At 38.7% G+C, this 248,208-nt stretch overlaps 1 protein-coding gene across 3 annotated transcripts; it reads left to right on the top strand.

The window, feature by feature from the left end:
• The first annotated feature begins 33,859 nt into the window (after window positions 1–33,859).
• On the top strand, window positions 33,860–209,760 carry PLD5 (phospholipase D family member 5). 3 transcript variants are annotated; one of them, XM_058020635.1, is made up of 10 exons: window positions 33,860–34,313; window positions 101,926–102,062; window positions 139,528–139,696; window positions 147,689–147,803; window positions 169,491–169,618; window positions 188,396–188,593; window positions 191,783–191,922; window positions 193,676–193,841; window positions 197,307–197,421; window positions 198,668–209,760. In XM_058020635.1, exons 1-10 carry the CDS (start codon window positions 34,128–34,130, stop codon window positions 198,901–198,903), a joined length of 1,590 nt encoding a protein of 529 aa, XP_057876618.1. In that variant the 5' UTR covers window positions 33,860–34,127; the 3' UTR covers window positions 198,904–209,760. The 3 variants fall into 3 exon arrangements, with proteins under 3 accessions (XP_057876618.1, XP_057876619.1, XP_057876620.1); XM_058020636.1 differs by lacking the exon at window positions 33,860–34,313 and adding an exon at window positions 68,035–68,179; XM_058020637.1 differs by lacking the exon at window positions 33,860–34,313 and having other exon boundaries at window positions 101,983–102,069.
• The last annotated feature ends 38,448 nt before the right edge of the window (window positions 209,761–248,208 follow it).

Here is a 248,208-nt window from a genome sequence, read left to right as displayed (position 1 = left end):
TTCTTCCTCTCTTTTTTTTTTCCTCTCAAAGTTTTACTTTGTCTGTGGAATTCAAGCTATAGGTGATGTGTGAGCTCAGGCACAGCTGCACATTGATGCTGATGGTGTCCCAGTGCAAGGGCCTACTCTCAGTATGATCTCTTCAGGGAGTGCCTGAAACCCAAGCTGAGGCCGCTGAAAGAACAAGGGTAGACATGAGTCTTTCATTTCAAGCATCAAACTTTCAAGTTGCAGATGAGCTCAAATCAGAGTCCTCTGATTCACCTTGGAGATCTCCACCACTTGGATAGCTCTGCTGCTCCCCAGAACTAACTTCTAATCACTCCAACTGACCCTGCAGCATTTGCTAACATCCTTGAAACTAGTCCAAAGCCTTATCTGACTCTTCAAGCAAATTAAAAGAAAATAAAGTTTCTACTAAAAGGAACTTCCAAGAAGGTGAGGGCATCAGGATGGATGGATGACTCAGTGTAAACACACCACCCTCAGAAATAATGCTGAAATCCCAAGCTCATTGTAATCTTAGAGAAACACTGTTCAGCACAGGAAATTAACAGTACAACAGAAGAGGTTTGGATTAGTCATTAACTGGCTAGACAGATATAAGACTTGATGACAATCTCTTCAGTCAGAATCACAAAACATATGGTCGCTGCATTCTCTTTATTTCAACATGTCAATCACAATTGTGAAAGATCCCCATCTTCCAACCTTCTTCAAAATTAGTATTGGGAATAAGCCTAGATACTGTGCTTTGTTTGGTCATACAGGAGATCATCACCCCAATTCTATTACTATTAGTTCATTTTGAGAACTATTATTAAAATGTGCAAGGAAGGTGAACTAAGCTATGTATAAGGACAGGACAGACATACGGATGTATCTCCAGGTAATAACAGGATTCACCCTGCCCACCCTATGACTGATACAATGCACATGTTGTATGTTTTGCTCCTCATATGCATTAATCACACTAAACTGGATGACAGATCTCTTGCTATCTCACAATATACTCCTGGGTCAAGAGGCTGCATTCTTCATCACATCCTTTTATTAAAAAAATAATTCAGCTTTGTATCCAAAAATGCATAAAAATTGAAGGAAATGAATTCTTGTGGCAAGCAATAGATAGCATTTGGCTTGTTGCTGGTTGCATACAACTGCAGGTATTAGGAAGAAGTGCAATCCAGCAAGAGTGAGCGTGTAGGGAGAAGCAGTTGATGCAGGCGATGCAATGACCAGTGCTGGGGTGCATTGGAGGGCATCTTTCAGTTCAATTTCCCACAAGAAGTCTCTTGTACATAATACAGCTGCTCTGTGATGTGAATCAACCCATGATACATAGAGCATGAAGAGGGGAGTTATTTCAAAAGCACACTCTTGAGCCAAACTCAGATGCGAATGTAAACTGGCCCAGTGTGTGCTGAGTGACTTCACAATGCCAATGAATTGGAACAAGTACACAAGAACAAATGTGAAAATGGGATATAGGTAATTGAAGGAAGAAGAGAGCAAAGAGTTGTAATTGATACAAGGAAGCACAAAAATTCTTAAAGAGCAGCTGTCTGAACTTTGCCAATGGCCACAGTTATTCCTGTTCTTACACTGCTGTTATTTTCTTTTCTTCTGCATCTTGTGAATATATATTGTAAGCAGAGAGGAGGTTCTTGGAGTCTATAACATGCATTGAGCCACTGTCTAGAATAAAAGAATCCATGCAGTGCTGGGATAAAAACTGTGTCTGGTAAGATGCCAAAGAGGAAATGATCTATATTCTCTTTTCAAACACTTTTGCACAACTGTGAATGCCTTGACTCTGATGCAGTTTCTCCTGGCTTTCATTGTTTTAAGAAACAGAATATCCAAAAGTGTCTTCTTGTTAATGTCAACCAAATACCTACTTTCTGTCTGTGTTTTTTTAGTTATGAGACATTCTAAAGCAACATCTTATTTTGTTTATAGTATAAACAAACACTGCATGGAAGTTGACTTTAATTTTTAAAATACTTTGAATATGCTTCTGGCTTTTAAAATCAACTTTCCAAATTTAATAACGCACAAATTTTGTGTACAAATAAGTCCTTCGGCCTACATAGAATCTGAGAATGTAATTAATGAAAGAAGGTGCCATATAGGCGAGGAGTAATTATTGGAAGTCAGCTAAAATATTATTTACCATTTATGACTGAAATCACAATAATTTCATTTAATTTTTCTATTGCTTAAGAATTTATTTAGCTCCTTTTACCATTTAATTTTGCACATGTCAAAATACTGAACACTTAGAGTTCTACACATAGATGACAACACCAGCTAAATTCAAATTGCTTTTTTTGGTATATTCTCTTTCAGAGATGATAATCTTTCTTCTATATTTACATTACGTACAGAGGGCACCCCAATCAATCGTTGTGAAAATATATGGACTTCTATACAAATTTTATGGCCAGAAGAAACAATTGCACTGTTTTTATGACCAGAAGAAACAGTTGCACCACTATCCTTCGGTAAACTATTTATTACAAAGGGTATTACTTACTCATTGCCTTTTTGAATACCAAGGCACAATTTTGTGTGCTGCTGAGTAATACCTAGTGGGAACATTAACAGACAACTTTTCAGAGCTGCTGTGAAACCTCTTTTATGTAACTGTAACATAATTTTGCAATTTTAATTTATTTTTGCTTTGAAGAGTAAGTATCCATGTGACTGTACTTCATCTGAAATCTTCAATGCCTGCTTTTATGCAGAATAACACATAGCAGAGGAAAAACTGTTCTTTCCAAGTACATATTTTATTTGGTCATTCTTATTTCTCATCTTCATTTATCTGAGCTTAGAGTTTTTACCAAATATATTCTTTACTTCTTGATAGTGAAAAAGCACAATAACTAGTATAAATAATATTAAAATGAAATTTAATTCAATTCTATTGATAATTCAGTTTTTTATAATACATGTCATTTCAATAGCATTGGTGATTTTCAGATTTCTTCTGAAAAATCAAAAGAATTATTTTCTTGCTTTGACAGGTCAAAATTTCTTTGTATGAGATCAGTATTATACCAGAAGAATTCTGACAGGACTGTGTTGAATTTGCAGGAGACTGTAACAGTGAGCTGTAAGTTTTATTAATCTTCATTATCTTCTAAGAGTTTTCTAACATCAAAAGGCCCATTCTAGATGATTGAAATGAAAAGTTAGCTAATGTTTGTTAGAGGTAGGTAATCTTTTTTCAAGCTTTACTCAATCTTCTTTTCTGAGCAAAACTACAATGCTATCTTTGCAATGCTCAGATTGACTTCTCTAAGCCCTGCTGATGGTTATCAGTACATTCAGGGTACTAGTAGCAGTACTACTGAATGGGCAAGTTATTTAATACCCAAGAGACTTCTCACAGAGAGGTCAAAATTATCTTACTCAAGGTACTTTTTCCACGTATTAGATATAGTAACCAGTAAAATGAACTGATGATTGAATCTTCCACATGTTTCTGGTAGCCTGATTACCTCCAAGTTAAACCTAGCATTTTGTCGATGTTGGCTTTTGAGCTGTGAGTTCATTTATTTCCCTTTATCTCCCTTAGTAGTCAGGTCTGAGAATTAAATTCATATTAGACATTCTCCATTCATAGGTGGTATCCTTCTAGTTAAGTCAGAATTCTTACTTTTTTTTTTGTTTATGTCACGTATATCTAACTAAATACTCCAGATCCCCAGCCATAGCTTTCCCAGTTTTCCAGCAGACAGTTTGGAATCCAATCAAAGCAGCATTTTGTTTTATAGAGCAAAGCATAATGAGCGCCCTTTAAGTCCAAAAGGTGAGTTGGATGCAGAGTAGCCACATGGTGCTCTGTGTCTGACTGAAGGCGTGGTATTGAAGCATGATTAGGCTGATGGAACTCATTAACTGTAGTAGCAGAAATGTAATAAAAAATAATTTGCCCCAACAATAACATGTCGTCATTTGAATGATAAAAAGCTAAAATGCTCAGTGATTTTTTTTGTCCTTTATGTTAACTATTTTGACAGATTAGGATGACTAAGGATAGCAAATAAACCAATGCTTGCTGTTTCGAAAACTTGGGATCGACTGTTATTCTTAAATAAAACAACTTTCCAAATCTTCTCCTGAGTAATAAAAATATCATTTTCAACAGATAACATAGATCCATGTATTCTGACAGGCTGAGACTTGCTTGTATTTGCCTAGAATCACACTGGTAATATTGATGTATTGACTTACCTATAAAACTAAATGAAATTCTATTCTAACATTGTTTACACTAGTGACTGTCTTTTTTCATCATCAAATATGTACTATCTGTATGAATTAAAGATCATATATAGCAAAAATTCACCTATTTTTGACTAGATACTCAGATTTCTTCTAGTTCCATCCCTCTGTTATTGCAAAGCAGGAGTCTCTTCTGCTTTTAGAGATAAAAGCTGCATGTATAGCATCATCTGACACTCGCTTTAGTTCTACTCCAAGGTTTTTCATCAGTTATGTTTTTTTGCACCATCTAAGATAAAAATTCTGCTCTCTTTGCAGTTAATTGGTTATATAAAATTTCTAGGATTTCATTAATGTGGATGAATTGTTAAAGCAAATTTAGGTGTGCTGGGTTTTTTACTTATTTCACAAATATTTATAACCATATATTACAAATACAGGGATTTACATTATGTATGTTCATATTTGTGCAGTATTTAATTTTTTAAAACCCAAACCTATCTAGATTGCACATTTTATCACATATCTGGTGACTGTTCCCAACAGTGCTATCTCTTTTCACAGAAGATCATAAATTTGTGCAGTCATTGTGTTCCTCATCATTCTGTGGTGAAATAAATCCCTCTCTTGCATTGCCCATCTTCTCTAAAAGTATGGAAAGATCCACTGGGGAGCCAGAGAACCGCTTAAAGTATGACTCACACATAAAGATGGGTCAGTCTATTGTCTGACTTTGGAGGAGAGTTAGAAAAGTGAAAGAGGTGGGAATTCCACTTACTTTCATTTGCAGACTTCTGCTTTTTAAAAAATAAGGAATACTGATGTGAAACAGACCATCACTGTTTCAAGTTATGCCAAGAATTTTCAAATGAAAATAATTTTAGGATTTACTTTTATAGTAAAAATAAAAGCAAAAACCTTGAAGCACAAAAGTAATGTACTTGGTCTTATGATTAATTAAATATTATTGGTTTGTACATGCTCACATATTAGTATTTATATGTCTATATACATAACTGTGGAAAAACAGCTTAGTAACTATAGAAATAATATAATTAAGTCTTAATTTCTTAAAATAAGTCAATATAGTTGTACTAGGGCTTGTCGAGCAAGGGAAAATCAAAGACTGCTCAAATTAATTTTCTTACCTGGTCAAGTTTGACTCCTGCAGGGTTAGCTGTGGGCTTCTTTCTATATGATGATATTATGCTTTGACAGGCATCTTTAAAGACTGGACAGCACAAGTTAAATCCTTGGTGCAAAGTATCTAAATTTGATGTTGTTTTTTCTGAAAGTATGCCAAATAAATAATTACCCTTTATTTTTGCTGAGTGCAAAGAGTGCAATTCTAGGAAACTGGAAGTCTCAATCATATCTTTGTGTCTTCAATTTGTATTATTAGGAATTAATCATTGATTTGCAATGAAATACCACAGCTGTGATCTTGGAATTTTTCCACACTTTTCTTTAGCTTTTTCTTGCTCCTTCCCTTTATCTCCCATACACAGAATTATATTCTGCTCTGAAGATGATGTAGAAATTCCTTAAGTGTTTCTTTTCCTACCCATATTTTCTAAGTTCTTTGGAGAACTCATGGGGTAAATATTCTGAACTCTCTCTCAGCCTTCTGATTCAGCATCACTTTGCATGCCTTCACAATTGCTTGTCCTCTCTCTTCTGTATTTCAATGGCTCCACATTCAGCATATTCATTTCTACATAATACATATTAATTTCTACATAATATATATCAATGTGAACCCTAAACCATGAATTCTGAAGGAGCTCCAACCGTTAATTATTTTGACTATTGAAAAGAAGTAATGTTGTGCTTAATGTTATCCAGCTTTACCTTCGAGTCTTTGTATATTCTTATTCTTTCATCTGCTAGGGTAATTATGTCGTCTTCAAAAATACTTCTCAGAAATATAGTTATGAATTGTATAATCATGTCATATTTTGATTGAAAATGTCAAATGCTTACAATCCCTCAGTGTCTGTGGTGCCTACTGACTTTTGTATCCAAGTTTGCAAAGCCCTTCAAAACCTACTACTGGGTAGCAATTTATTTACCATATCTTTATGTCTTACTTTACATAGTTTATGTCTTACTTTTTTTGTGAGACCAGGAAATGAAGATGCCTCTTTTCCTTTTGTCCTCTAAAGCTTAAACTAAAACACAAACTAGCTCTAGTTCTGTCTGAGATATTCATTGGAGCACTGAATAACCAAATAAAACACATTCTGTATGAACACTGGTAAATATAAAGGAGATTGAGAGATTAGATTATCACATAGTCCATGTCTTCACAGAGATTTATTTAGGAGATTTTTATTTCCATAAAGAATGCAAATAAAAGATAAAAAATATAATTTCAGTTACATGTGCAAGTTTTTCACATTTTACACGGTCTGAAACAACAACTTTTTCATTTTTCTCCTTACATACACAGAGAAGCATCTTGTTTGAGTAAAATGATTATGGGTGGTACAAAATTAACATTAAAGTAACCAAGTATCATATATACATGAACTCTGGAGAGCATCATATCTCACTCAGTGTTATGACATTTTAATGAATTACTTAAGGTAATTGATGCAATTAAAACATTTCAGCTGGATCTTTTCTGTTCGGGTAATCTTCAGTTTAAAAGTACCTAATGCAATTGGGTCATTTTTGATGAAGGGCAAGTGTTGGATTCTGCCAGCACTTTGAGGTTAATCAGATGACCAAACTTTCCTCAAAAGAGGAACACAAGTCTTGATAATTTTTTAAAACAGTAAGATTCTAGGCATATTTTTCTACAGATCACAGAATCATAAAAACACAGAATGGCTTGTTATGGAAGTGATCATAAAGATCATCTAATTCCAAACCCCCCACCATGGGCAGGGACACCTCTCACTAGTGCAGGCTGCTCAGATGCTGCAAAAGAATCACAATTTAGATAATACCATATTCTATATTTTAGACGTTGGGTGCAGATAAAGTGCCTCTTCTCAGGCTTCTGTGAAATATCCTCAACCCTTTATATTATCAGGTCCTTTGCTGGAATTAATTAGTCTCAAAATCCTGTCTAATTTTTTTCTCTTTTGAGGATGTAAATACAGCCTGATTTACATATAATACAGCAACATGTAAAGATGTTGATATGAATGATAGAAATTAGTTTTATCCAAACTCCAATGCTCTGTGATTTTAAACTTTGTTTTAATTGTACATCTCATTTTTTTGTTAATAATATCGAACAAAACTGTAATTGAAATCTTCAAATTCCTATTGGTGCCAGAAAAGATGCTGTAGTCCTGTGAATTACATTGCCATGTTATATTTAAAAAACAAAGTATTAATATTCTGTTAAGTTTATTATTTTCTTCACCATTCTGACAGTTATTTTTCATTGAGCAATTATGGTTTAATTATTTTCTAACAATTCAATCAATCAGTGCTTTGTAAGGGTTTGAATTTAGTGAGGAGGAGGTACAGCTGTTAATACATTCATGGCCAGTTTCAGGGAGATCATTACTTTACAAGGATAGCCTCTAATCATTTCTAAGCACTAAGTTCTCCTGGGCGTGCATGGACTGCAACCACATGTTTAAATCCCTTGATGCACTTCTCAAGGAACTTGCAAGCAGCATTGCAATAGATTTTTCAACAAATATTCTCAACTCTCAAATACTATAATATTACAGAATCTTTGGGAATTTTTACTCTAAAATTTTAGTTCTTCAATATATATCAGCAAGCCTTTCATGAAGAATAAGACTTTCAAACACTAATCCAGAACTGTAAGTGCTGAATACCTTCTAACAGGTTTGCTACCAAAATCCCCTTTGTTTCTACCAGAACAATGGGACAAATTCAGACAGAGTATAATCTAAACTTCACAAATTCAGAATCCAGACATTTTACAGTAAGGCTGAATGCTGGTCAAAGTGGTATTTTCTCTACCTCTTCTAAGATGTTAGTTTCGAAAATGTAAAGGGAAAGTTGTGCTGAAGCTGTGCAAGCCCTACAGGAGTTTAAACAGGATGAAACGGCAGATTAGCAAGGTTCACAATATAACCCACATCCTGGCTTCAGAAGTAAGCAGAACAGACTTCATTATGACACCTGAAGTTATGAAATTTGTAAAAAATATATGAACATTTTTTCAGCATTCAAAATCAAAATAAAAACCTTAAAAACTAGAAAGAGCTAGCTTTCTTTTCAGACATATTTTGTTTAAAATTTAGGTTTATTTTATCCATATTTAGAGTTTTTTACCTATCATCAAGATTTTTGTTTTAGCAAATTGTGCCAATATTTTGTTATTAAATACATTGATAAACTAAAGACTGTATAAAATACAAGTTCCATGCTTACAGTCAGCAAAAATCAAAGTCATTGCCTTTGCCATCTCTCTGTGCTCATTGATATTGCAAAGCTCAAAGAAAAGTAGGTGACAAAAAACCCAACAAACTCTCAAAGTACCGGCCTCCACACTACAGTATGTACTTGCCATTATGAATGTTTTATACACAAGATGTTCAGCATTTTATACACAAGATGTTCAGCAGCGTGGATGCTTCATTAGCCCTGGGTTGTGCAATCCCCAAGTATAAACTTGGCATCATTTTCATAGGTGCTTACAGCTCATTATCAAGTCTGTGTAATCTTACATTTGCTGTACTGCTCTGTAAATCAGGCCAGCATCTTTCAGTAGGGGTAGCAATTAAAAAGGATGTGATGTTCAACTTGTGTGATAAATAAAACTGAATGTAAGTACAACTCATTTATCACACACAGTAGGGTATATTCATGTTGTTGAATGGTTCTAACAACTGTTGACAAACCTAGCAAAAGAAAATTATATTCTGTAGAAAACTTAAGAAAAAATATATTCAGGGATGTCCACAAATATGCATACATATCCTCTAGCCCCAGTGCAGACTCCACCGGTTAATCCACCATCCCAGCATTTCATCTTCTCTCTCTTTAACCATTTTCCTCCAAATTTCTACTCCATAGTCTGTAGTCACTGATAATTCCCTGTATTTCTATTGTGCATCTCTGCTTTCCTTCCCCAAAATAAGACCGGCACCTCAAGTCCTGCAGCTACTTAAGGCACATGGTATCTCTACAGTACTTGGTGTGTACATCACCATTACCCTCTTTCTATGTCTTGAAGTAAGGCATTTTCTGAGCTGCTTATATTCCTGCAGAAGCAACACTACTAGCTCTTTAAAAGATGTGGCCCAAAGCAACAGCTGCAATTCACAAACAGTTTTAGAATTTCCCTCCCTTACAATGACTCCAGTTTCATATCGTTCTGGCAGACTATTTCTTATTCAGTGAAAGAAGCAAACAGTTTGACTTACCCACCTCCATGAGGTATGGGTTATGACTGAGTGGGAGCTTGGTATGCAAAGTGCCTTCAGTTTTGCAGCCCTTCCTGCTCCTCAGGAAGTGCTTTGCTGCCACGGCTCCGCAGGGTTTTCATTGCCAGTGCCACTAGAAGGGACAACCCCAAAAGGTGCCATGGTGTCCAAGCAGATTGCGCTCCCCCTGCTTGGAGAGCTCTGGTATGGTGGCAGTGAAGTAGCAGTAGTAGAAGCCACACTTTCATTTTCCACTTTCACAGACACAGTGAAAGCTTCTAAGTGTGCTGTCAACTGCTTCAGGAAACATTTCCTTCAGACAGATGAAGAGTTTGTTCGCAATTGCCATTATCTTAATTGTGTGTCATTTTCTTATATAAAATCCTAATCCGGAAAAGCTCACATTATTTTAGAAACACTGACAATTTAAGAGACATATATATATTTTTTGAGTACAGTCTTGTTTTTGAAGAGAGAGTTCTCTTAATGAGAAAATATTCTCATGATTTGTAGAGCATTATAAATAGTAGAAAAAAGAAAAAAAAAATCAGTGAAGAGTTTGATAATAATTACTGCCAAACAGGTGCCACCATAAGTTGCATTGGTAAACAGTGACCTCTTATTTGTAAAAACTCTTTGAAAATGTTAGAAGTATATTATTATAAGTGTATAAGAAAAATAGGTAGCTTACATTTATTCAAACTTTGATTTCATTTTGTTCAGTTTGCTGATGTCCCAGCTATGCACTGGAAGGAAATTCAAGCCAAAATTTAGAGATTCTGAGCTGAGACAGAATTCGACAAGGAAAGGATGACACATTCTCTCCTAATGTCCAGATCAGACACCTCTCTGCTTCTGGTCCTATTTTGTTCAACACCACAAGTGTCTGAGGGTCATCCAATTTCACAAATTACTGTGAAAAACTCTCTGGCAGCCATCTCAGGCAATGTCTCCAAGGATCTCCCTTGTTTCCAGGCAAAGCAATGCATAATCACAATAGTTACACACTTTTATGAACTAGAATTTTCCTGTTGCATCCAAAAATTTGTCCAGTACCCCAGAGCCAACTGTTTAGAGGGAACAAGTGCTCCTGCTGAGGGCTGGGATCATAGGAGCCTCACAAGAGGAGGTGGCTCTGCCCACACGACATTGCCAATTAAAGACTTACAACATGAATTTGGATGTCTCTCTGAAGTGGATATGGAGTGGGAGCTACAGGCCTGGAAAGAGAAGGTGGGGAGAGTTTGGGGGTCAAAAGTATCTGCTAAACTCTTTTTGCTGTCTGAAAACTAAACATTAATTGGGAGGTAACACAATAGTACACTTTTCAATACTTGAAAAGAAAGTTTATTACTGGATGGCCTGGAGCTATGAATTAAGCTGCTACCTAAATTTAATAATCTAAATTAGAAGGTTAGTGTGGAATTCATTGCACCAACTTCTGGCATTTACAACATAAGCTGAAGGCATATGCACTTAAGAAAGTAATTTGAGGCTTCTTTTTAAGGTCAACGGGAGAAGCAGAAAGTGATTCATTAGACCTATTACAGACGTGCAGTTTAAAGAAGATTTACTCCCTATTTTTCCCAATGACCTTGAAAGGAAGCTTTGAGTGACCAGCACAGCTCTTCAAGTCTGCATTTGCTTAGACAAATCTCATTTTTAGGCTCCTTGCATAGACAATTTTCAGTAAAAGAAACAAAGGAGAAGCCACATTTAGGTACTTTGAACTGTCATCTTGCTTACTACTGAACACAAAAGAAAACCAAAGACAACTAGATTTAACATTGCAGTAACATATTTACAAATTACACATCAATAATTCCTCTGCCCTCATTTTCACTGTTTATTTTTGCCATTGGTGACAATCTGAGAAGTCAGAATGTATTGCATATTAATTAAGTTGGTTGAAGATGTATATGAGGTTTACATTACTTACAACTAGAAAGGACAGGATTCAAAAAGAATTAAAGAAAATAGACAAATTTGTAGTGTGACAAGCAGAATACAAGAAATGAACTCTGGAGAGTTTAAACATTAACATTATAAAATATGGATTTTATTAGAGGTATTAATAGCTTTGAAAACAGCAGAACGTACAGAATGGCACAAACTCCCTGTGTAACCAGTGCCATCTTCCTGTCTTTGAGGTCAGCTGAGGTTGAGCACAGCTGCTTTAGTAAGAAAACACAGACTTGTGGTTTTTTGTGAGGATGCAAAGATTTAGGTAGAAAGGTACTCATTAGAATGTAATCTTGATATTTAAGGATAGGGGAACTTTGGAAAGAAAATTCTTAAATGAGAGAAGTGGTAAATGCCCAGCTTCTCTTGATGTGAAAAGGAATTTTATAAGCAGTGGAAAAATGAAATTTAAGCCTATGGTGAATACAGTAGAAAATTCCTGTAAGCTGCTCTGCTTATATACATGAATATGTGCCCACTGCAAAGACACCAATTTCTGTGAATTTAGAGGTGCTCTGAGAAGGTCAAAGTCATCCTCCTGAACTTGAACCTGTCAAACGAGATAAAAGCTCTTCAATCCATAATGAGATTGAAACTTTGATGTATGCCTGTCCTCTGGGAACAGCTCACAGGAATCATGATTTTACAGTGCTGTAGAATAATCTTTGTTACTGTCAGACAAAGGGAGGATAAAACAGGGTTATGCCCATATTTAGTGTATTCCCTTGATGCTTCGAATTGCCTTTGTGTACTACAGGCTGTGGAGTCACATAGACCACACAAGTTGCATAAATTAGAATATAAGGAAGGACAGGGTTTTCTCCCTACAGTAAGGCCTCTGAACTGAACCAGGCTAAATCTAGGTCAGTGCCTGAAAAGAATCTGTCAGCACACCACATACTTCTAATAGTTATCAGCAAAAAGTGTAAAAGCTTGGCCTGCAAAACCACAGCCCAGCTTCCAGCTGTGACCACAGTGAAAGCACTTGGAGGTGGAAGCTTTTTTTTTTTTAATAGACCCATTTTGACCACATCCTCCAGATGGAGAAGGTAATGTATGTGCTGCTTTTTCCTGAAGCATGATCCCAAAGTGTTTTTTAAGGATCCTTACACCTCAGCAGGTGGTTTTTGTGACTTGCATTGTCTAAACAATTCACCTGTCCCTCAGCATTTTCAAGTGAGAAGATAGCTTGAACAGATGTAATTTGATAAAGTAATTTCCAATTACCTCTGCTGTTTTCTACATATATTCTAAACCAGGTGATTCAACAAGCTTATCAGACACTTTCTTTTATAACCACTAGGTCATGTTTGCTGCAATTCTTATTTGTATAGAGATTTTTAGCCTAAATATACCAATTTTACAACATTAATTACAATTGTGCAATATAATTATATATTGTTTTGTTTTGTTTTCTTTTTAGGGTCAAGTATAAAACAAAAATCTTTAGAGCAGAAGTTGATTTCATATTTTATTCATAAATGTCCTGTTACATGAGTTAGATTTTTCTGCTATATATATTATTAATAGAATTCAAAGTCAGAGAAATATTTAAATGTCCGTTCGAACTCTTAGATAATATTAATATTGAATTGCTGAGAGTCATTGCTACATCTGACTTGAAAAATCCTCATCTGATTGAATCTTTTAGAAGGACATCAATCTGAACTGAAGGTGATGAAGAGTTCATCATCTTCCATGATATACACCCTCACCATCTCACTACTAAATGACATCATTTCTGCAGTTTGAAGTCTGCTAACTTCTTTCAGTTGTTGATTCAAATTCTGATTATCTGTAAAATCCCTTAATCCTTTTCTTGACATCAGGGTCTTGACACTTTTTAGGTAAAAGAACAGTTGAGGGAAGCAAAAGGCCACTGAAATCTATTTGTATCTAACAGCTGATTTGATCCTAAGCATTCCTCCTTTGACTCCTGGTCTCAGTCTAAAATGAAGCCTCTTCCTTCCCCTCATCTGGAAGTAGCAACAATGGTGTTTTTAAGTCACTATTTTGGCAAGCCCAACTTTCTATTTCCTCCAGGTATTTATTTATTCAGTTCTTTGATGCCATGGAGAATGATTTATCTTATTACCATTTAATTGTTCTTCTCATGGGACTAGACAAAATATAGATTGAAATTCATTCTCTACCATGAAAATATTGTTTAATAGAATAAGACTAACAAAAATAGTGACAAATTCTCAAGTGGGCGTACAACTGTTGAAAATCAGATCCTAAAGTGCACAGTACAAATGAGTAATTTTTTTTACATCTAAACTCCATTCAAAAAGAGTATCAAAGAATATTCCATTTATGTTCACATACTCAATGTGTGGGAGATGAAATTTTATTTCAGTATTATGAAGTATTTTAAGCCAGTCTGTTAAAAAGAACACCAACCACACAAAATCAATACAAAACCCAAAAGAATAGCAATTATGTTCTACTATTCAAAAGGGTGCCAGTTACACCACATGCACATTTCATCATTTGCTACAGGCCATATGATAGCAACTTTATGTTTACTGTAATAACACAGAAGGCTGATAGTTTGCTGATGAGTGTTTGTACAACTCCTAAATTCTTTGGGAAAAAACCCATTAGTATAGAAAGAAACTGCCTTACCTAAATTCCACTATTGTTGTATATTTATATTTTTTCTCTTCTTTCTCATTAAGATTTTATGTACCATTTACAAACACATACATACAATTTTGCACATTCTTATTTTTTTAATTAAAATATAAATACAAAGAAACAATTATCAATGAAAATAGTACACCAATATGTGATTTTCAGAACTGCCTTCCAGTGTGTAACAAAAGCAAGTTCATACATATGTTACCTTTTGTAATTTCCTTTTAGTTTTCTCTTCATAACTTTGGTAAAAGTAAAATGCAACAGAGCTGCTACAGGATGGAAATAAAAGAAATTGTAGACAACACCCTGAAAAACAAGAGAGCCTCAGACTTCAAGAGGGGAAGCGGTCTCACAATACAGTGTCAGATATTACTCTGATTCTGTACCTGAACATAACCAAAAAACAATAAGCCAATATGCACAATATATTTTGAGCATGTCTAATGTAGTAATAAGAGAATCTTAATACTCAGCTTTCTACTTGCTGTCTCTGTTTTCCAAAACTGCCTTCAAATTTCTGTCTGCTTCTACACCCTCTGCAGCACCCTTTTACACTTTGATTTTCCTTGTCCTCTCTAAGAGCAATGAGAAGAAGAAAAGAAGCTCTTTCAATTACTTTTATTGGGCAAGAGTTGCAGAAATATACTTCTTTTCTTCTTTTTGGCCTTCTGGCCATGCTCAAATTTGCAGCTGCAATATTGAATAGATCTCTTTTGAGGATTAGATACTACAGCTGAGGTGACTTCTCAGATTAAACTGCCTCCTCCTGACGATTTTGGTCTTTGAAATAAATTGGAATATTTGGGTTTGCTCCAGTTGACATTCCATTTGTGTTATCAAATTCCAGATTAACACATACTCAGAAGTTATTGCTAGGAAGGGACTTGCTACTGATAAGAAATGAAACACACTGACTGTAAATGCAATTAAGGCCAATAGAACATTAAGGAGCAAAAGATTTTTAAGTCCAGTTCTGTACAGTACTGCTGGTGGTCATCTCAGAAGGGTATACAAAGCAAATTCAGATTGTCAGCCATATAAAAGAGACAGAAATACATTGATAAAATATATCTTTTCTCAGAGTCAACCAGATTTTGTTGAGTCAGGTTACTTCTACTTATTCTATGTATGCTTAGAAGATACTGGGTAAACAATAAAAATCTATTACTTATGGAGCATTTTTAATCATGATAGAGAATATTTAATCTTTTTTAGGCAAGGAAAAATTTATTAAGAATGCTCTTTAAGAGATTTATTTATGATAGCAGCATAGTATTTACAGCCTAAATAATGGTGCATATATTTTTGCATTCATTTCAAAGTACTACCATTATACTATGAATAAAAACTGATGTAATATGTTTTGACCTTTATTTCTGAGAGGAATTTTATTATTAACTTTAAACAGCATCAGTCTGTCGGAACTCACGTTGGTTGCTGTGATTAATATAAATTCTTTCAAGCTATTTCTCCTGACCCTAGGATCAAAGAGTACCAATAAGAAATATTTTTACTTATTTTTGTTGTTTTACATATTTCCTGAGTGAATTTTTAAAGAAGTATAATGTTTTTATTTATTTTATTGATAATAGTGGCAGTCTCTAAGTCTGTATTACAACATATGTGGTAAAAATTTGTTTGGCTACACAAGAACAAAGAACTACCCAGGAAGCTTGCACAGCTTTTTGACAGTGCCCAAATGCCTCTCTCAGCTATGAAGCCTGTTGGTTTCCCTGACTTTCTTTGACAAAATAGATTGCAGGAAGACAGAGAATAATCTCGAATGGTTTCTACACTTATGCACCGATGGTATCTTCAGTCCAGAATAAGCAATTAATAGACTTGACAATTACTAAGCTCCTTATTTCCCTTGTGTAGAGGGAAGATGTAGAGATTGTCTTGCATGAATGCAAAATCCAGCCCATTGCAGAATTTAACAAATTATCAGTGTCCATAGAAACAGCAAGAAACTTATCATTTAATCTCCAATCAGATTCTATTATCTAGCTTTTTGCCCTGTATGGAATTTCTAGATTAATGTGGCTGCTGGCATTAGTATAAACAGAAGCTTGGAATTTTTTCTGAATGTACCCCATTATGACAATCCAGTATGATAAAGAATTTGTATCTCTGTGAACTTTGGAAATGTTACTAAGTTACTAAACAGAGATGAAAAAGCAGCAAGGGGAGATGAACTGAAGGACCAGAACACTGGTGCTCATTAGTTTCTATTGTTTAAATGTAGGTTTCAGGTACTGAAAGAGAGCCTTCTGTCCTAACTGATGTGATGAGTAAGTGCCAAAGTTGTGGCTACCACTTATCACCAAGGAGAAAACCCAGCACTAGCAGATAAAAATCATATACTCTACCTTCCCTGGATAAAATTCTGAAATGCTTTTGAAAATGTATTTCACACTATTGCTGAAATGTAGGTGTCAGTCTGTTGCTGATACTTCTGTATGCTTTTCCTGACAAAAGGCACTGTTTTTCGCATGGTAGTAGCCTGTGTCTTCCATTGTGTGGTCTGGTTTTGCAGCCAGCAGCTAGAAAAGTTGGGCTGTTCTTAGTAAAGAATGCAATTTAGGGCATTCATTTAGTACTTGTACAACTACAGTTCTTACAGCCTCATTTCTAGTTTGTGATAATGCCCTAAGGCTTGACTAGTGATGAAAACACCATAAGGCTTTGGGAAAATGAATGTAGCATTACAATATGTACTGAGATGTTTTATAAACAAGGATGAGCCTCCAAACAGGAGCACTGCTGTAATTGACCATACAGGACAGAAGTAGTGAGGAAACTGGCATGTTGCCTTGATGTTCTGGGGGTGCTTTGTTTATTTGTTTTGCATTCGTTTTTGTTGCTCAAAATAATAATCAGAACAGCATTGTCAGAAAAAGAATCAGTGCCCTGCAATTTTTATTCAATTGTAAACAAATTTGCTCTTCTGTAGCAAAAATATGGAAGCATTTGCATACAAAAGCATCACAAAAAAAGAAGAGAAAAAGTTTTTTCTCTGACAAAAACTCTCTTCACCTCATTGTTGTTGGTTTCATTTTCAGAAAATCTGGTTTTGCATCTTTTGAAACATGCTTTTTCATCTTGGTCAAGAGAAACAAGGGGTTAATTTTACTGTGAAAGATATTTATGTTTTGATTACATCGAGCAGGCTAAGTACATTAAGAAATCAGGCTATCACAAAATTCATAGTTAATCGGCTCAGTTCAGCATTTTGTGTAAAGTCTGTCCAAGTAAAAATGTGATATAACTGTAGAGTTTCCTTTTTACCCTGTGAATCTAAGAATGAGCTTCAGTGTTTGTGGTGTTTCTGAGTGTCATATAAACTCACAGACAATAAAACTGAGAATCAGTTTTTCTGAAGCATCTATGATGGTTGCTTTTCAGCTTGTTATGTAGATACTCTGCTCTCAGGTATGCAAAGCCAGTCAGGGAGAAATTACTGAAAATACCATAAAATTATCCATGACCTTTCTAATGTAGCTCTTCTATGGACTTAGTGAAACCAACACGCTTTTTGAGCAAGTTTTTATAAAGTTTCATAATAATCATTCATGGGAAAGGATAAAATATCTAGTATCTAGCTCCAGAGGTACATGGAAAATACTCTGTACATAAGTTCTAATATGCAAGAATTTATAAAGTAACAGTTCACTAAAGAGGAGCATTAATAATATGTGCAAGTAATTATATCTTGTCATAAGAATTCCATTTTCTTCTCCTTTTTTGTTGTTAATTTCTCATAAGTCTCACGAGCCAGCAATGAAATCATGTTTATTACAAACTGGTGGCAACATGCAAGCCAGTAAATAAACTGTTAAAGAACCTCAGTGCTGTCAGCATCCTAAATTAACTAATATACCTCTTTAATGAATATTTTGCTACCTTTTTTTCATCCGTCAGTAAAAATGCATAAAACCCTATTGAGATGTGGTATACTATGCATGAAAGAAATATCAAGAGCACATTAATTGGCCTTTTAATTCAACCATGTTTATGAGGCTAGTATTACTCAATGTTGCACTTGAATATAGCTTATTAATATTGTTTCAGCTAGTTGGATATTGAGCTTTTCCCAGTCCCTTACAGAACTGGAAAACCTAGAACCACCTTTGCAATTTACTTTCAGACAATCACTTCAGTTATGGGTTGGGTTGTTTGGGTTTTTTTTTTTGACTGGGGAACTAAAACTGTTGTCCATGCAATATTAACCACCATTACAAAATGCATGCTGTGATGGTGATGGAGGGGGGAACATAAGGGACATAAACTTTTCAGTGACACGTGACCAGAAACATATGGGACAATGATGATGTGGAGGCTGTGGACATGTCAGCAATCCCTGGTTCAATCACTTCTTCAGCACAACTTGTGTTAAGTGGGAGAAATATTTTAAATTTTTTTTTGTGGACTTAAAAATATCATTGTGAGTTAGAATTATTATTTGCCCATCATAAGAGATGATGGAACAATTGCAGTTTTGATAGTTCCCTGAAAACAACTGCAGTTCTGATAGTTCCCAATATTCTTTGGAAAATGTCAGGAAGGAAAAAAAAGGGGACATTTAACTTTGGATATTCCCTGTTGATTAATCATGGGAGAGACAGATTTTTAAATTTTTTTGTACCTGTCTTTGGAATTGTATGGATTAAATCAGGATGCTGCCCAGTGATTCAAAGAAAACATAGGCATATTCTTTCAGAAAATTACAAAATGTGGTTAGCAGAATGCAAAATAGTTCATAAAATGTTCAACTACCTTCAGTTTAACAACAAATATTTATTTTGATTTTTATTGCATATGATACTTTATGATGAAAAAATATTTGACATTCAAAAATCACATCTTCAGAGACTTTGAAGATAATACAGAAAGGCAGTAAATACCTGTTTGTACTGATCTCCATAAAAATAGGATCATGCTTCATTCTGTACAGGAATTCTTTCCCTCGTGAACTGGGAGAGAATACTATTAATCAAATATGAAAAAAAAGTCTGATGTTTGATGCAAAGTAGGATTGCACAATTTTCTCCCTTTTTTTTCCACCCAGCATAATTTATAGTCCTGTGCTGTCTCAGTGAAAGAAGGTTAAGAAAATTTGGAGTTGAAATCTCAACTGCTCTGAGTTGCAGAAAATGTAATTTTCATTTTTATGTCATGAAACAAGAGTAGACCCAGAAAAATAGATTGCTTAGAACTTAGTGATTCCAACTGACATGCAATTGCCTGACTGCATTTTAAAACTACCTAGGCATTTCTTGAAATATAGTGTAGTGTTTTCATTAGTCATTGATCACCAATACTAGTTATAAAGCACCTGTTTAAAGTAATTTTTGTGGAATGTATTAAGCATAAAAATAATAAGATTTCCAACAGAAAGTCTCTGAAGAAAACTGCAAGGACACATATCCACCGTCTTTATTTCATTTTGCTTACAAGTTTAATTTTAAATGTGTTTATAGAGATTTCATTTACTTTAGTACAGCAATGATCACTTAGAACATTACAAGCTCTGACTATTTAAGAAGTGGACAGAAGCTCAACTTCTGCAGAAAAACCTTTCCCTTTTCTCATTGTAAACTGAATGACAATGAATAACGAGAGGAAGGGGAAAATGTTGCCTTACTTTGCAAGATTGTCAACAATCTACTGTTTCTGTAGAAAATTCTCACTTTGAGCTTTTGCCTTCTTTCGTCCTGTGAAGCTATGTCCTACTTCCTCTTGTGAGTCTTCAGGTCATCCAAAGGCACCAAAAATGAGACGGGAACTTAGGTATATGCAGTAAGGCCACTGCGGTAAAAATTAATGGGATTCACAGAGAGGAAAAGTGCCACAGGCAGCAATGGGAATAAAAGGCCATTTGCTTTCCTTTTGCAGGAAGAAAAGCCCTGCAGCCTAAAAATAGTGCTGCTGCTGCTTTTCTTTATATCCTTCTTTTTTCTTTTTTTTCTTTGTCCTTCTCCTCTGTGGGAGGCCAAGTGGACACAAGGTAGAGCGTTGCTCCAAAGTACAGGAGTCAAGCCAGGAGTTCAAGGAGAATTCATAGTCCATAGCGGTGAGCCCATCCATATTACTGTTTCTCACTGGGAGTAGGTAGAAAGGTAGACAGAACTACAGTGTATAAGCCTATTTTTAGACAAGCATACAGTGCAGTGACTGCTCCTATCCTCTAGGCTATTGATTAATCCACTCTGTTCTTTGTACATGTCTAGAAATACAGAAGAGTCCAATAAATACTTGCTTTCTTCCCTTTCCTTCTTTCCTCTCTTTCCCCTTCCTTTCCCTTCCCTTCCCTTCCCTTCCCTTCCCTTCCCTTCCCTTCCCTTCCCTTCCCTTCCCTTCCCTTCCCTTCCCTTCCCTTCCCTTCCCTTCCCTTCCCTTCCCTTCCCTTCCCTTCCCTTCCCTTCCCTTCCCTTCCCTTCCCTTCCCTTCCCTTCCCTTCCCTTCCCTTCCCTTCCCTTCCCTTCCCTTCCCTTCCCTTCCTTTCCCTTCCCTGCCCTATTGCACAGAATAAAGTGTATGATATGGAAACATGGAAAATAATCACAGAATCACAGAAATTCTAGGTTGGAAGAGACCTTTAAGATCATCGAGTCCAACCCATGTTCTAACACCTCAACTAGATCATGGCACCAAGTGCCACATCCAGTCTTTTTTTAAACTCTTCGAGGGATGGTGACTCTAATAATGAAGTTATTGCTGTCCCAGACAGCAGTTTGTATCAATATCCTAACTTCCAAGCTTTCCTGTCTGATTTCTTTTCTATTTTCATGCTTTTTCTGTTTGTTTTTCAGTGGGTTGTTTTTCCTCTCTGATACTAAATGTCCAATAATGCCAAGCAGAAGACTGGCAAATGTTTCAGCTTTTAAAGCAGGCTCTGTAACAAGCTATTAGCTGTTCTTACCCCATGATACAAAACTACAGAATCTATAGTTATGTACTGTAGCCACAAATATTGTATCTGATTTCCAAGCCCTAATGATAAGGCAAATCTGTGAATTACAAAAGTAACAGTATTGTTCTTTGCTCCTAAAACCAACAGTCTGGGAAACCACAAATCACCTCAGGAGCTGCTATCAATGGCCCGATTAGTACAAAAGCAAGCAACTGAAGTAAGGTATCCAGAAAAAAAACCCCTTGTATAACATTATTGACAAATTCAATAATTTAAAGAGGATGAAACATGATATATCCCCAAATGCCAAAATTGTTTGCAATATTGATCTTTTGTATCTGCCTTCTGTTTCTCTAAAACCGTGAGGTGCAACTGGGTCACATTTTCAGGGTTTCTTCTACAAACCTAGGTTAATCCCCTCCCCCAAATATGCTACATGCGAAATTCTCACTTCTTTGCAGAAAATATTTTGCATTGGATTCTTTGTGTGGTTGTTCTTTTTTAACTGAATATTTTAAATGGCATTAGATGGTCTCCAAATTACCATGGGTCAACCAGCTATTTGATGATAACCTCCTTTTGCTGAGTAATAAAGACATGATAAGGCTGTGGGATATGTTTGTATGAGATACAGTGGCCCCTGTAGTGTGCTCTGGGGATTAAGGACAAGCCTTTCCTTTTTTAAATTTAATTTCTACATTTGAATTTCAACAGTACATAGTGAATGATAGTTCTAAATAAGAAGGCTGGGTAGAGCAGCTGTTCACAAGGTAAGGAGACTGCATTCTGCAGTTCAGGTTGAAAAGTTATGCATTAAGTCTTGGCTTTTCTGCATAATCTGGCCTGAAGGTAATGGAGGATGCTCCACATCTTCCTCACTTGTTAACTGGTACCGGGGTTATTTTACCCTGAATGTAAGCGTCCCCTCTGCTAAGCCCTACCTACACCAGTATTTCTTCTTTTGTTTGTGAAAGTATCTGTAGGCACATCCCACTGCTCTCTCAGATGAGCTAGATCAGATGTCTTTCGCAGCCAGTTATTTCAGTTCTTTAAAAGATTTGTTTGGGAAGAACACTGGAGGACTATCAGCTCACAATGACTGTCTCTTTGCTTATAAGCAGTATGTCAGGTGGTTAGTGTTTAGGCTTCAAAGAGTAATTTTTACCTTTTTTATTATGCTTTTCTTGTCTCCATTTTGAACTGCTTAACAGCTTGTATTACAAGAAGAAATTATATAGGTTTACTACTTTATTAGATTTGGAAGACATATTTATTACTATTAATAACCTAATTTTAAAAAAATATTCTGTAAAGAATTGTTCAAAATGGATTGCCTTAACATTCATAAATATTCGTTTCCTTCTGTACATTACTAGTAGAGAAAATTAAATATAGAACTTTTACAGAATTTAGATCTTCCTTTAGAAATGATAATGCTAAAGTATATTAGAAGAGTGTTGAAGGATATTTCAAAATCAAGTTTAAGTAGTGATATTCTCATCTTGAATCGTGAATTACTCAAGTGGACTGAAAAAGTTTAATTACAGTTTGAATAAAGAAACTCTGCTTAAGGAGACCATTACATTGCAGACACTAATGCTAAACTGTTAGCTAAATGCTAAACTGTTTTCCCCAGCCTCTCTGTTCAATCCTCAGCTCATTTTTCTTGGAATCCAGCTAGGAGGTTCTATAATGTTGCTCAATTCTCTTCAAGCTAGGCCATGCTCTTTGTTTGCCATGTTCAGACTGGGCCCCCCTTGTCATTAACAGACTTGATAATGACTTGAGGCTCACTTCAGTCAAGACACATCCTCAAGGCAGGCAGCAAAGGAGGAAGTGCTGATCTCCTCTCTCTGGTGACCAGCATTAGGACACAAAGAGATAGAATGAAGCTGCATCAGGGTAAATTCTGACTGGGCATTAGGAAAATGTCCTGTGAGAGGGTGAATCACCAGGCTTCCCAGGGAAGCGGTGACAGCACGAAGCCTGCCAGAGTTCAAGGTACAGCTGGATGACATTTAGCCATACTGTTTACTTTTAGGTAGTCCTGCAAGGAGCAGGGATTTGGACTTGATGAGCCTCATGGTCCCTTCCAACTCAAGATATTCTAACATTCTATATAATACTGAGATTAGTTTATTGATTTTGACATGGTGCTAGCCAGTGAGTACCACATTTGCCTAAAGTTAGAGTTACAGGGAAAGCTCTTGAAGTTGCCATGGAACCAACAGAAGGAACTTATGTTTTATCAATACTTTGATGGATGTAGCATTTATGGGATAGCCTCAAAACGGTATGTACTGAATTACAGAAAGACAAACCTGAGTCTTCTCTAAAAGCAAATTCTTGTCTCTTCTGGTGAAAACCTCATGACTGCCTTCACTTCTAGAAAGACAGTCCTAATTAACTCCCACTTTGTAATTCCCATTATCAGAAATAATATTCAATTTCTAAACATTCTTTCCTTTTTGAATGGACTCTTCTGTCTTTTATGCCTTGATGTTAAGACACAGATTCAAGAAGAGAGAATCTTTTCTAGTTCTCATTCCCAACCCCCCAGAAGAAATAGACAGAAGAAGCCTGTGAAAAAACTCTGTTTGGTATGTGACATTTATGTATTTTTAACCTATATAGTTCCTTAGAATTTCATGTGAGCTCTAAGAAGTACATAATGAGCAAACTGTGTGAATTAGAAGTGCAAAATGGTCAGTTGTGGATGGATTTTTACAAGAAAGGAGGAAGCACATTCCTGGTACAAAATCAACCCCTTGTAAATTCTACTTCTCTACCAAAGCATGGAGCATATTAAAGCTCTTAAAAGAAGATCCTGAAAGTGGCCTTACTTTGATTTCTTATAACGTTTCAAGAATTTGAATCTGTAAATTCTAGAACACCTGATAAATTTGGTTGATGGGTTTAAGCATTTATGTAACTGCTTCAGGTTTTTCAGCTTCTAACTTTCATTACATAAGAGTATTTAAATACTTTATAGAAGGGAAGTCAAGTACTGCAAATTAACTGGAAAACAAACAGCAATAACACAGTATACCTACTAAATACTAAGATATCTTGCACTGCATCAATCTTTTCTACCTTTTCCTCAGGACTGTCACAATTGCAAATGTTTTCTGCATGAAAAAAAATCTTAGTGACGCATCTAGGGATTATCTGAATCCTTCTTGTGCAGTATAAAAAGGGATCATATGCAACACAACAATTTTCAGGAAAGGGTAATACATAGTTCAACATTCAATAGATTGAACATTTGCAGTAATTTCCAGGCTTTATAGATTATCAAAATTCGACTTTGAAAAAGTTCTAATTATTTTCAATTTTCAGTCCCCTAAAAAAATCTGGATTTTTTCTTTCTAGAGTAGAGTGAACAAACTGTGATGACTGCAGTCCCTCCTTTGCCAGTTTTCCAACTTCACAGGGGTTTTAATATTTCATTTCAAGAAGATTTGGTTTAAGCCATTGAGAGTGTTTATGAGGAAAATGAACTCTTACCTTAGAATACATTTCCTGTGGATTTTATTAGAATGAAACACATCTTGTACCAGAAGTCAGCAAAGTTCAGCAGGAGCACATCTCATATATCTTACATTGTGGCTGTGATAGGTTGGAGCTATGGCAATTCTGCCTGGCTCTGCATGCAAGGGCCTAACCATATGATACAATGGAGGAAGCACTGCTTGCAGAGATAATATTCATGCTCCCTCACTGAGCTTTTGTCTTCCAGTATAACCTCACTCCAAGCGAGGGTACAGCCAAGTGAGGATGAGCTAAGACTCTTTCTTTGAAGCTGTGGCTCTAAAGGCAAACATAGCATGTCTATTTATGCTAATCTGATCCCAGAGTTCATATAAGGGAAGACTATCCTATATCCCAAGGATGTCAGACAGCTTTGATCCTTTCTGAATCACAGTCATTGATGATTCAGCAAAGTGTTGGTCACTTTGGTCACATTAATACAGCTGCACAATCACTGCATATTCAGATGGGTAAAATTACCTATGAACCAACAGATTTTCTGGCCAGCTCCAGCATGTCCCCTTTTGAATATGTAAAATGTAGCAGAAATATATATATGAGGAAGAAAAATAGTTTTAGGGCAGAGAAAAAGACTACATCATTCATCCTTCCTCATTTTTCTGAAAGGTGACACACTATACACATATTTGTTTCAATCTTCAAACCAACTACTGCTTATTGACGTGAATAGTTTTTAGAGACAGAGTATTGTCAACTTTGACTCATGTACCCCATATAATCAAGAAACAAAACTAAGCCAGATGAGAACTACACCAATGAAAAACCTAACTTTGACTGTTAGTATTTGCATTTGTTGCCTCCTTTGAACTAGTTTATCTTGGTAGGAAACTCTTCTAGCCCTCTAAGCTGTAAATCTTTTTGTGCTAGGAATCTGCTTCATTTTTGTTGTCAAGGTAGATGCACTTTCCTGAAAAATTTTATTTTTGCCTTGTATTGTTACAATCCACAAACTAGTACATATTGCTTTCTTTTTATCACCATCTTATTACATGTGGGTTTTTTCCTGTTAGCATTTGGCACTGATAGTAATTAATTTCCACCTCCTTCAAACAACAGTTGACATATTCTGCATTTTTGTTTTTTTGTACCTTAATTCTCCTTCACTCTGTTACTTTGTGAAATAGCATCAGGGCTGTAAAGTAATCAGGAGTTTGTAATGCAGTTGTCAACATCACATAATGAATTTACCAAGTCCTGTTGAGGCTGTACCTCTTTGACAGCACATCTGTGATATTTTCAGCACCCTTGCTGATACTTATGTTACTAAAGCCCTAGCAGAGAAACATAGTGAAATCCTTTACTGCATAACCACTGGGCTGAAATTTCGTCTGTAGTGTGTAATCACTAGCACAAAACCATGGTGCTTTATCTGGCTAAAGAGTGGAATGAATTCCACAGATCTTATCTCAATCTTTAGGTCTTTTACAGGCTACTTAATAACTTTTGGCATGCCTTCTTTGTATCTCAAATTTTATCTGCTAAAATGGAATAACTGCTTCCTTTCTTTCTCTGATCTCTGACTTGTTTATTCAGATAGAAAGCTCAAAAGGCAGAGACTATCACTTATATCTATGCAAAACCTTGTACAAAGAATCACAAGATCTCTGTCACAGCAAATGTGAATGAGACAGTGTCTGTAAGTTTTTAAATTATACCTGAGCCGTAATGTATGCTCGGCACCGATTAACAATAACCTTTAGAAAACTTGTCCTGAAATGTTCATCGTGTAGGTAATCTTCTGGGTCAGTCAAGCTTTATACAAAATACACTTATTTGCAAGGACACGATTGTCTGTAACTCAAACCACTCTAAATCCAGGCTGTCACGGTCTATTCTTCTTCTCTCTTGCATCAGCCGTGTGAGAACATTGTCCTCCAACTCTGCTCTTCTCTGTGTAGCTGGTCTGATTTAAACACACTGACCCCAAATGTTGTTAGATCAGTTGGACCATGATACAAAGATAAGTTTGTAGTTAAAGAATATGTGTCATATTGCCTCATGGGTCTTATTTTATCTTATTTTAGGGGGTGTCACACCAATAAATATCTTTCTGGTCACACAAGGAAATCTCATATCTGATGTAACACAACATAATTCTTATGGGGAAGAAATGTCTTTTGTGACATAACTTTCTGCTTTCTCTCAGTGAAAAATATTTCAGCAAATAATGACCCTTTCACCTGTATTTCACTAGAACCCACCATCCAAATGCTTATAAACACTTCAGTGAAAAATGTTTTAAATCAACTGTATCTACAGTAGACAGGATGGCACAAATATAGATGAATCATTTTTTCCTCAAAGTTTTACTGCACTTAGAAAACATGTTGTGTTAAAGCTTCTAATAGTTTGCAGTTTGACATTATTTAGAAAGTCCTGAGCTAATTTCCAAAAGGCAGTTGTAATTTAGGTAATTTTCCTAAGTTCAGAGTAATATCTTCAAAAATTAGGCAGCATATATTGAAAATTAATTTTCTGTGTTTAAAAAGTTTTGGATTATTTGAAAGTATACTCTTTTGTATGGTAGAAAAATATTTTTAAGTAAAAAATGTCTTATACGTAAGATTGCTTTGGATAATTTCTTTTTTAATACTTTTTGTGCTGAAAATTTTACTAAGTACAAAAATACACTACAGAGGTACTCTGCTATTAAAAAAAAGAAAAAAGTTTTTGTGCTATTTTGTTCTTTTCGAAAGACACTTCTTTCTTTGCACCATATTAATCTTTGTGAGAATATATTTAGGGGAGGTTTCAGAGTGCTGATTTAGAGACTGTTCTTTCCTTACATTGCCCTACCAATCCATCCTCAAAACAATATTCACTAATGTTTCCTTCTCTTTGTCTTACTTCCCCCATCCCCAAATTGAATTCACTTTCTCTGCATTCTTTTTGTTTGTTTGTTTCTGTAGTAGCATACAGGCATTGGAACATACTGCTCAGGGAAGTGGCAAAATCACCATACCTGGAAGTATTCAATAGGTATGTGGATGTGGCACTCGGGGATATAGTTAATTGGTGAACAAAGTGTCAAAGGTTTGATTGAATTATCTTAGAGATCTTTCCGAACCTTAATGATTCTATGATTCATGAAATGTTGTTCAATTTTTTCTCTTGTTCCTCTCTACATCTCAAATTCTGCAGATGTAGAGAATTTTTCCCTTGTTATCAACCAACATTTATGTATGTGTTGAAAATAGAAATGAAAAAGCATTCCTCTACCCCTGAACAACTGTTAAAAACATGTCCCTTACAGTGTTTTTTGTCTGCTGACTGCCACTTCTCTGGAACAATTTTAACAACTCACTGCAGAGCAAGACCCCTCGAGAGCTCTGATCTTGTCAGAAGTCTGCTTATTGAACTTAGCTGCACCAACCAGATAAATTCAGCATGAAAAACTCAAGCTGAGGTAGATGTGAACCTCCCCAGGAAACAGACAAAAAACGAGCCAGGACCCTTCACACAAATGTAAAGGGTCCCATTCTCACAGGAAGTGGACACCTATTACTTGTTGCAGATTTATTTTAAAGAAATGTAGGCCAAGTTTTGCCCCTTGGTTACAGGTTCATTATACAACTATTTTTGTTTCATGACTCAGGTGGGGATATAGAGGTGGAATAGAGGACAGAATTTGGCCCAATTAGTATGTGCCACTAATTAATATTATTTTAAGGTTCAAGATGAAATCTTGTCTGGCCAAGATTATTGAGGCTCAGAACTGAAAATGTTCTTTGGCTGTGTATGGATGGGTGTGGGGGAAGGGATGAAGGAGAGTGGAAATAGCAAAAGCAGAATTTGGTTTGAGATGGAAGATATCATATAATATCTCACAATCCCTAGAGAAAGTGAGAGCGTCCCAGTCCCTGCTGGTATCCATGCAGCCCATGACAGATCCAAGGGGCCAGTTTAGCACCCTCTTATGTCACATGGAGGTGGAAAGGAGACCATAGGAGAAACATTCTAGGCCTGGACTTCTAGGTGAAGTGGTATTTTGATGATACTTACAGAATTTTTTTTTTTATTACGGAATCATTTTATTTCAAATGGAAGATAGATTAATTGATGTCGCAGGTATTTTTTATTTGGTTTCTGAAGGAAACAAAGTTTATGTAATTATACTATTTTTCTGTCCATCCCAGTCTGTGTTCTGGAACATGCCTTATTTCAGCCAAATCTGACAGACAAGAGATATCTCAAGATTAATGATGTTCCTAACACGTGGTTGTTCTGTGTTAGGGTTTGTTATGTGTTTGTTTATTTGTGTTTGTGGAGGTTTTGTTGTGTTTGTTTGGGTTTTTGGATTTTTTTTTTTTTGTTTGTTGCTGATTTTTGTTTATTTTTAATCAGAGATCATGAAAAGAAGAAAAAAATTAAAGGTTAAAATTCCATGCAAGAGACACAGAAAAGTTTGGTTAATAGTTGAATTCAGAAAGGGAGGGCAAAAGCAGGGAACATTATGCGTATATGCGTATTAGATGATGTTTCCATGTTATTTCTGAGTTAGGAGTCACATGTGTTCATAACCTGAAATCTGAAGCATCTCCAACTCCAAAATTTCCCTTTAACTTTAGATTTGACCCTCCCATTTCATACTTGTGACTGCAATTCTTGCCCAAAAATTGAAGATAAAGGTATAAAGGTTTCATATTGTGCTGCATAGGATTTGACAAAGCAACAATGCACAAATAATTTACAAATCTCCATGTAGCAGTTTAGCTTTTTCTTACTTTTTTCCTACTGCACATCTAGTGACTTTTAATATTCTGACCTTGTGCTTGACACTGCAGGACATTGTACTCTAGGGAAAAAAAGATCTCTTTTCTCTTTCTTATTTTTTTTCCCTCTCTGGTCCTTCTCTATTGAAAATCCATGTTTTAAGGATCAGCAGCTGCTTCCAGGATGTAGCAGCAGATAGGCTTGGAGACATGGCCAGCATATCAGCATAGAGGAAACAGCCTGCTGCAATGGGGTTTTTCTTTGTAGGCTGATAGAATTAGGGGGGCTAGGAAGGAGATGGTGTTTTGGTAATTCTAAAAATTGTTTGAAAGACGATTAATTTAATCTGGAACAGGCCAGTGTTATTGGGAGGTTAAAAAGATCTGCCCATTTGAGTGTTTTTGTCAATTCCTAGATGAGAAAGCAAGTTGAGCTGAGCTGGGTAAGCAGGTGACAGTTCCCTTCCCAGCCGGCTGCCAGGCCCAGCACTGCTGCTGGAGCTGGTGTCACTCACAGCCCTCTGACTGGACAGCAGCTGAAGCCTGCAAGGCAATTGCTGCCTGCTGTTCTGGTCAGGTGTAGTACATTCTAAAAAGTGGGTCAGTGCTTGTATGCAGCCCAGCTCTGCATTAGAAATTAGTATTTTGTAAGGAGGCTTTAAATCTATTACAGGTGCATACATGCAAGGATTGCTATGCAGCCAAAATAAAGTTTTGTTATAGGAGTTTTTAGAGTTTTAGGTATATGCCATTTGCTGATAAAAGGTCTAAGGTTCTTCTAGATATGTTGAATTGCTGGAACCCCTTCATTAAAAGAAATGTGTTTAGAAAGCTGGAGCATAGGGAGGAGGTTATCTAGATAAGATTTTTGGAAGAAATAGAAACTGTCTTTTTAAAAAAGTAAATCTGTTGAAGCCCTACCTACATGTTTCCACTTATATCCTAATTTTCTTTGTATTGGCCTGAGTTAACTCTGCCCCCTACAGCATTCGTCCTGTTGGTATAGAAAATGGAAAATTCTGTAGATTGCTTTAAAGGAGTTCCTCTGAGTCTTGATAAGATGGGCAGCGAATTGAAGAAAATTGTAGCCTGAACCATGGTAAGGTAAAATCATATAATGATATGCATGACTTGCATCTATTGCTAATTATATAAGTGTGATGTTTGTAATTTCAGTCATCCTTGCTGCTGTAGTCATCTGCGCATGGAAGCAAAGGGCCCTGACAGGAGCAGGTGTTTGGGTAATTCTGAAAATTGAATGGAAGAGAAAGACAGCAGTTTTATCCAGCTCATACAGCCAATTGGAATTGCTTATCTACTACAGAACTGATTGAATTTTAATGAGTTGAATTATCTTTGAATTAAGTTGGTTGATATGGTTGCGGTAGTTTGAACAAAACTGGGGGGTTTTGCATAGATCTAACCTGGAAATAAACTGGAACCCAAAATCTGGAAAATAGCTCTTTACTCTTTTCAAATTAGATTAATAACCATGTATTCACTAGGAACTGACATTGTATTCTTAGCTTGTTACTTTGCCTGAGTAAAATTTTTAGGAAAACACAAAGATTTATAGTCATTAGATCACGTTTTCCCGCTAGAAATCTTTTCTGCTTGGGGTCAGCAAGCAAGATAGGCTTAGCAAGTATAGCTTGTTTGCATGATTTTAACAGACTTTTTCCAGGCTTCTTTTTTTGCCTTATCTCTCTCATTCCTAGTGAGAGTAGGACTGGGATAATAATAATGTTGGCAGTAGTAGTAGTAGAAAGCAGCACACCTACATGTCAAAGAGGGTGTTTGGAAAGAGGCACAAACTCTCTCTTTATAGCCTAGAGACTAAAAGCAACTTTAGGACTCCATTATCTGGCTGTCCTGGATAGGCAGAAAGAAGTTCCTCTGGCAGTTGAGAAGGTAGTGTAGCTAGGGAAGGTAGGATAAATGAGCCCTACCAAATAGCTAACATATGTTTTAAAAAAATCTTAATCCAGTACGGATGGTGGAATGAGACAATGCCTTGTACTGAAGTTCAGTGGCATATTGATTCTGTTGCAGTATTAAGGGATGGGGAGCAAAGCAGGTGGCAACTGCAGAGTGACACTAATAACTTTTCTTTATTAATATTTGCAAGCAGAAAAACCAAGGAAGATCAGAAGGATAAAGAAAAGGTTGAAGTGCTTCATGTACTGCTAGAGATAAAATGTGAAAATTCTTATGCAAAAGCAGCATAAAGCAGGCTCTCCTGATTTATAGCACATGCAGTTTTTCTAAGAACGCTATATATATGGATGTATATGTACACCTGTTGGGATATTATATATTTGAAGAAACATAGCGGCTCTTTTGTTTTCCCTTCTTTTCCTTTCTTCTGACTGAATGTTTGTATTTATTCCAGTCCTTTGGGAGTAGGTGCATCTGTGAGCATATAGAATTCCTAAATGGGCATCTGCAACTAAAGTTCAGTTCAGCACATCTCTAATCAAGTTATTCTGTGTGAGCTTAAAACTGCTGCAGCTGGGATGTGCCATAGATTAAATCTCAGTGCCTTCCAGTGTGTCCTGCATGCAGCAGGATCACATAGGTCTCATTCTTGATCCAGGTGTTTTGAGGCTGTATTGACAATTCCGGAAATACCTACATTTCCTAAGTGAAGAAACTAGAAATTTATTAGAAAGAAAACTGCAAGTCCTTTATACTGGTGAGTTAAAAGTATATAATATTGACAGTTCGGTTGTTGGTATTTTGTTACACTCTTTTTTGTAGTAGTATTTAGGTAAGGATTTTGAAATTGTCCTTCTAGTTTTAGAAGAAGATACTGTAATTTCTGCTACTGTTCAGTTTGATCTTCCAGTATTTCACAGAGATACTAGTATTACCTATTAATAATGATCCTCAATAATGAGTTGTGATGTGAGTTTTGCCTTTATCTTTGGAATTTTGACAGGAAAAAATTAATTATCTGTCTGGTTTCTGACCCATCTTTTGCAGTAATACACCTTAAGTCCAATCACAAGGATATTTTAAATTTGCCTTTTGATCAGATGGAAGTAAAGCTCACTGTAGATCAAGTGATTAGCCGAGGGCACTTCTGTAATTTTCTCAGAAATTTGTCTGGTTGAACTTCTTTACCATTTAAAGGCTATTTTCAGTTAACTGCATTCAAGTGTAGACCTCTAGTTCAGCATCCCTTTATCAGAATAGCGACATCAGTGTAGTTCTGTAGCAGGGGAAAAAAAATCTGCAGATGCCGATGTATCAATTGTACATACTCATAGAGACACCTATTTCCAAAGGACTAGAATACATGCAAACACTCGTCTGAAGACAAATATTGACTAGGAAACTAAAATGTTGTTCTGAGCTCCAGTAAATATTTCTTGATGCACAGTGTGAGAAAGTTTTCTTGCCTATGCCTAATATAGCTTTACAGAGTGTGTGGGCAATTAGCGAGGTGGCTTTTCATAGTGTGAAAAAGGAAAGTCCTTTTTTTTGCTGAAACACGTTTGAGCTAAATAGCAACACATATCAACTTCTACTAAAAGAGGTGGCAGCGGACTATAGAAACCACCCTAGAAGGTCTTTTTGTTTTATGAGAGAAATCCTAGATACCAGGGATCTACGAATGTGGACATCCCAGCGACCCTGTCCATCGGGACCACAGAAGAGATTCGATTTCTGAGCTCCGGTGCTGGCTGAGCCGCTGCGGCGGCGGGGGCTTCCCGGCGGGACTCGGACCTGGACCGGAGCCGAGCCGGGGCTTTGGCCGGCTGGTCAGGCGAGGTGCGCTCCTGGCTGCCCCGGCGAAAGGGCCGGCAGCTCGGTCTGCTGACGGCCGAGAGAAGCGGGAGCCCGTGCCCAGGGAGGGAGGGAGGGAGGGGACGCGGTGACGGCGAGGTGCTGCGGAGAGGCCGGCGCGGTGGCCCCGGCGGCCGCAGCCCCGCAGCCCCCGGCGGCCGCGGCGGGGCCGGGCGGGGCGGGGGGCACAGCCCAGCCCGGGATGGGCCGGGCAGGGCAGCGGGCGGCGGCCCCGGGAGCCTCCGCCGCGGGCAGATCGGACAAAGGCTTCCAGGAGAGGGAGTGGCAAGCGGCCGCCCAGCCCTCGGCGGGCTGCGGGCGGGTCGGTGCCGCCGGGACGAGCGGGGAGCGGACGAGACAACTTCCCCAGGGGCACGGGGGGCCCAGAGGGCGGCGGCGGCTCCTGTCAAAAGGAAGGGGCTCTCCCGTGCCGCTGGCTGCTCCCCCGAAGGTGGCTGCGGGGAGGGGAGGCGGGGGAGGAGCCGGGCTCATCCCCGGGCGGGCGGCGGCCCCTCCACTGCGCCAACCTGCAGGCGGGCTGGAGGCGGCAGCCCCGCCCGGCCTCGGCTACCGGGGCCGCGCCGCCCCTCGCCTCCGTCCCGGGCAGAGCCGCAGGCAGCCGCTTCCCGCTGCGTCGGTCCTGGACTGCAGCTTCCTGGCGGCCGGGGCAACAAGCAGCGGCATCTTGGAGCGTCTTCTTTCCCGAGTGCCCCTTCATCTCTCCCAGCCCGCTCCTCTCTCGCACCTGCAGCCTTTCTTTCTCCCTCCACTCCTACCTTATTTCTGCTTGTCTCCCCCTTCTCTTACCATTTGCTGGTTTTAAGGGTTTTTTTTATTTCCTTCTCTTTCTTCTTCCCTCATCCTGTTCCATTTTGGACCATCTTCGTTTAGTACCTCTTAAATTCTTGATTTCTTCTGATTTTTTTCCTTTGGACTTTGCCTTGTCATGTCAAGATGGAAGTCAGGCATGACTGGCTCTCCTCATCCCCCCATGAGGGCTTCGAGCAGATGAGGCTGAAGAGCAGACCCAGGGAGCCTTCCCCAAGCCTCACCAGAGTAGGTGCGAACTTCTACAGCACTGTCAAGCAGCAGGACTACAGTGCCAGTGTCTGGCTGAGGAGGAAAGACAAACTGGAGCACGTAAGCCAGCTTCTTTTTCCCCCCCACTTTTTTTTTTTTTTTTTTTTTTTTAATTTCTGGACCTCTGTCTAGGTACTCTGTTAGGCTGTCTGCCAGCTGGGACTCCAGAAGAAAAGTGTTGCTCCAGTAGTTGGGCATGGCGTTTCCCAAATGATAGAGAAAGGAGCTATTTAGAGGTCCCATAGTGGTCAGATCTGAGGTAAATGGCATGCCAGTACTGTTCCAAACTACATGCAAATCCCCTTCTAACTGGAAATATTTTTTAATGTTCTTGGCTGATGCCTTCTTCTACTTCAGCAAATTCAGCACTGATGTGGGAGGAGAAAGATTGGGATGGTGCAGATGGAGGTTAGAACATTTATCTCATGGTGATTATAATGTAGTTCTAGAATAGCTTAAAAATAGCTGCTGGTTGGTTTTTTTATTTATTTGTTTTGTTTTTAATTTTAGATGTAATTTTCATTCTCCCCCTCCCCCATCTTTTTCTTCTCCATGCATGGGACTTTGAACATACTCTACCTATGGGGGGGGGTAGAGATTTCCTTCAAGACTTTTCTTGTTGCAGCAGTAGTACATGACTTAACTGTGTTTGAGGCCACAATAGGACTGATACTGTGGATAGCTCTAGTGAATATTTTATGAGAATTTAAGGTGCTTCAAAGTGTTCCTGTCTCAGATGATGTTTGAAAGCATTCTTCATGTTACTTGTAACAGAAAGGAAATGGATTGAGATGACCTGCATGCTATGTAAGTTTCCTGAATAACTTATTAGGTGAAACCCATTGTTAGAGTGTACTGTACAATCAAGGCAGGAAAGTAGCTGCATTTACAGGGATGCAAAAGAATGTGGATGGGCTTGCATAATGCAACAGTCTGCTATTCTTTACATTAGTGAGTAATTTGCAATCACAGTCACATTGACTTCAAGAGGCACAGGAAAATATTTCTTCTGGTACAGCCACCTCAAGTCTCTTTGAATAGAAATGGTCTGATAAGAAGGATAAATTGTCTTTATTACATGAAAATCCTAGATGACACAGTAGAGTCTTTTGAAGAGGAAACCTGAAAGAAGGTCCTTTACCAAGCAGTTCATGGACTGTAACCCCCCCTTCCCCCTAACCTGCAGAGAGTATTTTATCTCTCTTAGTGAAATCTTAAACTTAAGTTGTTTATACTTCTGGGGAAATGACAAGAACTGATGATCTTTTGGAAAGATCACATTTCAAATGTTGAAGAATGTATTGAATTCCATCTGCCTTTTAACACAATTTTGTGATTCTTCACACTGACAACAAAGCATCAGAAGTAAGCTTGTAAGTGAAGTATTCTCCCATTGTCAATCAAGAATAAAGGTCAGTAAGTAGCCTTATCTCAGTACAGCTAAAACATTGATAGCACAGAAATCTGAGCTGTGTCTTTTGTAACAGATTTTGCTACATGTTGATATCTGTGATCAAATTAATAATTATTAATTGCAGAGGGGATTAATCTGTCAACAGTTTGGTAGCTGAATGGTCAGATACCTGTATATTAAACCTTATCACAATATTATCAGAAAGAAAGAAAATAGACATTAACTTGTTTAAAGATTGAAAGTGTAAACTGTTTATTTCGTGTGTGGTTTTGTTGCTGGTTTTTTTTTTCCTTTGGTTGTTGTTATTCCTGTTGTTAAGTCAGTATTTTGTCACAATAGTTGTTTTCAATATCCCTGCAGCGTTTGTGTGAAAAGCTTTCTCTGTAATGCATGTTCTTCTGGGGGTTTCCCTCTCATTTGATGCAGTTATTTTTACTCCCACAGCCTATTTGAACAATGCAAGGAGAAAAAAATTGGAGCATCGATATCCCTTCCTTGCCATAAAATATTTATTTAATTTACATTTATTGTGACTACCCCAAAGGACACTGATATGCCAACAGCAGATACATTAAAATACTTTTTTTATGGTTTAAGGCAACTGCATTACTTATGAGTGTTGTAACAGACAGGCTATTGCATAAATAGAAATAAAATGTCTGTTTATTTATAAATTCTATTTTGCTTATACAGTTTTAGAGCAAGTTTGTTATTTTTTGTTTTCAGATTAATTTTTGAGGGTTTTGAGTGTTCTCTTGCTAGAGAAGTTATTTCCTACACTCCACTCTTCCACTCCAAGAGACAAACCAATTTCTTTGAGATGCATCATTTTGAATGGGATAGTCATTGACATATGATCACTTATGGCCAATAATGAAGATATTAATATCCTCCATCCACCTCACAAAGTTTGCACAACATTTCATTACAGCTCCCTCTGAGATAATCATGTTACTTGAAAGCTGCAAAGAAAATGAAAATCCAAGGAGTGAGCATTCATGGAGGCACTGAATTTAAAAGTGTGTAATCCTAGGCTTGATGCTGCACAATGACAGGTTAGTCAGAAGAGGGGTATATAGTGAGTCAAGGTACACATGAACACATTTTGAAGTCTCCCATGTACTCTTTCAGCATTGTGGAGGACACTGAGTTTTGTTTCATTGAAATGATTTCTTAAATTGATTTCAGTTGTAACAGGGATGAAACTGGGCCAGCATATTTTGTTCCTTACTCACAGTAAGACCTTGTAGGCCACAGTATGTATTTTATACTGACTTTTTGTTGAAGTGAATAGCCTAACTTAATCACATGCAATCCTTACTAATGCACATACAGTTTGATGGGTTAAAAAACATATTCTGAAGCCAATTTGTATCAAATTGTTTATGTAAAAAGATTCTCAAATATAGAAACAGTTTGTTTCTAGATCTCAAAACTGTAGCAAAGTTGTGGGTTTTGCTCATGTGGTTTTTGGTTTGTTTTAGGCTTTTTTGTATACAGATGTCAATTTGAGGACTGTGGTAAGGAGGTTCAAGAGTGTGGTAAAGAGGTTCAAAATTCAACTACTTTACCTCTTCTGAAAGCACAGAACAAGTTCAGATGCACAAATATGATCAGGCTTCTTTAAAAGTGATCAATATTTAATTATTGACTGACCACAGAGGAAGTAAAAATCTGTAACATCCTGCTGGTGTCTTGCTAATTAATTGTTCTTCAAATGGATCTTAATGTAGTGTGGCTTATTGGCTAGCTGGTTTTGTAGAGCTTTCTTTATCCAAGTACCAGCAACACAGATTGTACTATAAAATAGTTGAACATAACCCACCTCTGTTCTTTTGTGAACTCAGATGCTGTATTTAAGATTAAATGAATTTGCTGTAACATATTTGAAGGCCCAATGAGGAGTTTTTGCTGAAATGAGACCTCGGGGTACATGCATGCTCTACCCAGTGTGCTGAAGAGGCATATTGTTAATGGAGGAATTTGCAAGAGATGTGAGGAACTCCAACACTGTAGATGTGACCTCAGTGATGTGGCAAACATTTGCTTGAAATCCCTGCAGAGCTGAAATTTTTCAGATTCTATGTATTTGCTTCAGCTAGTTCCTTGTGCCTCTTCGTGAAATTGTTTGCCTGGTATTGGACATGTTGGAGAGAAAACAGATGAGTGAAATAGTCTTAAATTCTTCTTTGCATAGTGATTTTTAAAATTTTTTTTCTTTCTCTTTGTCTAGTGTTGCCTTATTTAATTAAATGTGAATTCATTAAGAGAAAAAGAAGGAGGTAGGGATTGGGGAAAAGTAGCTAATGTGGCAAACTTTAGCTGTTAGGAGATCTTGGGTCTGGTTTAATTTGCAACAGCTCTCCATCATGTCTCTGCATGCCACAGTAATGATGGTTATTGAATAGCTGCTTTCCTGGTACCTCAGCAAAGAATTCTAGAGAACTTAATTTTAAATAATAAAAGCATCAAAACTGAACAGATTTCTTTCTAAGCTTCAAGCATATATTTGTTTTTGAAAAATATAGGTATTCTTTCTCAAGGATGTAGTGGTAGTCTTTCTCTAATAACATCTAAATTTAATTATCTGCCTAATTATTAAAAGATTTAAAAAATTCTCTTTTAAGAAACTGGTTCAAAACTAACTTTTGGGGAGACCTGTCATCGGGACAGTGTTAATTCCTGGCAATTCTCAGTCTGTTATTTTTGAAGAATCATAATTAGGAGAAGTTATTGACAATTATTGCATCATTTTTTGGTTTTTTTTTTACTGAAGATCCGATCAGCAGCCAGGGCAATGTTGGGGATTTTCTGATTCTAAGTGCTGTTATTTGACCAGTTGATGTTGTTGCTCAGCACACTGCTGTGCCTTGGCAGCATTGCTACCCAGGGAGAAGAGTGGCCATGAGGTACAGGGATAGCAGTGTCACTTGGCAGCAGAGGCAGAAATCTAATATGCAACTGTTAGGCTTAAGACAGTTTACAAAAGTGCCTGACAAGCGTGACCAGATTATTTCTCAGAGCTGCATGATCAGATCATAAATAAAATATAGCTTTAATTCACCTGTCATAATACCTTTCTAAAAGTTGAAATTCCAAATCCCATTTTGCCAGTTCATTTTATTATTTAAAAATTAGTAAGTCTGTTAGACAGCTTTTGTTTTTCTCTTCTTTTTTTACGATATTGGAAATTTTTAACAAAATAATTGTTGGACAGTTTCCAAGTGCACTTCTACTCTTGCATTAAAATTAACAGTAATGTTAAAAGTCATAAGACAGATTTGTAATCTCCAGAAGGATGACAGGAAGACACCATGTGCATAGCTATAGCCTGCAACACCTAAACAAAGAAGGTGGACATAGTTTGATGTAAAGCACATAGTAGGAGTAGAACCCAGTGAAGCCAAATCAGTTGCTGGACAGTGGCAATGGCTTCAGTTTAAGGAAGAATAAGGCAAGGATGTAAATCAGAAATCAAAAAACATTCCCATATTCCCAAAACAGCCCTAGTCTTGAAATAAATGCAAACAAATATCTTCTTCTATGAGTTCACAGAATCACAGACTATCCTGATTTGGAAGAGATTCACAGGAATCATCTACAGGTCCAACTTCTGGCCCAGCATAGGGCACCCTAAGGAACACACCAAGTATCTGAGAGTGTTGTCAAAACACTTCTTGAACTCTGTCAGGCTGGTGCTGTGACCACTTCCCTGGGGAGACAGTTCCAGCCCAACCACCCTCTGGGTGAAGAACCTTTATCTAATATCCAACCTACACCTCCCCTGACACAATTTCAGGCCATTCCTTCAGGTCCTGTCACTGGTCACCAGAGAAAAGAGCTTGCTCCTCTACTTACTCTCATGAGGAAGTTGTAGATGGCTTTGGGGTCTCCCCTCAATCTTCTCCAGGCTGAATAATCCAAGTGACCTCAGCCACCTTTTTTATGGCTTCTCCTCCAGGCCTTCCACCCCTGCCCTCCCTGATCAGCGATGCTGTGCTTGCTGCACAGTTGTCAGAGTACTAGGCAGGTATAAATAATTTGTCATCTGCAATAATGTTGGATACCAAAGTGAATGGCTTGTGCCATCTCGGAAGGTGCATAGACGGGGAAAATTCAGAGGGTTCTAGAGAATTAGTTTCCTATATTTCAACCTTTTTGATGGTGTAGTTGCAGTTTATAATTCCAAATAACTGTCTGGTCCTGGAGATGGATATCTATATTTAGGTTTCGTCATTAAAACCAAAGGAACAAACTCAATTAAGTTAGAGGGATTTGGGCTTTTTCTCAACAGGGGACTGGTATGTGGATTGCCTGCCTGGAGCAGTGGTACTTAGCATGAGTTGTGATTCTTGCTGAAGTAGTAGCATGCAGTTTGCTTCACTGCTGACAGACAGTGTGTGGAGGGGAATTTTTATGTCGAAATGCCGTTTTCCTTGCAGGTGTCTTTCTCCAGTAATGTTCTGTAGACAAACATAATTAGAGAAAATAAATGTTCAGAAAAGTGGAAAAAAGGGACCAAAATAATTGAGCAGTGTTGGGAAGTACTGAATAACATTTGAAAGGAAAAAATAGAAAATGTTTTCTTTTGAAAGTGGTATGGGGAATTTCAAATCCTGAGTAATTTATTACTGTAGTTACCACACACAAAAGTAATTTTGTGTTGCAAAGCAGTGAAAATATGATACCTAATAGTATTTTTTCTCTTTTTAGCTGCAGTGGGTTAACCTTGGTTTTCTGCCAGCTGCCTACCAAGCCATCCTCTCTCTCCCCCTCCTCAACAAGAGGGAGAACATAGATAAAAATTTTTTTAACTTGAGATAAAGATGGAGAGATGGCCAATTACTATCACAGGCAAAACAGACTCAATTTGGGGAAAATTAATTTCGTCTCTTTCCAATTGAATATAGGATAGGATAGTGAGAAACAAGGACAAGACTAAAATCACCTTCTCTCCTCCTCCCCATTTTCCCAGGCTCAGCTTCAGTCCTTTATTCTTGAATCTTCAACCTCTTTCCCATCAATCCCCTGAGTGGCACAGGATATTGGGAAATGGGAGCTGCAGTCAGTTCATTACATTTTGTCACTCCTTCTTCTTCACAGTTCCCTGCTGTGGTGTGGGATCCCTGCCATGGGATATTGTCCCTGTCAAACTGTTCCAATGTGGGTCCTCCATACAAGCTGTAGCTCTCCAGAAACTGTACCAGCATGGATCCTCCCTATGGGGTGCACTCCAGGAATGGACTGCTCCAGCATGGGTCCCCCATGGGCTGCACTTCCTGCTCCTTTGTGGGCTCTCCTCAGGCTACAGCTTCCTTCAGAGCACATCCACCTGCTCTGGCATGGGCTGCAGTGTGCATAGCTGCTCTGCCTCCTCTGGTGGGGTCCTCCATGGGCTGTGGGGGCACAACCTGCTCTCTTCGTGGGCAGCAGCAGAATCTCTGCTCCAGCACCTGGAATGCCTCCTTGCTGTTCTCCTTCACTGACCTTGCTGTCTGCAGGGCTGTTTCTCTCGCATTTTTCTTGCTCCTCTTCCATAGCTCCTGGGCAGCAGAGTTTTTTTCCTTATATGTGTTATTGACAGAGGCACCAAGCAGTCCTATTGATGGGTCCAGCTTTGGCAAAGAGCAGATTTGTCATGGAGCCAGCTGGAACTGGCAGTGTCCAGCATGGGGCAGCCACTGGTCTCACAGAGGCCACCTCTGCATTGTCTCCTTGTCCCCCCCAAAACCTAGCCATGTAAACCAAACACACTAATCCTAGGAGCAGCTCTTCTTTCTGTGGTGTATGAGAAAATCATTCAATGTTGCGTTAATTTAACACATCAGTTCTGATGATTTCAACATCACGCACTTTCAAAGTCCAAATCTTTAAAGCTGAATTTAAAATATTTCAGATGCATTTTCACTATGGCAAGCTTAATTTATAATGTCTGACTTTATGCTGTTTCACAGGAATACAAAATAAAGTTTCAAAGTTGCTCTTAACATTAATTTTTATATGCATATCTAAATTCATTTATAATTTAATTCAGCCTATTCAAGACTTCTTAGAAATGAAGATTTCTGGTTTCTGAAAAAAGACATATATCTTAGTCTACCTTTCTTTCAGATGTTAATTTCAGTGTAGGTATAGGAAAAGTGCCTTCCCCTACATTTCTTGTTCTAATGCTACCAGCATTAAGCAAAATCCAAATTAGTTTTGTGCTGCTGTCTTCCTTTATTTTAACAGCGTTTACCATCTTTGTTTAAGCATTTTGAAAAAGGAGCTGCAGAAACTTGCAACTTAATCTCCTTGTCTGTTACACAACCAAATACTCTGCAGTCTTCAATAATTTGGTCTTGCAGCTGACCATTGACTGTGACACATCTAAGGGCAGTAGGAATACTTAAGACACTAGGAGAGTTACGCTTCATGAATATCTCCTCACAAATGCTATCAGTTCAGTCTGTAGACAGTGCCCAAAGAAGCTAGTTGCTATGGCTGGTTGTGTGTTAAGTTTAGGGCTTCTTCCATTCCATAAGCAGGAATGCTAAAATACTGAAGGTAAAATAACTTTACCAGACTATCAGAAGGATGGAAAAAACTGGCCAGCTCATGTCAATAAAGCCCTGCTTTATTGCTGTTCATGATGGGAAATCATATACTGTTCATTGTTCCTGAAAAAGAAAGTCCTCTGCTGGCAGTAAACTCTCTAGATCTGTCTCCCCTGATGGAATGTTTTCTTGAGGCGCAAGAGATGGGTTTCTAACAGCCCACCTCTTGCTTTGCTTTTTTTGTAACATTATTTCAGGTCTGATTTACATGCCTTTTTATGGTTTCGTTACTGAGAGGAAAAAAAATAAGCACCCTGCTAAGGTCTTACAAGGTCCATACATTCATATACACCAAATAGCTCCTCTGTTGTATTTCAGAGCCTGAAAAGAGATTTCTTTAAATTAAATTTGAATGGAATTTTTAAAATTTTTGCACTCCTCAATGACAGCTGGTAGAGCGAAAAAGTGTAACATTCATTTTCCCATGCAGTGACGCTCCTTCAATGTCTGTAAGATTGTGTAGTCTGAGTGGACAATCAAGTTGTTTTCAACTTGCCCTTCATGGTTTCTGGGAACAAAAGTAGATTACTCCAGGACCTATCTCTGCTAGGCAGTAAGTGTGTGCTGGGATCCATATTCCCTGAACAGCCAAGTCCAGGACATGTGCTGCTGCTTGCTTGAGACCTGCCTGCCCATGTGGCAGAGATGAGCTGGGTGTGTCCCTCGGGGCTCCCTAGCCTGGTGGGGATGCAGTTGATCCATTCACTGAGAAATGAGGCACTCGCAGGTTCCCTGGTCATTTGTGTTTCAAGAGAAGGCAGTTAACCCACTTGTCACCCTCAAGTGACAAACGCTGGGCTTCTTGCGGCTGCTTCTGGAAGACTGGCCACTCAGCTAAAGAAAGTGTGCAGGGAGTTGGGAGAAACTCAGAAATTCAGGAGTGGGAAGAGAGGAACTGAATAATACATTGGTGCCTGTTAAGTGAACTGATTTAATGAGAAAATATTTTTTATTAGACTGGAAACTGATTCCTAGGTTTGAGTGCTTATCCATCAAAACTTAGTCTAATTTTTTTTCTTAATAGGATTTGCTCCTCAAAATTCTTTAACTTCTATAAAGGCTTTCCAAATATAACATAGGATTTGAATATTTTTATAGGGATTTGTCTTCTTTTGTTTTGATCAATGCACTGTGAATTTGACTGTGTAGATAGCATCTAGCCCTGGACAAAGAAATATGAGAGTGGTATTTTTAGCTTGCTCCCTGAAGATAAAAAAAATTTCCCTATTTTTCCCCACTTTTGCACAACCTGTGAAATCTTCTATGTGTAGTATTTGTAGATGAACAAGGTGTATTTTGTTAATTTCTCATCTTAAAACCAAGATTTTTTGAGAGAACTTAGTAAGTTTCATTTTTGGCTGCATCATGTCAACATAATCAGCAGCTTGTTTTGTAACTGATAAAGTTGTTGCAGCTCATAAATACCAGTCATTCTATTTTTATTTTTGTTGTTATTCATGTATGTCTATTTACAGTTGTAATTAAAGATTTAATGGAAAAAAAAAAGCTTATGTATTTGAGAATTGCTGCTAATAAAACAAATAGTGATTTAGATAATTCCTGCCATTCTGATACATTAAATAGGCTGGATTTCCCCAAGGCATTTTTAACTGTTTGGAGCAGAACCAAATGTGGAGCAGTGATGAGATAGTGATAGTGACCAACTTGAAATTTGTGACCCTGTTGTTACTGCAGGAAAGGCATATGTACTTGGGGTTGTACTCTCACTTAGTTTTCTAAAAGGCAGTTTATGCTGTAAAAAACCTGCCACAATGAGCAGATTTGTATTTGTTTTGAAACACAGGAGTGTGTAAAAATTAACAAGGTCTTCAGCACTTCCAGCCACAATAAACATGCCTTACTCTGCTTTTCATGTTGCAGAAATTCTGCTGCTGTCCATTAAGTTTCATGACTGATCTTTTCTAGGTGGAGTTTTTGCTTTTTTTTTTTTTTTTTTTTTTTTTTTAATTTAATAAGGGAATATGCTTTATGGGCTGAACAAACTTCAGGTGTTACCTCAGTGGAGGCTATTTGCTTCTGAGAATGGTGTTTAAGGTGACACTATTTCCTAAATGCAGCTTGTGCACTTTTGTTTGATCTTGTTCCAAAACCACTATCCATTGACTTCATTACTATGGATTCAAGTTGTACATGAGCTCCTTGAGAGAAGACTGTAAAAATTGTACATCAACTTGGCTGTCATGGATTTAGAGCTAAAAACCAAGTTCAGTATCTCATGCTAAGCAGTTGGAGGAAAAATCTGTCTTGGAATCCTTACCTTTTCCTGAGCTTTAAGTCTCTAGATCTTCAGGCTGCTTGCTGTATAAATTATTTGAGAACACTTTGCACTTAGCACGGGGCTATCAGAAGAACAGAAGGCATCGTAATATAACAGAAGGGATGTAAGAAACTGTAATATTTATGTGAATATGAAAAGATTATATAGATCCAGTTGTTCACCATTTAAGCCCACCTTAAGGTGTTTCAGAAGAGAGAATATACAAGTAAGTCAGGCGGGTGCTGGGTGCATTTGAAACTGCAACTATGTGCCAAGAGTAATGAATGGGTATCTTAAGAACACTCAGCAAAACAAGCTACCTGGGAAATTATTTCTTTGTTCCCCAGTAGAATATTTCTGTACTTCTTTAGGAAGTGTAAGTGAAAAAGAGTGCTGATCATGCTGACAAACAAATCAAACCTAAACTGAAATATTATTTCAGATTAATGATAGCAGGTATAATCTGTTTTCATGTTTTGTGCTAATTTAAGTGGAAATGTGCACCTGCTTCAATGGTAATAATTGGAGAAAAAAAAGATAACAAAAACACTAAAACACCCTTTTGCCTCTTGTGAAAAATTTAATTAGATGAACAAATAGAAGATGTCCATTGGAGTGGCTACAATAAAGATGGGGACTCATGTCAGGTTCTACTATTTCCCCATAGTTATTTGTTAGAGAGGACCCATGAGCATCTAGAAAGGCTTGTATTCCTGGAATATTAAAAAGAAACACAAGTGATATGGGGTCTTTTAGAAATTCTTGTGGCTTTCTGGCAGCTGCTGACAGAAATTGGCGTGTTTAGTCTCTTCCTGGGCAGTGATAAAATAGCCAGCATAGAAAAGGTTGGGAAGATGAGTGAAATGAAATAAGTTTGAGCTAATGCTCTGTCAGTTTGCTATAGGGCTGGAACAGCTCTAACAACCTCTGCAGTACAGTGGGTGGGGATTTTCTGTCTTCTCAAATAGAAGTTGATGTGCATTTGTGACCCTGTGCTGCCCATTTGCTATTACCTCATGGAATAAAGTCTTGAAAAGATTTCAAGCCAATGGGTTGGCAGAGAGCAGACTGTTTTCTTTCTTCCCCTGAATCAGGACATTCCATAACTTCTTCCTCCTGATTAAAGAATTGTCTTAGGCCTGCAGCCATGTGTTTAGTCCTATAAGCTCTAATACTGAAAGCAGTTTTCTACTTTTGTCATCTTGGATGCCTTGTGCAAAAGTAATTTCCCTCAGTTTTCAGCAGGATACATAGTGCTAAATTTGGGTAGGATATTGATACTTGTAGCATCATTTAGAGATTGCTTCAGTCATGGTTTAAAGTGTTTGCTAAACTGTATAAATTCTCTATGTATCTTTTAATGGAAAACCAGTAGGTTGTGTGACATCTGACTTTTGCTATTGACTAGGTAAAGAGTTGTTTGGAGTCATGCATGCAGTGCTGTGCATAAGTGCTACATAAAACAATATGGGATGAAGTATATTTAATTCTGCTTCACTTTTTAGATCCTCGAGAAGATGCATCTTTTGAGTAACTCCTGTTACATCAATAAAGACTACATAGCTCCCCTGGTTAGTGCAATGGATGGGATGGTTCTAAGAAAAGATGATTAGGAAATTAATTACTTAAGCAGACAAAAAGATCAATGATGAACAAAACCCAAACAATTTTGAAATTATTTGCAATTTTAAACTATTTTTGAGGGAATTATTTGTAGAATGTGAACTAAATCTATGATGCTGAGGACTTTTTTTTTGTGCTTAATTTGTGCTTAATTGGGATGTTGTGAGCATCAGAATGCATCAATACACCAAATGCTGTTTTCAGGCTTTTACAGTGTAAACAATTTATTGTCTGAATAACAATTCCTCTGTGTATAGCATGAAACAAAACCCTTAAGCGTTTTGGAAAACGTTACCCTTTTGAACAATGCAGTTTCCTTTGCCAGTGTGAGCTGCTGTCCCTGCAGACTTTTCTTTCAATTCCCCACTGGGCTTGTGGCAGGCAGCTAACCTCTTCTGTGTTACTTTATCCCATTTTCTGCAATATTGTTCTCTCTAAGCCTTTTTGTCATGGCTTAGCTGCATCAAACTCCTGCTGCAGAAAGCTGGAATGTGCCCCACTGTATTCTCTGACTCTTTGTATGTGGTCTTAATGCACATCAGCCTAAATCAATTTGTTTCTGCTACCATATGACAACTGAGACATTAGTCTGCTGGAAATTTCAATTTTTAAAAAATACTTTTTTTTTCAGTTTGTGCCCTTTGTTCCTCTAGTGTCTGTCTGTGCTAGGGCTCTTTCAGGCATTCTGTTTGTCTTTAAATAACTGTTGCTCATATCCATTTTTTACAAGACACTGTGTTGCACAACTGTATCCCTTTTTACTTCTCCAAGGTTCAGTTTACCTACCTAAGGCCCTTGGTTTTTAATTTTTTTCCTATTTATGTAATCTCATCAATTCTTTCATGATGCTTATTTTTAAATTATTTTTCTTTATTCCCTTGTCCCCATGCTCTTGCTCTGTCATCTCAAACTCCTCTAACAAATCCACAGCCTTGTTTTGGTATCACATGCCACATTCTGCAATGCACATTGTGTGAAACACTCAAGGAAAATATGATGTGCAAAATATATGTAGGATTTGCAAGAATGCACTTCTCTTATAAGGTTTATACATAATTTTTGTTCTGGCAGGGCAACACTTTCTGAAGTTCTTAAGTGATTTAAACTCATAAATTCCAAATATGCACTTCTGAAAACCCTGAAATTGCAAGGAAGATGGAAGTTTCTGAGTTGTGAGTGTGAGTTGGCTGACAGCCTTGCAAGTACGGTCTATGGATCTGATAATATAAAAGGAAATGATTACATGAAGAGCAATAAAAATTGTCACCACCAATGTGACTTTGTCGTGTCAGCCACCAGCATGTTCTTTCAGAATGTCTTTTCTTTAAGTAAATAAGGACTCTAAAATTTTTTGTGTGCAGAGAAATACAAGCAATTGTACCTTTGTGTCTTGAAAGGGATGAAGAAGTTGTTTCTTGTTCATATGGAATCTGTTTTTAAAGTGATTGTACATTTATTTCTGTTTTTCAGGAACAGAAAACTGAGAGTGCATCTTTTCAAGTTAGTTTGTGCAGGTAGTAATTAGGATTTTCTCTGATCAAGTGAGAAATTTGTAGCAGATGTAGAAAAACCTCTTTATTATAGAAGTACTGCTGTATAGTAATACCTTCTGATTTACAGGCCACAGTACCTAAGACACATATGAAGTACTTAAAATTTTAGCTCTCAGGTTACCACTGTATGTTGAATTCTTGTTGTTTTGGTGTTTTTTTAATACATTACCTAAATAAGGGAGGGTGAGGAGTATGGTTTTTTTGAAAGGCTGTAAAATCCCTTCTTGTTTGGACTAAATCTGGTTGTTGTATTTAAGCTGATGCTTTCTATGATTTCATTTTTTTGCTAAAAGTCTCTCCCTAACAGCTGTTTGCATTTTGGGTTTTTAAAATGTGTGTTTCTCCAGCATTTGCAAGATTAAAAATAGATCTTATTAAAAAAAAAAATAAAAAAAATTTATAAGAACCTTTGGGAATTTACTTTGCTTTGTTTATTTACTTAATGATTCTGTGTGGCATCAGATGTTCTTGGTTTATTTCTGGGCATTATTAATTTTTGATAACATATCTGGCTAATTTATTCAGGCTCATAGTGTGGAACTCCTGACTTGAGTAGAACAGCTTGATGAGGAACCAGTGACTGATGGGTGTTCAATTGCTGCCACCATGAAGGAAACAGCTTCCCAAAAGACCATTCAAGATAATAATTGTGTGTCTAATTTGAGGTATGATGATGGAGATGTAGTCTGAAAACAGCAAAGCTCCTGGTAGTGGCCTCTCTTCTGTGAGTTACTTTGGTTTTACAGTAGCTTGTTCTAGCTCTGCTTAATTAACTTAAATTTCTATATATGTGCATACTTTTAACTATTGAGCATGATATTGTAACAGTTAGCTTTGTTTAGTTGTATTTATTGCCCATTTACTATTCATCGTGTTGCTTTCTTCCTTTAAAAAAAAACCAAAACGGCGGCTTGGCAGCAGAAGAAAGGTTTCTTGTTATGTTGTCCTGGCTGCTCTGCTATGAAGGGAGAGATAAGTGATTTTTGAAAGCAACTGAGCCATGAGGCCCAGAGAAACTTTTAAGGTGCAGGTAGGGCAAGCAGAGAGGGAGAGGAACAATGAAGCTTGAAGAAAGCAAGGGAAACCATAGGCTGGAAGATTGCTGAAAGGAGCAGAGAACTTGGTTGTAGGAGTACACAGAAAGATGGAAGCTCTTTTAGGATTCTGGAGTGGAAAACATGATTGTTCAACTCAGCCTTTGAAAGCTTTTGACTTGGGTAGCCAAATCAGAGGAAAAGACCTGCCATGCAAGATGAGAGGGCAAAAATCTGGTTTTTTTAGATCTTTCTATGCAGTAGAGTGAGTTCTGGGTTCTGTATTAGCTTAGTACTTTTGCGCAAGCAATTACAAATTGTGTTCTGTAGGTTTGTTTTTTTTCCTTCTTGCTGTTTGGTTTTGTTTCTTCTTTTGCTATACTCACAATGGCAGACACACTGATTTCCCCTGTATCTCTGCCTGAAATGAAGCTCCATCATGAATCTCCACATACAAACTGGCCAAATATTGCAACAAGACAAAAACAGCAAAAGCAACTTTTGTGGTTGAGTCCTTGAAATAGTGGGCTCTAAAAACATACATAGATGTTGATGCAGAGATTGATTTTCTTTTTTCAATGTAATTGGTATCATGGACACTAGTATTTTCCTGAGACATGTGGAGTCATTGGCTCATTGAACTAGCTTCTGTTGTATACCTTTAAGTGAGGGATGTGGAAGCTACAGAAACCACCAAAAAGGGTAATGTTAAGTATTTAGAGTGAATAGGGGTCACTCTTACTTTCTACAAGCTGGGGATATTCTAATTGTGAGTTAATTTTATCAAAGTCGTAATGCATCTGACAAGTTCTTTAGGATTTTCTGTTGGTTAAAATTATTTATTTGCAATTTGCTGTGTATGATTGGACACAAAGATGCTGTCTTCACCTTGCTCTCTATTTTTTATATTTTCTGTTTGTAGAGAAGGCACGTGAGTAATTTCTAGATGGCCATATGAACCCTTTAGACAAAAGTCTTTCCAATTGTACATTTGCGCAAACATTTCTGAGGTGAGTTTTTTTTCAACCCAAAAAAAAACTTATTCCAAAGTTTGTATTTATGGATGTCACCTGAAAACAGAGGTAAAACATAATGGTCTCACCTGATTTGTTTAAACATACTTATTCTGAGATACAGGATTTTTGGTTTCTTGCTGTGATCTTCATGTCAGGCAGGTTGCCATTTATTTATGTAAAGATTCAAGCAGTTTTCATACCACTTTGCAAAGAAAAACTGCATTAAAAGTAGAATTCCTTCCTGAGGACTCCAAAGCGAAGATTACAGAAATTAACTAATAGTTTTTCTTTGTTATTCCCTACCATATTGTCTGTAAGGTTGTTGTTCTACTTGAAGCTTGTAGGAAGAACAATGCAGTCACTACAGTCATGATTTTTTTCATGTCAATAAGCCATTACATGCTATGACTAGTCTCTATTTGTTATTTGAGTGACAACATTGTCTTTCTGAGAGTTGAAATGCCTCCCTTTCTATTGTGTGTCATGAGCACTTTCACTTGATAAGGGAAACAGGAGTTGATGTTGATATTTCAGATAATCAGGAAGCTTTTATTTTCTTCCTTCTTCTCCTATATGTTGTGGGACAGGAAGATATAAAGAGTACAGATAAGAACATCAGGTCTGATGGAGAAATGTGTTTTATGACCTGGAGCTGCCTCCATATACAGTATCAATGCCACATATGGCAATAGTAAGATTTTCAATTCTTACATTACTTTCACTAAGTTTGCATTTTCAATAAAATTAATTGTTGGTTGCAGATAAAAAGCATTGGATTTTTGGGACCTTGAAATAATACCAGTTCTTTCCTTTTCTCTCAATCCTGATTCCTGACTATGTATGCATCCTAATGGACTAATTTCGGAGGGAGAGGAATGTATTATTTAAAGTCCAACCTGTTTGCAAAAAGTTCTTCAACACTCTTAGGAAGCTGCATTTTCCCCTGTGAAGGTGTGGATTTTAAACTGGCCTTTTCCTTTTGTCTCATCTTTTGGGATCTTAAACATCAGACTAGTTTATTTTCTTTAATATTCTAGAGGCAGTGGCAGATACCTTATTCTTGCAGACCTCAAGAGAAGTTATATACTACTTAGAAAACCTGTTCCTGAGCTTTTTTAAAGTTTTTGTTAACTGATTTAATTTGGTGTGACTTCTAGAGTCTGTGGTGTTGTCACACCACCAAAACCTTTTATACTCGTAAGATTATATGGGAGACTGCCAGAAGCCTTGCCAATGTCCAGCTATGCAATAAGATTGCTTTCCTCTTGTCCACGGAGTTCACAGTCATACTGCACAGAAGGCATTCAGGTTAGCTGAATACAATTTACTCTTGGTAAATCCAGGTGATATCCGCATCATCTTCCTCACTTGTTGCCTTCTCTCTTCAAGTATGAAAAGTCTGGCCTCTTAGTCTGGCCAATTCCTGAGCTTGACCTCACTTTGAATGTGGGAAATGTTTGCCCATTTCCAACTCTAATAAAGAAGTGGGTGTAATTTCTCCCCTGCACCTGCTCTTAAATGCACCTGACTATTATCTTTCTGGGATTACTCCCAAGGCAAGCTGTCTGCAGTTAGGCTGACTGTTACTTTCCTTGAGAGATTTCAGAGCATATTCATGACTAATTCTTTTGTAGTAGAGAAAAAAGTATCTAACAATAGAAGTTCTTCTTTGAGAATCAAAATTTTGACCCAGTTTCCTCATATGCCAGAAGTTTCTTCTGTTGCAAAGTTAGCTTTGCTTAGCTTCCCTGAATTTTCCAGGAAAATGGCTAGTCTTTGAAAGAGCGATGGAAATAACCAGAGAAAGTATTACTCAATTTTCACTTTATTATGCTTTCATATTCAGTTTCTAGATTCAGTCTCTTGAAGTTGGCCTAGTATAAAGAAATGTTTTGGGCATAGTCAGGGAATAAAATCTCAGGGCAGCATCTCAGGATTACTCCTTTTAAAGATAGAGTGGAAACAGGTTTTTTGTTTTTCTTGTGACCTTGGAAAAGGTACCATACTCTTACTGCAACTTGTTTCTCTCTATGTATAATGGACTAATAGCATTACTCAGCTTTCGGTAAGGGTTCTGGGGATGTATCCAGTAAAGATGATAAAAGATACTTTTAGACAAGTTGCAAGCCATGTGAAAAGTCACCAGCTCACCAGAATAGATGGTACACTGGAAATTTTAGATGCAGTTTTAAGCATGTGTCCTCTGCAGGTTGATAAAGAAATGGAGTTAGCCACATTCCTTGTGTGGCTGCTGGTGATCTTGTGACCAGAGGCTGAGATAATCAACTTGCTGACTTTTATCGAAAGTTTAATTAGTTTTCTTGCCAAATGGAATTGCTTACTTTCTTTCAGATAGGTGAAATGATCTAGCATTCATGTTGCTGAAGAGTGAGCAAATTTGATGAAAAGAAGGGAGCAGGAATGTGAGAACAGGAGAGGAAATGATCATAAACCTCCCTTTTGATGGTCATTTGAAATGCAAAGCAATTTGGCATCTTTAGAGATGTGTTTGACTTTATCTTGGCCTCACACAGAGTATGCTTTTTGGTCTCTTTTTTTTTTCAGTGTCGGAACCTGGGTGGATGACTGTGGCAGGCTATTGCAATACACAATCGTATTTGAAGACAAATTACTTCAATTACTTGCTTGTTCCATGTCAATATCAACATTAACCATTAAGCAATTAGCTTTTGTAAAGTGAAATTTTACTTACCCTAATCGAAAAGATAAAATATTTCCCAAAATGACAGGACTACGTGATTTTTGTAGATCTGCCTTCTGACTTTTGAGGTAGGGCTCTGATGTGCTTGGAACTTTTTGAATTTACAAGATGTGACCTCATTGCATTGTGGAACTTGGGGCTAAGAGCAAATTGAAGCATATAATTGTGTTCTGACAGGTGGAAACTTAAATGCTATCATAATACTTTTTAGCATTTTGCTAGGGCTCCTTCTTAGGCTTATTTATCTGAACAAGAGCTTTTGTTTGGCTTTAGGGTAAGGGACAGTCTAGTTTTGAAAGACAATATTAATATGAAGAATTCTTAATAACAGCTGCTTCAGAGAGCCTTAATGTGATGTTATGCAAGTTCAGATTTCTTGTCTTCTCTCATACTGATTTAGCTATTGTTTCCTTTCAGGAAGGGTGAAACTTTGAGGCATGTGTTATTAGACTTTTTTGATTAAACTTGCATTGCTAGTACAAATTCATATTACTTACCAGTCACTTCATTTCCCACATAAAGTGCTTCTTATCTGTCTCCTTTGAGGAGTGCACTTATTAAAGCATAGGCACACAGGACACACACGCTCCAATAACTTTTATAGCATTTATTAGTATTTGCATATTCTGTGTGGCCATAGCTTCACACAGGTGGGAGAGCTTATCCTCAAATACTTGGATAAACAATGCAAGATGTCACTGGACACCACTGATAACTCTGTGTCCACTGTCTTTACATCTGCTTCTCTTCAGACCTTTTTACATACTGATAAATTCCCTTAACTGTCTTCTTCATGGCTCTTTGCTTGACTCTCTCCAGTATTTCTGTTGTACTGGGGAGCCCAGGATTGGACACAGCACTGCAGCTGTGGCCTCACCATGGCTGAGTAAGGGGGAAAGATCCCCTCTCTTGACGTGCCAGCAATGCTCCTTCTGATGTAGCCCAGGATACTGCTGGTCCTGCTGGCCACAAGGGCATCTTGGTGTCTATCAGCATCCCCAGGGCCTCTTCTGCAAATCAGCTTTCCATCTGACTGCCCCCAGGACATACTGACACAGGAACTGCTGAGGTTGTCCCTCTTCAGGCACAGGAATTTGCAGTTCCTTTTGTGGAACTTCTTAAGGTTCCTCCAGGCTGTCAGTGTTCCTCTGGATGGCAGCACAACCCTCAGGCATATCAGCCACTGCTCCCTGTTCTGTATCATCTGCAGACTTGTGGAGGCATTCTCTGCTCTGTTATCGACCACCACTCTCTGGGCTTGACCCTTCAGCCTCTTTTCAGTCCTCACTGTCTGCTCATCCAGCTCATATTTAATCAGATTCCCTATGAGGATCTTGCAGGGGACTGTGAAAGATCAAGCACCAAACCATGTTTATTCTTGAACAGATCTGTGAAATGGAAACAAATTGCCAGCTCATTTCATCTTTCTCAAGTTATTTTAGCTATTTAAACCAACAGGTGGTCTTTAAGAGATAGTTATTAAAATATTTAATTACATTTATTTGTAATTTTATAAAATACATTTTTTTTCATTAAATTGTAAGCTACATTTGCAAAAAGTGGGGCACGGAAAACTATTTACTATTAAGCTGTAGCAGTGATGGAAGATCAGTGCAACAGCTGATCATACTCAACAAAAATAGATGTAATAGGTGTATTTTCTGAGAATATAAAGGTTGCTTTGCTAGGAAATGGAAAAGAAGAAAAATTGCGTAATAAGATAATCTATATACTTTCTGTCAACTTTTACAGTTGTGTATGTTTTCCAGTTGGATCACTGGAAGCATGCCCATGAAATATGTCCCTCTTTTAAGTCAATCATAAAAAACAAGACTGAAAGGAAGGTTGGGAGTCGCATAGTCCATGCTTATACCTCTGGAATGCATTAGCTATAACTAAGTGTAATACTAAATGATGGATAAAATTATGTTTTGTCATCAATGTAATGACCTAATCATCAGGTTAAAGACTTAAAATAGTGGTTTATTGTGCAAAAATATTTAGAACTTGGTATTCTTGCATTTTTGCCAGAGTTATGAGTAATGTATCTAATCTTTTTCATTACAGTTCATATAAAAATGGTGATATTTTGTTCTTTGCTTTCAAAATTACCAAGTCCCTGTAGGTTATAATACATTTATTATTACTTTTTATGTTTGCTTTTATTGTTTTATCTTGAAATAAGCTGAAGATCTGCAGTTCAAAGAAAGTTGCACGCAAATGTAGCCTGCAGTATAATTGTATTAGGAGTTTGAAATAAAGCAGGTGTGCAAATTGTTTCTCAGGAAATAAAGTAAGCTTATTCTTACTGTTAATGTGTTTTTCTGTTACCTTGTCTTATATTCCAGTCTGCCTGTGGCTGCTTATATCTCTAGGACATAATCCAAAGCCATTGAAAACTCTGCTAATTCCAATGAACTTGAGATCAAGGCCTTAAAATTCTCAATTTTAAACTTTGTGGGAAGAAATGTTGATGGCTTATGTAGTGCTGATTACTGTGGAGCCCTTGTCTTGAGGGCTTTAGGCTGTGTTTCATTTCTAAGATTATATTCAGCACAGACACTGACTTGGTCTTTAATTTGTCATAGTTTGAAATGGAGTCCTTCTCTTAGTAAGTGTGTTGCGTTACAGTTGGGATTGGGGCTTTGGTAGTGGTGTGCTTTTTGCTTTTGCTTGTTGGTTTGTTTTCTTGTTATTTGAACATGAATGAGTAACCCTGTTCTTAAATTATACCTTTCCCCCTCTATTAAAACACTTTAACAATAACTGAAAGCCACAGAAACACTTTAATAATAACAGAAAGCCATGTTTTACGTGAGGCTGTAAACCAGAAACCTGACATAATTACATTACCTTTTTTTTAGAAAATGAATGTTACCTTTATTTCATTAAACAATGGATGCTAGGGCATATAGTTTTAAGTATTTTTACACTTCTGTGAGTCTGTATGCTAAAGCAAGCAAGTACTAGTTTGTGATTTTAAAAAATAAAATTTAAAAATATAACAAGATTACCTGTCCTGCCTGCCTAACACCTACCTTGAGCTCTTCAGGTGATTTATAACCTGTTTACATTCTGCACTGTTTCCCATCTGGAGTGTCAGTGTTTCCAGTTCCTATGGGCTTGGATTACTACAGAGTAGGGAGTCATGATGCAGTAGGTGGAGGATGGTATAAATCAGGCAGTATTCAAAGCATCTTTGTAGTGGCTGCCCTCCTGTTCTTCAGAGAGATAATTCTGTTTATTCAATTTTTCAGAAAACTGATTCATTCAGTCATTTTTAGTAAGATGGAATTTGAAAAAGCAGCTTGGTAAAAATGTATTGTTATCAATCAGCAATTTTAGTTTTTGTCTAAGTAAAAAAAGGTAGAAACTAGGTAAAAAATGCATGAGTACAGTAATTCAAAGAATGATTGACTGTCTTGGGTTACCGACTGCAACAAATATGCTTTGCTACCGAAGTGTATCAGACAATACCTGTTTTATGTTCATTCTTATCAAACTTCTATTACAGAAAGGGTGGTTTTTCACTTTTGTTGTTGGGATTTTTTCATTGAAGACTAGTGATTTGTTTTACACCTCTGTGCAGGCACATATGCCAGTTAAAACAAAAACCAACCATTCTTGTCTCATTTGATAATACTGTCAGACTACTTCAGGTTACAGGCTTCCTTATTCTTCCCTGTTTTTAAGGGTGCATTTTCACTTTTTTCTTTTAATTTTTTTTTAGAGCCTGTTAAAGATATCTGTGCAGTAACACAGTGTTTGACAGTTTTTTACATTACTACAGATTTGACCATGTTGTGGTAGATGTCCAAAGCACAATGTCACAAATAAAGGCAGAAAAGTATGAAAACCCTGCCTTTATTTTGGAAAGAAGGAGAATCTGAACAATTTCAGATGATTCACTTTATCTTCACGTTATGAAAAGCTCAGGAGGCTGTGATAGCCACTTCATGTAATATTTAGTATGTATTCAGTGGTTGGAAAATGGGAAGGTTACCATTGAAGCATCTGCCTGTTCAGTGAAATTTTTTCTGTTTTTTTATTCAACTGCAAAAGTTGCTTTGGTTCAAACTGAGTGGTAAACCTGCATTTAACTCTACAGATTTGAAGATTTTTGAAGGTAGACATCTATCATCAGTTTTGCAGTTCTAGTGAAGATGGAGGAACTTGGCTCTGGGGTTATCTTTTGAACACATTCAGAAATTTGGACTAGTTTCACAGGTCATAGCAACAAAGTTGTAGTTTGACCCATGTGACGCATGCTCACTGAATGACACAATCTTAATTTATGAATGTATGTATCCTAATCGCACAGAAATTGAGTTGTCTGAAAGCATGTAGAGATAGTTGGAGATCACCTTTATATTTTTAACAGCATACTGTATAATGTGGATTAGCATTCTGTACTGAAATTAGGGCCTTTTATGCAGTTTGCTGTGCAAATGCCATGAGAGGCCTTGTCAGGAAGGCTGAGGAAGTGAAATAAAGGCAGAGAATGGCAATTTGTCTCAGTTTGTTTGGTTTGGATTTAAATTAGCTTGCTGACTCCTAGATTAATGTCCTAGCCACTATATTTCACTTTTGGGCTTGTCTTTCTTTATTGCAAGTGTCTGTAAGAAGAGGCATGCGGCCCTCACTTTTCATCTGGCCCTGGCACTTGCACAGACTTATGTTTACAGTCACAAATAGTACAGAAGCAATATAAAATTCTAATTAAAGTACAATCATCATTTAGCTAAAAATAAATTCTTCAAGAAAACAAAGAATGGTTTGCATTTGCATAACATATCTTACAATTTCAGTTCATGGAATTGAAGCTCTGGTCCTTGGATTGGGGAGGATATGGTTTGTTTTTTCCACAGAAATATATTCTGTTTTCATCTTAAATCAGGACTGAGTTAGCTGGAGATTCTCCTGTGTTCAGAAGGCTCAATAAAGTTTTGAAAGCAGCCTACTGAAAAGTGGGCAGAAGAGATTTCCAATGGGAGTATGTCCAAGTATAACTTTTTTTTCTGAGAGACTGGTTTTCATGAAGTAATGAACTGCCTTGTTTTGAGAGAAAGAGATAGAATATAGAACTGGTGTCAACAATTCCCTTCAGATTATAAGAGATCAGAATATAATCCAAATGTAGTTACTTTAATTGTAAAGACATAGCAAAGGAAAAATTCAAATATTTAGATCTGTGGGAAGAAATTTGTAACTCAGACTAGTCTGATTTGTGGTTTTTAATAGTTCCTGTAAACTATGTGTTCATGCTGTGGCTTTTTCTCCAATTAGTGGTCAAATTATTTGTAGCAGATTCAAAGGCTGATACTCTCTTAAGTAAATTTATATATACAGGAAGCTTTATTTTGTTGACTACATAAACATTACATGTAGTTCTTGTAAATAACGAAAATTATTACATTTCCCTCTCTCTCCTGCCTGTAAAAGACTTAGTGAGGTAGGAAATATTATATTTATCATACAGAGGGTTTTCATTGATTTTAAAATTAAGTCTGAGCATTACATCTTTGAAGTTCTTTTTTCAAGAAGATGCCTTTAGGGACAGGCTTCTCTCTGCTGTAAAGCAATGTGTGCAGCAACCAGGTGGAATGAGGATGTATTTCCCATCACGTTTTTACTATTCAGATGTCTGACTTGTGGGTTCTTCAACCCCTTGTTTGAGTTATTTGGGTCTGTTCCCACTGAAGCTTATCCAGTAGAGGCTGAAAAGACAACATTAAACAAATGTAATATGGAGAGCTCTGCTGGATGCTGCTTTAGTATGCTGTTAAATTTAGTAGTCGTAGTTTTTGCATGTCATCAGGGCAGAATCTTCCAATACTTTGGAAGTAGTGCTGGTATTGCTCTTGCAATGTATGGCATTTTCTCTGTATATTAATCAGTCCTCAGTTTTTCAAAGGTTATTTTTTTTTCCTGGCAGGTGACTCTTGATCTCACCAACACCATATTTTTCAGCTGAGTAAACAATTGGAACATAGCAACAAGTGAAACACAGCCAAAACTACTGAGACTGCTTGTGCACTATGGCAGCAAAGAATTGGACCAGGAAGAATACCTAGGCCTTAATTACCTCTGGATACCTTAAAATCATTAGATGATTAAGCTATTAATGAACTTAAGCTGTACCTTTGATTCAGTTTGACCAGTAATAAGTTCATTAAGTTACTCATCACCCAACATTAAATTTCAGCTACACTGTTAAAATGTGGGTATTAATTTAAATTACTGTAAATGCATATTATTCCTTTATTCCTCTGCCAGTACAGTGTAATGACTGTATGCACCAGGCACAGTATATTCTTGGTTTTGTATATTCTTTATTTGTGTCTTGCTGCACAGCAAATTTTTTTTACTTTGCTACTCAACCACTATTCCACTGTCCAGTCACTTCCTGCTAGCCTGAAAAACACGGCCTTGCAAGCAGGGATCACTTTTCATCTGGAAGATGTGTCCAGAGAAGTCAAGCAGCCTTGATTTTGGCTTTGGGTTTTTGCTACCTTATTGATCACTTTTCTTTCTCACTTTTCTTTCCTAAATGAAGCTCTTATGTCATCCTACCAGCTGACTCCAGAGAACCACTAGAAACATTTCATTTGAGAAGTAAGCAATGCTTTGGCAACAAAGAGCAAGACTGAGAATGTTCATGTATGAAGTTATATCTGATTTAATAATTTATTTCTCCATAGAGTCTTTTGAGCTGAACACCAACTCCATCTATGGTGGCTTCAGGCAGGTTGCAACATTCTCTCTTGTGTTAAGTCCATATTATCCAGATCGCTCTCTTTTTCTGGTTGCCTGTCCTGAGAGTCAACTCTCTTGCAAAAAGTTGTACTGTGTCCAGCTGGGATGTAATTAATTTTTTCACAGTGCTGTGTGGTACTGTGTTTTGGATATATGGCTAAAACAGTGTTGATAATGCACTAACTGGCTGTTGCTGAAGAGTGCTTGCACAGCACAGAGGTCTTTGTTTCTCCATCTCCCCTCAAATTCAGTAGGAAAGTAGGTGGGGAAGAAGTTGGGGTGGGATACAGCTATGACTGCTAACTTGGCAGTAGAAACTGGGGGTAAAAGAAGGAGGTTGTGGGGGTGTGTGAGTGTTTTCTATGGTGGTTGTTGCTCGAAGGGTATCCACACTTGTGGGAGGCAGTGAGTGACTTCAAGTCACTTGCTGCTTTGGAGATGGTGTGTCCCATCTTTCCCTAACCTGTTAAGCTGTCTTTATTTGATCCACAGGTTTCCTTCCTTTGTTCTTGGTTTTGTCTCCTGTGTTTTGCCTCTTACTTCTCAGGACACTGAATAATCCTTCTTGTGATCCTATGTGAAATGGACAGGTTGTAAGCTTGGTCAAATGAGTGAAAGATTTAGTCTGTTGATCTCAACTGTATTTGGCCCTAATTAGTTTAGGGTAAAACCATAACTCACTGTTCCTCCATCTTTTAAGCCAGTAGTCCGTCCCTTAAATCAGTTTTCTCCTTTTTGCAATATGGATAATATTTTGGTTAAAGAATTTAGTTCAGAAGCTTGTGTACAGTTTTTAGAATCTTTTCAAAGACCTTGCCACTAAAATCAGCTCTTCCCTATTCTTCCTACTTGTATTCTTAGCACAAGTGAGCCAGATTGTCATCCACTGCTATGATCAGTTTTTCAAATGATCTGTCATTTCCAGAGATTGTTTCTGTTTAGCTGTCTGACCACTTGCTGTGTCTTTTCACAAAATGCTGTCAGGTAAGGGGGATATTGAGCTTGCATATGTCTTTCAGCACTGTGCAGGTCCATTTTTTGCTCAGCCTGTGCTGGAGATGCATATTGTGTACACCTACACTTCTCAAGTTTTCACAAATTGTAGCAGTCATTTGCCTGCTTGATTTCTTGCTCATGATTCTTCATTTGGAAGTGGGTTTAAATCAGCATCACCTGATTCATAGTGTCTGGTACCTGAGCAAGTGGTGGTGCTGTTCAAATACTTTTCATTTCTATTTTAAGATTGGTTCCTTCCCTGAGAACCACTTGTGCAGACTCACGTGTTGTTCTTCAAAGTAGGTTTTATCTGTCACTGAGCTTTTTACACTGGAATAGTTTGGCACTCTCCTGGCCCTGTTGCTTGGGATTTGTCATGTCTGACAGGCACTGTGTCACGCAGGAATATGAGCCTTAGACATCCAGTGCCTTTCTGAGCAGTTTCTCATCCATATGACTTTGCAGTAGTACTCTGCTGTGCCTCCCATTTCATCTGAGGTGTTCCAGAACCACCCATCTCTAGCATGTGTGTCAGGCATTTGCCTTTTCAGGACAGTTTTGGAGAGGTGTCATAATCAAGGAAGTCCAACAGAAATAAGTCACCTTTATCTATAGTAACCCTGAAGTCACAAAAAGCCCTGAAAATCTCCTTGGAGGTTGTTCCATTTTCTCCACTTCTGTATTTGACTGTTTTCAACTTAGTGGTAGCAACTTTTCTCTTTCTGCTATTTCATCCCTCTTCTACCAAAGTTTGAGACTGGCATTAGGCAGAGTATTGCAGCAGAATGAAATGTCTTTTATGATCCAGTAAAATCATATTAAGTGTAATTTCACATGGAAACAAAAGGTAATTACATCAACACAGCTAATGTTGTTACACGGGAGGCCAAATACTAATTGGCTATTTTTAGTGTCTGCGTTACGTGGGCTCTTTCCATAAAAACGCTGCCTCGTTAAGCACTCTGGGCAGCCTGTGTGGGGCCGCTCTTGCCCCGGCTGGGGCGGCGCTCCGGGTGCCGCTGCGGCCGGTCCTGCGGCCGGGCCCGCCGCTCCCCGCCCGCCGCCGGCAGCGCCCGCGGTGCTGCACCGCCCCCCGGCGGCCGCGGGCCGAGCCGACCGCCGCCGCTCCTGAGCTTCCCGGATGGAATTCGGACACGGGCCCCTGCGCCCCTGCAAGTTCGTAAAGGGAAATGCCGTGCTGGCAACCGCATTTCTCAGGAGTTGTTTGCTGAGTTACGCTGGTTGTGCTCTCAGTATTTAAAGGCTGTGTCCGATCTTCACTAACGATGAAGAAAAAAGCAAATTTTTGTTTCCTTTTGCCTAAAATAAGAGGATCATGCTCTTTGTACTTGGCTTTTCTGGTAGAAACACCTCCTGAGCTACTTTGTGATGGAAGGATTGCTGCAAACTGGCAAAATAGTGATCTCTGATTGGTGCTCAAAACACCATAAACTTCTTTAAATGGAACTCCTTCAACATCTGCTTTTGGCTTTAAAATATGATTAGAGTGTGTGCTAATTTCAGTGGTTAGATCAAGAAACGCTGTGCTGCTCTGAGTGGTTTGGCTGCAGCCTGCAGAGAGACAGTAGCATCCCCTCTGTTGACATTGATGTCAGGAAGTGGAAGCTGCCCACTCTCTCAGAGCAGCTCTACATCTCACTCTGTGCCCTGTCTCCCCCAGCCAGCTCCCTGGAGTGAAGTGGCTCTTGTAGCCCACCTGGCTGCTCCAGGTGGAGGAGTGGTGGGAGACTGAGTATCTGCGCAGCATTCTCGGGACCTGTGCAGAGAGAGGGTCTATTAACTCTGTTTTCCTTCATGAGATGTTGAGGGCAGGGATTCAGGTGCATATGAGAGAGAGAAATGAATTCAGCTCTGTTTTGAAGCTGATACCTGTCTGTGCTGTTTAGGCAATACGCAACACATGCTCAAATCTATTGGAAACCTGACCTGGGTAGGTGTGACCCCCTCAGAACAGTGGCAGAAAGAGAATGTAATTGTTGTTTCTCAGCCCTTAGAGATTTTCTTGGCCACTGAATCACTGTAAAAATAGAAAGACTTGTTCCAGGCAGCTGGACTCTGGGAGGCAGCACTCATATGTTTTTTCAGCTGCATCAGATAGATAAGGAGGCTTTCTATTTCTCTGTCTTCTTTTTTTTTTTTTTTTTTTTTTTTTTTTTTTAACACAATGGACTTTATTTTACAACTGTTCTTACCTTTAACGCACACCTTCAGCTCCCCCAAAATAAAGGGAAAATATTTCTTTGAAATGTGTAAACATTGTTTGTGCCTGATGGCAATGACAGCCCATCATCCTCTGTGTATTGATACTGCCCATTTAAGTAGCTGCTACCTGCTCCAGTTACAATATATGAGCTGGCACATCAGTTTAGGGCTGGGTAATGTTAAACATCCAGGGCCATGTTTTAATCTTTGGTTACTGCTTGAGCAGAGTTGAATTGGTAAGGACCCTCTTCTATTCTGTAGATGCTGTACCAATTTCATAAGATCTGAATGTATTCTTGCTGTGTGAGGTCCAAACCTCTACAAGCAGAATTTTGCATAAAAGTTTTCTTTTCTGCAAGGCCAGTAGAACATCTTAATCTTTTTTCTGCTTCAGAACATTATTTGAAGTATTTGAGGCTGTGCTTTTATAAGCCCTCTTGAAGAATAGGATTTTACCACTGGAAAGTTGCATGGATATTAATATATGAAGTGTGAATGAGTGATTTCAGGATGAAACTTATATCTGAGATTTTGGTAAAGCTTCTTGCAAGGTGAAATACTGCTGTGTTTGTGGAAGAGTAACAGACTAGGTGGGGATATCAGGCTTTGATTTTTAGTGTTGTTGGTTGTTTTTTGAGCTAGCTATTTATTTGTAGATCCACCAAGTCTTGAAGATGGACCACACTGAGATAGGTGAAGTTCTTCCCCTCTCTGCACCCTACCCTGCCTCTGCCAGCTCTCTTCCATCTTTCTGCTTTCTCTCTCTTTCTTTCCTACAACTTATTTTTTTCCTGCAAATCCTGTTGCTTTTCCATGTTGCTAATGAAACTGCTGAACAATGAAGAGCTGATACTAGCATTTATAGTTGTGTCATTTGGTTTTGGAGTTCCTGTTCTAGTTAGATTTTTGAAGGAATGGAGAATTTTTGTTTTCAGTTGACGTTTTTAGCCCATAGAATTGCAACATTTTACCAATTTACACTTAGAGTGCACTTTGGACATATTTCTTCGCAGCAAAAAAAAAAAATCAAAGTCTTTTATTGATAAATTACATGCTTTGTCTAGGTGTCTTTGAAGTTTTGTATCTGTTTTGTTTTGCTGACTGTGGGAACTCAGCACATCCCTCCAGATGTCCAGAGTTGCCGAGGACCCCGTTGGGGGGCTCGGAGACACTGGCATTCTGCCCGGAACACCTGGTGGCTTGATTTTGATCCTTCCAATGAATTGCCAGCTTGGCATGGGGATGTGAAAGCCACACAGGTTTGAATGGTATAAAAACAAGGTGTTCACAGGGTGAAAATGTAAGTTTTAGGATTTTTGGTATGGGGGTTATGGGGACAAGATGGAGGAATCAGGGTGTGTCTAGTCCTCCTCCTTTCTTCTTCTTGTTCTCCATTTTCTGCTGTGATGCTGGCACTTGGGGATTGGTTTAGAATAGAAGTGCACTGTCTAACATAGGTGATAGGTATTGGGAATTAAAAGTAAATATGATATACGTAGTTTGTGGTATAAAAGGACGACGCCGCCTCGGGCATGGTCAGAGTGCCTGTGGCTGCCTTGCTGTGCAGACCTTGGCTGGGCAGAAAGAAAATTTTGTAGATAAGAAATAATAAACAACCTGAAGACCAAAAAACAAAGACTCCAGACTCGTTCTTTGAAAGTGCAGGCTGCCGCAGAACCATCCCACGCATCTCGGGGCAGAGACAGAGAGCCGACCCGAGAGCTGACTTTTAGAATTCCTGCAGACATATATAATCTTGTTTGTCTTCATTTTGTAATGCCAAATAATATTGCATGTTTTTGTCTCATCACTTATCAAGCTGTGGTTTATTTTTATCTATTTACAACAAATTGTTTCTAGATACTTCTATTATTTTTTACACCTTATGGGGAGAGAAGATGCCTCATAACTCTAGGGACAATTAGGACAGACTTACAGAGTGCCCCAAGACAGCCATAATTGCGTGTCCCTGAGGCTTTGTGACTTCTCAGGCAAACCCAAAACAACTCATCAATTCTTTATTTTAATTTATTAGGATTTTTCATTTAATGAAACCAGATTTTTTTTTAAACTCTTCTCTCCAGTCAACAATCAAATGCCAAAATAAAAGAAATTCTGTCAGGACGAAAATTTAGTTCTTTGATCAGTTGCTTTATGTTTGGTACCCATTGGTACAACCATTCAGTCGTTGCAGATTGAGGGGTCTAGTCTGAATGGTTACATGTTGCAAAGAGCACTTGTGAAATAACTTGTATTGCCATATCTAACCTATTTTCATCGCAAAAGATAGATTACTTTTAATCCAATTTAAGTTTTTATAGCTTTATTATCCATTCCTTGATCATTTTGATTATTCAAGGGCATCTTTATGTCGTCTAAATAAGTGTTTAAATTATGTAGCCTGCTAACTACATTTCTACAGGGGTCTAAAAAACGTGTCAGATACCTTTCAGAGCTTTATTTTTATTTTTGAAATAGCCTCTGAAGCAAGGAGCTCATGTTGGCAGTTAATATGCTGAGAGGGGTAAAGTCTGGCAATAGGATTGTAACCAGTCAGCAAAGATTAAATTACAGGTTTTTAACTCAAATTTGGGAAGGAATTGGTTTCCTCAAACAAAAGGAGAAATTCTGAACCTTGGGAAGATTCTGGAAGATTTAAGTTCCCATTGCTTGTGGATTTGTCAAGAATTCAAGGGAGAAAAAAATTCATCTTTAAGGGTTATAGATGTTGAAGTTGGGTTTCACATTTAAACTTTTGCAGTTATATCAGTACATAACTCTTTCCCTTGGTGGTCACTTCTTTTTCTGTGTTAGTAGGAGTTCAAAGTAAATGGAAGAGGGGGCTTTGTTTTGAAGTATGTGTGCTAATGCTGAAGTAAGTTAGTCAAACTTACTTGTTTTTTTCTGCCATGCCATGATAGCATTTTTTCTGTAAAGAAATATCTTGTGGTTGAATTTAGGAGGCGATATTTGTGCTTGAATTTGGGAGGTGCATGTTTTAATTGTGAGATGACTGTGACAGAATTCATTCTGAAATGTGTATGCATTCAATAATTGAATTACTTTTCAGTAAAAACTTGAAGTATTCTGCCTTCATTGACTGAAAGGCAGAGTTCAAGATTGTTTGTGCATATGAATAGGGCCATGCTGTCCTGTCCCATACACATTTTGTGTAGAAATATGCAGGAACACAACTTGGCTGCATGTACTTCTTCATATTTGGCATCTGATCGCTATCCCAGCAGACATCTTTGTGAGCATAAGGGTTTCATAAATTTCAAGGATTTCAGGAAAGGTTTGTGTAGACTATTAAGATGACCGAAAACTTTCTGATGGAAAAGTTTTTACATGTAAAAAGAGCAAGACCTCTGTAGCCAGATTGATTGCAATCGAATTGTTTCACAGAATTCTCTGCTGGGTCTCAGTGATATTAAATGTGGAACCTCTCTGATGGGAATCCCATTAGCAGTGTGACTAACAAAGCAATGTGAGTTGTTTATGGACACTGCCCAGGTTCTGGTGTGGCACTGGGCACTGACCAATCCGTGCATCTTCTGCTCCTTCCATGCTGCTGATTTTGCTCATGACAGGGTATGTGTAGACAGCTTTCTGGTCAAACAATGAAACTAGGGCTGTCTACTGATTTTCTTTGTCCTGTAAGCTATCTTGTATACTGCTGCCCATTTTGCTGCCTGAAATTTTGTCTCTCTTGGTTTCATAGAACCTGATTGGCTTGTTTTTTTACCCTTCTATCTTCTTAATCAGTCTTTCAGTACCTCTTTCGACTTCATCTTGCTGTTTTTCTTAGGGATTGAACTGTGATCCTTTTATTTGCATCAGACAAGCTCATCTGTAAATACAAGTCAAATTTACATTTGCCATGATACCTTGCAAATGAATTTTTGTAGCTCTGGCTGAAGAAGAAGGGTCTGGAGTAAAGAGAGGTTTCTGTGGCTGTTCAGCTAGATGTCAACAGCTCAACATGGCTAAAACAGGCCTCCTGCAGACTCCTCTCCTGCTGCTTCCTTGTCGCTCTAGAAAACAGCCTAATCTTGCCATGGTGTTCATAACACGTCATTTATTACTTTGTTCTTTCTCTAAGTTCAGAAATGACACTGTCAGTGTTATTGATTAAATCTTATTTTTTAATGTAATTTCTTAAAGTAAGTTCATTGCAGTTTCAACAAACATTTGAATATTCCATCCAGCTCTTCTTCCCTATTAAACAGGCTTGCCAATTAGTCCAGCATCCTTTTCCTTGTGTTCTTCAGGTCAGTCCTGCACTTTCATACCCATTCAGATTCAGTGAAAATTATTATTCCCTCAGATTCAGTGAAAATTATTATTCTTTCAGATTCAGTGAAAATCATTATTGTTTCCTTTGCAAACAGAATAGAAAAAAACCCCACAGGCATCTCTTCTGAATTTATTTTCCCTCCTTGCACAGAACATGTTCTTCACTTTTCTAGACCTTTATAAATACTTAGTTGTTGCAGAAGCATGACTCCATCCTCTATCATTATTCATTAAAATTTCAGGCTCAGTCTTATGCTCTCTTAGTACAATAATGTACTTTTTTCTTGAGAGCATCTCCATGGTAGTCTCCATAGCCTTTTGATACTCCTTTCTTTAAAAACCTTTATTGTGAGACCCAAAAAATCTTGGGAATTATTCTAAGTGCTTGTTAAACTAGCCAGTAATTTGGCTTGATTCCTTTTGCCTCCCTCTTTGTCGCCTCTTACTGTGAGGTGTTATTTGATAACACCATGGAGTCAGGACTGCTTGTTTAGTTAACTTTTGGGTTTGTGGGTTTTTGTGGGCCTTTTTTTTGTTTGCTTGGTTTTTGTTTTGTTTGGACTTTTTTAAAATTTTATTTTATCACACAAAACACAGAAGCATCCTGAGCTACCATTGGAAACATTAAGATGGTTATAATGTTAACTGAGAAAATAATCATAATTGTAGCATTGCAGGGAAATTTGCTGTGTGAAATTTGTTCTTGAGAAGAGTGGCAGTAGAAGTGCCAGTTGATCATTTCATCCCTTTGGAACTTACCACCTTGTCTTCCCTAGGGAAAAAAGTGTTAAAAAGAAAAAAAAGAAAAGCCGACAAAGAGCAAGCACATTGCAAACAAAAGATGCTCTTAGCTAATCTGAAGGGGCATTTGGCTGCCTCACAAAAACACTGTGTATTTTGGCAGTTAGGAGCTTTGGCTTAGGAAGATCCATGTTTGGAATAACAGGGTGTGTTGCAAGTCAAAATTCAGGTATCTTGGCTGAGATGTATGAGTAATCTGGCATGATGCCTTTCTGCACTGTGCCTAGCTATAGCAAATGCCAAAGTCCCTTGTGAACAATATATGAATCTCATTTTAGGGGAAAAAAAAAAGAGAAGGAGGGAAAAGGGAGCCAGAATTTATTTTAACATTTAGTGGATATAAAAAAACAAGTATCAAGAAGCAAAACATTTCCGTGAAGCATTCACTGTGGAAATTCTGCAACTTCTTGTTGCAAACCTCTTTATCACTTGGATTGGCTGATTTCCAGAGCATCAAGGCTAGGAATTGAGGGACTGAAATATAATCAGTGGTGATACATTTTAACCACATAAAACATTCTCTGCTTCCAAAGCCTCCAGTGTCTCTAGTAAGCAGTGCAACAGCAACAGCTCCTTGCTGCTGAACTCCAGAGACGTGGAAAATACTGGATCAGGATGGTAAGAAGCTCTTTATTTTTTTTCATCAAATCAAGGTTATTACCCTGTAAAAATGTTTAAAATATGATGAAATTAGTAAAGGTCAGTATTTAAAACAAAAAACCAGTGTGTAAGATGCAAAGGAATTACGATTTTTTTTGCAAGAGAACAGCAATGCAAGTTGGTGACAAATATATCTGGCACTGAACATGTTGTGCAGCTTATATAAAATCTTTTAAAACTGGGAAAGATTGCTGATGAGTATTTGATATAAATTGTAAGTCTGTCAACTTGGTTTATTTCAGAAGGACAGCTGCATGGGCTTTTAAAATTATTTTGGATTAATAATCTTTGACACAGACTTTATACATAAAAATATAAATAAACCTATGCCAATCACTCATGCAGGCTGTATGTTTATATGGTTACTTTTGTAGCGGTTTGGGATTTTGTTTTTTAGAAAGAAGCAGATCTGCTCAGTAAATGCCTTTGACTTTAAGGGAGCTATGAAGTTTGTATTTTTCTGGGTTTTCAATCCATGAAAATCTGTAAATTACATTGTTTCTCTAGTGCATTTATTTGGTGGGAAAAATAACCAGGGAAAGTTTTAGTATAATGATTTTATTATTTGTACCAATTTAAATATTCTGATCTAAGCATGAAAACAATAGAAGTAGAGTATAAAGCATATAAATGTGGGATCTAAATATAGTGTAAATTGATACCAAAGCTATTAATGGTTTAAAAAAATGCCTGAGAATAGGATAAAAATATGCATAATAGCATTTTTCTATGTATTAAAGAATTGGAGGGAGGAAGTGTATCTTGGGAGTGTTTACTCCCAAGACTCATTGTCAAGACTGTTTTGTTGGGGTTTTTTGGGGGTTGGGGGTGGGTGTTGATTGAAATAAACATCAAGCCCAATCTCCTGTGTGGAAACTCAGGCATTCATTTTAAGGGCATTCTAAGTCCAGGAATTTATTGATTAGGACATTACAGTACGTCAAAGTGAGAGGAAAACAAATTGCTAAATAAGTCTGAGGGGCACTGAAATACATTTGCTTGACAGTCCAGCTTGATGTGTAGGGAATTATTCTCTTTGTGATTCAAATGGAAGAGGAGATTTTTAACAGAATAACTATGAGACTTTGAAAAGTGTACAGCAAGTGTGAAACAACATTTGATTTATATTTTCTTTGTTGTGTATTTGTTCCTTCTCAGCAGTACAAAAATAAAAAAACCCTAAAACTATCACTAAATTCTTTCTGATCTTTTCCTTTTCTAAGTCGTTTCACTGAAATAAAAGTCATTAAGCTAATCGTGTTATCGTAGCCTATATGTTTCATGTTAGACATTGTACTTTGATGTGTTAAAAATTTATGATTTTCTTCCTCAGCATGCAGAATAGATTGCAAAATCAATAATTGAATGGCAACCAGGCTGTAAGGTTCTTGGAAAGATGATTAGTATGAATCTATGTGTGGTGGTGGTTGTTGTTGTTATTATTAATATTTGTTGATGTTATTAATATTATTATTGCTTTTTTTTGGACAAAAATCCCCTATATTGAGTAACCATTAGACAGTATTGTTGTACTGAAGAGACTTGAATGTATTATTGTTTCTTGTTAGAGAAGACTGTGCCCATAGTTACTTTTATCTTACATCTAAATTTTCTTTCAGGAAAATGCTGGAGGTAGGACATCAGGCTGCATTTGCCTATTGTGGACACAGAACATAATTAATAACAAATGGTGTTACTTATATTTCCACTTTTGTGGTTCTCTAGTTCCTAAATAAGTCAAATGCAGATTATGCTTCTGTACCAGCAAGTTAAAAACATTTCCTTCTAGAAAAATAACATTCATGTACTGCCACATACTTGCTGTTAATAAAGTTTTAGCCAAAGTAAACTAACATTGTATCTTGCTTGACATGGATTAGTTCAGTAACTAAAGCAGTGAGTTCACAAGGGATCTATTTCTTTCAGTTTGGATGGCCTGGGCAAGGATCTTGCATAAGTTACTGAAGGGAAAAAAAAAAAAAAGACACATATACCACACACATCCCCCAAAGATGTACCCTTAATAGTAGTCAGCAATGTAATAAATTACATTAATAGTCCAGAGGGAACAGCCTCTCACTTAAAATTTTTAGATGATATGATGTTTTGTAGAATTTAAATAGTAAATGGTCTTAAAGAAGCCCAAATTGCAAGCTGTCAAATGCATTAGATATCAGCTTTAATTATTTAAAGTGTTTTTTCTAGTAAGTCTAAAGAACAAAAGTAAAATTATAAATAATGTACTGGCTTTACCAGAAAAACTAAAAAGTTATAGACATGACTATCACAGTGCTAAATTCTAATAAAGTATAATTAGTGAAAGGGATATGTTTGGTATGGCAAAGTTCATTTGCAGTGTCTTCCTGGTGCAGAATTTAAAAAAGCTTATTCGACAATTGGATGTATTATATCTCTAGATTAATTTAGGCTAAACATTTTTTTTTTCATTTCAGTAACTAAATTGAAGTCTGATAATCTGCCTGAAAATGTAATCCTTTTTTAAAGAGGTATATTATAAATATGTAAGCTGTGGACTTTATATAAAATAAGTTTAAGGAAAGGAAATGTAGCTTTACATCTGCTATGAACTTGATTCAAGATTTAATAATATTCTCAGGTTTTGTTCTTTTATGTTATTCTACCAGTTTTCTGATAAAAAAGAAGTTTGTTCATTCAGAAGTACTCATGCTGACAGTGGTCAGAAGGAATCTGTTGCAGTATAGCTTTGTGCATGTGTTTGGTATTAACTTATGTGTCCCAACTAACTTTTGGCACAGTTTGGTTTAGGTTAAAAAACTGCATTTCAGGCTGATTACCGTGCCAGTAAGTCTGGCACTCTTCTAGAGTGAAATACACTCTTGCATGCTCCATAAATATTGTTTGTGAAGGATGAAAATAAATCACATTGAAATTTCACTGAAATGTAATGTTGAAATATTTCCATATGTATATATGTATATATATGTATTAGCATTTACTTGTAATGAAGTAAGTTTGTATTTTAAAATCTCAGCATCTATGTTTATGGAGCCTGAATACTTTCAGTGGATAAAATATGTCACCAGGCAAGGTTTATGCAAAAGTAGTTTTTTAGGTGGTAGAGGATTATGTTTTTAAGCCATTTGGCCTTTGATTCTATAATTAACCTACTATGCAGATCAGGTTTTGCTCACTGAAATCCATCTTTTAAGCTGTGCCATTACACTGGTAGTATAACTTAAAATGAGTTGCTCTCAGGAAGTTTTAAATTATTTACTGTGTTTTACATAATGGATTGGCATGCCTGCTGCATCTGTGTTCAAGACAGGGTTTTATTCCTTCAGCCATGGGATATATGGGGAAACTATTGAAAACGGATGCTTTTAGCATTAGTCAATCCTTTTGGCTTTGTTCCTGTCATGCCATCAGAAATGAAGTTGATGAAAATGAAGGCAGGGAAAAAGGTCAGTCTGGTCTCTAGGTGAAATAATTGATGGGAGCAGCTTCCAGAGGAATACAGCTGTAGTGAGAAGGTGGCTGGATAATACATATTTTTCTACATCTGCTTAATGTTTGCATCATGGCATTTGCAGTGTTCTGAAATATCAGGACAAAATTGTGTTTCCCACATATCTTAGGACCCTTGTAGCAACATGGTATTTTGCCTCACATAATTGTTCTTGTGCTTCATGACTGTACTGAGAATACTGAAAACAATTAAGGTTGAGACTTACCATGGACTTTTTATAAAAGAAGTCTAGAGAAGATAAAAGGGTACTGACAACTTTATACTCACCTGATACTGTGCAGATGCAAGAAGAGCAAGTTATAGAGCTGTGCCCTGAAGGATAAGTTTCCAGTGCTTATATAAGGAATGAGCTCTAACCAGAGCTGAGGATGGGTAATATGTAGTGATGGCTAATATGTAGTGTTGGGAGACATGATACAGTTTGGGTAGATTTCCTGGTTTGCTTCCCTACACAGAGTGCTGATGAGAAGCTGCCATTCCTAAAGGAATTCTCTAGACGTTGCACTAGAGGTTTTAGTCTACTGTAAATCTGCTGTTATGAATATTTCATTTAGATGTTTTCAGTGTTGTGGTGTGACCTGGGGATGCACAGCCCATAGGCAGCCCTATTGTATCTTTGATAATGAAGTTTCAGCTTGGAGGCGAGAGCTGTCTACTCTCCAGCCCTGTGTTGGGGCACCACTTCATTCTTCTCACCAGTATACACCTTGCATATCTGACTAGAGGTTTTGGATTCGCAAAGATTTTTGGAACCTACAGCAGAAGGTTGGTAATCTCTGGTGTTGATCCTTACTCAGCCAAAGATGGTAGGTAAATCTGGTGGTGAAACCTTCTGACTCCATTACCATAATAGGGCCCTTTTTTTAATAGCCCTGGCTTTAGCTCCATAGTGGCAACCTTTTGAATAGCTCAGAGAATTTGAGATCTTGTGTTGCAGCCTTTTTTCCCCTTATGTGATGTGACTTTCATGACAGGATTTTTGTGATAATTTTCCCTGTCATAGGACAGGAGGTGGTGCATGTGTGTCAGGCTAGCAGACTAGAGGCTCTAGAGGCTGCTGACATGTTCTTCCTGTTAACTGGATATGCACATGCCTGGTAAGAGGGAGAACTCTCTCTTAGCCATATCATGGGGATTTATTTGGTCAGGTGATGACTGAGACTGCATAGAAATGTCAAGAAAGAGTATGTTATAAGACTACACCTCTGATTTACATTCTTTTCCTGTAAATACCTACTTTTAGCACTTTTTGTTATGGTTCTTTCTTTTCAGAAAGAAAAAAATCTGTCTAATGTGGTAGAGATTTTACCAGCAGTAATTCTGGAGATTAAGTTTTGAAAAAATATATACTTGATTTGGGACAAACATGCTGTCTGGGCCATTTGATCTTGACTAACTAAAGAGCTACTGCAGACCTCCATATCATTCACATAAAAATGATCTTTCAGCAACTCAACTGGCCTACAAAATTTATGTCAGAACAAGAAATGTTCCTCTTGTATTTTTTTCTTTTCATTGAAGAAATAGAAGGGACTAATTTTAGAGAGTGCTTGTTAACTTAAGGTCTTTTAAGTCAAACAAACTTTTAGATTATCTTTTGACTAAACTTGTATGAACTAATGTTAATTTTCTTATTTTTCTCTTGGAAGGACTGTCAAAAGTGTTAGGCATGTTTAAAAATATATTTTTTTCTTCCTACTCCTCATTCCACTATTACAGAGGATCAATCACAAAATCAGCACTTGCATCTAATAATTCCTCTGCTGTGGCACAGGTAGAAGAAAAATGGTTTCCTTGTACATGCAAAGCATGAAAAAGTGAGTTCTGTGTGAAGGATGAATACAACACATCTAGGGATGTTTTAGGCAGAATATATTAAGGTATCTACTGGCATTTTTTTGCTGCAGAGATTGTCATGAAATGATGCTTGTAGCTGGCTGTTACCTCTTTGTGCACTGGGGCTGCGCATGGACTGCATTTCCTCTGCCCATCAGGGCTGGTGTGGTCCTGTAGTCAGCAAGTGGAGCTCCCTTGTCTCCAGCTATGCCTTTTGTTTTCAAGGTCATTCATGTATTCACCGTCCAAAGGCAACTGCATAGTTTGGTCTGCTAGGAAGTTGAAGAAGAGCTTGAAAGACTGGGTCCCAAAAAAGTTTTCTGTCTTAGTGATCCTGGTGGATTTGACAGGTTTGAGATTGACAGGTAGTTGCCATGTTGCTAGGCGCTGAGGAAGGAGGCAGTCATAATTCTGGGTTTAAGTGTGTTAAAACAAACTAAAAATTACTAGGAAGCTGGTATTGTGGGTATAGCTTTGTAGGGATTGAGAACAATGCTGTAGGATGGCAGCATTTTAACCCTTTGGTGCTTGCAATTAACAGCGTTTGTTGTGTGCCATAGAACAAATGTGTTGCTTGTTCTTTCCTTTTGAAGAAAAGAAAAACCAAACACCTCCACAAGTTTAATATTTGTACCATTCACCAAATGTGTATTTAGGTATTTTACTTCAGATAGGGATTAGTTCCGTGGCCTAATAAGACACATTCATTTAAAGTGAGTAGCTTGGAAAAACATAGATTGAAGAGTGTACCAGCATAAACATGAATCCTTCTACTGCATCATTTTCAGAACTCCTTGAAGTCATGGCAAGTGCAAGCCAACTGAACAAAACAGTTTTGGTGTAGTGCATCATAACACAGAACATGCAATTGATAAACTGTTATAGAAAGAATTTTATTATACAATATTTTAAAATTTTATATGACTTTGTGAAACATTAGTTTTTGTAGCAGATTTGGGGTTGTCAGCATATCACAAGTCCCCAAAATGCTATATCTCTTTTATAAAATTACTAATGGAGTTGGCTTCACTGTTGATTAGAATCTCTTTTTAGTAAAAAGAAATGTAAAAGTATTTGTGGGAGGATCTAGAAGGTGAAAAAAGGCTAAAATACTTTAAATTCATATTCATGTAGAGTGAAACTTAATAGTTTTACTGGTTGTTTCAGCCTCATAGATTTTCTAGTCCAGATTCATTGAAGTCATGAGTTTGCTGTGGATAATTTAATGCTCCAGTGAAATATTCTCTCTGATCTGTGTCAGTGGGGGTAGGGAAGCACATAAAATATATGCTTCCAGTCAGTGATGAGAGAGTAGGAGGATTTTTCATGAACAATATAATTAAATTCATGCATGTAAAAGATACCTGCAAGATGCTGCTTGAGAAAGTACTTTATAGCAATAGATAATTATAGGGAAAAAATTACTTTCCTGGAATGATAGTACATAATACTAATTTATCAGTGGTATAAAGGTTTTCTAAGCAGTTTGTTTCCCATATGTAACACAGCATTTTTTTGTAATAATCTTTGTCTTCAAAAGAATTTTTGATCAAAATTTTTGATGAACATATTACACTGGAATTTTAATACAGCCTTAATATAATAATAATATTATATATATATATAATAATATAATAAATAAATGTTGTAAACATTTATTTAGTAGCTTAAAAGTTATTTGCTCTTCCAGAAGTATGAGAACCATGGAAATTCTCCAAAGTTTAGGTTTTCCTCTCTGTTTAACACAGTTTTAATTACGTGCATAGTTGCCACTGCTGTGGATAATACCCATGTTTGTTTAAAGGTATCCAGAAGAGGTGATGATATTAATTCACCTGCTGCTAAATACTCTCATACTTACAAAGTAGTGTATGTAGTCTCAGCAGTGAGTCAGACAAGAAATGAAAACAGAGTCAGTTGCTTAGGTCAATTGATTACTGCTGGGTATGGTGTGTTGAGAGTTTTCTGGGATTAATCTCATCCTAAACCAACAAAAAAAAATAGTGTTCAGTTCCCCTTCCTCCTCCCCACTTCTTCTTCACTTTCTGTGGGAAGAAAAAGGCTTCAGTGGATTTTGTTTTTGCTGTCTCCAAACGAAGCTGTAGGCAGTGTGTGGGGTAACATTTTTGTAAGAATGGACATCTTAGATACACCTGGAAATTCTTGGTCAAAAATACATGTTCTGGGCTGTGCTCTTGGTGTTGCCCAAGAAATCCTTGTTGTGAGGAGCTGGACTCTCCTGGGGATGCTCTCTGATGCATTGACCCTCAATTAGGAGCTCTGACAGGATATCAGGGGCCAAGGCTGCCGCTCTCTGCCCTGACCCTGCCTGGACCTGTGGCTGGGGCATCCTCACTAAGAGTTCACTGTGGAACATTTTGGTTCTAGGCCTGATTGAAGAAGTTCTGTGGAGAGTATATGGTGAAAAGTAATTGGCAGAAAAAGCAGTTAATCTTTGGGGAAGGTTCACTGAGAGATGTTACATTGAGTCAACATTAATTTCAAGGAGGAATCCTCACCAAAACCATGAAGCTGATTTTTTTCAGGTATTAACAGGTTTCAAAACCTAAATCTATGTAGCCATCTCACCTTAAAAAAAGTCAGTGCTGTTGGTTTTAATGGTCAAAGTGAGACCCACAGCTGAATATGGCAAACTTGCAGAATCTCTTCTATTTTCAGTAGTGACATGTATATTTTCTCCTGAGTCTCTGATCTCAGACTATGTTGTGTAAATGCAAATGTATTTTTTTTAAATCAAAAGCACAATTTCTGAATGGACAGTGTAGTCTAAGGAAATAGATATAGCAGAAGACCATGCTTAGCTTAAGATTTTTACTATCTTTAGGGCCTGGCACTCACTAGGCTGCAGAGAGAAGCATTCTGTTTTTTGTTATAAACAGCCTTCTATGTTAAATTCTAAAATAGTTGTTTCCCGGAGGAGGTTTGGAATAGAAACTGATGTACCTGATAGTTAATTAAAATTCAGTGTTGTTTGTTCTTGCTTAAATTAGTGAAAAAACCCCAAACCTTAGAGGAAACACCACAGAGAATAACATTCTGAACATTTCAATTTATTTTTAAAGATGAGAATTCCCATGGCTTAATTCTTTAAAGAGTTGGAACATAATTCAAATGCTTCTTTGCCACCTGTCACTTTTTTTTTCATTTTTAGCATGTGTATTTTCTTTCATAGAGAAATAAAGGGAATGAACACCTCATTTCCCTTTTTACACAGGTTTTTTCTGAATCCTAGTTACTGAACTACATGCACACATCACTTCTATTATAATACTGTAAACCACTTGCACAAATGCATACCCAGCATTTGTTTCATTAGGTTACACCAGAATCTGGCTGGTATTGTTGTACAAACCAGAGAAAACCATGTGTAACTGGCTTTGTTTGTAATGCAAAGTTGCTGATTAGCCAGCTAATATTTTCTTTCCCATGCTCACAATCTCCCACACACAGAAAGATGCGAAAAACTAGTATAAAAATAAGGTTTTAAGCTACAACAATGAGATCTCCAGATGTCTGATTCCTTGGTTTAGAAAACTGCACAAGAGCTTATCTATTCCTGAAATAAAAATGATTTAGATAGTCCAAACCGTCTTTCACAATCTCCCATCTGCTAGGGTGTGCATTTCATTTTCATGTAAATAAAATTTCTAAGTAATTCTTCAAATCCTTGCTGTACAGTTCATTACAGACATCTCATGCTTGCTAACACTTACTGCCAGAAGGCAAAGTGACTGATAAAGTATGTGGGGCACTCATAGGAGCCTTGCAAGGCAGGAACTCCCTCGTGGAGAGGGGAATATTTCAGTGGATTTATGTACAATATTAACCACTTCACCTGTATTATTTCCCTGTTCTCCCTTTCAAGAAATACAGATACCTAATGAGGGGGATGGTAAAGGAAATTTTCCAAGCTTCATTTTTGGATTTCTACCATGCTAAATCAGATAATTGGATTTTAAGCTGTGCTTTCATGTCATGTACTCTCTCACAGTGGACTGTATTCCTACCTGTGTTTAGGCAGGCAGGCCTCTAGTCTTAAAGCTTAAATAGAGAGTCTTACATTGTTCCGATTTTTGAAAGGTCCCTTTAGCTTCGGTCTGACAGTTAATGGGTGCTGGCATGTTGGCAAATTGAGCCCTATTTTTACTTTATACTGAAGTCACAACTGGAGAAGAGGAAGAATTGTACTGACTTATTTTTCCAAAACTGGACTGGTTTGCTTACTTTGCTAGAGGTGCAGTTAATCAAAACAGCTGCAACTCAGAACACCTGGAAGTTGTGCAACTCTTAAATGTCTAAATGTAGATTTTAAGAATCTAATTTTAAGCAGGCAGATTTGATCAGTTTGCCCCATGGTTACCCAGGAAACCACTTAATTACTATGCCTTTGCTTCAGCCAGCCCTCTGCATGTAGCTTTTAAAACATTTTGTTATAATTTTTCTTTTCTTTTGTCTTAAGCTAGTGTTTGTAAAAAGGGCTGGCTTGACAGCTCTGGCAAATGAAATAGTCTGCCTGCCCACGGAATATGTGCTCCCTAGACAGTGGCAGTCCAAACTTCCACATGCTGTTTTTTCAGTGTGCTACAACTTTTCTTGGGGGAGTGGAGACAGGAGGGAGGAAAGAGGGTCCTTTTACATTCGGGTCTTTGCCACCAAAACGTGCAAGTGTCATCAGGAAAAGTGGCCTGTATTTTCCTTCTAGCACAGAAGACAGGCAGCTAAAAAAATGGATGAGCTCAAGCTTTGGAAAACCCATATGTATTCTGTAAACTGTCGTCAAGATCACAAATTCAATCCTGCTGTGTTGCAGTTAGTGCTGATAACCAGTGATCTCATGAACTGAACAGAGTTTTCCTTGCTCAGTGCCCAGACAAAAGGATTTTTAAAGAGTTTTGAGTTCTGCTGAGCCTTCAAGAAAAACTCCGGGAATGATATTTGCATGGAAGTGGGAAATAGAGTAATTTAAAATCTCAAGACTGGGTCTTCTTGTGTTTCCCTTTAAGAATGCTAGTCTCAGCACATACAGTTCATTACTTCAGTCTGTCTTGGTCATGACTTTTTTTGAGATACATGTATTAGATGAATTGTGATAGCTGTGAATCACCTAGGTTCCTGGAAAAATCACCCAAGACAGTCTTTTCAGCACAGGACTGTGTATTTGATTTCCAAGTGGTTTACAGGCCTCCTGTAAACCACTTAGCTAGTGTAACCTCATTTAACTAGTGGCCTGAAAATCGTGGAAGATCACAGACAGAATCATACAGGTGCTCTCGAGTGAGCAATGTGAATTCACAAATGTTTCAACAAAAATTGCAAGGCATTATGAATTTAACATATCCATGTCATCCTTTAATTTCAGAAATCTTTGCTCTACTATGACCTAAAATGGAAATACAGAAGGACCATTTATATAATCCAAAATAAAGCATCTGGGTTAAATAGCTGCAATGCTTCATAAATACTTTTGTTCTCTGTAGTTACACAAGAGGTTATCCAGGAATTTGTCATCTCTACTCAAAGCAGCTGAAATTATCCAGTCCAGGCTCATGTTGCTGCCACTCCCCAAGCCGTGCAACCCCATCCTTTTCCTCCAGCCAATGCCATCACTTGTAATGAGCCAATTCCAGGAGCTGCTTGCTTGAAAGCTAAATGTGAGGTTTGGACTTTTGGGGTGAAAGACATTGTCTGTTGTGAGGAAGAGTTTTGCAGACTTTGATTTGGCAAGGAACCTGTGATTGGGCTTGTAAAGGTGAGAGTATTGCTAAGCAGAAATGAAAATGGCAGTATGTTAAGACTGTGAAAGCACAAAAGAAAACACTGGAATTTACTCTCTGGTCATGAAAGTCACTTGGGGTACTTTTGTTCTCTGAATGCTGTTTGGACTTACAGAATCATTTCTCATAGCTTTTTGTGTCAGACTATGCTAGCAGTCTGAGAAACAGATGGAAATTCTACTGGTTTTCCTTCTGCAGACTGTAAAACAAAGCTGCTTAAATTACTGGTGCTCGAAACTAATGAACCTTTTCAGCATCTAAGTCCAAGATTCATTGCTGCTTTTAATGTTACTCTAAGAAATTAATGGTTCTTTTATAGAACTCTAACTGTGCTGTCAGCATTGGTCTTGTACATGCTGCTCTCCTTTAAATGAAGAGAAGTAGGGACAGTGCATAGGAGAAAATGGAACACATCTCACTCATCATCTGGATTAGAACATCTAATTCCTACCTGAAGAATCAATGTTTTAGAAGACAAAGAGCACTATGCTTTGCTGTCTTGATGCCTACATATCATTTTTAAGTTTTAGAAACCAGTAATCCAGAAAAGAACTACAGAATGAGTTTGCATTTGAAGGTATAAAGCATATGGTTCTGTTGTGGACACATTAGAATGTATTTATAAATTAGAATTGAGATCCTGCTTCATGACACTAAAATTTTTCATTTTTGAAACGTAGTAAACCCTTTTTTGTATGTGAGTGAAACTGATTTTTAAATTTAAATTTGTTACATTTTTCCTGTTTTTAAATAGTTTCATTTTTTACGTAGTTGGTTCTCTGATTCTAAAATTGTGGCCAAGTAAACTCTGAATTATTCACAGAAGTGATGTAGATTTTGTGTTTTTACTGCTGGCTGGTTTGCCTACTCTAAATACTCCTCATACCTGAACGAGGAAGAAGGAGACTAGATTTAGAGCATGGGAGTGCTCAAGAATGCAGAATAGTCTAGAATATCTTCTTTGCTTTGTTGAGATTGGCTTTAAGAAACAACCAGAAATTGCCCATCTGCAATGGATTTCCTGTATTTATTTCTCCTGTGTGTTGGTCAACCATCAACAGACACATTTTACAGAGCCATAAGATGGTGATGACAGTTTTCTTCCCTTTGCAGTTTATTAGTTGCTAATTCTGTTTAGTAGGAACTTGGATCAATTACAGCCTTGTCAAGTTTCCAGTGGGACTAGCAGCTCTTTTTCATTCACTTTAATGATATTGACATAGTGAATTTTGTGCCAGTTCCATTAATTTCAGTAAAACTTGCTTTGCCCACTGAAATTGAGTGTATGTTTTGTCCTATTTGCTGAGACATTTACAAGCCTTTCATAATTATACCAACTTAAGGAGCTTGAAACCTATCCTTTTAACTTTTCTTTCCCAGTAGAGATGAGTATCTCTTCCTTTTGTTGTAATCAGAATCTATTCAAAATGAGCAAAAACTGAGTTTGTAAAATGTGTATTATAGGCAAAATAGAGAAATCGAGACTTCTCAGGTGGCTGTGGGGTACTGCCAAGATTAATTTATCTTCTGTTGTTATTTGGGAAAGAAGAGCAGGCCATATAGCCAAAGTACACAGTACCTTTGTGTATGCAGTTATTGAGACTCATTTGCATTGCTGCTTGTGTTTATATGAAAGGTTTATATATGAAATCACATAAATCCATAGACATAAGAGCTGTTCTTATGGGGGACAAGCACTACTTTTTCTCAATAAACTTAATTCTTAAAGTAGAAAGCAAGGAGAAAATCAGTCTGCTGTCCTCATGAATCTAATGTATTTGCTATCTGGAAGCTGAATTTTGGCACAGAACACGTGGCAGTGTGTGGCACTGGGGAGCTCCAAGGTCTTGTACAATAATAAAGAAAAAGTGTCGTCCTCTGAAGGCTAGGACTAATACATTAGTAGCTGGATTTAGATTGATACAATTTCTTCTTTGATATATAATATCAGATGTTGTTTGCATTACATCAGAACAGTGTTAACTCTGGCTTTATCTTTTAACATTTAAACCAGTTTGTTAAATTCATGTTGGTGCTGTTTGTATGTGGTAATTGATGTTGTTTTTATTGAAGTCATAAACTTTAATGAACCCATACAACACTTGGCATAAATTAAATACAAATGGTCTTAAATTTTGACAGATTTATGTAAAGGAGTTTCTCTGTCTTCCTTCTCTTCCTATGTCGCAAATAAAATTTACTGATCAGGCCTCAGTTTTAACTTTTTATGCAAGTGTTACATCTCCTTTGTAATGGTGACTGGATAAAGCTGACAAGTTAATGTTCACTTTACAATGATGTGCAGGAAGAAAGTAATCTTGAAAATGTTCTTCAGAATAGGTAAGCTGGAGGCTAGGAGAAGATATTTCCATGAAAGCCTCCTGGACAGTGACACTTCAGGCTGACAAAAAGCTTAGCACACTGATACCTAATGAACACTCTGAAATCATGAGAAATGCAAGACAGTTCAACTGAACATTTTTTGCCATTTATTGCAATCTCTAGGCATAGAAAGAGTGTGACTTCATTGATGTGCTTAGGGCAAATAATTACAGAATTAGACTGTGTGGTCATTCTTCACTAAAAACATTAGGGCAGCTTAGATGTCATCACTCAGCAGTGAGATCTCTAGATCCCTAAAGCAGGAGCAGCTGAAAGCTCACTGTCACCAATGACAGTGTGCAGTGCAGTAACCTCTCCCTCGTGCCTGCAGCAACGTCTCCTCTGGTGCAGATTTTGAGGGATCAGTGACTGCATTGCCTTGCTGTGGGAGGTGTGGGCTGCTTTGTGCAGTGGGCCCCACTGGCCAGGATGCCACATGTGCCAGGGGCACCACTGGGAAGCAGAGTCCAGCAGGAATGGGGCTCTTACTGGTGGGGGTCTGTCAGGGCAGGGCCTGATGGCCAGAGCCCATCCCAGCAGCCCAGCCAGGGAGGAGGGCTCCTGGGGGGCAGCCCTGGTGCTCCCATCGTGCTGCAGGCAGCCCTGGCCCAGCAGTGCCCAGGACAGGGCTGTGGGGAGCTGCAGCCCAGCCCTGCTGGGGCAGGGACCAACATCTCTGGTAGCTGAGATGGGCTGCTAGAATGTGGGCTGGTAGGAGGAGCTGCGAGGTCTGGCTGGGACCTGTAATGTTCTGTTACATTCCTTGAAGGTCTTGAATGCAAATTCTAGAAAATTCGGTGTTTGTATTTTTTGTCATAAGTGACTGTGTTACTAATATTGAGCAGGCAGTGTGTCTTACAAGAATACTGCCCTAAAGTACAGTCTTGGAGTGTTCAGCCAGAGTTGTTCTCCAGGGAAGGAGTACCAAGGACCTCAAGAGTAGCTGAATTGTTCAGGCTAAACATCTGGCCAGCCTTGCATCCTATCTTTGATGGGACCTTGGCACACCGGGGACAATATAGGCTCAATCACGTAATTTCCAGTTCCTGGAGTTGGCATTCCTCTTTACTACCTCCTAGGGCTTTATTCTATTAAGAAAACCCAAAGATACTCACTTTCAAATCTATGTAAGCTTCTATCACCTATGTGTCTCATGGCATGGGGTTCTACAGCTTCACAATGCCTTGAGTACCCTTTTTTGTTTGTTCATTCAAGCTTGCCAACAAAATTAATTTAATGCCCTCTAATGTGTTTATTGGAAGAGACAGTGAAACTGTTTCATAGTCCTCTTTTCCATGCTGCTTATGAATTCATAGTTCTGTCACATTCCCCTGTTAGTCGTGTCTTTTTCCAAGCTGAAAATTACCAGTTTATTTAATCTTTCTTTATCTAGACACATTCTATGCTTTGATTGTCCTTTTCACCTACTTCTATACCTCTTCCCATTGTTCTGTAATTTTTGAAATGAGTGAACCAGAACTTTGTGACTTTTAGGGTTTGGGTCCACAAATGTATAAAAATTCACAATGTGAAGAAATTTTCTTTGGTGTTCTGATCTCTTTCTAGTAAATTCAGCTTGCCTTTTTTACCTCCAGACACTAAGTTGATGTTTCCATAAGTTTACTTGCTAAATCTGTCATCTTGCTCATAGATGGTTATAGTTTAAAAATAATTTTGAGGCAAATAAATTCAGAAATGTTGTGTGCATTTTTCTGCATGATAAGTAGCATAGAGTGTTTCGATATTGGACTGGTATTTTGGAATTAGGTGTCACTGCTGCATAGGTTTTTATATGTTGTTATAGTCTTAATAAGAGCCATAAGAGCTGTGGTCATGGGCTGGGACATGCTGAAACTATTGGAAGTTTCCAGGTGTTTATTGAAAATGACAATCTAAAATGGTAGATGGAAATTTCTCCTCCTGTTTTGACGCTGTCCTGTTTTCTTAGGGGACTTTGATGTTGTTTTCTGACACTTCTGACAGCAGTCAAAAATTTTTTGTAGAACATACTGAAGCCTTCCAGGCTATTTGAGTGAAGGTGTTGAGGCATGCTACAAAGCCTCAATGTATCTTTATTCTCCTGTGCAAAGATATCTTTTCAGAGATGAGACAGGGAACTTGCTGGAATTGAGGGAGAATCAGTGAATGGTAGCAAAAAGATAATAGCATTGCAGAAGAAATAGCAAAATATACTGTGATTGTTAAATGAGAAGATTGGAATTTATTCCTTGGGTGTGCCAGACGTTTATGAGGGGATATTTTGTGAAGATATATTTATAGAGGTATAGCACACATAGATAAACAGGGGAAAATAGATAAAAGAAATTTGAGCATAGCTTCTTTCTGGAAGAATTCTTTGAATATCAGAAGCACCACAACAGGATTTTTTTTCCTTCATATGCTCTATGCTCCAACATCAAGGCCATGGAGAGTGAGCACAGGTTCAGTACTTCCTGTGATAGTGCTGAAGCCCTCATCTTCGGCATCCTTGGGGATACAAGCATGTGGCTTTAGATCTTTTGCTAGATTTGCCTGAAAGTCAATGTATCATTTTCAGGGAAATTCAGCAACAAATACCACTAATATTTTTGTAGTGTTTATCTTTTCACTTTTTAAAAACTAGTTCTTTAAATTACTTGCCTTGTTACTGTAGTTAGTGAGCTCCAACTTTTGTCTTCCTTTTCTCCTCAATCCCATAGACCTGTCTCATTCTAATCCACAGAACATGGTTCTGTCAGAAAGTCTGAAAAGGATGGTTTGGGACCTTTAATTTTACATACAGGAACCACATTCTTGATTTTTCTCGCTCTGTGTGTACCTTGGAGAAATAAATAATAAAGATTTTTCAATTTTTTTTTCTTAGCAGCACTGGCTGTTACAGACAGCCCACTACTTCCCATCTCAGTTTTAATCACCTTGTACAATAAGCCAAAATTGCTGTTCAGAAAGATGACCTTAAATGACTTCATTATCCTAAACTGCCTTTGGAATGCCATCATCCTGGTGAACATTAATTCACTTTGATGACTTTTGGTGTTGCCCCAAAGACATTGCAGCTCTTTGAATAATGATGGGGCAGGGCTATTCTTTTCCCCTGTCTTACCACAGCAGAGTGGTTCAGTTTGTCTGCACATTAGGTACCCTCCTTGAAGCAGCCCTGTGAGCTTTATGGCAGCTCAGCATAGAGGCTGGAGAGGACACAGGGCTTGCTTTTCAGAAAGGGTGCCATCCAAATAATTAGTTAAATTTTTAAACAACTGTTGGACCACATGCTGTGTTCAGTCCTGTGATTAACTAAAGTAAGAAGATGACTGCAATTTTTTTCAAACTGTTTTTTGTTTTATTTTTTTTTTTTATTTTGTTAAAGTTTTTTTTTTTAACCTTCAGACTGTTTCTTTTCTCTCTCAAACATGTAGATCTTCATTTCAGTCAAGAAGGTTACCCCGGTGCTTTCTTTCAGCTTGTGATTCTTCAGAGTCTAACAGAGAACAGAGTACTGGAAAATTCTTGCATCAAGCCAAAAAACTTGAGATGCTTTTAGTCAAGTAATCATTTACAGTCTCTGAGCCCATTCTTACATAGCAAAGAGATAAATTGCCAGTCTTGCCATCTACAAAGCAATTTGCACAGCTACAAAACATCAGAAAGGGAATATATTAATTTCTGCAGATACAGCAAATAGATGCAATGTCCTTGGAGGGATCTCTGGATAAGCATGAGCATATTTATTGAATTTATAAATTGCTAGGTAATTTCTTAGTTTGAATTATTGTGGCTTTGATGGAAACGAATTATTTTTTCCCCTCATGTTTAATAAAATAGTTTATATGCTTCTCAGGCAGGACTGCTAAGCTTTATAATAACCTTTTGCAAACTACTTAAGTTTATTACTAATATGTAGTTGAGATAGCATGTGCATGAGATAGCAAGCTTAGTTAACTTCCAGTTTACCCATTGTTTGTTTTTTTTTATGTAGGAATTGAGCCGAAAGCCGTGCAAGAACCAGATAGATCAGAATGACATGAATTAAAATATTTTCATCTTTACTAAATAACTGTAGAGAAGTTGCAGCCATGAAGGCGCTAAGAAGAGCAAGGGCTGAATTCTGTTCATGTTTACATTAGCACAAATTTTGAAGTAAGTCCATGAACTTTGTAAGGTTAATATAGCAGTACCTATAGGATAGCAGTACACAGTTGCAAACAGAAAAAGGAGTTACTGTAACACTTTATTGTTCAGGTTGTTCTCAGCAGCTGAGTGCAAAATTGATGTTTATAAAGAAATTGAGCTTGCAGTCCTAGCAGACAAAGGGAGTTGTTTTGCCATTTGGTGTTTCCCCAAGAGGAGCAAACTTGTCATATGAAAAACAAAATCTAGAACTTTTGCATGTTGTGGAAAGTTCCCTAAAGAGTATAGAGAAGAAAGGGACAAAGAAAACTGTAAACATGTTAGTAAGTCTTAGCAGCAAAGGAAAATGAAATTGCAACCTATGCTTGGTAATAGGTTATAGGGTAAATGTGTAATAGGATAAAATCTAAATATTCCATGAAATACCAGATGCTTTGAAGCATCAATTAAATTTTGGTCAAGTCTTTTGTAGCCAAAGTATAAATCAAGCTGATGAATTTAGACCATATCTAATAGTGTTTCTTTATATATTTAGTGCAATCTCAAAATGGGATCAAGCGGTTTGTCTAGCAGAGAGCCATGTTAAACAGAAATGCTTGAGCTATGAGTGTGCTACCTTCCTGTAGGATATGACTGTGGCCAAATAAATGTGGTAGATCATAGCCACAGTTTTATGTCCTTGGCAAAATCTGAATTTGAGCTCAGTGACATGGATGAGTTTTAGCTTGGGCATGTATCTAATTGTACATTTAGGGTCATAGGGAACACTGGGCTTTTCATAGACAGAGTAGACAGGAGAAAAGACAAAGAATTTAAACAATGAATTGCATATTACCCCTGAAAAGGTTGTTTTGAATGAGTGACTTTTATGTGATCGTAGTCTGCATTTTAATGCCCCTGAAAAAGAAAGGCTACAGTTTTATTATTTGAAGGAAATTTATCACATTTTTATAGTGTATTTATGGCTTTTGCAATATAAATCCAACTCTATTCTTTCTGAAGATTGATCTAAGTCTTGCGCCTTTTAAAGACAGTGGCAAAATTTTATTATACACAGAGGCATTTTCAAAGCCAATAGCAAATTCAATACCAAAGAAAGGTGGGTAGCCAAGAAAGGCAGGAGCAGATGGGCAGTTTGCCATCAGAATAAAAACAGAGAACATGAGAAATGTCATAGATCATGGCACATACTGTGACTTAAATCTGCTTTGGGGAGTGCTAGCAAACGTGGTGGCTGTTTAGTAGTTAAAGACAGCCCTTCAGAGCAACCCTCTCCCCAGTGATTCCTTACTGAATGTAACAAGTGTGGTGAGCTTACTGCAGAGCAGGTGTCATTTTTAGTGATAGAATATTTTAGCGTGTTTGTGGACATTTCTGTCTGTAATGCATGCACATGCACATCTTTAGGTCAAAGCTGCTACAAAATTGTGTCCTTTGCTGTTTATTTAGAATACCTATTCCAAGCATCTCTGCTGTATGTTTGGGGAGTTAGGTTGTAGTGAGGTCTGTGCATCTTCCCTATATCTCTCCGTAGATACAAGAAAAGGGAATTTTGACCCTAGATCATTAGGCTCTCTCTGTGAAATTTGTTTGGATGTAGTCTGGACAGCACTGACGACTTACAAAAGTTATGTTAAGTGATCTGTAGCTGACTCTCTGAACTGTATTATGTATTACTCTTACTTGACTTTCATTGCAATTGCAATTTTGAAATAAAAAAAATAGTTGTGGGTTTCCATTGTAGCTCTTGATGTCTGGCAAGGTTTCAGTGACCAAGAAAGTTTGGGAACTCTTACATGCTTTTGATATACACTGACATTAGCCCAGAAATAAGCTGGTTGATTTGCATGGCTACCAGTAGTTCATTCAGTGCATGTTGGTCAACAAAATGTAACTTTTTTTTTAGGTTATGGGGCAAGGCTTTCTGTGTAACTGTTTTTGTGCAAATCTCTTAATAGATTAATATGGGAATAAATTCCTGTAATTAAAAAGTGATCTCTACATAGACATGAACATAGAGTATCAATCAGCTGATAATATGACCAGGTGTGGGCTTTCATATAGCTTCTGCAGTAAGTCTGTTTTGTCCTGTTCAAATGTTGTCTGTTATCCCAGAAAAAAATAAGAATAGTTTATTTTGAATGTGCTGTGGAAGAAGCACATATCTAGTGTTTCTATACCACTGGAGAATTTATTATTGTTTTATAAGTAGCTAGGACACCAAGAAAAGCAATTAGAGTTGCATTTCCTATACCAAGGGAATCTGTATGTGAAGAATTATGGGAATCACTGTTGTCTCAACAAGTGTGTACAGGGACACATGGTGACACAGAGTAATCTGAAAATGTTACCAGTTTATACTATCTGAATTTGCTATTTTTGAGAAGTAGAGTGTCTATGTACATTGCTTAAAATTATACTTGTTAAAATATTACACATTCAGAAAACAAATATGGACCCAATTTTGCTTGAATTTCATAGGTTACTTTACCAGAATACACAGTAAACACTGTATTGATTTTTATTCATATGGAATATATTTAAGCCTTAAGCAACAAATGCAAAAATTATTAAGACTAACCTTTTTTTTTTGTAAGTACAATGTGCATGTGTTACACAGCTACTGCTTTCAGGAAATAACTTAAAATGCAAATTAATATAACAGTGTAAGATCTGCATATCTCCAATTGCTTCCAAAATGCTAAAAATTAGTTACCATTTTGCTGCTCTCTGAGAAATGAGGAAACTTCCATATTTTGAGACCTCTTTGAACATTATTTTATTAACATTTCTGATAGTGTGGCAAAATAAATGCAGATGTCTGTGTAAATTTTAGAGAACATGACAAAATGGCTGCTTTCTTCAGTGAAAGCTTCTAATAAATTGTTGCTACTACTTCTAGACTGGGAATGAGTCTGTCACCCTGAGACTGAAATTTCAGAGATAAATCTCTACCTTTCTCTGGATGCTTTGCTGTGTTAAGGCCTGATACTGTATTGAAAACTTAAGCTGCACTTTATTTTTCAGTTTAGAAAGGGCTTGTAAAGTACTTTAAGACAAACCTGTGCCCGTAACAATTTTCAGCAGTTGCTAGCCTGCCATAAGAGGCTTTTTCCCAGAAAATTTAGTTTCTTTTCCTCCTGAGAAAGTATTCCCAAAAAAGTTCATTGTCAAAAAAGAAAGGGAGGAGATAAAACACCTGCACCAAAAAAATACTGGGCTTCAGAGTAGGATGAGAGGTGATAATGGTTTGTGGCACTCTTTGGCATGAAGTCACTCTTTCTTGGAACTCTGTCTGGTCCATCAACATCTCTGTGGTGAGGTGCAATACACCTCCTCTGCTTTCAGGAGCATTGAAACCTCAGTGAGGGATTTCTACCACCGCCATGTCAAATTGCAGTGTGGCTGTTTTATATTCAAGGTTTGTCTTCATCTCTCTCACTATTTTTACTTTTCTGAGATTATCTGCTACGGAACTGAGAATAAGAAGACAGAATTTCACTGTACCTTCATTCCATGTTTTATTTTACAGAATAATTAAAATTCCAAATTGGCAAGTCTTGAAAAAAATCTGTAGTGCTTGCCTACTCTAAAACAATAATAAAACTAGACACACATTCAGCTAGACCAGAATGTTGTATGGTTTTCATGGAAACAGCCATCTCCCTGAATAGATATTTTAATTAATTTATTTTTAACCAGTAATGTATGTTGGATATCATATTTAATCTCTAAGGTTGTCTTCCTATTGAACTGAGAATTTTGTGCTAATAACTGCGCATGTAAATATGTATATTCATGTGCATTCATAGTTTTCCTTCTAAATAGCTTCTAAATTCATAGGTTGACTTAAAAATTATGTAATACAAAGGAAGAGTTCTTCCAGACATTTTCAAGTCAGATGTCATGATATTTGAAGGTGATATGAGGGAAAGATATTCTCTGCCACCTAGTAATGGGAAATGTTTTACATAACTGGGCTGTGTTTTACGTAGTTTTTCGATTATTTAAATGCAAAAAACATTGAAGGACAAATAGAAAATGAAGGAAGCCAAGTTAACATTTTTTATGTCTGCCCCGTCAGTTAAAAGGTTGATAGATTGTTATTATATATCTTCTTGAGGAGATTTTTATTTGTAAAAATGATTTTATTTATCCTATAAACAGTCTAAGAAAATGAAAATAAATATTTTTACTCCATAGTAGAACAATAGGCAATGAGCCCAATTCAGTGGAATGCTATAGTAATATATTAAACAAAGAAAAGAGGAGGACAAAGCCTTTTCCGCAAAGGTAGCAAATGAGAAAAACAAGCTGTGAAATAAAACCTGACAAAGTGCTGTAAATCAGGACACCTTGGTATCTCAACATACCAGGAGGAGTCTGACCTTATTAATATGGAGATAAGGGAGCACAGGAAGGGCAAACAGTGGGGAGCGTTGCTGCTGATAGAAGAGGTATCTGGTAATTCCAGTGAGAGGTGAAAAGTTAATCAGAGTACAGTAGTTTTCACTCTGCTGCTGCAGGGACCTGTTTGCAGCTCTCTCTAGAAAAATAATCTCTTTGATCCTTCAAAACTAGATCCTGCTGGTGCTGATTTTTTTGTTCTCCCTTCAAGATACCTATTATCTTCTGCTGGTTCTGAAACCTGGTGTCCATGTTGTGCAGCTTTTGTCTGCACCATATGAAGGCAGGAACGTGTAAAATGGCAGAATAGAGTGGGGGTTGTTAGTTGGAGTGAGACAGTGACAGTGAGGAATTGTTTTTTGCTGTTTGGTGAAACAGGGAAAGGGGAAAAGATGAATATAGCTGAAATAGTGAAAAAATAAAACATCCAGAAACAATTTACTTTGCCCAGTTAACTTGATTCTCTTACCTTTATCTCCTCAACCCATAATGGTGTGTGTCAACTCCACTAGGAGTAGAAAAAATACTTCTACAACAATGAGCACGGATCTGGAACAGATATCACACAGAAAGAGGCTGTGGTAGAGGGATGTAAAAGATGGAGGTCTTAAATCCTGCTGCTGTTTGTTTCTTGTCTTTATTTCTCTTGGTGCTCTTTTTTGTTTGCTTGCTTGGTATATATTTGTATGCTTTTATATATATATATATGTATATATGTGTGCTTATAAATTTATTGTATTTTTAAATATTCAAATATTTGTTCATTTCTTGAGATTCAGGGAAGCTGAAGTCAATATGGCAGTCCTATCTTTACTTCTAATATTACATATTACTCAGCCAGTAAAGGAAATTTCAGTCAAGTGGAGTTACTTAAAATATAGTATGAACACTGTCATTTAATTCAAATACAGAATTTTGTGGGATAAAAACCATGGTACCTAAATTACCTCTTGAGTCTTTCACAGGAAAGAAAGCATAGATCGGATACACTTAATCACTATAATTAACTAGTTTACCTTTATATCTCTGATTAGCTGGAGATCATAAGCCTCTGTTTGCCTTTATATCTCTTTACAGTAGAATATATATATTCCTATTGTGAATGTCACACTGGTTGTGCTCTTTGTGACAATGGAATTAACTTCTTGGCCAGATGGCAAATCTATTAGTTCAATATGTACTTGCAGTGTAGTTAAAAATTCAGAATGAGCTAAAATTAAATGCTTCCCATATGAGATAATTTCTTTTCCTGAACTTGTGTTAATTTATAACGGAGTTAATAGAACTTTTCTTTAAGTGAATCTTGTCAGAATGAGTGAAAGCAAACTTAAAAAGAAATTAATTTGAAATTAATTCTCAATTTGCAGTTTACGCTTTATGGAAGATAAACCAGCAATTTGTGATTTATATAACAAAATTTGTTAGTATGTCCAGATTCAGTTGCACCACCTGCCCTTGACTGTAGAATTATTGCTTTGTAGGAACTTAATGTGATAATGCTGTAATTGATGGTAGATACATTCTTAGCCTGTTCCAATCACGGGATTAAATGCTAAAGTCTAATTGAAAAGCTTTAACGTAATGTATTTTGCCTTGTTAATTTGGATAAGATGACACATACTCCAGGTAGAGTGATGAATTTGTAATTCTACAGAACTGCACTTGAGCTCAAATTTGTGTCTAACATGCTCCCTGATGGAATCTATGTGCCAGTAGCCACAACTTTTTATTTTTAGTCTTTTTTTTAGGTCTTGTCTCATTTTGAAAGTATCTTAGCAAAACAAAGCTGTGTGCATGAAGCTTGAGCAGACTGTACATATGATCATTTAATGTGCCAAAAAGGACGTATGCAAACACTGTGAATAAACTTTCTTCATTGCTTTAAAATTTCACTTAGTTTCTCTTAAAGCTTTATTAGTAGCACTGTTATATAAAACTTTATTGAAAGAAAGTGACTTGTAGTTGAAGCTGTGCTGTCAGCATCTTGCATTACTTAACTGAGTACATTACTAGAATTTTTTTCTGCAGTTACTGATCATACAAAAGTAAATTGTAGTTAACTTTGAACATAACAGAGGCATTTCCATTTGTAAATTAGAATATTGTAATGTAATGTAATTGTAATGTAAATTAGTGTAAATCAGTGTATTCATCTGCATAGAGTCTGGTCTGCCTTCATGCTGCTACTTCGCACTGCCTACTTCTAGTTTCTCCTTGTGATTTAGAGACAGATTTATGTTAGGTGTTAATGGTCATTATTACATGTCTGTTTGTGTGTATAAATATATATATTTAAGAATATAGATATATACACAGACACACACACAAAAGTTAATAACTGTTCTGGAGCAGGATTCTACATTACAAATGCTCTCTGATTTCAGGAAACTTGGCAACATGTGGGTAAGACACACAGAGATGTTTTGGTGCTTTTTTGGCTGCCTCAGTGATATGGAGTGATCTGTCACAGATATGCTTCCACTGATATTGTTAGGTTTACTGTATTTTCTTTCCTTAGCACATAAAAATTTATTTATCATGTGCTCAGAAAATACCTGTCCAACATTTTGCTGATCTCCTTTGTCAGGGAGTCTGAAACTCTTTGATGTTGCAGTGGTAAGTGCCATGGTTTGCCAGAGCACACTCTGTCCTGTCCTCTGTTCTCAAATGCTTCCTGTCCTGTATTCAGCCTGTTCAAATATACTGAATATCTGGATGTTACCATCTAAACAGGTTGTCTCTAGGCTGGAATGTGCCTTAATAGCCTGGCAGGGTTATAATTAAAATTTAGAATATTTATAGCTGTTATACCAGCTATGTTCTAAATGTTTAGAACATTTATAGCTCCTTTAGGACCCTTACCTGTAAAGCTAAAGCTGTCTTAGTTATTGCAGTCCTGCCCAGTTTGGTGCAGAATTATGCTGCCAGAACAATATTTATTAGACTGATCGAGAGGAATTGGGATGAAGTCACTCTGGAATAATTGTAGCTAGTGGACACTTCTGTGTTCTAGCTCACTTTTGTATTCAAAAGTGACCAGATGAAAATAAAAGCTGAAATAAAACCTGAAATAAAAGCATGACTTCAAGTACTTCAAATGTAGGATGTCCTCCCTTTTCTGGTGAGACATTTAAAATTAGTCTGAAATATCTAAGAGGAAAAGTTTTGAGCATATTTAATCAGCAACTAAGAAAAAACAATTTTCCCCTTCTTTTTGACTTTTGTTTAATTTTCATAGAAATATAGTTAATCTTTAGATTAAAAGTTGAACATGTACAATAAACAATTCATTCCATGAGAGATTTAGGAAATTCTTGAGTCAGAGTTAGAACAAAAATGTGATTTTGATGAATGCAAGCAAAGTATGGAAAAGACAGTATTACTGTAGACTATTTTTTTTCTGTCTGTTGATTTTGAAAACAAGGGAATTGTTGGCTAGGGACAGATGCAGTATGGCAAGTTACTGCAACTACTTATTTTGTGTCCATGGAAAATTCTGATTTTTATAGATTCTGATATTTCCATCTAGTTTTTCATTAGGAGTTAAGACTGTCAACATCAAAATTAAACTAGGTGTTGAGAGAAGTAGGCCTACAATTCAGAGTATGGCTTTCTAACTGCTTGGTTTGCATGCTGTAGAATCCAGCAAGGTACATAGAGGGTGTAAAATTTGAAAGAGCAGTTTCTGCAAGAAATTTGCCTTCTACACTCTAGGCCAGTCTTTTTATCATCTGCTATATACCCCTCAGCCAGCTGTCCTCTGATGATTGTAATTGATTTTAAATGGACTGCTCTGCAATATATTAATGATTTGCATCTTCATGTGGTTATTAATTTCATTCTTTCTCAAAATACTGCCTTATGGGATCCAGCTCTTGATGGGAAATAATAGACCAAATGTTTGTTTGCTCAGTTATTAGTTGCTGAGTTTCACCTGATTTCTGAAGAGTTCCATTTTTAATTATATTTGTAAAATAAAATTATACATAGAAAGTCTGTCTGTACATAAAAGATGTAATATATTAAAGTACTGTATGTGTAACACAATTTTTTTGTTCTATTTTTTTTTGATTTTGTCCTGATGAAGTAATGGCTGTAATGCTAGCTGTGGTAGGAGTCCTTACTTAGTGGGTTCAGGTTTAAAAATGCACAAAGAGATACTGGAATATAGAAATCTTATGCTGTTTTTTCATACTAATGAAGTATTAATAATCTTCTGAATTGGCTGTTCAGGCCAGATTCAGATTGTTCAATACCTTATTTCTTTTTCTCTTTTCAAGAGACAATAGATTTGAGTAGAGTGTTATTTTTAGGGTAGACAATGGCCTTTTTTTGACGTTGCCAAATGATAATACTGCCATACATTATGCTGAAGGCTGAGTCGATATATCATGATGAGAAGTCAGGGCCCAATTTCAGGAAAATGGCACATGAACACTTCAATGTATTCAGGCTTTTCATCCCTTCTCTTATGCCAGTTTTGGTTGACAAATTGCATCAGAGGTTAGTTGGTTATGTGCTGGAAACCTTTTTTTCTTACAGACGTCACATTCTGAATGCTAATATCTTTCTGCAGTATAGAACCCTGTGTGGAGGAGGTCCAGATAAGTAACCTCTAAAGCCCTGGATTTCTTCCAAAGTAGTTTATTGGTTTTCTATTTATAGCCTTGTGCCTGTCCATGTGTTATGTGCCTGAGCTGTTGGATCAAAGGTTTGTTCAGACAGCAGTGAAGCCAAGGCAGCTGCTTCACTGTGTGTGCTCAGGGGCCACAGCCCCCTGCCCAGGGCAGGGATTCCTCCCACCCCTGTTCCATGAGGCTGTGTGCTCCTGAGCCCTGGGTGTGGGGGAAAGCAAACCTTTGGACTGTCTTTCCCTTGGTAGAGGCACTTATTTGTGTCTTTCTCAGCCAAGTCTAGCTGCATATGGATCTTCTAAAATTTCAGATTATTATATTAATCTTTCTCTATAAATCAAATACAGATTCAAAAGACGCTGGGCAGACAGGGATACTGGTGGATAGTGTGTCTTCTTGTTTGCTTGGAAAACACATTAAAGAATGTGTTCTTTGGAGTATTAGTTGGTGATTCTCTTGTTTTGGTGGGTAACTATGGAACTAAATATTTACTGTTGATTCTGCATTCAGTCTTGAAAGGTAAACAAAATACGCCAACGTGAAGTAGAGGCTAAGGATTATTTTGCCTTGCATGCAGTTCAGGCATTATAGCAGGATGTAGAGATCTAAGTCAACACAATGATCAGGTTGTTCTCTGCTATAACTCTTGATTCCTTCTGTGGAAAAATTGAACTATTTAAGAATGTAGAAAATACATTCTGCAGCTCAGATTCATGGTGTGTGTCTAGTCCTGTACTGTGTGCCTACCAGTGGGCACTGGCATGTTTCCATGCTTCCCATCATCTCTAGCAGAGGGTGCATCCCAGCCTTTTTCTCTAACATCAGATGAGGATGTATTTTTGAAAGCTTTGTCTAATCTCTTTTAAAACCTCTGCTAATCTCTTTTTAAACCTCCTGCTGCTGTTTGCTTTCATGGCCTCCTGTGGCAACAAATTCCAGATGCTTAATATCATCTTCATAAAAAAGTACATTACCTTTTGGGAACTTAACTCCTGAAGTTTCAATAAACATCCACTATTTCTGGAATTGTAGTACTTGGTGGATAATTCTGCCTTCACTATACCTGATGTTCATGTGTAGGTATTGTACCCCTTGGTGATATTTCTTCTTCTCTCCAAACTACGGACTCCTGCCATTTTTTGTTCTGTCTTCCTAAAACATCTGTTCCAGCCTGTTAATAGTTTTGGTTATTCTTTTTCCTAGTGGTTTCTCAGTTCCTGTATATGTGCAACTACTTGATCCTACCTGCTTGTAGCTCTTTTCCTTTATTGAAATTTATCTTGTTTTTGTTGACATACTCTCTAAAGAGTCAAGAACATTTTTAAATTTTAACCTGGTCTTCAATTTGTACTACTTTGGTTTTGATTGAAAACTTAATAAGAACTTTTTATTTCTATTCCAGAATTTAGATTGTTAATGGAGACATGAGCAAAACCAGATACAAAGCAGAATCCTCTGAATCCATTCTAAATGCAGAATCCATTCTGCAAAACGTCCTCCCATTTTTTCAATGAGCTCGATTTTTCAATCAGCTTTACACCTCTCCTGTGATAATCTGGACATAGTTGCTGTGGTTTGTAGGAAATTTTTTAATAGAGGTGAGAGTATACATTATTTTCAGCTTCTTCAGAAGGACAATAGGGCTTGTAACTAGGAAAGATAGAAATCAGACTTGATCAATGTCATGCAAAATCATGACTTTTGCATGAAAAAGCTTCTTACCATTTACATATTTTCTAGAGACTGAAGCTAGAATAACTAGCTCATTGTTTCCCAACCTCTACTGGCCGATCACCATTTTTTCTTGAATATGGGCAGCACTTTTGCTTTTTCCAGGCTTCTGATACTTCACTCAAGCTTGTGAGTTTTCAGAGCTGAGTCCTAAAAGTTCTCTGTTAGTTTCAGCCACTACCTTAAATATCCAAGGATGAAACTAACTAGGTCCAGCCAATTTAAAAATATTTAACTTACTTTAGCAATCTGTTCCTTTTAAAGAAGATTTGAAGTGTTTATTGGCATTAATCATACCAACTGGGAGATTCAAGGCTGCAATGAAGATTATTAGTGTATGCAGATTGCAGATTAAGGGGAAACAGTATTTATAGTAATGTTTTTCTCTAGTAAACGCATGACCGAGGGTAATCCAGGAATGATTGCCAATTCTTGAAGTCCAGCTCCTTGCTCTCTTTGGCAGGTGTATTGCAGCACCCCATAGAACCTGACTCACAAACAGCTCTTTAAGGGCTGTCCAACAGTTACAGGTGTTGCAGAGGAGTGCTTCTGTTGTCACATTTGTGTTTACGGGTGTTGCAGGAAGGGGCAGACTAATGAAATGACCAGAGATGTGAAAGCCTGCCTCTTAGAGTCTGTATTAGTGTGGTGTATAAGTATTGCCTTCTTCAGTCTGTAAATAGGTCTTAAAAAATTAAGCACAAGTTCAAAGCCATGACTTTTGTTATGTAGTCAGTTTTATCAGTAGATGCAGCAATAGCATTGCAATTTCATGGCTCTTTTTTTGGGAGAAGACATTCTTGTACTGCATTGGAAAAAGAATAAATTCCCGATTAAAATCTCAGTCTCAAAGAAATGACTGTTGTTTGAGAAGAAACTGAAAGCTTCAGGAGCCAGTGAAGTGTTCTTAACAGCTTTTGAGCAATGTGAGTGCAGTAAAGATGGAGGCCTTTTTCTTGCTCTTGTTCTCAATTCTGCATGGGTATCACAGGCTCTGATAAGCTTAATTGGCATAGGCTATTGTTTTTCTTAATAATAAACAAGCAGGTCCTTCCCAGATTAAACATTAGTCTGAATAGTACTGTACTGAATAACCATTGTGCAGCTTTTGGCTTTTCTTCTCACTCTCTCCCTAGAGGTATAACAAAATGAATTAATTCCCATGCTTTGTTTTAGTAATGCAGTGTTTTGGTGGATTTATTTTAAGTTAGATATTGTTTAAGCTAGTTGAGCCAGGTGAAAGAAACACATTTTACTCACAGTATTTTTTATAGTCTTTGTTCCTGCAGGAGTTTCTTTTCCAATCTTCCTTAAGCCCTGAACAAATCTTGGTCTCATGCAAGAGAATTTCTGGGCTTGCCTGTCAGTACAGTCAAACTTGTAGGGGGTCTGGCCTTGGGCCTCTTAGCATCTCTATAGCAGCCTTTAAATATGTAAAAGAGAGAATGAAATACTCTGTTAACTGTTTTCCATGAGTACAGGAAAGAAAAAAAGAGTTGTTGCAGCATAAGAGACTTAAGTTAGGCATCAGTCAGGTGCTTAGATAAGGGATGGAGTTGCCTGAAAAGACTACAGGCTCTCTTTTGACTCTGGATTTTTGAGGACAGGCTAAACAAATATCTATTGGAATTAATATTTGTACAAATTAACTGTATATGGACAGATGGACTGCATAAGTTTTAGAGACCCCTGTATTCTGTGATTTTTGGTTGAAGACTGAAAGCCTGAACGCTGAGGCGTTTTTGTGGAGGAAACAGAAGGATAGGTCTGAAAAGCTGGGAGGGATCCCAGCTGCCGAGGGGGTGTGCGACTAGACAGCATCAAACGAGCAGTCTGCCCAAGGCCACTGACACAGGGGTCTGAGGAGCAGCCCAACAGGTCCCTTTTAGTCTCCCAGTGGTGTGAGCTCATTGATTTTGGATTCTTTCATGATGCCTGCTATTCCTTGCACATAGATGCGCACAGAGGCATGCACGGATGGTATAATAGAGCAGGGATATGGTCTATCCTAATCTGTTTCAGTTAGGAAAATGTTATTTGAAAATGGTCAGTTTTATGGCAAATTGTGTGAAAATAAAGATTTATTACTGTTGTGAAAAGACTTATTTCATGCAAGTTGCTGTTTTTTATTCTTTCTTTTTAGTATAAATATGAATTTTAGTGTAAACATTTTCCAAACATTAACTATAATGTAATATACAGATTGAAAAGCAATGAAAAAACCCACCACAGCAGGAATAAGTTCAACATGAACTGTGAAACTTTTTAAAATCTTCTTTACTCTCTTTAGTTTTTTTTACTGGTCTTTACTTGACCCTTCAGACCTGTGACTGAAAATGTAGAGTTGGGAGAATCACAAACTTGGAATTTTTGCTTTATTTTATTTACTATTTTGTGCTATACTTAGTTCAAAGAAAAACTGTAGTCACAGGGGTGTTCTTAAATGTTGATTTAAAAGGTTCCCTATGCTATTTGTAACCATACTGTTAAGCTGGTACTTAGGGAAAAGTGAAATAATTAATCCATTATACTTGTCAAAGACAGCTGCATATTATAAAGGATCTGTGAAATAGGAGCAGTAAAATAGGTTTGTGTGGTTCTGTCTTTGTTTTTGCATTTGTAGAATAGCAGTGTTCTTACTAATGGTACTAAGCTTGTGCTGCTCACAGTGAGAAGTACTCACAAACTGCAGAGCTTGACAAGCTGTATCCATGAAAGAACAGTGATTTAAACTTCATACAATTTTCAACTACAACACAGGGGTCAAGAAACCTTGAATATATTCCCCAAAATTATGTGGAATGGAAATTAGTGTTTGATTAGGAGGATCCATTCAGAATTATTTTGACCTCCTAGAAATTGCTGCCATAAGATTTCCTGGTATTTATCTTTAAGCATTTGTTCCTTCTGCCCTTTTCCCCCCACATCCCCTCCTCCTTGTGATACCGTATGATTTTTGGTACTCTGTAGATTTTATATTGATTTGGCCTTCAAGCTTTAAGCAGACTGAGAGGTTTCCAGAGGTGTGTTATGACTTACAGCTCTGTGGCCACCTTTCAGTGAAGCATTGCCTGTTGTCTCTGTGAGTACTGGCCCAGCCTCAAAGGCTGATGTGGCTCCTGCTGGCCCAGTGGTCCCTCTGCTCTCTGTGGTTGTTGTGCAGCTCGCGTGGCAGCGTGACAGGAAGATGGGAGTCACTCCCTGGAGCAATAGCATGAAGTCTTTCACACCATGTGGCAGCTAGGATGCTTTTGCTTCAAATTTATCCAGAGTAACTCAAAATTAGTCCCAGTGTGTAGAATAGTGGCAGTTAGCCTGATTTGGGAGGAAAAAGAGCCCTATGGTTGTGAGCCCTGCTGGGTCACATCCCCTGCTCCTAGAGACTAGAAAACAAGCCCAGGCTCTTTTTGGTTTGCTGGTTATGGGAATTGCTTTGCTGCCTTGCTGCCATGGTGATACATTCAGTGCATGGAGGAACCTGCATCAAAGTGTTTCTGGGAGTGCACTTGCAGTACTGCAAAAAACATTGGTCATCCTAAAAGCAGCCTGAAGTGTCCTGATGAAGAAATGGCATACAGCAGTGTCCCAGACCTGAATGCCTACTTTTCTTTGGCAATTCTTAGTTTTTCTTGCTAGTAGTATGAGGCATTGAGAGTGTTGAACAATTTTCTCTTATGTCCCACTGTGCAGCCTTAGTTCTGGACACCCAGGAGCAGTAATTTACAACTCTTTTCAAATGTTGCCATGATTCTACCTAGCAGCAGGAAGAAAACTTTCCAAATGTATTTCTTTAATGAGTTAGCTTTGTTATGGCTGAAGAACATTTTCTTATGCTGCATTCTGGTAAGATTTTAGTTACTATAATAGAAATACAGATTTAAACATATATGTGAAATGTATAAAAGTGTATAATATGCATTATATTTAAAATATGCTTATAACCTGAACCACGCATTTGGTGTTACTGATAAAGGCTACATTTGTCACTAAATTTCAGATTAGTTTTTCCTGTTTGTCTGAAGAAATTGTTTGCTGTGTTTTGTTTTTCATTGACTGAAATAAAGTGTTTATATCTGATTTATTCTGAAATGAAACATGAGCATATTTCTCCTGAGAAGTACACTAGCTGGGAAGTATTGGAATTTTATTTTTTTTTTTTAAGAGTTAGACCTTTTCTTTAGGTGTATGGGAAAATGTTCTTACTACTCTGAAACCTGTTGCTTCTTAAACAAAATATTTGGAACAATGGAAATACTGTGAAATTGGTTATCAGCTTCAAGTGTGATGTTGTTTCCTTTCCCATACATTTTTCATGCTTTCCCACTTTCCCATTCCTTTATGACGCATTTTCCTACATGTGACATTTTAATTATGGAGCAACAATGATAATTAAGAAAATGACTATTGCAACAGAAGTTAGACATTGATGTTTTTATATTTGGATGTGGTCTTGTTTAAATTTACTTCAGTAGGAAATTGCACATTATATTTGTTTGAACATTTGGTTTCAGAATGGAATATACTTTATGCAGCTATGTAAATTTCATGTCAAGAGACTGTCTTTAGGAGATTTCACATTTATCTAGGGGATTACCAGCTGCATCTGATTTATTACTGCAAGATTTCATAAGGTAGTGCTATGCCATGTTTAATATTTAATCTGAGATGTGGAGGGCATTGCCTGTTGTACTGAGCAACAGTTTCCCATTGTTTCCTTGAATCCCATTTATCATCTGTGAATTTGTGTTCATTATATTATAGATATTGTGGGGCAAGGACTTCCCAAAGTGTCTGAGTGGCTGTGACAGTCATAGTGACAATGTCAGGTACTTTTTGTAGCAATAGGAAAAAAAAGACTTTGCTCTTCAGTCTTCTTGCAATGACATGTTTTGTTTCAACCAAACACAACAAAACTTTTAAGTGCCATCCCAAGTGTATACTTTACCTGTGAGCCGCAATCAGAAAATACTTAGTTAATGTAGGAGTCATTATTTTAATGCATAATGCTTTCCTTGTGGTACAAACAGAAAGCAGTTTGAATTATGAATATTATTTGTGACATGAATTATTAAACAGTGTCTGAGAGATTTAAAATACATCTCAAGGTGATACATGAAGGACAGTTTTGAGAGTGTTTTCATCTTGAGGTGTGTTTCATGTTGACAGCTATTGCAGTAAGGTCTTCAAAGAAATTTAGATCTTATGTAAAAGTTTCAGAGTCTCAAGTCGTTGACTAGAATGTGCTCATGCCATTAAAACTTTTTTAATCTTAATCTCTTTCAGTCCCAGCAAAGATGCATTGTGATCTTTGCACTGGTATGCTGCTTTGCAATTCTGGTTGCACTGATATTTTCGGCAGTGGATATTATGGGAGAAGATGAGGATGGACTCTCAGAAAAGAACTGTCAAAATAACTGTCGGTAAGAGGTAACAAACAAAACTTCTCTTTTGGGGTGGAGAGGAACATATGTGTGTTACGTAAGGGCATAAAGTAATTGCCATGGTCCTGTGGTATTATTGGGAAGAGTAGCTAACAGAGGAAGAAAATGGTTTCTCATTTTAAATTTCTGGTTTTGGAGGTTAGTTTAACAAAATTAAAGCACACTTTTTGAAGTTATTTTTGGTGGTGTGTTTTGAGCAAGACCTTTGTGTTAGATCAATTATTTTGTAAGCCTGAGCCAAAGCCCATTAAGTTTCAGTAATTGAGTACAGAGGTGGATCACATAGTTCCCAATTCTTTCGTGTCTATTTCTCATCAAGACCGCTTCTTTCTTTCTTTCTCCAGAAAGGTCACTGATGCCTTTTGACCTAAGATTGCTGTCCCTTCTATGTAGGGGGAGCTTTTCTATTTCCTGTTTGATGCATTCCTGTTATAGACACAGTGGCTTACCTGTGAACTGTAAAGGAAATTAATGATATGATCAGAAAGATGAGTGTTGACAGTGTTGAATTAAGATTTGCCTCAGACACCTGCCATAGCTGTGTATATCTTTTAACTTTTGGTTCTGTTAGTTTTAAGTAAGTGATTAGTTTTTTGAGCCTTTCATTTCCTGACTGTGAATCTCATTTTGCTGCTCCTTACTGTCAGCTTCCTCCATTAATCGGTTCATTAGTGATGACCAGTGTTTTTCCTGGGTCGTCTTCTGGGCCTCTTCTGTCCACCAAGCTGATGTAAAAATCATTTGTAGGCAATGGCTGCGTATACATTGGGTAGGAACTAATTGACATTTGCATTTTAGAATAATTTATGAAAGATTAATGTTTCTTTGAGCTTTTGATCCTTATTTCTGTTACTCTTTGTTCATTTTGTGCGCAGACTCTTTAGGGACAGTACCTTTTTATGCTGCACCTGTTACATTACAGACAGCACTAATCCAGAATCCAGAAATTTTTGTAATGTCTTTTCAATTATAATGGGGTCTTTAAAATTTAGTTTGCATGCTGCTTAAGAAACAAAACAAAACAAAAAAAAACCCGCAAAAAAATAACACCAGATGATTCTTTAAATCTGTGTCTCTTTCCAAATGGAATATACTTTCAGCATCAGGTAGCTTTGTCCTGAAACCAACTGTCCATCTGGCACTTTTTGTCATAATTGTTTTTAGGTTTGGTTTTGTTCACTTCATTGTACTCCTACAGGGCTGGGCAGGCTTCTGATATCATCTCTGAATTTTCTAGAGTTGAGCCAGCTTTCCTTTCCCCATCAAAGTTTTACTGTGAGATGTTGCCTTCCAAAATTTTTGAAGATACTGCATGTGTCACCTCTACACCCACTGTCTTCATGTGTGAATCTTTGACAGAACTAGGTCAGATGAGGGGAAAGTCGTTCTGCTCATTGGCTTCAGTGCACTGCACACGACTTCAACACAGTCAGAAACTACTGCACCATGTTTCCTCTTAGTTGTATCAACTCGTGGTTTCCATTCTGTTCTGGGTAGCTGTGTAGGCCTAGCCAAGGAAGGACTTCACCTTCTTTGCTTTTAATTCTTCAAAGGAGAAAACAAATCAGAGTAGAAGTGATACACAGTACTAAGAAAAACGGGTATATTCATTTTTTTCTGTGAAAAACAAGAGATTGATTTCTTCTGTCTGTATGGGTTTCAGCAATCTGTGTTTCCAAAGAATACATACCTTTGCTCAGTATTTTGTTGTTTCACATGTCATTCTTGTCCCCTCCTGGATTGTGTTAGAGGAGCCTGAGACTAAATTCAGCCCCTTGACTTTAAACATATGAGTCAATTAAACTGCTGTGTGTTTACAGGGCTAGGAGTGAGCCCAGAGCCCAGCTCTATTTTAAGGTGCCTTTCACAGAGTGATCAAGTGCGTGATCTAGCTACTAATGCCTGAACCAGAAGGCACATGAATGCTGTGCATAAAAACTGCCGAAGCCAGTGCTAATAACAGTATCCAAGTGCTGGCAGCTGCTACCTGCTAACATTGAGTCCTTCTCTACGCCATGAAACTGGGGTCCTTTATGTGTTAAATGCATCACAGAAGTGTCACATTAGCTGAAGTGTCACAAACCAATGTCTGCCAATGGCATATATTTAGTACTTGGGCTAAGCACTTTTAATAAGACAAGAGTTACTGAATTCTTACATTTCTGCTGCGTGAGTACTTTCCCTGGCATTCAGGAAGAGGTGCTTACATTTGCAGGATGTGCTGAGACAGAATGGTAATAGATGATTTTTAAACTTTTTTTATAATGAAATGTTTGTCAAATATAAGTTTATATGCCTGAGCCTATAACTCTTTTTTTGGTTTTAACTGATTGAATTTATGAAGAATGTCGTTGGGAAAGGATGCTGTGGATTTGAGAAGAACTTTGCTGATGGTTTTTAGTGGCTGTTTTCTTTGGAAAATTTAATTTCTGTGCTTTTTGTTTTAAAGGAAAGTACAACTGAAATAGAACTGTGGTCTGGAAAATTTCTCTGGCTAGAAATTTTTGGAGCTTGTGTGAAAAAAGAGAATTTTAAAGAGAATGTAAGAAGACTTTTTAGAATCTAGAGCTTTTGCAAGTGGTGTTTTCCAGTAAAGCTTACATCTTTCTTTGTTGTTGTGATTGGTTTGTTCAGGAACACAAATGCAGCTTTTCTGATCTGCTTGTAATTCATCATGAATTCCATAAACCATTCCTTAATTACATGAGGAATACTTACTGCATATGTTCCCAAAATGACCTTACTCTTTATTGATGTATTTATTTCTCTTGGGGGCTTTGTTACAAAAATAAGTCAGGGAATAGGAAATCAAGCTTTTTTACATATATTCTCTGATTGCTGGAGAGATTGATTCTACCCATCCTATTAAAAGGAATGTCAACGGATTGAAATTAAAGGAAAAAAAAGTAGCAGTGACTATGAAAAGTTGAGGCTTTGCAGTTTGTGCTCGGTATGTGATGGAAATTATTCTCTTGAGACATCCACAGTAGTGTTGTTCGGCAGCCCTGATGGATGAGACTGGTTAAGAGGATATGCTTAGCAGTCTGGGAATGTTGCCTGTCTTGCTGTGGGTCCATTAGACACCGAATCTATAAAATTAGATTATTGTAATTTGAAAATAGTACATTTTAATGGCTGATCTATTGTGAATAAATCTTGGCTAGCCTCTGATGTAACTCTGTGTCAGTTAAAACTTACTTTACTTTGTTGGAATTGACTAATAAACTCTAAAAATTGCAATGTGGAAAACAGAAGAAATTACAACTATTAAGAGATTGTCTCTGCTATCCGAACTATTTGAACCAAGGTTATTTTGATTTATTAATGGTAACTTGAGCTGTTCAAGGCTCAACTTGAGCCTCTTCTCCTGCTTGTTGGTGCTGATAGGCATATTAGGGGTCCTACAGAGTTTGCACATGCCCTTAGTTATCCTTGTCTCACTGGCCTTGCCAATATCCATTGAAGCAGTGGTAGCAGCTGGCACAGCTCCTACCTCTGACTGTGGGTTTGGCCCTGCCTCTTGAGAGGGACTACAGAACAAGGAAAAACGGGAAGCAATGGTAGCTACTTTCCATGCTTACCAAGCTAAAACTAAAACTGTTGTCATGATTTTTTTTTCAATATTGCCTTACTCTGATGATAATTGGAAGGATTTTCTTGCTTTCTGTTTGTGTGTGTTTTCAAGGCAGATTCTGTCTTGCATTCTGTTCCGGTGATGCTGGTTTGGTAATTTCTCTTCTCCTCAGAGTCATACATAATGAAGGCACTTGCTCTTTTGTGTTTGGATTTATGTTGGAAGAATTTACTGTTGTTTATGACAGGAGTGGCAAAGCCTATTTAGTTCACTTCTTGATTGTAGGGAGGCTTTGACCAGTGCTGCCCTATAACAAGTAGGCCATGGTACCTGAGCAGTGTTTGTGATTTCTTTAGGTATTGTTTGGATTGTTTTGGATAAGGATTGGTATCCTGGAAAGGAGCTGAATCTTCCTGTTGAAGTGCAAAGCTTTAGAATTCAACAGTACCCTGCAACACTGAATTTTAGAGATTAGATCTAGTTGCATACAATAATTACTTATATTGAACAATTACTGTGTGTTGCATGCATTGCTTTCAATTTCATTAGATGATTATTCTCTGGTTGTGAAAGAGGGCCCACAATTGATTTTTTTCTGTTGCTTTATAAATCATTCTTTCAACTACTCTGCTATTTCACTAAGTAGGGTTTTGCAGCACTGTTAAATAAGCATACTGCAGCACATGCTTACAGTCATTTACCTTGGAAGTGCTTTGCCCCTGGCTTATTGTGGAGGAGATTTTCTGTGTGCTGCGTGGGTTCTGCACATAGCAAGGTTTATATTGACTGGTTTCTATTTAATAAACTATGACAAGCATAATAGTTAAGTGTCTAAACAGAACAAGATGCTCAGATTTTGAAAAGCCTGTTAAAGAGCAACTGAAGATTTCTATTTACAAAACAACTTCTCCACTTGGCATAAAAATGCTTTCTGTCAACATGATGGACTGGAGCATCAAGTCTACCCTCAGTCAGTTAGCGCACACACACCGATTATTGAGCAGGAGTGTTGATCTTCTGGAGGCTCTGCAGAGGAATCTGGCGAGGCTGGATCAATGGGCCAAGGCCAGAGGTATGAAGTTCACTAAGGCAAAATGCTGGATCCTGCCCTTGGGTCACAGCAACTCCTTGCAGCACTGCAGGCTGGGGCAGAGTGGCTGGAAAGCTGCCCAGCAGAAAAGGACCTGGGAGTGCTGGTTTACAGTGGCTGAACATGAGCCAGGCTGTGCCCAGGGAGCCAAGGAGGCCGATGGCATCCCGGCCTGTACCAGCAGTGATGTGGCCAGCAGGACCAGGACAGGGATTGTCCCCCTGAACTGGTGAGGCCACACCTCGAGTGCTGTGTCCAGTTCTGGGCTCCTCACTGCAAGAAGGACATTGAGGTGCTGGAGCATGTCCAGAGGAGGGCGACGGAGCTGATGAAGGGTTTGGAGCACCAAGTCATGGCTGAGGGAGCTGGGGTTGCTTAGTCTGGAGAACAGGAAGTTCAGGGCTGACCTTATTGCTGTCTTCAGCCACCTGAAACAGGCTATAGCCCAGTGAGGGTCAGTCTCTGCTCCCATATGGCAAGTGGTAGAGGAAATGGCTTCAGGTTGTGTTATTGGTTCAGGTGGGATATTAAAAACTATTTCTTCACTGAATGGGTTATGAAACATTGAAACAAGTTGCTCAGGAAAGTGGTAGAATTATCATCCCTGCGGGTATCTAAAAGAGATATAAATACACAGCTCAGGGATGTAGTTTAGTGGTAAACAGGGTTAACAATGGTGATGGGTTAATGGCTGGACTTTGTGATTTTAAGATCTTTTCCAACCTAACAATTCTAACTGTTTTCTTCTTGGTTTTGGGTGATACAGAGAATGAGCTATAAAACCTCCTAATTTTTAAGATGATCTCTACTTGTAGTAATTTTTATTTTTGCATCTAAAGAAGGAATACTCTTTCAATTGAAGTTTCTTGGCTGGGCACTGCAAAGCCCTGGTGTACCTCCTGCAAGTCCATTCAACGTCTGAAGCCAGGGAAGGAAATCAAAAACTTGCACAAGAAGTTCTATTTATCCTACCTTTTATTTTTCATTTTTTGAAATACATTTAAGTGGAGAAGATAGTGTATTAACAGTTCAGTACCTGTACAGAGTGCAATTTTTCTCCTGTGTTTCGGCACAAAATACAAAAAACAAAGAATTTTTTTTTGTTTGTTTTGCATTTATTTTCAGCTATAGGGAGTGTCTTCACAGATAAAAAAATTAGTGACAAAACTCATGATTGTGTAGATCTTTTTCTGTCTCTATTACTCCCAGTAGATAGTTCATGGTTAATTACTTTATATGGGCTTCCACTCATTTTATTCAAACACACAAACCTATTATTTTTCCTATTCTTTGTTCTGTCAAATCAAATTATTTTCTGTGGAGTTTAGGTCAGAGGGCTTTAGAGTCTCCTTAGGGCAGCTTTTCCTGCCGTTATACATGTTTTTAGGATGTAAAACAGAGATTAACAAGTTTTGTGTTCTTGGAAGTTACCTTTTAAAGTATGTGTTTATTTCTCCTTTTATGACTTATGGTTTGTGAATTGATAACAGAGAAAATGTTCCAAGCTAATAGAAATCAAGTTCCAATTACTTTAAAGTTCCTAGATAATGCAGGTGAGATAAAGGAGCAATTTATGTATTAGAGTATCCTATCTCCTGTGTAGTTTGCAGAAGCTTCTCTGTGATTAAATCTTTTTATTTTCTCTTTTTTTTCCCTCTCTTTTTCCCTTCTGAGCTTAATTTGTTCTTTTCTCTTTTCACCTTAATGTCTTCAGAAGACTGAAATTACTTCATCCGAGCAGAACTCAAAAGATTTCTAAGGTCATTTTCTATACCAGATTGTAAGACTATACTAAACAGAGTCATTAAATCTAAATTACTGGTCATTCTCTTGATCTTGAAAACCGATTTATGACATTTCAGAGTTTTTATTCTGCCTGGTGAGAATAGCCACCCAGTTTAACAAAGCTCCCTGATAAGTTGTTCTTCCTTTTGCTTGTGGGAAAGGCATTAAAAGTAGCTAAAAATTGTAGTAGAGTCTGTCTGAATTCATGCTCCATTTCAGGGTGACTTGTTCGTTCAGCCAGAGCTGACTTTGCATCAGATCCTAGCAAGCACCTGTTCCAGTGACACCATTTATTTTTAATTGCTTCTCCACCCTCAGAGCAATATATGAAAAAGATACTTATTATCCTGTCAGGTTACATTAGATGTATTGGGTTCTGCAGCTAATCCTAGGACAGCACTGTGAGTGTCCTCTGGGCTAGCATGATTTGATACTCATCAGGGGTGCAAGTGTATTGTGCTGGATGATTTCTGTGACCTGCTGAGTAGGAGGCTGAGCCTGCCTTTCCGAGCACCGTGGCGTTGTCACGTTCAAGGGGAAGCAGATGTGGTGCCTGCTGAAGCCCAAAGCCTTGTGCAGAGCTGGTGGGCCTGGTGGGCTTGAGCTGGCTCTGCTGTTCAGCCATGTGCAGCTCACTTTGCTGTGGTGGCCCGAGGCTGCACACCGAGGGCAGCAGCTCCTGGCATTAATGCCCAGCTGGGAGGCGTCAGGGAGAGCTGCTGGCTGCAGTTTGCTAGGGCTGGTTTATCCAGATGCTCTTTACATGTACAGGTAGACAGCTTTTGGGGAAACGTTTGGAGGTTTTTCTTTGTTAGTCTGAAGATTTTCTTCCTGGTTTGTTTTCCTCTGAACACATGGGTGAAGTCTAGGTGAAGCCAGAGTCACCTCTCAGTGGTCTCTGGTATGGTGTCCATATGTCAAGGTCTCTCTCTAGTTAGCTGGAGCATTGTTGTGAGTAACACTTCAGATACAGATTGCTCTTGAATGTTGGGCAAGGTGTCGATCGCCTGTGTTAATCAGGAAGGTAGGAGTTTGCTTCCTTTATTCAATTTACCCACATCCAATTGTCTTGACCAAGGGTAAAAAATGCACTGGAGAAATGTTTCATTACCATTAGTATTTTTTCATTTTATGTTTTAGGGTTGTTTTATTTGGTTTTGGTTGGTTTTTTTTTTCCCATAATTGATTTTCTTCCTCTCAACCAGACTGAAAAATAAAATAAGGCACAAAACCAGCTTTGGCATGTGCCAGATGCAGATCTGTGACTTGTTCTCTATTTAATGACCAGTCCTTTCCAAATAAGATTATTTCAAAATTATTATACAGCTGAGAGTTCTTATGACTGACAGCATCAAAATGTGGTAGCTTTAAAGCTGCTTTCTTTACATACTAAGTGTTGAAATGGTTCTTCTGAGCAGCATCAGTGATTTGCATGCCTTCTGACGTGAGGGGGAGGATTCATCTTGCCTCAGATTAAACTTTTGATGGATATTTGATAGCACATTTTAAGCGTTGGCTTTGACTTTTTACTCTAGATCTGATTGTAACTCTTGGAATAAGTATGTGACACATATATATGGCCACATATGTTATCTGATATCTTTTGTCAGTGTGGCAAGTATAGAGTTAATTGATTTTCACTGATTTATCAAAATATTTCTTTAAAGAACCTCTTGGGAAAATGAAGTGATTTTTAAAAATTTCCTTTGTTGTCATTTATGAAATAGCTCCTCAAGTTAGCTGGGCTTGAATAAGAATAATTTTTAGAACTTTTCTACTGGCTGAGTATTGGAGAAAATGCACTTTTACCAGTATTTTAGCAAAATATGAACACGCATAAGCTTCACTACTGATCACGACACTTTAAGGCAAGATGAATGTGTCACCATCATCAGGCAGGCAGCCGTGATTTGGATTTTGTTCAAACACTGTCAGAAACCCTAGTCCTTTTCTCAGCCAGTTTTGGGTCACTTGTATCAGCTTGGCAGTGCATGTTTTACAGTTCATTGCAGATGCTGGTGGAGAGTATGGTTCAATAAATGCATTAGAGGATACTTGAGGGGATGTATTTGGGCCAGTGGGGACTGAAGTGCAGGACTAGTGGAAGTGTCTCCTGAAAGGTGCAGCCAGTGCCAGTGGGACAGTGACAGACTGCAAGAGCTGCCTCATCTGCTGTGTTTCATAAATCCATGTGAGCCACCTCAAAGATATCCCCACAGACCTTCCAGCCTTTGGGCCAAGACAGGCTGCCAAAACTGGAGGCAATCCATCACTACAGCAGCTTTGGGGCATGATGCAGGAAAGCAGAGATGTAACCTCTGTATGACAACAGGCAAGCTGTTATTTTCCCTAGTGGCACATCTGTTTGCATGTGAAAAGACTTCTTCAGGACTGGCTAGAGAGGAGAGAAGAGTGAATTTTTCAATTTGCTCTTGAGAAGAATCATGCAAATACCTAAAATGGGCAGCCAACTGATCCTGTGTCAGAGGCACTGCTCTGGCCATGTACACATGGTAGAATTTCCAGAGAAAAATGTGCTTCTGATATTTGAGGGGGGTTTTATGTTTTCAGACCTTTTCTGAGAGTCAGGATTTTGCTGTTAAAATGTGTTCCGTAGGGTAAATACCAATAAGTCAGTTAATGCTTTCTATTAAGAGCTAAAGAGGTGTTTGGTTGTTTGGTAGTTTTTTGGGTTTTTTTCTTTGGTGTTTTAAAACGCTGCTTTATCAATCTAGATATCTTGTGTCTCTTAGGGAAAGAGGTTCATGACTCTGTTCACCTTGGCCAGAAATGTACTCATCAATTTTTCTTTTTCCCTCCCCCCCCCCAGTTTTAACTTGAATACAACAAGTTTTAAAGATGCATTTTTAATCAGATGCAATTCTAGATGGAACTAAAATTACCATTAAAAAAACACCAACAAACCCCACAACCAAAACCAAAATTAAACCAACAACAACAAATGAGAAATACAAATAGATACTATGTAAAACCATCTGACAGTAGTTAAACCTATCTTAGTACTCCTGAGGTGCCCTGGAACGCTTCCATAGGTTCTTGCCTCTGTAATTTAAGCACTGCAGTGTCCTTTGGGAATGGATACTTAGGTACTTTATTCTTTTCATCTGTGGATTTTTATTACTGTTCCTACCTTGACTATGTCTGCTGAATTTGCAGTGCTGATTTCAAATAGTTGCTGACTAAAGTTTTTACCTTCAATTTTCCTTTGTTGTTTTGCAAAGCAGTTTTGTTTGTTCTTGCTGGGCAGGAAGGGCATTAATTAAGTTTAAGGTATTGTTGGATTGTATAAATGCCAACATCATAGAATATAATTTAATTTCTATTCTGGATAAGAGAGCTCTTACTTAGAAAATTCTCATTCAATTATTAACACCATAAAATCATGCTTATTTATGAGGAAAAATAACATTTTGATTCTTTATTGGTTTCTGCAACCATAAGCTAACACATTTATCCATTCCAAGTCATACCAAGATAATCAGGGCCTTTTAGAAAGATGCATGGGCCAAAAGAAAAAAAGTAGCAACCAAATTCCCACTTCTTGTGTATTGATATGTGATTATTCAGGCCAAATTAATGTTGTTCTTTACAGTTACTAAGTGTCCATATGAGAAGATCAGAGGTGTATGGAAGGAAATAAAAAGGCAACATAAATTCTGTTATTTAAAAAAAAAAGCCTGTAATAATTTGGCGTATTCAAGCCATATAAAAAGGTTTAATGTGAACATAGTCATAAACTGAATGTAGAAATAAAATAAAAACATCTGGTTAACTAATTAATGTATATGAGAGGGCTATTTATGCAATATTTGTTGTTCTTTTAAAGTTGTTATGTTAGGATATTTTAGTGTGTTTTACAGATGGTTGAACAGTGAATGGGCTGCTGCTTTAAAGAGCTAAATAGGCATAACAGCTGATGAGGGGCTCATGTGGCTGCTATATAGCTTTGTACAGGATTGACTAAATACCTCAGCTGTTGAGTTTTACATAATTTGAAAGTCATGGTAATGGTATTAACTCAAGACTTGAACATGGTACAAACAAAGGAGAGAGGCTGAGATCTTTTTCAGTGACTAAACAGGTACCAAGTGAGCATTTACTGTTGTGCTGGGAAGGCTCAGCTCCTGATTCGTGACTGATGCGTGTGCAGGCTGTGCCCTGAAGTGTGCAGCTGAGTTTCCTTAGCCATGACAGGGGCAAGAGTGGCTTCACTAAGGAGGGCAGCGTTGCTGTCCTCACCTCTGTCAGGAAGGAAGCTGCTGTGGGCTGGGGGCAGAGCTTCCCCAGCTGCCAATTTGGGTGCATTGCCTGGAGTCAGGGAGCAGGCAGTACACATGGGCCAAACTTCTGTGTGTTGCTGTATTTGGAAGACTTTTTTTATAACATTTGTAGAGAGTAATCTTGAAAATTAAGAATTTTCAAGATTGAGAAATTTACGAACAAATAAGATCTTGAGAAAACAAACTTGGTAGTACAAGGGGTTTTTGTGTATAAACTGAGGATATGTTAGAACTGTGGCATCAGACTGAAGATATTTAGAAGGACAGGAATAAAACTAGGCCAGCCTTTCCATATTCCTGGTAAGGGGTCAGAAATCTAATGGGCAAAAAGAGATTAAATAAAATGGAAATTGGCTGGTCCTTTCTCAAAACTAAGAAGAAAGTGGGAGGGGTAAAATAGTATGTTTAGCAACTAAAACAGGGGTTTAAAAAAAGTTTCTGTTCTGATGATGTCCTTGTCCTTTTATGTCTAAAGATTAAACATAAACTTTTGAAAGATGTAGACAACGCAGTTGTGTGGGTTTTTTGATAAGCATATCCTGGAGATCTTCAATTACTGTATGGTAGTGAACAGAGAAAACTAAATGATGTAGTGCCTCTTGGTTAATGGTATATATGGCATTCTAGATAATAAACAGACATGACAGATAGATTTCTTATTCTAAATTCAACAGAATTGGGTCACTGTTTCTTTTTTTTTTGGTAGAAGTTTTGCAAAATGTACCTTATCTTTTTTCATTTCAATTCACCTCAGATCCTCAGGATCCTCATGTTTTTGCAGTTTGTCCTTCAATGTAGCATCTAGCTGTCTACAATGTGATAATGTGAGCTACAGATCTGCTTTTTACAAGGGTGAGGTTTTAATTTTTTTTAAAGCACTGAGTAATGTAGCACCTTGATGTTATGAAAACAACAGAGGCACTGTGGCTGTCACATAGGCAGGATACTGGCAGGCCTTAGTGCAGGGAATACCATTTCTCTCATTAACATCAAACCTGAGAACCAAGCTGGATTTCAAGAACTTTCATGTGAGTGTGGATGTTTTGAATAATGAATGGTGGTGTGTTAAATTGTTAATACTTTATCTACATAATCTGACTTGAAGTAGTTCATCTTACTGCTTCTGTGTATTTCATTTTTTGTGGCTTACACAGTGATTGAATCTTGTCATGCAATAAAGATGCTTCCTCATTGCTTTCTTATTTCTTGCGCTTTTTAAAATTTATTTTTCTTCCCCTTGACAGACATCTGTAACTTGTTTTCCTTCTCTCATTTACCGTGGCGTTTAGGTTTGGCTTTGTGAGATTCTGACAGTGCTTATCCTTCCCTTGGGCTTTTCATCACAGGCCTCCTTGTGGTCTTTCCCTATCCCCCAGTGATTTAGAAAGTGGCATAAACTCCATTCCTTGGAATGTTTCCAGACTGCCTCCCACACACATGCGCGTTCCCTGCCTAGATGAGCTATCTCCAGTCTATATTTGGAGACTGAGAGTGTCTGGAGGATAAATCTGTGTTGGCCACAGAGCTGCAAATATCAAATGAATTCACAGCTTTAAGTATTATGTTAAGACAAGAATTTGGCTCATTAGCTTTGGTGTAATTATTAGAAGAATGTGTCATAAGATAGTTAATCAAGTGAATATGCTTATGTGATGCCGGTTTTATTAGACTTGAAATCAAAATATATCAGCTCTTCTTACACCTGAGAAGGATTATATTTTATGACAGCAATTAGTTGGGTTTAATAAGGTGTACTGACTGAAACAAGACAGACTCTTCTTGAGTTGGCCAAGGGATGTCTTTTGGGGTGAAATGTGTAGGATTAGTGTTTATCCAGGAGACACTGTGGAGAAGACATGCCATTCTGCTTTAAGCAGAGGGAAGTGTGTTTAATCCCTACTTAGACTCGGATTCCTGAACTTAATTCACACTTTGAAACTGGGCATCCAGATGCTGGTAACTCCCCTATGGAATGGCAGCTCCTCTGGCAATACTCCTCTGGCTCAGCATGGAGCTCTTCCAGAGAGATTCCATGAGCTTAGTCCCTGGCATTGTTGCCACCTCTCACTCTGCCCCTCACTTGTACATTTAAATAATGTCCTTTGAAGAAGCACCTTCAAGTCAGCCACGCTGCTGTCCCCATGCCCAGGAGAAACTTGGGACCCTGTGGTTCTCTGATTTTGCTCTTGCTTGCAGTAGTTACTGGGATCTGTGAGTTAAACCTGATGTACTAGGTGCAGCTTATGGGAGTGGAAGTTGCAATTGGTTATGCTTTTGTTCTTTGAGGAGTTCCTACAGAAAGCTGCTTATTTTACTAAGAGCAAAAAAAAAAAAAAAAAAAAAAAAAAAAAAAAAAGTAAGGATTTTAATGTTCCTTGCTACCCAGAGCCCATGGATCAGGAAGGGCCTTTGTTTTGGTACACTCACTGGAAGTGAAAGGTGCTGTTTGAATTTTCTGTGGAGTGTGAAGACTGGTCAGGTCAGCTGGTTTCTCCTGCCTCAGCACCCTCAGGCACTTGTCTCTCAGCAATCTGCCATAAGAATCCGCTGACCAGCTCTCAATTCTCCCCACAGCTGCAAAACCCATTACACTCTTGTAGTGCTGACAGGCAGAAATGCTGTAAAAATGCAAATTTTCTTGTGCTGAAGGGCAAGATGCCAAGAAATGCTTTTCAAAATGTTTCACTGCTGCATAAGGATTTAGGGTGGTTGATACAGCTGGAATGCTAAGTTTTATCAATGGGAGGGAACCTTTTACCATTAGTAAGTTCACTAGTATTTTGGATTTTCAGTCACCTGGGGACTTTGGTGCAAAGGGTTTGCTTTATGTGCTTTTTTTTTTTTTTAGTTTTATTTTTAAAGAGGAAATAAGAGGCTAAGAGGTGATGTTCTGCTCTGCTGGCACACAAAGGAAGGACTGCTTCCTAGGCTCACAAAATGGCACTGAGGTCACCTGCCTACATGCAGCACTTAGAAGCTCTGTAGAAGAGCCCAGGATAGAAGGGTCTGCTGTGTTTCAGAAGATAATTTAGCTACTTGTACCCACCGATGCTCTGTGGAACAGTGGCCAAGTCAAATGCACACAGTGCTGCCCATGACTCAGTCAGTAGAGTACTGAGCCAAGGAAATAGTTTTTTCTTAAAAAGCATGATGCTTTAATTAAGGTAATTATGTCTTTTGTTGCAAAAGAAAGTAGTGGTGAGTGCTTTGTGCAGATTTTAGAAAAGACAGTGACAGATCAGAAAATTTAAAAATTATTTTTCCTTTATCTCTCATCTGAAATAATCAACAGCTGTGTAACAGTTGACTATCAAGACTGTTTCAAAGGATGTTGTTTTCTTCCCTTAACTACGATTTAAAAAAAGGGAGGAGTTGATGATATTTCTGATTTTTCCCACTGTGGTAATGTACTTTCTATTGAAACAATACAATAATTTCCTTCTCTGCTAGTCCTCCTTTGCCCTGAATGAGCTGTTCAGGCATAATATGCATGATAAATTTTCTCTGAAGTGCAGTCATCTGCATTGATGTGCTGTATCTGTGTTGCTGTATTTATGTTGCTGAATTTTGTCTTAGTTCTCAGTTTTACATCAGATGATGCATAACAAGGACAGGTAGCATTTGGAAAGGGCTACTGTGCAGTTCAGCAAATTTTCTGAAGATTGTCACTATCACCTTCAGAATGCTTTACAGAAGTGTAAATAATAAGCCAAAATAATGTATTTTCTGTGTACTTTCTTACAACACTACTGAAGTGCATTCTGAGTGTTTAATGAACATTTCTTAATTCAGCAATATCAAGAAACAGGAGCTCTTTGCAGTGAAGTTTCTGTAGTGACCTCAAGAGTACACAAATTTGGGATTAGTATGTATACCTTAGTATTATCTAATTTTAATCTGAGTAGTCAAGAAAGCAGGATACAAGATTCTCACAAGTTACTCAGACAAATCTAGGTCATATAGAGCTGTCTGCAGTGTTCCATGCACAATGTGGAAGTCCCATTGATATGAGCAAAATATGAAAAAGGTAGAAAAAATTGTACCCTCCCCCAGGGGAATGAAACTGAAAAATGTTGAATGAGGGATGTTTAACACTGTTTGAGAAGCTCAGTGGTGTTGGCACAAATGTATCCTGAAGGCGTGCACTAATTACAGAGGAGTAGGTTAGCTTTTTTTGATCTCAGCCACCACAGACTTGCTTATTTTTTTGTAATCCTTTGGTAATCAAAGATCTATCAGCTGGATAATCTGTTGCTGTACCAAACTTGTTTATCCCTAAGCTTATCTGAACAACCATATTGCAAGATAGAGGAGTTATGAGTGGGCCTGACTGAAGTTTAATTAGCTGTCTTATGGTATTAAAGTTGTATGCATTATCTTCATTGTCACCCTGATATATTTGTGAAGCATTTGTGTGTTATAATTTAAAAAAAAATTCTTTACGTTTTCCCTATTTATATTGACCTAGTATGCTATTAGATAAATAACATTTGTGAACCAATTCTAATAATGATTTAGTTGTAGATTCTTTACAAAAACCTTAGGTTTTAGTTGTTTCTATGATATCTTTCATCTGGAAGTAAACTGGAACTGCCATGTCTAGAGCCTTAACTCACAAATTCTGACTTTACTGTTTTTAAACAAGATGAGTTTATTTTAAAGAAATACTAAAGGTAATAAAAGCATTTCATCAAATTCAAAGACTTATCTATAAACAACAAATGGTTTACTTTTAATTTCTTTGAAAGTCACACAGGTGCAGTGTTTAAACAGTAACAAAAATAAGAGTAAGCATCCATTTTCTAAATGCAACCTTTTATTTGGAGCTAACTTATTTCATATGGAAAGTAAATTGTCCTCATAACAGTCTTTGTTGTTGTTGCATCTTCTCTTTTCCTCTCCTTTGCTCTCCAGATCCAGCAATCCATCATGATGATGGTATGTACCTTTTTTCCCCTCTTCCAGGTTTCAGGTAATTCCATTCTTTGAACTCATACTCTTGCTAATAATGTGACAATGAAGAGGGACATTTGTTTGACATATTCAAGCTTAATGGACTTCCTATGTGTCTTGCCATCTTGCAAAGACACAAGGCAAGAATGCTGATTGGCCTTTTATTAATAATGACTCTAATGTGGGATACTCTTCCTACACATAAGTGACAAATTACGAATACAAAATAACTGGAGTTAGAGTGGAAAAACAACTAACCTTTGGTTATTGCTCCTCGGTCCTCAGGAAATATTCTGTGTTAGGCTTTGTTCAAGGTCAAAAGCAGTGGCAAAGCATTGAGCTCTCCTATCCATCTCTCTTTTTTATAATGAGGTGTGTTGTAAATATAATTCTATAGTTTAGTGCCAATGTTTTAGAAAGCTAATACTAGAAGGTCATCACATTGCATGCACAGTGACCAGCCTTGAAATTGTGCAGAATACCTGATTGCATGAAATATAGCTAAATAAAAATTACCCATCTCTGTATCAGAAAAAAGATGAAGAAAGGATCTTTGCTTATTTTCTGAGGAACAAATTCCCAGCAGGGATTTTTTTACTGTTATAATTAGTTAAAAATCCAAGAAGGCTCTTTTCTGTTGTGTAAGCAGCTCAAGTTAACTGTTCTAAAAGCAAAGCACTGCTCTCCTCACTCTAGCTTGGTGTGATGTTGGACCCATACTGGTATTAGATGAAAGTAGGTAGGATAGTTATCAATGAGAGCAGAGCACGGAGAGGAGTAACTGAATTCTCTATCACATTGCCAATGAGGCAATCCTGGTTGTTTATGTTCCTCTTGAGCCTTTAAATTTTACTGCCAGGCATTTTGCTTCTTTGGGGAACTGTGGTCTCCTCTTTCCTAAAATACTTCTCACAACTCCCCTCCATCAGATCCATGGGTAGGAGAGGAGCGTGACTGTAGGAAAATGTGCTGTGACCACTGCTCGCACCAGCAACGAGTTGGGGCTCCTTGTCTCCATCTCCGCCCTTTGGGTGCTTATTTCTTGTCTCTGAGTCTCTCTCTGCTGGGGTATTGCTAATTATCTGAATCTGGAATTACCATGTTTGAATGCAGCAACTCCTGAGTTGAAAGTTGAAAATACTGCTGCAAGTCTGTACTGGAGTAAAGATTCTGATTGGTCTCTCATTTGAAGAGAGAGTCTACATCACAAACTACTTCTAAATTAATCTAAGACACCTATGTTACCAAGTGTTTTCATTGTTTGAAGAGTTAATCTCTTAAATTTACTTTTTTCCCCTGCATCCACAAATTTACCTTATTTTAAATACTTAGCTGCTGCTTTTTTGGGGATTTTTTTATTAACATGAGAGTGAAATTAATATTTTTAATAACAGCATTTTTCTCATGAAGACTAAAATTCAGTTTAATTTAGGATTTATTGAATATGCAAAGCATTTGCCATAAGCTCAGCACTATTTGGAAGTCTCTATTTTAGTATGGCACTAAAGTAGTGCAACAATAACACAAATTTTCCTATTTCATTGATCATTCAGTAGGTTTTTAAAAAACATATCCTATTTGCAGTGAAAAAGAACCAATTTGAGATAATAAGATAGAAAACATTTTCAAGCTGATGAAACTTTACTCTGCATTTGAAGACAGCAGTGGGAACGTGATTTTCATTACAGATGCCATTATTTTGTGTATGACAACTAACTAGCAGCAAAAAAGCTTCTGCTAATGCTTAGAAGTATCTTGCTGAAACATTGCAGTAATTTTCTTTTAATCACATGTGTTCATTCATGATTTTGTTGCTTCTTGTAGTACAGTAAAGTCCAAACTCCAGGTAGTTAATAATCATTCAGTTTCTGGGGTTTGTACAAGAAGGTGCTTTGTGTATGTGGTTTCTGAATTTGGGTGTTGATAATTTTTCACAGAAAAATGTCTTCTGATGTCTTCTACCTACAACATATATTTTTTAAATTATATCCTCATGGAATGCTTGGGAACAAAGGCACTGAAAAACCCTAGGTCAGCCAAGTGCAGCTCAATACAGTTTTGATGTGTCACCAACACAGACTTAAACTGATAAAAGGTCCCCATTTTAATTGGTACAGAGCTTGTTGTTTTGAGGGGTGGCACATGGAGGGGAGATGTTCAGCGTTGATTATAATGTCAGGAAGGCTTCTTAGTTGTTTTTGTTGTTGATGGAGGCTTTTGTGTTTGTCTGGTTTTTATAACAAACAACTATAGTTCTAATCCTCATTTTAGTTGCTTATTGTATTTTAGTTATTTGACTTGTAGTAGCAAGCTTGCAGTGTTTGATTTTCATACAGTCCCACCCTCATGGGACAGTCTGTTTATGAGCTGAGGAGAAAACAATGCCTATTTTTGGTTTTCATATGCTTTGAAGCTGAAGTAATTTCTTTTTCATGAGATCATTCTGTTATGGCTCACTGATATAATTCATAACAACAGTGTAATTACAAGCTATGTGACTATTGCTTCTTGGTTTTGGTAGATGAAATGACAAAATATAATAATGAGTAAATTTTTCATGTTCCCATATTTTAACAAAGATGGATTTACACTTAGCAATGTGATTCTCGTGTATTCCAGTTCAGACTCTCTAGGGCTGAAAACCTGGCTAAAACTTCCCTCCATATTATGCAAGATAGGTGGTTATTTTAATTAACTAACATATTACTTCTTTCACCAAATCTCTTGAAATTACAATAGCAATGCTGTTATTAAATACAGAATTAAAATTCAGCAATAATGAAGGAGCTAAGGAAGAACTGTCTAGAAGATATATAGAGTTCATAAATGTAAAACAGTATTAGGAGCTTTAGTTGATACTGAAAACTACTTTTCCATATCAGGAGCAGGGGAATAATACATTAAAATGTAAAAACAAATTACATTTTAAAAACCAAACTAAAATGCTTTATAATTTTATTCATTTAATTTTAATTTTCCAAAAACACTACACCTGAGTTCTGTTACTTAATTTTTTCTAGATGAAATGTCATATATTTTTTAAAAATCAAAGTATAACCTACAATATTTGGAGTAAATTTGATTAAAATATATAAAATCCTTCTTTGGTCTCATGCATGAGGCCTACAGAAAATCTTGCTAAGCATGCTATGTTTTCTTTGAAACAAAGAATTATTGAGATTTCTTTTACATAGAAAAAATATTTTTAAACTGTCCTTTCACTATTTTATTCTGCTGTTCTTGGGTTTTGTAGTATTATGCTATACTCTTAAGTTTTATGTTTGAGACAGCACAGGTGTGCTGTTCCTTTTTGGGGTATCATTAGAGGTTTATTTATTGGAGTCTGAGCAAGTTTAGGGATGTTCATTGTCCATGCCAAGCTGTGCTCATGTGTGTCTAAAAGACAAAACATCACTTTCATGCTACTGAAGACCATCTGTATTTTATTTTTTTTTTACTGGAGTCTATTTGCTACTGAAAGAGTACGGTATTTTTTAAAGTATTTTTTAGACAAAATGTGCCCCTCTGTGTCATGCTGTTCACAGTGCCTCTAACTTGAGTCTGCATCTCATATTTCTCTGCTTTCATTGACGCTGCAGAGTGGAGAGTAACAGGAATAAGCCAAATCGATTTTCCAAGTGTCAGCACCTAAAAGGTTGGTCCTAAACTTGAAAGCTTGAATGTATCATGGCAACTGGGAGTGCACATCTGGCTTCTTATGCATTCTGCCTGTGGGGTTTTTTGTGGGGGTGGAAGGGTTTTGACAGTGTTTGATTCAGATCTGTCCTGCTTTCCCTGCTTTTTTTTTTAGTAACCTCCATTGGAATTTATAATGTTGTAGTTTTCATTGATCTTATTGAGTAGACATAGTTACATGTTGACCTTTTATTGAGTTTTGTATTTACTTTAACTTTGTTCTTCCAGGGATCAAAGTAGTTTCTCAAAGATTTAGTAATTTTTCAGTCATGCAGTTATAGACTGATAGCTATTTTAGTGTGTATGTTTGTAAGGTGCCAAAAAGCCCCTTTCTGTTATAAATAGGCTTGTAGTAAAAATTGTATTTTTCTGATTGTATTGGAGTTAGTGGCCAATAAAACAGTGATTTTATTAATCTAGTTACTCTTTGAAGCCAAATAGAAGGAAAAAATATACAGAGTATAAAATAAGAATAATTGAAATTTTTTATATCTGTTCTCTAAGTCACAGTAATGATTGTGTTATTATCCAAGTGCCCAGGATAGATTTTTTTGCCCAGGATAGATAGATTTCTAGAATGAACTTTCAAAACCTGGATAATCAAATAAAGCAGTGAGAATGTGCCAACATAAACTTCTGAAACTGAGTTGGTGACTTAATGTGTATTTGAGAAAGAAAATTGGGAAAGGAAGGTATGTTGCAACATAACTGGGGAGAAAAGGCAAAACCATTTTTTGGCAAAGAGATGTAACTTTTGACAAGCATTCAGCATAAAAATTGTGGTGAATTCAGTCAATACAGCTAATGGGGGAGAGAGAGCAAATAGGATAAAAGCTGTCCAGTCAAAGGAGTATTGTAAATTATTTATTTCTCATCTCTGCACTACTCAGAACATGTAAAACCCTAATTACCCAAGACTTGGTCATGATACTTTAAAACAAGTCAGTGGAATATTTTTATAAATTTCCCCAGACACAAGAGTAAGTCCTGTCCTGAACAACTCTTTCAACTGAATTAGAATATATTCTTTTCAGTATTGTTTTTTGAAGTTTTTACTCCTGTGGCCAAGAAGTTTTTCACCATTTGATAATGCCAGAATGAGACCAGACAATCAATATACAGTGGTGGGTTGGCCTTGGCTGGATTCCAGGTGCCCACCAAGGATACTTTATCACTTGTCTCTTCAGCTGGGTGGGGAAGAGAGAATGAGAATGTAACACTCATGGGTAAAATAAGGACAGGGAGAGATCACTCACTGGTTACTGCCAGGGGCAAAACTGACCCTACTTGGGGGAATCAGTTTGATTTATCACTAATCAAATCAAAGTAAGATAATGAGAAACAAACCCAAAATTTAAGAATGCCTTTCCCCCACCTCTCTCTTGTTCTCAGGCTCACCTTCACTCCCAGGTTCCCTACCTCCTTCATCCCAATGATGCTGGAGAGTGGGAAAGGGCTGTGGCCAGCTCATCCCACATTATCTCTGTCATTCGTTCTTCCTCAGTGGGAGCACTCCTCACACTCTTCCCCTTCTCCAGTGAGGGTCCCGTTGGGTCACAAGTCCTGCCAGCAAACCTGTTCCAGCATGGAGCTCCTCTTTCCACAGGTTCACAGGTCCTGCAAGGAGCCAGCTCCACAGGGTAGCAGCCTCCTTCAGGCACATCCACCTGCTTTTCCCTAAGGTCCTCCATGGGCTTCAGGGTGACAGCTGCTGGGGAATCTCACCTGTGGTGCCTGGAGCACCTCCTCCCACTTTGTCTCCACTGACACTAGTGCCTGCTGGGCTATTTGTCTCACACAGTCTCACTCCTTTCCCCAGCTGCAATTCCTCTTGCACTTGTTTTTGCTCCCCTTCTTAACTGTGTTATCCTGAGGTGTTACCACCATTGCCTTGCCTAGTGTTGGATGCATCTTGGAGCTGGCTGGCATTGGTTCCACATCCCAAACCACACCTTGTGTACTGAAATGCAAACTTTGCAGAAATTAGGAGCTAAGCACAGAGCATAATCTATGTTGTTGGTTGGTTTTTTGTTTTTGTTTAGTCTATTAAAAAATTGCTCTAATGAAAAATGTACCCCAACTAGGCAATATTTCTTGTACTCTGCATTTCTAACACTGCTGCCTTTTTAGCAGAGTTCTCCATCTTTTCCTTCAGCAAAATTGGGTTTCACAATTAAAATACTCGTCTGGGCAATTACTCATCTGGGAAATATGCTCAGATAAAACCAACCAGAGCTCACACCGCTGAGCTCATGACCTCTCCTTACCAGGTGAGGATGTTTATGCCTGTCTTTAGAGAGTGAGCAGTAGCTGGAAAGCAGATGAGCTGAGCTGTAAGCTTTTCTTTGCTTCTCCCCTTTTGGATGGGTGTTTTAATCACTGTATCAGGGATGTAGCCAGGTGTGTGGGTTGTGGTGTGTTTTGTGCTGTCTGTGGAAACTGTGGGTAGGAAATAATGCAGAGGTCACAGGACCCGTCGAATGAACAGCTGTGTAAAGAGAAAGTGAGTGATTTATTAAATTTTGTGTGTGTGGGCCCACTGATGAGGCTGCTCCTAAGTGGATCCTGTCCCTTACAGCAGATATTACACAGCCTCAACTGTTTTTTTTTTCTACAATGCTTTTGATTATCAATAACCATTTAAACTAGATTGTTAAAAGCATTCACTTGCAACTTTAATTCCTTGCAAACTGAACATTTGTAATCCTTCTACGTACTAATTATTCATTCTTTTTTTTTTGTATGCATAAAATAATGAGGCACATAAAATTGCTGGACCAGAATTAACTAAAGTTGATTATTAATGAGATCAAACAGACAGTTAATGGATTTGAAAAGTGAACTACTACAGAATTCTTTATGTATATTTCCCGGAGTTTATTTAAAATTAGGAAGTTAGTGCTAAGTTCTGTTCCAAAGGAAATCTTAGGCATTTTGTTATTCACTTTAGGGAGCCTAGATTTTAATTTGTTTTGCTTCATCACAGTCCACCATCTGCCTCCTCAGGTGAGGGACACATGAGGGATCTGTGAACATTTCCCATAAACAGTTGGCTTGCACCTGGGAGGGCTGAAGGAAACCTATCATTTTTGTGAGAAGTTTTTGTTTGCCAATGGACAAATAGGAGAGACAAAGAGGTGATACTGTGTTACCATTTTTCTTTCTCCCATCACAATTCCTATAAAGTTTTTTAGAGTCTTTTGTTCTCTGTGGTTTTGTCTCCATTTCTATCTTTGGAGCATCAGTAAGGAGGGCTTTGTTTTGAAGCTGCTGTGCAGGTTATCAGGAATTTGTGTTATTTATTGGTAGTCACTGAGACCAAGGGACAGAGACATGCTTTGAGATGTTTTTCCTGCCATAGCATCTCCCTTGATATGCATAGTTTGATTAAAGAGTGTCATCAAAATTCTTCCTTCAGGACAGATATTATTAAAAAATTTATAATCAGTTATAACTGAAGTAGCACCTCACAGAAACAAAACTCCCCTGCTCCTTCTCAGCCCTGAGTTTTCTCTGGGTTTGGGAACAGAGATCTGAAGTCTTCAGAACAATATCCTCTTTCTAAAACATCATCTTCCATAGTGGGAGACTGGGAAAGTATCTTCAAAAGATTGTGTGACAAGGTGGTAGGCATCTGCTCTGAATTGTAGGTTATTTGTTGAGGCTCCAGGTATTTTTACCGGTAAGGCCTAGGAACAATAAATTAGTCCATTTGTAACCTATTATTTTTATCTGTCCTTTCATCTATCTTTCTATCTTGACATAGTCCTAATATGTCAATATGCAATGTATTCTTGTCCAGGATGTGTTCGATACTGCACAAAACCAGGAATGACACTATCTATAGCTGACAGTGTATGGCCTTGAACTTGTGAGAATGTTGGATGTAATAACCTGTCATTGTATCTCTAAAGTATCCACCAGAGGAATTATGCTAGAGTGAATGTAGCTCCTGAGAAGATTGACATGGAGCAAGGCAATTCCTATCTCAAAATGTTGAGTTTTCATCAGATGTTTCTATTTGAGAGTGGAAAAGTAAAATTTCAGCAATGTAGACTTGTCAGTCTTTATTCTTTGAGTAAGCATGGATAAATTGTTTACTAGAAGAAACGACAGCACACAGCTTATGAGAAGTATTAGAGACAGAATAAGAAGAGAATGAGTGGTACTTTATTCTATATGGGTAGGGCAGGCAGTCCTGCTGAACTTGCCTTTAGTTGTCTTAACTGAGAAACTTTAGGTCCACAAAATACCAGAAATGGCAAAGTTTAATAATACTGAGGGGTTTTTATAGGGAAAGGATTAGTCTGAGTAATGAGTAACCAATAAATGTAGAGGTTTTTTTCTCTTTTTCTGAATCAAGGTAAGATGTTTTCATATCTAATCACTTTGTATTAGGCAAAATAATAGGACATTTTGTGTTCCTCTGATCTTGAACCTATTTTTATGTAGATATTTCTAGTTGTGAATGTCCAAATTAATTTATAAACACAAATGCTGGACTAGAGTATGTTAGGGAATATTTCTGCTTTGCTAGTTAGTGTTCCTATTCAAGTTCCTTTGAAATAAGCTTTATTTTTGGTTTTATGTATCAACCTTTCTTGTCTTACAGTCGGTTTTGTTCTGTAATAATTTAATTAATCAGCTTCATACATCTCATTCTCTGTCGCAAGTGAATTTTCTACATCCCATCTGTATTGCTTTAATTTACTGATTATAATTTGCTCATTATAATTTATGATTAAGTCAAGAAAAATTCTTTCATCTGTTGTGATGAAAGTCTGGTCTCTTTGGAATAGGTTACTTGAAATGTATGCTTCCCCAGGTAGTGTTTATAAGTTAACATATCTACTGCTTTAAAAAAAAAAAACCCAGCCTGTAAATTTTACTTCAGTGTTATACAGTCCTTTAATGCAGATGTTGGGAAGAGGGATTAAAAATTCCCTTTATTTTGTATGAGGTAGGTTCTACCAGACTAATGTATTTCCAGTGATAAGGTAACTGACTGCTTTAGCAAGGTAAGGCAGTAGATGTACTCTGTATTAATCTGAGCAAACCTCTTGGTGGGTAGGAAATTACCACAAGGGAGGGCAGCAGTGCTGCTGTAACATCATGAACAGGGAACATACAGCAGTATCTTTTGAGAATCAGTGATGCTCACTGTTGCATATAGGTAAAGCCTTATAAAATTATAAAATAAGGCCCTTGTTACCATTGTGTAATCATGGCTCAGGCCTGCTGCTTCAGCTAAGTAGAAGAGGATTCTGGGAAGGTGACTCAGCTGAGAGGTAGAAAGCAAGTTATAAAACCATTATGTGTTCTCATTGTGGTGTATGGTAGTTGGTTAGATTATGTTTCTTATGATTTAAAGCTATGTAACTGATAAAGGCCTGACTGCTTTAAAAGGCCTGGATTTTGCAATAAAGCAGCTCTTCTTTGCACTGCCTGGGGACTCTGCATTGCTCTACGTCTTACGGTTCACTATCAGTACCATTTCATATTCTAATGAGTGTATTTTTTGCTCAAGGATAAGAATGAGAAATATTGTGACTTTTTGGAAGAATTTGGGAGTTCAGGATAATATCATAGAAGGCAAGAGGTGATCTTATGGTCTGGAGTTATAGAAAAGTCACTTTATACTGCAAAAGCACAAAATCATTCATTTGCAGATGAAAAGCAAGAATGAGGATTAGAACAAGGCATCTTACTTTATTATTGACACAGATTCTTGGACTTTTCATATACTGGGATTGAATGAAGAGCCTTACTTGATTTCTTGGGTTGCTGGAAATTGCTGCAAACATTAACCTTTATCATAGGATCTTGTTCTTAAATTTAATTTTTTCTCCATTGTGAGAGTGTTAAATATCAAAAGAGATACACCCAGAGAGGATTGTGTAATCTCCATCCTTGGAGATTCGGAAAACTTTACCAGACAAAATGATGAACACCCTGTTTCTAAGAGGACCTGCTTTGAGCAGGAGGTTGGCTGAATGACCTCCAGGGGTATCATCTAACCTGAATTATTTATTAATCCTATCTGCTGTTTTATTTGCTGGATTACCAGTTGGAGCTCATTACTGTCTTCTGCAGTGGTATTCTTCCTTATAGCCATGCGAGCTTTTTATGTGAATTCTTGGAGGAGTGCTTGCCTTCCCTGCAATTCAGTATGACAGAGCTTATTCTGGCAGTCGGTAATCTCCTGTTAAGGATTAATCCCAGATCTTTTCAGCACAATTTCTTTATGTTTTGGGGTTTTTTTTCTGCAGATCCCATCATGCAATTTCTTATTGCATGGACTGGGTTAACACCTCAAAGTAGTTCTTCACAGATTGTCTGTATTTTTACCTTCTTTTTGTTGTCCCTGCTTAACAACATATCTCCTGTTTCATATTTTGTGGAGTTTATCAATCCTGAAGTTCTGAGGTTAGTCTGATCTTGAATTAGATGAAAATAATAATAAACATTCTCAGAAGCAACTTGGAGGAAAAGCTACTTCAAGAGTCAGCTGTTTTATTGGAACATGTTGCTTACAGTTTTAAAACAGGGCTGTAGAAAGATTTTTTTCTTCTGCCTGTTACACATCTCAGCATCATCTGGCTTTTAGTTGTGTTACTTCTTTAGTTTTGAAATCTTTTTACTTTATTTTTCTCTTTGAACTTTACAAACTACAGCAGTCATGCAGAAGCAGGAAATGACAATAGTAGGGAATGGCAGCTGACTGTAGAGCCTCCTGAAGACACATTTCCCTACAGAGATCATTAGAATTAAATTTGAACAACAAATAATTTTTTTTCTGAAGGCAGAAAATAATAGAATGATCAAAAAAATGCCCTTTTGTCATACTGAGAATAGAAAAACACTTTATTCAAATTGTTGAATTTGAAAATTCATCTTTTGGTTTCTCATGGGGATATAAGTACCACTTTGGTTAACAGCTCAATTTTTGTGACTCCCAAGAAGTAGTCCATCTGACATTTTACTAGATTTTACATCTTTATGCTGCCTAAGGGAAACAATTCCCTAGGGAAACTGTAATAAAAAGAGATAGGATTGCTTAGAGGTAGATGCAATGCTATTTATATCTGGCAAGAAAAGTGCCAAGTATTTAATGCCATTTTGAAAGGCATCAATAAGTTTTAATCTGGAATATTGTGTGTAAGTGACTATCAGTAATCAAGAAGGTTGAACTCGGGCTTAGTAGGAGAAGGTTCTAGAAGTGGAAAGTTGCTTTAATGAGAAAGATGCTAAAAGCACTTGGCTGTGCAGGGTGAAAGCTAAAAAGTGAAATTATTGTTATCTTTGAAAATAACACAGGAGAGAGAAATACAGAGTGAGATCTCAGTTATTGAGGATAGAAGCTAGAGCAGGTAAAAGGATATCAAATGAGGTAGATTTCTGCCTAGGAAAGCAGCAAGATAAAAATATTCCAGTGTGACAAGCAGTGGTAAAAACTCTTGCTTGTCCTATTATCTTTTTCTTATCTGCATGCCAAGGTCATGGAGTCAATCCCTGTAGAGGCCGTTCACTTAAAGTGTTGCACTTGATGGTCCTTGTGGGTCCCAAACAACTCAGAATATTCTGTGATTCTGTGATAATTTAAGAATGAAAGCATATGAAACATTGCCCGAAATATCAAGGAGAGAGACTTGGTCACCCAGGAAATCATCTCCATTTGAATTTGGAATAACTTCTTCAGGTCCTACACACGGTCCACAGGTTCCATTTTTAAAGCGATGTATTTGGTTTTGTATTTGCTACAACTAAAGGAAAGTTGCAGGAAACTTCCAAAGAGTTATCATTAGAAATAGTAATTAGAAGTCTTAGTTGTTACTACTGTGCTTCTTGTAATTAGAAAGCTGCCAAGTTATCTGCAAACCTCCTTAAAAAAAAAAAAACAAAATGAAAGAAAAACCCATACTCAAAAACCGGTCACCCAAAACAGTAAGCCAGATTAAACTTGTGTGAAGTATCTTATGTAAAGAATTGAATTATGACCATTTAGGTAGCAGTACTTAAAAGCATGTCCCTGGGTAATGTTTATTGTAAGCAGAGTTTTTCAGAGACCCTTGCTGCTTCTTTCTAATGTAGTAATTCTTAGGAATTTGCCAAAAAACTCATCTTACCTTGTCACTACTGCTTGAGTAAAAAGAAGTGCCACTAATAAGAGCTTTCAGTCTACCTGGACAAATCAGATGTGGTGGAGAAACAGAATAGAATGTTCTGGAGATTTAGTGACAGTATTATGTTTTCTGCCAATTAAATAATTTGGAAGAAATTTATTGAGAGGAAGACTAACTAGATGGAGCAAAAACAACAGAGGTCATCTAGGGTTTAATACACAGAGGGAGGCAAGGAGAGGAGGAGCCATGAGAGTGGTAGAGCTCAAAACAGGGCACATCTAGAGCAAATGATGGTGGAAAAAATAAAGCTGGCACATGGTTGGAGCAAGTTTTTTGAATGCAGAGAATGCCCAGGAAAAAAATACAACAGTAGACCTATTGTCTTTAGAAAACCCAATGATCCCCACAAAAGGACTTTGCTGATTCCATTCTGGCTTCCTCCCAGCATTTCTTTTCTCAAGAATAGGAAGAAAAAAAATCTCACAAGAATGAACAGTTCATTCAAAGGGATGCATTTTGAGCACTTACCAACAAAGTTTAAATTTCATTTTATAAAACATCATCACAATGAAGGATAACCATGAGAGAAATTGCCTTTGTTCCCTCTCAGAAAGTGCTCCACAAGGAGTTGGAATGAATAAGCATCTGGGGACAAAAATGAGGGAATTGATGAGAAATTTGGGAGCTAAAGAATGAAATAGTCATAGAGAAGCTGGTTAAGCTACTTGAAGTTTGATAGAGCAGATTTGAGCTCCTGAAGTGCTGCTGTGACCCCACATAAATTTCAGTCATATGCAAAATTGATATGACAGCCTTCGTTGGTGATGCATTTTTTTAATAAGATCAAAATGCAAGCTGTTTTCCCTCTGTTGTTTTTGAACACTATTGTGAAATCCCAGTCTGAAAGGAAGTTGTTCTGGCACGTGATAGGGTGCTGAAGAGTTTTGTAGCACATTTTAGACATGATGAGGACAGGGGTGTATCAGAGACAAGTTTTTGAGCTTCTTGTCATGATTCGTCATAGCCTAACAATAGCCTAATGGAAGTGCCTTACAGAAGGCCCAAATATATACGAGGAACAGATGGCAGTTTCTGTTCTTAGTCTGCGTCCATTAAATAGATTTCACACATATCCCCAAGGCTTATATCTGTTGTGCATAAAGAGAGCCATGAGCAGAGCACTGCAGTGTTTGACCTCTGTATTGTGCCTTCTTGTATGTGAAATTCAGCTACAGCATGCTCTGAAATGAATGATTAGTGTCTAGAGATACTGTTGCTTTCTTTGATATAAAAGTGCCTGGGTGTTTCATTTGAAAAAAATTTTGAGTAAATCAAACATGAGATTGTGAAATAAGAATTGTTTGAACACAAGATTTACTTGAACCTTAAGAATTTTTTTTTCTGATTAAAATATAGGCATTATTCCATTTTAAAAGGGTGCAAATCAAAGCTCTGACAGCAACCAAAGAATAGCATGAATCCAGAAATGTGGTGTATGCTGCCTTTTCCATTGATTTGATGAATGTTGAAAGGTCAAATTCCATCAGAACATGGGGAAAGTGTGAGGATGGCTGTGCCAGTTGGGTTCAAATAATGTCTTTTTGACATTTCTTGTGGCCTTATCAAACATTCCACTTTTCATTATGGTGTTTAGTAAATGTACTTATCTTTGTGCTGAACTTTTAGGTAAGTATGAAAGTTGTGGTATGCTTCAGCTCTGATTACTGATGAAACAGCACAGTGGGGCTTCAAGAACTGCCAACACAGGCTGGATTTAGACAGTAACGATCAAGTGCTCATCAGTTCCTGCCAGATTCACCTGAAGTTAAATTATTAGATGCAACATCTGAATGTTTCCTAAAATGGAAATCCATTCTGTGTCTTAGAAATTCAAATGTAGTTGTCACTATTGCAGCACTAGTTATCACTGTAACAAGTAATTCTTCCCTCGTGGGATAAGGCACTGATTCTCATAGGTGAAGATGGGAAAACTAGGACAATAAAGCGTAGTGTTGGAATAGTGTAGTGATTTTCCAGTCAAACCAGCCTTAACTAAGTCTGTGGTTAATCTGTTGTTAATGTCAGGTATTAAGTAATGTTGTTCTTCATTAATTTATAGACAGAATTGAAATTTAAGATCAACAATAGATCTCTATTATATAGGTTTTAGCTTTATTATATTTTTGCACTTCTCTTTATTAAATGTAGCTATGGCTGCTTCTGTTTTGATGGCTTGGCTGCTCAGCTTCATAATGTAATTTTCCTTAGCTGGTGTAAAAAAAATTCTATCCAGGCCATAAACAATGCAATATTTATAATTATTCCATAAAATATTTCTATGTTCTGACATACTAGGTCTTTATCTGTTTGATCTGTACATATATAAATGGTTACAGAAGGTATAAAAGAGGATAAATTTTTCTGAGATTTGTATTTTCAGGACCTGTGAAAAACTTCTTTTACAACAATTGTATTTCTACATCTTTGTGTCAACATTTAGAGAGCAAGGGGCAGTTGGTAAGGATTATTTTGGTATGCACCTGGATATGTAAAAGTGTAGGAAAAAGATAAGTATTGAGTGGACTGTTCTACATAATTCACAAGAAGTCCTAAGTCTGCACAAACCATATGAACAGTCCTAAGGCTACTTAAGGCTCTGTGGTCATTGTACTTTATTTATATGTTTTTTTGAACTGAGGCAAGTATCAGTCATGTTAGTAACATAAATGAAGGCCTTTAATGTTTGCTATTCATTCTTTCTTGTGCTCCTTTTTCATTTGATACTTTATATGACTGCTATCTAGGTTCCAGTATTAAAATGATTTTGGCAGGCTAGATCAGCTAAGGTTCAGATTTGCTTTGACTCCAGGGAAATACTGTCCCCAGCAGGGTGAAGTGACATTGTGAAACATCTGGTCAATTCTTTCCCTCTTTTGCATGCAGTTTTGCCTTTGGGAACTGAAAGCTGCATCTGAAATGCAACTGTGAAAATTTCATTTTATCACCTAAAATGTATTTAATTAGAAATCATTCACAGGTTTAAACCTTAGATGACTGGTGAATTTGTATAGTGGATCTTTCTTTTAAAACTTCTGTGCTTACGGTGTGTTACAACACAGCTACTGTGTTATTCATCACAAAAGGATTTTATTATTTGTACGTTCTTCTGAAGATGATGGTATCAGAGGGAGGGTATCATCCTTTTTGCACATCCATGGGACAATCCAAAGAGAAGAGGTGTTCCAGGAATGCTTCTAGTTATTTGTTCTATAGAGCTACAGAATTGAATCTAATCTTTAAGTGGTAAAAACCAATATTGTTCCACTGACATAAGTGCTGACTGAAAATCTTATTTTCTATATTGTATCAAGCGAGAATGCGGGACATGAAATCCGCCAGGATTAATGGATGTGCTGTCCGTGTCCACATGCTGTATTTGTCTTCCAGACATCGTGATGAGTGGGCACAAAAACAATTTTGTGGGCACAGCAGTAACAGAGTGATCTTCAAGTTGATTACAAACAATATAAAAAGGCCTAAGTGGTGAGAAGTTAAAATATGATTTGAAATATGGATATCATACTTCAATTGCTTCTGTGGACCAGTAAGAAAAAAAAGAAGCTAAGTGCAAAGAAGAGGCAGCTGTAGAAGGGGAGAGTATAACATCTAATTACAGGAATTAACTGGTGTGCTTAGGCTGGACTTCAGTGAATACTTGAAGTTGGCAAGGCTTTTTATTCTCACTCTTTTGCCACAGCCACTTTCTGCAGCTGCATGTTTAAGAGGATCAAGCCTGTGTCTTCTGAGTTCAGTCATTTTTGTGGTGTAAGGTGCTGGGACCCTTTCTTATGTCAGGGTGCCCTGGTGCCACACTAGCCCACGTGAGCAGTGTGAGTGAGGAGTCACTGACTGGTTCCTGTGACACAGAGCAGAAACCCAGAAGCAGTGTGTCCTCTTTGGCTTGAGGCAGCAGAGCCTTTCATTTTAAACATCACTCTAGTCTGCTCTACCACATACTTGGAAATGTTCAAATGAAACTTTGTACCTTGCATGTCTGCAGAAAAATATACTTAATGTAATATCATAAACATGAATTTATCCTCATTCACCGCAGATCTAATTCGAAGAATAATCTTGAACCAAGCATTCATCATCCCAAGATTTTGTCTCTGGACATCAAGGTCTTCATGACTAAAATTCAAAAAGCAGACAAGTAAATGCCATCAAAGAGTTTTCATAGTGTGCATGTGCTCAGGCACTTGCACACATACAAATGCATACTAACACACACATGCGTGCCTCACCTGTTGAGACTGTCTGTGTTAGAGGACTGTTACAGAACTTATGATGTGTTCTCAGATGCTAATAGTCCAGGTACTTTTGAGCACTGAGCTTGAGCTCACAGCCCATTGTAAATTCTATCTTTGCTGCTTTGCATTTCACTTCTAGCTCTGATGTTCTGTCTTGAGTTCCTTATAATGCCTCAAATGTGTTTTGTTTAAAATTGAAATTCATAGCATAAGTATGTGATAGCACATTTTGTAACTTCCCATACTGGAAGAATGAGATGTAAATAATTACAAAGTAAATATTACATGCAATGCAAACTTTGATTTTACTTTACTGGATATACCATGTAATTATCCAAATATACTGGATACCTTTATGCTTCAGTTCTGATCTCAAAGCAGACTTATTACAGTTGATCTTCCAAATCATTACCACTGTCTTTTAAGTAGAGTATCCAAATACAGTTGTGCTATACTCTTCCTATTTTTTTCAGATATTTTCTCTGTGAACCCAGAAAACAGTGTTTGTTTCACATGTTTTTGAAATTGTAACTGTACCCTGTCTAGAAGGGCATTTCTTAATCTCTTTCAGAATCAAGAGCTGGAGCTGTGATTGGGAGAGAAGGTGATCTTAGCCAGGATGACAGCTAATGATTAAATCTGAGGGGGAAGAGTGGTAGAAGGGATGAAGAGTGGTAGAAGTGATGAAGAAGGTTGTGGAGGGTTTAAAAGAGACCTGGTGAAAGCTTTAATTGAATAAGAGAAAGATGGTAGATTTAATAAACATTAAGATTCTGGTGTTATAAGTGGAACTGGAACTCTGTGAGTAGATGTGGTCCTTCAGACCAGGGGATGGTAATTCCAGGGCTTCTGGGTTAAGAAGGAAAGAAAAAGGGGTCACAAGAGGGTATCTTTAAATAGGACTATAGTGTAGGAGCAGAACTTGCATACCTTTCTCAAAGATCTTCCCTTTTTTTTTTTTTTGTCTCCCTTGTCTGAAATAGAGCAGCCTTATGTCAAAGCCTTTTTTCATCTTTTGGGGTTTTTTTGCCTCATACAAGTCGTTGCAGTGTTTTCTTACTAAGTTTCTTCACTTTAATGGTGAGTAAATTCAGATGATGTAGAGGTGCTTAAGTGCATGTCCTGGGTTTTCTTTAGTGGATGGCTGTGGATTGAGATAAACCAGAGTGAATAATGTTCCAGAGTTTGTTGTTTTAATATGGTGTGAACCATAAAAAATATTTCATTTCTACTAGTGAATTTTCAGAGCTAAATTTTCTGACAGAACTGTAAATTTCTGTGAATAGCCCCAGATTTTTTCAAGAGACAGACATATAGCATCTGTCTATTTTCACTGTCCTAGCCCTCTCTACTTTAATTAACCCATGTGCTAAATTAAGAACCCCTGTTTCCTTCTGAGGAGCAAATTGGTGTGACATCAGTAACAAACCTTCTTGCTTTCTGACCAAAGAACTGTCAAAGATGAACAAGAATCCTTAACCAAGTATAGAATTCGCCTGGAATTGCTAAATGCAAGCCATAGCTGAGCTCAGAAGAGTCTTATTATTGAGGTCATGGTCTGTTCTGTGGTAGGCACTAAATACCATTCTATTGCCCCATTTCTGTCAGCTGAGAGGAGCTTGGATCTCACTCTGACCCTTGTCTCTCTGTCCAACTTCACACAAATTGGGTAACATTACTTTCTCAGTCTGTGTGAGGTAGTTTTGAGGATATTCAGCCGTAAAACTGAAGACACAAGCCTATGTTGGCATTGTCAGATGAAATAGAGCATCAGGGAATCAGAGAGGGAAAAGAGATCTTCATTCAACAAGTGTAAGGTTATATGCTAATGATTTTGAGGATAGCAAAAATCTGTTTTAATCACCATGGTACATTTGTGTTTTGCTTTGTTAATATGCCATTTTTGCAGAATAAATTATGTCACTATGTCTAACTTTCCTCAAGGTCTGTGAGTGACCTTCTCTCCTGGAAGTTTTTGTAATACCACATTTGAAGAACCTCTTTGTGGGTCATATTGGAACAAAACTGAAAGCTAAATTTAGCTTTTATGGATGGGATTGGGGCTTGCAAACTCAATTTTTTGCACAGAAGTTTTACTGAAACTCATCTTGACTAAGCACTGGAACTTTGCTATTGTGCCAAACAGAAGGAGAATATTATAAAGGCAAAATCACTTAGTATAAAATCTTGCTGCTTGGCTTTTTGTACTACTTCTGAGCTTGGTATTGGGTTTTAACATTGGAAGTTTATGGCAGAATCAATTCATTATTAAAGAGAAATCTACACTCCGAAAAGAATATTTTAACTAGTCCCTTAGCTAGATAAAATATCTTTTTCTTTTTTTTCTTTCATTTTTGCTAAAGAACACAAAGTAGAATCATAGAATATGATGAGTTGGAAAGGCCCCATCAGGAACATTGAGTCCAGCTCCTGGCCCTGCACAGGACATCCCAGGAATCACATCATGTTCCTGAGAACATTGTCCAAACCCTTCTTGGACTCAGGCTTGGTGCTGTGACCATTTCCCTGTACTTGCTATTTGGTAGAACGTAAGAGTAGGAAAAATATTACCAGATAGTGTCTGTTTTGAATAGCAGTTTTGTTAACTGGAATGCATTTGGCATCTAATAGACAACCAAACTCAAATTATACAATAGCAGAGCTGTGCTGTCATTTGTGTTATTTAGTGCTGATCTCATATCCTAGTGAATGCTACGCAGATTTAGAAGTTGGGAGATGTTCTTCCAGTGAAGAGCAAGTTTATTTCAATAGTCAGGACAAATTTCCTTGCCAAGAGGCACCTTGTCCTTGGCAAGGGTCCTTTTAGGAGGAGTTGAATTCCTTATTGCCCAGTAAATTTTCCTTGTTCCTTTCTTTGAAAAAGTAAAAAGTTTTAACACATGAGGAAGAACCAAACTTTTATGAATATCTTGATGGTATCTGTAATAAAATGTATGTGAACAGCAATGACCCACAACTCTTCCTTCATTATAGCTCAGTGCATACCTAAATAATGTAAAGTCAGAAATAAACATGTATGTGTTTGGCTGGGTCAGGTCTGTCATCTCAGATATGATGAGTTTTGGGTTTGAAGATATTGGAAATATGCAAAAACCTGACTGGATGATGTCCTGATCGACCTGCTGGCATTGGCCCTCCTTTGACAAGGACATGACCTCCAGATCATCTTAGCCCTTCTGAGGCAGGGTTAGGTTTTTGGGGGCTCTCAACTTGCCAGAGAAAGAGACAGGAGAAGTGAAAGTCAAGCTAATGTTTTCCAGTGAGACACAAGTTCAGTTCAGCCTGTAGGAAACACTACTTAAAACCACTGGAAGTGACTGTGACAGATTCAGTCCTATCAGTTGTTTTGTGGGCTCCTGTGTAATTGATTTGTGTGACTTCCAGTAGAAAACCCTGTGTATGTCAGGCAATATTCTAACGCTGAGAAATTTTGGTCACTACTTGTTCAAGGGAGTGATGCACACTTTTAAATTCTAGCTAAATCAGAACTGCATTTGACATAATTTTTTTTAATTACTTGGTATTAAGAATGTATTTGAGGCATATTCAGAATAACTCTTTACTGTATCTAGATGTGATTGAGTTGGGGATGGAAGATTTAAGAAAGAGGTGCATTCATTTCTGATGTTTGCAACTGGATTATGAGGGTGGTTTCGTGTCCTTGTAGTCTCAGCTTCAATTTCTTGCTCTTTGAAGGTGGCCATCCTACAACTCTCCATAAAGAAGTTCTGGAAACACGGGCATGCTAAGAGCTGCGATATGATTTGTAATTCAAACTATTAAAAAAGAACAAGCCAGGCTTTTGAGGGATCTAACCAAAGTTTTGTGATGTTCTATAAATGTAAGGATTTTTGGCAAAAGTTAGCCTTAACCTAAAGTGTTAGAGTAAAATAGTTTATTTTTAATTGTTTTAAAAAGGGCACTTAATTTTTAGAGCACTGAAGCTTTTATTTCAGAAAGTTTGTAAACAGGGTAGGTGGAATGTTTTAGAATAAAATATTCTTTAAAGACATTTAAAAATCTAGTTGTGTTTTTAACATTTTCCAGCTTGTTTGCTGATTTCCAACTCCATTACTGCAATGTAGCTAAGTTAAATGTTAATAAATAGAATAGTGTGTTCAAAGTAAGTTGTGGAGAGTGTCATTGGTAATTGCAGCTTAGTGATACCTACGTTGTTGACAGATTTGGAAGGGTAAGAGAACATACTGGAGGAGTTGTGTCTGTTCTGGTTTGGGTGGTGGGATTTTTTGCCAGGCCAGGAAATTGAGTGTGATAATGACCATGGGTTTACTTTGTCACAATTCTTGCTGGGTTTTCTTAACATTGCTTAAGAGTACCAATCTGCAGTCTTTTAATGGGTTCACTTCACAAACATGCTTGATATTCTGAAATAGCTCTAAAAGTTTCCATGTGAACCCTCTAGGATGAACTGAATTAATAGTATATACTGCACTAATCTGAGAGTCAAAACATGTACAAATCTTTTTTACCCTGGAATTTTGTAATAATGATTTACTTAAAGTTTACAAATTTTATTCATATTACTGGAGTTGATAATTAACACTATTGACAAGTACAAAACCAGTGTGGAAATGCTTGATGTACTTGTATATAAGAGAGGAGTGTTCTCTGAGTTCCTATTACAGCTTTCCTACATCTGGTTTGTATCATTCATAGTAGAAGTGGCAGATGTTGGAGGCATTTATATGAAAATTTATTCTCTTTACCTAAAGACAGAATTGAAGAACTTGTTTGACTTTATTTAATTTTAAAATTCCTCTACTGAGTATAGAGAGAAGCGTTACCTTTTGCCATTTAAGGAAATCTAGCAGTGAGGTGCTGAATGAAACGTATCATTTCATTCTCCTGAAGCAGAGGAGCATGTTTTGAGCTGTTTGCTGCAATGCTTGTTTGGCTTCCTGGGTGTGATTGTATCCATATGAATTTGTGTACTCTAATTTGAAAATGTTTTGAATACTGTAGACAGTAACATCAAAGAACTTTCCAAAAAGAGCAAGAAACTAAAAGGTCATAATCCTTTTTTTAACGACTGGGTCCCAGTTAGACCCTTACACAGGTAAACAAAAGCAGAAAAATCGGGTAGCTTAGAACAGTTGGAAAGGGAGAATTCATATTTAGAGATGTCCATGTAATAAAATGTCAGCTGTAAAAGCAGACCTAAGAGAATGCCAGGGAGTGTACATCTTGTCAAATTCCTTAGAGAGAAGAAAATATATTCAGAGATAAGAGCTGCAAAGCAAGAGGAGATTGTTTCGCTCATCCCATGCTCACCTTAAGGACTGGTTCCCACTTACTACCTTTTCCCTGTGTAAGCTAATTTTGCAGAGCTTTGAAAGCTTGATTGGCTTTGCTCCATTCGCAGTAGGTCACTTCTGCATTTCATTGTTCTGGGAGGTGTGGAGCATGACAGTCAGATGCTTCAGAGAGAGTTACAGGGTGGCAAACTGCTGAGAGCCTCTGGGAGCAGATGTTGAACCAGGCCCAAAAGCTGAAGTTCTTTACAATTTGGAGCCTTCTAATAAAGAAAAGTGCTTTTGTTAAGTGGTTATTTTTTCCTTATCTATTCTCAGGGTTGCTCTCGTGGAAAATATTCCTGAAGGGATCAACTATTCAGACAGTGCACCATCCCATTTGTCTCTTTTCCAAGGCTGGATGAATTTGCTTAATATGGCTGAAAAGTCTGTTGACATAGTGTCTTCCCAGTGGGACCTCAATCACAGTCATCCATCAGCATGCCAGGTATGTTCTAGCCTAACAAAAGAGTGGGACCTTAACAGTCTGTTCTTGTTGTCAAACTTAATTTTACAGAACTAAAACCCTCCCCTGTAGCAGAACTATTTGTTTGGGTAGTCTAAAAATAATTTTCTTATGGGGATTTTCCTGCCAATACAAAAGTTTCTAAGAGCAGTGATGTGCTTGGACTAGATAACATTCAACATGTACTTAGAGCACTTCCATTTTAGGAAAGAAAGACATTGTGTAACCTTAAGAAAGCTGTCAAGTTGTATCTATATTAGCACATCTACCTATTTGATAATATTCATATGTCTATACAATTATTTTCTATTTGGTGCTACTGATGAAATAAAATGCAAGTATATGAATTAATTCTCCAGACAAATAGATGGGTAGAATTACACTTACAAAGAACAATATCGTATCAGATGATTCATAGCTTTTTGAAATTAATCTTGGGAGGGAGCAGTGTTCAAGATTTCTGCAATTAAAACAGCATGACAAATCATAAATCACAGTGAATAAGGCAGACGTGCATTGCAGTGATGCTATGCCAACAAACACTTCATTCTTGAGAGCAATCCTCTTAGAAATATGGTCAGGAAAGGTTTCCATTTAGCATCATTTGTAAAACTAAGATATCAAAGAAGGGATAGGCTGAGAGTATCTCCTCTTTTCCACTGGATAGATGGTTTGCTGAAAGGAGCCACTCAGCTGACATGAAATGGTGCTAAAATGACAGCCAGGTAACTGTAATGAAACAACTCTGTTACACCATGGCATAAACTCTTTGCTTTTTTTTATAGTTCTGTTGATGTGGTGCAGTGAAAAATGCCTTTTGGTAGATGATAGGCAAATCCTGGTATTCTGAACAACTATATTCTGCTTCTTTTGAAATAGACAGTAGCCCAGTTGAGCAGCATACATTAACTTTTCTTCAGAAAAAGTTTGCTGCATGTCCATTTAGAGTACTGAAAATATAAGATGAGCAGATGAATAGAAAATGTAATGCAAATCCTACATTTCAGAATGCTTATAAATATTGGAATGTGATTTGTGAATAAATTTATGTGGAATATCAAAATATTGACCTTTTCACAATGTAATTGTGCAGCTAAGCTTTATTTAAATGTATTGCCTAAGTAGCTTCAACTCCATGTACTGTCATTCAAGCAGATGAATTCAAGGAGATAAGGCCTTAGATGTTTCTAGGATGTGCATGAATTGATATGTGCATGAATCTTTCAAAAATATTTTGTCTGAAAAAAATTTAGCATGTCATTTGCTTCGAAACTGGCAGAGCCTAACAAATCCCAAACAGAGGATATAAAATAGCAAAATTGAAATTGGGATTCCAGTAGTTAAGCATCAAATCCATTCCCTTTTCCACATTCGCATTGCAAAGTAAAAACTGTAAGATACCTTTTGGCAGGGAAAGGAAGGAGAGAAGTCTAAGAAGTGGATTTGGTCTTTTGTCCTCAAATGCACAGTTAAAGCCAGAAAAATGAAACATTTTTCATAATACTCTATTCTAGCTATCTTTTTCTGCCTGCTAGTAGTCTTACAAAAATGAGTAATTACTTCTGTTTAAAGGCTATTAATATTCCAGTCATTTTCTCATTTGTACAGCAGCGTGGGCTGAACAGCTGATAGATCTTTCTGTCAAGCTTGTCTATTCATGCTAAAACACTATATTGTTATTGGCCAGTCTGATTGCTAAAAAATTGCCAAGAGGCAGTGTTTCTTAGCAGATTGCTGTCCCAAAGAATGTACACAAAGCTCACTCTGTGAAAGGGAAGGGAGAAAACTTGTATCATTACATCTGCTTTCTCCACTCAGTGAAGTGGAAGTGAAATTTCAGAGAAGTTTCAATACCTATAATCTGGTAATTGTTTGAAAAATAAGTCCAATGCCCTCAAGTCTTTACAATTTGAGTTTGGGGAAATTTGCCCAGCATAGCAGAAGCATTATGAAAGGTAAGGGGATGAGATACAAAACTCCCAGGTAGTAGAGTGCTTAGTGAATGAGTTCTAGTTGTTCCTTGAATGAGTCTCATTTTTTAGAAATTAAGGACACAACCATTTTCCATATGGACCCACATCCTGCTATATAATTAGCAATTTCCATTTTATGAATATTCAAGTCATATTGGAGAGCAAGGTTCTCCACAAGAGCACTTGAACAGACATGAGTTTTTGAAGGAGAAAAGCAGAGTTGGCTAGATTACTTTTTCTCAGTTAGTTACAAGTTTTAATTACATTCTCCATATACATCTGTTATTCCCATGCATAGATGAGTGAGTACATGTACACATATTAGCAATATACATATTGAAGAAAAATACAGCAGGAAATTCTGCAACTTTGAATGCACACATACATATATATGCCAATATATGTGTCATCTTTATGTATACATATTGTCTGTCTTGTCCAAATGTATACTAGATATACATTTGCATATATAAAATTGCAGAACTTCCTGCTGTATTTTTCTGTATTTTTGTGGCTACATTACCTGGTGTCCTTGACTCTTGCTTGTCTGTGTTTTTTTTTGTTATAAATCTAAATAAACATTCATTGCCAACTGAGCTGTCCAGGTCACAACAGCCATGCTCAGTCATCTGAGATGATGAGTTTTGCTAAATTGGATTCTCTAAAGACAGACACATGATGAGACAGTGTTTCTGTTCTACAACAGATAAAGCAGTCAAATAAACAAATATTTGCTTGGCAAAATAGTGAGTTCTTTCTAGGCTGCTTATCTCATTCAGAAGAAATCCACATTTTGGCAAGTTGCTATTCTCATATGTGTGTTTTCAAATAGCAGGCTAGTTGTCGTGTAGCAGCATTGAGGTTTTCGTGGAATGCGGGTATGTGGCTCTTCCTGTGGTAATCTATGTTTAGAGATAGTAGAGGAAAATGGAGACTTCTTTTTGAGGATGGCTTTTGATTCATTTTCAGTGCCAAGAGAGAGGTGAATACAAGATCATGCCAGTTCACAGTTTTCACAGTTCATTTCCTCTGGGTCGTCTTATGTTTTGAAACTTTAATTTAGAATGACCTTTTAGATTTCCAGCAAGTCCTTCACAAACTTCAGTTTGTTTTTCACAAATCAGAATCAATGCCATCATGGCTTATTGGTATTGCCATGAGTATGACACAGTTGGCCCTGGACGGATATTTGGATAAACATAAGATGATCAGGGGTAGATCTGCATCTGATTTTTACAAGTATCACATAAAAAATAGATACTTCTGATTTTATTCACCAACCTACTGTGCATCTCCCATATGGCTTGGTGGGAGAAGTCCCCCATCCATCTGATACTCTGTTTCATGTAAGGCAGCTGTCCAGCTTTGTAATGAGTCTCTGGTGAGAAGTCATGAGTCACTCGCACATGCATTGCCCAAGGAGCTTAAGTGATTTGTTTGGTAGAACAAATGTTAGTGCAAGGGCTTAAGTTCCCTTCCTTGAAAATTATTTAAAAATGCAAATAAATACAAAGAAGAGATATCTCCCAGTCTAGCAGCTCCCAGTGGAAATTAGATGGGATCAGCTATAGAGAGCTATAAGCTTATCTTTACATAAACATCTCTCCTCTTTAGGTGGTGGCATTTTCCTGGTACTGACTGAAAATAAATTCAATAAAAGGAGGGTTTTTAAAATGAAAGCATATTCCTTTCCTTTGCATTTGTTGTTTGGTTAGAAGAATTGAGGAAAGCATTTGAGTTTCTTTGTTCTGTATTAAATACCAGTTGTAAAAGTTAGGATTTCTTGATTTATTTGCTCTCTCGGTTTCTGGCAGCATGCTATGACTTTTAGTGATGTTTTTGAAATATACCCAGAGGCTTGATTATGGGAAAACTTGGGGAAAAATAGTAGAAATATATACATAAAACCAGAAGAAAAGTCTATGAGATAACCAGGCTTTTTCTGTGGGATTAAAAAGATAAGCATTTTATAAACTGTAGGAATCTATGTTACTGAAGAATACAATAATGCAATTTGAGAGTCCTTCAGTAAATGCAGCATTTTCATATTTCTATCTCTCCATTTTATTTCTAATGAGGAACCTATGGTGTCAGAGACAGGAGCAGACAAGGGAAATCAGCCAGACTATAGTCAGCCTGTCTACAGTCTGCCAATAAATTGCTTTGGGGGAAATTTCAGGGCCTTTTGGTATTGACAACTTTGGGATTATTTTAATTCACCAGTTTTCTGTGGCAGGTACAGTTGGGATTGATGTTTGAGATTAATGTTGGTTTAAAGCCACCATGCAAAAGTAAATTTTTTCATGTGATAAATGCTTACTCCATTCTATAAATGAAAATTCTATAAATTTATCACATTTTCATGTGGTAAATGCTTACTACATTACTATTTTGTCACTTTTGATGTTTTTCAAACAACTCAGTAAAAAGTGTAAGAGAATATTTTATCAGGATAGGCAGACTTCTGGTGGTATTGTTTCTTAAAATGCAGATTTTGCTATAAGGTAGCCACAGTTTCATAGCACTTTGCTGCTCCTATTTGTCAGTGCTCACAAGCTGGGTATATAGCAATGCTTCTGATCACTGTCACGTAGTGGTGCAGCAGCCTGGTATTGTCTCACAAAGGGAATGTGATCTGAATGACAGCATAAGGGTTTGTATTCAACAGAAGCATTTCAAATGTTCTGACAGCAGTAACAAAACATTTCAGACCTTCTGTCCCATCTTTTTTCCTTTTCATAGAACAAACCAGTAAAATTGCAAGTAAACATGTCAGAAAGTGTAGAAACTGAGTTTCAAATTAATATTAATGGAGAAGAAGTCTAGGTTCTTCAGCAGTGTGGGAAGAATTTCTAGTAACCCTATTTAGTGGAGTATGTACTTGCTTTTAAAAGCAAGTTGTGAATTTTTCATAGTTTGGTTCATCAAGCTTAAGCCTTGGGGGTATGAATGCCTGCTGAGGGACGATGCAGTGACAGGTGAGACAAAGGGAATTCTTTCCAATTTTGTCACAGGTGCTGGTTTTTATGTACCTGTATAAACGCAAGTATTTGTGGTGAGTGCACTCCTAGTTTTAACCATCACTACTTAGAGATGTTGAATCAATCTGGGGTTTTACCATTCATAAACATTATTGGAAAAAAAAATGCCATAATTGAATAGCTTGTGGTGTCCCTGATGGGAAAACAGATGCATTTTCAGAGGAGATGGTTTCATTGGAATGCAGGGCTGCACTCCAAGCAATCTATGAATCCATAGGATGGGCTGTTCAGCAGGCAGCACGGCCTGTAGGAGACAGCTGTGTTGCTTACATCAGGGAAATCTCAGGAGGTGCTGCCAGATTCTTTTTTGTCCAAGCTGCAATTAATACAGAAAGTCCAGGCTTGTTTATCAAAGCTTTTATAAATCATGCGTGAATATAATCTCCTGCAGGTAGAAGTGACAATAATATCCAAAAATAACTACTGTAGTTCCCTGTATAAAATTAGGATCCATCCCCTGAAGCAATTCATTTAATCAGTTTTAGATATTAACTTTCTAAGCATTTCTTTGTCAAAACAGTTAACCCATTAATTTGTTTTGATAATGATAATAATTTTCCGACAAATTTATGGATGCGTTTTCCATGTTTATTTCTGTATGCCAGAGTTTTCTGCTGTTCTTGTAGACAAAATCAGTTTTTACAGGTAACCTAGACAAAAACAGTGTTTATCAGTCTACTTAGTAAATGGAATCAACACAGAGAACCTGAGTAGCTTTTTCTACTTACATTTCTATTAGTTAATATGCATAATGCAAACCTTTTAATCCTTGAATTTCCCAGCTGACTTTTGCAAAGATGTAGCTAATGAAAACCAGAAGTGCTGAACCCATATGAAGCATATCCAAAGGCTGGCTGAGCTCTGGCATGCCAGGAGCCTGATGCTTCGGGGTAGCTGGGGGATGGGGCAAAGCAAGGGTTGGGAATTCAGCAGACAGCAGGACAGCCATGGCTGTTCCCAGATTTGATTAGAGTCTAGACAGTAGCACTTGCATGAGAAACCCTCTTGGAGGGAGGAGGCCACTCAGGAACACCATTCAGTGCCCCTCTGCTCCCCCAGAACCATGCTGGAGCAGCTGCATAACTCTGTATGGAGCATCCATCTCCTCCACAGTCTTATCTCATTAATTCTTAAATTCTCTCTAACATCTGCGCTTCTTCTTAAAAAGACCAAACATAATCTCTGGTGTAATAATTAAGGATTTTTTTCGCTTAATGAGGTATGTGATGGAAAGCCACTCCTTAAATTTACAGAGCAACTCAGGACTCTTGGGTGTGTGAGTTAAAATCATGGATGGTATTTTTTACTTATGGAAGCACCTGGCAACCTTGAGAAATGCTGAATCTGAGTAAAAGAAGCATTTGGAGCTTCATGCAAAGAATGATTTTGTTTTTCTGTTCTGTTAGCTGTTCTTTAATGCTTTCACTATAGCAGCATTGTGTTCACTGAAAAGTTCTTGTGAGCCCTGGGATGAGCAGGGAGCTGTACTATGGATTTGAGTGAGCAGGCAGGCATATATCGCAAAAGTAAAGCAAACAGTAGTTCTGCTTCCATTGCAGCTTCTGCCTGATTGGTATTTTTGAGAAAGCTATATTTTAGGGGGATGGGTATTTTTATTTTGCCACATATATTAAAAATAAGTGAACATTAGAAAATAGGTCTGTACTTTAGACAGGGGAAGCACTACTTTCTGTGACTGTGTAATGCTTAAAGCCCAGCAAGGCTCAAAGTATCAATCTGTCTAGGCAATTACAGGGCAAATTTCTAGGCTTCCCACTCTCTGCTACTAATGGGTTTTTAGAGTGTTGGGAGGGCTTTTGTCAGAGGTTTTGTTGGTCCATGCTGCATTGTATTATATCAGCCTGAACTGCTCTTGGTTTGCTCATCTTTGTTGAATGGAAGGATCATTTTAAGATTCTTAGTTTGTACAGAGAATTATGTTACATGTTTCTGTGAAGAGCTTTATCTTCTACCTGTTTGTTTGAAAGGTGATGTATAGCTATTGCTTTTTTGGTTTAGGTTTACCCTAGGACAAGCAATGCATTGAATCTAAAGTGAACTGTGTAGGTAGGGCAGGCATTTTGTCAGGTGCATAAGCCCAAAGTCTTTCTGTATTGGGCTGCTAATTGAACATGGTGTCTGCAGTACTAGGTTAGAATAGCACCAAGGAAGTGAGCTCTGGTTGTAGTTGTAGTAAACAACACAGGAGTTTAGTCTTCACATGGTCTACTAATGTTTATGTTACTCAATTTTTTTTTATTTAATTTAAAATATTCAACCTAAAATTTAAACATTTGCAATGCAATCAGAAGTTTTACTTCTTGTTTCTTTCTTCAATGTGTAAAAACATGGTGAATTAAAATTTTATTTTTTTTATATGAAATTCCTGTTTTGACATGTATCCAGCTCAGCATGGCTTTCCTTTTCTTGTTCTGTGTTAGAGATAGGGTTTAAATAGTAAAAATTTACAGCAGCATAAAAATTAAATACACATAAAATACCTACAGATAATTATTTTCCTTCTTGGTGTAACTCATCTGAAGATGAGCATGCAGCTACTTGGGAATGTGTTGTACTGTGATTAGAACCACTTGAAAAAATATCACTTAATACAGAAAAAATGTAATAAACTGTTTTCCTTGAGAAAGTTAATGTCAAAATGTCCTTATGCAGCATAAAACCCCTGGACACTTCATTTTCTGCCTGACACCTGTCACCTTGTCAATATTTCACAATCTGGGAAAACTAAGAAATCTTATTGGCCTTCAGAACAATATTTGTCCAAGAAAATGAAATTTGAGGTGCAAAGCCTTAGCGTAGGTTTAATCATATCTAGGAACACAGTTACTCAGATGTTGTTTATAACGTTTTTGTTTTAGCGAGCTTTTTTAATTGGTTGATATACAGTTTGATCAATTCTGTGTCTAAAAGCTTCTGCTTTCCTTTAATGTCCTTCCCAGGGTCAGCGTCTTTTCGAAAAGCTGCTGGAACTGGCGTCCCGAAATATTGAAATAAAGCTCGTGAGCGATAAACTGCCCGTGGAATCCAAGGTATTAAACGACTTGAAAACAAAGGGTAAGACCAAGGTCTTTATGTCGTTCTGCCATTGGCTGCTGCGTGATGTTCCTGCTGTTTAAAATGCAGACTTGGATGGTGCATAAAACGCACACTACTGGTACTGCACTATGACCCTGTAATCCTTCAGCTTTCTCTGGTTCACAGATGTCAGAAATCTGGAACTGTTACTGTAGCTGATGTGTGCAAGTCCCATGTGAATAAAAAGGAGGTGCATTAGAGAGGTGTTTAAATTCCCTGTAGCCATTTTAACAGTAGGAAACATAACCTGAGAGTCTGGGCTAATACCTTGTGGGACAAGATGCTTTTCCTCTTTCGAGCAACAGCAAAGTAAATTAACAAAACAACTCCTGTATGGTACTGATGATCCTGAAGCACTGGAAGATAGACCATTGGTCAAATTTAACCAGCTGACAAGGTTCTTTGTGCTATGCATATTTCTTTGGTCTCTGCTTTCCTGATTGTAATTTTGAGGCTCAAAACCCCCTATCCACAGTGGGATTGCACATTGGCACTGCATGAATTAACTTGCTTTGTGTAAAACTGCGTGGAAAAATAGTAAAGAGAATTCAAGCATTGCTGAAAGAAATTAGTCTCTCTTAGGAGTTCTAGCAATCTCATACACATTTCTCCTCTTAGTTATCTATATCTGATAAAATAATGATTTTAAGGATAAGATACACTTTTCAAAGATCAAAAAGAATGTATGTGTTTTGATGGTGATCATTTTTGACGAAGATACCTGTACGGATCCCAAAGGAAACTCTAAAGCATTTAATTAGGCAAAGGAGTTGTTATGTGTAGTAGCATCCTAACATAACATGGCTGTTCATGGTGAAGAATAAAGGGCACCCTCCTTCAACAAAAATCAATCTATATTTGTTTAAATTCCTTGTAATCTGCTCACTGCACAAGTAAAAGAATATTACTAGTGGAAGTCCTTATCTCTCAGGGAAATTGGCTTTTAATCAAGATTGACATGTTATTTAAATTTAATAAACTTAAAATTAATTAAATAGTTAATAATTATAGATCCTCATAATTTCATAACACTACCTGTTCCAGGGATTTGATGATTTCTGCTACATAACCAAAAGAGATATTGATTCTTTGATAACCAGTAAGAATATATCAAATACTTTGTCAGATATGTGTGGAATGTCTTTTTCTGATATGTTCAAAAGAAATTGGTATTTCAATATCAATGTCAGTGAAATTATCTTTAGAAAAGTTGTTTCTTTTCCATGTGATTCTAATATCCCAAATTCCTATGAGTCACAGAATAGCAGAGGTAGGCCTGTACATTCATATCAATGTACTGGCAACAGATATTTTGAGTACCATTTATTAAAAATACCCAATACCAAAAATTATCTCCTTTCAAAAAAAGATGAGGAGAAATTTTTAGCTAGAAAAGGAGGAGAAATGTTTTACCACTTCCTTCTATTTTATGTGGGAATTAATCTAACCTGTGAAGTTAAAAAAAAACCCAGAACACAGGCTTTTACAATTTTACTAACTTTAGTTTCCCTTATGCCTTTTTTAGATTTCTGAGACAGGAAATCTTACAGTATTTAAAATAAATTATCAATATATTTGTGCTCTAAGCTACAAAGGATTGGAGAAAGTTGCTGGTATTTTTTATGAGTTTTGTTGTCATCATCTTTGAACTCTGGAATTGTATATATCATTGTTTGCTATTGGCCTTTCTCAGACATCAATATTACAAGTTCTAGATTTTCCCACTATGATTTTTTTTTCTCATCCCATGTTTTGGTCTGCTACTTTCTGCACTGATATTTTTATTAGAATGTCTTGGTTATGACAAGGTGATTGCCAGCTCTGTTGCAGTTATTTTACTCATTTAGGTCTGTTGTTTGGTTTTTATCTCCATGGAAGTTAGATAAATCTTTCTTTGGTTTTGCATTCCTGAAAAGAAATAAGTTAGTTTTAAATTCAGTCAGATTTACTTGTATTAATTTTATGTTGAAATAAATATACCTTGTATGAGCAGGTTATGGTCCTGTTTGTGTCAAATAGAAGTTAAGTATGTGGCTGGCTTAAAAAAACCCAGATAACATTAATCTTTGCTATGCTATCCTGGAAAGCCTATCTACTAAAATTATTAATCTTTTTGCTTGTGAGGGGCTGGCTACCTGCATTCTCAGAAATCCATCAGAACTAATCATTGAAAGGGAACCGTGCATTGTCACTTGGACTTATATCCATGAAGACAAATAATTTTTTTTTCCTGCAGCTAGCTGGTCAGATTTGTCTTTAAAATATGCCATGCACCCTTTTTAACAGATTCATTCCTCTCTTGGTGAAGAAAGCAGTAAACAAATCAGTAGCTCAGCCAAGTTGTGAAGCATCTCAGGATGGAGAACCAGAATACATTTGTCTGAGGAGACCCAAACCCTGACTTGTGGTGTCAGTCTGAATTGGGCAGCAGAGAGACCAAGCCCTGCTCTTGGGTTCATCACATGATAAAGGACTCTGATTGATCCCAAGCAGCAAACATGCTTGGCACCTGAGCCATGGGCAGTTGCATGGACAGAAAGCACATACACAGCCAGTGGGATGCTGGGAATTTCATCCTTTCTGGGTCTGCCTTACCTTGCTAGGTGGGCATAGGTTTGGCTCTTCTTTCCAAGGCAGATTGTATGCACAAGTCAGACTGTCTCCAAGCTGTTCTACTGGATATGAGAGAGAATTGTGTTGCATGAAGAGGGTGGAAGAGTCTTGCCTTTCCTTTCAGCAGGCTGTGTGATCAGAACACCTGGGCTGTGCCCTCATGTGGTGCAGACTGGTTCCTAGGGCTAGGATGAGGGATAATTTGGCTGTTGGCCTTGGATGTACCTGTTAATATATTGCTCAGGAACCTTAAGGGAATCTTCAGGCAGCATGCCCTGCCTGCTTTAAGAAGGAAAATAAAATTCCGCCAAAGTGGAATTGCTTTAAGCACATGGGATTGCTTGAAGATCAGTATTTGGTTATCCATGTTTCCATGCAGTGTTTTGGCTTTTTTGTACAGGGAACCATGGTAGGCTCCTGTATGGCTGCATCTCAACACAGGTGGCAAAACTATTTCTGCCAGGCAGATTATTCCAGCGCATCTTCCCTTTTTCCTAGACAGGTATGCATTGAGTCCCCTTGCCTCTTCTCCCCATTTCTGAAGAGTTGTAGAAAGCTGTTTTTATAGATCTTTTCCACCACAATGGTGCGTCCTACCTGCTTCCTCTGCAGCAGCTATCCCTATTGATTAATAGAGGAGAAGGTTCAAATCTGACTTCAAATGTGGGCTGATGGGGTAAGGTAAATTACTTATGTGGAGTGAGGAGCAGAACTGAAGTGATGTGGAGTGAAATAAAATTAGTAATTCACAATCGCAATGCTAGTGCAGACATCTGAGCTACCTGTGAACCTGCAGGTTTGTCACCACTCCAGTAACTGGTTTTTAGCCTTTCTATGATATCCTGACTTATTTGAGGTAACTGTAAAGCAGGGGAGCTTAATTACAGAAGTCCAGTGGCTGCAGCATGAAACATGGATTGATTTATTGTGCTAACACATCCCACTGTGTCAGCTGTGGTGACAGGATTCTCTGACTGCTGAGATAATGTACATTTGCCAATAATTGCTGGACTGTGGGAGTGTTATTTCGTTGCAAAACTAAGTATGCAAAAATGAGGAAATACTAATCCCATACCATATATTTATGATAGACTTTAATTACGTTATCAGATTCTGTATTTTTCACAGAATACCTGGCTGGTATTTGTTGTAATATTAGCATATTAATCAGAGAGTTTTCCTTTATATTGAATGAGAATGCATCAAGCATTCAATGCCTAAGGCAGTTGATGTTCATTCAGGGGATATTATTTCTGCTGGTAATGGCTAGAATCTTTTTTTATCTTCATATTTAATGTATGTCTCTAGGCTTTCTTCATTGCACATCTGCCAGATCCTGCGCTGAATGCAGAATGATTAATTTCCTCATAGGCCTTTCTGTGCTGTTTCTCACTGTGGTATCTGAGTGCTCTGCAAATACAGTATTAATGAATTTCTTTTACAACATCCCTGTTAGGTGAGGTTTCTTGCTGTTTCTATCTCTTGGGGACAACCAATAATTATTAATGGCAACAAAGGCACCAGAAGCCAGATAAGAGCATTTGTTTTCTATAGTCACAATTAAAATTTTTAAAAGTATATTAGTAATTAAAGAAAAATAATCACATGTAAGTTTTCCCAGTGCATGTTGTCGAAATTATTACTGAACAGACTATAAACTGTGATATTTTATAGGATATATGTATATCGTACCATGCATATCTCTCTATGACTCTCTTGTGAAAGGTAGGTCTGTCTTTAGACAAAATTTGCCTCACTGTGTAAACAAACATGTTCTTCTTTATCCTCTTTGTACTGTGACAGTAGCTTATTAATGCTTGTTTTCATGGTTATTGTTTTAGCCTTTTCTCAGCTGGGGCTCAGTCTACTAGACTGAAGTGTTTCTTGTAACCCTCCCCCTCCTTTCACATAATTATGTACCGGTCTTTGTTCATCAGTAACATTTGAATAGCACTGTCTCCAATTAGCAGGTTGTTGTATTATTTCTCACGTGTACAGAATCTAAATCTCTTACTAATTGCTATCTTATTTTAGCTGATAGTGTTCATGCTTTTTAAGACATACCAATGGATTTTCCTGCTTCAATTTGCATTGCTTCCTTTATTTTCTATTTTTTTCCCTAGTACTCCTTTTTCATGAAGCATTTTTCATATATTTGCAAGGAATATTTTGTCTTTTGTCAGTGGTGGCTGAGGTAGATAAGAAAAGAGGAGTCTGTCCATGTCACAGTGTGATTTTAGAAAAATATCTTCTAAGTCCTTTTATTAATTATTTTTATGTATTAGCAAGGAAAGCAGAGAATAATAGGAAGTCATTGTCATAGGCAGGATCCGGTCACTAGATCACATGTGCAGCTGTTATTTACTGAGCAGTGAATGCACATTTGCCCAGGATTACAGACTTTCCTTATCAGATACAACCAAAACAAAGAAACTTAAAAGGTACATTGTTTTAGAGTGATAAATAAATGAGTAGATAGTAAAACTCTGGAAATTTATTATGCATTAAGTTGTGCCCTTTAGATTACAAATACTAACAGATACCATTCCATGACAAATTTAATCAGGTTACATCTGGGCAGCTGCACAATCCCAGCTTCCTCTTTGCTCTCCTCACCCTGTATTGTCCCTGCCTTCTTCCTTGCACCAGTGATCATGTGGTGAGACAGTTCGGGGAGCTGATTTGGCTACAGACTGCTTTTTTTTGGGCTAGCTTAATTGTCATTTGCATTAGATTTCTGGATTACTCAGTGTGTAATCTCACAGGCTGGGGGCAACACAGGGAAAGGAAACACATAGCTGGGCTGGACAAGGGAGGAAGGACCACTGGAACCTGGTTGCAACAAGTTCAATCTGCCATGGCACCAGAGAGCTCAAGCTCATGTAATGTCAAGGGACTTCTGGAAGTTTGAGGGTTTCCTGTAGAGTCTTTCCTGTAGAGTCTGAACGTAAGTGTCGCACAATGGACAGCAATAGTAAATATGGTTTATATAAATTCTTAAATGTGTTTAATTCCATATTCTGTCTGCTTCTGTTGCCATACTTAAGGTGCTGTGTAGTGTTAGAGCTGGGTTGCTTGTGGGGCATGAATTTTTACTGTTGGCCACAATCATGTTCTCTTTCCCTGTCTTCTTGTGGAGGAAAGGAAGATATAAATTTTAACATACTGTAGAAGAACTGAAAGACATTTGCTATGTCATAGAAAAGATGTAGATCATCTAGGAGTATCAGAACGTTTTTTTCTTATGAAATAAACAGTGAATTTGGTGCTTTTTTTGAACTAGAGCCTTTGTATACTGCAAGCCCTTGAAATGTGAAATTGGCCATTCTGGAGAAACTGACATTTTTTCTGGAAAAGATAAAGCTATAAGACAAAGAGGGAACATTTACTGATTAGTTTTCTTGGGCCTAAAACTGTTTAGGGTTTGGGTGACTGGAGTTTTTTGACAGCTAGGATAAACCATGATGACATGGATTAACTTTAAGCCCAAAATACTTGATTCCAGTATTATAAAAAATTGTTCAAAATATGGGGGCAGTGGTCTGTAAAGAGATTAGACAAGAGCTATCACTGGCAATTTTAAGAATAAAATAGACAAGCTTCTGTGCCGAATGGCCTCATAGATCTGGTGCATGGGAAAGGTCTAGATTGATTTCAAAGCTGGATTTAATCATTGTGTAATGATTTGGAAGGAGAACACAAGGAGAACATAAACTTATGTACTTATAGACATTTATTTCAAGATAAGATGGATTTTTTTTTTCAGCAGAACAATTATTCACTGGAACAACCTTCCTCAGGGACATGGTAGAGTCTCCATCACTGGAGGTTTGCAAGATGTTACTGGACAGGGTGCTGAATAATCTCATACAGGCTTCCTTTTTCCACAAAAAACTGGGTCAGATGGTCTTCTGAGGGCCCTTTTAACCTGGGATTTTCTGATTCTAATTAAGTCTTTAATTTCCTCTTCATGTGAAGATAATGTTGGGAATCAATGTAAATACTCTGCAAAGACTAAGAAGAAAATGCATTCTGTTCATATAATGGGAAGCTAGAATTCAGAAGGTGGATCTTGAAGAGATTTCTGCCTGTCCAGACGTCAGTTTTTGCACAATGTATCATAAGAATAATATTATCTGATGCATGTACCATTGGACTGTAAAGAGTGCTCTTGACAGCTGGTGTTCAATGGATGGTTTTGCATAAGGCATTGAATGGATCTGTAGCTCCATTGCTTTCTTCGTGCATTTCCCAGGCTGGATTCTCCAAGAGTGTGTGTGAGGGAAGGATGTTAAGATGGAGGAAATTCCTACAGCAGTACCAAAACCAGAGTGGCTTTTCCTTAGGATTTTTCATGAAGAAGTAAGCAGGATTTTTTGAGGGGTGAGTCTTCCTGAAGAAATCAAGTAATTTGGGTCTGAGTTCCGTAGAGATAAATAAAGGTGCATGTAAACAGAGGGCAAGAAATCTCTTTCATTCCTTTCAAATCATAAATATTGACATTTTTCTAAAACTCTAAGTCACACTTGAAAATACGAGAGTGTACAAAAGGCAGATAATGAAAATTCCACTGACAACACCTTTAACATCTGATTTTAAAATTCATTTTTATATTTTGATTTATTATGAATCATGCCTTGTTCAGTTTTTATTATTCATTTAGACAGCTCGGGTGCAAGAAAATAGTAGATGCAAGATTTGATTTATCTTATATTAGTTGCTATTGGAGAATGTTTCCTGATATTTTCTCAAAAACTTTAAGCCTGTGACAAGCAATCTTAAAGCCAGTTCCAAGATGGAAGATCTCATTAAGTTCTTTGCCTCTTAGAATGCGTAGTAACTTTGGCAGTGTTCTATGTAGTGAGAATTACCAAGCTGAATTCCCAAAGCTAGCTGTAGCCCATCTGAAAGGAAAGAAGCAGGTGCTAGTTTTGCATCAGAGATTCAAGCATTCATACCTAACATGCAGAAACTAGGTTTGTTTTTGGAGAAATGTCCTTCTGTTCAGGCACCTAAACTGACTTACCTCAGTTTATGTTGCACAGTGTGCACACATCCACAAACATCTTGATCACAAGGGAATGTTCAGTACTGGTTTTGTGCCTAAATCCCCTGAGAACTCATATGCAACATTTCTTATTTGTTTCAGCTGGGGGGCTGGGTAATGAAAACCACATCCAGCCTTATGAAACATGACTGAAAAGTCCAAGTGGGGACTATTTTTTTTACATGTGTTTCAATAACCAGTCTTCAACACAGAACATCTGCCTGAGTTGCAGAAGATGATGTTGAAAATCTTGCTCTGTCTGAAAGTTTCTAATACAGCTGTCTGCCTTACCAGGCACCTGACAGAAAGCAAATCACTTAAGCTAGTATTGAACATCTTAAACTTCTTAAAACTAAGCTTACAGTCACAAAGATTTAGGAAGGGCAGAAGGTATTTTGTAGTGCTGCTCCCTTAGTTCTTCCTATTTGAGTTCTAGCAGTTTACAGAAAATCTTTTAATCTGTTTGCATTTAAAGATGACTGTAGTAGTCACATATTCATTTGGGGTAGAAGAAACCTGACTTCCAGTCCCTACTCTGCTTCTGGTCCTTCTATTGCCTTCAGATATATTTTGAAAGAAATTTCTTAGCCTTAATAGTAAGAGAAGTGTTTTAAGATTCTGACTGTAGGACAGAATTTTAAAACTTCATTGGATAACCCATTTTTTCTGTGCAAAAAATGAGGAACTGGTGTAAACAACATATTTTCCATCAGCATTGGCTGCTGCCTAGTTTGGATGTCTTTTAGCTCAACAAATACAATAAACTAGTGATAATCTAGTTTTTATTAGAGGTTCTACAGGAAACTATATGCCTAATCTGGGAATTAAACTTTCCCTAGATACACAAATATCCTCATTTTAGGCACCACAATAGTTCATAATGTGAACAGATTACTTTCTCTTGTGAGCCTGAAGCACACTAACTTTAAAAAGATTTAGGCATAGCCTGACTTACAGAGTTATCTAGTAGGAGCAATTTAGCAGTATGAGGCTGTCACATCCACAGCCAATAGAGGGAGAAAAAAACCAAAACAAAGTTCACAATCACTTAAATTCTGAAGGCAGACAGGGCCTTGGGTTGTACTCGCTTGTTTTGCAAAGAAAAAGGGGGAAAAGGTTCACTTAAGCCAAAAAATCTGTCTTTTAGAGCCAGATATGTAAGCAATAAATTCTGATTCTAAGCTCTACAGCTTCTGTGTCTGTAGACTTAGAAATGTGTACCTTTGCTGAGAGAAATGGCTGTGTACCCAAAGACAGTACCCTCTCATTGGTAATGTGTACTTTGGCATTATAAAATACCAGTTGTGCTTTCCAGTATCTGTGGTCACCGCTTCAAAGATGCATAGGTAAATAATAATGCATTCATTTAAATAATTTTCTTCATTATTCAAATTCAGGTCTACTGTGATCTGTATTTGTTAGGGACAGGTGTACTGTGAGGTATATTTAAGATGTTAGGTGTTCAGTAGAAACAATATCATAATTATTCTGTTTTGAACTTTGTAATGGAAAAGGTCTTTCATGGTAGATTGATCAGTATTTTACTACATAATTTCAGTTTGCAAATATTACACTCAAGTCTGGTACTAAGGTGTGTGTATTCATGGATTTGGTAGCAGTGGGCACTTTTGTATTTAATAAGCTCCAGCACAACTATGAGCATTTGCAATCCAGCGATTTTGTAAACAGCCAAAGTGCTCTTGTCAGGTAGGACCTAGTCAGTCCAACACAGGAGCTTGTGCCACAGGGATCATCTTCAAATCTTGCCTGGTGGTTTACATGCTGGAATGGATTCTTCCCGTATGGCACTAGCTGCTCTGAATTGCTGACACTCTTTAGCACAGAGGAACCAATAACGGATGGCATGAGCAGAAATTAGTTGTGACATTTTTAAAGCATATGGATAGCGTGCAAGTTCCTACCTACAGCTACTGAAAGAGTTGGTAAGAGCTGCCAGGGCCATCTGAGCTCAGAAATCATTCGTTAGGTAGCTGTGCTCCCTTTGCAGAAATTTTGGCATCCCATGCTTTCTCTTGTGTGCAAAAATACTAATGTTATCTCATCCTGCAAGGGCATGAAGGCTAATGATCCTAAAAGGGATCCAAGGAAAAGAATTTAATTTTGGTCAATTTTGGTTTGTCCATTTCACATACTTAGTGTTCACTGGAAGCCTGACTGTTTCCTTAGAACTGTACCTTGGTCAGTCAAAGCCATGCTACTGGTATGATTTGGTGTATTTTGATTGCTGCTGATTTGCAAGCAGGCTCCAGCCTTCTCAGCGGGGCTCAGTGTTTTGTCTCTCACCCTGTTCAAGTTTTTTCTGTCATCTAGACTGAAGTGTAACTTCAAACCTGGGCAGCTCTGAGAAGACCATCAACCGAAGTGACATGACACAGACACTTGTATTATGTTCTTTTAGCTGCTTCGCTGCTAGCTCAATTTCTGCTTCAAACCTGGTTAAATACTGTGTGCTCAAAGTTGTATAAGAAGCATTAACAAATGGCCAAACCCAACTGGCAACACCACTTGGTTTTCATTTGATGAACATAAAATGCTACAATTGTGCTGTACCATGCAACCAAATCTTGCTGGTTTATACAAAATTAGTTTCCAAGCCTGATCTTTGTAACATGGATTTGCCACTATGATACTGATCTTTCTGGTAATCTCCTATAGCAGTTTTCAAATTAACCTTCACTTCTGCAGCACTTTGGTGCGTTATGAATTTTTACACAGCCTAATAGTTGGAAAACAAATTACATTAAGATAATTCTGAAGTTATTCAACCGGAAGCAAAGTTCTCAGAGGATATCTCTGTTACTCTCCATCTTTTCCATGTCTTTCTGCACGTCCTTACAGAGCAGTTGTTTTTAATGTTTATCCTTGAGAACAGAGTGATTTCAGCCCGTTTTCCATCCTTTGGACAAAATATTAACTTTCTACATTGTGTAAGTCTTAGTAATTATGTAGTACAGAAATTGACAGTCATTTCAGTGACTCAAAGCAAAACAGATCCCTGCTCTTGAAGCTTTTAATCTCAGTAGTCTTGTTAGCATTAAAGTGATGGACAAAAGTGCCAGCAGTTATAGGACTACATAATTACTGTACTAAGCTTCAAAATCACTACAAAAGAACATTGTGATGATTGCAATGAGAAGCTTTCATAATAACAGTTCCTAAGCAAAGGACCACAGAGCAGCTGTTCTCAGCCATAAGACAAAGGATTGTAACCAAGTCCCTGATTTGATATTGGGATTTGAAGTGCCTTGCTGCCTTCTGTTCCTGCTTTCATAGACATCCCAGTAGTCAACTGCAAGCAGTCCAGTTCCTGTGCACTACTGCCATCCCAACTGAACTGGTCCAGCTTTGTTTCTTATTGTCCTCAAGCCAATTCTGACTCTCCTGTGTGGTTTGAGGTAGAAAAAGAAGTCCTACAGTTATCCACCAGTGCAAAATGTCACAGGGTAGTAATATACCTGTATTCCTGTCCTTCACAGGGAGTTGTTGATATTTACACTGGAGAAATGAAACAATATTTGTTTTGTGGTCTAGTCCCTCTGCGGTGCTAAAATCCTCCGTGATTTCAGTGTGCAGTTACTTCTATTGACTGTATATTGTGTGTGTCCTTCACACAGATGATAAGATAGAATCTGTGGGGTTGTGGCTTCCTTTTGTTTTGCTTTCTACATTTCAAGTAGGCTGTTTGGAAGAAAGTCAATCCATGTTAAAAATCTGCTAACTGACAAGCTATTGATCTGTATCCCCTAGGTATTTCCTCAAATCGATGTATTTTTTCCCCATATATATTTTGGTTTTTCTCAGTCCACTGTCTGGATTTTTCTAATTTTGGCATCAGGGCATGTCCATTTTTCTCTTTAAAATGCCTCTGTTTAAATGAATGAAGTATCTGGGTGACCAAGCCAGAATAATGAAGCCCTCAAAAATGCATCTGACAGACTAGTTAGGACAATAGTAAATCAAGTGTGAGACTTCAGCCTGCTACAGCAGAGCTGCAGTGTGTAGTGTATGTGCTTACTTTGATAAAAAAGAGGCTGTAGACGTGTCTTGTTCTTTCAAGAACCTTGGATTCATGATAGTAAAAAACTCAGCTTCAGTTATTTTTTGGACTAAGAAAGCAAGAAGAAATTCCCTGAGTCCTAAATTGCAACAACCATCAGAAATCTATGTTTATTTTGGGGGTGTATATAATGAGTTAATACCTGTAGAAGTCCTAGCACATGTAAATAATGTAAAATTAGGACCAATCTGGGTATCCCAAAGCCATGGATAGCCTTAGAACTCTTAAGAAAATGTTTTTCCTTTCCACAAATTTATTTGAAAAAGCTTGAAGAATATACCATGCTGCTTATGCAGTTATAAAATAAAATATGTTCCTCAAGTAATTGGAGCAAGAGGGACTGAATGAATAATTGGATAAATATATATGATAAATGAAACAATGTAAGAGTAGGCAAGAGCAAGAGTGAAATTATGAACTGAGTGTGAAATGGAAGACAGCAAAGGAGAGGGAGGATGAATGATGTTGGGGGAAAGTAGTGGGGGAAATGAAATCTGAGGGAGGAATGAATCAGATAAAACCAAAGGTCAGAAACTTAAAACTGGGTAATTAATTTGGGAAAAGATCAGAACAGAATGTTGTCAAAAGGTGAAGCATGTTATTGGTGGACTTTTGACAACATGGAAAGTAAAATAATTGCCATTGAGAAAGAAATGACCTGAAAAAAATGTAGAAAAGTCAAAGGCTGACTCAGCAAGATAACAAGATAGAATCAAAGGAAGGAGGTGGAGAAAATTGCTTAGAGACAAGGGAGAAGTAGTGAAAGGAAATGTCTATGCCACTGGCAGACCCAGATTACTTCTGGCTGTGCCTCTGCTTTTCTTGTATGGCCACAGCCAGGTCAGCTGGTGCTCTTGGCTTTCAGTAGCCTGAAGATAATACTCTGTTATTTCAGAGGCTGCTCAGAGAATCATCTAATGAAAGTTCAGGGAAAAAAGTAGATTCTGTTATGAAGGAATTGTAAAAATTAAAAGCAGTAGCCACCCAAGGAGGCAAACTCTGCCCTCAACTCTTTGTCTGCCCTGCAGCATCTCACCTTCCAGAACTGAGATTTATTTCTCCTTCAGGAGAAGGAAACTGACAGAACCCAAAGCAGAGCTCCAGATGTCTGAGGAGCACATTTTGAGAATAATGCACAAGTGTTGTTACTGCTAGTCAGCATATTTAGAAGAGACTGTTGCCAGTACTGATGATTTTAGAATATATAAATATCAGAATGAAATCATGTTGCTAAGTTAAAAAGAGAGATAGGGATAAATAGTCACTGCATTTTTCTTGGTAGAGATTTAGCCTTGTTCATTCATAAAAGGTTGTGATCTTAATTCCTCATGTGTAAGGATGAAAAATGTCACTGAATTCTTGGATGTTTCATCCAAGAAGTATATAAATAAGTATAGTGGTTCATAATGCTAATCCAAGTAAAGAAAAGTCTTCACAAGGAAGTGGGATAAGCAGTGTTCAAGTTTACTAATCTCTCCATTATATTTAAAATGGCTTTCTTTTGTAGTAAAAACATATGCAATTATACTTAGGGAAAGAAAGAAAGCCACAATCCAACTTTAATAATGTTTTTACTGATTGTATTATAGTCTTCCTTTAAGTGGTAATATGCTTTGTCGCCTGAATCAACTAAGTAAGAAAATTACTTTTCCCAATCTCCAAAGCAATCACTTTTATAGCTTTGTCTAGTAAATGAGCAGTCTACTCTCCAATAATGAAGGGCAAAAAAAGATGTGGATTTTTTTTTAATATTCTAGCAAACTTTGTTGTATATCAGTTCTCTTACAGACTCTACTGAATCATCAGACTCTCAGAGCAGATTTGTACTAAGAAAATGCTATTTAAAGGAATGCTGAGTTCTGCTAAGGGGAAAGAATTGAACTGATCATCAATGCTCTCATTATTCAAAATTTTATTTAAAATTTTCTATGATTTGATCTGAAATACTTCAAATAGCTCAAAAAGAAGTAAAAATTGATGTAAAAATACTGATATCAAAGTCAAGGCAGTGAAAAATGAGGATTTTTCTCAGGTTTGCTACTTCAAGCAGCAGCACATGTTAAAAGAAGCAGAAATGTTTGCTACTGTTGATAAAATTACTAGAAGGAAAGGAAAAGCTGTTTGGAGCTTTTAAAATTACACTAAATTCTTGTGCATGGGCTCAATTCAATTTTTTTTAAGACAGACTAAAATGGGAGCCCTAAACTTTGGCCCAAACAGTAAGAGATTTTTTGGCAAATGCAGTACAGAAATCCCTGGTTTCTGAGGCCACATCTAGGTTGGAAATGTAGAGTTGAGTATGTCTTTTCCTGTCTTGTTCTATGTAGTGAGCTATACTGTTGGCTGCTGGCATTTTCTGCTGAGTGACAGCAAATGCCTCTCAAGGACATGCTGATACCCTGGACTTCCATCATGGAAAAGAGCAGAGATCTGTAGTTATATGAGTTTATTCCTTCTTTGCAGTCTAAAATTCTGTGTATAGGTGAAGTAAATACATCCATGCATGATTTATCAGGTGTGAGGATGGTGAGGCATTGAAGAAGGTTGTCCAGAGAACTTGTTGATGCTTCATCACTGGAACTGTTCAATGCCAGTTTGGATGGAGCTTTGAGCAACCCGGTCTTCCATCTGCTGGAAGGTATCCCTGCCCATGGTAGAGGGTTTGGAACTAGGTGACCTTTGAGTTCTCTTCCAGCCCAAGCCATTGTATGATTCTATTGATGGGGGAGGTCAGGTGTTCTCCTGCTGTGTCTGTTCTGTGGGTAAAGAGAGGAATCTCTATCTCTGTGCTGTCATATTTGTGATGGACCACTGGCTGTTTGCTGGTGAATCAGAAGTGAGGTGTAGCTGGGTGGGTATTACAAGTATTACAAAGAAATACTGTCAGGCCTCTCTTTTGTCTGGCTTGTGAGATGGGATGGGAAGCACTTTGGTTAAATTTCTGGGATTTTTCTGCTGAGTAAATCAAAAGGGCCCAGCAGGCAGCACAAAATGCATTATGTGGGGGAGAGCTAACACTCCCACTCTGAACTCTAGCTACAGCTGGGTACTTAGCTGAGAAATCAGTGTTTTGATTACTTGGGTAGAAACAAAGGCCAACATTTGACTTCTTCAAAGCCAGTGTAAGGGTATATTTAGATAAATGTGACTTTGGGAACTAACTAGTTCCCAAGATGCCATTGAAGTTAAATCAGCAATTGCAAGAAATTAATTCTGACCTTTCCTTTGTTCTCAAAAATCTGTCATCCTGTATCCAGTCAGCAAACTCTGCACACATGAGGGTCCCTGATGGGTCTTTTCTTGATTTTCTGTGTCACTGTTGACCCCTATGTAAGCACATGGGGAAGGCCAACCCAAGCAAATGCTAGAATTGCCTTCTTATCTCTTTGCACAAGACAAATGATTATGCAAGATAAAAGGCAAACAAATTCTGGAGCTTGCCACCTGAAATTACTGAGGCCTGATTTTGAGAGGAGTGGAGGCTGAGGCTGTGTGGGTGTACCTTTAAATGGCAGCACTGGCAGAAGCAGTTCCTGCATCTTGTTGCACTCAGCCACAGCCACTCATTCCCACACTTGCTCTCTGCCTTCAGCTGTGTTTGAAAAAATTGTTTACTGCCATGTGGTGAGCTGGACTAGTGAATTGTTCTACATTTGAAATACCTTTCTTATTTTTATGTATGTTTAACCTGGATCCATTTTCTGATCCAAATGATTCCCTGAAAAAGCTCCTTCAGCACATCTGAGGGGGCAGTGGAGGGATGCAGAAGGGCTGCTGAAGATGACATCTATTTATGCTACTATTTTCTGAGGTAATTTGTGTTGGTTTTTTGGGGTTGGAGTTTTTTTCCCTTTTTTAAACGTGACAGTTGTAGTTCTGTAATACTTTGGTTTCAGAGAGAGCTGGGATTTGTAATGCTCATTTGTCACTATATTCCTTTTTCTTCCGGCTCTTTCCTGTCCACATTCTCGGCTCTTGGCTTCCACAGCTGTATGGCTGGAGCAGTTTCTGGGGCTGTACCACCTCACAAACATTATTTCAACCCACTGAGTAAAAAACAAATCAAAAAAGCAATGGTGAGTGTAGAGGATATTTGCTCCCCTGATCATCCAGGGCAGAGCCCGTCAGCATGTTGCAGTCTGCTGGGGAGGGAAGGGAGCCAGGAAGAAGCTGGCACAGGGCCTGGAGAGGGGGCTGGGAAGTCAGCTGGCAGCGATGGAGACCTCTCTTCTCACGTCCTCAGCTCCACAGGGAGATCCTTGACTGCAGCCTGTCTGCTTAGGAGAGCTCTCTTGTAGCAGCCTTTCTTCCAAGCTGCAGCCAGACAGGGACACGTGAGCTGGCTGGGGAGCGTGCCAGTGGAGATGAACAGCAGCAGCACACAGGAGGCAGAGTGACTGTGTCCCTGAACACCCACACCACAGCCCCAGGCATGTGAGCCCATCCACTGCAATCCCAGTGAGTGCTGCAGGCACCTGCGTCTTTCCAGAGAGAGATCAGAGGGGCTCATGGAGCTTTGGTCACAGATTCCTCTCCTGGGCTTTGATTTCCTCAAAATTATCTTTGTGTCAGTGACCTCAGATGCTGTAAAACAAGATAGTAAGCATTACAGTTAATTTTTGTGAAAAATACCTACATCAGAAACAGCCCAGTTTTCCTAAAGGCAGTTTTGAGAAGCTACATGTCCACACAGCTTATGGCTGATTGTGCATAGGGAATAAGTGTTTCTCATGCAGGTAGGTTTGAGTCTAAGATGGGCCAAGATGGCATGAATGCAAATATTATTGCAAAAGCTTTCTGGAGATTACTTGGACTTGTGCTAGAATGTAATTTCTTTGAGTAATTATGATCTCATTTTTCATATGTGTAACAATTGAATATAGAGCTGCTAGAGAAAAGACAGCAAGGTTTTGATTCTAGGCTGCTTCTTTTTTAATTTATTGTGTCTTTAGACTGATGAATAGCACATAATCCTAGAGTGACAGGATTCAGTCCTGGCAGTTTTTTAAAAGGACGGGGGATATGTTTAGAGAGAGAGAAGCAGAGGGCAATATAAACAAAACGGCTGATTCAAAGTTAAGGTATTACCATCAGAGATTTCCCTAAAAGTACTTGAGTGTTCTCTTTTAAAATAAATCTGAATCGTTAATCTTTCTGGGCCAGGCATATTTTTAAATTTCATTTCAAATCCAATATTCCATAAACACAGAAATAGTAAATAGTCTAGTTTGTCTTTTAATCATTCAGAGACTTAGTAAAAATAACTTTGTTTTCAAGTCGTGCGTTCTTCTGCTTTTGTATTTGTCTTCTTCTGAGTGGTGGCAGGTCACACTAATGGGGCTTCTGGAAGAAGTCCATACTTTCTGCAATCAGTTGAGAAAAAACTTGAAAATTCATGGGGAGGTGATCTTCCACCTGGATCACTTGTGTCTACCCCAAATGAGGCAACTACTGCACCACTTGTGACAAATTGCATTGAAAACTCTGAATTTTTGTCTCAGTAGAATAAAAGTTATATTTATTCATGGGAGTACTTTGTGCTAAAGATTATTATCAAAAGCAAATAAATGAAGTTAAAGCATAAATTGCAAAATGTAGAGAAAGAGATATTTGTATCTATACAAATAAATAACTCTGGGTCTCCTTTTACTCCTAAAGTTCTCCCCCTTATTTTTCTTCTTCTCTGATTGTAAAACCACTGTAGTTAAAGTAAGAAAGTTGTGAAGACAGAAGACCAATTTTAGGCATGGTACAAGCAAATGCAACTTCTGTTTCTTGGGCGTTATGTTTGCTAACTCCAGAGTAAGTTTAGCCTGTAACTGGTACTGCTGAAAACTGTGGCAAGCAGAATTTGCATGTTTGCCTTCAAGGCAGCTGTGATAATAGCAGCCTAAATAGTTGCTCTTTCTCAGTCTGCCTTACAAAAATTATTTACTGCATCCACTAATGAAGGAACTTGGCATAATGATGGCCTCAGTACAGGGACAATATCCTAAGCTGCACACAGGTGTTGGATCCAAAGCCTCAAGAAAGTGACAACTTCCAAAGAAGGTGCACCTTCTCCAGACTGTTCATAAACTTGATGTGGAGGCCGAGTGGCAGCCCTGTGATTTCTGACCTCCTGCAGTCTCTCCCGTGAAGAAGAATCTCCCAGTTTATGTGACTGGCTGGTGACCTTGCTTGAGCAGCAGGAAAATCCACAGCCACCTCACAGCTGTGACAGGAATGTGGCACATTCATGACAGCATCTATGTGATGAGCTCTTGATCAAAGGGTCCTGCTTAAAGTTTAGTGCTTTGCCTCAAATATGTAAAAAATGTCCTAGCTTTAGGTTCATAGAATCATTAAATGGTTTGGGTAGAAAGGGGCCTTAAAGATCACCTAGTTCCAGCCCCGCTGCCATGGGCAGAGCTTCCAGTAAACCAGGTTGCTTAGAGCCCCGTCCAACCTGGCCTTGAGCACTTCCAGGAACAGCAAATCCACAACTTCTCTGGGCAACCTGTTCCACTGCCTCACCACCCTCACAGTAAAGAGTTTCCTCCTAATATTTAATTCAAACTTACTGTCTTTCAGTTTGAATTCATTCCCCTTTGTCCTTCCTTCTTTCCAACATGCCCTTGGAAAAAGTCAACCTCCGTCCTTCTTGTAGGCTCCCTTCAGGCACTGGAAGGCCACAATTATGTCACCATGAAGCATTCCCTCCAGGCTGAATAATCCCAATTCTCTTCAAGTTCCTATTCTTGAAGTCAAGCTTGCCCTGTAGCTTTCAGACATTGTTAGTGAAGTATCTGAGAGCAGGCAGCTAGACCAAACAGGCTGTTGCAAGGCTAGAAATTGTAAATGACATTTGCTTGGCCACCCCTCTTCTTTGGGATTACTTTGGGAGTTACATTTTCTTTTTTTTTTTCTGTGGATGAAAAGTCAATCTTTCTTGCAATACTACTGATACTTTCTGTGTTCGTCCTCCATTATGAGACAAAGCTAGAGGCTAAGTTGTTGTCTGGCACTTCCCAGGAGCTGTGTTGACATCACATGCAGAAGGTCCAGGCTCTCAATGGCAGGATCCCCTCCATGCATCCCAGACTGCATCAGTCATCTACCTTACACAGTGCAAAAGAATTCCCCACCTAGAGGAAAAAGTACTCAGATAAATGTCTGTTATTTACAATATGCTTTGATCCCTACAGTATCTCTTTTTTTGTGAGCTTTTTTACTGCAGAAAATGTGTCATCTGTCCCAGCCCTTAGAAGGCATAATTTTAAGGGACAGACAAATCCACTTGAGTTTTAAGTGACAGCACTGGTTTTCTGTAAGTTCTCAACCTGAATTTTAATCTCCAGTGAAACAAAATAGTTAGATTTATTTGGCATGTTTATTAGCAATCAAGCCTACAAATGTGCCCTTCTGGTTGAACTGAGTAGACTCACAGCTTTGTGTAATTGAGACTGCAGCATGACAGAGAGTTCTGTTATGGCTTCACATATTGATCAGTCCAATTTAATGTCCTCATGGGACCTGAACCACACTAGGGATGGTGGATTGTGTTGAAGGCTTGATTAGCCTGTTTTAACAAAGCATCTCAAGGGCTTCTGGAACAGGCAATTATCAATACTGATACACATTTCCTTTCTTCAAAAGGTAGAGGCTCATTAATAGGCTGCACAACAGCTACTATTTGCAACAAATGACTTTTTTTTTAATTAACTTGGAGATACTGCTTCCTCACCTGTTCACTTACTAGTTGGCTGTTTCCAAAAGGAAAAGAAATTGGGTTGCAGGTTTTGATCTTACTGGTACATGTGATAGCAGTATCTTCTGCTCTGCTATATTCACTGTTTTGGTAATTGAAGCCTAGATTATATTTTAGAGTAATAGTCCCATCCCACTGCTTCTGCCCATGTCTGGGCAACCCACGCCAACAAATTCTGGTGTTTTACAACTTTTGAATTTTGTGTCAAGTTACTGATGATATCTGCTTTTTTTAATGTTAGTATTACTGGTTAAATAGTCTCCTGTTACAGCTTTGGCAGTCAGCATTTTTGTTTGTCACTGAATATTTCAAAAATGTTTTTAAATTGTCATTTTTTTAGGCTCTCATTTATGAGAAGGAAGCTCATTGTTACTTCCTATTGTTTTATCTTTACTATGCAAAAATCCTAACATTTCATTTATAACCTTTTTGGTGTAGGTGTGTTGTGGGTGTTAAATTCATACTGCTCTTTAATGCTGCAAATTGGGTGTATGGAAAGAAAACATCATCAAGGCAAACTGCTTTGTTAAACCGGATGTTAAACACAGTTTTCAGATCACTAGCTGGAAGTTTAGTGCCTTACAGAATGGTCATCCTTAGCTAATAGCAGTTGCTTTTGTTTTGTTTATTCACCAGGAAACAATTTAAACCGTTTAATAGCAGCTATTGTGTTTTCTGATTTCTTTTCCATTTCACACTCATTTTCTCAATAATTAGCACAGTTCTGTTCGTTAATGCATGAATTGAAAGCAGCAGCAATACATTGCAAGGAAATTGGAAAAATCTTTGTTTCTAGGCATAGATGAGTGTGGGTGAGTGAAACATACAAAGAATTGGAAAGGTAGCTGGGTTGCACCAAATGCAATTGACCAATGAGCCAAAGTCTGTAATGTGCTCAAAATGTTATTTTGCATGTTTGCTGCATCATGGTAAGTGGCACCTTTACCTGGTTTTTCTTCTTTTCTTGATGTCTGAATTTTTAGAATATTTTTTCCAAGGAAAGTTGCTGTTTTCATAATAGTAAGGAAATATTTAGCACTGGTAGCTGTTGCCTAAAATTGCAAGTCAACTGTCTCTAAGGAGATAAAAAATAGGAAATTTGATTAAAAGAGATACATTTTAGTTCTCTATCTATCCTGGAGTTCTTTTAAAGTTGTGAGTCATTTTCAGCCATTGCTGGAGTTCATGGTACTGGAGGCCCCATGAGTGTTTAATAGGAGATGGCTGGTACCATCACTGTCCCCCAGGCTGATGTTTACTGTCAGATCTTTTCCCTGCTTAGTCATAACTGAAATGTGAAGATGAGTGGGTTACTGTAAAATGCCTTCAGCAGTGATTAATTCAGATTAATCACCTAATTTTGTAAACACTGGAGCACTGAAAGAACAGTGATGGTGTGAGAAATCCCCCAAACTTACCTAATATTAAATATATTCTGGATTTAGTTCTGCAAACATACAGATGGGGCCAATTCAGAAATTCCTAGTGATGCAATGGAGCCAGCAAGGAGTGCCTTTGATTTCAGTGGCCTATAGTCATTAATAAAACTGTGCCATTCAGAGTGGTAGGTTGAATGTCACACATTAGCAGGATTAAGAGCAACTTCAACATAATTTTAGGGCTTTGCTTATTTCTTTAATTCTCCACCCATGTTCCTCTTGTTGGGGTCTGTTATGTGCCACAACCACTGCAGATACCTGCTCAAACCATTGGACAGGGGAGGAGGAGCAGAGTAGAGTCTGCTTTTTAGGCAGTGGTTTTAATTGCATTCATATTTTAAAGGTCATTACTGCAATATGTGGTTTATGCTAGAGAAAAGAAGTTTAGAAATGAACTATTTTTAGGAACATACAGTGCTGGAGAAAAAATAGATTATTTGATTCTAAAGTGGAAGGCAATTATGTAAACATTATAACACATGGGAATGTTCCCTATACCTGGGACATGCATTGCATAAATATTTCTTCATAAAACTGAAATAGATGTTAATTAAAGTCTTAAATATTGGGACAGTAACAATGTTTATCATTGCTTTTAAACCTTAATGGTATGTTTCATCATGCCCCTCGCTAATTTTGGAAACTGAGGCTGTGAAATGTGAAATCATTTCTTCTTTTAATAATGTAAATTATCTCATATTAAGTAATGCCATTTATTATTTTATCCTTAAATCTCTAGGTGCTGAAGTGTTGTATATGAACATGTCAGCATACAATGAAGGTCGGCTTCAGTCATCGTTCTGGATTGTTGATAAACAGCACGTATACATTGGAAGTGCCAGCCTGGACTGGAGATCGTTGGGACAGGTAACTGAATTGTAAAACTAACCCTATACCCTTTGAGAGTATAATGAGAAAAAAAAGTAATGTTTTAGGACACTTGACAGTTTACTGGCAAAATTGCTGGCATCAAAAACTGTACTGCCACAATTTTGATGACTCTTCTGTGTTGGTAAGAATGTACTACTATAAATTTTGCTTCCTTTTATTATAACAGTTGTCTTCCATGGTTATGCTTGAATTTTAAATATTTGATTGTTTTTTATTGATTTCTGTGATGGTCATTATATGTTCCAGTTTACTTATTAAAAAAAAAAAATTGGGAGCAAACCTATTGGTTAACAAACCACTTTGGAAACTCTGTTGTAATATCATGGGCAAGATGTAGTGCCTCTGATTTGCCATTTAACAAAGCAAACCCCAGATTTGGAAAGACTTCCAAATGGATAGTGGGTATTATACTGGAATACCCACTACCTTTGGGGAGGGTCAGATTTATGGGTATAGAATATCAAATAGCATAATGCTTTTGAAGGCTGAATGTATTAGAGAGAATTCCACATTTTTATTCCTCATAAACATGACAGTTGAAGCAGTGCTAAAAACTTTGTGCAGTCTGTGACCATTTTGAGGAATTCGTCAGTAACACAGCTTATTTACCTTTCTGTAGGTATGTGTGCCTTTTTTTATTTCTGCAACAGTTTCAGGATTATTAGTGGCTGTCATGTTCATTTTTGCTATATACCACTGACTGTGTGAGTCTGCTTTCAGCCACACTTACGGAGTGAAACCTGTACTTTGAGATCCCAGTAACTGAAAAGCTCAACAGAGAGGGAAAAGCAGCAGTCCTAGATAGTTATTAGTTGCTATAAACAAAGCTTGCTTTCTAAATGTGAGCAGAATCTCAGAAACACAGGAATAATTTTGAACATAATAATGTTCTAATGATTTTGTAAAGAAGAACGTGCGTCTTGGTTGTGCTGAACTTTATATTTGTTTTCAGCTAAGACTGGAAGTCTGACTAAAAGCAAATTAGCCAATTTAGTGAATAAAGTGAATAAATGCATTTTTGCTCCTCTTATGATATTAACTTACTTAAAATGTATGTTTACAAAGGAATCTGGAACAGAGGTAGAAAAAACAATGTTGTTAGAGAAAGTCTTGGAAAAGAGGATGTTGTATTTCCAGGCAATGCAATAAAATGCAGTTTGGGCTTTTGGACAGTTCAGAAAATGTTTTTACATTATCTCTGGCTCATGAGCTAAACTCTTCTGTCATAACAAAATAGCTCTTCATAGAATTTATTTAGCTTATAAACAGTTTGTCTTTGAAGCCTCTTCTATTTGGGGGTTTGAGTACCAGTAAAAATAATAAATGTGGGGGAAAGAAGCACATTTACCACACAGATAATTACATTATTTATATATTGCTTATGTATTTATAATCTTCATCACAGATTATACGATTCCATATAGGCTTACTCTTCTCATGCTGAAGTAAATCTTAAATCTTGTAACATACTTGCATTAAACTTTGATGCCAGTTACTTGTAGGCCAGTGTTTCAAAAGTGATTCCTTGATGTTAATTTTATCACTCTTTCCTGCATGCATTTGGACTTGTTTTAATCTTATTGTCATATAACAATATATTTTATATGTAATTTTAAGATGAAGCTCAGAAGAATATTTGTACAATGCAAAAAGAAATCTCTCTGCATTACGGTAAAATAGAATCTGCTTTCAGTTAGTTGAGAAATGTATGCTGGGGTTTCAGAAGAGCCAAAGGAAATTAGATGCTTGGCTCCTGTTGATGGCAGATATGAGTGTCTGATTCCGTTACCCCAGAGTTGCAGGTTAATAAATCAGGGCAACTGTCAAAGAGATCTGATATGCTGTCCTAAAATAATAATCTGTCTTGAACTTTCCTTTTCATAATAAGCAAAATAAGCACAGAACTCTATCATTTTATTTTGAGTTCTTTCCTCAAGCAAAATTCTTTGCACATGTGTGGGACTAAATCTTAAAACCCACGGTGAGCTGAGCCCTCACTGGGGAAATGTATCTCCCACAGGTTCTCATTATCAGAGTCTCAGTATAGCTGCAAATGAGGGATCAGCTCCTCGCCTTCTCTTTCTCACTCTCCTCTATTGTCCCTTTGCCTGATACTAAAAAAAAATAAAAAAAAAAAAAAACCAAACAAAAAAACAAAAAAACCAAACAATAAAACAACCAAGTCTGTTTAGCATCATTTGTCTCTTAGGAGGCTAAATCTAAAGCTGAAACAATAATTTAACTTTTAACAGATCCATGGAAAACATCATCAGGACTTAGGGTTTGCAGTATTTCTGGAGAATTCTTTGTGTTTATAAGCTGGATACTATAAATCAATCACATATGAAGCTTATTTAGTTTTGTTGCCATTTTCTTGACTTGCCAGCACTGACAAGAAGCAATGAGAGTATTTTCTTAAAAGTAAATTTTCTGCATCAAGGAGAGATTTTCATATGCTGCAGATATTACTTAAGAATAGCCTTTAAAGCTGCAGATATCCTGTGCCTCTGCTGGCAAAGTTATAATACTTGCCAGAGTCTCAGCTTTGAAATTATGAGCAAGGATAAGAGCACATTATTACTTTTCAAGTAAAACTGTGTTTCAGTTAAATTGCAAGTTTGTCAAACTGCAGTAATTCTAGCTGAAATCATCTATGCCAGCTATCTGCTTCAGTCTGAAATCAAACCCCACAGGGAAATTTAAAGTACTTGTTTAGAGTTCCTGAGAGCAGGATTTTACAAAAATAGGATGGTTTTTTTGTCCATAGTGGAATATTTTGAATTTTTCTTTGTACATGTCTGGATTTCTTGCATCTTTTTCTATTTTTATCGATGTATCCAAAGATTACCTAATTACATAACCCATTGAAAGTTGAGGATTATGAACAACCAGAGTTTTGCTACTTTCTTAGATATAGTAAGCTCTGTAAGATTTTACCAGTGAAATCATCTAGCTTCTTGCTGGTAAATTTATACATACTGAGAAACAGCTAAAAAATTAGTCACTCAAACATGCTTAAAAGTGTGTATGTATACTGATTAATTTTTTTCCTGTGGCTTGAACTAATGGCAATCAAGATGGCCATGGTGCTGTATTCTAGTTTCTAGCTCCTTGACCCAGTAGCTTATTACTAATTCATAAAAGAAATTGGTTATATAAAAATTGTTGCAATCCATAAGCTAATGAAACATATCATATATTTCCTTTGTTCCATGACTCCCTCCAATAATTCCAGCAAAGCTTGAAAATGCATTTATCTCCTTAATTCTGTTAAGGAGCATGAGGTTTGTAATACATATGAACATTTCTGGAGCTTTTTATACTAACAACATTTTTGGAAAAGTTTTATTCACGCATGAATAATTGAATCCAGTGGGCAAACAACTGTAATGGATTAGTTGAGCCACTTCAGAAAAATGCACTTATGTGCAAAAAATAATCAGCTTTTGGAAAATGCTATTACTGCAAATTCCTGAAACAAGTAAAATTAATCCAATTGTCTTCACTGGAAGTGAAATCAGGCTAATATTAGCTAGTCTTGTTGGCAAAAAAAATAAAATAGTTGAAATTATGTATACCACCAGTACCAGGTAGTTGAGTGTATGTGTGAAGGTTAGTGATCAAATTCAAACCTTCAAGGTCTCAAGTAGAAGCTTGCTGTTTGCTCCCTGGAATTGTGGAGTCTGACTGTAAACATCTGGCCTGAAGGGAAGTGACTTGTCTGGGGCTCCAGGAGGAAGTGGTCTTGACACTAAGGAGGGAGACCCGAACGGAAAAAGGTGAAGTTCCTGACTGAAGGAAAAGTCCTTAAAATGGGAGAGATCCTGGAGATTAGAGAGCTGTGGGTAAGATGTAAGCCAGGGGATGCACCAAAACCACAGGCTGGTGATGCCTGAGACAGGTGAGCAGCCGTGCAGCAGCGATGGACCCAACGTTCTGCTCAGCATCTAGGGCCAGCATCCCCTTCCCTGCAGGAACAGAAGATATGGATGGATGGTGAAATATAATCAAGCAGTACCAGAAGCTCCCATTGTGTTGGTTCTTAAACAAATCCCAATATCTAGAGCCACCTCAGGTAGTCATTTGTCATTTGCTCTCTTGCCTAGCCCATCTTGAAAGCATTATCTCAAAAATTCCTGTTTAAATTTTGGCTCAGCTGATGTTATGGCAAAGTTCCTAAGCAATGTTCTTTTCTCTTAGCTGTGTAAAAACTACTAGCAGAGGATTTTTGTTTCTAAGATGCCTCTTAAGTCCCATATATTTATTGGATTGTTCATTCTTCTGATCTTTTAAATTCAGATAAATTTAAGCTGAATGGCCGCTAGACTTAATTTTTTTAAGTACCAAAAACAACCAGGCTGTAAAAATCACAGGAATTTTTAATCCTTTTAAAGGATAAAAAAATCCAACCAGGCTGGGAAACATACTTATTTAAGGACAAAAAATAACCAAGTGATATTTTTCTCATTTTCCCATTAATTTCATGTCTCTGTTGGATTCTTTGTGTGATTTGTTTCACCAATATAAGTAAGACTTCAGAAAGGCATTTGATTTCTCTTAATCTTAAAAAACGATCAGGATTTCCTTGTCAGTTTCCTCTCCATCCTCCTCTTACTCTCTTGTTGTTATAAGTTACAAACTGCTAATTTTATCTACATAATTCAAGGCAACTGGGTAATATTTTTTGTCAGGTTGGTGTTTAATCTGAGGAGTTAGTTTTTATTTGATGCACCTAAGATGTTAAATAAAATCCCAAGGGGGCAAAAGTACTGTAGAAGGTGAAATGTGACAGTGTGTGAATGAGAAACTCTCTGTGAGCTGTTTTTTCCTTATGGTTTTTAGTACTTAAAACATACTTGTCTCATTAGTATTGAGTCCTACAGCACATGACAGTTGTAGCCATTATGAATTTTTCAGTTACATTTGAAGGATAAGGAAAGTTTTTCATTTATTCTGTTAATAATTCAGTTGAATCAACAGCCAAATTAGCTGAGTTGGAGAGCTATGAGAATTATTCAAAAAAAGATCTATTAAGCATCTGTAGATATGGTAGATAAACTAAGTTTTGTCTTTTACAATAAATATGAATAATCAAGTGCATACTTACAGCAAAATTATATTGGATTCTGAAATTTGTGAAATCAATAAGCCTGTACTTACTAGGAAAACAAACAAAAAGGCAGGGGGGAAAAGGGAGGGAGGAAACCCCCAAAACTTAGGTTGATCAAAAGATAGATATTTTCTTTGTGTCCATTTTAAGTAAAAACTGATGAGCCAATATTTTACTTGTTTTTGTATGAGTCTGTTTTTTGAACTAAGCTGTAGGAAGGCTTGCAGCAAGATGTCTCCAAGAGTGCTTGGAGTGTGTCTGCTTGTCTTGCCTGTTATCACCCAACAGGACAGAACTGGTTTGAGAAATAATGAGGGTTTCAGTTAAGTTCTTCAGGCTGTCCTTCCTGAAAAATAGAGAAAAGGAGACAAAAGCAGCAGTCTGAATTCATCTGTACCATCTTCTCCTCTAATCTTTTGTGACAAAAAGACTGATAAAGCCCAAACTCTTTCACATCCTACTCTGAAATTACAGAAGTTGGTAAATGATGGTATTTCAGGTATTAAGAGCTGCATTTGAAGGAGCAGGTTTGGGGCAATTTCTGTTTCTGGGAATACTAGAGGAGCAACCCTTTCATTGACTGTGATGGGTAAAATCAATTGGAAGCAATCCACATGGTTCTTTACTCAAAACTCTCATCCCAATTATATTGATGATACTCATAAGGAGGAGATACAGCTCAAAGGCCACACTTAATGAGGGACAAAAGTCGCCTCAGAATTATCCCGTCCCCTGGTCTTAATTTCTGGGAATATGGATTCTAATAAAAACTTTCCCAAAATTCAAGAACCTGTGGAATGCCAGGAGCAAATGCAATTTGTGTTTCTTTTTATGTATCTCTCCCAGGGAAAGGGGAATGGTGGTTTCCTCAAATTGTATCATTGAACACTGTCTTTTCTATTTATTTGTGGGAAAAATATTGTCCTCCAATAAAAGCAATATGTAATAAATACTGGATTTCTATATATCTCAAAAATACATCATGATGATCTTATTTGTTTCCAGCTTCCCCAAAATCTTGCCATAGCAGAGCCACCTCTCAAAACTGATCACTGAGACAGAATCTGCACATTTGCAATTTCTATTGATGATCTTTACAGAACTCATAGAGCAAAAGCAGTCTGTAATCAGTCAGTGGTTTCTCTAAATTTTATCTGAGTCTCTTGAAGTTATGTAATGGTGCATCTGGTCCTTTTGAGATAAGATATTTTGTCTGACATAGAAATCCATCTTTTCAGTCAAGCAAAAGTTATATTGAGAGTTTCCATTTGATAGCGTGTTGTGCTAGTATCAATTACAGATTTGTCCCTAATGTGCACTTTGTCAGTTTTTCTCATATTCTTCTAATAATTTGCTTAATTTTCTTACTGTCCCAGTGGTGTTCAGTATCATGTTGCTTTTAGTAAACTGAACACAGTCTCAAGTGTCCTATAACATGAAACAAGGCTCTTTCAACTTCGTTGTCCATTGAGGTTCAATCAAGCTCAGATGGGTAAATACTAGACTGAAAGTACAGGCAGGATAATACTGCTGTATTCTAAATTCGTGTTTCTGGGTTAATAAATCTCTCTTATATAAGACAGAGAGTATCTTCTTCTAAAAAGTTTTGATATGCTGTTACCCATGTGATCCAATTCTTAAAAAAATCCTCATGGGTTTTCTGTCTATGGGATCATTCCCTGAGCTAGCTAATATTTTAAAGATAACAGAAAAGTGGAACCCGTATCTTCAAGCATAGGCAAATGAGGCAATATGGGAAGAAAGAAGGCATAGGGAGATATTACAGAGCTATACTGACAATTACTTCTTTTAGTAATTTATTGCTTAAACTATTTATTACTTTTTCCTTCTTCCTGCTGCATAGAATTCTAGTTGGATTGTCAGAACTTTGCTATGATGCTATTACAGCTTGTCCTTCAAACGACAAGTTGAAAATACTTTTATTATTTTCACTAAGAGCTTTTGCCTAGGGTTTTTATCTTTGACCAAATCTAGAGCACTTTAGTGGCTTATACATAGCTCCAAAATTGCAGCTTTTCTATTTTCTTTCCTCTTTTAATTTTTTTTTTGTCCCCCAAAAGTTAGGGGACTGGGAGAAGGTACTCTTGTAAATGTGCAGATCTCACAGCATGAATTTATCATAGTATAAAGTTTGCATTTTTGGAAGTAGAATGTTTTGTTTGATTCTTTAGCTGAGATTCTTTAACTGTTTTTTTTCTTGGTTACATCCAGTAAATCAGGACAGTCAGTGTTGCCCATTATGCTTACTCTGCTTGAAACTTAGTACTTATGCATCCAGTATTTACAGATAAATACCAGTGAAGCAAAAGGACTGTTCATCTCTTGCTCACCATTGCTGTGCACTGCTCACAGAGGGCTGGTTAAACCTGGGCAGGAACATGGTAATGTGGCTGTTCCACTTGTGCCTTGTATGAGCTTCATTGCTGCCATTGGTTCCTCCTTACTGCTGTGGGCTTCTAGTTGTGTGATTTACTGACTGAAAACAGCATGGGATCTATATCTTCACCTTGCAGCTGGAGCCAGAAAGTCCTCTTAGCTTGGCTAGTTTCTCTGGGTGCAGTGCTGATTCCCAGCTCTGAGGAACTCAGAATGTATTCCCCTTTGTCATACTTCTCCCACTGTTGTGCTCCATTCTCACATGCACCAATGTATCATCTGCATTATGTGTCTGTATTTAGTGTAGGAGAGGGCAAAATACATCAACAGTTTGTTGCATGTTTTTATTTGATTTCTGTTGACTGTAGGAATATGCTCATCACTCTCTTTCTGACCTTTGAAACTACAGATCTTGTCTTTTTGATTTTTTTGTTGATTTTTCAGTTGCTCTGAAAGTTCTGTGAAACAGGTTTATCTACTGTTGAAATAATCAATAGTAAATTGAAAATCAGTAAGTAATAAACCTTCAGAGAAAAATAATGGAATATTTTGAACAGATAAACTGACTTCTTTCCAAAGGAGCTCGGCATTTTCAGGTACCTAAATATTGCCAAATGCCAGGTTTAATGTGAGTAGATTTAGATTGGATTTTAGGAAGGAATTCTGTACTGTGAGGGTAGTTGGGCACTGGAACAGGTTGGCCCAGAGAAATTGTGAATACTCCATCCCTGGAGATGATCAAGGACAGGGTGGATGGGGCCCTGAGCAATCTGGGCTAGTGAATGGCATCCCTGCCTATAGCAGGGGGTTGGAATAGACGATCTTTATGGACGTTTTGAATGCAAACCATTCTATGATTCTATTTTCTTCTCATCTTTTTTTTTAGTTGCTGTGGAAGTCCTGTGAACAGGTTTACCTGCTGTTGGAGTAATCAAGAATAGATTGTAAATCAATAAATAATAATCCTGCAGAGCAGGATTATGGAATACCCATTTTGAATTGATAAACTGTCGTCTTTCCAGAGTAGCATGGCATATTCAGGTAGTTGGATCTCCAAAACCCAAAGGAAAATAGGAGGTTCTTTCTCCAGTAAAACTAACCTCATAATCATTTACTTACTTTTTAGTACTTGCCATACCATTACTATGTCTTAATTAAGAGTCAGATGTTGCAAAGAGAGTATGATTGGTTCTGGTTTATTACTGGTCCCTCAGTTACTTGACAAATGATATCAGTTTACTAGCATTATCAGAGTTGAGAATTTTGGATGGGTTCTAAAAGTGTTTAGGGAACTGGAGACATGCAGGAATTTGCTGCCAGGATACAAACTGTACACCACTGCACACAGGATAGAAGATCATCCACAAAAGTACATGCAAAAAAGGAGACAGCTTTTAAAACCTCTTCTACTATCTTGAAGCAAATCCTGGTGAATAGACAACACTGGTGAGGTGTGATTGCACAAGTCCATGGCCTAGCGATAAGGCACAGTAGCCTAAGAGTTAAGTTGTTGAAATGTATAAAAACTGTTTGAGAGGAACTCCCAGAAATTGCATCACAAGTAGCTCACCTGGCAGTTGTCTTGCCTTTAAAACAAATCATCATAAAGGAAATGGTCACAGAGATGAAAATTGTTTCTAGGCACATCTCTGCAGTGATCTACCCAGGGGTAGTCTGAAATAACCAGTAAACTTACGGGGATATAAAAAAGGCAGTAAATCCACCACTTTGCCAAAAATTTGATTTATGTTATGGTGAAAGAAAACTTGTTTGTTTAACCTCAGCTGAATCTCTGCTGGGGGAGCTAATGCACCACAGTCTATTCTGTCATCTTCCACAAGAATTTGCTGGCAACTAATCTTGGTCAGTGATGTTAACAAATGGAGGCAGATTCCTCTCAGAGGGATTTAGATATTAGCATACCCCATCAGATCAGTCTTGTTCAACTAAACAATTAAAATAACAACATTAAAATAATCATGAAAGTGTATTCCCAATATGTGATTCCACCCACACACACACTCTTTGATATTGCACAGATGACAGTTTCCCCCCTAGAAAAATGTCTTCATTCAGAACTGCCTTAACTCCAAAAGGTTCCCAGATGGAGCCCAGTCACCTTCTGCTTGAAAGTTTGAATCCTTTCATGGAAAACTGGATTTGGTATTGTCCTGTGAAAAAGACACACAGTAAATCAGGCTGAAATACCATGGCATAAATCTCCATGAGTCAGGGTAAGGAAGGACAATCATTTCAGTCATTTTATAAAAGACAAATGATTCTGCAGTTCAGAATAAAATCTCATCTTTCTATACCCATAAGTCATCAAGCAGAACAAAATAGACTCTGACAAAGGATTCCTTCCATATGAATGTGCAGCATTAATGTCATCACTAACCTTTTCAGATTTTGATACTGTCATCATAAGCATCAAGGCCTGGTTTAGAAGTCATCATGCAGTCACCTTCCTTAGCTTTTCTATGCAAACAGCAGTCATCAAAACAGTGAAGTCACTGACGTTTCCCTGGAACTGCTCAGTGGAAAACTATTAATCCCTGCATGAGGGAGGTGTATTGGGCAGGCAGCCCCTGCAAACAGAGTTGTTAAGTGTGTCTTCAGAGAACTGTGGAAGTCAGGAATCGTGATACTGGACAGACAACTTTTTCTAATCAGTATGATGGATTACTAGGCATTTCTTTCAAACGTAGTGCTAGAGCACCTCACAAAAAATAGCTGAAGAAACTCACCCTGTTTAGCCTGGTGAAGAGATGACTGAGAGGGGATTTCATCAGTGTCTGTAACTATCTCAAGGGCGGGTGTTGAGGATGGAGCCAGGTTCTGTGTGGTGGTGCCAAGCAATAGGATAAGAGGCAATGGCCAGAAATGGATGTACAGGAGGCTCCACCTGAATATGGGAAAGAACTTTACTGTGTGGGTGTCTGTGCAGTGAAACAGATTGTGCAGAGAGGTTGTGGTGTCTCCATCACTGGAGTTATTCAAGAACTGTCTGGGTGCCATCCTGTGCAATATGCTCTAGGATGACCCTGGTAGGAGGGAGGCTAGACTAGATAACCTCCAGTGGGTCGTTCCAGCCTTACACAGTCTGTCATTCTGTCTTCCCAATTTTACTGTTAGAGTCAGGAGGCAGAAATACGATGTATTAATTTAGCTACAATTTTTCTTCCTAAGAACCTATATCAGGATTGTATCTTTACAAGGCAAATTGCTTCCATGTTGAAGCAGCCAGAAACCTCACAAATATCTAAGATGGTTACTCAAGAAAAAAGGACAAAGAGCACAGTGGATTTCTAAAATAGATTTTCATATTGACTAGCCATTGTTCTCAGGCTGCCTGTGTACCATTTGACTAAATTGCCTTATGTATCTAAACTGCTTGGATTTCTAGCTTACCTCAAGGTCCTGTACACTGAATTTAATCAAGGCTCAGCCAAAAATTAATTGGTGCCTTCGGCCCTCTGCTTACACCATGAAAATGGGTTTCCTATTCTGATCAGGTAGTCTGGTAAAGCTCAACAGTTACAGCAATAATTCATATGCAATGTCATTGTCCCGGTTTGTGTCCCCAGCATGCGTGCTACCAATCTCTATTCAGTTTGCAAAAGGAAAACCCACTGTGTGTGTCAGTAACGTTATAAATAATGCATCCAATTAGTCAACTACATGCTGTTGCATTTCCCTGAAGGCCATGGATCTGAAAGCCCCAAAGAAACTGTGTGCTTTGAGAGAAATGTTTAGACATAAATACTGCCCTTACTCTGAGATGAGCCCTTTGCACTCTCCTGTCTCTGTTGCACAGCAGAAGACGTGTGCAGGCTGCCCTTTGCAGCATTGCCTGGCATGAGAACAAATGCTGAGGGCTCCTGCTGTGATTTCCTGCTGCGTGGGGAGACTGTGAGATAAGGGCAGACAGGACAGCCTCTGGAGCAGGGGAGATGGAAAGAGGCTTCAGGGAGGTGCACACATGTAGGTGGGGATGGGGAGTCCAGCCCTTTTCAGAAGCTAGCAGGGTCTTTCACTTCACCTGTTAGTTTTCTTATGGTTCTGCTGGAGAAGGGAATTTTTAAATGTCATGTGAATGACACCAAGACTGAAATGTGATGCAGCTTGCCAGCAGTGAGATGGGAGGCCAACACAACATGATCCTTTTCTTTCCAGCCTGCACTTTTCTTTGACAAAAGGAACGAAATTGTTTCAAAAGAGAAACAGAATCAAATTAGAATTCACATTAATTAGATTTCCTGCAGTAAAACAAGAAATAAATCAAACATGATCCTAGAAAAATGTTTTCTTGCAGTTGCAAGCTTCCATTTCCCCTAAAGAAGACACTTGCGCTTGCTTTGAGGGGGTAATGAAACTATAAACTGAAAATTCATTTGAAAATTATAAATTAGGCTGTGATTATGCCAAGTGATATTAATTATGCTGATAGATTATATGGCAATGAATTTTTAACTGATTCAGTTCTGCTTCTGGCTTGCTCTGACAATTAGCCATGTGTCAGGCTTGATTTGTTAGTGAGCTTAAACAACAGCAGTACAAAGCCCAGACTTGCATTCACAATTCTGTCATAGGGTCTATGTAAACATCATCACAGAGGGGTCCATGGCTTAAACAAACTATATTTGATTTTTTTCTGCAAGCAAATTTATTTTTGCTGAGTTTTTAGTATCGATAGAACAGATGGCTGAAAAGAAAAATCGTGATGGGGTTTCTTTCTAATGTGATGAGGACACAGGGGATTTCTACTTTGAATATGCATTGCTACCTCTTCAACACAAAATTCTCTTTAAACCACACTATTTTAAAATAAGCCCCTATTCTGCCTGGATGCCTAACTTGCTTTGTGTCTCAGCAGCAGTATTTTTCAGCAGAAATGAAATGCTAAGCCTATCTTTTTTTTTCTCAGCATGGTTTTCTTAAGATCAGGGTGCTATGAAAAATAATGGTGTGGCTGAAGTGAAGTGAAAATTAGTAGAGCACCACAATGCAGTTTTGTGTTCTTTGCCTATGGACCACTGAAAAAAAAAGAGAATACAAAAATTAGCAGCTCATCAAAGATCTTCTCTGCCTTATCATAGTAGTTTTTTGTCACTAGGTAATATTAGTAAAAATAACATATTAAGTTGTAACTTCTTGGGACTTTTATTCTGCATGGTCTACAGTTCCAAATCTATGAAATGTACTTTCTGAAGGTGAGAATTAAAGACCAGTGGACTGCTGGTGGCTGACAATTCAAATTTATCAACTTCAGTGGTACAGTCAGTCCACCTATACCACTTCCTTTCCTTTGGTGAAAACTTGTCATGGTTTTATGCGGACATTCGGTGCCGATGCTGGGTGCACTCTCTATCAAATGCATCACCTTTTCTTGGTCACATGCTAAGATTTATTTCCAGACAGTGGCTTGAGTGACAGTTTTCCATTTTCAGTGATAGATTGAGTTTCTGGCTCAGGTTGAAATTCCATTTTTTTTGTCAAGTGGAAGGGCTTTTTTTCTAGTTCATTAGAACTTCTACCTGGCAATTATTTTCAAATTACTTAAAACCTACATGATAGAAAATTAACCTTTACCCTTAGATGACAGAAATGTAAAACCTACAAAACTCTAGGACATAGGCCAGGCACAAGAGAGATCCAAGTGCAAGACCCACAAGGTGATTAATTTGAGAATGGTTGAGAGCTGAATGTAAGATTTTAAAAATACCATAGATTCAGTAAATTGTCTATAGAAAACAGGAGTTGCACAATTAAACAATTAAATAGTTAATCTCAAAATTTAATCTGTTTGAATTCTGTAAGTAATATTCAAAAGCAATTTGTCACTGTCAAAATAACAGGGAATTCAAGTAAAAACATTTATTGTGCCCTAGATGATTTCTGACATCCAAAGATGCTGTTAATTTAGATTTATTCACTTTCCAATGGTTTAAGCTAGACACAGTTTTATTAACTTCCTGAGAAAACAGTGCTTTCCCATTTGTATTAATGTTTTCTGTTTAGTGTTTCCCAATATCAGTGTAGCTCCCATTTTCTTAGCAAAGGAAAAGAAAAAGTGGAACTTGGAGCAGAAGCAGGACTGTGCTCTGTGGATTTGGATTTCACTAAATTACATTAGATTTTAACATAAAGTATGAAGTCTCTGTACCGTATCACTATCCAAGCATTGGAGGAGGATTTTTGTCTCAGGAGTGTCAGGGTAGGTTGCAGTTTCTAGAGAAGTGTTAGCTGAGGCACATCCCTTTGCTGTTGTGGGGCACTGTAATACCTGCAGAGGTTTTGTGAGAGAGGGGCCAGGCAGTGCTGCAGCCTTCTCAGCCTGTTCAGCATCAGGCTGCACATTTGGCTTACAACAAAACTGGGCTGCCTGAATGGGGTCGTTACACCGAGTGCATTTGTGATGAGCACTGCTCCTGTCAGCCTCTTCAGCCAAGTGTGCTACAGCAGTCACAGCAAACAGCTCTGCACAGAGAAACACTTCTTCCCTTTCTCAAATCTGTCTCTCTCTGTTGATGGTCACACCCATCAGAATGTCCTTCTCCTCCTGCACTGCTGCCACAGGCCACCCCTCAGCTGTCACCTGTGCCTGGCATAGGGTGGGCACACCAATCTGCTCAGCAGATATTGGTAAAGAGAGGTAAAGAATAGATGCACAGAGACAGCCTTCAGTGGTGCTGTGTATGATTGGGGAGTATTCACTCAGTATTAAAGGATACCACATGAAAACATAAGGGAGGCCTGCAGTAAGGATCAGGTAAGCCTGCTAATGAAAAAGAAAGTATGTTTGGAGTTCTGGTTAACTGGATAATTAGAGCATATTTTATAAAAAGATTAGTGTACCAGTGTAAATATCTGTGATTTGTCTTAAGCTGATAATGAATACATTGTATATTACTTTTATTTAGAAGCTATTGAAATCTGAGGCTTTAGTAATTGATTATCAGTATGGAGTGCTTTTTGTTACTGCATTAGTTTGCCCTGTTGTGATTCTGGCTTTGCTCAGTCATTCATTTAGAAACTCGTCATTAAAAAAATCAGAGGCTCAAATGCACAATTAAATACATTTTCAAACACAGGCAAATGACAGAGGCATACACTATCCTGTATGCCAAAAGTCTACTTTAGTAAACTTTGTGTGCAATGGGCTACCTGTAGTTAATCCCAAGTTTCTGTAACACAGGCAATGGATTCCTGGCATCTGCCAGTTGCCAAAGCTTTTGGGCAAGTGGGAATTCATGCCTGAGGAGAGCTGCCTGTTGTTTACAGGATCAGGTTTGGGTGTGAACAACTATGAAAAACTTTTTCTTTAAGCAAGGGGTTTTCTAGAGCTTCCTGCTACATTTGCCACAACTCAGATACGGCAAGCTGTGAACCAGATTGTGGCACTCTTATGTAGGTCAAATAGTACCTTGCCTACACAGCAGGGTTGTCTCTCAGAGTGGAGCTCAAGGCAAATATAAAAGGAGCTGTCTGGTCTGCACAGTGCAGGGTAAGGACACATGGAACACCCTCTCTGGCCCGTGACCCAAACGTACCTGAAAAGTCCTGCTAACTCTGTTTCTCAGTGTAAGAATCTTACAGTGCTCTGTGTTCACTGCCTGGATTGTTCAGGTTCTTTTCCCATGTTTTTTCTTCCTTTTGCATAGGATGCCTATAAATGTACATGGAAAAAGAATAAGGAAAAATTCCTGTTTGTGAAATGCTGCTTTTTGTCCAATTTAGGAAGGAATTTCTCTTCTTGTCATAAAAATTACCATTTTTCTATCTAGGCCATATTTATTACTTTTCATAGCTTAACTGAGATCTGTAGTTAGAGTATCACTGTACAGTGGGAGGAAACCACATTTCTTAAGCCAAGTATAATTATTCACTCTTCTGGTGCTTTAAGAAAGCCCTTATTGGCACGGAAGTCAAACAGTAATTTCATAGTTTTTAAGAGTTGCTCTACACAAAGGTAAATGGCATGGGGAAAAACAAGGAAAACCAGCTCCTATATTTTCCATTCTTTGATTAGAGCATGCATGCTATTTCTTTATAAAGAGGAGAAGAAATCTGCTCAAGAGAGGACACAAAATTCTCTGTGCAGATAACCATTCCTTTCCCCAGTCCCTGGCACATGCCCTGGAAATGTCACTCACAAGCAACTGTATAACTACATTTACCTTCCAAAAACTTTTGTTCCATTTTGAAGTAATCAATTTGTGACTCCATATTTTCATTTCACATTTATCTTCCTTAGTTTCATTAAGCTTTTGATTTTTTGAGATCATCTTTAATTTTTAGTGACATTTTCATTACTGTATTAATTGCTCTTAAAACTGGAGATGGATAAATACTTCCCTTGCCTGAAGAGCTTCTGCCCTGAAGGGTTTTACCTTAACAGACACCTCAAATGATGCATAGCTGAAGGTTTCCATGATGACAAGTTCAGGGAACAACACTCAGATTTTGATTCTTACAATATAGATGGGTTTTTCTGCTTCTCCTCTTGAGACTACTAAAAAAAAGTCTGTAATGACAGCAGTTCTCAAACAGAAGAGGAAGTCTTTTCCCTTATCTAGATGTCATACCACTTCATACTAAATCTGTCACTACCAGATTCCTGCTGCCCCCTGTGCCTCCAGGATTATAAGGCTTCATGATTAATAGGAAGAAGAGCAGTTTCTCCTCACCTCAGAGTATGGGAGTAAAACTAGGCTCAGTATATTCTGAAACAGGTTTTTTTGTTTTTTTTTTTTTTTTGTCTCCAAACTTACTGGGGCTGTTACACAAGAAAGGAGGCTGGTGGGGTTTTACTATGTACATGTATTGTTTGCATTTCAAGGGAATGTATCACCCTAAAGCTGAGAGGGTCACAGAGTGACAGGCTGGCATCGAAACTGGTTTCTTAAGAAAATTCGGTTTGCACAACAAGCATCAGAGTCGCTGTCTGCCCTCTTCCTATAGCTTTGAATCTACTGTTAGGCTGAGTTAAATTTGAACTTAAGTTCATAAAAGCTTAATGAAAACAGGCAGCAGAGGATATCTGTGTTTTCCCAGCGAGGGAGAGGAGCTCTGCCTCTATCATGTACTAGGGACTCCCGTGGGGAAAAGCTTCAGAAGCAGGAAGAGCTTTGATCAGTGCTTTGAGAAGCCAGCTGCAAGACGCACACCTTGTGAAGGCAGCGTTCATTGCTGGCTGTAACCCCACCTCCGGGTGGCTTCCCTGCAGCCCGTGGTTTGAGCCTGTTCCCTGCGGGGGGGCGGCCGCACCCAGCCGGGCATCCCCGCGGCTCCGCAGCCGCTCGGGGGAGGCTCCGCTCCCTGCGCTCCCCGTGGGGAGAGGCCGGCGCTAGGGATGCCTGTCGCTTCCTTTGACACCCCGCATAGGGGCTGATCTGTGACAGGGGCATTTAACAAAACCCATTAGTGCCCCTGGCTCCCTCCCTATCTCTACACGAGGAACCACTTAGGCAGAAGGGCAATCTCTTAATTCACGGGGAGGGGACGCACTGCAGGCACTCCTGATGCGAGGAGAGTCGCTCATGCAGATGCAATCCTGGCAGCTTCTGGTGTGCAGTGAGGACCCTTTCATCTTTACTTTTAGTAGAATGGATAAAGCGGAATGGTAATAATGGGACTGATAAATGAAAGGAAAACTGTAACCACATAATTATGTCAGAATCAACTAACAGCCATGAAAAGCCGATTAAACCACATTATGCAGATAGATGTAACAGAGTACTATTAGCAAGTCCTCTGCAATGGCATGCCTGGCAATTAAGAGAGCTGTATTGGCAGCACACAGCGAAAACAGTGCTAATGTATAGTTAAAAATATTTGGAGACAAATAGTGCCCAGACTATGGGGACAGCCTAGAGCTGAATATAGGAGCATCCTCAAAGATACCAGAACCCAGGGGAAAAATTAAAGATGTTATTCCAAATAGATTCTTCAGCTTGGATGTTGGTCATATTTATATTTAGCATCAAAATTAATTTACTGGCTTATCCAGAAATGAAAGACTGCAGTACGGTATGTCTGGTTTTCCAACTCTCTGCAAATTTCAGGTTGTGCAGGCTGACTGATTAAAGAAACTTGCAGAAATATTCTGATTTAGATAGCAATAAGATTAGGTCTTGTTCCTATGATTACAACTATTTGGCAAATATTTCGGAATGAGATAGCTCAATGTTGTGTATCCTTAGGGATGTGGTATTTCCAGGTCAGGGACATGAAGAATGTGTCACCCATAGAATTTCCTTCTCACTGGAGTATTGTGTTCACCCACCACAGAAAGAGTCAAGGTTCAATTCTATCCTTCACTTTCCCTCTGCCGACTCCTGCAGAGTGTTTCTCATCTGCAGTCAGGGAGAATTGCACTGGAACAAGCTCTGAGATATCATCAGGGGTTCAGAGTTCCCACGGGTTTTACAGAAAGATATGCTTTTACCAGAAAGTAGTCTGTGTAACTGTGGAGATCTCATCTAAGGGAATAACATCAGTGGGAGTATTTTGGATTGAAAGGGTAAGCATGCTGGAGAGTTCATATTACCCTTATTTTCTTCTTCATGCCAGACAGACTCCACAGGCATGCTACCAAGAGAGTTTGCCTGCAGAAAACCAGCATGGATCTTTTAAATATTTATCCTGCATATGGTTTTCCCACAGATACATGCAGATTTTCTTCTTGCTTTGTTTTAGAAGATGGCTGAAGTACTATTAAATACAGGTAGTGAGAGGTCAATAGCATCCAGGCCCACACCACTCCTTTCTTGAGCTGTTCTAAAGGAAGGGAGGAGAGTGAGCATGTGGTTACACTTTGGTTACAAAAGCCAGACTAAAATTCAGCATAAAATTCTGTCAGCAGCTTAGGTACTAGGAGTGTACAATTAATGAAATCTCTGCCAAAACAAGATTTATGATGATCAAGAGACATGCCTTTACCTAAATGAGAAGTGGGACTGTGCCTGTTGAAGGCTAAAGAATTTAATTGTACTCTGCTGTCTGTATTTACTTGGACTATTTTTCCTCATAATTTATATGTGAGAATGTTGATGCTTACAGAGTACTTTCTGTAAGAGAAAAGTATCATTATCAGCAAAAAGTATCATTATCTCCCTTTTAACATGTGAAGAAACTGGCACCCAGAAAGCTGGCGTACCCAAGGTGGGATTTTTGTGTTTTTGCTGTATACTTCAGATCCATCAGCGAAAACATCACTAATGATCCAGCTTTTAATTTCACAGATGAAGGAACTTGGCGTCATCGTATACAACTGCAGCTGCCTGGTCCTGGATTTACAAAGGATATTTGCCCTGTACAGCTCATTAAGGTATAAGAATAAAGTACCTCCAAGCTGGTCTAAGAGACTCTATGGAGTGTACGATACTCAAAATAAACTGACGCTGCAGCTGAACGAGACAAAATCGGAAGCTTTTGTGTCGGTAAGTTCTGGAATGAGTTCCAGGGGTTGGGGGGCAGTGTAGGGAAGAAGTGTACTTAACCCACAAGATCTTTGAAAGACCTGGAAATTAAAAATATCACTTTTTTTTTTTTCAATTCTGGTTTCTATGACATGGAGTTTGTCAGGACTTTAGATACTTCAGGATTTCATTTGAGCATTATTCAATTTCCCGTTCTCTGCAATGTTCAGCACTTTTCTCGTTGTGTTCAGAAAACGATACAGAGACCCTTCAAATTAAATTCTTTTATTTATACTAATAGGTAGAATGTGAATGACTTGGGAGTAAATGAACCATGAATCAGATGTAGAAAATTATACAGAATAAGCAGAACTTGCATTTTTATCAATGTAATTTATAAGGATTCACCCTATTGCAAAGCATTCATACTTCTGTACAAGATCATCTACTTCAGCATTATTTTTAAATGACATTTTAAAACTTCTAAAATCTAAGCAGTTATCCCCATGGAAGCACTGTCTGTGTCTGTATTTTTAATGGAAAGAAATGGAGTCCTCCATCTCATCAGTGATGTAGCAAAGCTGGAAAAAAGTACCCAGTGAGATAGAGATGATGGAAGATGTGGAGTGTCATTAATTTCGGGGTGAATTACATGAGTGTAAACCACCCTTTCAAAATTAGGAATATAAACAAAGTTGCTGAGAGTAATTTTCCATTCTCTATAAAACAAGGGCAAAACCACCATTGCTTTATAGCCATATTGTGTCTAAAATAGCACAACACACGTAGCCCACTATTAAGCTCTACGGCCACGGACATCAGACAGGTCAGATGGGTTGTTATACAGGGCAGGGTTCCCCTTCTGGGCACCAGGCAATGTTCTGCTGTCCAAGATTGTTTCTACTCTTACAATCAGTGGACAGACAGAGAACCATTTTGGAGTGAAAATGTGGAAGTGCCTAAGACAGCCACAGTTAATAGTGGTCTGAAAAAATGGACACTTCCATTGATTCTGGAGAATCTTAAGGACTAGCTTACATGAGAGACAGAATTTTGGACAGTTTGCTAATGCACTGTGAAATTAAATGCTACTCCTTTCTAAGAAATCTTTAAGAAATTGAGAAATCCTGCTGAAAGTTGATCTTGGAAGTGAACACAGAATTGAAAGCTGGTTAAGGCTCAGGTTAAGGAATCTGGGATCCTAGACAAAGGCAGATGGAGAGAGACTCCTCCTTTTTTTTCAGTTTGCAGAGTGTTCTCTTCCTCTATGATTTTTTCCTTTCCTGTTGGCATGGAAGCCTCTGCTCTTGGCACTTCACTTTAGAAAACAAAAGGAAGGACTCAGTGGTACCCAGAAGCTCAGATCACTGAAGTCCAACTCCAAGAACTAACTGAATTTGTATCCACAGCCACTTGGGCTGACGTGCCCCTCTCAAGGGCTGTCCTGGAGTTGCTTGGGACTGACTTGGTGGACTGAGTTTTAATGCTGCTGTGTGTTCCTGAGCTAATGATCAGAAGGAGGTTCCCAGGAGCCAGGCAGTTCCCTTGATGCTGTGGCAGTCCTGCCTGGGGCAGAAACAGGCTGCTGCCTCCCTGTGGGTTCAGGACAGCACACCCTGAGCAGGGGCATGGAAAGGTGCTGTTCTCAGCCAGAATACAGGCCTGTTCCTGGTAGGTGAAGAGGAGGAACAAGTGGGTGCTTGATCAGAACAGCAAGTGCTACACAACATGGAGACCATTCCTAAGCCAGTCCATGGCTGCGGGGCAGGGATCAGCTGTGCCACAGAGTAACAAGTGGAATGTCCCAAAGCACAGTGCTACAGTGAGAGTTTTTACTGAGATTTTTCTCCTAATTATCTTCAGGAAGTCTTTCACTTTCAGATATAAATAAATATTTGTATTGAACGCATCTGAAGAAGACAACTGCATGACAATTTCTTTCTTCAACTGTTCTGTAACTTTAAAGTTCAAGAAAATAATACGAGTGTTAAGAATAACTTCTCAGAGCAATAACCTCCAAAAAGTTCCAGATAATTGAAATAAGTTATATTTAATATTTTAACCATATTTAAATCACTTTACACTTTTTTCTTGAGTTGAAATTAATTTTTTGAAAACTTACTTCAATGTTTGTGCTATATAAAACAAGCGCCATACACAGTCATTGGATTTTTTGTTATACTTGGGAATCATAGCTTAGTGTTGCTTAGCAACAAACTCATCTTTCAGACTGGCTGATAAAGTATAAGAGGTTTTGGTTTTTCAGTGTTCAGGAATGGATCTGGAATATTGGTCTTGAAATCTGGCTACGGTTAATTTTCTAGTCTTTTCTGTACTTAGTTGTAGTAAATCCTTAAGAACATCAGTCAGTAATAAGAAACCACTGCGACAAGCAGTGCACTGAAATTAAGGAAGACTAATAAACCCCTGGGATCTTTCCCTAAAGGAAAGATGCCCATCTGGATGCCAGCTGCAACCCAAGCAAGTAGGTGAGAGGTGATACAGTGGCAGGAAAACACCTGTTCCAGCTGGGTTAAAGTGCCTTTGACAGCCTCTGTCCCAGGAATGAAGTTGTTGCCTGCAAGCAGCTTGAAAGGGGGGTTCACTTTTCTCTCCCTGCTTGTGCAGCAGAGTAGAAAGTCCTGGGCACATCTGACACAGATGAGCAATTTCCACTGGCTTCACCTTGCCTTCAGCCCCAGACAGAAGGCAGAGCAGCTGCAATCTGGGCTTGTACCAGCTCTGTACTGGGAAATTCATACCTGAAGCTTTGTTTTAAAGATAAGTTTCTTCCAAAACTGCAGCATCTCCCTGCAACTGACAGAAAACAATTCCTGCTCACAAGTGAAGGATCAGGCTCATGTGGCAAGAACATATGAACACTCCATCTAATAGAAACCAGTCCTGGGGCTCTTTGGAATAAAGTTCTCTGAAATGTAACTTCAATTACAGCTTCTTTCATGACAGTGGATGTTTTGAAGTCTGTGTCTTTTGCATTTTACCCACAGTTACACCTAAATGGTGAAGCTTTTGAGGGCCAAGTAAGCAAGTAACTTGCCTTTGTAGCTTTGAGTATTCTAGCAGGACAGCTGAAGGTATTAGTTAATAATCTCTGCTAAAATAACAGATACTACTTTTCATCTCAAGAAGACTGAGGGGGAGAGAAAATAAATCATTTTTAATACCATATTTGAACTTTTCCTTTCACAGAACTCACCTAAACTCTTCTGCCCCAAGGACAGAGTCCTGGATATCGAAGCTATCTACAGTGTTATTGATGATGCCAAGCAGTTTGTGTACATTGCTGTCATGGACTACTTGCCCATTGTCATCGACACCAACGCCAAACGGTGAGTGTCCAGGCCCAGGGCCAGCTGGTTACCATAATGCCAGGGGGGTGTGCTGGGGAAAAGGAACCCACAGGAGGTTAGTTACTACTGTGCACCTTTTCTTGGGGCCCAATTCTGCTCTTATTGAAATCAGTGAGAGTCCTGCCATTGACTTGAATGGGAGCAGAATTGGGACCTAAGAGGACATTTCCAGTTCTGGGTCCTAAGCTTTGGATCTGCCTTTTGAAGGAGATCAAAAATTGTCTATTCTGACTATCTGCACGTGACTGGGACCCAGGAATATACCAGTCTGCTTATACACAAATCCTATTTCTTACACTATTACATTGAGTATTCTGAGACCACAACTACAGGCATATTATGAGTATCATGCAGATAATTCAACATGACAAAGTGTGTGCGTGCGTGCGTGCGTGTGTGTGTGTGTGTTAGGAGAGAAATAATGTGTGGTGACTTGTATACAGTGTGGGAAATGTCATTATCTTACTGGCATGCACATATAAATGAAAATTCCCACTTCAGAATAGAGTACATGTGAACGATATCACAGTTTGGTTAACTGAGAGGTGCTAAAACAAACAAAACCACATAATTTTTGAGCAGCCAGTTTGTATGGACCATTAAAAAGCATTCATGGGCCCAACACTAGAGCCAGAGTGCATCAAAACTATCCTGCTCAGGAGGCAAGTATCCACTGGTCCCTCCTACTCTTGATAATGCTCACAGTGAATTTAGGATCTAGCAAAGCCTGCTATTCCATCTATGCATTTTATTTGAACACAGTTAAGCCAAACTAAGCATGTGGTTATGTACTCTTTTCTATTTAGAGCTGTTCTGTTCAAATTTTTCAAAAAATAATTATCATATTACTGATACCAAGCATAAACTGCTCTAAGTCTATGAGAGAGCTTTTTCAATAAACTCATTATGTACAGCCTCCATCACAGGGAAAGAATCATGGGCAGTGCTGTAGGAACATCAGTCTCACTATATGTATCTCTCCTACTTCTCCTTTATGTTGGAAAGCATCTTAGTATGGAGAACCACTATAGTGTTGTATGTTATCTCCTGTGCTCCTCCTTACTTTATTCTCTCTACTGGATTAGGGGCATCCAGGAAAGCCACCAGTGTGAATTCTTCAACGTTTTTCCTTCATCACGGCTTTGTGTTTGAGGCACTGCCCCAGCTTATCTGCCTTGCCAGTTCCCAGTTCGTGCTTCTAAGTTATTTTCTGGCATGGTAGAGCTCGGATTTCGTTAGCCCAGGTGTTTTGATGCTACTGGACTGTAGAAAACATGCATTTTTCTCTGCTTAATTTTCCCTGCCCTGACCTGCTCCCACCAAATATCAGGAATACAGAGCTAAATGCCAATTGTGAGGATAGCACCATGGAAGCCACCATCCCATTCCTGGCAGAATTCCTGCAATCCTCATCACATAGCATCCTCCTTAAGCAACCCATCTCATCTGCTGCTCCTGAAGCACGCAGGCACCGTGCACAGCAGCTCTGTTTCCCAAGGAGAGATTACAGAGGGCATTCCAGCCCCCAGCCTGCGCTGTCCCAGTGCGGAGGGGTTAAACAAGGGATGCCAGCCAGGGAGAGAAGCGGTGTCCCAGTTCCCTGACCCAGGGAAATCAGGGAGAGCCTGGGTGGCCGTGTCTGGGCTGGCCAGCAGCGCCCTCTGCCTGCGGCTCTCCCAAATGTTTTAAAGTTTTTAAAGTTCTCTGCAAATGTTATCTTCTTTCTCCGCAGGTACTGGCCGTATTTAGATGGGAAGATAAGAGAAGCATTGGTTTTACGAAGTATTAAAGTACGACTTCTCATCAGTTTCTCAAGAGACACAGATCCCCTTACTTTTAACTTTGTTTCATCTCTGAAAGCTATTTGCACTGAAGTTCCAAGCTGTAGTTTGAAAGTTGTAAGTATAATCTATATTGCTTTAAAATAGAAGATATTCCCTACCCCCCCCCCAAAAAAAAAAGAATCAAGAAAATATAACAACTGAGATTTTTTTCTGTTATCTTTAAATTCAATTAAATATCAGGAAATGTAAAATATTGAACATAATTTACTGCTAGTAGTAACAGAATTCAAAATTAAGTCAGAAAAATACATTGGTGCCAAAAGACAGTCAGTGTGGTGGACAGCCCGTGCAAAACACCACATGTGGTGTCTCACAGCAAAATCCACAGAGTGAGCTGTAGCCACTGGTCATGTTTATACTCTGAGATAAGAGTCAATCTGACAGCACAAAAATGTGATTTAATCTGCATTCTCGTAACCTTACTGTTAAGCTGTGTAAGCATCTACTTTTTCTTCATTCAAGTGAAAAGTACAGGAAAAAATAATGAAGATTTTACATTAAATACAGACTACAAAATGAAAACTGTGAAGACCAGAAACGCCACTCTGGGGCCACATTAGACATGCAGTACAGTGAGAAAAGTGAGAAAGGAAAGTGAGAAAAACCATAAAAATGCATTAGAAAACAGAATGTATGGTAATTGCTACTTCCAGTGTGACACACTTCACTTTTATGAAATTGAGGCACACTGGAAATCAGCCACCTTGGATCCTGGTGGGGGGATTTGTGAGTTTTTTTTTGGTTTTGTTTTGTGTTTTTCAGGTAACAGTTCTAAATAATCAGATGGATTATGTTGATTTCCTAAATTAATAATCCCGTAAATCCTTCTGGCTTTTTGAAAATTGACAACAATTCTAAAAAGAAATACTATTTCTTATACACACAATAAGTGCATTATGCATATCTATAAATAGAGCTTTTTGTTATAATGTATGTTGTTATTATAAATTTCCTCAGCTAAAAAGCAGCCTAAAGTGTGGCTTTAAGTCAAAAAAACCCATACATAGCTGACTCGGTTTAAGCCACTTCAATTTTAAGTAAGTTCTAGCTTTTTCCACATTTATCATCAAAATTCTATTTACATTTTCAAAATTTTTTTTGCAAGTGGTACCTAATACATATATTCATTGCCATCCATTTACAGCAGGTAAAATCTTTTGTACAGAATTTATCTTGTCAAGAACTAAATGATAAAAGAAAAAAAAATACTCCTCAACATCTGTTCTAGGTTAATAGTCCAGCTAGAATCTCTGCAATTAGAAAGGACAAAACCAATTTTCAGTAAAAAATCAGCTGTAGAGAGTTGTAAAGATACAACACTAAGTCAGTTACCTCTGTGCTGTGCATCACATTTCCCAGTCTGGGAAATGGAACCATTTAAATAAACCTTGGTATTTGTAATAGCCCAAGAGTCAGACTTTGCTGATATCAATTTGATTTTGGCTGAAAACTGTGCCATAGGCTCCATCTCAATACTCTTTTAATTAAAAATGCATGTCAGATGAGCAACTGCTTTTTAAAGCTGCATTTCTTCTGTATTCATCTGTTATAGCCAGGATCAAAGTGAAACAAAACTATGTGTGTGTACGGAGGAGAAAGAATAGGTTAAAAAAGTAAAAAACTAACTTTTAACTATTGAAAACATTCCTTTTCCCTCTTGGTTCTGCTTTGGCGGTGACAAAACATAAACTAACCTCAGTACAAAAAAAAACAGTCTTGCAGACATGTATTGTGTGTTTATATATAAAAACACTGCAATTTTAAGAGAAACCTGTTACAAATTCTGATTGAAATTACACTTAAATTGCTAGGCTGTCACAATACCTCTGTATGGTTCTGACCAAAATGCCACAAAGACCTGCACTACATGACCTCCTATCCCCCTGTTGTCCTGTTCTTTTGGGGATCTTACAAAGCATACTCAGTAACTTCTTTTTTTTTATTTACCTTTTGATCCTTGTGATAGGCCTTGCCTTGATTGTTTTTTTTTGGGGGGGGGTTTTTTTCTTATTCCTGTGGAAAGACCAGTTTGGCTTGAAAGTTTGCAGTGAGTGCCAATGGCTGGCTGCTGCTGCAGGGTGCACTGGTTTGCCAATGGTCATCCCAGAGAAGGAGATGCAGATGTAGTTTCTCTGTTGGATGGGAATCTCCTCCTGGTTTCTCCTGGTTTCTGACCAGGATAATGCAAGTTTTGGTGTTGCCTTACTGCAAGTATAGAGTTAGGGCACTGCAACCCTGTTACACCTGGCATTTTCAGCATCTCCAAATCCCATTCACAGAGGCATTAATAATTACTGTTTTCAACTGAAACTGTTTTGAGAACACAAACTCAATACAAGTACTCTGAAGAACATGATCACTGGAAGAACCTGCACCTAGAAAGCTTTGTTTGAGGACTAACTAAAGGCTATAAGCACACAGCCAAAGGGCAAGCAGTAACCTGCATATAAAACTGCTGTTGAAGCAGGGAGCTCTGTCCTATGCTCTGTTCATGTGCTCATGAAATTAAAGCTTGAATCAGAAAGGGCAGACTCAAGGCAAAGAGCTCACCATTGTGCTTCTTGGGACCTTAATTCCTGTATTCCTTAAGTTTTGTGTACTTTACCCTGTAAATGAATCTTGTGTGCACAAATGCCTGCTCCAACTCTGAAATGAGCAGCAGGAAGGGGCCAGCTCTGTTGGGTGCAGTGCTGAACAGAGAAAGGTGAGTGCTTTGAAAGGGCCTGCAGAAGTTATGACCTAGAACAAAACTGTCTCTAGACAACTGGAAAACACAAAGGAGTGGCAAGGAACATCTATCTACAGCTAAGTTATTCTTGATTGTCTACATTAATCTATTTTTGAGTTGTGCAGGTGTATTCTTGCTCATTTTTGTCTGTTACTGATCAGATGAGGAGGGCATATCGCTCTAAAATTATAAATAAATAAGCAAATAAATAAGTCTTGCTCATACTTCACTCTCCAGGGTAAAACATTTTCCTCCTGTTGCCTAGAAAATTTGATCTTTTATACCAAATTCAATCCTGAGAAGCTTCTAAATTTCTGAAATGCTGTTTCCTGTTGGAAACTGTACAATGTGTGATTGCAGAGGTATTAATTCAGCTGTTGTTGTGTCTGCTGATCCCAATCCTGAAGCAGACTTCAAACCCCAGTGTCCCTTGAAAAATGAGGACATGAGTTAAAGAAAAGTTCCTGGCTCTCACTATGGAGAACAGAAAGATGTTGGGGTTTTTTTTCATTTTATAGCCTTTTCCACCTGGCACTGTATTGCTTTTAGCATGCAGTAGCCATATACTTTGTATAGTTCAGAATGCCAAGACAGGAGTATCACAAACTATGAGAATTGAATTAGAAATACAATGTGCAGCATTTTATTAAAGTTAATGCTTGGCAATAAACACTCAAGACTCTTCTGTAATACCAACTAATTTTCAATAAAGATTAGAGAACAGACTGTATTTTTTCTGTCTCTTATGGAGTAATTCTCATTAACCTGTGCTTCCTTCTATTTTATGGCAGAAATTCTTTGACCTTGAGGAAGAGAGTGCCTGCTTCCTTAAAGAACAGAAGAACACTTCCCTTCCCAAATTGAATCGTAACAAATACATGGTGACTGATGGAGCTGCCTATATTGGTAAGTAACCACATCTCAAGAAATTCTAGCTTGTATCCTGAAATAACAACCTTTTGTAGATGAGCAATCTACAGCTGATATGTTCCTTAAGTGAAGATAATAGTTAATTTCTTTGGGAACCTGGCTAATGACTGAACTTTGAGACTTTGCTCATATAAAACCATTTTTCCCCTCTGAATCAGTTTCTCAAGACCAACATTCTGCTTTCAGTATATTAAAACAGACTGAAAACACAAATATAACACAATTTATGAAGCAGGTATAATTATTAGCACATTCTCTTGTTCTGCAATCCAATGAAGGTGGAGTGTTTCTCCTTTTCCCATGTTATTACTAAAGCTATGGTCAATCTTGACAAATACTGTACAGATGCTCTTCATCCTCATCATCCAAAGCCTTACTCCATTTACTATAATGCTATTTCAGACACCCTCCTAACATTAGGTATGTATCTAACTGGTATTTTGAGTTAAAAGTGTATTTAAGTAAAAGTGCTGTGTGGCACCTCACAAAAGGTTGTTTGGTTTTTTTTACTTGAAAGCATAGCAAAAATTGTCCCTTGTGATGAGGTTTCAATTTACCATCCCTGATAACTTTAAAATTCTTAATGTTTCCTGCTGAAGTAACAGCCTTGTTTGTCCAAAATTCTGCATGTGTTTTAAGTGTATAATTTAAAATACTTACAGTTTTACTGCAATAAAAAAAGTAGCTGAAGCACTTGATTTACCTGTTTTCCATTAGTCCAATTAACCTTTTTGCCCTGCTATCCCCAGGATTCAAAGTGCTTATTTGTTACTTTAGATTTCCACAAAGATTGTAATAACTGGCATAAACCAGTAAAATCGATTTTTCTTTCCTCAAATAGTATCTGTCAGCAGGTAAGTTGTAAAATATCTACTGGTTTGGAACTCTGAATTGTTTGTACAGGAAAAAAAATATTCATTTTTAGCACTGAAAATGCCAGTAAGGAAAGTAAATGCAGTAATAATGTAATAGATGTAAAAAGAAGAGCAAATTGGTTTTGAGTAAATAGAAGAACCTGTTTTCACTTCTGAAGATTTAGAACTGTTAAAACTTCCAGAAGCAATCTTCACTACGCATGGTATGTATCGGAGCTTTTTTTCCATCTCTGCACTGGGGAAAATGGTAGTGTTTCATTCTGGATTGCCTTTAGGGAGATTGGATTTTTATTTGGCTCTTTTTTTAATGTTAGAAACTCACTGTTTATTCCTGCCTTTGCTTGCAGGTAATTTTGATTGGGTAGGAAATGCTTTTACGCAGAATGCCGGAGCTGGCCTTGTTATCAACCAAGCAGACGCGGGGAACAGCACAAGCATCATTAAGCAACTCAAGGCGGTTTTTGAAAGGGACTGGTATTCACATTATGCCAAAAGTTTACAACCAACAAAAATCCCAAACTGCTTTAACCACAAACTCAATAAAGGAACTTCAAATAAGACTTCCATGAGCAATGTGAATTAGAAAGACTATTTTACCGTTTAGTATGGCAACGAAGAATTATGTTGGGGTGTAGCCTTCTTTCATATTTACAGACAAAAGACTTAAAGAAAAAGCAAAAAAAAAAAAAAAGAAGTTTGGTTTGGGGGGGTGTTTTTAGGAAAAAGCACACTTATATTAAATCTGTCTAACCTATATTCTCTATATGGATTATTTAAGACTTTCAAATTTGTTATTTCTGACACTGAATGTCATTTCCGCTTCCATGTAAATTTTAATGTTCCACATTTGAATTTATCAGCATGTGTCAATGTTTCTGTTTTAGGATTTTCCCCAATTGCCAACCTGGCTAGAGCAAACCTTGGGGTAAAATGAAGATTCAAGCTATGAAATGGCATTCTAAGATCAGTTATTATTGACTTACAGATAGATGGTAGGTGTACTGTAATAGAAAATGTAAAGGAGTTAGCAAAGTTTCACCCATATAAATAATGCCCTTCAAATAACTACCCTGTCATAAAAATACTTACTGGTTTTGAGCATTTACTTTGAGTGTCACTATTCCATGTCTTCTAACTAGCCTTAAAATACATTGGAGTTACAAGACTGGTAATTCTTTCATCTCCTAACAGTATGAGAAATTTTTGAGGGGTTGGAGTTGGCCTCATGAAGTTTGTCATATTCCCTAAAGCCTCTCAGATTTTTTATCAAAGTACTGTGGATTCCTTTCAACAGAACAGTTATTTCCAATTACATGCATTTCACCTAACATTGAAAATCTCTGGGTTAATAGCTAAAACCTAGAACTGATTTTTTTTCATGTTTTTGTAATCTGAAGAAAATTTCTTCCACACATTAAAGATTTATCATGTGTGAGTCAGCAGATACATGATGACTCATTACTAAACCAATGCACATCTCAAAATCAAATACTGCTTTTTAGAAAGGCCAAGGGTGCAAAATCATGCAATAATTGTGGTAAAATGATTATACAGTAATGTTGTTGATTTTTACACCTGAAGAATTTGCTTTCCTAATTTCTACTTTAAAAAGAAATAAAAATTGTGAAGTGACATTTTTTTTGTTAAAATGTCATCCATATAGGTAAATACACCTGCATGGACAGAAAGTGATGCCTTCATTTAGACCACAGTTTTAGTTTATTTTTAGTTGGTGTCAAAAGTGTGCCTCTACAATCACAACCAAGTTGCACCAAGAAGCAACTGTTCCATAAAAGTATGAATTTGCTCTTTGAAGAAATACACACAAATGTTTGACAACAAATTTTTCTCCAATCAGAGATGTAATAGCATAGTTTCATAATAAAAATGTTTCACTACTATGCCTCTGCTTCCATTGAAGAAACACAGCCATGAAAGCAAACTGCATTCTGTGTTTTGTTAAATATTCACAGAACCTTTTCCAAAATGATGACTTTTCTTCTCATCTCCTGAAGGCACACTTCAAAAGCAGAGGGCAAAAAGAGAAAAAAAACCCAACCACATTCCAATGTATTAGTTTAATCTTATGAAGAAGTTAAAAACTCACCTTGACATTCAAAACATAGCTTACACTTATAAGGTAAAAAAAATTCAAATTTATTTCATAGTGAGCACAACTTAGGGAATTCTAATAAATTAACATATGCACAACTTCAAATTGTCAGCTAGAGATACCCCACAAGACTAATTATGACCCCAAAAGGCACACTTTTGACAAAGATTTTTGTTTATTTTGAAATTGCAAAGATTTTCATCATCTTACTGAAAATAATGATAAATCAAAGAAAACTTTTAAGATTGTCAACTTTTACAGAAAATATTTTGCACAACTCCAATCGTCAATAACATTTTCTGATATTCAGATAAACACATGGCATGTATTAGTCTCACAGACACATAGAAAAGCATATTATCTGACACACTGATAAGAAACAAGTGTTTTAAAAGAAAAAGGTTTCCTGTGTTGGTATGAGGAAAGATCTTTGTGAGGAGAAATTTCTGGATTTTCTTCCTTCTGTATATAATTTAGAGTACGTACAGCATGTATGGGAGAGATTCCCAGAACTTAACTTACTTGTTGTGGATTTTTTGTTTTGTTTAAGAAATTAATATTAGTCCAGATTAATTACTGATGAAAATTTCAGCTGAGTTGTACCACCAATAACTTTAGTCTTGTGAGTCAAAAACCCACAAAATGAACAAACAAAAAGCCCACCACAGTTTTAAAAGCTGGTTGAGATAGTTGTACAGTTTCTGAGGTCCCTATGGATAGATGATCTTAAAGTTTGAGAGAACCTTAATACCATGACCTTACATAAACCACAAAATAATTCATGCAGACAAAAAAACCCCACTGCCTGGAGTTGTTAATTGTAGCACCTAATGGCAATAATACACAGTAATCAACCAATGTAGATTTTCCCCCCTCCTGCATTATGGATACTGCAAATGTGTTAAGTTTTTTAAATGACATCTTGTATAAAAAAAAAGGAGGATCTGAATGGAACACAAATTTGTCAGACGATAAAGCTAAGCTGTTTACAAAGCAGGATTTATTGATGAAATCAGACTGACCATTGACTGCTTTAGTATAACAAATGATTGTTAAAATGGCTTTACTGCACAGATCCTAGGAAAATGCAGATCATGACTACTAACAAGATCTGTTAGTTTGCAAATATTTTCTTATTGGCTAGATAAACAGATTCTTGGTGCTTCAATGACCCCCCTCAAAGAGCAGATACATAAAAGTATTTTTTAAAAGTGGCAGTATGTTTTGGTTTTATGAATGGAAGAATTTGGGTGGTTTTTAACAACTTTCAATGCAAAATACTGGCCAGCCATTCTAAAAATGGAATGGCAGACTTAAATTTCATTTGGTATAAAGAATGGATCAATACTGTAATAACTGTTTAGAATGGCATCAGCTCCAAAGTAGTACATAAGGCCTTGACCTATTACATTAGCCAAAAGACAAAGTGCATCCTTGAACTTCAGCTAATAGGAAATTTAAAATATCAGATTATTTTTTGAAACCATATAAGGGGATTATTGCCAATTCTTTGGCCTGGGCAGCACTGTTGCTGTTTAACTAGATTTGCTAAAACCGCCTCAGTTTTGGCTTCAGATCCTTCTGCCACTGTAATAAATGGAAGCAAATCCATTACAGTGATTTCACACTAGTTCAGCAGGGATCAGAATCTAAACTAGTTTTGTTTTTCTTCCAATCTCCTGAGTATCACTACTGCACAGGCTATTTCCTAATTTAACAGGGGGTTAAATTCAGGGGGTTCTCACAGGCATACCCAAAAGATGCACTTTCTCTAGGCCCTTCTAACAGGTATTGGTAACTCTGTCATATTAAAGGCAATTTCCTAAACAGAACAGTTTTATTCTTAAAGAATATAGACTGCAATTGTTGTTTGCTGCAAACATTTACTAGTGCCTTATTCATACAAGCTTTTGTTTAACTGTTCCTCACCTGAAGTCCTGCTAAAGATCCTGTGTCTAGTACTGAGGCATAGAGCAAACTTCCTAAGTAAGAAGACATTGTGATGTTTACAGTTTAGTACCTAAAACTAGAGCCACAAAAAGACAAAAACTGACTGCAAGATGTTGGTCCAAACCACAAGCACATCTAAACTGGAGCAATTTTACCCAATCCCAGTTAAAGAACTAAATTTCATAATTTACTCCTGGCTTCTTTATCCAATCATCTACAACACAGTTGAATTATTCTGGCTTGCCAATATAAAATCTGAATTCTCCCAATATGTGGCTGCTATGAAAACCATAATCACAGAAATTCCTGTAAGCACAGCTTGAAGTCCAAATATGACACAGTGGCTTTCCAGATCTTGCATGTTAAGTCTCAAGTTGTTTTGGGCCAGCTACTTTTTCTACCTGAAGCATGAACTAGGATCCACAACTACTCTCACCTCTTGTTTGAAGACCAGAAAGGCAAGGATTATGTGCTACGGCACAATGACTATAGCTGTACCCTAACAGATTGAGGTTTTACCCTATGTAGGACCAGGTATTCCTCCCAGTGAATTCAGGCTGTGCTGGTGGTTTAGAAGAGAGCTTCAGAAACAAGTAGAAAAGCCTCCATATGCTATTTTTAAGACCTCCCCATTATTTGCTATACTACCAGCTACCTAAATTCTACTACTTTGTTGAGATTCACACACATAAAAACTGAAAAATTAAGTTCTGTTACCTTCAAGTTAACCCTAATCTAAGAAAAATCCAGAAAATGTATAGGGGTTTTTTGTGAGTTTAGCAGTACTTACTGGAAAGAGTGATGAGAGTGCACTCTCATCAAGATGGTAAAAATATCAGTTGGCTCTTCCAGTTTTTCAATCTGAAGTTCTAAATGTCCCTGTCTTAGATGATTATACACTTGACTTCTGAGAATGGCCTTATAGAGTGCACTAAGTTATCTTCAAACTTTCTGGTCTTCAAAATTAACTCTTCATTTTAATACAAATATACTGACTAAATGTTTAGTATGTTTCCAGATGGTAATTTCTGGTGCTGTGTTTTTCTTCCACTCTCACCCTTTCTCTACCTACAGCTATCATATATTCATGGTTTTTCAGTCATCATTATTCCAATGAAATCTATGTAAAGAAACCAGAATGAATCCTTGGTGTGTTTAAAATTCACAATGATGCCTCCCAAGTTGAAGGTACCACTTCTAACACTGCTCCACTTCTAACACTGCAAGGTATAGCAGCTCAACTGATACTGTAGGAGATTGATTTTCTTAGCTGTAGTTTTTCACTTTAATTACTGCTGGATGTTATTTATGAATTTCTCAGTATTGAATCAGGTTGCTCTTGGATCATCACTTTGCACAAATGCCTTAGAAGCTTGCCAAACTAGCATGTAAAGAGACCTCATTCAAAATAGTTTAGACAAGAAAAGAAGAACTCATGTGCTTTACACTCTGAAGGGTGCTGAAGTCAATGGATAAACTCTGGTCCTATAATAAAGTGGAGCTTTCTGTTGTACCTCCTGTTTAGATTAATCCTGCATGGGCTTCCAAGAAAGTCTGTGAGAATTGTTTGTTTGAATTACCTTGCCATCAGGAATTTACAGAGAATCTGAAAATAATCCAGCTGAGTGGTTCAACACAGTAATGTCAAGTGGGTTTTCATGAAAACACATTTGTATTATATATCCATACGATACAAACTGCATTAACATGCTAATGTCAGGTTTTCCCTACAGTTCAAAAACATGTAGGACAAAAATCAAGCTACGGCAGCCTATTTCTGAAAACTTTGTTAAAAATAGATTTTAATAATGTAATTCAATTCTGGCTGCAAGTTATTCTGCTATAGTAATGTAGTCAGCTCTATTTTGTTCACAACAAATTCTACACTGCAATTTTACAGGAAGACTCAATAACTTTTTAACCCTGTAAAATAACCATGATCAATCTGCCTTTAAGAACAGGAAGAAGGTTGATGGCCAATTCAGGCTGCAGACTATAATACAGAATATAATAAAAATAGCTGTCAACTGCAGCATTCCAGAGGATGATTTTGTGCTAATTCATGTTGCATGGCCACAACCATGAACAATATGAATGACATGTATCACAGTGGTGCTGCATGAACACATGGTGGACATTGACTCTCATGCAGTAAAATCCATCCCTCTTGTAACAGCATAAAATGTAGTAAGAGTAGAGAGGAAGGGGCAAAAAGAGCCAGAGGCAAACTAACTTGGATCGAGTTAATGGACTGGATGCTGACATAAAAGCTCTGGACTGCATTTTTATTTTGTTCCTTTCTCGGCAAAATCCTGTGTTTCTTATGCATCCTGCTTGCTCATCTTTATACGAGTGAACTCCCATGGTTGTTTTCAGAATGAGGAAAGGACCTTTAACAACTACAAACTTATGCTTAGCAGAAAGAAATCAACATGAATAAAAGTCCATTGATTTCTGTTCAGCAGGTACCAAGTAGTAAAGCACTATTTGAAATGGGACTCCTCCTTGGACATTAGAAGTTTCTAGTGTAATACAAGCAAAAATTGACAGCATAGCACGCGCCTGCAAATTTCACATCACACGCGGCATTTGCTTGTGATTTGTTTGTTCTCTCAATGTAGAAATACAGTCATCAGACAGATAGCATTCTGAACTGCTGATAAACTGGTGAAAACTAAGCACAAGTATCAGGCAATCCAACTTGACACACTCAAATGAGGTAAAGGAATCCTCCGAGAAGAGCTAACTGTATAAAGTTTATAAGTCACCTAGAAGCTAGAATGATTTTCAAATGTAACTTTTAGGGACTTGATGGGGGTTTTAATGGGGAAGGAAGGTTTCTGTTAAAGATTAAAGGCATGCACTGTTATATGTAGTGTCTAAGCAAAACAGCATAAAAAATGTAAAATGAGAAGCTCTTCAAATGGAAGTATGTAGACCAACTTTTTGCTGACTGACCTGCTAACAAGTATTTTCTAGTAGATCTCAATCTAGCAGATCTCAATGTTCAATTACTTCACAATAATCTCTTTAAATTACTCTGCAAGTATTCCTTATTTGTATTTCTTCAAGTGACACTGTACCTATATTCAGTGTTTTACTTGAAACTTGACAAAAAAGCAGGATGCTTCTGGGAGCAAACAAAGAACACCAAAGCTGTTTCTTTCTAAAGGTCAGAGGACTTCCTCTCATCTAACTTGTCCTTTTATTGTCTCCTACTTCTTCAGCAACCCACTCCAGGCTGACATTTGTCATGGCTCAAGTAGAAAAGAAAATGAAGTATTTTTAGTCACCTGCTGTTTCTGAAAACTGCTGGCTGCTCAACATGTTCTTGCCCTTTGACAGATCCCTCATCTAATGAGATACTAGAAGTATAATAAAGAAGGCCAAGCACATAATTCCAGGTGCCTCACGTAATTCTTGACCTGGAAAGACACATATGCCAAATCTGGAAAAAGAGATGGATGGTGGGGGTGGGGAGAATGCTTGGCCAGCTTTGAATGAGGTAGAGGTTCTTCTGATGATATAAATACCTCTTCTGGTGAATTTGCTTTATTCTAGAATGAACCACTCTTTTCCACACAGCCAGATTTGCAGCGACTGAAATGTGTGGCCAACTTCAGCATGAAAAGGTGAGAGGCCAAATGTCCCTCATCTCTATGAATTGAACTAATTTCTTCACTATGTAAGAGAGGTGGAAGAAGCAGGTAACATTCCCTCTTCTGAGGGAGTAGGCCAGGTTGCTACTAGAAATAGAGCTGCTAAGGTTTCTAAAAGAAGCAAAGATCTTGCGCATCTGACTTCTATTAATTCTCACAAGATGGTGCATCTCTAGAGCTTTTGTACCAATTTCTTTGTGGCAAGCTGTCAGACTTCTCAGGAAAGCTCCGTTTCCTCCTTCTCCCTATGCTCAAGACGGTTGTGACATCTGCTTTTAACAATCTCCAGATTCTTCAAAGACATTTCTAAACTAGGCTGTAAGAATTTTCCCTGTGAAAAGGAAAAATGAAGTGCAGGTTCAGTGAGGACTCCAAAGAACCTAGTACAAATATTAAAATACATAAGAAATCAGGATCAAAACCACAAGGCATTCTCATTTTTGCCAACAAATGAGACTTGGGAAGGCAAACAAAAGGCTAATGCAGTACCTCAGATTAATAGGACTGGAATTTATAAACCAAAACTCTTACTTTTATGGACAGTCCCCACATCTGAACTGCTGCTCTCAGTATGAAGAGATGCAGTGAAGAATCAGAGAACTGCTTTGATGTGCTGTACAAAGGTTTCAGCATTCAAAGTGTTATGTTCATTTCTCAATGTATACAGCTTAAAAGACAGGCTAAAAAATGGGATTATGTGTATATTTATACAGATCTGACTGCCAAATAATCATTGAAAACCAGTCACTTCTCTTAGCAGTTGTGTCTTCAGATGTCACCACAGAGATCTTACTGAATATGCCTGGAGAAAGGCAGAAAAGCAACATCTGTGGCAGCAAGTAAGCCAACCACAAAAAAGCTGCAAGCCCATTTTCCAAGTGCTGGTTGATACAATAACAGCATTCAAGTGTCCCCATCCAGCTCAGATTCCAAATGTCCTTGTATCAGATTCCAAATACAGACTTGAGGCTCCTCACACACAGACTCAGAGACATGTCCTCAAAGGAAAAATCAGTATCTTTGCTAGAAGAGCTTGGAACATCTCTAGCACAATTACTTGTTCCACTGCTGTCCTACTCTTAAATAAGGCTGACAGGAAATAGTACAGCTGTCTGGAAAGGGCCACATATCCTTTACTAGAAAATGCAAATATGCACACAAAGAGACTCAGAATAATGAGTTACCAAAGTGGACTCCTGGCTGCAGCACAGAGGGACATCAGTGTCACCATTTCTGATAGCACACACTAAAGCCATCTGCTCACCTTGTCGTTCCCACACTGCATGTGGGCCAAAGCTCACTTTTTAAAAAAAAACAAAGGGCAGTGTTTCTCTCTGAATGAAACATTCCAGAGAGGATTATACTTTTTTTTTTCTTTTTAATAGAGAGAACAGCAATCACTGCCCTACTTTTCTTCCCTTTCCACACTCCACTTTGCAAATTAGCAAATGTTTCCACCATCTCTGCCTCATCTTTTTCCTTTTCAAGCTATTTCCTGAACTCTGTTTCTGAATCCCTTGCTGCTGCTTTGTCTGCAAGGATGAATCCCTGCAACTTGCATTGTTGGTGCTGTAACATCCTACAAGGTTACTTCACTAGCTTTACCTGAAGTGCTCAGAAGGAGGAAGTGCATGCACACACTGTTTAAAGACACACAAATTACTATGTATGAAGACAAGGGAAGTCAGGGCAAAAGCAGAATGCAGGGAATACCTGGACAGGGGAAGGGTCTAAAGTCGTACTCCTCAGTCCGATTTCACCTTGGCACACCCAAAACCTGTACCAGGATCTAGAGCTCAATTTTGCAAACCTTGCACAACTAACACAAGCCTTGCCTCCAGGTATTCTGTTTGCTGTTGGCCTGGAGTCACTCTCCAGGTTAACCTGCCAAGCTAGGCAATAACAAGCGAGTCAAAACCACAGACAACTTCAAGCCACGTGAACTCACCTTTATCCTCCAGGTGGCATTTGGCCACAGAGGGGTCTAACCTGGGTACTTGTCATCTTGTGACAGTGAAGATGGTCCAAGCTCACCATCATATACAACACCACTACATTCAAAAGAGCAAATGAAAAATATCAGCTCTCTGCAAAGGTATTTTAAATCTCTGTGTGTGACTTTGGCACTGCATTTTATTCCCCAACACAATCTAAAAGTATCAGGAGTCCTGCGCAGAGTTTGCAGAGCAAAAAGGGTGTGTACTATATGTTTCCTGCTATACCTCTTCTGATGGAATAAATATCAAATAGAAAAATCTGTCTAAACTTATTTTGAAAACTGCATGGCCAGCTTATGCAGTAGCTAGATATGTGGCAAGGTTACAGCATTACTCTCTAAGGAGAATACAATTAATATGTGTATATCTTTTGTTCAATTCAAGCACTGTGTAGTCTCCAAGTTCAGCTATGAGAAGTAGGGATCACTTCTCATTATCCTTCCTATTCCAAACCACAGTATTTATCACAGATGTGTACAATACAGCAGCATAGCTTAGGCCTGTTATATAGGTCAGTCTCTGCAATGCACATGAGAACATAGTTTGCCACTGCAAAGGAGAGTGGCTGCAGAATCTATTTTGGATAATCCGATTTATATTTGAGGAAATCAATGTGTGGTCATTTCTAGAACTGTGAATATAAGGCAACTGCTGCATGCTTGTATATTTGATAAGTTTTATTATACTATATCCTTATATGAATGCCTATGCAGTGTAAATGCTTTAATATAAGATACTGAATGGTTTTTTTACACATTATTTTCTAAACAATGCTACATTTTACTGCATGTTTATTCACCCTTTTGTGTTGGTACAAAGTGCAAGCTGCAAGACACATGATTTTAATAACTTGCACAGCAGCTATTCAAATCCATTATAAAAACACGTTCTTATGTAAAGACTTAATTTGGCAAGAAATGTGCTTCCTTTAGACAATGGGCTTGGTTCACAGCAATACCTGTGTACTTAATGTTTATTTATTAAAAAAAAAATACAGCATTATCCCTGAATCCATAAATGAGGCCATTGAGTCTGCTGAGAGCCACTGTGTTGGCATGCTTTTGTACCTTTGAAAATGTAAATCTTCATTTACTAGGAAAACAGATGACCTGTCCTGATGCAAGCTGTAATCGAAAAAATCCAATCCTGAGCAGCCACTGTCTTTGGTGCTGCAGGATGATAATGTAGCAATCTTTTTTTTTCTTTAAACAACACTTAAAGTTCATACTCATGACCTTAATACAAATAATTCATGTTACTTGATTGTGAACTGGGCCCACTGTTTACAGCATTACTATTTCAAAACCAAAGTTCAATGCAATTAACAAAATTGATCAAATTTATTTGTTTGGAAGAAAAAAGAGAAGAGACCAATTTTGCTGATGCTTTGGAGAGCTGGCTCAGAACAGAGTGCTGCTTCTGTACCAATGCATTTTAAATGTAAGGAAATCACTGGCTGAAAGACTGATGGCTAAGACAGCATTGTCAGTGGTAATATACTGCTGGAAACTAAGTTACCAATGATATAGCATAAATCAAGGTAGTAATTCATTAATTTAAAGATATGTAAATACTGATTTTAATGCTGCAGCATCACAGAGATCGTTTTTCACTGCTTTGATATCCAACGATTCCTAGTACTACACAAACGTATTTTATCTGCTCCATTTTTTTAGGTTCGGTATTTTCATTCAAAGCAAAGTAACTCCCATTTCTTTGTACTGCACTGAAATAAAGAATCTTGTTTCAGTACATAATGCTTTTCTTATTCTCTCTGGTCTGTTTGTTTCTATGAGCACGAGATCCCAGATATCAGCCACTACTCTCCAGCTCCAGTCCTGTGTACACACGCGCCCCAGAGGCGGAGCAGGTAACACTGACAGTGCACCTGGTGCCTCCCTGCAGGGCTCTGCAGGGCCTGAGCAGCGCTGGCACTGGTGCCACACCACTGGGACTTCTGCCATGGGATCCTCTCTCCTAGTAGATTTGCACTAAAGTTCTACTTGGACTCTGGGAAAGCAGGCACTGCCGTGGATTTCTCATTTCTCAGGAGACTCACAGTCATTGTGATTTTCTGTTGCCAGGACTGCTGTCACATTCTGTTATGACTACAGGAGTCCTAACCAAATGAACAGAAATTCCCCTCTTATTTGCATCTAAAAAGCTGCTGGCAGGTTTAGAATTTACCAAATTCTAAATAATTCTCTCTATGGAGACTCACGTTCCAAGTAGTTTGGAAATGAGAACACTCAGCAGCAAATAATACTCAAACAAAAAGGTGAAGACTGACAGGGGATGGGAGGAAGCTGAATTTCCCAATATAAACACCAGCCCCAGTAGCTTGTGCTTTTTTAAGAGCTGTTTGATGTTGCACCAGCAAGGCAGCTTTTGACTGCACCGGTCCCAGTGGGTGAGCTGCTGCCCTGTGACCCACAGAGTTTCAAATACAACACCTGAACAGATTTCAGGTACAGCAGGAGTGATGAGGGCAGAACAAGGAGAAGGAGAAAGAATCAATTCCCATGAAGAGAAGCTTTACCTCAATTCCCAAACTACTTATATCCCTGTTTGTCGTTTTGGTTTTTTTTTACAATATCAGAGCACCTCCCTTTCACATTTTCCTTGCTTTTTGCAAGACAATTCTTCTACTTAATTATTATTTTAGCACCCATTTTTATGAAAAATGAAGTATACACTTAACAAAAATATGCATTTAGGAACTCAATATTCTTTTCAGATATGCAGCTTCACAACAATCATATGAAGCAAGAAACAAAATATTTGTCCTGTTTACAGACAATTAGCAACTGTAATTTTTTGCCATGCACTGTATCATTTATTAGCCTGCAAAATACACAAAATTTAAATTCAGCTGCTGACATCTATTTTCACGTTAAATTTCCTTTCCAAATATGCATTTTCTCTGGAAATATGCTTGGAAATGTTCAGATGCATTCCATAAGAAGGCAAAAAAAATTTTCAATCCCAGTAGCTGAAAAGAAATCAGCTGCAATGCCACAGCTACAGTGCGGGCCACTGCCCTGGACTGATTCACAGAGAAGGAAGGGATTTTATCCTATTCCCTGCCTTTGATCACAACAGGATTTGTGCTTGTGTGGAATGAGATGATCATGGTGAAATGGATGGGTCCTCTCTCCATTCAGAATCACATGCACTAGAAAGGCCTCCTTTCAAGTAAAGCAGACATTGCTATAATGTTTTTCATAGGATACATCCCTTTCCAACTTGATACCCCCTCCAAGACAGCACACACATTTTATCAATTAAAGCAGGGCACTGATCCCAAAGATGTTGACATCTCCAAGAACTTCACAGTTTCCTACAAAAAAAGAAGCCCTCCCCACCCCCTGATCATTTTTTGAGTACCAATACTCATTTCTCATGGAATGCCACATGTATTCAAGCAATGCTGCACTGAAAGAACCCAGCAAATGACAGCGCCTGTACCCCAGTAGGAGCAACAGCAAATCAGCTGTGCTATGCTCTTGGACTTTGCTAACCCCTTCGGTGCCAAGTAAAAACACAAAAAGTAGAAAAGCCATTTTCTTTCACATGCGGGTTTCTTAACAGTATTGCCAAGGTTTAACCCCAGCCAGGAGCCAGGCCCCCCAAGCTGCTCACTCACTGCCCCACCAGCAGGGCCAGGGAGAGAATGGGAAGGGTAAAAGCTGGAGAACTCGTGGATTGAGATAGAGAGAGTTTAACAGGGAAAGCAAAAGACAAACACACAGGCAAAGCAAGACAGGGAATTCATTCACCATTTCCCATGGGCAGGCAGTGTTCAGTCATCCCCAGGAGAGCAAGGCCCATCACAGGTGCCAGGGACTTGGGGACACAAATGCCTTCACTGCAAATGTCCCCCCAGTTTCCTCCTCCTTCCCCCAGTTTATATCCTGAGGAGCATCTCCTATGGGCTGGAACATCCCTTTGGTCAGCTGAGGCACCAGTCCCAGCTGTGTCTCCTGTCCCAGCTGTGTCTCCTCCCTACATCCCATGCACACCCAAATTCCCTGCCAGGCACGGCAGCATGGAAAGCAGAAAAGGCCTCAGCTCTGTGCAAGCCCTGCTCAACAATAACAAAAACATCTCTATGTTATCAGCCCTGTGTTCAGCACAAATCCAAAACAGAGCTCCTGGGAAGAAAATGAACCCTACCCTGGCCACAGCCAGCACAAGTATACTCTCTATAGTAGCTGAAGTGCACAACACATTAGTATTGTGCTGAGACAGATTGTCCCTGGTTAAATAACTCCTGAACAGCCTATGCTTGTTGTCCCAGCACAAAACTCCAGCCCACTTAGAGAATTCTGCTAAATATAACCCAGGTTTTGGAACTGTATTATAGACAGAAGAAAAATATTCAGAGCAGGTGTTCGGCTCACTGCGAGAAATCTTCCAAATCACTTCATTCCTGCTGCCCCACAACCAATGGTGGAACAATGTCATCAAAATGATGCACAGGAGGTCTGAAATCAGAGGGCAGAGAAATTGTCGAACAGCAACCAACTTTTCAGGCTCAGTTTTTTCCTCTGAACCAAGTCCTATTCTGAGACAGAGAAGGGATGTCTTTCTTCAAGCCTTCCACAGCCTTCCACAGCCTGCAGTTTAAAACTCATTCATGATGCTAGAGAACACAAAGATGAAAGCACAAATCATGGCTCAGTACCAAAGAGTCATGTTCCAGTCCCTACCCTGTATCCTTTTTATGGATGTAGCCACTAATGAACCAATATGGCAGTAAGCCCTCAGGTAGATATTAGTGCTGTGTAACACAATATTCCCAAAGCCTGTGTTCAGCCTGCCGACAGCATGCCAACACATCCCCAGGCTCCCAGAAAGGTCATGTCTTCTACAGCAAAACCAGCTCAGTGAGCTCTGTGTTAAAGGCTCATTTAAAACCAAAGGATCAGCACATTCATTTCTGCTCATATTGATACAGAATTTTGAGAGTTGCAAATACTGAAAACCTCAGGGATGGCTTTTTCAAAATGGACCCTGGTTGTATTAGAACCACAGCAAATACTTTACAGATAACCAAAGCAGCAAAGTCTACATCCAGTGGTTTTCAGACTAAGAATACTCTCCTGAACCCCTTCAATAAAAAAATATATTCTCCTCTACAAGCAGAGGAAAAAGAGTAAGGCTGTGGTATCAGCTTAATGAAAAGAAAAAAAAAATAAAAAAATCAAAAAAAAAAGGCAATATAGGCCTTTTTCATATAGGCAATGAAAATAGCATCCCAAGCTGTGGCTACCATTCTGAAAAGCCTGGTCCCCAGCTCTAAGTATCAAACTCTCAGCAGAATAATCTTTCAAAAATACCATGTTTTCAATCAGCTGACTTGGAGAAAAAAGTTGTTCTAACTCAGTGCAGTGGATTCACCCATATCTGGGACACCAAAAATAGGCAGAGTGCTGCAGCCCGCCCTCCTTAGGTCTGTACATCAGTGCTTACAATGAAATGGTGCAGAAGAGTCAAAGCCTGCACCTCATCACTGATCCATGCTCTGACAGTGTACAGCAAAAGTCAGTTTCCACACTGAAGGGTAAAATTTATCTCAAGGCCTCACATTTTTGCTGTTATGATGCCTTGTCAGAATCAATGCCTGCACAATGGTTATGGATATGTCTGATGGAGGGAGCTACTTGACATGCACCCTTCTTTCTGGTGACTTGATAAAAGTCAATCACACAAGTAAAAACCCTGCAGGTTACAGGGCAAGAAACATGTTACATTCTAGTGAGTGAGTAATCCAGGAAAACAAGCTGAATTCTACACTGCATCATAGGTGCAAGGTGGAAGGCAGGATAACAAACAGGAAAGTGAAAAAAATAATAAAATCTGAGGAAAAAGCTGAAAAGCACTTCCAGGTATTTGCTCTGCCATGAAGTGTCAGCCCCAACATGCTTGGAGTCCTAAGCCTTCTCCAAGTCTGAAAGCTCCTTAACTAAAACAATTTGTGGAACGAGCCAAGTAAGAAACAGGCAACAATAGAAAACTACTTTTCAAGTATAACCTTACATGCAATATAACAAAAGATAAAGTAGAGATGTAAAATTTTGATAAGCCAAAATCTTCAAAGGGTTCCATCCTTATCTACCTTTAAGCAGGCAAATGAAAAGTTCAGAACAGCTGCTTAATAGTATGTTTTACAGTAAAATGTTTTCAAATCATCTGTTTTTCCTGTGAGCTTTAGGTAAAAAAAAAAAAATAAAAATAAAAGAACAAGGAACAAAAATGTTAAGATTATGATCTTTAGTACTTAAAGTCTGTATTGTCAGGAATTCACATTGCTGCTTCTGGCACACTGTGGCCAGACACATCACATTAATAATAAATGCCAGGACTGGAAGTTCAAACAAATTGGAACTTGTTCCATTGCCATTTCTATACAAAAGTTTTATTCATATATCCCATAGAACTGCTTATTTGCTATTCCAGTGAGTTTTTTTAGCCTGTTTTGCATTTCATTAGGTTGATGACCTGGGAGAGAGGTTTACTATCGTTATGGCTTCTGGAATGTCTACAGGAGTTGAACATGAATTATATTAACAGCAAAGAAATTAATGAGAGAATCTGGAGCTCCAATCTGGAAGTGAGAAGCATTAATTTAAGCTACTACCCAAGTGATTCCTCTTAATCTTCTGCCCACCTGATTCTCTGCACCTGCGGCACACAAAAGTCTCCTTTAGAATAAAGCAGATTCTGTAACAAAACCAGGACTTGAAGAAGGAAGCACACAGATGCATCCTGAGATAAGTCAGCATTCCCACAGGACCTGTACAAGTTTACAAGCAATGAAGGAAATTCTCTGCAAGGACCAGAAATGTTTCACTTGCCAGTCAGGTATCCCAGATCAGTTTTGGATGGGGGCTCAAGAAGGTGTCAAAGGGCCCCAGGGGATCTGCTTGCAGCTGGCCAGTGGTGACCAGAGCAGTTTGTGGTGCTAAATGCTCAGAGCCCCATCAGACACATTTCCCTACAGGCAGAGGCCAGAACCTGCAGTCAGCAATGGCCGCTTCCAGAGGCAGAACCTCGTCCTCCGCAGCAAAGGTGTCTGGTAACAATTTGAAACCATTGACGTATTCCTCACAAACTTAATATCCCTCTCTTTATCTCAATTAGTGTTATTTTTCCTCAAAACTGCATACAGGCTTCCTGACTTCACCGGCAATGTGCCCATAATTAGGCCTGCCTGATTTCATTGCTAGAAATTTGTAGCAAAAGAAACCAATTTAACATTTTAGCCCAGCTCTGAGGTCAAGCCAAGGATCTTTGGAGCACCTGTTGATTAAACTCAAATCCCAATTGCCCAATGACCTAAACACTGTGCACAGTGACTGCAAGCTCCAGTGAGACTGTGCATCCTCCTGCTGCATTAGGAATTCTTTGCTCTCAAGAGTAACACTTGAGAGATTGCCAAAGATCAGTTCTGTCAGAGCTCAAAGGAACAGCAGCTCACATCAGGAATTTGTGTGTTGGTCATCACTAGAGTACTCAGTGACAAAAGTCTGAATAAATTCACTGCACATCCTTTAATTTATCTGGGCTATGGTAGGTCATAAAAGACATGAGATCAGATCCCAGACAAAAAATTACTACATCTTAGAGTACCAGTGATTAAAGGTCTGACTGTGATTAGACAGAGGGAAACAGAGAGCAAGTTTTTACTGCTCATTTAATCTCTCTCGAGAATACTTCAAGAAACTGTTTCTTCTTTAAAATAACAAAAATAAATGCTTGTACACTGTGAAAAGGGAATTATAAAATGGTATCATCAGAAAAATAAACAACTTTGTTGTAGCAGCAGTGTGTGTAAAGAATTTCCAAGATGTCATGGCTGATACTAACAGCTTTCTCTGGCATGCTGAAGTATTCAGGTACTCGCAGATGGCACAAAGATATTCTTACACACTTTGCTTTACCCTGGAACTAGATAAAATGTTTCACCTCATTTCAATCTCTCCTCAATTTGCCATAGCAAGGGGTACCATTTTCTGCCAGGTGTCCTAGACTTGTGCACAGCTAGTAAAGCTCTTTTCCTCAAATTTGCTGGTGTTCCCAGATGAGCAAAACCTACAGGTCACCAGAATTACTTTGTACATACAGAATCATGGGTGATGAGCAGAAAAAGTGCAAAGCCAATAAATCTATGAAGCATAAATGACCTAATGTACCATGAAGCTCCTAACAGGTTTTTTCCTTGGCTCTGTGGCAGAGAAGTACCTCAGCTGTCACCAGAGCTTCAATTCAAATCCTACAAGATCTGCTGAGACACTTTCAGTTTCCAGACACACATTGTCCTGCTCCAATGCTTCCCCTTCCTGAAACAACAATGGAAAATTAAGGGGAATTTGACAAAAAGAAACCTGCCAATTTGAGGATTACATCACAATTAAACAGGCATCACATATTTTAATATTGCTTTGCTTTACACAAAGTCCAAGCTTAGGCAAAGAAAAACATCTATTGTCAGCATTGTAAGGTACATTTCAGCTGTCACCCCAGCACACCTCCACTGGCCTGCCTTAGGGGCTAGGGCCAGCACCAAAATGAACAGTGTCAGTAAATGCTGTTCCTCAACATTTAAAAACTGTTAGCTCCAGAGACAAAGAGAAGTAGCAATTAAGAAACAAAGGCATGCTCTGACTCAAGATGATTTCTGATCACAGTTGCCACATAAGGGTACCAGGCAGAATGTGCCTACAAACAAAAAAATCTGGAGGTTAGTTCATGTAGCATAATTCTCCTGGGCCTTTGTATGTTTCCATGAAAGGGTGTTACCATTTCATTTCATTTCATTTCATTTCATTTCAAACCCATTTAAAAGCCAAATAAATTCCTAGAACAGGGACCACGTGCAAAAGGTCACAGCCCACGCTGGCGTCCCACCATGTGTGGGTGCTGAAAGGGGGGCAGGTGAGTCTAGCAGCTTCTAGGTATTTCCTGTCCAAAAATGCAGGTATTCAGAGAAGTAGTTATCAGAATAAATCTTCTTCATAGTTTCAAGCAAAATTAAAAAATAGGCAGGTGCCACCCTTCTGGCAAGCTGCTGAAAAATGGCCTTCACAGCAGAAGGGTTGCGTGGAAAATGAATGATTGTCCCAGCACAATTATTGCTGTGCAGCCTGTGCAGTCCACTGGCCTGGGCACACATCACTGTAACAGAAAAATCCATGCTGGGGGAAAGCTTGGTGTCTGAAATGTAAGGAAATTAGAAACCTAAGTAAAGCTGATCTTCCAAATGGCAGCAGTGCTTTCTGCTGGATGTCCCAGGGCTCCTGTGCTCCTTCCATGCCCAGCAAGGGAACAGAGCAAGGCACAGCACGGTCACTTTGCCTTTCATACCTGGGTCTCTCAGTGTGGAGCTGCTCCCAGAGCTCTTGGAGAGGGACAGAACACTGTCATTTCTTTGTGGGATAGGTTCCTTTGTTTCTGGCAAAGATGTATTCATATTTCATTTCTCTGGGAAAGAACAAAGACAGTTTCTCTGCAGGGTTTTAATTTTAGATCTTTTCAGTCCCCAGGCTTGCTCAGGCTATTGCTCTGGGCAACAAACTAGTCTATTGAAAAGAGTGCAGTGAAAAGCTGGCATTGGTGAGGTCTGTTACAACAAGCAGGAGGCTCTGGAGGAATTTAACAAACATGAACAAAGCACAGGAAAAACACTGAAGGGAAAAAATCCTTTGCTGGCCAAGCTGACACCATATGTCATTTGCCCTTAAAAACCTATGGCCTGTGCAGACCTGAAGCCACAGGGGATAACATCATACCAAGTCTGGAGGCTGATTCAATAGGTTATCTAGGGCATTCTTCTTCTCCTTTGCAGGATTAAAAGTCCCTTTAAATCACATGTGCCAGGTCAGCACTCACTACCCCTTCTTTTACCACAACAGCAACCAAACTAATCCCTGCTTATTCACACCCCTCAGTCTTGACTGAGACAATCTGAAACATTTAACAGAAACTAGAGTGAATTTATTTCATTAAGTAATCACAGAAAGTTCAAACCGAGTTTGCAAACCCCTTTAATGATGCTAATCACCTTCTTATTTCTGTCTGTGTTTACTTGTTTTGCTTATCATTTAAATGCACAGAGTGCTTTGCCTCTAGGTGAAGTTCAAGCCTGCACAGAACATGCCTTAAACCAAAGAATGAGGCTGCAAAAATGATGAATCCTCACACATTGCTACTAAACTAGGTGCAACCTTTCTGTGCATTTACTGCAGCCCTCTGGGGACAGTTAGGGGATAAGGGGCTCAGTGCCAGCTTTACTCCATGCAAGAATCTCCCAAAGCTAGATGCCCTTTTTGCTATCCAAAGAAGGAAGCCCAGAAGCCCTGAATGCTTTTCTTTCATGTGTATGTTTTGTCCTGCCTTGAAAATAGCTGAGCGTTAGGGTATTTGCAGTACTAACTTCAGATTGTGCCATTTTTAAATTTCAGAGCAAGATCACTCCAACTGCCTGAGCCAACTCATATTTCATCCTCCTCAAGCATCTGAAATGGCTTTTCTATCTGGAATGTGTGTATGTCCTACAAGGGGCAAAACAAAGGCTCCTACCATTATGCAATGTTGGGCTGGAGTTAACACATTAAAAAGAAGAAAGCTGTTCATGAGATATAAGAGTTTTCCCTCGGCAGTAGATCTTTTCACTTAACCTTTTCTGCTTTTATGCAGTGCTTCTGTTCACACAGATGCAGGGAGACCCACAGATGGTCACGGGGCTGCTGTGATACAGACCATAGCCAGCAGAAAAATTAGCTCTCAGAGAGTGTTCACTGCAAACCTGTGCTGTGTTATGTGTAACTCTCTGCAAATGACCCTTAATAGTCATGGAAATGAGTTCCATTTGGCATGAATCACAGAAGCTGCCAAATGAGGGCCTCTAAAATGGGCCTGTTAGGGAAGAGAAATGCTGAGCTCTTGTACTTTTTTTTTAGCACTCATAAAGTGGGACAGCTGCTGTTTAACAGTTAACTGCAGGAAATAAATGCCAAAAGTCATAGATACTGCAGGTAAGGAAGGCTACCTGCCCTTTATCTAAGCAATTTGCATATCAGACCTGAACCACAATCAAAGGTTGGTATTCTTTGTAAACCATCTCTTAGTGACAGCTATCAGGTATGGCTGCTAATAAGAAGGTAGAAAATGCATCACATTAAAATCCTCAAAAGTTGTCATTGAGCATTTCCAGCCAGGCACAGTAGTACTAAGGAAGCATGCTGTGTGCCATTTCAGATCCAATATAATCACCATGGCTGGAACCTCTGGAGTGAGAGCCCTTAAAGCATATGCAACAAGCAGCTCATAATCCCTTACCATCCATCCCATGGCCACAAGAACCTTCTGCTGCAGGCGCACAAACAGTGCACCTTACTGCTCTCACTGCGAGTCAGCTCTGCGTGCTGCTGGGCATTGCCTCCCTGGCCTTCTTGGCCAACAGTGAACAGAAAGCTGATTTATCACATATCAGCTCAGAAGTCCTGCTACAGCTGAGAGGCAGGAGCTGTGATTTAAATCCTTGTGGGCAAGGGCAAGAACAAGAGCCAGATCTCAGCTGCTTATGCCCTGAACATCAGGGTCCGGGACTCCAGTGTGAGGGAAGAGGCAGCTGTGGGATCTCAGCACCTCAGGACTGAGGTGCAGAGTAGCCGAGAACACCCTTGGGGGGCTCGGGAGTCCTGGAATGTTGCCAGAAGTGTCTGGTGACAGGACTTTGATCCTACACAGGAGATGACACCTGTATGAGGACTGGGAGGATTTCACTGGGTGAATGGTGAAGGGATAAGTTAATTAAGGTGTAGAACACAGGGTTTAGGATTTCTGTACAGGGGGGTCTAAAGAAGTAAGATGGAGGAATTGGGGTGTGTCCTGTCCTCCTTCTTCTTCTTCTTGGCCTCCATCTTCTGTGGTGATGGTGGCACTTTGGGATTGGTCTTTACTAAAAGTGCACCGGTTAATAAGAATAGAAGGTATTGGGGAAAAATTATAAATATTGTACACGTAACTTCGGGTATAAAGATAAGTGACCGCCCCAGGGGCTGCAGAGTGTGCCCATGGCTGACTTGCTGTGCAGACCTCTGTTGGGCTGAAAGAAAATCTTTTAGATAAACAATTAATAAACACTGAGACCGAAACAAGATCAGAAGTCTCTCCTCGTCCTTTGAAGCGCCAGGCTGCCCAAGGCCACTCTGGGCCTTTCCAGGCCACCTAAACAGCCGAGAAACCGGCAGGCAGCATTACCCTCCCAGCAGCTTTAGCAGAAGCAGCAGGAGCTCTGTTCCATGGGAAGCCATGTGCACATGGAGTGATATGAGCATCCTTTCTAGATCAAACCTCTGAGGAGGAAGAGCACCTCATACCTCCCCCTCAAAAAGAACCTAACAAAAAGAACCAAAAAAACCAACATCTGCACTCAGGAGAATTTCTTCCAAGTGGGCTATCATCAAACAAAATATATATGAAGAAACCTCTCATGGGAACAGCTTGGGAAAGTTCCCAGTTTCTCATCTGTCCTCATGTTACATGGCAGTTTTGTGCTAGGATAGGATTTGAACTCAGAGAAGTCTGGCACTAGCATCTTATACTTCTAATCATATAAGAGATCTCAACTCAACCAGCAAATGTGTATCACAAACCAACACGCTTCCAGGATCATACCTTGGGGAATTGTGGTGAGTAAGAAATCCTACCAGCTAGTCAGAACCTCAATTTCATGGACAAGTCTATCCCATCACTGTCTATCCATTCTGCAGGAATGACACAGGAGTGACAAATGCACTGTTTAATGCACCCTGGACATAACAAGTGACACAGCAGTGAACCCAGAAAGTCTCAATTGCTCTTTAATGGTACCACATCTTTGGTTTTCACCCCAGAGGGAAAAGCCTACCGCAGTAATAGCCAGTCTGAATGTAGCACAGGACATATATACACCATCATACTCCATGGCAATGTGTGAGGCAGCAAGGAATGAAAAATCTCTAAAACCTGCTCTATTAAACCATATACAGCAGCTAACTGCAAATGTAATCTCGTTCAGTCTGTGCTGACAAGGCTGTGAGGCAGCAGGTGTGTTCCAGCTCTGCTGGACTTGCATCCCAAGTTCATTTGCACTGCCTCCTCTGCCAGAGCAAGGCCCAGAAGATGGCATTATGTTACAGGGACACATTACCCTGGTGCCCCTTGCCTTCCCCTCTGCTATACAAGTTCAGAGGGGAAATCTCTTTGCTTGGGCATATCCCTAGCTGCTCCTTGCTCCCATTGTTTTGCCTAGCATCGAGCTGTGATATTTCAGCTGGGTGTAAATACAGAGGAACAAAGCCAGAAAGAGATAGGAAAGTTTTATGTGACTTGCACCTTCATTCTTTTAGCTCTGTTTCAAAATTGCTCACGTCCTTGTGCTGTTTGAGGCCAGAACAATCTTCATGTCAGCCCCAGCACAGTGTACAACAGGCTGATAATAACTGTTGTCTCTTGATATTCTCTAGTGTCTTCTCTAAGAGCCAGATGCTAAGCAAGAGTAAACCCTTGCTGAAATGCCTCTGAATTCAGGTGCCATTGAGACATAGAAGGTTTAATCACAGGCAGGTACAGCAGCCCCTCAGAACTAGTGCAACTGCTAGCACTGATAGTCCATCCTCATCTGCCTTTCCCTCCATTTTACCAATTCCCTGCTGATCCAGCTGTCTTCAGGACTTCTGCATGGCTGGCTTTGCTCCTGAGATCAGAAACCATCTCATGCAGATGGAGCAAAACACTGCTGTGATCCAAGCTAGAGAGGTGACAGCAGCACTCCGAGCTCAGTCCATGCTGCTGCCTGCTACTGACCCACAAGCACCAGAAGCTGCACTTACCATTGTGAGAACCTGGTGGTGACTCCTGTGAACAACCTGAACAATTCAGCAGTTGTTCAGGACCACACAAAGACACAAGGGGCTGCCACTGTGAGATACAATTCCCTCATCCTTATTACACAGCTGGTGACCATGAAGGATTGAGCTCCCTAAGGACTGAAAAATCAGCGAGTCGAATGCATCAGCAAAGGACTGGAATAAACAGAATAATTTAAAAAGGCAGATATTTCACTGTAACCAAGCTGCTCAATTTTGGACATGCATGGAAGCAACGAGATCAGGTTAATTCTGGCTCACTAGATGGAGTTTCCTCAGCATCCACTTTGCTTAGTACCCTGACAGGTTGTTGTAAGGCCCCCAAAAACCTGCTCAATGAGGTTCTTACATTTTTTAATGTACTCTGAGTTAGATGCAGGGGAGAAATACTGATAAGGTCTTCTCAGGAGGTCAAAATGTTCTGAGGCAGCAATCTCCTCCAGCTGCAGGCCCAGCTGAATTAATGCCCCAAGTTCAGATACTTATCTGATACATATTAAAACCTTCTAAGCACCAGTAATTGTAAAATGCTAAACAATCATAGGAACATAGTTGAATTTACAGTAGAAGAAAACACAAATTTTAAATTTCAATCATGAGAGAAATTAACAAATTAACTTTGAATTAACTGCTGCTTTTCCAAAGGTTATATTCTCCTAGGAGCAGCCCACTTATCTTAGCACTACAGACTTGATTTTGTAGAAAAAACAATACATGCTCACATTACTTGCATGTCCAGCACACAACTCTACTGGTTTTTAGCCTTCCTAAATATTAAAAAAATACAGTGAATTTTGCTTCCATAGCTGAAGAAGTTCTACTACTTAACTTACAAAAATAAATGTAATAAAGATTAGTTCAATGAGCCTCTGTTTAGGAAAATTAAACTTTCTGAGTTCTTTTATCTAGTAAAATTAAATAAATTGAAAAATAAAATTATATTTCCTCCTCATCTAGGCTGTACCTTCTGCATTTATGATGCATACATCAAGATGTAATCACATAATTTGAGGACTTTAATCAAGAATAATTAGAAATAATTATATCAATTGTCAACAAGTTATTTGAATAATTGATTGCACATATAGGAGTGAGGCCTTCTGTAGAAGCAGATTGTAAATCAAACTTTTTCTTTTGCTTTATCTGGTGAGTGGGGATGGGTTTTTTTCACTTCTAGTTTTAGGGATTTTTGCTACATCCAGCATTGCGATATGATAAATCTAGGACTGGTCTTCTGACCCAGAAATTTTCTCAGTATCTTAAAAAACAGAAAGTCTCAGAAACCCAGAGACACAACAATTAAACTGAAATTAAAAAAAAAAAAAAAAAAAAAAAGGTAATAAAAAAGTTTTATTGCTTTGAGATAGATCTGGCTCTTTTTCTGCAAGTTCCTTCACTGGGGTTATTTGGGTACATTTTTCATCTTCAGTGTCTGTGACACGCGGTGTCACTGGAGTATTTCCTAACTGATTTGCAAGTTCCCAAATCAATGTGAAAAAGACAGAGAGAGGGTTGATATTAAACCTTCTCTCCTCTCTCCAGGCTGTAAGCAGGTGAGAAACACAACCTTCCCATTTGCAGCCTCCTTACCAGAAGGACAGTCACAGTAATTCTGTAGAGAAAACCCTGACATTTCTTTCCTCTCCCTTCTCCTCAAAGCAATTTTGGCAAAGTCATAAGGTCATGAGTGATTACAAGGGGACAGGTACCACGTGCTGCAGGGGAGGAGAGTTGCACCAAGCTTACAAAGGTTGTAACAAAGTGGTTTTCAAAAATCCTCAGCAATTCCCTGACACGTCTCCCTTTCTGATATGCGACAGATTGGACTGAGCTTTGAGTAGCACCAAAGGACAAAATTCAGTGTTTCAGGATGCAAGAAGAGGCAATGCTACAGGAAGGGTATTAGTTAGAGCCATTTGCAGCAGCTGAGAGGTGACAGATGCTCTGGTACAGTGGAGGGACAAGCCACTCTTCCTTTGAGAAGGAGTCATGTACAGATAATTTTGCCCCACAATACATTCCTCCCTCCTACACACACACACTTGTACATGATCTGAACACCTGGCACCCAGCCAAGGCCAAACCACTGCAGTCCTTTTTGGCTGTAACACTTGGAGCAGTGTGTGCTTATGGTGTGGTGGTGCCGTGCACTGCAAGACCACGGGCGATGCTCTTCGGAGTCCCAGCCATTCCTGCTCAGCTGCCAGACCCTGGCCAGGAGCCCATGGCCACAACAAAGACATCCAGGCACAGAGGAGCCTCCCCAGAGGGCTGGCCAGGCATCCCCACGGGGGCAGCTCCACACAGAGCGAGGCTGTGAGGGGTGCAGGGCGCTGGAACAGGCTGCCAAGGGAGCCCATGGGGGTCTCCCTCTCTGCAGATATTTAGAACCCACCTGGATGATTCTGTAATCCTACCAGATTGCCTTTTAGGGCCAGCACAGGTGTTCCCAGGGTTCATTACTCACCTCTGCCACAGGGCTTGTCTTTGTCCCCACTCCTGACCAGTTGCTGCTGCTGTCAAGGGCTGCGCTTCCAGCCTGGCACCTGTGCTCTGGCTCCTATGGCAAAGAAACCTCACATTTGCTCCATTCCCCCAGCCCACACCAGCTGGGGAGGCTGGGATGTGACCCCAAACCATGGGCCTGAGGAGGGGTTCTGTCCCTCTGTGTCCCCATGGGCAGTGCAGAGGGGTGGAAGACGCCGGGGAAGCAGGGGGTGTCACACAGCAGGGCTGGGGCCAGCAGGAAATCCATGGAGAAATCCCTGCTGGCCTGGGAGGGCCCTGTGCTTTCCACTGTTGGACACGGGATATCCAGGAAATTGCCACCATGGGCATGGCCTCTTCTCAAATGATTCTTGAGCTTCCCCTTCTGGCCACTGACAGAGGCAGGGACTGGGCTAGAAGGACCCACTTCGTGTGTGTGATGCATTTGCATCCAAAATAAGGAAACCTGAAACATGAACTTTACTACTTTTGGTGGGTTCTCTTAGGACACTTTGCTGTCTCCATCTATGGAGAAGACAGGGCAATTGTGAGCCTCAGTCATAAAAATTAAATTGTGAGACTGCTTCAGATAGAAAAGATTTCTATCCATGAAATCTAAGTAATAGGGGAATCTGTACTGCCTAATTCCTAAGTCTGAGATTCTGCTTTGCAGTCAGTAAGTTTTAAGGTGGACAAAGAAAAAAGGATTTCTTACAGGGTTTTGGTTTTGTCTTTTTTGGTTGTTTTGGCTTTTTTTTTTTTTTTTAAGAGCGTAAATATGGACATTTTAAGGCATGTGAATATAGCCATTCTCTCTTGAAGTTGAATTGGGGACCTTGAGCTTGACACAAGGATCTCTCAAACTTGAGGACTGACAAAATTACACAACCAAGGCCACTGCTGTACATTAAGATGTGCACTGCAAGGTACAATTCAATATATTTATCATCACTGTGGCTTGCTGCTACTTACCATCCATAAAATCCTGGAACTGAGACTCTTGGGTTTTTCCAGTGCTGGTAAATAAGCTCAGTCTGCTGGTGGTTGTGCATGATAAAGAGTTAGGACTGAAGACATTATTCATTTTCAACTACATGATGATAAAGCTAAAAGTACTGACATAAAATATGTTGGGAAAAGTAAGTAGTTTAAGATTACGAAGTATTTTTTGAAGGTTTAAAATATTGTGCTGATTGTCCTGTCCGCAATATTCTGAGATAAACTGTAGCCGGGGCAATGGAGTTGTTGCAATGTCTTTGCTGTGCTTCACTCCAGGAACAGCTGCCTTTTACAGGAGAGGACATGATTCCTATCAGTGTGCAATGCTTGGAGTGCAGTCCCATCACCAGAGAGCTCTGTGATGATTAGGTCTTGTACTGCTGTGAGTTCATGTGGAGCCACTGTGCCATCAAAAAGAGCCATCAGCAAGAAGAGCCTGCAAATCCTTCCTCTGGTTTAAGTTCAACTTATCGCTCCACTGTAGCTGGTTTTGATCATGGCTATGCTTTGGATTACTTACCTTTAACACTGTGTTTCCCAAACAAAATTCAGCTCTCTTGAGGCTTCTTGGAAGATGGTATCCCTGACTGCAGAGGTACTGTAGTTGGACTGTATAATTAGTAGCAACTAGAGGAAAGAATTACAGCCCATGTGGAAGGCAGGTGAAGAACCTGCAAGGTGCCAAGGTACAACAGGCTGTGATGTTTCCAGGAGACCACAGCAAAATTCTAATTCTCACTCAGCACTAGGAAAAAAGCATAAAGGCTGGGGAAAGAAGGTCTGGCCAAACATCTTAAGAGTGAAATTATCTAGAAAAGGAATGTGTGAAAAGGGCCAAAAGAGCTAGTTCATGCTGCAGAGAAAAGATACAGGTTGCTGCTCTCTCTCTAACAGATTTTGACAATCAGAAGACCTTTTACCTCACATTTAAGGGATCACACTAAGGCCACTAATGCCCTGGGGCTAAAAGGCAACAAACTACCACTGAGAAATCTGAAATAGCTGAGATGTCAGGATCCTGTCTATGTACATGCAAAGAAGTGTTGCTAATTAGGGAGCTAGGGGGTTCCCCCAGGCACTTCCCAGTGCAGGAATTTTGTGGGAGCTCTGGTGGACAAGATCAAAGGTCCCAGAGAAAATCCTGCTCTGGGATGCTGCCGCAGATTGTCTGGTGGAAAACAATATCTTTTTTCCCTCTCTCTTACAACCTCTAGTGGCCAAAATGCACAAATCCAGGCAGAAACTATTGCTGGAGTCAGCAAGGCTGCCTTCTGCTGGATTTGATGCATGAGACATAAGTGGAAAGGGGAATCCCACAGGAAAGGATCTGCATAAATGTCTCACTCAGAGCATCTCCCTGTACTGCAGCAGGACCCCTTAGCAAAATATGTCTCAGCAAATGTGTTTTTAAAAAGCCTCCTTGGAGCTCTGTTGGAAAGTTTTCTGCCTCTGTCACAATGCTGTGATTTTGCTGGTGTAGCTGCTCTTCAGGCATGGGAAGACTTCAACAACAACATGAAAAAGAACAAAATAACCAGGAGAGAGAATAAGATTTTATATACTGTATCTCATTATTGCATCTCCATCTAAACTTTCAGTTGTTGCCATCCTGTAGCCTCTTTCCCACTGGTGTAATTTTATAAGGGGATTTAATATGTTTCCATTGCACAAATCCCACACTAACAGAGAGATTGTTTCCTATGTTTTTGTCTCGCTCTTGTCACTGATCTGCAGGATCACCCCTGCAGCAATGACAAAAAATGCACACATGGAACTGCATAAAGTATTTTTTCAGCTGGTTTTGCAGCTGGATACGAGCAGGAGGAGCCAAACACAACGTAACCTGCCAGCTCTCCCAGGACCATTCACTGCTGCTGGAAAAAGCAAAGGCCAAGCAGGAGTTCTGCAAAATGCTGGGTGCTCACTAGTGGGAGAGAGGAGCTTGCACTATGCATAATTCCACTTTTTTTTTCTTTTTTTTTTTTTTTTTCTTCGGGCACTTTTTTTTTTTTACTTTTCTTCTTTCTCATTTCCAGTTGCATATAATCATAATCCATAAAGCTCCATAAATACTATTAATACCAAAACCTGAGACAAAAGAAGGAAAGCTGGTGGTTTCTGGTTATGAAATGAGCTCAAAAACACGGGTAAGAGTGGACCACAAAAGCTTCAAGCACAGCTCTTTTATAACCTGAGATGCTGTTGCAACTCAGAAATTATTATTTTGACCTTTGCAGTCATTGCAATGCCCTCACTGGGTGTTATGGCCCTGGCTGTAATGTGCTGCTCTTCATCTTAAAGTTCAAATGCTTTGCTGCATAATTTTCTTTTTTTTTTTTTTTTTTTTTTTAATGCACAAAATCAAGTTCACTTTCTTAATATAACCAGGGAACGGAGGGTGCTCAGTAACAGGGTATCTTCATGAATAGCAGGGACGAGCTCACCTGGTGAGTGGCCACTACCAGTGAGCTGCTGGCCAGTGATGTCTGAAAATTGAAGATCTCCCCTCTGCTCTCCCAGGCTTCTGCAACCCTGCTTGCCTCACAATTTCACTTTGAACTTCGCTTTCTTTCTTTGCTTTTAAGGAAGGTCCTTAAGGCTGACAAGGCTTTCCTTGGCTTCACTGGATATTTGTTCCCACAGCCCAGAGATACTGAATGATGCATTTCCCTGCCTAACTTCTGAAGGGGGATGGCCCCCAAGGTCCAATGGGTCCAGGCTGTCACAGTCCATACTCCCACAGGACTCTTCTCAATTGGTATTGTATGGAAAAAGCCCTGCCCAGAAATGGAACTGCATGGGAAAAGTCAGAGTTTACCCACATGTCGCTGTGTCCTGGGGATTAAGGAATAGCCCCAAGCACATCACCACACCGCCAATGGACCAGAAAAGTGCTCCCCTCCTCATAAGGTCACAGGACATTCAGCTGGTTCGTGGGAGATTTGTTTGCACCCAAGCCTACTCCAGTGCTGAATGGCAGGCTCTGTCCTCAGCCTCAGTGATCACATCCTCGGAGGAAACACTGAGCTCCTAAGCACTTCCAAGCTGTTAATTCCTGAATCTTATTAACAAGAGCCAGCTCAAGCATCTGAGAGCCGATCGCAGCAATGCCTCGCTCCCGTCTGCACCGGCATTCAGCCCACGAGGCCTCCGTGTTTCCCCACGGTGCTTTACATAAAACTCAGGCTGCAGGAGCAATGGACAACTCGGATAATCTCTCTCATTCCCTCCTCCCCCTCCACAACTGCTCTTTTCTTGCCTAGAAAGTCTCATAATTTCTACAGGTACCTTTCCTCCAAGTTTCTCTTCAGTCCTGTGTTCTGCACTGCAAGTTGAATAAAAGTTAATGTTTTCCCAGCTGGGAACGGCCCCTTCTCTGCCTCCCTTCTTGTCACGAGACCGCACAAATGTTTCACTGCTACCTCCAGGACTGGCCCCTTCTGCTGCTAATTAGGGAGCTCAGAGGTTCCCCCAGGCTCTTCCCAGTGAAACCGAGCCCATTAAATGAATGGCAGCAACATCTCTGGGGGTGGGGAGCCGGGTTACACAACAGCTGTTTGGAAACAGGCGGTTTGTTACGTGTGCTGGATTTAGAGACGTGGCATCATTAAAAACAAAAGCAACTTTCAAGTCCAAACCAGTGTATTTAGGTCAGTGATACCCCAGGGATAATCCCAGGGATGTTGGTGAGGGGAGGCAGCAGGCACCGGGAGTTCGGGCTCAGAGCCGGGTGTGTGGAACGCGATGGTGCCAGGGTGTGCACGCAGCCATGCACTGAGAGTGGGTGTGCAGAATGCCATGGTGCCAGGGTGTGCACGCAGCCATGCGCATAGCCATGCACTGAGAGCAGGGGTGCGTGGAATGCGATGGTGCCAGGGTGTGCACACAGCCATGCACTGAGAGTGGGTGTGCAGAATGCCATGGTGCCAGGGTGTGCACACAGCCATGCACTGAGAGTGGGTGTGCAGAATGCCATGGTGCCAGGGTGTGCACGCAGCCATGCACACAGCCATGCACTGAGAGCAGGGGTGCGTGGAATGCGATGGTGCCAGGGTGTGCACACAGCCATGCACTGAGAGTGGGTGTGCAGAACATGATGGTGCCAGGGCATGCACACAGCCATGCACTGAGAGTGGGTGTGCAGAACATGATGGTGCCAGGGTGTGCACACAGCCATGCACTGAGACTGGGTGTGCAGAATGCAATGGTGCCAGGGTGTGCACGCAGCCATGCACACAGCCATGCACTGAGAGTGGGTGTGCAGAATGCAATGGTGCCAGGGCGTGCACACAGCCATGCACTGAGAGTGGGTGTGCAGAACATGATGGTGCCAGGGTGTGCACACCGCCATGCACTGAGAGTGGGTGTGCAGAACATGATGGTGCCAGGGTGTGCACACCGCCATGCACTGAGAGTGGGTGTGCAGGTCCTGTCTGGGCCCCGGGACACGGGCCCTGCTGTTCTGCACACAAAGAACATCCTGGAGCACAAGGGGAGGCAGAGCCCCCTTGGGCCAGGATACATTGCTGGCATTTTGGGAAGCATAGTGGAGGCTTGAGGGCTTGTGCACTGGCTAATCCAGGTGCACAGCAGCCTGGACACAAGGAATTGCTTAAATAGAAGGAAACTCCATACAATCAGTAGAGAAACAAATCTAAACCCTGGTCAGTTTAGCCATTTTTATTGTCTTACTGTCTTAGCAGGGCACTATGTACCCCCTGCAATCATTGCTTCAAGCCATCTAAAAGTACCATCTTGCAAAGAAAGCAAAAATCATTAAAAACACATAATGCAACTGGTCAAATGCACTTAAGGGAAGGGCTAATCCTAAAATCTATGCAACAGTATAGCTCTAAATTTCTTATGGAAAATAATATCCTGGGTGATTTTTTCATTATTGCAATGACAGAAGTATTGGTGGCAGAAACAAAGGCTCTGTCTTCAACAAAGGGTTGCTGATAAATCACTATGTATAGGGGGTCTATACTCAATAATTTATATAATTTGCAAAATAAAATCTAAAAAAGCAATTATCATATTTGGCTAAGTCAAAAAGAAGCAGCAGAGAATGATTTCCATCCTTCTCAAAGGGAATTACTGCTGCTGAGGATCCTTTAATAGTAACTGTTATCACTGGCCAGATCCCAAGTTCCTTTCCTCCATCCTGATCTTGGCAAACTCCAGGTGTGGCTTTTGGTGAGCATCAGTGGGATTTGTGGGGTGTGAGGGATAGGTGCACTGCAGGAGAGAGGCAGGTTCTCCGTCCTGTTGCTGTGCCATGGCTCCTCAGAGGCAGCTCCCCAAAACTGGCCCTTACAAAGACGGGCTTCGGAGGGGAAAGGAGAAGCCCAGATTTAAGCACGGTTTTACAGAGATATCAGCTGAGCATTAGGCACCCACAGGGCTCCCACAATTGGTTTGGGAGGCAGCCAAGGGGCTGCTGGAGCGTGAGCTCCCTTTGCAGGCCTGAGGAAATGCACAAGAGAAGATGTGTGTTTTGAGAAGTCGGTCTCATGATCTGTTCACTTCAATGGAAATTTTGGAGATTTTCTGCTCCGATTCAGTGCATTTTTCCCTCCCCTTTTGGGAACTGCACTAGCTGTCTGGAAATGCTTCTGTGGTCTTCTTTTTGAGTAATTATTTATTCTCTCTGTGGTAGCCCTGCTGTCCATTATTAGTTGTTATGCCTACATTGTATAACAATAACAACAACAGTAATCTGAAGAAACCCTTCAGGTCCAGAGGCATTAAGAAAATGAAGACTGAATCAGCTGAACTTCTAACATAAGGATATGATTTTCTTTTTTCATTAAAAACAGCTAGACTGGAAAACCAGGCATGTTTGAGTATAATGCAATAACAGCACTGCAGACATCTCCCCTAAAGAAAATAGCACTATGGATCCTGAGGCCTATATGAGGACCCAAAATAAAACTGGGAAAATAGGTAGGGATTGTTTTTTAATGAATCTGTCTGTGTTTTTTAATGTATCTTTTTACTGTACTACTGAATACCATAAACAAGACACTACCAACAAGTCTGTAAGCATATTTTTTTCCCTTTATCTTTTCAGCATTCTTGCAAAGACTAAGCTAAGTCAAATCCCAGCATAAATAACTGACTGGCCCTTCCAAAAAGGCACAAAGATAAAGCCCTTTGCAAGTGGCTCTTAAGAAAACTTGGCAACAGCAGCTTGCAGGATGAATCCTTGCCAAAGATTAATAATCAGTTCCACAGGGAGTGGAACTAATGAAGCCTCATTTTCTACATGTATTTGCAAAATGCAGCTACTATTTGCAAACACAAAGACTTTGTATTTTGCAAGTACAAACACAAAAACTTTATAACAGAGTTGTTCTAAGACTTTGTTCTCTCTAGGTGTGCATATAAAATTCCCCCTGCACCTCCCAAAACCATCAGTTTTCATGAAACATGTAGAAACATCTTTCAGAACTATTTTTGAAATCTCTGCATGCTGAAGTTGTTGAAATTGGCAAACAGATCAAGACATTGCTAGGAGGACACACCTATAGACACACCAGGTGATTCTACAAGCATTGGTTCTGTGGGAAGCAAGGAACTAAAGTGAGGTTGTGAAAGAATGTACAGAAGAAAGCATCCATTTCTCAGCACTTAGGATTGATGGGATTTGTGAGGCAACTCACATGATCAAGGGTGAGACACAGTAGCCAAGAGTGATCCAATTCCTTTGGCTTCAATGTCAAAATCATCAGTGCCATTAGGGAGATTAGAGTTTACTTTTGTGCCATATCCAAAGGATAAAGTGCTCAGTGAGGTGACCAAATTTATGGAAGATAGGAATGATTGGTAAAACCTTCCATAGACCCTAATAAATGCCACTCCTTTTAAACCAAGTGAGAGTTTTGGCATTTGCATTCAGTGGGAATGAACCAAAAGTTAGATAAGTGGGACAAAGTGATGGCAGATGGAGCTCTCTGTGTGCCAGTGTAAGTTAAGGGAAGCTGGAAAATTGTATTTCAGTTACCTAATATTTAAATGAAAAAAACTGGGGTTAAAGCTAATGTGCAGGAAAAGCTCTGGGCACCTCTGTGGAGAACAGTGCAGTGTAGAGAGAGGATGTTCAGTGCAGAGCAAAGTAAAACCAGAGCAGATTGCCATCTATTAAATGGTCAGGAATGTATACACTACCATAAGGACCTCTAAACAAACCAGCTGTGTGGCTCTACATTGAAATCAGTGATAGGTGTGATCACTTCCTTAACAAAGGGGCAGAGAGAAATAGAAAAGGAGGAAAAAAATAGCACCATAATCAATGAGACAGTGGGGGATGTGATGGGAGAAGGGAATGAGTGAGAAGTATGCCTTAGCTTTGTGAAGAACTGAGTCAGGGAAGAGACAGCATGACTAATTCCTATTTAGACCTTTAGCAAAGTCTCTTGTCACCTTCTGGCACCCTCCATGACCTTATGTGAATTATAATCTAGGAATTACACAACACCTGGTGTAATAAAGAAAGGAAATCCAATTTTATTATGTATAGAGTTTTGAGACAAAAAGAATTACTGAAAAGTGTGACCAAGACAAGGAGCTGTAGTGATAAAATTAGTATTGCTAAAGCTGTTGATGGTGAAAGTCTCTCCATTCTTGTGCCTCTTGTCCTAGAATTCCCTTTCAGCTTTGTGTAGTTCACCAAAGCTGAGCTTCTTCCTGATGCTCTTTAAGCACAGCAACACCCACATTAGGAAATACACTTAAAACTCAGAAGACTGGATGAGGAGCAGAAAAAGCCAGTGTAGTCCTGGTTTCTGTTGCAAAGGCACCACTTGAGAGCACAGAGTTACCCTTTCCACAGACCCCGTGCTGTTACAAATCTGCCCTGAAATACCAAAGGCTTTTTTCAGGCTGCATTTTCTCTCTGGAGTAACCACCTGAGGGCAACATCACACACACAATGGGACATGCAGGGCTCCTGGGTCTGGAATATTGCACTCATTGGAATACTGCTCTCGTTTTGAGGAATCCCATGTACCAGAAAATCGTGACAAATGAGAAGCAGATCAAGGAACAGCAACAAAGATGATTAGGAGGCTGGAGATACTATGCAGAAAAACATTCCAAAAGCAAAATCTAGTTTGCCTAAGTCTAGTTTGATTAGGAGCAGAATCCTGGCCTCCAAGAATTTGAAGAGTGATGACAAATTATTCAGCATAATAAAGGAAGACAGAACTGAGTAATTGGTGGTGGAAACAAAACAAGAAAAATGTGTGTGTTTTTTCTCTTGTACTTTGCCTTCATGTGAGATATGAGATTGTGAAAGGGAAATATTCATATTCTACTTCTCTAATGAAAGATCAAGGCTCTGTCAGAGTAAGCATAGTATTGGCGAGGACGAGAAATTCTTGGTCAAGAAGAGAGCATACTTGGTCACAGTATACTTGACTGTCAGGAGGGGACTGGTGGGTAAAGCCATCCTGTGACATGTTTCAGGGGGTGGCTCCAGAACAACACTGATCTCACAGGAGGGATGCTTTCCCACTTTCCAGTTCTGGTGTTTGAGCCCTTGGCTGGAGCAGTCCATTGGACGCATCACCATTTGCTCTGACTCTGGAGAATTATTTTTCTGGTGAGGAGGGGAGCTAAGTTCCCTTCATTGATTTGGGATTCATTATCTTAAAAAGTGTAGAGATATAAAAGCTTCAGGATGATCTGAGGCCACTGGAGAGCCCTGGAAAACCTGTCCAGTGTGCAGAATGGCACATTATACCGGGACTTTGTGGAGGGATCCACAGGATGCTCCTTTTTAAAATGCAGTTGGAGAAGAGAATGTTGCACTGGCAGACTCATCTAACTCCAGTAAAGCTGCAGCAGTGGGGGCTAACAAGTTTGCTCAAGCCCCTGACTGGACTTGACAGGCCTCCCTGGATGTCTGTCTGACTGTTACTTCATCCCTGTTAGAGTTTACATGCAGTTGCTGTGCTGCAGTTAAACATTGATGCTGGGGTAGGCATGCCCTGTGTGGGACAGAGCCTGAAAATTTGGGAAGCAAAACAAGCTTAAGTAACTAAATTGCCTCCAAACAGAAAGCAATAAAGGACAGCAATGCCTCCTTCCCTTCTTATATCCCATATTTAAGAAAGGAAATCCTAATTCTTCTAACAGTACCATTGTGGGCCTGAACTATATCACTGATCAGAGGTCTTAAAAAAAAGAAAAACAGAGGGAAAATCTATTATCTTGTCTCAGAGAGATTATTTGCCAACACACCCAACCAGACACCTTTCCACTGTCTGAAGCAATATTTTTTTCCCTGAGATTGAGAAGTCAACACGCAAATACATCAGCCTGTATCTCAGATCCTGGAGGCACTAATGCACCATCTCTAGCACAGCATTATCCCCACAGTCCACTGTTTACAGGTTTCTGTTAAAGATTAATAATCAAAGAACAAACAGCTTTTGTTTTGACTCTAATACTGATTCAAGCCTTCTGTTTAAGCAAAAGCAAATCAAGTGAGGGTTCACTTGTTCTGAGAACCACTGATTCCCAGGAAAGAGGACAAATTTCTCTTTACGTCCTTTGGATAGCTGGTGTGGACAGCTCTGTGCCATAAAGGCTTTCATGCTTCCATGGCACAGGAGCCAGGACCCAGAGCAAGTAAGTCCATATGACATGTCCCTAACCTGCAAAGTCACAAGCAATTGTTAGGGGAAAAAAAAAGGCAAAGTGATTTCCCAAGAGAGACTACTAACCCCTGGCCGTTCTGGTAAGTTAAAGCCCCATCTGTTCCTTATCAGCATCCTCTGCAGGTTCCCAAACTGGCTACCTCTCAGAGGAGAATGGGAAGCGGGAAGGAACAACCAGTACTGAAGTGCTCATTGCTCTGTGTTTGTTTCTCCTACTCTTACATTCTACTCTTGCAAAGCAACATACAAGGGGTGTCTGGCATCCAAGTACCTGATGTGTGCAGTGACATGGAGTAGGGGATACAAGCTGTTCTGTTATGGAAGATACGGCAGAGGTTTCCCTAGCTGGAGGGAAGGTCACTGCTACGGGACGGTTTTGTTTTTCCTGGCAGTTCCTTCTGGCTTAGTAGGGTCCTTGCCCATAGGCTATTTTCCTGGGAGGAGCAATCAGAGAGGTTCACTTGATGTCATCACATCCTGTTTTCACTGGCTTCTGGAAAATGAAGCTATCATGAGCATGAAAGAAAAATCCAAAGGGTTGAGCCCTTGAACAGCCACCTGTGGAACAGCAATAGCTTCCACAGCTATATGTGCTCCCCAGCCATCACAACCTCCCCGCTGCACAGACCCCAAGGGAGGACATGTGAGGAAGTCCAGCATCCTCCCCCCAGCACAGAGATGGGGACAGGAAAAGGTGCCCAAATATCCACTGGTGCATCATCAACAGGTCACAGCACCACTGGCTCCTGCCCCTTGGACATGTGAGCAGGTGTTGTGGTTCAACTTCACGTGGGTGAAAGTGAAACCTTGTGGGTTGAGATAAAGACAGTTTAGTAGGGAAAGAAAAAGCCACATGGGTGCAAAGCAAAACAAGGAATTTGTTCACTCCTTCCCATGGACAGGCAGGTGCTCAGCCATCCCCAGGAAAGCAGGCTCCATCGCGCATAATGGTGCCTTGGGAAGGTAAACACAGCAACTCCAAATGTCCCAAATTCCTCCTTCTTCCCCCAGCTTTACACACTGAGCACGATGCTGGATGGTGTGGAATGTCCCTTTGGTCACTTGGGGTCAGCTGTCCTGGCTGTGTCCCTGTCCAGATTCGTGTGCACCCCCAGCCCCCTTGCTGGTGGCAGGGGGTTGAGGATCAGGAAAGACCTTGATGCTGTGCAAGCCCTCAGCAATAAAGAAAACATCCCAGTGTTATCAACACCATTTCCATCACAAATCCAAAACATAGCCCCATACTAGTTACTATGAAGAAAATTAACTCTATCCCTGCCAAAACCAGCACAGCAGGGCAAGCGGCTCAGCTTTCCAGGTCTTTTCTTGCTCCCTTTCGCCTTCTGACTTCAGGAGGAGAACACATCCACCCAAGCAGACATGCTGGGCTGAGTGATGTTGGTTTGGAAAATTTGGAAGCCAGCAGCCCCCTCTGCGTAGGGCCTCATATTTATTTATCCTCCCTTGCTCTGAGCTTTGGGACTATAGATCCAGCCAGCTTTGTCTTGGAGCTGGACATGGAGAAGGGTCATTTCACAATCCTTTGGAGCTGCTCTGGGTTCACTACCCTCCAATATCTGTCCCACTGTGTATTCCTGACATCCCTTTACCATCTGAACTGCTCTTCCATGTGCAATACTGCCATCACTGCTGCTCCTGACTGCAGTGTGCAGTCATGCACATGAAGCTGGTGCCTCACTACTTCAGCTGAGTTCAGTGCTGTGTATGTTCCTCTTGCTGGTGACTTCATGGATGACAAACATTTGTAAGGATCTCTCATGTTTCAAAAGGCTCAGAGGTGGAAAGTGATTTATATTGCCCTTATGTGCTTCCCAGCCTGGAGGAGTTGCAGGCACACCACGAAACACCAAGGAAGAAGGAAATTATGTGGAATTTCATACATGCTTGGAAGGAAAAGAGCCTCCCCTCCCAAAGTCTACCTAAACCCTTTGTTTCACAAGGAGCTGCCCTGGATGCTGCTTTGTGAGTTCCTTCAGGAAGGGGTTAAATGGAGAAATATGCCACAGAATATCTGTGACCACTCTTCTCATCAAAAAAACATCTTTAGCTCCCTTACCAGGGTCCCAGTAAAATTCCTAAAGCCATGGTGGAGGCTGAGAAAGCACAAGGCATTTTTGGAAGATGCAACTGTACTGTTGGTACATTATTCCCCTTCCCATTCCTCCTAAAGCATCTGAGTGTATTCAGTGGCATCAGCATGAGGTGAGAAGCACCAGGGGCTCCAGGCTAGTGGACCTTGCAGATGCTCTCCTTGCAGACACTGTGTAACAGGATGTGCATGAAAGGAAACCCTGGACATTGCCCTGACTTGCACCCCTTGTAATCAAAACAACTGGAAGCAGGGCCATGAAGGGGAACCAACTTTCATGGTTCAGCCTCTTCCCGATGGAGTCTGGTGAGCCCCGGGAATCCTGCCAAGTCCAGGGGGCAGGAGCTGGGCCATCAGAAACACACTGGAGTCTGCAGCCTGCACCCCCTCCTATCACATGCCAGCCTCTGAGCTCTGGCAGCACTGCCTGCTGAGGAGCCACCATCCAGGACAGTGGCTGGGGACGTGCCAGAGCGTGCAACTTGTTACGCACAAAGGAACTACACCAAAACATAAAGGAACAAGAGATTAAAGGGGAACAGATGTTGGCTGATCTTGTCCATCCTGCTCCTGGGAGGCAGCCCAGTGCAGCTGCCGGCTGCCCCAGGCTCTGCTAGATCAGGGTAGCAGGGCTGGGACCCTTAGAGCCTCGCACAGCTCCCTGAATGACAGTACTGAGTGTAGCCCTGCTGGTACCCTTTTCTGGTGTGGCAGCTTGTTTCATATCCTTTTTGTGAAAATTCATTTAAATATTCCCCCACCATCACTGTGGGATGCTGTGCCCCACGGAGGGGAAATGTCAAATCCATAATGGCAAAGGAAATCTGAGCCTCTGGGTCACTAATCCCACACCACGTTAAACCGGGCATGATGCAAAGCGTGGCATTAGAAAAGCCAGAACATGCTACTGACACTGCTTGGCTGTACACACAGCTCTGCTGCCAAAACTGCTATTTCTCACTTAATGCATGAACTATTAATCCCCATTTTTGTATCATTTTCTCCTGTCATTGTTCATAGCTTTTCTTTCAATACTTGATCTATTGCTGCCTCCCTTATTCTACACTCTGCTGTTTCCATTCAGTGGTGAACTTGGCAGTGCTGGGTTAACAGCTGGCCTCAGTGATCTTGGAGGTCTTTTCCATCATAAATGATTCTATGATTCTATATAATGTCTTCATTCCCTGTCCTCATATCCTCCTTGCTGACCTTCACATTTCCTAAATCCTCAGGGAAATGCTGCCAGCAACACTGACATCTCTGAGGGATTTTTGAAGGTGTCTCAGCCAAATCTGGAGAACCTACTGTGCCATTCTGTCACTTAAACTGTACAGAAAGGCCCAGTTTTTAGTCATTTAAATTTCTTTCCCTATGGTCCTAATGGAGAAGGATGAAAAAAAAGCCTAACCTAGAAGAACCCCAAACTGAACAGTTTATCCTTTTCAGTGTGTCTAAGCCTTTTCTACTGTTTATTAATCCCTCCCTTCTGCCAGTCCCCACCACTGGGAGCTATTGTCCACCTAATGCAGAGCAGACCATGCCAATAAGCTCCAGCCAAATTCAAAAATTCATTAGTTATAATGTGTCTAACACTAAATATCTGCAAATAGCTGCGAAATCCCAGAGAATTAAGCTTGAACACTAAATATCAGAAACTGGCCTCTTGATTTTTATTTGCATATAATGGCTCACTCAAACACATCTGATAACTGAGGAACTGCAGCTGTGACTGTGCAGCAGCACTCAGCACCTTCCAGCCCCTGACAGCATCTTCCCCACAAGTGTGTCCTGCATCCTGCCTTCCCTGCTCTCATCAGAAACAGGAGAGGGGGCCAACCTTGCTGTGCACCTCTTGGACTGTCATTTTCCCCCCAGTATTGCACTCCGAGGACTCTGCTGAAAGCCCAGTGACACAGCTACAGCTCTGAGGTGGCACTGTGGCTTCCCCATGAGGGCACCTCAACAGCTCACTGTGCACCCCTGCTCACAGCTGGGCCTTCCCCAGCACCTCCAACAGCACCTTTCCTGTGTCTCTCCTGATACAGCAACAGAAGCTACCTGATCCTTGACAAAAAGAACATCTTTCTCAGCAGGTGTCCTGAGCCCCCCAGGAAGTGTTTGCTGTTCTCTGTTTGCAGATCGCTTCCCATTTATCAGGCCAGCCTGGTCACTCATCACCTCCTGATGTTAATGCTGGAAGATAGGGCCACTGAGTGCAAGAGTGGCAAAGCTGTCATGCTCCAGCTGGGCAAAAGTGGAGCCTCACTCAGTAAATATTGACATGTCTGCAAGCAAACAGAAAGCAGCTTTCAGCAAGCAGCTCTCAGGCTCCCTGAGCTGATGCTGGAGCAGAGACGCCTGATGCTTTGTGGTTATGAGCTGCTGTTTACAGAGGGCAGGATACAGGAATGGATCTCCAGCAGCTGTGATGACAGTGGCAAATTGATGGACTCACAGGAGCCACCAGCTGCATGCCCACTGCCCATCTGCAACACAACAAGTGGCTGCACCCACTTCAGCTTCTGGAAAAACAAGCTGTCTTTTCCATCCCTCAGCAACTTCCAGACAGGCTTTCTTCACGAGGATATTCAAGACAGGCTTCATTAAAAAACAGGTGGCTCAAAACAGATTTTTGTTTCAAGTCTTTAGTTCCTCCGCTTTTCTGTCCTAAAACACTGCTGTTGGTATTTAGGTGATTGCACATTCTGTAAGCTGTCAGATTTAGGCAAGTCACAGGTGCAAGGGAGTATAATGTGAATCCTTCCATGGACCTATGGAATTGAGTAGCCAGCCATTAGCAGCATTAGTTCTTACCCCCTACAAAAACTACATTTAACCTACATCCTAAAACAGGAGTTTTATGCTCCCACTCAGACTATTGCCTGGTGGTTATATGACCACATTCACTGCACAGGTGGAGCAGAGCCCTTATTTAAAGAAGAGATGGGATTGCAAGCAAAGGCTAGTGATGGATTGGGTTCATTTCCTGACCCACCCTCTCTGTGACTGAGCAAGTTATTTGATCTCTTAATGCTCTAGTTCCCAAACATGAAAAGGAGGGGATAATGTTTTCTTCTCTCCAGGTCTTTTTTTTAAATCTTCTTACACTGAAAGAAATTTTGCTTTTTTTTTTTTTTTCTGTGCTTCTGTGTTTTCTGTTTGTTTGTATTCCTAGAACAATTACATTCTGACACACAGCACAAGTTCCTTAGTATGGCAGTAAATAATTGTCTGTTCTCATTTGGAGTCTGTGGGAACCATGAGCAGCCAATAAACAAATGGATGATGCACATCCTTAACTGAGGCTCTATGGATCTTAGAGCACTAAGGAGTGGAACAGTAAGTGCACAAGTGAATTTCAGGAGTCCCCATGCATTTAATTCCTTTCAGCTTTTGTGAATGTGCAAGTTAATTCTTTACACTACTTTTCCACTCCCTGGTGTGTTCCTACTACCTGCTGCTTGCCTGCAGAGTAAAGACCACAGCTAATCCCCAGCTCCTTTCTCCTGCATGAAATAAAACACTCCAGGTAGTGCTCTAGGGAGAGGGCAGATCTCTGCCATGGAGTACATCTTTTCTCTTCTTCCTCCCATTTTTCACTTCTAAATCAAGCTGACAGTTTCTTAGAGGAGGAATGTTTTCTGTTTGAGGCATCAAGCACAGTGTATCTATAGCACTGCCATATGCTTCATTGGTGTGGCAGAGTTTCTCATTTATTAATTACCTAGAATAAGTCAGTCAGTCACAGAAAGTTTTCTGCCAGACAGCTCCTTTGCTGAACCAGGTGTTGGGTGACAGCAAGTACCAAAAGCATGGAAGTGGTGGGTGGAAACACAGCCTGGGGACAGTGGAAGGGAGACCAAGGGTTTGGATGGTGCAGGACTGAATGTCTCACTGCTACAACAGCTGCAGCCCCAAGCAGGGCCAGAGGGCACCTAAGTGCTGCTTCACCAGCACTGCTCTTCTGCTCCAAGCCTCAGCTTAGACAAAGAAACTGTTTGACAGCAAATCATTTCAGCTGTTCCTCTCCTTTGGTCACCCCTGCTCTGTGGGGCCTCTGCAGAGCCCTATAAGGAAACCCACAGCTCCAGGCTGGGGTCAGTTCTTTCGTCAAGATCACTGAAGTTCGCATCAAAGCCAGGGCCAAAACTTCTGTGTGCCTCCAGGCCTGGCAAGCCCACCAGTACAAATGAATTGCAGGGAACAAACATTACAAAGCACATTTCTGGAGAACCATGGGAAGGACAGAGGAGAAGAGAGAAACACAGCAAAGGATGAACAGAAAAAGAAAGGGACATAGCAGACACAAAACGGACCAATGGGTTAATAGAAGCACAAAGTGGTGACACCTTCTGTCAAATATTCATTGAAGGATGGTTTGCACAATTACAGCCAGAGGCAACACTAACAGCCCACTGAAACACTGCTGGCAAGCTGCATTCTTCTTCTAAAAGCCACCCATCCCTGCCACTGCCAAAGTATCAGTAGAGCGGTCAATTTATACAATGCAGAAAATTATTCCAGACAAGTTTTCCCTACCAACTGCTTCCATTATACACAGGTAGAGAAAGTACACTGTATGCCACCTGTGCATTGAAGACAAAATGCACAATCCTGTTATTTGGTTGCTGGCCTCTCCCCTCAACACTGTAAAAAGTGGGCCTGCACCTTTGCCTTCAGAAGAAGATGAGCAGTAAATAATTTATCTGGAGGCTTCTTCTAGCACAGACAGATGTGTACAGACAGAGAAAGGAAACTGCTTGTTGAAAGGTCAGCAGATACTGATTATGAGCAGGGGAATGTTCTCACAGGAAACACTGAAGACCGTGCAGAAGTAAACATACCTCCAGTGTGGAGTGGCGTGGTGTGGTCATCCAGCTGAGTCCCCCTCTGGGGACCAGCTTCCCAGGGATGATGCACAAGGCCCTTGGGGTATTTACACAGCCTGTTTTCTAAAGACCAGCTGCCACTCAGCACAGTTTATCTTCTTTTCCTGATTATTCAATCTGTGTTTTCTTTGCTCCTTCTGGCTGCCTCTTCCCCCAGTTCCTGGAACTGTGAGCAGCTGAGGCCTCAGCAGCACCTGTGAGCGCGCCAGGCACAGCAGCTGCCGCATCCACGGACGCCGAGGGCAGTCTGTCCACCACACACATTTCCACACCACTGGGCAACAGGCTCCTTTCATATTCTTCCCATGCAGATTTGTTTCTAATTCAGAAACTTTGTGTTTTCCTAGAGTGTGAAAGCTCTTAGCTTCTAGTATGTCTGCATTTGGTGTTTCTTTCAGTGAGAAGGGCTCTCTGAAAAGACCCATCCTCTTGTTGCTACCAAAATTAGGAGAGGAGAGGCTTTTCCAGCTTGTGACAAGCCTGGCTGAACTCTAGCAGAGGCAGAGAATATAACAAGTGAGGATCTCACTGGATCCTTGCATTTGGGTCCCTCAAATGCTCCAATCTCCTAGAGCCTTTCAACAGAAAGAGCATATGAAGCAAACACAGTTCTGGTGCTCCTACAGAGGGCCAAAGCTTCTCTTCTGCTGGCAAAGGCTTGTGTGTCCATGTCTGACAGATGTCCCTGCAGGGACACAAATGTCTAAGCTCAGATATTTGTTGCAGTCTCTGCTTTGGCCTGGAGGAGCCCTGACTTGCACAGCATTTCCAAACACACAAAGATTAAGGAGAAGGCCAAGTTGAACAGCTGGCATCCCTTCAACATAGTTCTTAGCTAGAATTTTGCTTATTTCTTGCAGCAAGGTCCAGAGTGATGCACTCTTCTCTGTGGAACAAAGAGGGCACTGTGTACCAAGGTTTTGCTGTACAAAATCAGTTCAGTGAAATTCCCATTCCCATTTGCCTGCTCCTAGGCTGCTCAAAAGGCCTGCTGTCTCCACTGCCTCCACTATTTTTTGATCCAACAACTGTAACAATAAAAGACGTCAATGAGTTATCCATAGAACACAATTGACATCTGTTTCTGAACACAGTACCTGCGAGAGAGATAATTTTGCATCCACTGCAGATCTTTTCTAGCCATAACCTTGCAAAAAAAATCCTTATAAAATATGATTTTAAAAGGAACTTCAAAAAGCACTTACTAAACAAACAAACAAAAGCTTCCCTTGCTATCTTCAGATTGTATTAGCATTAAATTTTCTGCTTAAAAACAGTGGAGGGGAAGAGAAATAGTAATGTTACTTACTATTCATGATTGTTCAGAGTACCCAAGGAGGTGTTGTTTAAACTAAACAAAAAGAGATTTCTTTCATTCTGCCTTCTCCCAAACCACTTCCTATAGGGTAGGAATGACTGCTTGATGTTCCTACTACTGAGGGAGCAGGGGGCTGCTCTGGTGGGTGCAAAGCCTGTGAATATTTACTAGGTAGGATTTCTGCAGCATACAAGGGAGCTCATCATCATCCAAGGTTACTTCTGGCTTAAGCAATCAGTTCAATGGACTTTAGTATTGTTATACAATTGTAACTAGAAGTCCTCTGGGGGTTTGAACCATGCTGTTGTGCTCTCACAAGTAATTTGTGAGGAATCTCTCCCCTTAGGAGTCTGCTTTAGTCAGTAATGTGAGACAGCTGTGAGTTTTGTTTGGGAGAGAGGATCTCCCGGTGGCCAGAGCCCAGGCTGCGCTCTAATCATCTCTCATGATGTTATCTTCTTTAGCTTCTCTGCAGAACAAGTAGACACCTCAAAATCACTTTTAACTTTCTCATCAAGGTCATACTGTAGGTTTGTAATTTTGTTTCTCCATATGAAACATTGACCACAGCTGCTTTACTGCTCTTTCTGCAACTGCAGTTCCATTGACTCCTCCGCATTTGCCTTCTCCAGATGAGATCCTGATCCAGCAAAATTAATGAAAGCTTTAATACTGACTTCTGCTGGACCTAGGCTTCAACCAATTGCCTCTGGCTGTTATTAAACCTGTATTGTAATCTATTCCTGATTTCAGGTTTTTTCACAGCACTTTTCTTCCAACCACTCAGCAGATCCTGTTTCTCTTCACATCAAGTAGATGATGTTTAGAAAATGGCTGCAGCATTTGCTTTCCCTCAGCCAATTTCATACAGCTGCGACCCGGAATTTCTAAGACAAATGATCTCAAGCTGAAAGGATGTGACTCTGGGTTAACAGGGGCAAAAATAAAGCTGTGGTCAAATGAAAAGGAAACTTCAGGTGGTGTTGTATTTTAAAATTGATCAAGCATTTGCACACAGAGACCCACTGAAGTCCTAGAACTAGGCAGATTGGTCAGAATTGACCCCAACAGCCCTCTCCCGAAACTATTATACCTTAGCTCATCCCTGCTGGTAATGGTAGCTGTAAAACAAAGAATGCTTGAGGATCCCTCGTGCTGGTTGTCTGGGAAAGGAAATTTGGTTCAAAAGCACTACCACAGTCCCAGTCTGCAGGTCTTAGGTGCTCAGAAGCTGGCAACAGCCCATCCCACAGCATTTCTACTATGCCAGGTCAAGCTCTGCAATGTGTTGTTATTATTGAGGTGAACTGTGTGAAATTCTGAGGCAGTGGAGTCCACCACACCACACACCCTCCTGCCCTCAATCTGTTTTCTTTCCAATGGAAAGCTGGAAGCAGGGTAGGGAGGAGAGGGAAGAGAGGGCAGACAATTACACACCCAGCCGCATCCTGACAAACAAGCAGCGTGTGACTGCAGTGCACATCTGGGCCTCCAGGCTGGAAAACAGCCCCAGGCCTCACACTTCAGATGCACCTCTATGCCTCACAAGCTGTTTTAAGCAGGAAATTGCCCTGTGGCTGGCTATGAAGCCCAAATGACTGGCTGTGAGAGACCCACACCATCTTTCATGGGCATGCTGCTGTGCTGCTGCATTGACAAACTCACAGGGGGACTTGGGCATGTGGTTTCTCTTATTGTCATAAGGAAACTTCCTTGGCTCAGATCTGCAGTGACCTCCAGACCTTGCTGGACAAGGTCACCCTGCTGCAGGAAATTCTGAGGTAGAGGCTGGTAGAAGCAAAGGCAAATGTAACAGTTACTGCAGGAAAGCAAGCTGGTACTTATTACTGTGGCACCACTTGTAATCCCAGATAGACTAAAGAACAGACTGGGAGGAGGATTCATTCTGCAAGGTGCCGAGCAAACCCAGAGTGACCTCCACCCTTGCAGTTATAAGCTGGTAAAGGTAAAGGAAAACCTCCAAAGCTGCAGCACTTCCTTGTTCACTTTTTTGTTTTTACTCTGAATTGTTTAAAGATCAAAGAACTGGAAAATAGATGAAACCAAGAAAGGCAGGAGTCTGAAAAGAATGTGGCTCAGGCCTACAAATTCTGATTTTATAGAATAGATCAGATTTTGGGAGTGATGCAGACAATGACAAACAACTCTAGACAAGAATGAGAGAGGTAGGAAATGAATTTTAGGGGATTAGGACTGGATCAGGTTATTAAGAGGAGCCTTCAGGAATACGCATGACACCAAAGATTGCATTTTCCCTTGAGACCAAATAGAAGCCTCTATGCAGACAAGAAGGAAAAAGTACTCCTACCAGAGCTCTGTAAATAGAGAAATGTCAATAAAGGTTCAGTTGTTAAAATAATTTCCCAATGCAGAGGACAAAATACTTTTTAGAGGGTGGTCTATTACTTCTTTTAGTGACAACCATATTCTCTCAGTTACAAATTATTACTAAGCTTTTCAATAATAGCTATGTTGACAGCACATATCCATTTAACATTGGGAATTTTTCACGTATAATTCCCTTATGAATGGGAAATGTATGTTTAAGATTACTAAATGAACAGAGACAAATTCTGCCCTTTGAAAATTTGATGTAAAGTATCTGCCCTAATATAGATTTGCACTTGTAGTTAAATCAGAGTAAACGAGAACAAACTTCGGCCTCATGATATTCAGCACAGTGGTAGGAATGCAACACAAGAAAGGGTTACTTTCTAACTGCTTGCAGGATTTAAGGCAGATAAATAAATAATAATAAGCCTCTGTTTCTGAAAGGAGATATTGAGTCTACCCAAAGCACCATCCAAGTCATTAAAGGATTCCCAGGTGCCAGCATTTGGAAAGGGTATTATCTATTCAAACAGTTTAGGCAGAGGTCTCTGCTGCTCTCTCTCCTGGGTCATCTCAGATTTCCTCAATACTGCCCAGAGCTGAGGCAGGAAAGAAAAGCTGGAAATTTCAGAGGAGTAACATTTTCTCCTGAATTAGACAGAACATATTTTTCAGTCTTGCAGTAAAAATGAGGAAACCCCTCCTTTGTTAGTGCAGCTGCAAGGCTGCCTGGGTGATGGCCACACACTGCATATGGAGGAACAGCCTCTGCAGCAGATGCTGGGCAAAGAACCCTCTTTTCCACCCCTTTTTTGATATAATTTACCTGGCTCATCTCTATTACTGGGAATAGAAACCACATATAAATGCCAGCACAATGCAGCTGGGTTTTTGAAACAAAGTAATTCAGCAGCAGGTGGAAGAGTGAATCCACACAAAGGCAAAAGGCTTGCTGAGGAGATGGCTGAGCTTTGCTGGCAAGAGTCAGTGCCCCAAAGATGGGGATGCAAACACCTCCCTGCGTGTTTGATGCTTGGAGGACACAGACAGTTATCTGAAGCTGCACACCCCACCTGAGCTGGTCTCAGGCTCTTGTACATTTTTAAAGGCTAAAAGACATAAGCAGGTGCCTTAGACTGAGTAGAAATTTCATATTTGGAGGTATTTTCTCAGGGAAAAAAACCCTGTTGAAAACAACAATCACTATAGAAAGTGACACTGAGAAAAGGCCAGTGGTCTCTGGCTATCTGGCAAAGAGAGACACGCAGATGTCTCCAACAGGAATAAGCTCTGTCTGGATAAAAACCAAGACTACTACAAGGAGAATATTTTCTGGAAACCGTATCTTTAATTAATGAGATCTGCCCTGTGATCATTCTGATCCCAGAGCTCCCCTGCATGCAGGTCCTCACTTCTGCTCTGGGCTCTCAGGTGCTAGGCCATAAACACCCATCCCATCATCAGCTTGCCACATGCATCAGGCATCACCCCAGTCTTCGTTGCTTTTTTGCTTAAACACTTTAGAGAGATTTTGTCTGGAGATACCTGAAGGCTTTAGACTTGTTGAGCTCTCTTCCAAGGACAAGTTGATTAAACCTTGTTACACCAAGAGTGTGGTTACTGCTGGCTGCTGATTCATTCCACTCTGTGATGTGCAGTCTTGGTCATGGCTCTGAAAAGCCAAAATCAGCCAGGTCCCTGAATTATAAGGCATGCTTTTCTACCATTTTGCTGTAGCAACTGCAGTTTGTAGAGCTGAGTGTCAGTCCTAAAAATTGAACTTATAAAGACCAGGAAATGTCATCAGCAGGTTGCTTCCAGGGAATTGCCAAAACAATTTAGCAATCTTCCATGCACTGCCCATCCTTGTAGGATGTCTGAAAAATCCTGTATTAGTTATTTGTAAATATATTAAATCCTAGTGCCAAGACACTAAAATGATGCGCTGGATAATACCCATACCAATGTGGATAACACCTATAGCAGTGGATTAAATCCTCCTGAAGCCTAACCACAGTCAGAACTACACTGACATAGCAATTTCTCCCTGCGCTGTTCTGTCTTTTCCCAGGATTCCTCAACAGCACCTTCCTGCTCAGGCTGTCAGCAGTCCAACTGGCAGCATGATATGTGCAAAGTCACAGTGCTACATCTCACCCCTCTGGGCACCTGAAAAACAACCAAGACAGACATGTGTGCTCAGCTGTCAGCTAGAAGTATCACAGCAACTTGAGTGATGCCCAGGCAGGATGACGTAATCAGCACATTGGTTTTTCTTACCCCAGTAAACTCTACCTGTCCCCTGTGCCAAGAGCAGTCAGTATGATAGATGCTATTAGGGGAGTGATGAAAAGCATGAAACAAACCTTAAAGACATAGAAAATTTCATGTCACAAAATGACAAAGCTCTTTGGCTCTCGTGCTTCTCTTTTC

This window comes from Melospiza georgiana, chromosome 3 (genome assembly GCF_028018845.1).
Source record: "Melospiza georgiana isolate bMelGeo1 chromosome 3, bMelGeo1.pri, whole genome shotgun sequence".
NCBI classification, from domain to species: Eukaryota; Metazoa; Chordata; class Aves; order Passeriformes; family Passerellidae; genus Melospiza; species Melospiza georgiana.
This window is presented reverse-complemented; position numbering and strand designations above follow the sequence as displayed.

Coding starts and splice junctions, on each gene's coding strand:
- PLD5 (XM_058020635.1), top strand. CDS start 34,128: ATGGAAGTCAGGCATGACTGGCTCTCCTCATCCCCCCATGAGGGCTTC. Junction 169,619..188,395: donor ACTGGAGATCGTTGGGACAG/GTAACTGAATTG, acceptor TTAATTTCACAG/ATGAAGGAACTTGGCGTCAT. Junction 193,842..197,306: donor CAAGCTGTAGTTTGAAAGTT/GTAAGTATAATC, acceptor ATTTTATGGCAG/AAATTCTTTGACCTTGAGGA.